The sequence below is a fragment of the Corythoichthys intestinalis genome, chromosome 8 (genome assembly GCF_030265065.1).
Source record: "Corythoichthys intestinalis isolate RoL2023-P3 chromosome 8, ASM3026506v1, whole genome shotgun sequence".
In the NCBI taxonomy this organism is placed as follows: Eukaryota; Metazoa; Chordata; class Actinopteri; order Syngnathiformes; family Syngnathidae; genus Corythoichthys; species Corythoichthys intestinalis.
Genome location: NC_080402.1, coordinates 37269945 through 37484247, shown reverse-complemented (window position 1 = coordinate 37484247; position 214303 = coordinate 37269945). Strand labels below are relative to the sequence as shown.

At 39.0% G+C, this 214303-nt stretch overlaps 7 protein-coding genes across 28 annotated transcripts; 2 read left to right on the top strand and 5 right to left on the bottom strand.

The window, feature by feature from the left end:
• Positions 1–2686: 2686 nt before the first annotated feature.
• LOC130919844 (N-acetylaspartate synthetase-like) lies at positions 2687–9526 on the bottom strand. 2 transcript variants are annotated; one of them, XM_057842433.1, is made up of 4 exons: positions 9215–9526; positions 5895–6171; positions 4184–4348; positions 2687–3793 (listed from the first exon to the last, which is right to left on the bottom strand). In XM_057842433.1, exons 2-4 carry the CDS (start codon positions 6106–6108, stop codon positions 3411–3413), a joined length of 762 nt encoding a protein of 253 aa, XP_057698416.1. In that variant the 5' UTR covers positions 6109–6171; positions 9215–9526; the 3' UTR covers positions 2687–3410. The 2 variants fall into 2 exon arrangements, with proteins under 2 accessions (XP_057698416.1, XP_057698415.1); XM_057842432.1 differs by having other exon boundaries at positions 9219–9526.
• Positions 9527–26664: 17138 nt separating this feature from the next.
• On the bottom strand, positions 26665–31871 carry rtn4rl2a (reticulon 4 receptor-like 2 a). The gene is made up of 4 exons (XM_057842431.1): positions 31672–31871; positions 30435–30661; positions 30121–30354; positions 26665–29375 (listed from the first exon to the last, which is right to left on the bottom strand). Exons 1-4 carry the CDS (start codon positions 31727–31729, stop codon positions 28524–28526), a joined length of 1371 nt encoding a protein of 456 aa, XP_057698414.1. The 5' UTR covers positions 31730–31871; the 3' UTR covers positions 26665–28523.
• A 41242-nt stretch (positions 31872–73113) lies between these two features.
• unc93b1 (unc-93 homolog B1, TLR signaling regulator) lies at positions 73114–96732 on the bottom strand. Of its 3 annotated transcripts, none has more exons than XM_057844185.1 (13): positions 95279–96732; positions 83629–83748; positions 83286–83427; positions 83046–83199; positions 82803–82964; positions 82278–82407; positions 81583–81676; positions 79876–80000; positions 78907–79089; positions 77936–78209; positions 77726–77847; positions 77055–77177; positions 73114–74617 (listed from the first exon to the last, which is right to left on the bottom strand). In XM_057844185.1, the coding sequence occupies exons 1-13, from the start codon at positions 95294–95296 to the stop codon at positions 74360–74362; spliced, it is 1905 nt and encodes a 634-aa protein (XP_057700168.1). In that variant the 5' UTR covers positions 95297–96732; the 3' UTR covers positions 73114–74359. The 3 variants fall into 3 exon arrangements, with proteins under 3 accessions (XP_057700168.1, XP_057700170.1, XP_057700169.1); XM_057844187.1 differs by having other exon boundaries at positions 95328–95469; XM_057844186.1 differs by lacking the exon at positions 95279–96732 and adding an exon at positions 86109–86118.
• A 156-nt stretch (positions 96733–96888) lies between these two features.
• On the bottom strand, positions 96889–115863 carry timm10 (translocase of inner mitochondrial membrane 10 homolog (yeast)). Of its 7 annotated transcripts, XR_009064210.1 has the most exons (7): positions 115548–115863; positions 114930–115046; positions 113992–114839; positions 113409–113504; positions 105154–105460; positions 100425–102401; positions 96989–97136 (listed from the first exon to the last, which is right to left on the bottom strand). XR_009064210.1 is itself a non-coding variant. In XM_057844181.1 (5 exons), the coding sequence occupies exons 2-5, from the start codon at positions 115030–115032 to the stop codon at positions 105436–105438; spliced, it is 1086 nt and encodes a 361-aa protein (XP_057700164.1). In that variant the 5' UTR covers positions 115033–115046; positions 115548–115863; the 3' UTR covers positions 105336–105435. The 7 variants fall into 7 exon arrangements, 3 of the variants coding, with proteins under 3 accessions (XP_057700166.1, XP_057700164.1, XP_057700165.1); XR_009064211.1 differs by lacking the exons at positions 114930–115046; positions 115548–115863 and having other exon boundaries at positions 113992–114201; positions 114309–114509; XM_057844181.1 differs by lacking the exons at positions 96989–97136; positions 100425–102401 and having other exon boundaries at positions 105336–105474.
• Positions 115864–115971: 108 nt separating this feature from the next.
• Positions 115972–169604, bottom strand: ctnnd1 (catenin (cadherin-associated protein), delta 1). 10 transcript variants are annotated; one of them, XM_057844171.1, is made up of 25 exons: positions 169477–169602; positions 148783–148855; positions 148544–148627; positions 135158–135305; positions 130306–130380; positions 130073–130195; positions 128718–129010; positions 128534–128624; positions 127970–128160; positions 127567–127822; positions 127285–127356; positions 126563–126713; positions 126266–126464; positions 125628–125745; positions 125386–125542; positions 122052–122069; positions 121767–121835; positions 121498–121625; positions 120855–121005; positions 120556–120751; positions 120283–120476; positions 119995–120042; positions 119771–119853; positions 118033–118087; positions 115972–117754 (listed from the first exon to the last, which is right to left on the bottom strand). In XM_057844171.1, exons 4-25 carry the CDS (start codon positions 135296–135298, stop codon positions 117699–117701), a joined length of 2865 nt encoding a protein of 954 aa, XP_057700154.1. In that variant the 5' UTR covers positions 135299–135305; positions 148544–148627; positions 148783–148855; positions 169477–169602; the 3' UTR covers positions 115972–117698. The 10 variants fall into 10 exon arrangements, with proteins under 10 accessions (XP_057700154.1, XP_057700160.1, XP_057700159.1 ...); XM_057844177.1 differs by having other exon boundaries at positions 117980–118087; positions 169477–169597; XM_057844176.1 differs by having other exon boundaries at positions 117997–118087; positions 169477–169597.
• On the top strand, positions 168517–184808 carry LOC130920759 (equilibrative nucleobase transporter 1-like). 3 transcript variants are annotated; one of them, XM_057844190.1, is made up of 14 exons: positions 168517–168606; positions 168764–168910; positions 169300–169622; positions 172125–172254; positions 174550–174596; positions 174748–174824; positions 175246–175338; positions 175958–175971; positions 176471–176604; positions 176673–176816; positions 176903–177010; positions 177178–177364; positions 179515–179638; positions 180789–184808. In XM_057844190.1, exons 3-14 carry the CDS (start codon positions 169433–169435, stop codon positions 180885–180887), a joined length of 1347 nt encoding a protein of 448 aa, XP_057700173.1. In that variant the 5' UTR covers positions 168517–168606; positions 168764–168910; positions 169300–169432; the 3' UTR covers positions 180888–184808. The 3 variants fall into 3 exon arrangements, with proteins under 3 accessions (XP_057700173.1, XP_057700171.1, XP_057700172.1); XM_057844188.1 differs by having other exon boundaries at positions 175832–175971; positions 180789–184807; XM_057844189.1 differs by having other exon boundaries at positions 168764–168914; positions 175832–175971; positions 180789–184807.
• Positions 184809–189807: 4999 nt separating this feature from the next.
• On the top strand, positions 189808–209611 carry noctb (nocturnin b). 2 transcript variants are annotated; one of them, XM_057844192.1, is made up of 5 exons: positions 189808–189945; positions 203127–203281; positions 204026–204191; positions 204306–204637; positions 208565–209611. In XM_057844192.1, exons 2-5 carry the CDS (start codon positions 203135–203137, stop codon positions 209084–209086), a joined length of 1167 nt encoding a protein of 388 aa, XP_057700175.1. In that variant the 5' UTR covers positions 189808–189945; positions 203127–203134; the 3' UTR covers positions 209087–209611. The 2 variants fall into 2 exon arrangements, with proteins under 2 accessions (XP_057700175.1, XP_057700174.1); XM_057844191.1 differs by lacking the exon at positions 189808–189945 and adding an exon at positions 200892–201173.
• The last annotated feature ends 4692 nt before the right edge of the window (positions 209612–214303 follow it).

Genomic DNA, 214303 nt, shown 5'->3' with positions numbered 1-214303 from the left:
AACTGTTTTTTGTACTATTAGGTGTACTAAATAACAAATCAAAAGTTTACCAAAATATCACAACCAGAAATGTAAAAATTTCAAGATGGCCACCGCCAGGGCTTTAAAAGATCATTATTCCACCATTAATAATCCTAAACAAGTACTTGTGGCGTCTATTCCTATGTTTTGGTTGACCAAGAATCAAATTAACTTACTTGAAGTATAGATAAATGATTACAGATACAGCAATGTATTAAAATTGGTATTTAACTTAAAAATTAAGGTTTTGAATGAATGAAGTGTTTATTGTCATCATCATCGGTATCATTGACAGTTACAAAATGTGGGATAGTTTGGCCAAAGAAAGAGAATCATTGACAGTCACAAAATATGGAATAATTTGCCCGAAAAGACCGATGACAGACAAAGGAAGACGGGAAAAAGCATATGCTTATCAAAACCCGTCCCCCTACAGCCCGGGATGCACAATCTAGCATGGTAGAGTTGCATAATCACATTACATGAGCTTTTATTTTCCGTTTTTTTTTTTTTTTTTTTTTTTTTTGCTTTTTTCCATTTTTTCACTTATATATCTTCCCAGACGTCATTGATTACATGCCTAGGGAGTACATGGTGGCAACAAAATCATCTATCTGCGGATTTTTTGGGGGGTTCAATATATCTAAATTAATGTCCCCACAACAAAAAACATGCTTATTATTCGTTTTAAACAGTATCTTTTCCATATGCGTGGTGAAGAGCTGAACATTTTCCAATATAACCGGACATTTCCCCATTTTCTACGTGCCATAATTTGCCCAGCATTGGTGAGTTTATACTTCAAATTATGTTAAAGCTTTCAGCATTATGTTGAATGAAATGTTGTATGAAAGTAATGCATTATGACAGTGTGGTACTGTGAAATTAGTCAAAATAGTTTTTTTTGTTTTTTTTTGTTTTTTTAGTATTTTTTTTAAGTCTTTGTTTTTTTCTGTCATGCTTCTGCATTTATTTATTTTTTGTTTTGTTTTGTTTTTGTTTTGTTTTTACCCGCACCAGATTTAAAAATCGTTGTCACACTCTTCCTCCCATAGAGGTGGATTTAGCAGATTCTCACAATTTTCGACTTGACATGTTCCACAAGCAGGCATGCATGGCAATCCATATCGTCTGCAACTACACCGTTATGTTCTGCAGGCAGTTGTGCAGTTCCAGTGGACCATATGCAGGAGGCTTTTTTGGGCCGCAGTTTTGTTGGTCATAACTGGCACTTGCCTTTACATGGTGACGGCGAAAACGGAAGGTGAAGACGCAATTTTTTAATTCCAAGCTCCAAAACGGAAGGATTCGATTGCGGGGATTGCACCGCCATTTATGAATGGAACGCTCTCGCGCCGATGACATCAGCACTCGAACACATCACAGTCCCTGTTAGTAAACATTCAAAACTGCAAACATGGTCGGACGGCAGCTTTAATTGACTGTTTTCATATTATTTTTAATTTAAATATATTTTATCTGGATGTTTTTGTGCCTATTGTGCAAGAGAAAGAAAAACACATGGACGCCATTGCTTCGAGTTTTTTTTTTGTTTGTTTTATTGACAAGCAATGTTATACAATCATTTGAACTTGTAAAGAACAGCAAACTGACAACACATATGAGAGAAAAAATAAATATACAGAAAAACTGTGAATAAAACTGCAAAATAAAACGTAGGGGGTAAAAAAAAAAAAGAAAAGAAAAGAAAAAGATAAAAATAAATAATTTAAAAAAAAAAAAAAAAAAAAACGTCAGTGCTTGGAGTGGGCGGTTATGTTGTCTTCCGGGTTGAGGGGGTTATTGTCAAGGAAGTGCATCATTGGCAAAACTGCACTGCCCTCAAGAGCCTGGCATGAATACTACATCGTTTTCACGTGGAATTGCGACATTGTTTGAAGGATGGAACCTTACAAAAGCAAACATGAAATTTTCATATTCTTGGAGCATCACCATGTAAACGGCCCCTCACAGGCACACACCCACACACACGGGAAGGAGGAGCGGGGCTCAAGGGGCAGACACTTTTGAAAGCCATCAGAATTTTCAAAACATTCAAAACAAATTCAAAACAGAGCTACTTAAATAAAGTCTCAATTAATCAGCATCTCATTTGATCATATAACCATGCATTGAATTTAACAAAAAAAATCTTCCCGTTTGTTTGATGCGTCAAGCTATAATGTTGATTTAACCTTGTGATTTAGCTGTAGCTTAAGTGCATTTTGATGACTATCTTTTTTTTTTAATTCACATTTTCAAAGTGAAACTATTATTTTCACATAAAAGCAAACCTTAATCAAGCATCATTGATTTTAATCATAAGAATCACCAAATTTGAGGGGTTGTCGCTTAGTTCTGACCAGTGTTGTTTTCATCAACTATTTCATCTTTCGTCGACGAACAATTTTTTCATGACAATGACGAGACGATGACAAGCTAAAAACATGTCTTGGGAGACTAAAACATGACGACACGAAAGCCAGTTTTCGTCTGACGGGACTAAAACGAGACGAAAATGCGCTATAGTTTCGCAATGACTAACATTTTATGTGTAGTTAGCCTACATCGTAGCAGTGTCTGGTTGTGTCACTCATGTGACCTGCTGCGCCCCCCCCAAACTCACCCACTAGTGTCCTCTCCAGTCTCCCCGTTGCTTGTTTTGAGACACACGGTAAGATTTGTCGTCTTATCTTGGCAAGAAAGAATATGCAATGTTTTTTTTGCCTTTAAAGGTCTGTGCTGAGTGATCCTCAGCACAGACCTTTCGCATTCACGTTCGCGTTAGCATTGGGCTATTTCTAATGGCGAGCGTCCTTTTAAACACTCGGACAACTTTTTTTTTTACATAGAGTTCGTGGCTTCCAGGTGCGTATAATTAATTGAAAATAATGTACCCTCTTCTTGCTGAGTATGTATTATCACGTGATAGATTTGTAGATGCTACAATATGTGCTCATCTGTCAAAGTTCATTCGAAATAGTCGGAAACCTTTTTATATTTACTTATTTTTGGAATGAAACTTTCAAATTTTACGGACCAAAATATTGAGTAAACGTCAACTTAAACTAGACGAAATTAGTCTGAGTTTTCGTCAACAAACACTAGACGAAGACGAACACATTTTGAAATGACTAAAATCTGACTAAGACTAATAAATTTTATCGTCCAAAAGACTAACGCTAAAATTAAAATGGCTGCCAAAAAAAACACTGGTTCTAAGATCAAGAATGCATTAGCATCAAAGTCACCTATAAAGATAAGTCACTTAAAGTCTTAAAATCAGTACTGTCATCTTACTGTCATTATTTTTCGGGTCACATTATAGTTTTAATCTAATTGATTAGATGATTTGATTTTCCAGTTAAATGATTTTCTGCACTAGTTCGTCAGTGTCTATTTAAAGGCGTATTTTTCACTTCTAGTCTGTAGTGATGATGACGAACCCTATAGAATATTCTCTCCAGTAGGGATGGTGTTGCACCATCTGAGACATATCCATTGGTGACTCCACTACATTGGAATCCCAGTCGTTGGTAGAGCTTGTGTGCAGCAGGTGAGTAGGCTGTGGTTCCCAGGACAACAGTTGAATATCCCTGGGTTTTGGCAAACTCCAGAACTTTACTGCCAAGGGCCATGCCCACGCCACAACGCCGACACCTGCGGTCAACTGACATGCGCTTCAGTTCAGCAAAACCCCCTCCCTTCTGGCCAACCACTGCTACAACACCTACTACTTGGCCATCTAGAACTGCGACCCACAAGTGGGAATCTGATGGAGAGAACACACAATTTAAATAGAAAAGAAATACAAAGCTAGAACTGGCCTTCTCAGCACAGATGTTCTTTTATTCAAACATTTAATGCTGTTGTGTGTGAAAAGTATTGTGTGAATCAGTTGGTGTGACGCAGTCACAGAATGTCACCTTACAGAACTGTTAATGCAGAATTAGTCACCTAGGTAGCCTTGCTAGTTTCAATAATTCCATATATATCCATATACAGCCTTTATCTTTTATAAGAGTTCAGAAAAATATAAGTAAAAAAAATAATAATTTTTGCTTACTTTTTACATTATATAGAATCCACCTCCACTGTATGTATTTTTTAACTTTACTCTTTATTTTACCTTTTAGAGGTTAAACCGTATTACTGTATTTACCTGTTGAGTTTATGTAAAACTCTTCGATGTGACCCATGTCTTTGTTCATGGCTTCCTCCAAGTAACCACGAATTACACGACTGCTGCAAAGGTAACGGCAGCAAAGCACAACCGCAGGAAGGAGTGCTATCACCCACCAACACATTGTAAAGACAAAACTGGCAGCTGTTTGGGAAAAAAAGATAAGGATAGATATTAGCTACATTTTCAATGTAAATTCACAGTGCTGTTTTAAAGTCTTAACAGAGTACATATCTTTTTTCATTATTTTTTTAACGGCATATAAATCGACTAAATGTGCTTAAATACTGAATGATCATCAAGGAAGGGTCTTCAACTATAGAAAAGGTTTCTATTGAGTTGGAAAAATGAAGTGCTGTGAATTGACCATTACAAAATTGTATATAGTACTGGCGCTATTGGACTTTTTCGACATTGCCCACATGTTCAGATTGGCCTGACTAAACACTGTCGTTATAAAAGGCATTTTTCTATTTAAAGAGTGCCATATCATTTTGATTGGCTTCAATGACACTGTCAGGTCACAGGAAAAAAAAACGTGTTTCAATGATTCATTGGTAGCTAGCACTGTCAGTGAATCACGCCTCTTTGGTGTGTCTTCGTTCATTCACAGTTATCCACAATGAGCGTCTGAAGTATAGAAAGTCTCGATGGGAGAACATGAACGGGGCCATTTTTGGTGCTTAAAGACTTACACTCAAATACATGAATATGGCTCATATTTTGTGGCATACACAAGATAATCAACACAGAACACCATACATCACTCATTTGCTGCCAATGACAAAAAATAAAAAATGTCCAATCCATTTTGAGTGGGAGGCATTGAATAAAATGAATTGGGCATCTATCAACGTAAATGGCACTTTAGCATTATCATTTAACTGTCAGCCTATACCAGGGGTTCCCAAACTTTTTCCTGTGAGGGCCACATAACCGCCATGAATCTGCTATGGCTGCATATAAACATAGTTCTGTCAAACACAACAATTCTTTTGGCTTAAAATACAGCAGTTTATTTTGACGAGGGGTGCAAGAACAGAAACTGTTTTTTCAGCCTTGTCTGTGTTTTCCGCCATATCTTTAATGGTGACTATTGAAAAAGAGTGAAACAGATTTTGCAGGATGGGTAAATTTTTTTGTGAGATTTTAGATTGAGCTGTGAGAATTGGGAGGAAAAAGCTCACATATGACCTGATTGTTGTTATGTGTGTACCTCACATTAAGCCACTATGAATCATGATGAATATGAACTAACACGTTTGTTGTTGTTGTTGTTGTTTTTTAACACAACCCTACTGGTTGGTGGCACGGTTGTCAAGCGGTTAACATGTCTGCCTCACAGTTCTGATCAACGGCTCATTCCCAGGCTTCGGCCTTCCTGTGTAGAGTCTGCAAGTTCTCCCCATGCCTATGTGGGTTTTCTCAGGGTACTTCAGTTTCCTCCCACATGCCAAAAACATACATGGTAGACTGACTGGGCACTCCAAATACTCTATTAGTGCAGTTGTGAGTGTCAAAGGCTGTTTATCCATATGTGCCTTGTGATTGGCTGGCAACCAGTTCAGGGCGTGCCCCATCGCCTGACCATAGCAATAGAGAAAATGAATGAATGAACCTTGCAGGTTGACAACAAACATTTTCAAAGACAGATCGTGAATAGGTCAAATAAATGTATCCAGATTTTTACCTGCCATTGTGAAATACAGCAGAATGCTCTCAGGATGACGTCTCAGACCTCTGAAGGCTGTATCAAATATCATCTCCATCATTCCCTCAGCAAAAATCCGTTGAACATGCACTTGGTCCTCTGGCTCAAACTCACGTATAACTAAAGTTGAAGATTTTGTGTTTCTTCCATTTTGGAGTTGAGTCGCCACATTGTCCAGGATTTTTTCCTCCATAGCAATTGTTTTAAGTTGCTTGTAGAGGGTGGTATAAACTGGGTTTGTCAGTTTTGAGAACCTCTGAAAATAAAAATAAAAACATTAGCATTGCATCCTTGCAAAATAACACCAAAAAAAATTATAATATTAATATTAATAAGTTAATAGTGGTTTACTTGGTAGCATGTCAACATCACAGTTCAAAGATCAAGGTTTCAAACTAGGACTCTGTCATTCCTGTATTCAGTTTGAGTGTTCTTCCCATGCTTGTGTTGGTTTTGTCCAGGTACTCCAATTTTCTCCCACAACTCCAAACATGCATGGGAGGTTAATTACACATGCTTCATGGATCATTGGTGTTACTGTGAATGGTTGTTTTCATGTGAGGATAGGCGGGACAGATAATGGATTAATAAATAACAACTAGGTTGTTGAAATGGCAGAAAGCCAGTCATCCCTTTTGCTAAAGTTCATATTTCTACATTGTACAATACAATGAATCCTCGCTACTTCGCGCTTCAAACTTCGCGCCCTCAGTTGATTGCGGATTTTTTTTCTTTTTCCAATTAAAAAAAAAATACAGATGAGCTGTCCCGAGCCAATCGCGTAGTCTCACTCTCGCTCCCTCCCTCTCCCTGCTCTCTGTTCGTCAGGCAGTGAGTGCACTGAGGTTGCTTATTAAAGTTAAGGATGATTGACAGACGTCTAATCTTTAAACTTCCAAGAGAAGCAGACTTCAAGCGCCGCATGCATCAATCATCGTAACTCGTCGTTAACTCGTTAAACGGTTGTTTTGGCAACTCATTGTGTGTAAGTGAGCAGCTTGAGCGGACTTGAGTGGACTCACTCAATGAAGCATTTAATAAAGCAAAGCATTTTTCTGTTTTATTCTTTTTTAAAGTAATTCGGTCGGTCAGTAACATGTTTAAAACTTATAATAATTATTAAATTTGAAGTGCTTAAAAACCATTTGTTTTATATATATATATATATATATATATATATATATATATATATATATATATATATATATATATACATATATACATATATCTATGAGTTTTTTTTAAATAATATTTTGGGGGTAAAAAGTGGAAAAACATGTCATATACATATATGTATATATATGTATGTATATATATATGTATATATGTGTGTGTGTGTGTGTATATATATGTATGTATATATGTATATGTATATTTGTGTGTATATGTATATATATATGTATATATATACATATATATATATATATATATATATATATATATATATATATATATATATATATATATATATATATATATATATATATATATATATACAGTGCCTTGCAAAAGTATTCGGCCCCCTTGAACCTTGCAACCTTTCGCCACATTTCAGGCTTCAAACATAAAGATATAAAATTTTAATTCTTTGTCAAGAATCAACAACAAGTGGGACACAATCGTGAAGTGGAACAAAATTTATTGGATAATTTAAACTTTTTTAACAAATAAAAAACTGAAAAGTGGGGCGTGCAATATTATTCGGCCCCCTTGCGTTAATACTTTGTAGCGCCACCTTTTTCTCCAATTACAGCTGCAAGTCGCTTGGGGTATGTTTCTATCAGTTTTGCACATCGAGAGACTGACATTCTTGCCCATTCTTCCTTGCAAAACAGCTCGAGCTCAGTGAGGTTGAATGGAGAGTGTTTGTGAACAGCAGTCTTCAGCTCTTTCCACAGATTCTCGATTGGATTCAGGTCTGGACTTTGACTTGGCCATTCTAACACCTGGATACGTTTATTTTTGAACCATTCCACTGTAGATTTGGCTTTATGTTTTGGATCATTGTCCTGTTGGAAGATAAATCTCCGTCCCAGTCTCAGGTCTTGTGCAGATACCAACAGGTTTTCTTCCAGAATGTTCCTGTATTTGGCTGCATCCATCTTCCCGTCATTTTTAACCATCTTCCCTGTCCCTGCTGAAGAAAAGCAGGCCCAAACCATGATGCTGCCACCACCATGTTTGACAGTGGGGATGGTGTGTTCAGGGTGATGAGCTGTGTTGCTTTTACGCCAAACATATCGTTTTGCATTGTGGCCAAAAAGTTCAATTTTGGCTTCATCTGACCAGAGCACCTTATATATATATATATATATATATACACACATATATACATATATACATATATACATATACATATATACATACATATATATACACATATATACATATATACATATATACATACATATATATATACACACACACATATATACATATACATATATATACATATATATATATATATATACATATATATATATATATATATAATCTTTTTCCAGTGCTAAATCTGAATAAATACATTGAAAACATGGGGGGGGGGGGTCGCTACTTCACGGTTTTTCACTTATCGCGGCGGGTTCTGGTCCCCATTAACCGCGAAAAAAGAGGTATCACTCTATATTCATTATGGCAAGGTCCAGTCGAGCTTTTGACATCTTATCCAATAATTGGGCCAGTTCCTCTCCATATCTGATAACAGCAGAGAACCCCCCCCTTTGTAATATTTGTAATATGTGTTTTGCATTGATTCCAAAGTAGGCATACTATACCAGTAATAATATTTCATGTTACACATATGTATTTATTTTAAATATGTTTGAATCAATAATATGAACGTCATATACTGCTGTACGAAATGTAATTTCCTTGTCAGTTGTAGTTCCCATCTTTGTTATCTTACAACTGAAATTTGAGGCACAAAAGCTTTCGCTGCAAATATTGTGACTACTCAGCAAGATGACGCACATGTGACAATAGCAGGAACAAGGGCTTAAGCAATTATCTTGGCTTTTTATGGCTATATTTGAATTGTTGAAATGTCTATCTTTATTTTATGATAATGGATTAGGACCATCTGTGCTTCTGAAGAACTACAAAGCACATCAGGCAATAAAAGTAAGTACAAAGTTGTAGTAAATCTAGCAATAAACGGTGGTAGTCTTTGTGTTATTTTCATTTTTCAATGTCAGTTAAATTAGTTGATTAAAATGAATAAATTATTAGGAGCTGTCAGCAGAATCAAATGACAAACACACATCTCCATGATAACAATAAACTTGCATACAGATACGTACTTACGGATTGCAATACTTCTTAAAGAATCCACTTTTTGATCTCAGAGACCACCGATTGATGCATGAAATGTAAAATGGTTTCTATCCAGAGAGGACTGTGTCAGCGACACATGCAAATACTTGACTCTTCCATCATGAGCTCTCATAGGACTCCAGGTTATACGTTGTCCATAACTCTAATCCCGCACTATAATTCAAAATATCACAATAGTCCTGTGAACTCATTGAAGAAACCACATACTTTTTGTTATCCAATTGGAAGAAAAGTAAAATAAAATTCTATATATTTACGTTTGTTAGTTGACTTTTAATTACAAGCTTGGCTGGGTGTGGGCTGAAGTGCCTGCTTTTAGATAAAGTCCCTTATCTATGAAAACAAAAATACACACATCGTTGAGGAGTTGTCAGTTTGGTTTGTAAAAAAATTCACAAATCCCTGTTGAGCTGCTTGTTTCCTTGAGTTACCTTGACATAATATTCATACATTTTTAAAAGTTTTCTTTCACACTTCTAACGTGCAACTTGGGTCTAAAGTTTTTTTTTGATGCGAGTATTAAAATTCTAATTATTTTAAGCCTATTTTTTTTGTACATATACGAAATACAAATATTGAGTTGTGGTGTTTACAATGTTGAAATTTTACGCAATATTTCAGACTTTATTTTTTATTTCATTATCACAAAAAATATTAGCATTAAACCAAGTCATATCAAAATTATAGCTATAACCTTTAATCACCAAAAGGTCCCAATGGGCTTCACAGACCTACAGTTGTGAGTTTTTGCATATCCTGCATTGTTGTTGTTTTTTTTTTTTGTTTTTTTTTTACATTTTACGTAAAAATCTTATGGGTATCTTAGGGGTGTTTTAGGGGGGCTTCATCCCCCCTAAATAATTTGGTGTTGTTTTATTTAAAAAAAAAAAAAAAAAACACTACAAATAATGCTGACATATTCACTATGAAATTGCCAGAATATGAGTTTAAATCAATAATTATATAACCTGTCATTATTACCTTAAATATTATCATAAATCTGTCAGTTTCCCCATACTTCACTGAGTAAGGTAGAGAGCCCCTTCAGTGCGTTGCTCTCCAATCCATTCCACTTGTTCATCTAGAGAACACCCACATCTCTGAACATCCAGTCCGCATTTTTTCTGTGACCTAGCTTGCAGTCGGTACTGCCTTTTTATTTTTCCACAGTCGGTCTCTGCGCACGTCTTTTAACTTTGTTGTTTTGCGGTCAAAAGTTACATCCCAGCTCTAAAAAACGCTGCTACTTAGCTGCGGCCAGTTTAACTTAAAAATGCATTGTCAAGGTCCTATTAGAGTTAAGTGTGCATTCTTGTTGCCACTATCTTTGGAGTGACTTTCTTCTGGAGCATCAGCTGTGTTTCTCACTTTACGCAGATGAGTACAGGAGCTGAGCTCATTCACGTATGATTATCGGCAGTGAATAGTAATAATAATACACAAATGATAATTACTCCGCCACCTTGATCGACCTGTAGCAGTCAGAGCAGAGGCGCAAAGAGGGTGACAGGGGAGTGACCTCTATTTAAAAGGTGAGTAGGAGAGTAATGATTAGAAAATGGAGAAAGCCAAGAAGATGATTAGATACAGCATACACACACACATATAGAGTACAGGCCAAAACTTTGGACACACCTTCTCATTTGTGCATTTTCTTTATTTTCACGAGTATTTAGATTGTAAATTCTCACTGAAGGTAATAAAACTATTAATGAACATGTGTGAATTATGCACTTAGCAAAAAAAGGTGAAATAACTAAAAACGTATGATATTCTAGTATATTCAAAGTATCCACCCTTTGCTCTGATTGCTTTTTTGCACACTCTTGCCATTCTCTGGATGAGCTTCAAGAAGGAGTCAACTAAAATGGTTTTTCACTTCACAGGTATGCCTTTTCAGGGTTTATTAATGGAGGTTATTGCTTTATCAATAGGCTCGGGACCCTCATTTGTGTTGCATTGAATGAGGTGTTTCCAAACGTTTGGCCGGTACTGTATGTACAGTATGTATGCATGTTATGCATAATGTTTAGATATATGTTTGTGTGCATGTGTGTAAGGCAAATTAGCCTGACCCAGATATTACTTAAATTCAGTAAGTAGTAGTATTTTTCAGGGTTTGAAATTACAGCCATTTTTGTTACATATGTGTCCAAAATGTAATCTGTGCAATTTACAAATATTTGGGAACAAACACTTACTGCAGTGCTTCTCAATTATTTTCTGCTTTGCCCCCCCTAGGAAGACGTAAACGTTCCACGCCCCCCCCCCCCCCCCCAACTCTCTGCCGCCACTGTAAATATACTGTAGTATCATTTGCATATAAAATTCTTATTATTATAAGTACACCTCTGCATAACATTGTTTTCTTTTTAATATTAAAGAAAAAAGTAATACAGATCAACTTACAATAAAGTGTAAAAAAAAAAAACAACAACAAAAAACATTCATATTGTAAATATGTATATGTAAATACACTCAAGCTACATTTTTTGACCGTTTCATACAGAAAAATAAAAATTTAAAAAAAAAAAAAAAATTTTTAAATCAGTAAACGATAATAAATTCAAATTGATTAGCAACATTAACTCACGAGGACAGTAGGCCAAACAATTAGACCAAAAAAACAAAAATGAATAGAACAAAAACAACAATGTCACTGGACAGAGGGACAGTTTTTGTTTTTGGTGCAGGCAGTATCAGCTACTTTCCTATGGTGTAGGGTTATTTTGCAATGAGCAACTTGGTATGCCACCTTTAATGATGCTGACTGCTCGCACGTTTACTGATGTAACACTGACAAAGCGGGAGGATTGTTGGCAATATTCGGCACGTTTTCGCTGAAAAAAATCATGCCTGCTGTCCACTGCGAATATTTTTAAACAAAGTAATCAGACTGGTTTTTCCTCATCTCCAACTGTACTAAAAGTCAAAGCCAAATGCTACATACACTTCTTCATATTTCCCTGTCTTAGCTTTTCATATCTCCAGTGCTCTTTGCTGTGTGCCCATGGTTCAAAAATATTGCGCATACGCTGAAAATGAGAGCGGCACTGCCACCCACTGAGTAGATGTGCAATTCCACTTCATTGTAGTACGGCAAAAAAGTATGTTCACCAAGGTCACATGCGCCACCCCCAGCATCACTCTGCGCCTCCCTGGGGGGGGGGCTACTACTACGATTACTACTACTTTGCACTTTGAATTGCCTTGTGTTGAATTGTGCTATATAAATAAATTTGCCTTGCCTTGCCTTGCCTTACTATTTGAGAAGTACTGACTTACTGTGTTGCAAGTGAAAGGCATAGCATTAGCCTCTATGATTAAATATGTTATTATTTGTTAGCTGTTAATAAAGATTTGTGCTTGTACGCCCCCCCCCCCCTTGTTCTTAAACCCTAGTGACGCCCCTGCCCCGTAAGATATTTATAGTAATTTTATGTCAATTTCCTGTGCAATATGAGAGGGTTCCTCTGATACAGAGCAATCGTGGCATTGCTTTAAATGTAGACACCAATTAAACACCTAGCATGATTCACTCTTGGCTCAAGACTTAAATTGGGATCAGCTACATCATCCACCAAAAAGATTCAGTTAATATATCAGTGATACAATGGGATGGCGCCAATGCATTCAAGTGTGTTCACGATCATTTCAGTAGTGTAAAAATAGATTGAAGCAATGACGACAATATGTGTGTGTGTGTGGGGGGGGGGGGGGGGGGGGGGTTGGGAAAACGGAACAAATGTAGAGAAGGTAGGCAGAGAATGACTCAGACGGGAAAAACTCCATTCAAACCTATCGAGATGAAAAAAGATGTAGAGTATAATAATAATAATAATAATATAAGCAACCCAAATATGCATGTGACATGATGGAGGGATCAGTTGGCTTTTCTGGTTAACTCTGATGACACGTCTTTGTCGTGAAATGAGAAGTGATACAGGAACAAATGTGAGAATGACAGAACGGATGCATTGCACAAACAGGAGCGGTAAATAAGATGGAAACAGTGAAATTCAAGACTTATGTGTATGTACTAAACAACCTGTTTGTCTCCAACAGTTACATTATAAGTGCTTCTATTATGTGCATTCCAGCAGAAAGAATGTTTATATTCACCGGGCAAAAACACATGAAGCTTATTTTGACTAGATGCTGTCTTGCGGCTTAAGCCTTCTTAAACCTGTTTAAATTTGACTTACTGTAAATGACTGAAAGATGTATGGAACATATTTTGCGACTGCTTCTTGTGAGTTGGAGCCATTCATGCACAGTAGGCTATATGTACTGTAGGCCATTAAGAGATGTGTATGCATACAGGTCTGCATGTGCATAAAGCTTGCATGTGTGATGAGAAAACGTCTGTCTCCCGGTGTCATATCAGCGGTGCCAAATGTTGCCTCCCAGATTATGCAGTACGTTTTCACACTTAAGCCATCCAAATGTTACACAATGCAATGTAATCCAAGAATGTGAATCAAAAATCATAGACCTTCTGTTGTTGTATTCGTTTTCCAACTTTTATTTTTAGATGAGGTTAGCTACGGTAGTATGTAATGATTAGTAAAGGTGTTTTCTGCCGTCTGTTTTCTTATTTTATTGTTCATTTCTACTCTGGGGTGATTTCCATTTTGAATCTTGTATAACCCTAGAACACTTTCACTATAAAAAGTAACAACATCACTATCGTAATTTTTACCTGATATAAAATACCCAACAAAAAGTACTTATAATAAGAATAGATCAAAATATGATAGGACATGACAAATTTAGAGGGGGTTTCTTCTATTTCCAACTCTGGCATGTGTAACAAAATGAAAAAAAAATGCCATGGGTGGACCCTCCAAAAAGGTTCCAAAATTACTGAAAATTTTGAAATCCCGAACAAAAAAATCATTTTAAAAATAGATAAATAAAATAACAATACAGGAAACTTGCTCTTTGTTCCACTCATTCTACGGACATGTGAGACTCCCCCAGTGATGTTAGAGAACTCTTGACGTGTGAACAGCTGCATGAGAGAGGGGGAAAAATTGCATTTTTTTTTTTAGTTCATTTGGTAAAACTGACCAATTGGCAAAAATATTGCTTTCACCTTTGAAATCACTACTTAAAACCACCACACTAAGTAAGCTTGAGCTTGCAGGGCAGTCAACACACCTCATTAGGAGACTATTGCTTTCTGCTGCCATGGTCCTGCCTCACTTCGTAGAGTGCCTGGAGTTGGGATGTTAACCACGCCACAGATCAGCGCTGAGTTGACGTGACATATTTGAAGAGGAGAGTCTCTGCCCTGCCAATGGCATGATGAGTGCCATTGCCAAAGCCTGCAGATAAGGCCTCCACTGCATTGTTATCACCTTTCTTCATTGCATTTCATTGTGAACGATCCATGAGTTTATCACACATTGATAATGCCATAGAACACTCACAATGGCAATTGCCAGATTAAACAAAGTTTACCTAAATGTTGCACAATAATAGCTAGGATGCCAGAGACATTAATACTGTGACAGGATGAACGCTGAAGTTGACCAGGGACAGTAAATGTGGAGATTTTGTCACACTTGACATGTGGCAAGATCACCTAATTTTATACACTAACATTATCACCAGGTGAAATCCACCCAAAATGTACTTTACCCTCTTTCACGACTGCTGGGTGAAAATTACCCGAAAGTAAGCCTGTGGGAAAAAGTGGTCTTTTGGGTAGGGAAACTACCACACATTTTAAAACATCAAAAGCAATGATGAAGCTACCCAGGAACTCATAACACTCAGAGAATGGGAACATATTGAAAATCATGTACATTAATTTGCTCAGGTGAAAATCACCCGGCGATAGTGCTCAAGGGATCACACTTCTCAGCCTCCCTGCTAAAGTCTGTTCAGGGGTGCTGAAGATGATGGTCTGTCAGGAAGTCGAATCTCAAATTCAGGAGGAGCAGTGTGGTTTTCGCCCTAGCCATAGAACAGTGGACCAGCTTTACACCCTCGGCAGGGTCCTCGCAGGTGCATGGGAGTTCGCGCAACCGGTCAACATATGTTTTGTGGATTTTGAGAAGGCGTTCAACCGTGTCCCTCGGAGAGTCCTGTGGGGGGTGCTTCCAGAATACGGGGTACCGACCCCCTTGGTCAGGGTTGTTCGGTCCCTGTACGACCGGTGCCAGAGTTTGGTCTGAATTGCCGGCAGTAAGTCGGATTCATTCCTAGTGAGGGTTGGATTCTACCAAGGTTGCCCTTTATCACAGATTCTATTCATAACTTTTATTGACAAAAGTTCAGAGCACAGCCGAAGCGTTGAGGGGGTTCGGTTTGGTGGCCTCAGCATTGCGTCTCTGCTTTCACAGATGATGTGGTGCTTTCGGCTTCATCAAGCCGTGATCGCCACCTCTCACTGGAGTGGTTTGCAGTCGAGTGTGAAGAGGCTGGGATGAAGATCAGCATCTCCAAATCCGAGACCATGGTCCTCAGTCGGAAAAGGGTGGTGTGCCCTCACTGGGTCGGGGATGAGATCCTGCCCCAAGTAGAGGAGTTCAAGTATCTTCGGATCTTGTTCATGTGTGACGGTAGGAGGGAGCGAGAGATCAACCGGCGGATTGGCTGCTTTGTGCTTTGTGGTGAAGAAGGAGCTGAGAAAGGCAAAGCTCTCAATTTACCAGTTGATCTACGTTCCTACCCTCACCTATAGTAATGAACTGTGGGTCGTGACCGAAAGAATAAGATTCCGGATCCAAGCGGCCGAAATGAGTTTCCTCCGCAGGGTGTTCGGGCTCGCGCTTAGAGATAGGGTGAGAAGCTTTTTCATCCGGGAGGGACCGAGCCGCTACTACTCCGCGTTAAGAGGAGCCAGCTGAGGTGGCTCGGGCATCTGGTTCGGATGCTTCCTGGATGCCTGCGGTGGGAGGCCCTGGGGATGACCTAATACATGCTGAACAGACCATGTCTCTCGGCTGGCTTGTGAACACCTTAGGATCTCCCCGGAGGAGCTGGTCGAAGTGGCTGGGGAGAGAGAAGTCTGGGCTTCCCTGCTAAAGCTGCTGCCCTCGATGGATGGATGGATGGATGGATGGATGGATGGATGGATGGATGGATGGATGGATGGATGGATGGATGGATGGATGGATGGATGGATGGATGGATGGATGGATGGATGGATGGATGGATGGATGGATGGATGGATGGATGGATGGATGGATGGATGGATGGATGGATGGAAAACCACCCGGCGATAGTGCTCCAGCGTTAAGACATCTCCACGTCTGGAGATATGGATTGAATCATACTTAATACAGAGGTACACACCCCTAAACCTATAAACCCTATAAAGATAAATACTGTACTGTGTATGCATGTACGTTTGTATAGCCAAACTAAGTGCACATTTTCCGTAAGTGCATTGAGTTTCTTCTCATTTATGTAGTCAGCTGCTATTTCTGTTGCAGCATGTTATCTTTTGTGACATATTTTAAGAGTATTTTCCATTCATCCGCTTACTATACTATGTGCTTTCATCCATTTTCCCCATACACCCGCACACTTGTTTGATCTGAAAGTCTTTCAACACACATGGTAGTCGCAAGGCAGTTGGAAGCCTGTAACATCAATTGTTGAGGGAAATATTGAACACAAGCATGTTTATTAATAGGCATACTTAACTAACCAAAAGCTTATTAGGGAAAAATGGGTTTGACTACGTACACACATACAATTCATTGCATTAGAGGTAATCATGGGTCAGCTTTCCAGCACCACGTAGCCCTGTTACCACCTATTTGTGGCCTTATTATGATCAAACATGACTGGGTGTTCTCATGTAAGCTATGTAAGCCATACATCTCATCACAGAATTCACTATGAAGCCTACTAGCCCACTTATTATTTATGTGAATGCACAGGATTGGCAGCTACTCCATGCTTTGTTTTGGTTGGGTTCTCAGCACTTGTACGGACTGTACAGGCTGTCTTCCATGCTAAAAATGCATAGAGTGCCTTCTGAAACAGTTCCTCAAGCCGTAATTCTGAGAGGAAATATCCTAATCTCCATAAAATAGGTGTTATTTGAGTATTATTTGCCTCATACATGGGTAGTAAGAAAGGCCAACCAGTATATATGAATAATGAAAGTTATTCTTATTAACTTATCTTTCAGTGGCTGTTCGGTAATATCAGAAAGAACAGTGTTATGGTTGACAGTGGCGAAAGGAATTTTCATTTACATATTTGGAAAAATTTGGAAATAATATTTAAACACAAATAATGGCAACAGTTACGAGCGCAGCCATTTTGTGACACCCATACTCAGGGGTGAAAATGGGCCAGAACAGTCCGATAAGCCGTTCCAGTAAAAGATTCGGGGCCTCAACGGGCCGGAAGGGTGCTTTGATCCCGAAAATATGACAGCAACTGTCAAAACCCCATGTTTAACACGCAACTCCAAGAAGAAAACATTCTACTAACATCAGATTTACATACGACAGTGAGAATAACAAGCCTAATAGTATGTATTCCAAGTTCTGCCCAGCTGCTCTGTCTCAGTGAATCTGAGTCAGACAAGTCACGTCAATGTGCGTATGCGTGCAGCAAACCACCCTGGACTCAGTTGTCCGTTCAATTGGCTAAAAGACTGACATTTGATCAGCATGGATAGTTCGCTCTGATTGGTTCAAATGCATGTTTTCTGGAACAACAACAGAGAAAAAAAATGGAGCAGACGATGAACAACATGTTGAATTAATGCGATTAAAAAAAGGACAATGCAACAGACAATTGGTCAGATCTTTGAGAGAAAGGAGAAAGTTGAAAAGACTTCTTTTTTTTTTCTGATGGGAAAATTCACAACATCTTTCATGTTGAAGTGCACATATTGACTTATTTTTGTTCATTTATGTTAGGCTACTTATTTATTTCCCTATAATTTAAAAAGTCAATTTTGGTGTTACATTTAAATACAGGGGTGAAAGTGAGTCGGAATTAGGCAGAACGGCATACCGGGATGAACTTTTCAGTCAAAACCCCATGATTGGGGAAAAAAAACAAAAAACCCTGCCACGCTGCCACACACGCATCTCCAATAAGAACAATCACACTAACGTCAGATTTACATTCACAAGTGTTATAACAAGCATTATAACGAGCTTGTGTAGCGTCATCCATTTCCACCGATATTCATTATTCATTTATTTACTCTCCGTAGTCCTTCCCAGCATCCCTCTGTATCTGACAAGTAGGGGTTAGATCGGGCCTAAAAAATCCAGCCCGACCCGACCCGGCCTGGCCCGCGAGTGTTAAAGCCCGACCCAGCCCAATCAATTAACTTGATTTGCAGGCCCGAACCCGAAAAAAAAAATAATAATAATATTTTATTTAGGAGAAGGAGGAAATGCGGGGATGCGATGCGTGGTTGCGTTTTGTGTGATCACATTTGTGACAATGCCTGTCCATAAAGATAACAAATTAAAGCCTGTCATTTGTAACGAATTCTCACAGTTAAACAATAAACATTTATATCTTTTATATTTGTGTGTCTATTCCATCAGGCGGATAGTGGATTTTAACATTTATTTTAATCTCTTCGAGTTGACATTTTCTCAATGTTTAAATAGTCTATGTATTTTTATGATCGTATAAATGCATTTACACAACAAAATAACGCTAGAAAAGTTTTTAAAATATATTTCTCATATGAGAGCAAAGCTTTACATTCAGCGAAGCAGACACAGGTTTCTGCATGTTCAACAATCAATTTGAAGCCTTTCCATGCCCCACTCTCCATTTTTATATTCCTTAGTTCCATACATCGTTTTAGTATACATGTATAAATATATATTCATTTTTTAAAAAACGTTTGCGAGAGAGAAGTCCGGCCCGACCCGAACGAAAATGATTGACATTTTGGGCCCGATTCGGCCCGAAATTCGGTTCGGATCGGGTTGGGTTCGGGTTTAAGATCTATCGTCTACGACAAAAAAAAAAAAAAAAAAAAAAAAAAAAAGCTTGTTGAATTTTATTTGGGTGGTGCAGAACACCTTCCATGTTAATGTGCACTTATTTTTGTTCATGTATGTAAGGCTACTTATTTATTTCCTCTTATGATTAAAAAAAAGTCTGTTTGCTTTGTCTTCAAGATATAGTCCATTTCACTGTGCATAATATACAGTAAGTCATTTGCACTTTTTTTAATGTATTTTATTTATATCTTTATTATTAAAAAAAATTTAAAAAGCCAGTTTTTACAATATATTATCTTCAATTTTAAAGTACATCCAATGTTCTTGAGTAGTTAAAATTGAGGTTTTGCTTTTAAATTTGAGGAAATATAAAAATTAGATGGCGTTTTAGATGGAATTTTGTAAATCAGTGAAAAAATACTATTTTGAATGGAAATCAGTTTCTCATTTATGCCTTGTTCCAGCGTAATGACTAATGCATGTATGAAACGTATTCATTCATTCATTCATTCATTTTCTAAGCTGCGAAAGCTCACGAAGGTCATGGGGGTGCTGGAGCCAAGGCAGTTCCAGCAAGAAATTCTAGCCACGTTCACTGTTGTTTAAATATATTCCTTTTCATTGTGCATATTGGAAGAGTTATTTGAAGTCATTTTTGTAAATGTATGTTACTAATATCTTAATTTAAAAAAAAAAAAATCTAAGTGATAAAAAAAGGTCAGTGTTTACATTGTCTTCAATTTTAATCTACATCTTATTTTCTTGGCGGCACGGCGGCTGAGTGGTTAGCACGTCCGCTTCACAGTTCTGAGATCAAGGGCTCAATCCCGGGCTTCGGCCTTCCTGTATGGAGTTTGCATGTTCTCCCGTGCCTGCGTGAATTTTCTCCGGGAACTCCGGTTTCCTCCCACATCCCAAAAACATGCATGGTAGGCTGATTGAACACTCTAAATTGTCCGTAGGTATGAGTGCGCACGTGAGTGGTTGTATATCTGGCAACCAGTTCAGGGTGTACCCCGCCTACTGCCCATGGTTAGCTGGGATAGGCTCCAGATCTCCGCTACCCTCGTGAGGAAAAAGCGGCATGGAAAATGAATGAATGAATGAATGAATCCTATGTTCTTAAATTATATTCTAGAGCAGGGGTGCCCAAGTCCGGTCCTCGAGAGCCCCTATCTAGCTTGTTTTCCATGTCTCCCTCCTTTAACACAACTGAACCAAAAGATTAGCTCATCAGCAAGCTTTGCAGGAGCCAGACAATGATCCTCATTATTTGATTCAGGTGTGTTGGAAGAGGGAGACATGGGAAACAAGCTGGATAGGAGCTCTCGAGGACCGGACTTGGGCACCCCTGTACTCGAGGAATTAGAATTGGGGGTTTGAATTTAGATGTGATGAACTGAGGGAAAATTAAAATTAGGAGATAAAGGTTGGGGCTACTTTTTTTTTTTTTTTTAATTATTATTTTGCACATCATTGAAAAAATACAATATTGAATGAAAATCAGTTTCTCGTGTATGCCTTGTTACAGTACGTGTAATCCAGTAGCCTAATGCATATGTAAAACCTGTTGTTTTCTTGTGTGTTAAAGGTATAACTGTGCCAAAAGCAGTTCTGTTTGCATTTTGGCATTGTAGGAGCTTAGGCCTCCGTAGCCACTTTCACCACTGGTTGTACCAACACACATAAACGTTGATGGACTCAAACACAGGTGAAAGGGATGATGGGTATTACTGACATCTCGAGGAAGGGCGAGATCACTGGGATACTCACCATTTGATTGGCTAAAATATTACCAGCAGTGTCCACATTAATGGCTACCATATCCTGGAAATACTGGCTTTTATTTATGCTTGTCTCCACACATCAGGAAAATGAAGTTCTGTTTTGTGTTTGTTTTATGATACAGGTAGTCCCCGGGTTACGAACGAGTCTGGTCGTCCGCTGGCGATGCTACCCGAATTTCTGCGTAAGCCAGTCCCCCCAAATCCCCCTTAAATCTCAAAATAACCATTCAAAAACATGGGTAATACATCATTTTACATTCCTTGCCAAGACGTTTGAGCTAAATCCTAGCTAAACAGTGAGCTAAACTGTGATCTGTCACCTCTTTCTCTCACTCAGCTGTGCGACTTCTTCGTGGGAGCAAATACATTCTTCTCATATGTGCGCGTGAGATCTTTTTCATATGTACAGTGGGGCAAGTAAGTATTTAGTCAACCACTAATTGTGCAAGTTCTCCCACTTGAAAATATTAGAGAGGCTTGTAATTGTCAACATGGGTAAACCTCAACCATGAGAGACAGAATGTGGGAAAAAAACAGAAAATCACATTGTTGGATTTTAAATAATTTATTTGCAAATCATGGTTGAAAATAAGTATTTGGCCACCTACAAACAAGCAAGATTTCTGGCTGTCAAAGAGGTCTAACTTCTTCTAACAGGCTACCTGTATTAATGGCACCTGTTTTAACTCATTATCGGTATAAAACACACCTGTCCACACGGTCACACTCCAAACTCCACTTTGGCCAAGACCAAAGAGCTGTCCAAGGACACCAGAGACAAAATTGTAGACCTGCACCAGGCTGGAAACACTGAATCTCCAATAGGTAAAACGCTTGGTGTAAAGAAATCAACTGTGGGAGCAATTATTAGAAAATGGAAGACATTCAAGACCACTGATAATCTCCCTCGATTTGGGGCGCCCTGCAAGATCTCACCCCGTGGTGTCAAAATGGTAACAAGAACGGTGAGCAAAAATCCCAGAACCACATGGGGGGACCTCGTGAATGACCTACAGAGAGCTGGGACCACAGTAACAAAGGCTACTATCAGTAACACAATGCGCCGCCAGGGACTCAAATCCTACACTGCCAGACATGTCCCCCTGCTGAAGAAAGTACATGTCCAGGCCCGCCTGTGGTTCGCTAGAGAGCATTTGGATGATCCAGAAGAGGACTGGGAGAATGTGTTATGGTCAGATGAAACCAAAATAGAACCTTTTGGTAGAAACACAGGTTCTCGTGTTTGGAGGAGAAAGAATACTGAATTGCATCCGAAGAACACCATACCCACTGTGATGCATGGGGGTGGAAACATCATGCTTTGGGGCTGTTTTTCCGCAAAGGGACCAGGACGACTGATCTGTGTAAAGGAAAGAATGAATGGGGCCTTGTATCTAGAGATTTTGAGTGAAAATCTCCTTCCATCAGTAAGGGCATTGAAGATGAGACGTGGCTGGGTCTTTCAGCATGAAAATGATCCCAAACACACAGCCAGGGCAACAAAGGAGTGGCTTCGTAAGAAGCATTTCAAGGTCCTGGAGTGGCCTAGCCAGTCTCCAGATCTCAACCCCATAGAAAATCTGTGGAGGGAGTTGAAAGTCCGTGTTGCCCAACGACAGCCCCAAAACATCACTGCTCTAGAGGAGATCTGCATGAGGGAATGGGTCAAAATACCAGCAACAGTGTGTGAAAAGCTTGTGAAGAGTTACAGAAAACGTTTGGCCTCTGTTATTTCCAACAAAGGGTACATAACAAAGTATTGAGATGAACTTTTGGTATTGACCAAATACTTATTTTCCACCATGATTTGCAAATAAATTCATTAAAAATCAAACAATTTGATCTTTTTGGGTTTTTTTTCCCACATTCTCTCTCTCATAGTTGACGCTTACCCATGTTGACAATTACAGGCCTCTCTAATATTTTCAAGTGGGAGAACTTGCTCAATTAGTGGTTGACTAAATACTTATTTGCCCCACGTTACATGCGCCCTTACTCACGTGCAGAAGTACTACCTGGTTTACGCTTCCTGCGCCAAAATAAAAGCATGCATCACAAAACAAAAGTCAACGTTATAATCAAATACACATTTCCCCAAAGGGCAGAATATTTATATTCATAAAGTAAAGTAAAAAAGAAGATACTGTGAGTTACAATAAGGTATAATTTACATAACTAAAAAATTTTTTAAATAAATAAATAACTAAATGGCAGGCAAGATTCCGGCGTCATAAAGTCAAAATCACATTAGTTGGGTGCATCATAACCCGGGCAGTATCTGTATTAAACAAGATTCTTTCATCTGAAATGCACACTATTTTTGTGTTTTCTGTCCCTTTAAAACATGAGCCTCAGATGATTGAAAAATCTTTATGAACGGGCTTGTGTTGGAATATCTTGCATCATGTGGTCATGCTGCTAACAAAACAGCTACAGAACATGAAGACACCACCAGCGTGCTCCACAGTTGGTATGATTGATTGGCTCACCTTTAGTCATCACAACAGACATGAGCCCAAATTAATCCACTGACTGCTTTGAGCTTGAAGGTCTTCAACACTTCCACTCTCTATTTAAGACATCTACTCCGTACAACAATGCAGAGATATGTTGTACACAAAATGAAAATAGATGGAATGATGGATGGGTGGACTGAGCAAAAGCAATCATATGCAATATCATATTGCAGTATACTTTAGATGCTAGTCAATCCAATCATATCCTTTCCACATCCAGTGCTCATCCCAGAAATATCACCAACTGCATACGCTCACTGACGTTAAGTGACGTCCAGTCAAACCCACACAAGTTATATGAAATCTATGAGGATGCGTCACAGCAATTCTTTGCCAAGTCCAATTGGAATGTGAAGGATGAGCTGTCTAGTGGACTTGTTACATCCTTAAATAGGAATTGCAATGTCCCAGTGATACAAGGGAGTGCAGTGTTCATGTTGGTTTCACAAGTGCAAGAATACTATAGAACAAAAACGCATATGAAAACTTCACCTTTAATGTGTATTTCTGATAACTTTTAGTTTACTTGTAAATTGATAACTACTAGTCACACAATGTAAAAATATTCCATAATGAGCCAGTATTTGTGTTAAGTTGCAGAACAGGCTGTTATGTCAATGTGATTAACACGTAAAAAGATGTAAAGCAAGAAAAAAATATATTTTTCAATGAATGTTTATCTTTATTCATTTTTATTACAAAAATGTATACATTTATCCAAAAAAGGTTCAGCTCTTCAGTTTACCTGATACTCCTGACTCTAGATTCATATATACATATAAAATTTTGTTCTTACTTTATACTATATTTTTACTGTACATATACTAAATAGCAGCCATCATTTCAGATATCACAACTACATTTGAAAATGTGTTCGACTTATTTTATTCACTTGTATGTACAGCACAATATAGTAGTTTTATCATTGGCATCTGAGGTGTCCTGTAATAATTTCGCAGCATTCTTTACACACAAAGTACTAAAGATTAGACAGACTGTGTGCAACTCCGGATTAACAAATGTTACACTAAATGCCTCCCAAAATGTCCCCCATGTCAATCTTAGACAGTTTAGCCTCTTGGACTATGCCACTTTAACAGAAATTGTGTCGAAATTAAAGCCCACAACATGCTGCCTTGACATCCTTCCTTCAAACTTTTTCAAAACTGTTTTTCATTGCATAGCCCCAGACATACTTCAGATTATAAATACTTCCCTCCAAACAGGAGAGTTTCCTCAGACTTTAAAAACTGCAGTAATAAAACCTCTCCTAAAAAAAACCTAATCTGGATGCCTCAAACATTAATAATTACAGGCCAATATCAAATCTGACATTCCTGGGGAAAATTATCGAAAGGGTTGTGTTTGAACAGATCCAGACTTTTATGATGCAAAACAATCTTTTTAACTCATTTCAGTCTGGATTTCGGCCACAACACAGCACCGAGACCGTGCTTATCAAAGTCCTAAATGATATTCGTCGGAATACCGATGCAGGCAAATCATCTGTTCTGCTACTATTGGATCTCAGTGCCGCATTTGACACGGTTGATCACAACATACTACTCAGCAGATTGGAACAGTGGGTAGGGCTTACTGACACTATTCTTCAGTGGTTCACATCCTATTTACATGATAGGGATTTCTTTGTGTCAATTGGAAACTATCAGTCAGAACGAACCAAATTCACGTGTGGAGTCCCTCAAGGGTCAATTCTTGGACCACTCTTATTTAACATCTATATGCTTCCGTTAGCTCAGATAATGGAACAGTATGACATCTCCTATCACGCCTATGCAGATGACACACAACTGTACATTTCTGTGTCCCCACATGATTATAGTCCCTTAGTCTCCCTGAGTAAATGCATTCATCAAATCAATGAATGGATGTGCCAGAATTTTCTCCAGTTAAATGTGGAGAAGACAGAGGTGATCATTTTTGGGCCAAAAAAGGAAAGGTCAAAGATAAGCAGCCAACTTAGCACAATGTCACTTACAGCTACAAATCAAGTCAGAAACCTTGGCGTAATTATTGACTCAGACCTAAAATTTGATAGCCATCTAAAGTCCGTCACTAAATCCGCTTATTACCACCTAAAAAATATAACCAGAATTAAGGGGCTTCTGACTCAACAAGACATGGAAAAACTTATGCATGCATTCATTTTCAGCAGATTGGACTACTGCAACGGTATATTTACAGGTCTTGATAAAAAATCAGTCAGGAAGCTGCAGCTAGTACAGAAGTCCTCACAAATACAGGGAAGCTGGACCACATTACACCGGTTTTGAAATCGCTACATTGTCTTCCAGTGAGTCAAAGGATAGACTATAAAATACTACTGCTCGTCTACAAAACACTTAATGGCCTTGGACCAAAATACATGCTTGACTTGTTAGATTCCTATGAGACATCTAGACCCCTAAGGTCGTCTGGAACGGGTCTTCTGCATGTTCCAAGAACAAGAACCAAGCAGGGTGAGGCAGCATTTAGTTATTATGCTCCTCACCTCTGGAACAAGTTACCCGAACGTCTGAAGTATGCTCAAACTGTTAGCTCCTTTAAATCAGGGCTAAAAATGCTTTTGTTTAGCACTGCATATCCATAACTGTCTATATATTTCAATCTACCTGCCTTCTATTCCTCTTGTGCTTATCTCCATTGCTGATTTCAATGATTATTAGTAATAGTAGTTTTTGCTTTATTTTTATTTTTGTTTTATTTTTATTTATTTATTTTTATTCTGTGATTAAATGCGATGTTTTGTCTTGGTTTTTACGTTGTATTGATTTAAATGTGATTTTTATGGTCTTCATGTGATGTAAAGCACTTTGAATTGCCTTGTGTTGAATTGTGCTATATAAATAAATTTGCCTTGCCTTGCCTTGCCTTGCCATTGTGCCTGAGATAGGCCTGAATTGTAATATAGTCCCAGTACAGTTATTAATCTTAACACTTCCTATCCTCTGTTTTGCTCAGTGGGTTTGTTGATGCTGGACAACTGACAACTGCCTGGAGGACTTACACAACATTTTGCGTGCGCATGTGCATGCATGTGTGTGCGTGCGTGCATGTGTATTTGACTGAACATGAGCCAATCCAAAAAGATCTTCCCACACAAGGACATCAGGTTAACAAGTAAGAATTTATTCTTGTTGTTAATGCTGCATCTTTTAATGACACATTTTTCTTGTACAGTAAAAATGACAGATAAACCACTGACAAAATGAAACTGAGAAATGTGTATTTCCTTCCCCTTCACAACTTAACATGTACGCCAGCAAAGTGAACAAGACAAGTGGGTGACAGTGTAACAATAGAGCTTTGTTCATTTGTTATTGTTCCAAATTGAGGAGAAAAGAAGCTGCTTGCCTTCTAGTCCAAATCCTTTGCAGTGACAAGTTGCTTCATGAGTTTGTGTGCACACCCACACTTCAACTCCTACTGTACCTCAACCTTGACACCTTTGCTTTGCTTCCATCGCAACATCGGAGGGAGCTGCAGGTTTTATGGTAGATGGAATGAAAGCATATAAGCCATGCTTTGTATAAAAAGTGAACAATGGACCAATTTAAGTGATCTGAAGTCATCTAATGAGATGGGATAATGCCCATTTTAGCTGATTTCTTCTTCACCCTCTGTTGCTTCTATTACCACTGAAGCTCATGCTTCATCCTTATGTCTACATGTGCATGGGTCTTTGTCATTTCATTCTGCACTTTGCTCACCGTTTGACTCCCACTGCTCTCTTAGTTTGTTTGTAAATCAGCCAATTTGCACCTCATCGCTTCATCTGGCATCTTTATCTGATGACTCACAGGAGTGATAACTTACTGACGTAATTGCCTCTTGCAGCGCTGCCAGCTTGTGAATCCACTCAACCTTATTTATCTACACTATGGCAGATGCCGTTCACACTCAGAGCCATTCCAGACCAGACTAAAACTGTATGAATGACTGGTGTGTCCTTTTGAGACATTTGACTCAGATGTACTCAAGATTTAGTCACAAAGCAACAATCTGCTACTTTTCGCTGGAGATTAGATTTTAGTCGTTGTTTTTGTTTCTTTAAATAATCGATTTTGTAAGAAAAATAATTATCTTCATCAAACCCGAACATCTTGAAAGAAATACACAAGTGTGATCCAAGAAATATTCAAGGTATCTCTTTATAAAGACATTCATCTGCATTCAGTCAAAGGTCTTTTTACATAATATCAATATGTCACAGAAAGACATCTAACAAGCAATCTCAGGCTTCCTGAAAGGAAGAATTCTTTTCCGATGTTTGTCGTTAACGACACCCTATTTACAGAAATACTCAGGTGGGAATAAAATGCAACAACATTGAGATTCTAATTTAGTATAGCTGCTAGCCCAATATATTCTCCTGTGTGGTACAATGTTGCCCTTTCTAATTTACTTTCCATGCCACTCCCTGAGCAGAATACAATAGGATCTTTGTCTCCTCTATGCCTTTTGTCTTCACAGTTTATCTGGATCAAAATTAGCTCGACATGAATTTGAGCACCCACAACAAACAAACAAAAGTATTTACAGTACATGACACTGTAAGTGATTACAATACTGTTGTTACTACACACTGTTTTCTAACAGTATTTTGTGTAAGAGTTACCTGCGTGCAATAAAAGCACTATTAGTTTTGACTCAGTTGAGTTGAGAAAAGTAAAGACACCACTGACAACTGCCGTCAGATCTTGCTGATGTTAATGATGGACTTAGCCCTCAAAGCCCTGATTTCAGGAAAATCGTGACATCATACAAGCTTCAAGCACAATGCTGTGCCTGTATTGTGTTGTATCTAAAGACTTCCTAGCACCCCTGATAAATGTTAAGCCCTGCAGTTGATACAATCAGAACCCCCCTACCTTACTCGTTGTGCCTTGAGGATTAGCACAACAGAGCTGTCAAAGGGGGAATATAGAGTCTTAACGAGGATCCTTGCAGCCTTTAAAACAGGCTGGAAGGTAAGGAGTGGGGCACATTAAGTGAGATTCAGCGTAATAGTAATAGGAGTTTGAATGTGAATACTGAGATAGCTAGTAGTGAGAGGGAGGAGGGTTGTAGTGAGGTAGAGGAGGAAAATGTTGGCAGATCAAAATCAGGTGGACATTCGAGCTCAAAGCATCGCAGGGAGACACCCGAGTCCTCGTTTCCATAGTTTGCCCAGTATTCTTCCTGGTCAAGTTTAGGCAGTGCCAGTTCTTCCTCCCCCAGCTCATATTTGACTAGTGATGTGGTTGTGGATGGGCCTTTCCCATGCAAACCGGCTTTGATGGTCTCCGAAGACTTCTCAAAGAGACCTTTAGTAGATGACTGGGGCTTGTTTTTGTGGAACCACCATCTTGTTTTGGTGCTGAAAGTGGTGGTGGTGGAACCGGCGATGGAACCAGGATCGGGCAGTGGGCAGAGGGCAAAGTCCATTTCTCGAAGAAAGCGCAGATCTTGGCCGCGGCGTGTGGAGGGAGAAGCACAGATCACTTCAGATGAAGAGACACGGGCCTCCCGGAACCACTCCCACAGGGCCCGGGCTTCGCAGCCGCAAGACCAGGGGTTGGCATTGAGGCGGAGGAACTCTATGCCCTGAGTGTCCCTCAGAGCCTGACTGGGCAGCTCGGGCAGAGAGTTGTTGAAGAGGAATAGCATGGTCAGGCGACCGAGGTCGCGGAAGGCCCGTCGGTGCACCTGCCTGACGCGGTTGTCATGAAGGAGCAAGCGGTCAAGGTTGACCAGGCCACGGAATACATTTTCTGAGACGGTGCGTAAACGGTTTCCATGCAGGAAAAGCTGGCTCAGGTTGATGAGGTCTGAAAAGATGTCATCTTGCAGAAAGTGAAGACTGTTTTCCTGCAGATGAAATTGTTAAAAGTGAAAGATAGTGTCAGTGGATGGCATTTCATTTGCTGTATCAGAAAATGGGGTCTTTTCTGATGCCTTCACAATTTGTTAATTAGAAAATTATTGTTTCATCAACTCTCTTTTGTCCATTTGACCTTTTCTGCTGATGTTCAGACACCACGCAAAGCCATGATCTGTGTTCAGCACACACAAACATCTCAAATAATTGAGGTTTAAATATCTCCTAGTTGGATACAAATACATATATAACTATTCTGTTTGTGTTTTTTGGCAGGGCTTCACACTTACCTTTATGGTTGGCAAGCTTCCTTCTGCAATGAAGCATTACATTGATGGATTTTAAGAAGACAAGCCTGCTTAAATAAATCTATGCTTACTTATTTTACTTATAATATATCTTAAAAATATCCAAACAAATACACAGATGCAGATTTTACCGCTTCACTGTACTTTGCAATAATTTTGAGCATTCAAAATTGGATTTTAATTTCTTTTCAGCCTATTTTATCTGCTTTAAATTGTTTGAAGGTATATAAAAATAAAATGGAACCGGACCAATTGCATCTATTTGTGAAATAAAAATGAAACTGGCAATATTTGAACACGCTGCTCGAACATAGCGAATTCAATTTATCGCAATATATGTGTTACTTTTACATTTCTTTACAAATCTTGCAATAAAATCAATATTTTAATGAGGCATTGGTGTTCATTTCATTCCAGTGTGCCCTACCTGTAAGTAAAGATAGTGAAGGCTGTACAGCTTGTGAAAGATGTCATGGGGCAGGGCGGTGAGTTTGCAGCGGTGCATATGGAGGCTCTGGAGCTTCTCTAGGCCCCGGAAGGCTCCTCCTTCCAGCCGGTGAAGATTAGGGTTGTCCCCAAGATCCAACTCCTCCAAGTCCCTCAGCTCACTAAAAGCCCCTGCTTCGATCCATGTAATGTTGTTGGAAAACAGCCACAAGACCTAACATTGAAAATAAACAGAAGTCATGGCAAGCTCAAATGGTTAGACTCGTTTCATACAATTGATGGACTCCTTCTTACCTGCGTCCCGAAGCCAAAAGAGCCAACTCTAAGCTCCGTAATCCTGTTGTTCTGAAGGAAAACACGCTGCGACTCATAGGGCACTCCGACCGGGACGGTGGTGAAGTTCTGCGCTTGGCAGCTCACAGTCATGGGAGTCGGGTAGCACACGCAGTGATGCGGGCATCCCGACACTGGACTTGGCTCACCAAGGACCATCCACACCACCAACCAGAGGGAGAGACCGTCTAAATGAGGGAGAAGCTGAGTTAAAAGCTGTCAATGGTGCTGAAACCAGCTTCCACTGAGCACTTATTTTGTTCCGTTTACTGAACATGCTATTTTACAAACTGTATAAATGTCACCACAGAATCATTATAGAAAACCATATAAATATGTTTGTTTGCTTTTTACTTCATTATTTGTGCTCAAATTAACATTTATCGGAATATTTATTTTACTTTAGTCTAAACCCTTGATAGGGCACTCATTTAACTCATTAGCTGCCATTGATGCCACTACACATCCAATTCATACTGACAGGGAGTGACTGGCTGGACAGAATGAATTAGACATTTAGAGCTGTCTGTGGCACTGAAAGAGGAGCATTCGCAGACTGTCCTCCCAGTTTTAATGAATTGGACGTCTATTGTTGTCAGCAGCAGGCAATGAGTTAAGTACTATGATTTCTTTTTAATCAACTTAGGAATGTAATTGGGGTGCCATAACCAGAGTGTATTTCTGTTTATATTGATTTTAATTGTATTAAAGTGTTTTTATGAACAATCTATTAGTTTAGAAATGTTATTTATTGATAAACATATTTAACAATAATTCCAAAAATACAATAATGATTCATAATCATATTCATATCATTATAATTCCGACCTGGCGATCAGATTTTGATTCATTTATAGGCCATGCTTGTTAATATTGTGGTCTACGTTACCCAAAATCACGTATGTATCACAATAGTCACTTGCCCTATAAAGGGTTATTAACTGGGATTATCACTGAGTTTATCATATTTCAAACATTAAACCTAATATAGAGTTTGTTCGGATACATTTGCGCCTGAACATGCACTGCAACTATCCGTTTTACGCACAGCAAAGACGGGCTTTAAACGCGCGCTGTGTGAAAAAACATGCAATCCTAGTCAAAATCCATCGTTATGCAAACTTTCCAGTATCTACACAAATATTTTTAATTATTGCACATCCACGAGAAGACTGAAGAAAGAGAAAGGGAAACTTACGTTTGCAGTTGCGCACGATGGAGCATCGTCGGCTCCGAAAAATCGAGAAGGCGTCCATCCTTAAAACCAAAGCCTAAAGCGAGTTAGCCTAGTTGGGCGAGGTATTGCCTGCTATCTCCGCTGATGACCTGGTTCCCGAGTCGGAGCGACTGAGAGCGTGCCGGTTGATGCGCACGAGTGTCCCATTTATAGTCCCAGCATCCAGTTATCGCCGACAAAGGTGGTCACCGTGGAATCTCCTACGTCACAGACGAGGGAGTCATGATTGAGTTGAGTGAGGGCGGCAAGGAGCGGAAAAGGGCGGGGCCCACTAGCGGGGATTCTCTCGGGGAACTTTACGCGCTGGTTGGATAATCAGGGAGGAGGAGACTGTGGACGCACGTAGAAGAAAAGGACGAGGATGGAGGTGTGCAATTGGAAAAGCATGAATGGAGGAGGGCGGGAGCCGAGGCACGTTGCCCGATGATGATGACGGCCATTTGTGGAGGAGAATAGCACACAAGTCGTTTCCTGGCAGCAGCTTTCTAGACTCTTTTGGTCTGCTTCCGGCGCCATGCAAGCCAGACAAAAGCTACAACACAAAGCTCAGATGGTTATGATCAAGAAAAGAAGGAAGCCCCCGAATTATGATTCAGACACATGGGAAAACTTGATGCCAAAAGAGATTAGCCTTCTCCAAAAATTGATGGTTATTTAATGTGGAGGCAAACACTTACCATGTTCTATAACTTCCTCTCAAGGGTTGCGGTGAGCGGACATCTAACACCAACTAATGTTCACTTATGCAGATCATTCGCTTAACCTTCAATCGCAGGACACGAAAGACATTTGAGTATTTTAGTCTTAATTTCTATCATAGGCCCATGTCAGGTCATGTCATGACTCATTTTCAGCCCTGGAATTTCATGCCTCAGACCTATAGAATAGGAACATGCCGATCGCATATTTTTGCACCAGAGTTACCTGATTTTCAGAATCTGCCAATACCCCGTATCAATCCGATACAGAAAAAAAAATTGGGAGGGGAACAAAAGTTCCAAACATGTTAAAGTACTGTACTTCCTCTTTTTCCAGGACTGCTGTGGAGGATAAAACGTATATATTTTTGTTGTTTTTTTTTTCTTGGCAATTCCATTGTATTTCTAGATTCTTCTGTTATTTTTTAGCTCTTCAAAATATAAATTACAGTGCTGGCCAAAAGTATTGGCACCCGTGCAATTTGTCAGATAATCCTCAATTTCTCCCAGAAAATGATTGCAATTACAAATGATTTGGTAGTAATATCTTCATTTATTTTGCTTGCAATGAACAAACACAAAGAGAATGGCAAAATACATTAAATCATTATCATTTTACACAAAACTCCAAAAACGGGCCGGATAGAAGTATTGGCACCCTTTGAAAAATCATGTGATGCTTCTCTAATTTGTGTAATTAACAGCACCTGTTACTTACCTGTGGCACATAGCAGGTGGTGGCTAACAATCACACTTGCAGCCAGTTAAAATTGATTAAAGTTGCCTCAACCTGTGTCCTTGTGTGTACCACATTGAGCATTGAAAAGACCAAAGAACTGTCTGAGGACTTGAGAAGCAAAATTGTAAGGAAGCATGGGCAATCTCTAGGCTACAAGTCCATCTCCAAAGACCTGAATGTTCCTGCGTCTACCGTGCGCAGTGTAATCAATAAGTGTAAAGCCCATGACATAAAAAGAGACATACTAAAAACGCCAAGCTGGAGTTTGCCAAAACCTACCTGAGAAAGCCAAAAATGTTTTGGAAGAATGTTCTCTGGTCAGATGAGACAAAAGTCGAGTTTTTGGGGAAAAGGTATCAACATAGAGTTTACAGGGGGGGGAAATGAGGCCTTCAAAGAAAAGAACACTGTTCCCACAGTCAAACATGGCGGAAGTTCCCTGGTGTTTTGGGGTTGCTTTGCTGCCTCTGGCACTGGACTGCTTGAACGTGTGCAAGGCATAATGAAGTCTGAAGACTACCAACAAATTTTGCAGCGTAATGTAAGGGCCTAGTGTGAGAAACATGGGTCTCCCTCTGAGGTTAAGGATCTTCCAGCAGGACAATGACCCAAAACACTTCAAAAAGCACTAGAAAATGGTTTGCAAGAAACCACTGTAGACTTCTAAAGTGGCCAGCTATGAGGCCAGATCTAAATCCCATAGAACAACTGTGGAGATCTGAACATCGCAGTTTAGAGAAGGTACCCTCCAAATTTCAGAGACCTGGAGCAGGTGGCCAAATAAGAATGGTCTAAAATTCCAGCATAGCAATGTAAGAATTCATTGATGAATACCGGAAGCGGTTGTTTGCAGTTAATTTATCTTAAGGTTGTGCTACCAAGTATGAGGCTGAGGGTGCCAATACTTTTGTCCAGCCCATTTTTGGAGTTTTGTGTAAAATGATAGTGATTTTTTTTTTTTTTTTTCATTCTCTTTGGTGTTATTTCATTGCAAACAAAAATTAATGAAGATATTACTACCAAAGCATTTGTAATTGTAATCATTATCTGGGAGAAATTGAGCATTATCTGACAGAATTGCTGGGGTGCCAATACCTTTGGCCAGCACTGTATATATATGTAAGCGCACTGCCCAAAACAGTGCGTTTTCTTGTGCACTGCCTGACAGCTAGTTAACATTGAATGTCCTCCAATAAAACACAAAACTTGGTCTTTTCTTGTTTTGTGAAACTGTAACAAAGAAATGCATGCATTCAACACAACTGCACAATACACATAGTTATACAAATACCATGTAGACGCCACACTTCACCAAGTCTAGCTTCTAAACAGCAGGACGTATTAACAAAATTCATTCATATAGCTTTTTCCCTTAACTACTCATATGCCGTGTATTAACAGGTTGGTATGGATGCGGCGAAATACTTACAACTATATACTTAGTTTCCAAGGCAGAAACATAACAGAAACCCCTGCCTTTTTTTTCACAAAGAATTCTGATCAATTAAAGTCAATTTTATGGCACTTTAAAGACACCACGCAAATGATGACATTAATTCTACATAATACTTTAATATTAAATATTGTAGTAATAAAAATGTGTAGTAACTCAGACAGGCCCTTCTGGTCAATGAGCCACTCCGGGCCTAGTCCATGTACAATATAGTCTTTGTACTCACCAGAGAACTCAGCATGGTAGAGGAAATTATTGCCTACTCATTTGTCAGCTATAACTAACGTAGACAAGAGAGCCATTTTGGCTTAAATGAGGCAACTATTAATGAGGACAAGCTATAGACTACTATTTGTGAGGTACTGTCTACCACTTATCTAGAAGAACTTCGTCACTTTTACCAGAGAAGGACATTTTGCGCCGTTTGGCCTCAGCAGTAACATTTAACTGTTGCTGAAGTCGAGTAAATGCCAAAGCACCCGAATAGTTTTACTTGTGCACCAAACAGGTACCTTGCATTTATTTTACTGTATTTTGTTTTGGAAGAGTGAATTGTTTTTTTCCCATTTTTGAAAAATGGTCTTATTTTACACAAAGTGTTTCCAGGACTTGTTCATACCACTAATTAGAGATGTACTAGTACATCGTTTATGCAAAACCTCCCTCAGAGAACCAAGCAGCAATTTAGAGGAAGACTTTGAGAGCGATGCTCCTCTTATGTCCATGGATGAGATAGTAAAGGGCCTTACTTTCATGTGTGGAGCCAGGGCTATTGCTACACTTTTGGGTTTTCGGATAAACTGAAACGTCTGATTGGCTTCTCTCAAGGCTATCTGAGGTAGTGTCACCACCAACGTCTCCTGCAGAGCAGTTTTTTTCACCGCTTGGCTAAGACGAATGTAAGAATTGGTACACTAATTAACAGGCGCTAAATGCATACTGGTAAAAGATACGTATAATCGTTGCTGCTGGGATTACCAAATACTCATTAAATTGGAGGTTGTCAATTTATTAATTCTCACAATTGAGTTGTCATAATACTGGGTTCCCCACAGCACATAATTAGCACTGTTAGTCCGCACAACCCTGCCTTGTCTGTTTGTCCTCCCTCATCCTCTCCTGTAGGTTAAGCAAAAAAAAAAAGCAACCACTGTGAGTGAGAGACAGGCCTGATCACGTACTTTTTTTTTTTCTTCTCGGAATTGGATTCCCAGTGCCTTTTTGGTGCCATAATGTCAAAACATTCTGAATCTCATCACAGAACATTTTGCCAAAATACTGTATTGTGACAAGTGGATTATGTGCCAAGGAAGGTAGGGAGCTGGACGTGTGCTGTTTTTTATATTATTGTGATTACTTATGTTATTTTTCAAAGTTTTGCATGGGTGTTTACAGCTACCAATGTAGTTAATAATAAATTCATTTATGATAAAAAATTAAATGTCCTCTGAATGGAATTAATCATATGCAAGCCTGATCACTAGATTTTAAAAACGACACAAGTTCCCTATCTATTCCATTCTATAAGTTTCCATTTTTGTCCATGGTAGCGGTAAAAATTTGTTCCTGTATTGTTTACATTTTAGCACTTCCTTTGATGGTGTCTTTAGGATACTCAGTAGAAAAAGTAGCTTTCTGCTTGTGTAACCTAATAATCTAAAGTGTTCATGGTGGTCCTGGCCCCCAGTTTGAAAACCACTGGCGTTGGTCAATTTTGCCAGATTTTTGATGCGCACAGCCCAGCTAAATCTTAATTAGATTAAAACATTCTGAATTAATTCTAATGTATTTCATTGGGAATATTTTTATTGTTTCTGACTACCGGTATATTCATTCACTTTAATTTTTTTGTTTTCTCAGAGATGTAAGTATCAAAAAAAAAAAAAAAAAAAAAAAAAAAAGGGGGGGTTGAAATGAAGTTATTCTGATCCTCATTAGTTGAGTTTATTCATTGCCATTTTTATATACTCTATTGTCGTAAACATATCATAGCACAATAAATGCTAAAAGACTGTGTTCATCTTTTGGATGAGTAAGACCATCAGTTTATGAATGAAGAATGATTTTGAATATACTGTATAATAGCCTTGCATTTAAGACTGTAATGTCTTGCAAACCTCAACTGTCCAACCACTGACCTGACCTGAACTGACCAGGAACCAACTATCTTGTCAAATTCAATGTCGTAGTGCAAAGCAGTTCTTGTAGGTAGTTCAATTTCTGAATTTTTGTTGGAAATAGATTTTTTTTTTTGCTCTTCCGTGAACCAGTGACTTAATGTGGATTGGTCACCTTCTGATGGTAAACCCATTGGAGGAAGGGGGCGGAAGCTCCATATGCGACCACGAAGCAACTATCTACTTGAAACCAATGGTGAAGTGCAAAGCGTTTCTTGTAGATATGTCATTTTACCAAGTTTTGTCTGAAATACATTTTAATTTCCGTTTTAAAAGAGGAGCAAAAAACATCACTAAATTCTTTTTTTGATGGGGAATTATGTTTTCATGAGTGTGATGAGAAGAGCCACTGGTCCAATCAGCAGTCGTATATTTTTTAAGTTTACTCCCATGAAACAGGTCTCAATTGAATCTTTCCCAGATTGATACGTGGAATATATTTGTAGTGGAAATATGGACCAATCAATCTGGCGTGCCATGTTAAATATGTCCAGAAAACATAGGTACCGTAATTTTCGGACTATAAGGTGCACCTGGCTATAAGCCGCCACCCACCAAATTTGACACGAAAATAGCATTTGTTCATAGATAAGCCGCACCGAACTATAAACAGCAGCTGTCCCCACAGTATTACAGTGGGGCGAATAAGTATTTAGTCAACCACTAATTGTGCAAGTTCTCCCGCTTGAAAATATAACAGAGGCCTGTAATTGTTAACATGGGTAAACCTCAACCGTGAGAGACAGAATGTGGGGAAAGAAAAAACAGAAAATCACATTGTTTGATTTTTAAAGAATTTATTTCTAAATTAGAGTGGAAAATAAGTATTTGGTCAATACCAAAAGCTCATCTAAGTACTTTGTTATGTACCCTTTGTTGGTAATAACGGAGGCCAAACATTTTCTGTAACTCTTCACAAGCTTTTCACGCACTGTTGCTGGTATTTTGGCCCATTCCTTCATGCAGATCTCCTCTAGAGCAGTGACGTTTTGGCCGACTTTCAACTCCCTCCACATATTTTCTATGGGGCTGAGATCTGGAGACTGGTTAGGCCACTCCTTTGTTGCCCTGGCTGTGTGTTTGCAATTAGTGGTTGACTAAATACTTATTTGCCCCACTGTATTTGATATTTGAACCAAAAGATATTAACCGGTAACACTTTAATTGACAGCTGCGTCATAAGACTGTCATAATTATGACATGACACTGTCATGACTATTAATGAATGCTTATGACAGATGTCATTTAGTTTCATCCGGCAAATTATCTGTTTTGAATGGATGTAATCGATACGAGCTGGACATAAATGGAGTAAGTGACATACGTCATAAGCATTCATTGATGCCCATGAAACTGTCATGTCATAATCATGACAGTCTTATAACAGTCTTTTGACACCGCTGTTAAATGAAGTGTTACTTATTAACCCAAATGAATGAACAAATAAGCCACACTAGACTATGAACTGCATTATTCAAAATGAAGGGGAAAAACTAGCAGCTTATAGTTTTAATATTACGGTTAATTAAAAAGTCTTCATGTTGCTAAGTGCTCACATTAAGTGGTCATAGAAAATTGCTTATGTTGTTGATTTTATTTATTTATTTATTTATTATGTAAATACAATGTTTATTTACTCAGAGTAGCAGCAGCAGCTTTGAATCCAAGTTGTCAATGCTGTAAGCTTTTTTTTTTTCTCATTTTTTGCATGTTTGTCCTTGAAGGGAAAAAAAATCACTTAGAGCTGTTTTACGGTGCATAATACAAGCATTTCGTTCAAACAGCTAACAGACCAACATAAGTGACACTTTAAATAAAAAAAAGAAAAGAAAAAAAAGAAAAAAAAAAGAATGACCAACGAGTCAACGACAAATGAGTAATTCATGCTGTGTTGTCCTTTATTGCCCACTGACTGTCCAGGACAATCTGAACACAGGCATCCCCTTCACACAAACCTACATTGCCAGCTGTCCAAGTGTGTGTCAAGTGTTTCTTGTGAATAACATCTCTTCGTTCTGTGGAAGAACTTTGTCAAACTGCCACCACAGTGTCAGTCTTCCAGTGTTGGTGGTGTTAATCACGCACAGAATAGCTTTGGAGGCGCCGTGTCCTCCAGTAAGTGTGTCGTATGCTACGTCGTGTTGGTGTCAGTTCTGAAAAGAATTCAAATGAGGTTAGCACCGGTCAGCACCCTTCCAGCCACCAGCTGGTCCTAACCCGTCTGTCTCATGTCCATTCTGCACCATAGCATGCGTGCACTGTTCTGCTTCGAACCGCTGACAGTCACTGTGATGAGTGCGTCATAGCACTTCAGAGCAACAGCTTGTTATTGATTGTCTTGCTCCCTGTTGTGAGAGACGTTGGCACAACCAATCACACTTCTTTCTGCTTTTCTGATTTGGCCTCCTGGGTTTACTAGTGATTAAATCCTTTTTCTAAGTGAGATCAGTCGCACTTTCTAGCAGGTTGTGGTGGTTATCGCTAATGGGATATTTGTGTTGAGATGCGGTTGTTACCAAGGTAACGGCACACATCCTTTTACCTTCAATAATAAGTAAACAGGATTCTCCAGGTATTCGCATCAAGTATTGTTTGATAGTGGCTTGTGGCTCCACTCATTCATCGATTCGTTTGCCCGATATTTGCTTCACAGTTACACACTAGTTGATTTGTCAGTATGTTGCACAGGCTCATTTTTTCGCCTAACAGAGCAGGAGATGAAGCGTCTCCAAAATTACTTTTCTTTCACGTCACAGCAGCTAAAAGTTAAAATTGTTGCCAAAGTGTCCACTAAGAAATGATAAGTAAAACACTTAATATTAATTTTGCTTTTCTTTATTTAATTCTGAAAGCAATATATGGCGGAAAACACTCAGGTGACTTGAAGTTCCGCTTTTCAAAATTGTCCGATATGCATTTGTGATACATCATTGGAAAGCTTAAAATCTCAATTTTCTGGGGGAAGAAAAGTTTTAAAAAGGAGGGCATTTAAAAAAAAAAAAAAATTAAACAGCGAAACCCTATCTGGAGGTGTGAGCACGCGAGCGCAGAATTAAAGACACCATGACTTCAACGAGATATTATCGAGTACTTACCTTGTTTCAATCCCAAAACTCTATGTAGTATGTACCACTGAGTGTCAAGACACAGCTGTGAATGGCACCAGCTGGATTTTGGGGGGATTTTATGGGTGAAACACAGTAATATAACAAGGGTCGTGATGCAGAAATCGCAGACATCATGGAGTGGTCGAGATGTTCTTTTTCATATATTTACCCTTTTAAACATTTTTTCCCCCAATTTTTCTTCATTTAGATCGATTATTTTTCATCTAACATATCGGACAAAATGCGACAGTAACAAAAAAATACAATTAAGCGATAGATATGAGGTAGATATCCGTGACTTTTTTACAGACACCATTTTTTTCATAGTGACGTCATTTTTTAAAAGTTTAAAATATGCAAGTGAACAATTTTGTAATGTTGTTGTTGTTGTTTTTTTAATGAAATATTAGACGTCAATTAATGATTCTAAGCTAAAAATGACAGATATTTTGAGTAATAAATATAATTAAATACCTTCGTGGCTGGGTTGAAACAAAAGCGGTTGCGCGACGTCTGTAAAAGGGGGTTTCCAGGGTAAAACGGACAAATTAAAAATAGTTCAGGGGCTTAATGCGCCAAGAATCTGCTATGGCAGCATATAGACATATTGTTCTATCAAACACGACAGTTGTTTTGGCTTAAAATACAGCAGTTTCTTTTAAAGAGGAGTGCAAGAGCAGAAACTGCTTCTTCAGTCTTGTCTGTGTTTTCCGCCAATGTCACTTTGGCGAATGTCACGTAGATATACCTCCAGTGTTGTTAATGGAGTTAGAGTATAATGGCGTTACTAACTGCGTTATTTTTGTCAGTAGTGAGTATCTAATTAATTACATTTCCCATCTTTGCAACGCCGTTACTGTTACTGAAGACGTGAAGGCGTCCGTTACTACAATTTGGTTGAATTATGAGAGATTTCTGAGCGATACTGAGAGAGCAGAGCAGGAGAGGGGAGGAGGGGCTTGTTAAGTCTTTGCAAACGCGATGCTAGGTGGCTTGGAGCGTTAGCATAGCATTCGCGTTCTCGCTAGCATAAGCATTTAGCGTGGCGAGTGTCATCTTAAACACTCAGGAAACTTTTTTTATATACAGTTCGTGAAGTTCAGGTGAGTACAATTAATTGGAAAATAATGGACTGCTTTCCTGGTCAGTGTGCATTATCATCACCAAGTGATGACCAATTTTTTTTTTTTTTTTTTTTTTTAAACAAAACAAGCAGACAGAAGAAGAGGTAGAGAGGGGCAGAGCTGTCAAGTGACCACCACTTGGTGGTGTGTTGGCTCCGATGGCGGCCATGGAAAACGACTTCTGGATGGCTTCGGGGAAATTCTAGTCCACCATCCAGCGTCTGAGGAGAGGAAAACAATGCACCATTAACACCGTGTATAGTGAAGATTGGGTACTGCTGATCTCGACTCAGGACGTCTTGAGTCAGTGGGGAGAATACTTCGCAGACCTCCTGTATTCCACCAACACACCTTCCTGTGAGGAAGCAGAGTCTGGGGACTCCGAGGTGGGCTCTCCGATCTCTGTTTTTTTTTTTTTTTTTTAAGTAATTGCAAACACCTCTTCACTGTTTCCTTTATTCTTTTTAAGGAGTGCATACACGGTATCTTTCTTCCGGTCAAAGAGCCACAAAAATCATTTCAGAGGCCCAAAACTCTAGTAACCTAAGTAAAAGTTCATTTGTACCAAAGGGGTGAACTCTAAGTATGAATACACACCATGAAGCAGAAGCTGAGCTCTTTTTCTTCTGATTATAATCAGTGGCTGATACTACTAATAATAATAATAATTACAACAATAGTAATGATAATAATATCATTCTGAAACTCGGGGAAGAGGAGCTCAGAGACTGGTTGATTCTATACACTGCAAACATTTTAACAGTTGAACCAGTGACGTGCGGTGAGGTTCATGGTTGGTGAGGCACTGACTCCTTTAGTGTTAGATTTCCAAATATATAAACCAAAAAGGGTAGCTTATTCAATTGGCTACTGGTTATTTCATAACTCATCAGCATTCTTCACAAAACACGCACACACGGTACATATTATCGATACGTAAAAGTAAGAAAATAACATGCATTTGCTCTACACCCTCAATGTGTTGGCCGTCGCAATTCTATAATTCATGCAACATAAATGAGAGTAAAGAGTGGTGTACAAAACCACAGAATTCAATTCTGACCTTTAGTGAAATATTCAGTTGTTTTTAAAACTTGTAATTCTGATACTTTAATCAATTTATTACAGATTGCTAAACAAAAAGATGTCTCAACATTCGTAGGGATGATATAACAGCATAACCTGCATGTAGGTACACTTTTTGCTGGGGACGGGACATTAATAAGACCAAACAGATTGGATGGAGGGGGCAAAGGGCCACATTTCTCATGTATATGAACCTAATTAATTAAAAGCCAAAATGATCAATGCAAAATAAATACTTATCTACTGATAATAACTTTTACATGCATTGGTTCAGATGATACACTGTTCGATTCAAACCTTTGTTTTCAAAACATACTAAAGAAACATTTTGAAAACTTCCTGAATAAATGTCTGGTTTTTATTAGCAAACATAAACATAATGAAAATAATTCACTTAATAATGGTAGGGTCAATTCTATCCTTACAACATATGGAACTATTGAAAGATCTAAATTCTCTATGTAACTGAACATTATATCATGCAAAAAAGGTAAGGTTGCTTAAATGTTGGTGGGGACAATTTTAGCATCCTGAAAAGTTGGTAGTGTTATGTCCCTACCGTCCCTATGCAAACCTACGCCCTTTTTGTAAAAGTCCTCCTTATTTTCCTTTACATTAAAAAAATCTCTCCGCCTCAATGGAGAGGATTGCTTCGATTAGATCGTTCTGTGTTCTATTTGACAAGCCAGAAAACACAGTGGATGTGTCCAAATGTCTAGCTAACCTTTCATCTTTCTCAGCAAAACCATGTAATCGTTCTACATATATGCCACGTTTAGAAGAGTTTACACCCTCATCGTTACCACGAAATGTTAACTCCTGTTCAGCTAGGATGCAGGTTGCATTAATGAGGTCTTTCAAACTCTTTCGGATTTCCCTTACCGTAGCGTTATGGGTGCTACCGTTGAGCTTCCGCTGTTCGTCAAAGCCAAATCGATCCTTGAGCTTCCAAAAGTTTTTAAAGCAATCAGGCTTTGAATGTGAGTGGTCGAGCTCTCATGTTTGCTGAGGCTTCGTGGTAGTTTTTTAATGTCACAATATCTCGTGTTAGTCCAGACATTGGCACAAGTTGAGAAGAAAAGGCAGGGAACACAGCAAAGCCGATTTTTCGAAGGACAGCCACATAGCCAGTCTTTTCGGGTGTACCAGTCCGTTTGAAAAGCGCGAGTTATCTTCTGTCCCGTAGTTTGAAGCAAACCTTTTAGCTCCGGTGTTGAGTTAATCGCGTCCACTTTTGACGGAAAGTCCCGTTTCACGTACGCCCCCTTTCAGTGCGGCAGAGTACTATCTGCCGCAACCTGCGCTTTTTCACTGCGGTTTTATTTCCCATCAGCAAAACTAAATATGTCGCTAACAAACATAAAATTTTAAGGGTTAAAGACATTAGCCAGACTGTGGAAAACCAGGTCAAATAAACGTATCTGGAAACATTATAATGGCGACATGCAGATGTACGGCAACCAGCACGCTCCAATTCCATATATCAACCCAGTTTGTTATGGATTGCGCAATCAGAGGTGAGGCTTTACTTGTTGCTGCCGCACCTCTCGTTTCATTTCTTTATTTGAACAGGAAATAGGCAAATTCAGCGATTTTGACTATAAAAAATGTTTGAAATGAGTCATACATAAAGAGCAATGGACAAATATTAATATAAATTTGATGCTATAATTATTTTTTTGTCATGATGACAGGTGAGGCTCTGCCTCACCTGCCTCCCCTGACCGCACGTCACTGAGTTGAACTAATGCATAACTACTAAGGTAGTAGCAGCCAAATCTGTTCTGTTAATTCTGTTAATATTCATGCCATTTTAATTGAATAGGGCTTAATATTTTATAGCTAATTTGATTGATTAGCTAAAAAAAAAATTTAAGAACCATACTGTACATCATTAAAATATGTGAAAACTCTAGACCACAGGTGTAAAACCGATTCCAGAAAGGGCCAAATGGGTGCAGGTTTGCTTTCCAACCAATGAAGAGGACACCTTTTCACCAATCAGATCTTTTACATGTGTAATCAGTTAAACTTTGTCAGGTGCTGCTTGTTTCAGTAGGAAGTTCATTAGTTAAACTCTCTGCACGTTATCGGTTGGAACAGAATCCAGCACCCACTTGGCCCTTTCTGGAATCGGTTTGACACCTGTGCTCTAGACAATATTTTTTTAGTTCTGCGAATGTATTAGGGCAGGGTTCCCCAAATTTTTTCCTGTGAGGGCCACATAACTTTCCCCTTCTCTGATGAGGGGCCGGGGTCAGTTTGTAACAGGAAAAAGTGTGACAATTGCAGGAGTGCCTAGATGTAAAAAAAATATTGTTTTTCAGAAAGCCATAATCAAATAACCCTTTTTGGATTCTTCACGGAACAAAAGTAAATAAATATAAATAATAATATAGTATAATATAATAATAAAAAATAATATTTAACACTAATAATTAAATAGATAATAACCAAATAACCCTCTCTGAGTTCTTCACAGAAAAATGCCAGGAAATAAATAACAATACTGAGAAGGTTAAAAAAAATTTCAAAATGCTCTCTGGTATTATTCAGGGGGCCAGACCAAATCTGGAGGCTGTCCGTATCCGGCCCGCGGGCCGTAGTTTGGAGACCCCTGTATTAGGGGATTATAATATAGCATTTGATAGAGGAGAACCACTTGTGAAGCGGGTGGTCCTATTTCATGTGACTCGACATGAATATAAAATTCAAAACATTTCAGTCAAAGTGCAACATGTAACAAATGAGCTTTAAGTTACAGATAGCAATGACTAGAACACTCTCCCACTATTTAAGAACCTCATTAGTCAGTTACTTTTCTCTATCTTTGGAACTATGCCTCCTCTGTCCATAAAACTGTGTGATGTGCCTACAGGTGTAGGTAAGCAATGCTCATTTTCCATATGACACAATCTGTCACACGCAATTCCAAAGTGGCAGCATCTTTTTACCGTCTGCCACATTGTCAAAAACAAAGACACTCGTGCCAGTCGTCTCGCTCGCCTCCTCTCAATTTTCTCTTTGTTTTCTAAATCCCGCCGCCTTGTGTCTTTCATTTGTCATCCTCCTGTGCGTCATTACTTCCGCAAATCCATGTACTGTACTGCTGTTTTCTTTGCGAACTCTGCAGCACAATGCATGCTGTAGTGACTTTGCTTTTGATGATATGTTTAGACAGTTGTACATGTATGGTCTTTTTTGGGGTGGTATGAGACTTTTCCCCCAAAAAATCTTTAAAAACAAACCTGTATCAACTGAAGAAGAATTCAGGAAATATGTGCTCGTACTGCATAGGTATCAATTCTTCAATCAAAAAAGAAAAAGAAAAAAAAAAAAAAGATTATAAAAGAAGTGTTTTGAACTTAAATTTAAATCTGATGGGGGTCGTTGAACAGAGGATCCAAAAAGCAGATTTCTACAAGTTAAAATGAAAAGTTGAACACTGGCTTACTTTATTCAGGCTGACTGGGGAAGTATTGTAGGAGCAAAAATCGTGGGATAGCGAAGGCACAGATCGAGGCTTCGCAGAAACAGCGCTGAGGTGTCAAGAGCAATGGTCGCTTAGTCTCACAGGTGAGAGGTCGAAACCGGGGAATCAAGTGCAGGGACAGGCATTTGAGTAAGCAAAAGGTCCTGAGCCATGGGCCAAAAAAAAAACTTAATATTCAAACGTCAGCTGCGACTGACAGATTAACCGGACAAGTTGATCGCATGACAAGTTGATCTACTTTAGGGGTTTCATTTCAATACATCAAAAGGAGCATGCAAAATAAAAATTGATAAAGGTATCCATGGATAGAAAGACTCGTAGTTTTCAAAAGATAAACGTTATGAGTTAAAATAATTTGGTATTGAAACCCCTCTTGATGTTTTCATTTTTGGACAATTTGTAAAATTATTTTAACTAGTAGGTCGCCATTGCTGTTGACGTTGCAGGGCTGTGACGTCACACGGTTACGCTGCCGGGCATCTAGAGTGTGACTCTAGCGAAATAAACGTCATCTGTTCAACCCATTTAATTTGAACCCGAGAAGAACATTAACACAAAACTAGCAGGAAAGACTGGATGAGACCAGACGAGAGAAGAGAAGAGTGAAAAAAACGGTGTTCTGCCAAAATGTGCTACACCGGCGCAACATGCTACAAGAGGCGAATTTCACACCCAAAGTACTACTGTGTGGTTTCAGCTTGTTTTGTTTAGATGCATACAGACAGAACATACTAAAGATGCCTTAAGAAAATACTTAAACGTGGTATTATCAAGTAAGGGTGGTTTAAATATGCTACAAGACTAATGTGGTCAACAGATCAACGATCTGCTCTAAATCTACCACAAGGAAACACAATGCTTAAAAATATGAGAGGGAAACACATGCAAAGAGTATTTTGAGGCAATGAAAAGGTAATAAAAGACAATGAAAACACAAATAGTAAGTACTTACCGCTTTTAACCGATGTGCTCATGTGTTGGACATCTCGCCACATAGAAGGAATTGCAGTAACCCGGTAATGTTCGTCTAGTGACAGTGACAAACTATGTCATCACCCCTAGCGTCCATTGCACGCATAAAACATGGCACGCTCCGTAGATCAAAACTTACTAAATATTTTTGATTTTTAAATCAATGGCAATATTTTATGTGTTTCTAATAACATATTTAAAAGAGAACAATTATGGCTTATCAGCACCTTCAAGTCTTCAAATCCAAGGTTCCCTTTGAATGAATGATATACAGACTGAGGAAAGGACGACATTTTTTTTCGTACAAGTTTGTTGTATGCACTCCATAGAATGACAATAAAGGATTTAAAAAGCAGCTGAAGAGCTTTTTGGATTTAGGTGTAATTTTACGAATAATAAACTTTGGACGAGTTCCTCAAAACAACCATGTCATTTTTATTATGTAACTGCGAGGATGAGTAAAAACCAGAAAATGTTTGCAATACATGGCGGGAACAGCGTGATATTTGTATGGAGTGCTGGCGAGGTCTTGGGGAAATGACGCTATCAGGTAGCAACTGGCAGCGTGGCGCGTCCATCAATTGCTAAGGTGTTGCGATGGCAGTAACTCAAAAACTACATGGTCAATTCAAAACCAATTTTGGTAATGTGAGTTTTGAGACCGCGAATGATGCACTCAGACCAATATAACCGAGTAAAACGCTCATCCGAAAAGCTCTTCAGCTGCCCTTTATTTTTTTGTTGTTGTTGTTGGCTGTTGGGGAAATACAGTAAGTGGTTTTGTAAGAGATGGTCTTTATACCTATACTTCACTCCTCTTTCAAACCACATAATATTCTCTGCGAAGAATATGCCCATCCTAACCTTCATAAGAGTGTTGTATCTGTTTGAGATGCACGTAGACAACTTAGTCTTGACCTAAGAAATAGACCTGTCAGTGTTGTACCATGAGCCTGTTCAGTGGTTGCTTGGTTTACCCAATATACAGCATGTTTCTGTGCAGGCCTCGCTGCACAACGGGAAGAGCTGGAGATAAGACCTGTTACAGACAATTAGATTAGCATCTGGTGCCAATTTATCAAGCAGGATAATTGCAGCATTTTAATATTTGTGCATAGGCTTCCTTATGGCATCATTACAAAAGCCATTTGTCAGTTTTGATCTATGTGGACCCAGTGCATTAAAAACATTTCACTGGTGCCTCCAATCTGTCACTTATAGCCACATTCATGTGTGTTCACTTTCTTTCAAAGGGCATCAGAGTATTAATTTTGCTTTCCTGTCTACGTCTGCAGTTTGTTATGAGCAGTAGGCCTATTGATTCATTAGTGTAAGAAGTTAAAATGTCTATCGATTTTGTACTTGCTCTATGAATCCATTGTCTTCGAGGTAAGCGAGACAATATACTTTTGGCAACAAACACTCTAAGTGAGTCTGCCGTGCCACGAAAGATGCGTATGCTGAAAAGCACCTCATACCCACTGTGAAGTATGGGGGTGGGTCAGTGATGCTGTGGGGCTGTTTCGCTTCCAAAGGCCCTGGGAACCTTGTTAGGTTGCATGGCATCATGAATGCTTTGAAATACCAGGACATTTTAAATCATAATCTGTTGCCCTCTGCCCGAAAACTGAAGATGGGTCGTCACTGGGTCTTTCAGCAAGACAATGACCCTAAACATATGGCCAAATCTACACAGAAATGGTTCACCAGACACAAAATCAAGCTCCTCCCATGGCCATCTCAGTCTCCAGACCTTGTTTTGCTGGCAAAAGGGGGTTGTACAAAGTATTAACACCAGGGGTGCTAGTAATTGTGACACACATTATTTGATGTCAAATATTTTTTTCTTTATGTGGGATTTTTTTCCCCACTGAATGAATGCACTTGTATTGAAGGTTGGATTTTTCTCTTTTTTTCCATTAAGGTCCCGTATTATTTGAATAAAAAACATATTAGAAGCTAAAAAACACATCTTTTTCAGGGGTGCCAATAATTATGGAGGGCACTGTACATACTACATAAGACTACATACTACCCCAAAGCTCTGTATATAGTTTTTATAATGGACTTTGGAAAACTCTTTCACATAGTCCTATGGCATGACTTTAAAGCGATGGGTTTAATATTCTCTGTCATTGGCTCCTCTGTCTATAGGTGCACTTCTGCTTCTTCCTCCCACCTCTGCAATATTTATCCCCAACTTCCCACCCCTCAATCCATTTCCTCTGCAGTCATCCCTCTGTCCCCCATTTATTTTTAACCCACAGCCATGCCTCACGCTTGACGCACATGAATACGTAACGTGAATACTCAGAAAAAGCAAAGAAACATCTGAGAGGCAGGCAGACAAGAATGAACTCAATACAAACAAACATGTTGTTATATGAAATGTCACCTGCCAAAACGCAATAAATCATCTGCCAGTGTCTGTTTTACACTTTTGCTTAGGTATAAATTGTCAATTATTTCTTTGTCCTTTCTCGCCAACCCATCTATCGTTCTGATCGCTCACACCCACTCACTAATATGAGCGGGGAGATGAGGCGGTTCACACATCAATCTGACATCACTCATCAGTCAGTCTCAGACTTTTCATAGACTTACTAAATAAACACTGTTTGACGCACACCAACTGTCAGCAAGCAGAGTGCCAGGATAATGGAAAATGTCAATACATTTTTACTACATTCAAAAAATTCTATTGTTTTTGCATTGGTATTTTTATCACTCTTTGCATCATTGTACTCTCCCTACAGTCCCATGTTAGCTGGCTAACAATTTCCACTCACTTTTGGTATAATCCCGACTGGTTACCAGGACAAGGCAATTAAACATTACACACACATATTCACACCTACAGTGGTATGAAAAAGTATCTGAACCTTTTCGAATTTCACACATTTCTGCATAAAACCACCATCAAATGTGATCTGGTCTTTGTCAAAATCACACAGATGAAAAAACAGTCTGCTTTAACTAAAACCACCCAAACATTTATAGGTTTTCATATTTTAATGGCGATAGTATGCAAAGAATGACAGAAGGGGGAAAAATAAGTCAGTGAACCATCACATTTAATATTTTGTGCCCCCCCCCTTGGGCAGCAATAACTTCAACCAGACTCTTCCTGTAGCTGCAGATTAGTCTGGCACATCGATCAGGAGTAATCTTGGCCCATTCTTCCTCTACAAAACTGCTGTAGTTCAGTCAGATGTCTGGGATGTCTGGCATGAATCGCTGTCTTTAGGTCATGCCACAGTATCATAGTGATTTTTAACAAAGATCAGATCATATTTGATGGTGATTTTATGCAGAAATGTGAGGAATTCCAAAGGTCCTGACACCTTTTCATACCATTGTATGACTAATTTAAAGGTTTTGATTAAGCCAGAAGTCAAACTACCAAGACAAACTGAGGAAGAGAACATGCAATCTTCAATCACGGAAGGAACTCTACTGCCTGTTAAGCTTTGCAAACATTAGGTGCCTTATGTCATATACTGTAACGGTGTCAAACATGTTTTGTGTACACGCGGGAGTTTGTATGATAATTCAGTGCCATGCATGTTTTTGGGACGTGGGAGGAAACCGGAGCACAATCCACACAGGCACGGAGAGGTAATTCAAACTCAACACAAGAAGACTGGAGCCTGGCTTGACCCTTGCTCTCAGAACTGTGAGGCGGATGGGCTAACCTCTCTAACACCACACTGCCTATCAATAAGTTAAATGGTATGAAACTGAACTTTAGAAAGGCATCTGGGTCATAGCCAGTGTATATTTGTGTTTTTATTCATTTTGATTTTATTATTTTTGTTGCTTAATAACATATTATGGATTTATAAATGAATGCATTCATAAAAAAATACCGGTAATATTTCAAATCCAATATCATGACAGTAGTATATTTGTATGCATATATTTAGAAAGAGAGGCCTTGGAGCTTGATGGTCCTGTGCAGCAGTGTTGTTTTTGTCAACAATGACTATAACTAAAATAATTCTTCGACGAACAGTTTTTTCATGACGATGACGAGACGATAACAAGCTAAAAACGTGTCTTCGGAGACTAAAACATAACGAAACGAATGCCAGTTTACATCTGACGAGACGATTACGAGACGAAAATGCGCCATAGTTTTCGTCACATGTTCTTAATGTGTGACTTTTTAGGTGTAGTTACCGTGACTCATAGCAGTGTCTGGTTGTGTCACAAAAGTGACGTGCTGCGCTCCCCCCAACTCACCAGTGTAATCGCCGCTCTCCCCATTGCGCGCTATGAAACACACATGGTAAGATGTGTTTTCTTATCTTGGCAAGAGAGAATATGCAATTTTGCTTTAGCCTTTAACGGTCTGTGCTTAGTGATGATCACACACTGAATGTAACTCGTACCGTAAGAATAGCATTCCCTTAGCATTTGGCTAATGCTAACTGCTATTGTCCTCAAACTCTCGGACAACTTTTTTTTTACATATAGTTCGTGGTGTGAGATGGGTATAAATAATTGAAAATGCCGTTTACCTGGTGACTGTGTATTATCACCCAGTTTGTGATATATTGTTTTATGCTTGTAGAAGCTACAATGTCCTCGTCTGTCAATGTTAATTCGAAACCTTTATTTATTTATATTTTAATTTTACAGATGAAAACACTGAGTAAACATTTTTAAAACTGTTTAGTTTTCATCAACAAAAAACTACACAAAGATTACACATTTTGAAATGACTAAAATATGACTAAGACTAATAAGTATTATTTTCCAAAAGACTAAGACGAAAATTAATAGGGCAGCCAAAAACAACACTGCTGTGCAGTATCTTTGCTGTTCCTAGGACTGCACTCTTCTGGACGGCGATGTCTGATGTTTCTCCAGGGAAGGAAAATGGTATTTTTCCTAACATGCTACCTTAATTTCCCCAAAATCAACTTGTAAAATCATGGTGCGCATTATAAACAGGTACATGGATGGAGACAGAAATATATATATATATATATATATATATATTACACGTATGCGTCGACCCGTTGCCGACCATTCGGTACGTGACGTCACCATTTTGTTTCGGTAATACTTCACTCTAATCGGCCGAATGATTTCGTCTGTGTTAAATTCTGCTTTTTTCACTCTTCATAAAGCACAGAATTTAGTTTCTTGAACTCATTTGAGTCGCCGTTTATTGCAGCTCCGCAACTCGGACCATAACAAACGTATGCACACACACTTCCTGTGTCCGTCAACTATATCGGTCCCTCGGGAAACTCAAACCCAAATAACAATAGTTCCTATTGTTACTGTCGTGTTGACAGCGATGAGCTCTCACGGACTTCCGACTTACGTTCTCACTTTCATTTTACGGTATCAGTCCATGGAAGAAACATTTATTCATCATGATGAAACGAGCAAGTTATACAGCAGCCTTTAAAAGAAAAGTCACATCTGTTTTGTTTTCTCCTAGAGTCTGGTAAGTTGGAGAAGTTGTCAAATCATATTATTACCGTAAATATTGTCAGTTTATGGTAATGTTTTGAACTACCAATGTGCTATGCTTTTGCTGTGTTTCACCAGTCAGTAAAATGACATTTCTGTATCTGTACACGAGCTCTGTTCTCTTGTATTCTTCTATTTATTGGTGCTAAAATTAGGGTGCGCGTTATAAACGGGTACAATAATTTTCCCTAGATTTTACAAGTAAATTTGGGGTGCGCATTATACACGGGCGCGCCTTATATTCGTGAAATTACGGTAATTGATAATCGTACACAGGCCTGCTTCTGTTGTTTTAGTACAAAATTAAATACGGTATTAAAACCATAATATAACCAACAATAAAATACATCTAAAATATGAGTAAGTGAAAAACAGAACATAGTTGACAATACACATCTTACCTTTGCTATATGATAACGGACGGACAGACAGTTCTAAGTATGCGTCGTACGCCAAGTCTGCCCACTCAAGGCTGACCCCGACAGAAGATAATCAGCATCACCCCGCCAACAGTGGTTATGAACTCTTTTGCCCAATTCAAGACTAGTGACGTCCCTAAACCCCGCTGACAACCCTTGTGATCTGACGCCCCGCCTCTTAAACCTTCAAAAAGACTGAACATTTCCGTAAAAGATGTTCACTTCTCAGGATGCCGAAAGGCGTGCTCCCAGAATGAGACCCTGGGCAGTTTTTTCCCTCTGTTCGCCTGACTGTTTTCATTGTTATTCTCATTACTTTTTACTGTTTTCGACTCGTATTAAATGGTCTACTTTTTGGAAAGTCGTTCTTAGACTTTTTCTTCAGATTATTTAAATTACCGTATTGGCCCGAATATAAGACGGTGTTTTTTGCATTGAAATAAGAGTGAAAAAGAGGGGGGCGTCTTATATTCGCGGCCTACACATAATACCCATTCAAGACGCTAGATGACGCCAGATATCATTGAAGCGATGTTCTGTCATGACAGACCTCAGCTTCTCTCAAGTTTAACCAGTTTGCAATTTTTTATTGCAATGTTTTTCCTTATTCAGATTTGTTTCAAGACAACAGTTACAGTTAGACTTCACTTTGATGGTTAATGCAGTTATTGCAATTTTGTTGTTTTATCACAATAGATTTTTTTTTTTACATTTAAAAACCAGAAGCCATTCATTTACGAATATGATTAAACTTTAGTTTACATATTTAAATATTAATTATTATTTGATAAATATCATTTGATATTAAGATTTGAATGAGGCAAAATAACATGCTTTTTCTCTCAAATATATTGTTTTAACAATTTGTTTCGGATGTACTGTAATTATTTTCTGTATAAAAATAAATTTGGTGTTCAAGAAGTCTTTTTTCAAACTTGAGTCTTGAAAAAAAGGGTGTCGTCTTATAATAAGAGCCGTCTTATATTCGGGCCAATACGGTAGTGTTCTTGGAGTCAGACAATGGTTACAAAAACATGAACGCGCGGCGTTTAACTTTGAGGACTCACGCCAACACCAGGTATCTGCTGGAGCCACTTCTCCAGTGTGGGGGACACGGCCCCCAGTGCTCCTATGACCACAGGCAACACTGTTGGGGTTTCCAGTATATACTCTGCACAGATATTTCTGTACACTATACTTCTACTACTACTACTTGGTTATAGCGTTCCATGTATTGTTTTCCTGCCAGTATCTTACATCTCTGCTATTATGTGTTGGACTGTTTCAGGGGCCTTTTTGATCAGCCTGCACCTGGGATCCTGCCTGGTGTAGTCTTTAATTTCAGTCAGAAATGAAGAACTTTCCCTCAATTCTCAGAGGCCTTGTTCAAATTAAATCTTTCATGAGCAATCACAAGTAATTATTGTTTTCCATCCTTATTCATGCTATGAGCATCACTCGGGTGACCAAAACCCTCCATGAAAAGAGAAAATTAAAATAGGAGAGATGAAGTGACGTCTTCATTTCCTTGGAAAGGCTTTTACGACCTGCCAAATTAGCTAGAGCACAGATACCACCAGATGGATGGAACATCATGGCATCATGGCAAAGGAAGAGTGTGTGTGCATGTATGCGTGCATGCCCAGGCCTCGATTTGGCGCTCCTTCTCTCCACTTATTTAGCAGCGTTGTACATCAAGGGGCCTTAAGCTTTCCTAAAATTCTCAACAATTGAGAATTACCCAACTCTCAGTGACATCAGAAGGACAGCTTGAAATAAGAGTAACCATGTGCGTGATGGTTTCTACTGCAGTCCACTCATGTTTCATCCATATGAATGTGAGTGCGTGCTGTGTTCCAGCCCATGTGTGTCTTGGTACTGACGTCAATACTCCTCCAATCCTGATTTAACTGCATCGGGGCGGTCTCATAGCACCTTGCAGGAGGCAGTGAGCTCTATTTATAGACTGTAGTGAAATGAGTTTGAGCCTGACAAGTGACATTTATAATCAAGGAGCATGAAGGTTTTTAATGGTATTTTTTAAAGTCATCTTTTCAAATCACCAATGGTCTTTTTGATGTTTCAAACGTGTTAAAACATCTGTTGAATGAATTTTCAGACTAATTATCTAAATAGCCCACAACAATTTGGTTTTGTAGATAGATAATGGATGGATGCATGGTTGAATTGAGAAATGACACAATTTTACTTAATTAGACTTCTTTACTTCATCTGTCACATTTTCCCACTGTCACAATCACTACCTCGTCCTTCTTAATTTACCTTTACACACACAAACACGCTTTTTGCATACATTATATCTTCATGTTTGATGACTGCTGACTGAGTCTTAATAACCAATTTAGATGACACTTGTCGTTTAAACTTTGCAAAAACCTGAATGGTGTTTCCTTAAAATTGGTTGGTTTGTCTTGAATGCTAGTTTCAACATCATGTTGGATAAGTGGTTAGCAAGCTTCCTCACAGTTCATCAATGAGGGGTTCAAACCTGGGTTATGGCCTTCTTGGGTGTAGTTTGCATATTTTCCTTGTGCCTCTGTGAGTTCTCTCCAAGAACATGCACGGTAGGTTGATTGAACATTCAAATTTTTCTGTAAATTTGAATGCAAGTGTGATTCAGTCGAGTCAGTGTACCCTCTGAAACACTTCAAGGTGTGAGTGAATGAATGAATGAATGAATGAATGAATGAATGAATGAATTCATTCATTCATTCATTCATTTTGGAAGCTGTCATGTTGTAATCAAGAAAGTATCAAATGTAGTGTGAGAACCCCTGCTACATTTGAAAATGAAAAACTTTTTTTTTTTTTTTTTTTTTAAATGATCAATTAAACAGTTAAAAATATATATATTTTCACAAAAACACATACAGTATATATGGTATGCCAAACTACAGTGGGGCAAATAGGTATTTAGTCAACCACTAATAGTACAAGTTCTCCCGCTTGAAAATATTAAAGAGGCCTGTAATTGTCAACATGGGTAAACCTCAACCATGAGAGACAGACTGTGGGGAAAAAAATACAGAAAATCACATTGTTTGATTTTTAAGGAACTTATTTGCAAATCATGGTGGAAAATAAGTATTTGGGCAATACCAAAAGTTCATCTCAATACTTTGTTATGTACCGTTTGTTGGCAATAACGGAGGCCAAACGTTTTCCGTAACTCTTCACAAGCTTTTCAGACACTGTTGCTGGTATTGTGGCCCATTCCTCAATGCAGATCTCCTCTAGAGCAGTGATGTTTTGGGGCTGTCATTGAGCAACACGGACTTTCAACTCCCTCCACAGATTTTCTATGGGGTTGAGATCTGGAGACTGGCTAGGCCACTCCAGGACCTTGAAATGCTTCTTACGAAGCCACTCCTTTGTTGCCTTGGCTGTGTGTTTGGCATCATTGTCATGCTGAAAGACCCAGCCACTTCTCATCTTCAATGCCCTTGCTGATGGAAGGAGATTTTCACTCAAAATCTCTTGATACCTGGCCCCATTCATTCTTTCCTTTACACAGATCAGTCGTCCTGGTCCCTTTGCAGAAAAACAGCCCCAAAGCATGTTTCCACCCCCATGCTTCACAGTGGGTATGGTGTTCTTCAGATCCAATTCAGTATTCTTTCTCCTCCAATCACGAAAACCTGTGTTTTTACCAAAAAGTTCTATTTTGGTTTCATCTGACCATAACACATTCTCCCAGTCCTCTTCTGGATCATCCAAATGCTCTCTAGCGAACTGCAGACGGGCCTGGACGTGTACTGGTTTCAGCTGGGGGACACGTCTGGCAGTGCAGGATTTGAGTCCCTGGCGGCGTATTGTGTTATTGATAGTAGCCTTTGTTACAGTGGTCCCAGCTCTCTGTAGGTCATTCACTAGGTCCCCTCGTGTGGTTCTGGGATTATCATTTTGATGCCACGGGGTGAGATCTTGCATGGAACCCCAGATCGAGGGAGATTATCAGTGGTCTTGTATGTCTTCCATTTTCTAATAATTGCTCCCACAGTTGATTTCTTTACACCAAGCGTTTTACCTATTGCAGATTCAGTCTTCTCAGCCTGGTGCAGGTCTACAATTTTGTCTCTGGTGTGCTTCGACAGCTCTTTGGTCTTGGCCATAGTGGAGTTTGGAGTGTGACTGTGTGAACAGGGGTCTTTTATACCGATAATGAGTTAAAACAGGTGCCATTAATACAGATAATGAGTGGAGCCTCGTTAGACCTCGTTAGAAGACGTTAGACCTCTTTGACAGCCAGAAATCTTGCTTGTTTGTAGGTGACCAAATACTTATTTTCCACTCTAATTTGGAAATAAATTCTTTAAAAATCAAACAATGTGATTTTCTGTTTTTTTTCCTCATTCTGTCTCTCATGGTTGAGGTTTACCCATGTTGACAATTACAGGCCTCTTTAATCTTTTCAAGTAGAAGAACTTGCACAGTTGGTGGTTGACTAAATACTTATTTGCCCCACTGTACTTGCAGACACTTGGATATTACTATAACCCAACTCTGTCTTTTTCCATTGCTGTTCAATTGCATCATGCATGTATGGCTTGTTTTTGTACATGCTTCACTCATTAAATTTGTAGTTTTTAAAGGCTGTTCTACGCTGTGTTTAGCACCCCTATAACTCATCAATCACTCTTTTGCAAAAGTTTATATAGACTACTGTACCTTTAAGCAAAAGCAACAACTTGGTCTCATAGCGCCCAACCAGACGAGGCATGCGGCACAAATGTAACAACCTGAGCAGTTATGTGGAAACACGTTTGTTGCACCTCACATCCTCAATACAACCGGATGCTGACGTTCATTCCACATATTACACACACCTAACACTTAGTGTGTGAGAACTGATGTTGCAGAAGTCTGCCACACTTTGAGAATAGCGTCATCAAAGTGAGAAAAGGATTTGATGCAAGCAAGGTGTTTAATCTCAACTGTTGAACCACAGCAGTTGCAAACATAATGTAAGACTTATGTGTTGGTAACACACTAACTTGGTTTGTCTGATGTTCAGTTAAAAAGTCCAGTCAGAGTAAATGTAAACTGTCTGCCGAGTAATGATATCTGGACTTTGGATAGGTTGAATTTTGACAATGTTCAGATGATGTATGATTGAGTTTGAGTAAATTAGACACACAGCTGTGGTTGTATTTGAAAGCACACCAAGTCAATGTTTGGAGTGGCCATCATAAAGCTCCTATCTTGGTAAATGGTGTTATACTTATATAGCGCTTTTCCACCTTTCAAGGTGTTCAAAGCGCTTTACACTATCTCGCCATCCACCTACTGGTGACGCAGCACCAGGAGCAACGTGGGGTTCAATATGTTGCTCAAGGACACTTAGACGAGTTCATCAGGGTGAAGAATCGAACCCACAACCTCTGGGATGGGGGACAACTACTCTACCACTGAGCCACACCGCCCCACCCTATCTTAATCCTATTGAAAAGGCATGGGCAGACCTGCAGGGGGGGATTGAGAAAGAAGATCAGAAATACTTTGTTCCTGAAAATGTCACCTGTGAGATGTTTCATTTTCTCCACCGCCAAAAAACACACCACAGCCATTAATAATGTCTAGTAGACCAGGGGTCCTCAACCTTTTTTGCACCACGGACTGGTGTCACTTGGGTCTTTTTTTCACGGACCAGTGTTCTGACAAATTTTGCAACCAATCAAAAATTTAAACGATGCGGTTCTGCGCATGCGCGTAATGTTAAACATGGCCGCAAATGCAGTGATTCCAAAGTAAACACTTCAATTTTTTTTAAAGAAAGGAATATTAACTTACAATTGATCATGGAAGGACATGTAGAAAAATTCTCCTCAGATACATCCTGCCATGTTAGCTGCATACAACAACTGCACACCGCTCTCTCACCATTAACGACTTTGCCTTGTCGTTAAGCATTAATTAAGAAGCCCGCTTCAAAAAGATACGATGTTGGAAATTGTAGCAAGGTTTTCAATGCTCTCATAGCGATGTCAAGATATTCCGGAATGACTTTAATCCAGAACCTTGGTAGAGTTGTTGTCTCAAATGTACTTTTAAGGTCGTCGTCATTCGTGATCTCTAAAAGCTGATCCTCCTGTTGCAGACATGCTCGAATCACTCGGTTTATTCACAAACGCATCACGAATCCACTCCTTCGCAGTTCGTGGGTCTTCGAGGTTGTAGGCTCATCTTCTGGCTCATCAGGTGCCCTTTTCACCGTTAAAAATATCTCCAAAGACGTCTGTTTTCCAGTCGTCTTCGCTCGTGTGGGGGCTAATTATTTCCGGGAACAAATGTGCTGCGCCCGCGGCCTAGTAATACGTTATTATCGAGGACAAGCGCACATAGATATATTATATACACAAAACAACATTGACTGCTAGCAGTCCAATCAATGGATTTCTATGACGACATTCTAATCTATCCTGTAATGTTATATCTAGAGTAGATAGGGATATTGGTGTGTTAAGCAGGGGCCCAGGGTTAATCCGGCCAGAATGCGGTCGTTAATAAATTATTATTTCTGTGCGGCCCGGTAGCAAATGCGCCACGGACCGGCACCAGTCCGCGGCCTGGCAGATGGGGACCCCTGTAGTAGACAACAGCTGCTTCCCTCACTGAGCAATCAGGATTAGCACGTTTTGTTCATATAGAAGTCAGGACAGAAGGTAAACTGTTGCGTTGCGAGACCAAATGCTTCACACCTTAACATGCAACATATGCCTTGACGTATTTTTGTTTCTTGAGTGTGTGTTGGACTGTTTCTGCACAAGACATCACATCCTGCTCTGAGCTGTCCTCCCATCAGTGGTTTAATTACAGAGAGGGGGAAATGACATCATTTATTTGGGTTGCAAGTGGTCTTGATTTTGTGACCAGTGAGATTAGTTTAGCAGTGAGCTATCCTATGCAAATTACTTTTAAAGCTGCTCCTGCAGGTACAAATTTAAAATAGCTTTCAGGCTCATATTTAAAACGCTTATCATTGAATTGTTTCACATTTTTCAGTGATGCAGTTCTGGCGTTGCTGAGGCTAACATTAACAGGAAAAGTAATAAGCCACCAGAAGCAATAATGTGGCTTCTCCACCTCTGGAGGTTCACACTGCTTGCGGGAACCATTTTGTCATTATCACAGTGGAAGAAGTGGTTACTGTAAATTCTGTCTTTTTCTGTTGTGGGTGAATGTTTGGAACAGAGTTGAGCAGGAAACCATTCATACATAATGTACATGGAGTTAATAATATGGGTCATATAAAACCCACAAGATAAGTATTCACCCAACATCAATTAGGATGATTTAATGACTTTAAATCTTTGTGTTTTATTCTGGACAAAACCACTGTTAATAAACAACATTTCACTTGACCTATACAGTAGATGACTAATTTTGTTTGAAGTGAGAAGTCAGTTGATTTGACTGATTCACTCGGTTCAACTGGTACTTGGTTGTGAGAACTTTTGAAAAACAAGACAAGCTTATTCAGCGATGATTCAGTTTAGTGCGACTTTTGCCTGACACCAAGAAGGAACACAATGCAGAAAACAAACTCTTTTAGAAAAAAAAAGAAAGATCATGAGTACTTTCTATGACATCAAGGATGTGTTCCGGAGTGATTAAAATCATTTCACTTCACAGTATGCAGAACTGAGGTGGCATTAGAAGAGTGCAAGTAATCGTCAACTTCCCTCTGTTTTTAAATTAAATGGTCATTGAAATTGCTCTAGGTCCGGGGTCCTCAATTAGCGGACTGCGGTCCACGACCGGACCACGGCACACCTCTCTGAGGACCCAGAGCAAACGGCACTTTTCAAAAAAAGAACTTTTTTAAACATATATTATTTGTATGAATCGCCAATTTATCGCTATGCGCTACTGTTCTATCGCTAAATTCTGTTTCATTTTTTGTCAAATATTTTCCATGTTGTCACTTCTGTTGTCATCTCTAAGACAACGGTGCGCCGATTGGCTGAGAGAGCCTGCATGGATGCGCTGATTGGCTGAGAGAGTCTGCATGCTGCTAGCTCACTAGAGTGGACGGACCACAGCAGTGTGAAACACAAGTCACACCCGGCACTTTGCAATCTGCTTGTTTTCTTTTTGCCACCAGTGGAAGACCGAATCTAACATAATGGCATGTTCAAAGTTGACCAAGAGAAGAAAAGTGGACAACGAAAATTACCGTTTCCATGAGGAATGGACTGACAGTGCGTCCATTTAACCAACCGCAAGTACCAAACCTATGTGCTTCATATGCTTCAAGACAGTTGCTCTGATAAAAAGTGAAAATGTGAAACGCCATTATGTTAAAGAGCACAGCTCTTTTGAAGAGAAGTTTCCTCCTAAATCTGAATTGAGAAGGCAAGAAATTAACAGGTGGAAGCAGTTATATCAAGATTCAAAGGAGGTTATTGTTAAATCTATGACACAACAACAAATTGCAACGGAGTGCTCACTCAGTGTCGTGGGTGTTGGCCAAACATAAGCCGTTTTCTGACGGAGAAATAATAAAAGAGCATATGACTGAAGTGATGGCAGCAATGTTCAAAGGAAAAGAAAATGAGGAAATGACAACAAAAATCAAATCTCACTCGCAGATTCATCAACCACAAGACGCACTGAAGTACTGTGTGATAATGTGAGTGAACAGCTTGTGACCCCCAAATGGCATTTCTCTCATTGAGCAGTGTTTTACAGTTGCAAGTTACTGTCAATAAATATTATGTTTGCACCTTAATGACAGAGCTTGTCAATTATTTAGTGTACATGTGTAAACATTGTACTTGCATGTTTTTGTGTGTGTTTTTTAATTTATTTTAAGTCAAGAAAATCTTTTGTTAATTTATCTTTATTTAATCAGAATGTGCACTGTATTTTTGTTTGGTCAAAAGAAAACCACCGACATTAATAAATGGACCCAGGCGTGTATGAAAAAAAATAATTGTGGACCTTCAAGATTTGTATTTGAGGACCCCTGCTCTTGGTGTAGCAGACGTGCATATGGTAGAGTGGGCTATCTAGTGACTGAAATGTCATGGGTTCAAGTCTTGGTGTTTCACTCTCCACTGTTGAAGTGCCCTTGGGCAAGATGCTAAATTGCCCCCAAGTTGACATTGCAAATAGTAGCACTAAAAATGATATGTGTGAAGCGAGACAAAATGTGCCTCTTTAGTAGAAGCCTATTGTAGGGGGAAAAAAGTTGCAACTTTTATAACAGGAGGAGACTTGTATAATATTCTTTTGAGTTTATATTACAGAATATCTGATTAATTGCCCGATTCTCCCTAATTTTTGACTGCGTTCTTGTAAAGCAGTGAATTTACATTTCATTTTTCCTTAAGCGCTGTTTTCACAAATTTTCATCAACCCCTTGTAAGTTTAAAGTGCTTTAAAGCCTTTCATTTTCCTTTTGGATTCATGTTCATCATTGAGACTGGTGCGTTACTGTGTTATTGTTGTACTCACTGCTTTTATGAGACTCTTGCAAATGTCGAGTAAGACCCTTTCTAAGCATTTAGAAAGAGTCAACTCTCATTCCTTTTTAATGTCTTCTTGACAAGATTGAAACAGTAATGGTAGCTTTAACAAAACATAATTTTTCCCCCCCCTTTTTACATCAAATTCTTTAAAGCATATTGCAGCTAATCAATCCAAAATCAATGAATGTTGTCATCTAATTTAACCAAGGTCGCTACCCAGAGCAACATATATACTGTATATAGATAGATAGATAGATAGATAGATAGATAGATAGATAGATAGATAGATAGATAGATAGATAGATAGATAGATAGATAGATAGATAGATAGATAGATAGATAGATAGATAGATAGATAGATAGATAGATAGATAGATAGATAGATAGATAGATAGATAGATAGATAGATAGATAGATAGATAGATAGATAGATATTAGTGCTGTCAAAATTAGTGCTGTCAAAATTATCGCGTTAACGGGCGGTAATTTTTTTTTTAAAATTAATCACGTTAAAATATTTGACGCATTTAACGCACTCAATCAATCAAATTTATTTATATAGCCCTTTACAAAACCCGAAAGGCCCCCAAAGTGCTTTACAACAAAACATGGCTCAAGATAAATAAAAGGCAGGAAAATATTATACAATGACATTTTACAAAATAAAATAAAACAAAGAGCGCATCGCAATAAAATTCCAGCAAGTAAAACAATAAAACCGATAAAATCGAAAAGAAACATTAAAAAAGCCTTTAAGCTAATAAAACCAGGCTATCCTAATCTTTGTAAAAGGCGAGTCTAAAAAGGTGTGTTTTTAGCCGAGACTTAAAAAGACCTACATCCGTGGTGGTGCGGATTTCGGGGGGAAGGCTGTTCCACAGCCTGGGGGCAGCAACCGCAAAGGATCGGTCTCCCCACTGTTTAAGTTTTGACCTTGGAACATCTAAAAGAAGCTGGCCGGTCGAGCGAAGAGTCCTGCCAGAGTTACGAAAAGTTAAAATTTCCGATAGATAAGATGGAGCCTGGCCATTAATAGAATTAAAAACAAACAGTAAAAGTTTGAAATCAATTCTAAAATGGACTGGAAGCCAGTGGAGTGATGATAGCACGGGGGTAATATGCTCACGTCTAGGTGTACCTGTTAAAAATCGAGCAGCAGCATTTTGAACAAGTTGCAGCCGAGAGATCGAGGACTTGGGTAGGCCAACATAAAGTGCATTGCAGTAGTCCAGCCTTGAACTTATAAAAGCGTGAATTGCTTTTTCAAGGTCGTGGCGACTAAGAAAAGGCTTCACTTTGGCTAAGAGACGAAGCTGGAAAAAACTTGCTCTTACAACGGAACTAATCTGTTTTTCAAAGTTAAGCCTGCTATCGAATATCACTCCGAGATTTTTAACGTGTGTCTTAAAAATGTCAGCCGGAGCGCCAGAGTTGGGCTCAAGGGCTTTCATCATGGAAGGTGTGCCAAAAGTAATAAATTCAGTTTTGCTCTCGTTAAGGTGTAAAAAGTTTTGTGCAAGCCACTGCTTCACAACGCACATGCCACGCCCAAACAGATTAAAATGACAGCACAGTGTCATGTCCACTTGTTAATTGTGTTTTTTGGTGTTTTGTCGCCCTCTGCTGGCGCTTGGGTGCGACTGATTTTAAGGCTTTCAGCACCTGAGCATTGTGTAATTCTTGACATCAACAATGGCGAGCTACTAGATTATTTTTTGATTGAAAATTTTATAAATTTTATTAAAACTAAAACATTAAGAGGGGTTTTAATACAAAATTTCTATAACTTGTACTGACATTTATATCTTAAGAACTACAAGTCTTTCTATCCATGGATCGCTTTAACAGAATATTAATGTTAATGCTATATTGTTAAGTACTGTATTTGTTTATCATAACAATAAATTATGTACAGTATGTTGAATGTATATATATATATATATATATATATATATATATATATATATATATATATATATATATATATATATATATATATATATATATATTTATATATATATATATATATACATATATATACAGTGGGGCAAATAAGTATTTAGTCAACCACCAATTGTGCAAGTTCTCCTACTTGAAAAGATTAGAGAGGCCTCTAAATGTCAACATGGGTAAACCTCAACCATGAGAGACAGAATGCGGGAAAAAAAACTGAAAATCACATTGTTTGATTTTTAAAGAATTTATTTCCAAATTAGAGTGGAAAATAAGTATTTGGTCACCTACAAACATGCAAGATTTCTGGCTGTCAAAGAGGTCTAACGTCTTCTAACGAGGTCTAACGAGGCTCCACTCGTTACCTGTATGAATGGCACCTGTTTTAACTCAATATTGGTATAAAAGACACCTGTCCACAACCTCAGTCAATCACACTCCAAACGCCACTATGGCCAAGACCAAAGAGCTGTCGAAGGACACCAGAGACAAAATTGTAGACCCGCACCAGGGTGGGAAGACTGAATCTGCAATAGGTAAAACACTTGGTGTAAAGAAATCAACTGTGGGAGCAATTATTAGAAAATGGAAGACATACTAGACCACTGATAATCTCCCTCGATCTGGGCCTCCATGCAAGATCTCACCCCGTGGCGTCAAAATGATAACAAGAACGGTGAGCAAAAATCCCAGAACCGCACAGGGGGGACCTAGTGAATGACCTACAGAGAGCTAGGACCACAGTAACAAAGGCTACTATCAGTAACACAATGCGCCGCCAGGTACTCAAGTCCTGCACTGCCAGACGTGTCCCCCTGCTGAAGCCAGTACACGTCCAGGCACGTCTGCGGTTCGCTAGAGAGCATTTGGATGATCCAGAAGAAGACTGGGAGAATGTGTTATGGTCAGATGAAACCAAAATAGAACTTTTTCGTAGAAACACAGGTTCTCATGTTTGGACGAGAAAGAATACTGAATTGCATCCGAAGAACACCATACCCACTGTGAAGCATGGGGGTGGAAACATCATGCTTTGGGACTGTTTTTCTGCAAAGGGACCAGGACGACTGATCTGTGTAAAGCAGACATGTCCAAAGTGCGGCCCGGGGCCAAATGCGGCCCGTGGTCCGGCCCTCAGCCTCTGTCATAAGATCAATAACGTCTGGCCCACACACACACTTAATAAATTGGTCAGCAGTACTGCTACCAGCATATGAAGTAGCTTACACACTAGATGCTGCTTCTCATTTACCACTAAAAAGCAGCAGCACTCTAAGCATCATTACCCCATGTGACCCTTGACTTCCAATTTTCTAAAATGGCGACAATCAACAACAACAACAAAAAAAGTTGACTGCAACGGCCGATGCTTCAAGGATAGGTGGAAATTGGACTATTTCCTCTCTAAAATACGTAACAACGGTGTCTGTCTCATTTGCAAAGAGACAGTGGCTGTTTTTAAAGAGTTCAATGTGAGGCGATATTACCAAACAAGACACGCTGACGTGTACGACAAGATTACAGGGAAGATATGCAGAGAGAAATTGAAGCAACTTGAAGCTAGTTTTATTTCACAGCAGCAGTATTTGGCAAGAGCCCGAGAGTCGAAAGAGAACGCTAGTTGCGAGATTGTTGAAATTATTAATAAAAAAATAATAATAAAGCCAATGTGACACACAGAATGGCTTGCTAAAATTTGCTTGAATATATTGTTGTGCGTAAAGGACGTCAGCCAAGGTCGGCCCCCCACATTTTTACCACACCAAATCTGGCCCCCTTTGCAAAAAGTTTGGACACCTCTGGTGTAAAGGAAAGAATGAATGGGGCCATGTATTGAGAGATTTTGAGTGAAAATCTCCTTCCATTAGCAAGGGCATCGAAGATGAGACGTGGCTGAACCGGTTCTTTCAGCATGACAATGATCCCAAACACAGAGCCAGGGCAACAAAGGAGTGGCTTCGTAAGAAGCATTTCAAGGTCCTTGAGTGGCCTAGCCAGTCTCCAGAGCTCAACCCAATAGAAAATCTGTGGAGGGAGTTGAAAGTCCCTGTTGCCCAACGACAGCCCCAAAACATCACTGCTCTAGAGGAGATCTGCATGGAGGAATGGGCCAAAATACCAGCAACAGTGTGTGAAAAGCTTGTGAAGCGTTAAAGACAACGTTTGGCCTCCGTTATTGCCAACAAAGGGTACATAACAAAGTATTGAGATGAACTTTTGGTCTTGACCAAACACTTATTTTCCACCATGATTTGCAAATAAATTCTTTAAAAATCAAACAATGTGATTTTCTGGGATTTTTTCCCCACATTCTGTCTCTCATGGTTGAGGTTTACCCATGTTGACAATTACAGGCCTCTCTAATATTTTCCAGTAGGAGAACTTGCACAATTAGTAGTTGACTAAATACTTATTTGCCCCATTGTATATATATACGGTATATAAACAGAGTAATAAAATACTGTACTTTGTACACAAAATACATAAAAAGTTCAATAACAAAGCACACCGTGAATTTTGATTTTGCGTAGGTAAATACAAGACCAGACAAAACATAAATAGCAATGGGTTTTTCTTTTTTTTTTTTATTGTGCCTTCATCTCTTTTCATCTCCTCCTCTGATAGCACGAATTGGATAGACCATGCAGGCTTTTAACGTAACTCACTGAAAAAACACCCACTGATCACTCCATTTAGGGTCTCTCTTGTTTTCCATCAGTCACCATTTATATGACCTGGAACGTGTCCCATCAAGTTACATATTGATTGATACATCTTAATGTGAATGACATTCTAAACTTCACCCAATATGTACCATATGCAACTATAAACTGTATATACAGTGCACATATTGGAAGGAATTCTTCAGGAAACCAACTAAAACTCGTGGAGCACATAATGATACTATTACTCTGAACACCCACATGAAATCTGAATTGCAGAAGAGGTCTAGTTTTAAAATTCTCATGGAAAAGTGTGCTGGTCGTGACTCGATGGCGTCGACGGAAGGGACCCTTTTTTATCTTCTTATTCACATTGGTAAATCTACTTTCTAAATGAAAAACTACTATTAGCAATTATAAGGAACCTTGTTTTCAAGTTCTATTAAAAAAGGAATGGAAATAGTAATTAATATGTGAACATGATTTCATCTTCGACCAGAGTTCCATTAATGTACATATACAAATCAATATTCCATGTATATAAATCATGTAAATCTACTGTCAACATGTTGTCTACTTTAGTAGGTGCAACATGATTTTAAAATTTTCATTTGTAACTCTTCATTCTCTCTTGCATTTAATTAACAAGTTTCTTGATACTAGTACCTATACCTTTTTTTCTTCAGTGAAAGATGTCAGCAAAACAAAATTCAGCCTTGTTTTTATGAGCTACTACGAGTTTAAGTTTATGTCAGTGTTGCTGAATTAACTACTGCAACCTTGTTGGTTAATTTAACATTGAGCATAGACTTCATAATGATATTGACGGGACATATTCCCCAGACACTGTGCCATGTATTCAAGTAGGGGGCCGTCCCACACTCCGCTTTAGTCTGTCGAAGTCGGTCGTAGTTATTCTCAAACACATGCAGCGACCCAACGCCAGATTAAGGTTGAAAAAGTACAAAAGCTGTACCGCATACAAACAGGAAAGGATTGTCTCAGGAGTGATTTGTACGATGACTGGAGATAATTATTATATTTTTCGTACCATGCATGCATTTTGAAATGTTGTGAAAAAAATCGATGGGAGAAATTAAGCACTACGGCTTTGGCGTCATAATTCACAATATTTACATAAAATAAATGCTAACTGCCCAGTTTTTTGCTTTTAACAAAGAATCGAGACTGTTTTACGCCCATATCTATGAAAAAATTCAGGGATTTATGCATTTATTCACAAGAATTTTTCACGTAAAAAGCTCTTTGTGGTGATAAGGCAGCGCCATAGTGGCTTAAAGACTATCAGCACATTCGACATGTTTATGTAAAATAAATGCTAACTGCCCGTTGTTTTTGCTTTTAATTAAGAATCGAGACTGTTTTACATCCATATCTATAAAGAATTCAGGGATTTAAGCATTTATTCACAAGCATTTTCAACGTAAAAAGCTCTTTGTGGTGATAAGGCGGTGTCACAGTGGCTTAAAGTCTAGCAGCACATTCAATATATTTACGTAAAATAAATGTTAACGGCCCGTTTTTTTTGTTTGTTGTTTTTTTTTTTTTTTTTTTTGCTTTTAACTAAGAATCGAGACTGTTTTACATCCATATCTATAATATTAATAATAATAATAATGATAATAATACATTTTATTTGAAGGCGCCTTTCTGGCACTCAAGGTCGCCGTACAATCATTTAAAACATTTAAACATATCAAAAGTGAGAAAATGAAAGTATATGACGTATAAGGAAATTTAAAATACTAAAAGAGATATAGGGGCAGTAAAAGAGATATAGGGGCAGTTAAAAAGACCAGAATTAAGTTGATTATTGTTGATAGGCTAGTCTAAACAGGTGAGTTTTAAGTTTTGTTTGAAAAAGGGGGAGGGAATCTGTGTTCCTGAGGCCGGGTGGGAGTGAATTCCAAAGCCGGGGAGCCAAGCGGCTGAACGCTCGGCTCCCCATGGCGCTAAGGCGAGCGGGGGGAACAGACAGTTGTATGCAGGAGGAGGACCTACGGGCACAGGAGGGAGTAGTAACATGAATGAGATCGGACAGGTATGGAGGGGCGAGGCTATAAAGAATTCAGGGATTTAAGCATTTATTTACAAGAATTTTCAACGTAAAAAGCTGTTTGTGGTGATAAGGCGGCGCCACAGTGACTTAAAGTCTAGCAGCACATTCAACATATTTGCATAAAATAAATGTTAACTGTCCTTTTTCTTTGCTTTTGACTAAGAATCGAGACTGTTTTACATCCATATCTATAAAGAATTCTGGGATTTAAGCGTTATTCACAAGAATTTTCAACGTAAAAAGCTGTGGTGGTAAGGAGGCGCCAAAGTGGCTTAAAGACTAGCAGCACATTCAACATAGTATTTACGTAAAATAAATGCTAACTACCCTTTTTTTTGTTGTTGTTTTGTTTTTGTTGCTTTTAACCAAGAATCAAGACTGTTCTACAACCATATCTATACTGTAAATCAGGGGTGCCCATTACGTCGATCGCGATCGACCAGTCAATCGCAACGCTAGTGTGGGTAGCTCGCGGCATCAATTTTTTTTTTTTTTTTTTAATGTACATAGTTAATTATGTTATGTGAGCAAACATAATTTACCGTCCATTTTTTATTTATATTTTTTTAAATGTACACAGTTATTTGTGTTTTGTGAGCAACATAACCTCATATGTTGCTCACAAAGCATAATTACTGTAACTGTACATTTAAATTTTTTTCTTTTTTTAGTTCACCCTCCTCGCTTAAGGTAGATCGCGGGAGGTTGTCTCATTTAAAAGTAGATCTTGGAGCAAAAAACATTTTGCACCCCTGCTGTAAATGATTCAGGTATTCAAGCTCTTTGTCTGTGTTCCCACTCGGTCAGCTTTGACAGAGATAGGACCCCTATTAATTGGCCCCGTGCCCCTTCAATATATTATGAAGTCTATGCATTACGTTTGTTGCTGTTAATTGCATTCAATGGTAACATTACGAAAACATAACATTCATCAGTGTTTCACTTCCAAGGAGATATCAAATGTTAACTCATTTGGATTGTAATCACCATTTTTTGGAAGATTATGATCTGAAAATGAAACATTTAAAATATATAAAATTAAAATACATATAAAACTAAAAATAGCACAGCTTTGTGAATGACTATAAAAATATGCAGTTTAACACTTTGCATGTAGCAGTACTGAGAAAAAAAAATGTTCATAAGATATAACGGAACAAACCATGTCTGAAATTAAAAAAGAAGTTCATTATAGTATAGTTGACTCTTCACATCATCAAACTGTTATAAATATCATGTTTTTAAAAAATCCCACCACTTTCAGTGTCGTCGAGTAGCGATTATAATTTGTTCACCTGCAAGTCACATGGAATAACAATATGATTTAATACGTAAGAATTCTATCGGAAGATGTGTCTGTTAACCTGACCACAATAAATCATTTGTGACGTCCAGATGCTGCTGCACATGTTGGTGTCCAACTGTGTTTATTTTTAAGTGCCTGAGAAAGGCAGTCACTACCTCTGATGTCACTGCATCCCACATGAAAGGTTTGCCCAGCATTGATAAATGACCCATGTCCTTGCACTGTGAAACTTTGTGTGGGTTCTACTAAAGTAACCTGCTTTCTCAGTACTTTGTAAGGGTCACTGGTGGATGGTTTACTACAGCAGGAGTATTTTATCTCATATTCTCTCTAATCTTCTCTATACTTTCTTATCTATTCCATGCTTAGAGTAAAATGATCTGTTTAAACGGGTTTTATCAGTCCATATTAAAGCATTTTTAAATAATAATAAGTTAGTTGAAATTGAAATTTCAACTCAGTTTTTATGGAAAACTCATACAAGGTAATGATCACAAAAAGTATGTCAAAATGAATACTCAAGTATTGAGTAACATTGTAGGTAACTGCTTACGATGTCACTTTAAAAAAAAAAAAATTTAATTAATGTTTGTTTTTTTTTTTTCAGCAGAACTTCATCTATATGAACTGTTATTATTATAGTGTACTGTAACCTATTACATGACCATATTAGGCCAAAAAGATGACACAAAAATCATCGAAACTCAGGCCAGAACGCAGCATGAGTGCCCTCTAGTGGAGAAAAACATTGTTACCTCTGAACGGTATAATGGAATCGTGGTTATTGTTGCGATGTCTCATTGGTGAAACTGAGACAGCCATTTTTGGCATCTCTGGCAAAAAATAAAGTCAATATGTAGAATAAAGAGGAAAACTAAGTGTAGCCCAAAGTAGCGGAGTAAGAGTATTGTTTGTTTTTCACAAATCTACTCATGCAAAAGTAAAAAGTATTGCGTGGAAAAACTACTCAAAGAAGTACATTTTTCTCAAAAACTTACTCGAGTAAATGTAACGCGTTACTACCCACTTTTGATTATGGGTTACGTTTTTACATTAAAAGACATGTAGCTCATTAGCCTAATAATACTAGTCCTTCTCAAAAAACTAGCTTATTGTGATAAAGTTTTTTTTTAAATTGTAGTGTACTTATAAACATTAGACTTTCGTATATTTTAGATTCATTACACACAACTGAAGTAGTTCAAGCCTTTTATTGTTTTAATATTGAGGATTTTGACAAAAAAGTCAAGAAAAACCAAAAATCCTTATCTCAAAAATTTGCATATCATAAAAAAGGTACTCTAAAGAAGCTACTGACCTAATCATCTGAATCAACGAATTAACTCAAAACCCCTGCGAAAGATTCCTGAGGCTTTTAAAAACTCCCAGCCTAGTTCATTACTCAAAACCGCAATCATGGGCAAGACTGTTGACCTGACTGCTGTCCAGAAGGCCATCACTGACACCCTCAAGTAAGAGGCTAAGACACAGAAAGAAATTTCTGAGCGAATAGGCTATTCCCAGAGTGCTGTATCAAGGGACCTCAGTGGGTGTGGCAGGAAATGCTGCACAACCAGAAGAGGTGACCGCACCCTGAGAAACATTGCGGTGAAGGGCCAATTCCAGACCTTGGGGGACCTGCAGAAACCTGGAAATGGGCTACAGGTGCCGCATTCCCCGGGTCAAGCCACTTTTGAACCTGAAACAGCGGCAGAAGTGCCTTACGTGGGCTACAGAGAAGCAGCAGTGGACTCTTGCTCAGTGGTCCAAAGTACTTTTAACAGATGAAAGCAAATTTTGCATGTCATTCGGAAATCAAGGTGCCAGAGTTTGGAGGAAGACTGGGGAGAAGGAAATGCCAAAATGCCTTAAGTCCAGTGTCAAGTACCCACAGCCAATGATGGTCTGGGGTGCAATGTCAGCTGCTGGTGTTGGTCTACTGTGTTTTATCAAGGGCAGGGTTAATGCAGCTAGCTATCAGGAGATTTTGGAGCACTTCATGCTTCCATCTGCTGAAAAGCTTTATGGAGATGAAGATTTCGAATTTCCCCACAACCTGGCACCTGTTCACAGTGCCAAAACCACTGGTAAGTGGTTTACTGACCATGGTATTACTGTGCTCAATTAGCCTGCCAACTCTCCTGACCTGAACCCCATAGAGAATCTATGGGATATTGTGAAGAGGAAGTTGAGAGACACCAGACCCAACACTGTGGATGAGCTTAAGGCCACTATCGAAGCATCCTGGGCCTCCATAACACCTCAGCAGTGCCACATGCTGATTGCCCCCATGCCACGCCACAATGAAGCAGTCATTTCTGCAAAAGGATTCCCGACCAAGTAGAGTGCATAGCTGACATAATTAATTGAAGGTCGACTTTTTTTGTATTAAAAAACACTTTTTTGTATTGGTCAGATGAAATATGCAAATTTTTTTTAGATAGGGATTTTTGGGTTTTGTTGTCTTTTTTGCCAAAATCATCAATATTAAAACAATAAAAGGCTTGAACTACTTCAGTTGTGTGTAATGAATCTAAAATATATGAAAGTCTAATGTTTATCAGTACATTACAGAAAATAATGAACTTTATCACAATATGCTATTTTTTAGAAGGACTAGTACTTAAATTAGCTGGACTAGATTATGCAGTGTGATACTTAAATTAGCTGGCCTCACTGGACTAGAAGATTCATGATACCTGCCAGGAACATGAACAAATGCTTAGAAGAGATATCATTAGGTACCCTAACACTAACCACAACCCAAACATATTCAAAACAATGTAAACGGTGCATCACAAAAGACATAACATACTGAATGACACTTAATGGCACCTGTTATGATTGTTACATTCTTGTGACACTATCAAGATATGTCTTCATATAAAGTGTCACCAAATGTAACGTTCAGAGCACTAATTTGTTCAATCGATTTTTCCATAAAAACTTGAAAAGTCAAGCAAAACTGGTTGACTTGAAATTTTAAGTTAAAACAACTTTAACTTTTCTATTAGTGTAAACTCATCAGAATTTCCATTAACTTTTTTATTAGTGTAAACTCATCAGAATTTCCAGGCCCTGTGTCCATAATATTTATTGAGAGAACACAAAAAATACACTATAAAGGGCCAGAAACTCAAAATAGGGAACTCAACTTTAAAGCCGATGAACTTAAAAGCAGAAGTAAAGGCAGGAAAACACCAAATGGTTTTAATCACAGCAAAAGTCAGACAGCAGCATCAAATACATTAAACAGTCACAGCAACAAAAGTGAATGGCAAAAAAGGTACAAATGAGCCAACAACACTGAACAAAAAATAGGTAAACTGTAAACGCACTCCAAGTCATAGACAAAGAAACAAATTCTCAACATTTTTCCTTTCCAAGGTTTTCTTTGCCTGTCTGCTTTGCTCTCGGCAGACGGCCACTCATCTCAGGAGAGCTTGCAAATATATTGAATTGCGCCAAACTCAGATCAGTTTATTAATGGCTTCAAGTCACAGTATTTTGTGAGAATTCTCTAAGCTTTTTGGAAGCCGGAATGTACCGTTTTCAGGAAAATTGACTTAGTAAATGATACACAATATGCGCAATTTCATCTTTTCTGACAACAGTTGCTATAGGCCCCGGCCAAGCCATCTAAGCATGGTAATAAGAGTATATGCAAATACACACATTTGTTGTGGTTTACTACGATACTTAACACTGTAATTGTTGACAGAAATGTGGACAGCGCGAGGCCGTCAGGTGTTTAAGTACTTGATTACTTCAAATTAATCTCCCCTGCTCTTATGTCGTTGCCTTTGGAAACTTGTGGACTGCAGTTGAATGCTTTGCTAATTAGCCAATCGTAGAAAACTGTTTATATTTAAATATGAAATACTGTATTTTAAATTTGACCCAGTCAGCCATCAATTAGTAATTGTTTGGAGGGCCTTGAATAAGTACATTCTGGGCATTTTCAAAACAAATTATATTGCAAACGCCATTCAAGGCCATCAATAATTATTTAAATAATATTAATACTAAATAACCTAAAAACCAAAATAGGTCACCTCAGACTTTTATAGCTTTTATGTCTTTAAATGTCTCTTTTATTACCACCCCCCCCACACACACACACACACCATCAACACACGCTTGTGAAATTGCATTCTTAAAGCCACATAGTTCAAAAGAAATAAACTCTAAACACAGAAAATACATTTTCAATCTGCAGAAAAGATCTAGCTTAATCGATTTTTTACAAAACTGTCACAATTCTGAATATAGTTACAGCTTGATAAAAGAACAATTTTCATTCATCGAAAACTAAGAATGATTTTAAGCATGATGAAATGAAAACTTGCGTCCCTGTCAAAATCACTCACTTCATTTCTCTTAATTTAATCGTGTTCATCCCCTCTGGCCCTCAATTGCATGGATATCCTCCTCCCTTTGCTGGTGATTTTCTGCCCTCTTCCTCCTGGCCCTGAGTGAGTCAGCTCCCAGATCACCATCGTCCTGGCGTTCGGCCTCCATGTTCTCGGCTCCAAACTCATTCACCAGCTCCTCTGCCTCTATGTCCTCAGCATTGTTTTCGTCATCCTCCTCGCTTTTCTCAGAGTCTGACTCATCTGAGTTGCCGTCTTCCAAATAGCGATAACCTTTGACCTGTGGGCACAAATGACATCATTACCGTAGGGTAGGAAATTGCTTTTTGTTGGTCAGCTCAGTGTTACAGTGGAAATACTGCATGATGCAAAAGACTAAGCATCACTGCCACACATTGGTTATTTAAAAAAAGCCCACTTTATTCAATTGGCAGCTTTTTTGTGATTTAGAAAAATAAATAAAAAGGACAGACGAACTAAAAACAATTATTTTCTTTAGAGCCTTTTTGCATGTCAAGGCCTTACCTTAGTAGTTGTTCTTCTACTTGTTGTTGTGTAATCTAACTTTTAAATCCTATTCCTCCGTCATTTGTGAACCGATCGTCTTGAAACTTGGTAGCTATGTAGCATGTGCCAGCATCTATTGATCCTCAGAGCCTGATTATTATTACTTTTTTGTATCAGAGCTGATTAATTATTTGCAGATTTATAGTTGGGAGCTAGCCAGTAAGGATAGCCTTCTGTAAGTTAGAAATTTGCCAGTAGAGGGCAGCCTTCAGCACACTAGTTTTTATATACATAACCCAGAAATTTAATTTAAAAAATGTTGATAATGTGGCCAAAGTTTTACGCACTATTGTAACAGAGATATAGCTCCGTTTAGAATAAAGCCATAACTTTCATACTAATGTTACATAGACGTCAGCACACAACTGTGCCTACAGTGGGGCAAATAAGTATTTAGTCAACCACCAATTGTGCAAGTTCTCCTACTTGAAAAGATTAGAGAGGCCTGTATATGTCAACATGGGTAAACCTAAACCATGAGAGACTGAATGTGGAAAAAAAAAAAAACAGAAAATCAGATTGTTTGATTTTTAAAGAATTTATTTCCAAATTAGAGTGGAAAATAAGTATTTGGTCACCTACAAACAAGCAAGATTTCTGGCTGTCAAAGAGGTCTAACTTCTTCTAACGAGGTCTATTGAGGCTACACTCGTTAGCTGTATTAATGGCACCTGTTGTAACTCATTATCGGTATAAAAGACACCTGTCCAGAACCTCAGTCAGTCACACTCCAAACTCCACCATGGCCAAGACCAAAGAGCTGTCGAAGGACACCAGAGACAAAATTGTAGACCTGCACCAGGGTGGGAAGACTGAATCTGCAATAGGTAAAACGCTTGGTGTAAAGAAATCAACTGTGGGAGCAATTATTAGAAAATGGAAGACATATTAGACAACTGACAATCTCCCTCGATCTGGGGCTCCATGCAAGATCTCACCCCGTGGTGTCAAAATGATAACAAGAACGGTGAGCAAAAATCCCAGAACCACACAGGTGGACCTTATGAATCACCTACAGAGAGCTGGGACCACAGTAACAAAGGCTACTATAAGTAACACAATGCGCCGCCAGGGACTCAAATCCTGCACTGCCAGATGTGTCCCCCTGCTGAAGAAAGTACACGTCCAGGCCCGTCTGCGGTTCGCTACAGAGCATTTGGATGATCCAGAAGAGGACTGGGAGAATGTGTTATGGTCAGATGAAACCAAAATAGAACTTATTGGTAGAAACACAGGTTCTCGTGTTTGGAGGAGAAAGAATACTGAATTGCATCTGAAGAACACCATACCCACTGTGAAGCATGGGGGTGGAAACATCACGCTTTGGGGCTGTTTTTCTGCAAAGGGACCAGGATGACTGATCTGTTTATTGGAAAGAATGAATGGGGCCATGTATTGAGAGATTTTGAGTGAAAATCTCCTTCCATCAGCAAGGCCATTGAAAATGAGACGTGGCTGGGTCTTTCAGCATGACAATGATCCCAAACACACAGCCAGGGCAATGAAGGATTGGCTTCGTCAGAAGCATTTCAAGGTCCTGGAGTGGCCTAGCCAGTCTCCAGAGCTCAACCCCATAGAAAATCTATGGAGGGAGTTAAAAGTCCGTGTTGCCCAACGACAGCCCCACAACATCACTGCTATAGAGGAGATCTGCATGGAGGAATGGGCCAAAACACCAGCAACAGTGTGTGAAAAGCTTTTGAAGAGTTACAGAAAACGTTTGGCCTCCGTTATTGCCAACAAAGGGTACATAACAAAGTATTGAGAAGAATTTTTGGTATTGATCAAATACTTATTTTCCACCATGATTTGCTAATAAATTCTTTAAAAATCAAACAATGTGACTGTCTGGGTTTTTTTCTCACATTCTGTCTCTCATGGTTGAGGTTTACCCATGTTGACAATCCCAAGTTACATGTCACAGCAGAACCATAGACTTCATAATATATATATTATGAAGTCAATGCTAGAGCGAAATCTCACAAATTTGAGGTTCAATGAAACCAAGTTTGCTATAATTTCCCCCCAAAACATCTGCAAATATAAATACATTTTGGTTAATCACCAAGAGAAAACACACATGAAACATGTTGGTGCATAAATATTTTAGCTTAGTAAATTACTGTGGAAGAAATAAGGAGGTTGGTCACCTTGTGCCTTGGACGTGGGATACGGGGCAATCTACGATGTACATTCTTGGCCAGGCGGTGTTCCATCACCCAGTAGCAATAGCATGCTAGCAGTAAAGTCACTAACAGGATGGCAAGTTTAGCCTTAATTAAAAAAGGAGAAAGACAGGATTAAAACAGCACCTTTCATTTCCAGCAGCTAATGTCTCTTCCCAACTTTTACGGAACTGAAAACTAATTCCCCAACAAAAGTGCAGTTTTGCCAGTTTACACATTTTAAAGGTTTTGGAGGCTGAAACTGCAAACATTTGAAAATGTGTGGTAAGGTTTTGGAAAAATAAAACTGTGTGAACTCTTAAAAAAACTTACTTGTACTTTGTGTTTTTTAGACAGTATTTTTTAAAATCTGAAAGATTTTCTAGTAACAAAAAAAGGCCGTCGGTTATTAATATCTTTTCTGAATCATTTCAATTGTCGTTTGTATTTGTCGTTTATGCTCCGCTGTTCACATTCCTCCACTGCACTATTTTTTCTTTGTTATGAACGACAGAGAAACAAAAAAAACAAAATCTCAGTCTATGTCAGCCTAATAAATAATCAATGTTCACATAAAATAGTCACATGACAAATATACTTGAGGCCATTAAGTATTTGAATTGGTTATTCCCAATCACTGACATCCAGTTACTTACCCTCATTGGCAAATCTGACCAAAGGTAAACTACAAAGATTGCAATGGCTTGCAACCAGTGATAGATTGTGTAGACGAAGTCCAGACGTTCTTTCTCCTCAGCATATAAAATACCAAGCACAGCTGAAACACACAAACAAATTACATTCATGCTAAATACAACAGCACATAAAGTACACACAACACTTCACGTAACTTAGGTGCTACTCACTGCTCACTCCAGTCTTGTTCAGGGCTGTACCAAGTCCCCAAAGCATAGAAATCACTAGAAGAGGGGCCTGATAACGCTGATCTCGTGGGGTTGGTGAAAACACCATGAGTACCACCAGTAGCACTAAATGCACAGCAGCTCCTCCTAATAGGCACACCCACCGCGGAAGACGGAGGAGCAAGAAGGCCAGGAAAGAGAAGCACGAGGTGGAGAGCCCATAGACCACAATCAAGAGCCAAAGTTTATTTAGACCCAAAGTACATACGCCATAGGACTGTATGGAGAGAAAAGAAATACATCTGGCATTATCGTTTGCTCTTTCAGCTGTATAGTACAGTGCGACCTTGACCTTTGTGTGCCTTAACCTATCTGCCAATATTATGGTCCAGGTTGCATTATTTAAAACAGTTAAGTGCATCGGGTGTGTGATTCCTTATATTCCCACTAGTGTTAACAATGAAGAGAAGACAGATAATACCTATCAATCTATGTATTTGCTGATCAGAATCCATCCCTTTTTATATTGGCGCTGAACTGCTTTTGCACACAGAGTTGTTCCAGGTTGAAGTTGGGATACTATTCAACAGAGTTTAGAAAGTTCTGATCAGGAAGTCCACTGAATTACAACTTAAAACCATATAATCCCATTTCGAATTTCTTCTTGGTTATTTACTACCACTGATGCACATATTTAAAGTTCATAAGGGATGTCAACCAACCAAGAGTATTACAGTAATTTCTACCCTTGAAAAGATGGAGAAAGTGGCAAAAATAAATAAATATATACATTGTAAAGATCAGGTTTTGCAAAACTGAGGTGGAATTCTGAAAAGTTTTGTTAGTATTGTTTGTGTTCAGTAAAATACTGTACAATGCTCAATGTGGAACATTGATTTTAGATGCAAGCGATTTGAGTCAAAGTCAAGGCACCACTATACTAATTAATAATAACCCAAGTGTCCTCTCAGTACCAAGGTGAGTCCGGTGACGGCGAAGAGAACTTCCAATCCACTGTAGATGAAGAAAGGGCAGAGAAGACGTAGGCGGTAGTCTCTAAAGTGTTTGAAAGGAAGCTGGAAAATATTTCCAAAGCCAATACTGCGGAGGTCGATCTCCTCTGTTGGACTGTATGCGGCGCCACACAGCACAAGGAACTGAATGAAGAAAAACAATAGTACTTTATATTTGAAAAATGAAAAAAAAAATGGGGAAAGGAGATTTTTTTTTCCAGGTTAAAGAAAAAAACTCAAAATGCATTCACTGTTATTCACTTCGTACATGAGTCCAGGGTGACCTACTTTAAGTTTATTTACGCTCATTTTCTCATAGATAATTGATAAGTAGTTGTGTGCACGCGTGCAGTCCCTATTACGATTTACTGATAAATGTGTGCAATTAGAAACACAGTGGTACACATTCTAACATTAAACGTATTTCAGTTTGACCAAAAGATCAGGAAGTAACGAAAGGTCAACATTGACTAATTTCACTATGTATGGTGAGATGATCAACAACTGATTTATTGCATGGATCTGAAGATCTAGTTCAATAGCTTAAGATCTACACTACTGAATAACTGATAATTCCCTCTGAAAGGCAGGATTTTTTTTTAACATCATGAGGCCATAGTATTGTACCTAAGGAATTGAGCGAAAGAAACAACTAACCGTTAAGAATATCGTAACAAGGGATAAACTGATATCTGATTCTTTGTTTGATATCACGGAACGATAATTATTGTGATATCAAGGGAAATGCAGTTGAAGCAAAACAGCAATCTCTTTGCTAGGCAAGTACATTCGTATTCCTCCAAAATGCTATTATTGCTGCAGCAGAGCACTTCTGCAACCCTGCTAAGCACACAGTATTGAGTACTGATATATTGAGACATCTCCAATTGTAAGAACTTTTAGGTGTGTGGCACAAATCGGAGCACTTACAATAATCATGGAAAGGAATGCGAAGCCCATGAAGATACTCTCAACGATGATCAGCTTCATTGACTGTGGTAGACTTTTCAACACAGTGGTGTTGAATCCCGGAATCACGCCACTGATTACAGCACCTAGTAGCAAGAGAGCAAGAAGGTTTATCCAGCTTAGCACTCCATACAAGAGAGTGACAAATGTAAGACGAATCATTGATTATATCAAAATTACAAATGTACAGCAAAGATTTCTGCTACTATTTGAATAAGTAAATCTAGACATTTTTGTTGCATTCGAAACCATAACGCTGCCAAAAATGAAAAGTGAATTTCTCTAATTTCTTGTGAAAACATTTTACCTGGCCCATTTTAAGATAGTTTTAACGTTTTATCCAAATTTTCAATCTTAATCCTTTCATGCATGAAATAGATCATTTTTATTTCGCAGCCCACCGGGCTATATTTTGCGACTCCCACTTAACTTCCTTTTGTAGTATTAGTGTTGCTTGTATTTTTTTTTTTAATTTTTTTAAATGGACAGCAAAAAAATTGTATATAAAATAAATAATTTAAAACAAAATGAATTCAATGAAGAAAACATTTGGAGTGGAGTCATGAGTAAAAAAAAAAAATCTAAATAAAACAAAATGTTGGTAATTTAGACAAATTAACACTTCATTTATTTATTTTTTTATTACTTGCTTCCTCACACAATTTAACTCTTGGGCTGCCATTGATTGTAATTAATCCTTTAATCGCTTCTAGCCCCTCCCAGTTACAATGGGTTGGACATCTATTGCCGTCAATGGGTGTTTTAAATATTAAATTTTCCTCTATTCCTAACTATCACAACACATATTCTGTGTCCTTGGCTGACAGTGAATAAATTAAGCTATTGATAACTTTTGAATAGATGTCCAATGTAAAGACCACTGTCCCTTGAAGGGTTAAGCTACAACTTCATACAGTGGTACCTCTAATTATGAAATTAATTGGAAGTAGTTTCTTAACTTGAAAATTCTGTAAGTAGAGACTTGTTTTCCATGTACGTAAATGCCCTAATCTGTTCCAAGCCCCTCAAAATTAAGAAATTAATCTTTTATAATGCAAAAAAAATGCATCAAAACATGTAACAAATATATTTTACAGTAAGATTATTGCAAACTAAACAAAAAATCTGAGTTGTGCAAAATGTAGAAAAAAAAACAAGAAGAGAGTAAAGAATTAACATTGATACACTCAGGTAAAGCTGTCGGAACACGAGGGCGAATGAAGAGGACGCGGACAGTAGAGGTCCCTCTTCGCCAATTGGATGCCAGGAATGCTAGGCAATAGACAATTGTAGAGGAGCTATATATGAACACTATGTTCCGTTCAGTCAACTCTGGGAGCTGCGAGTCCTAGCCATACTGTATTTCTGCCTTTCTTATCCTGAAATTTCTTTTTTAACAAGAGCCAATATTTTCCCATTGAGGCGTGTCTTGACCTGAAAATTCTGCATGTAGAGAAGTTCTTGAGTAGAGGTACCACTGGATTATAACATTTTTATCTAGTCAATTCTTACCATTAGTTCCATACATTGGCAGATTTTTTTCACTTAAAAACATTTCAATAAGACTGTGTGTTTTACATGAGTGTGATCTTCACATTGTGCACCACATTTCTAATTTCGGTACGTAATTTCAATTTAAAAGGTTGAAGTGGATCAATGTGACTTTACCACACTTGTTGACTTTCGAGAGAACATGACTGGGGTCTTGGATGTAGCCATTGAGAATGAGACGCATGGGTAACTGGGCAAAGATGAAGCTCAGCTAGTGAAAGACAGGGAAGACTCATGAGGTTGTTGTACATGATTGAGATCAATAAAATTAGTATTACTTTCAACAAATATCTAATTAAAAGATGTTAGATTGATAAGAAATGCAAGTTCATGAAATAATTTCCATTTAAATGTATGACATGTATTTATTAGATACAGACTAGTACAAGATTTTGGCATGCTTTAAATCTGCAGTACATGAAAGCATCTCACCGTCCTCTTATACTGTATACTGTACCGCGTATAATGGAAAAAGTTATCAATTTGCATTTTATTGTCAAATGACTTTTTTTTTGTAAATTAATCAACTTGGTCTATGGTACCATGTTTTCATCTTTATGTGAAGCAGCATTTATGTTTTCTGCTCCTACTTGCAGTTCAAGTTTCTAACTTTTCTAGTTGGAACAGGCTACAAGGGATTTCTGTTTCGTAGGTCCAAAGTAATTTTACTACAATGGTTGCTGAGTTCTAACTTACTATTTTCTAGACTGATAACGATCATTTGTACAGTTGAAACATGTTAAACTGGCAACTATTGTCACAGTTTTGTGCATGTTGAATCTGAGAACGTCACATTTTGTCAATGGACTCACATTGAAGATGATATTGAAGATTGACTGGAAGACGATAATGTATTTGTGGCATGCTCCTTTTGGAATCTTCTTCTGCTCCTGTACATGCTCTTCCTTATAGTTGACGTATTCGTAATATTGCTGTGCCATCCTGTGTATGTTATGTGGCAGCATGACATTTTTAGACAGTGTTTCAAATCTCATTCATTAAATACCATTGGGACCAACATTCAAACACAGTACTAATTAAGCTTCAAAAGTTCAGAGTGAATCAAAAATTAGACAAAGGTTTTATTTCTCTAATCTATGTTAGCCACTGTAACATTATAAATCAAACCCAATTAATTTAGAGCACTAATTCAGAATCCCAATATTCCGTATATTTAATCCTATGCCAGAATTTCAATTGGATACAATAGAATACATTTAAAAATCCCAGTTCACAATATCATTACCTGACGTTGCTTTTCAATACATTTTTAAACTTTAAATTGAAAAGCAAAGTAAAATAAATACCAGCGCTTTATGATGCATGTACTTACTCACCTTGTGATATAATTTCCAAGGGAGGCCCACAGTGGCACAATGGCCACACCGATAGCAACAGCAGATGGAACCAAGGTGTAGTAACGCTCCCAGTAATTGGTAGAGACAAAAAATGCATAGACCCCTGAAGCCAAAAACATCATCCACTTTGTTCCTAGAAATCTTCAATAAAGGCAATTGGGTAGCATGTTTTAGCAAAGCACCAATATATAATTTAAAGAATTGTTGTTTGTGGGTGTCTACCTGATGAAAATGGGGGTGTAAAGAAGGCCTAATATGGGTGTTACATTGATCCCCCTCAGCATCTTCCGATCAATGTCCTGAAGACCGAGGTTGCTGTACTTTACTTCACGATACGTCATATCATAATGAAGGATAAGCTGCATTTGCAGTAACCCTGGACAATGCAAATCACAAAATGAGCAATTTAGTTTGGGGCTTTATTTGTTTGACTCACATCCAACTATGACAGGTCCCTCTCACCCATGTATACGCTGTACAGAATCATGGCTCCAGTACTGGCTGCCACCACATTCTTAATGACTCCAAATCGCTTCCTCCTGTAATATTTTTTCTCTTCCTCTTCCTCGTTGAATTCTGCCTGTGGACCTAAAAATTCCTCCAACTTTGGGAAGTAGTGGTTAATTGTATGCAAATCATGAGAGTGAAATTAGATTCATATCACCTGCAAGCAGGAATTATCATGAGAGTGAAATTAGATTAATATCAACTGCAAGCAGGAATTAGTTCCCTTAACCCAAAGTCTGACTGTGACAAGTTCTAGACAACAAAGTCCTCATAAAATAATTTGAACTAGAAAGCTCACCTGACCATGCATGTTGTCGTCTTCTTGACCAACAGCCTGCATTTCATTACCAGCGCCATTTGGGGGCGCTAAAGCGTTATCCACCTCGCTAAACTCATCCTGTACATTTGTGGCCGCCATCTGGTGACCACAAAGAGCATAACACCAAATCAATTGGGATTAACAACATTGCATGTAATTATTCAAACCAATGAAATTAACATGACTATTTAGCGATTTTATATTCCGTTTGAAATCCCAATTTTTGGGGGGGGTATTATTAGGGTAATTATTTTTTTAATGTGTATATTTGATTACATTAGGAGCAGCTGAAGCATACCATTTCATATTGGTAACAATAGTAACTTAATGACATCTCATCAGCGGTTTGGACATTTGTTAGTCAAACTGTATTTTAATGCTTCAATGACTTGAACCGGTGAGCTCGTGGATTTTACCAAATTGTGAATATTCTCGCCGGGAATACTTTGCCAGGCCATCACTGCATTCATATCAACTTGCTTGTTTCTGTCCATAATTGCTGTCGTTACTTTTCCCTTTTTTGTTGACAAAAAGTAAAAAGCAGGCCAGAGTGTTTACTTTTTTTCATTATTTTCTAATACTCTGAACATTGAGTTTTGACTAACAGGGTTACGCCCAACACAGCAGAAGTATACAGTACTTTATATAGCTAATAAAGCATATAGTTAAGTGAAATTGATGGTTGAAGTACACAAATTAAATTGTCATTTTTATGTTTTACCTGACAAGAAGACAATAAATACGTATACACTATTCAAAAAAGTAAAGGGAACACTAAAGTATCACATTGTAGATATGAATGAATGAAATATTTTTATTAAATACTTTGTTCCTGCCATAGTTGAACGTGCTGAGAACAAAATCACACAAAAATTATCAATGAATTCAAAAGTATCAACCCATGGAGGTCTAGATTTGGAGTTATACTCAAAATGAAAGTGGAAAAACACACTACAGGCTGATCCAACTTTGACGTAATGTCCTTTAAACAAGTCAAAATGAGGCTCAGTAGTGTGTGTGGCCTCCATGTGTCTGTATGACCTTCCTACAACGCCTGGGCATGCCCCTAATGCGATGAAGGAGGGTGTACTGGAGGATCTCCTCCCAGATTTGGACCAGGGCATCACTGAGCTCCTGGACAGTTCGAGGATCAACCTGGCGTCGCCAGATGGACCTAAATATAATGTCCCTGAGGTGTTTTATTGGATTTAGGTCAGGTGAATGTGTGGGCCAGTCAATGTTATCAATTCCTCCTTCCTTCAGGAACTGATTGCATGCTCCAGCCATATGAGGTTGGGCATTGTCATGGACCGGGAAGAACCCGGTCCCACTGCACAAGCGTAGTTTATGACAAAGGGTCCATGGATTTCATCCCAATACCTAATAGCAGTCAGGGTGCCATTATCTAACCTGTAGGGGTCAGTGTGTCCTTCCATACCTTCACTGACCATCAATGACCTACCACCACATCCGTCATGATGCATGATCTTGCGTGCAGCATAACGTTCTCTACCGCATCTCCGGACGCTTTCACGTCTGGTGCATGTGCTCAAGTTGAACATGCTTTCATAGGTGAACAACACAAACCCAGTGGCATAGTTGCAAATTTTGGTGGTCTATGGCAAATGCCAATCGAGCTCTACGGTGTTGGGCAGTGAGCACAGGGCTCACTACAAGACGTCGGGCCCGCAGGCCATTCTCATGGAGCCTGTTTCTGATTGTTTGGTCAGGAACATTCACACCAGTGGCCTGCTGGAGATCATTTTGTAGGGCTTTGCATTCTGTTCCTCCTTGAACAGAGGAGCGAACCCCGATAGCCAGCCATCAGACCGGCGAGGGCGCGGTCAACGTGAGGCGTGGGGGCTACCCGCCGCCGAGCGGGTGAGCTTTCCCGTGTTAAGTCAACCTATGCGGCAGGCTCTCAGATGGAGGCGTGCGCCTCACATCGAGCTCGTCGTCTGCATGGGGCGCGCTCTTCTCGGCTGGGGCTGGAGCTGATGGTTCGAGTCGGCCTGAAGAGTGGTGGGCATGATTCTTGTTTCCTCAAGCTTTTCAGAAATACACCATTGGTGTAGCCACTTGTCACTCAAACATGTCTGACCAATAGCGAAGTGCAACATTTGTATTAAAATGATTCAATTTTTTAAAAAAATAAATTAATAAAAAAGTGAGTGAAAATACAGAGCAGTGGGGAAAAAAATGAAAAAAGAACAACTGACCCACAGGGTCCTAACACCGTTGAAACCCTTTTTCCACTTCAAAAAAATGTGCGTTCTAAACTTTTGCACATCAAAAAAAGTGAGTTACACTTCAATCAAAAAAATTGATATTTTTTCCCCCCACGATATTTTTATTGATTTTCAAACTAATAATTCACACCATCAAAACAATACCATAAAGAGACCACACCAAGAACACATAAAAAACAAAAACAAAAGAAAAAATAGTTGTTCCTCTACCATTATTAGGCTCCAGCTTCACCCCCTTTATCCTCCATAAACACAGAATCACAGTCCCTAATATTGAAGTAAAAAAAAAACATTATTTTAAATTTTTAAAAATTTTAACATTTAAAAAATATATATTTTTAAATAATATTTAAAAACAAATATTGTTTTTAGGGCAGGGCAATTTTCTTTTCTGCAAATATATATATTTTTTTGATTGAAGCAACTTTTTTGGGGACGGAATGATTTAGACACAAATGTCCTACCGCTAATATAGCCAAAACACAAAAAGGATTTCTTCAATGAAAAACATTTTCAGTGAAAAATTAAGTGTTCAAATGCAAATTTTTGAGTATCAAATATTTTTTTGGAATAAAAAAACATTTCTATGATTGAAAAAAGTTTTTTTTGGGGGGGGGGGGGGGGGGATTAAAGTGACTTTTTATGGGGGGAAAATATGTTTTGTTTGAACCAACTTATTTTTTTATTGAGTAATAAAGAAACAAATGTCCTAGCCAAAATGTGGCCCAAACGCAAAACAACATTACTTCAATCAAAAAAGTAGTTTCAATAGAAAAAACTTCAATCAAGAAAAAAAACACCATGGATGACACACGTAGCTCATCCAAGCTCGGAATAGCGCTTTTAGGTCTGGAGATCAGGAGGCGTACAGCAGAGCCAGGGCTGCCCTCGGGAAAGGGATCAACATCGCCAAGCAGCACCACAGGAGGCACATCGAAGCCAGGTTTGCCGACTCAGCAAATCCCAGGCAGGTCTGGGAGGGCATCCGGGCCATAACGGGCTATAAAAAGAAGACACCACCTCTCCCAGCCAGTCCCACCTTGGCTGTGGACTTAAATGCTTTTTATGCCCGCTTAGATAAGGAAAATAACGACCAGGTTCAACCCCACCTCCCCTCCACAGGTCCTGCTCCAGTCCTGACTGAGCGCGAAGTGAGGCGTGCTCCGCGCCGCATTAACACCAGGAAGGCTCACGGACCAGATGCTGTGCCGGCCCGGGTGTTCAAAGAGAGTGTGCTGCAGAGCTTACTGATGTCTTCACCTACGTCTACAACACTTCGCTGCCAACTTCCTGGGTCCCAGCCCGCTTCACGTTCCCCAAGCAGCTCCAGGTCACAGGCCTGAACGACTACAGGCCCGTGGCTCTCACCCCCATCCCTGCCAAATGCATGAAAAGACTGGTCATCAGCCACATCAAGGCCGCCATACCACGTCACATGATCCATACCAGTTTGCTTACAGGGAAAATCGCTCAACAGAGGACGCCATCACTACAGTGCTCCACGCACTACTGGAGCATCTGGAGCTTAAAAACACCTACACACGCCTCCTGTTTGTGGATTACAGTTCGGCCTTCAACACCATCCGCCCATACAGCCTACGCCCCAAACTCCAACAGCTAGGACTTAACACCACCCTGTGCAACTGGATCGTGGACTTCCTCACAAATCGCACAGAGTGTCAGAGTGGGTAATAACACCTCCTCCACCCTTGCCATCAAAACCGGGGTTCCCCAGGGTTGTGTGTAAGCCCTCTGCTCTATACTATACATTCACCTATGACTGCTCTGCCTCCTCCCCCTCCAACCTCATCGTCAAGTTTGCAGACGATACCACTGTTCTTGGACTTATCGCCTACAACGATGAGACGGAATACAGGAAAGAGGTGCAACATCTGGCGTCATGGTGTAGCAACAACAACCTGGTTCTAAACATTAAAAAGACCAAAGAAATCATTGTGGACTTTCGTAAGTGCAAGCCAAAACACCAAAGCCCTCTCACCACTGGCTCGGAGGTGGTGGAGAGGGTCAGCTGCTTTAAGTTCCTGGGGGTGACTGTGGCAGAGGACCTATCCTGGAACAATCACATTGCATAAGTAGTCGGTAAGGCCCAACAGCGCCTCTTCAACCTGAAGAAGCTGAGGAGCCACAACATCCCCAGACCACTGTTGGTGAACTTTTACAACTGTGCCATCAGCAGCGTTCTGACGTATGCATTTCTGGCTTGGTACGCAGGCTCCACCAAAGCAGACCAGCAGGCACTCCAGCGTGTGCTAAAAACAGCAGGGAAAATCACTGTGACCCCCCCTACCAGAGATAAGCAACATCTACAATACACGCTGTCTTAACAGAGTGCAGAACATCCTGCGGGACAAATACCACCCTGCCTATCGCCTGTTCTACTTTCTACCCTCAGGTAGAAGGTACAGATCAATGAGCAGCCGTACTAAAAGATTTGCAAACAGTCTGTACCCTCAGGCGATAAGACTGCTGAATTCACAAGTACACTGAAATTGCTGTTATGGGTATGCGGTCATTAGGATTGCACTTGACAATGTGGGGAGCGGGGGGGAGAGAATGGTTATGTAAATTTATCAATATTTATTATTTATTTATGGTGGGGATTAGGGGTGTGACAAAATATCGGAAAAAATTTTTTTATTGAAGCAACTTCTTTTTTGATTAAATAATAAAGACACAAATCTACCTCCATAACCTTGCAGGATCATAACAAAAAAAATATAAAAGCTGTTTTTCATGCTGCAGGAGATGGGGTTTGGGTCAGGGTTGTAGACTTCTAACAAGAACCATTTTTGCTTCTACTTTACTATTATTTGGCAGTGTTTCCCACCACGTTTGCCCCCCCCGCCAAGAAAAAAAAAAAAATCAGATGCGTCAGTCAGCCGATTACACAGCTGTAGCCCACTCCACTCTACTACCCGCGCGAGCGAGAGCGCGCGCGCGCATGCACACACACAGACACACGCACCAACAGGTCGCGCTCATAGACGGGACTACTAGCCTGGTACACCAGACTCATAGCTGTGCTATGCAGGCATGAAAATCTCTCACCTTTCGGCGAAATTCGCCGTTTTGAAGTCAAAAAGGGCGACCTACGTGAATTGCGTAGATCCGAGGAGAAATTCTTTTCGCGCGCACTCCTTACGTGAACATGGAGTGCTCGGAGAGCCTTTGGTTGCATTGCAAAGCTGCGAAAACAAAAAGCAGGCCTTATCCACACCGGGGCAGACCAGAGCGTAGCATACACACTTGCCTGTATTTGCCAGCAGATTGAATTTGGTGAGTAATGGTTTCAATCGTTTTCACATTTTGCGATATAAAAAAGTTACTGCCATTCGTTCCAGAGCTAGCCAAATCTCCCATGAAAAAAAATAGCTCCCGTTAAATTGGCGTCAAGCTTGTGTATTTAGCGGTAATATAAAAGAAGAAACACACTGTTGAGTCATATTAAGCGGCATGCTCTCGGATGGAGGGGGCGCCTCGCATCGCTCCCGTTGTCTGCCTGAGACGCATTATTTTCAGCTGAGACTTGTGGGAGAGTGGTGGGAATGAGTCCTGCGTCTTAAAGCTTTTCAGAAATACAGGGATCCCTCGTTTTAGCGGTTAATGGGGACCAGAACGAGCCGCAATAAGTGAAAACCGCGAAGTAGCCCCCCCCCCCCCATTTTATTGTGCGTGTTAGATGATACATGTTTTTTTTTTCACTTTTTTCACCAAAGTATCATTTATAAATGGTTTTCTAGCACTTCAAAATGTAAGAATTATGATAAGTTTTAAACATGTTACTGCCCCACCGAATTATTTATAAACAAGAATAAAGTAGTAAGAAAATGCTTGGCTTTATTAAACCCTCTCAGGCTTTGGTAAACGGTGATTGACACATGTGCAAAGTTTTTCTTTTTATATATATTTTTTTGTTTGAAGCAACGTATTTGATTGAATAATAAAGACACAAATGTCCTAGCCAAAATGTGGCCCAAACGCAAAACAACATTACTTCAATGGAAAAATTTGTTTCAATCAAGAAAAATAGTTTTCAAATGCTTTTTTTGTCTCAAGTTTATTTTTGCAATCAAAAACAATTTTTTTTATCGAAGTGACTTTTTGGGGATTAAAAGTATATACTGTATTTTGATTGAAGCAACTTTGTTTTTGATAGAAGTAACTTTGTTTTTAGATTGAATAACAAAAACACAAATCTACCTCCATCGTTATTGAGAGAGAAAGAAATTAAGAAAGCTTTAAAACTAAAAGCCACCGGGGAGTCTGTTTTTTTTAAATATTTATATTTCATTACATAGACATGCCTCGTAGGGAAGGGAGATTGAGGGATAAAAAAAAGGAGTTAGATGAGGCTGCTAAAGGCAGTGGATACCTCATCAGCTGGGTGAATAGCAGACCTGGTAAGAACAAGTTTGCAAGGATAGTCGGGTATTAAATACAATTATAAACACAATTACAATGTTATTTTTCTATAAGATTTTATGTCATTGCTTTATTAATCATTAGGTGCTAGAGTTATTAAGTATGGATAATAATGAAATAATAGTTTTAAGAAAACTGTGCTGTTGGTGGCTCAGTGACCATCTGATGTGGTTTGTTCTCAGATGAACAAGTTAAGGAAGGAAGTTTTGATGCAGAGGTTGAAGGAAGAAAAGAGGCAGACTGACTGAGTCACAGCCAGAAAGTATTGATGACAGTTTTGATTTCTATTCACTGTTGCCCCCTCCCAATTAAAGTATGTCACAGTCGCAGCCAATTATCATCTAAAGCTGGTTAAAATTGAAGTTATGTTGTTTTAAGGTGTATTAAATACTTGTTCATGTGCTCTTTTGATCTACGAGCACCCGCCCCTCCACCGGTCTCTGCATGGCCCTGCTGAAACACAGTGTGGGTCGACAGAGCTCAATATTTTGTTGGGGTGTACAGTGTGCTGGAACATATTTCCTCCACACCCTTCTCACCTTTTTAACCCCTGACCCATTTTCATGCCTGGCTATGAGAGTATGAGTCTGGCCACCATTAAGCAGAAAAAAATTTCCAGGGCGGAGCCAGCCACAGCAAATAGACAGCGGAGCGGGCCAATCAGCGACGGGCTGACGCGACATCGGTTAAGCGACAAGAAACTAGCGAGAGACATTTCAACATATTCAACACGGCTAGCGCGAGACAGACTGTTGGTTTTAGCGACTCGATGTGTTTTTGGTCATGTAAAACCGAATTTACCGCAGATTGGAACATATTGCCGCTGAGTCTGGTGTACCAGGCTACGGGACTACTGTCTGCTGCATTCTGCTGCATTTGTCGCGATCCGGCAACACCGCATACAGCAATTTATATTACCTTCAGTGGTCTCAAAATGCCCTAAAGAGATACACAAGGCTTGAAAATGTACACACACACCCTACCCCGAGGGTCAGAGACCCTCCCACCACAGTCTCCTAAAATCCTGTGGGAAACACTGATTTGGTATCATCAAATTCATCAACAGTGCACATTTAAGACGCTATGTCCGTGTATGTTACCACTGATTTCGTTCACTGTGGGAGACACATAAAAAAGGAATTTCCATTAGACCTGAACGATATTGGAAATAACCTACATTGTTACTTTTGGGGTATTTGCGATATATTGTGATATACTAGTATATTGCAATATTAAAACTAGAAGAATTTTTACCAGATGACTTGAATAGCTATGTTTGGGAAAAAATTTAGTTGACTTACCACGTTTTGTATGCGTGTATTGCTTTCAGTAGTTAATTAGATTGTTTTTCCTCATTATTTTTGTATTCTTAATTTTTTTTCTTTATTTTATATTCTTGAAACAATTTATCATATTCATTATAAAAATGTTATCTTAGTTTCTGTATATTTTTATTGTTGCATTATAGATTTAAGGCTTGAATTTACTTTAATTGTATTATTTTATATATATGTATATACGGTATATATATATATACAGTGCCTTGCAAAAGTATTCGGCCCCCTTGAACCTTGCAACCTTTCGCCACATTTCAGGCTTCACACATAAAGATATAAAATTTTAATTTTTTTGTCAAGAATCAACAACAAGTGGGACACAATCGTGAAGTGGAACAAAATTTATTGGATAATTTAAACTTTTTTAACAAATAAAAAACTGAAAAGTGGGGCGTGCAATATTATTCGGCCCCCTTGCGTTAATACTTTGTAGCGCCACCTTTTGCTCCAATTACAGCTGCAAGTCGCTTGGGGTATGTTTCTATCAGTTTTGCACATCGAGAGACTGACATTCTTGCCCATTCTTCCTTGCAAAACAGCTCGAGCTCAGTGAGGTTGGATGGAGAGTGTTTGTGAACAGCAGTCTTCAGCTCTTTCCACAGATTCTCGATTGGATTCAGGTCTGGACTTTGACTTGGCCATTCTAACACCTGGATACGTTTATTTTTGAACCATTCCATTGTAGATTTGGCTTTATGTTTTGGATCATTGTCCTGTTGGAAGATAAATCTCTGTCCCAGTCTCAGGTCTTGTGCAGATACCAACAGGTTTTCTTCCAGAATGTTCCTGTATTTGGCTGCATCAATCTTCCCGTCAATTTTAACCATCTTCCCTGTCCCTGCTGAAGAAAAGCAGGCCCAAACCATGATGCTGCCACCACCATGTTTGACAGTGGGGATGGTGTGTTCAGGGTGATGAGCTGTGTTGCTTTTACGCCAAACATATCGTTTTGCATTGTGGCCAAAAAGTTCAATTTTGGTTTCATCTGACCAGAGCACCTTCTTCCACATGTTTGGTGTGTCTCCCAGGTGGCTTGTGGCAAACTTTAAACGAGACTTTTTATGGATATCTTTGAGAAATGGCTTTCTTCTTGCCACTCTTCCATAAAGGCCAGATTTGTGCAGTGTACGACTGATTGTTGTCCTATGGACAGACTCTCCCACCTCAGCTGTAGATCTCTGCAGTTCATCCAGAGTGATCATGGGCCTCGTGGCTGCATCTCTGATCAGTTTTCTCCTTGTTTGAGAAGAAAGTTTGGAAGGACGGCCAGGTCTTGGTAGATTTGCAGTGGTCTGATGCTCCTTCCATTTCAATATGATGGCTTGCACACTGCTCCTTGAGATGTTTAAAGCTTGGGAAATCTTTTTGTATCCAAGTCCGGCTTTAAACTTCTCCACAACAGTATCTCGGACCTGCCTGGTGTGTTCCTTGGTTTTCATAATGCTCTCTGCACTTTAAACAGAACCCTGAGACTATCACAGAGCAGGTGCATTTATACGGAGACTTGATTACACACAGGCGGATTCTATTTATCATCATCGGTCATTTAGGACAACATTGGATCATTCAGAGATCCTCACTGAACTTCTGGAGTGAGTTTGCTGCACTGTAAGTAAAGGGGCCGAATAATATTGCACGCCCCCCTTTTCAGTTTTTTATTTGTTAAAAAAGTTTAAATTATCCAATAAATGTTGTTCCACTTCACGATTGTGTCCCACTTGTTGTTGATTCTTGACAAAAAAATTAAATTTCATATCTTTATGTTTGAAGCCTGAAATGTGGCGGAAGGTTGCAAGATTCAAGGGGGCCGAATACTTTTGCAAGGCACTGTATATTTAATATGTTTTTAAGAACTGAAAGTGCAAAAAATTGCAGAACTGCGAAATATGTTTGTGTTCATATACTACTGTTTAATCCAGGCTATAGGGGTTTATCTGCGAATTTTCAAGATTGCTGTTTATAAAAGGGACACAGGAAGCCATGTCTCTGCACACTTGCTGCTTATATGAAGCAAACCAAAAGTTTACGTGTTCAAAAAAATAATAATTGCACATCCTGCGATACGACTATTGCGCATGCGCACATCGCGATGGCGATAAACGATATATTGTGCAGCTCTAATTTCCATGTGCTTGCATTCTGGTGGTAGGTGTAAAGAAGTGACAGTAATATTGACTTTAACGAGTATTTTTGTCTCCATAACAAACCTATCGCTTCTGCCTTCCCCTCCTACATACACAACATATTCTTACTTCTCTATATAACTTCTTCTATACTTACTTCTCTATATAACTTCCCAATGGTGAATCGGGGGTGGGGGAGTGGGGGTGCAGTGGGGCCAGGCCCTCCCTGGTGGCCGAAAAGTGTCATTGCAAGTAATTGACAATACAAGTTGTAAAGCAATAAAACAAATAACAAAATTGAATGAAATGAACAAAGAAAAAAAAGATATTTTTAAAATGGGCCAAAATATTTTTTGAATAGATCACGTGACTACACCTTAGACGGTCATTGCTTTGCTTAAACCACCCGAGGACCGAAGAAGCAAGATGGATACACGTAATTTTTTTCAAGCCTAAGCTTTCAAAAGGGACAACTACTGAGCAAGAACCAAAGATTGAAAATGTGGACCATGAAATGCAAGATGGTAAGCAGGGTTTCAATTTGCCCAACTAAAGACGCCAATCGTACAACAGAGCCATCACTGGTGTCTTGCCAATGTAGTAACCTCCGCCAAAAATTGAATCCCCTGGCCGCAGGAGCGCACACACACATTATGAGTTACGTCGACTTAAACAATTAATTGAAGCCAGAAAAGAACCACAGCTACATATTTTGGACATCGACGTTTATCAAACTGGAGAAACTCCATACAGGACTTAAATTACAGTAATAACAGTTATAGGTCATCCTAACAGTAAAACATTGCCTTTTTTACGTTCAGTACGTATGTTACGTTATACGACAGAATTTTTTTTTTTTTTAATGGATGTGCCATGTTTTAAAACCTCGTACATAACTACATCACCATAACACGCAAATCAGTGCAGCACAGTGGCTCCGCCCAGGGGATACCATTTTTGACTGGGGTAACAACATTGGCAGACACCGGTGGGCCCACCATATTCAATCGATGATAATCTTGGAGAAAGGTGTAGCCTAAGTAGCCTGATTTGGAATTTCCCTCAAGAATGATGGGAAACAAAAAACGCTTATTTTCAACTAATTATTATAAATATTCTTGTAAGTTAATTTTATCGCTGAGACTGTGTTTCGGGGTCATCAACATGTTGTGTCCCTCCTGCCCCAAAAGTCAAACTCCGCCTATGATGGTGATGAACTCTTAACAATCTCCTTTAGGCAGTCATTTCAGGTAAATTATACAGTTCTTAAGATTTTATATAAATTTGAAATTAACAGTAATTTAAGTAGCCTACTTTCCATTTGTTTGTATTGAGATTTTAAACATTTTGAAGCCGAATAGACACGTGAAATACTGAATTGTTTGATTTCTTGCACTGCACCCCCCCCCCCCAAAAAAAAAAAAAAAAAAAAAGTTATTAAAACATTTCAGCTTATCATCGAGTCGTGCGTTCTCACCTGAAATCGAGCGTGCATTTACAGTTCTCGTCTACTTGCAGCCACTTACCGTGTCGTAGTTTAGGGTTGAGGGTCGAGTGTCCGATTGTGTGTTACAGAAGCAAAAACACTGAGCCGCTTTTAGGCTTTCGTTTTCCAGTATGCGAGCCACAGGTATACAATTCAATAAGTTTCGAGAGGAACCGAAAGCTAATTTTCTTCACTTCCTCCCCATCTGTTCGTGTTTGCCTTAAAGGTACAGGGACAGATTTCTTGTAATACGCGCTTCAAAATCCACCAGTTTCTATTCATAACGCCCATGCCAAATAATACTGGGGGTGGTACGGGCTATGAGCCTGTTTTACTCATTTTAAGAGGGAAAAGCATATCAGCTCGGCTAGCATGACTTTGGAGGGCTGCCAGACTGGGTCAAACGTCACAAAATTAGAAGGGGGGGGGGGGGGGGGGGTCTACTTACAGCACACTCCTCATTTAAGGAGGTAGATTTGTGTCTCTATTATTCAATCCAAAAGTTGCTTCAATATATATTTTTTTTAAAGTCGCTTCAATCAAAATATATATTTTCAATTTAAAAAAAAAAGTCGGTCCAATTAAAAACGTGCTTGGATGCAAAAATAAATTTAAGAATAAAAAAAAAAATGCATTTGAAAATTTGTATTGAAACTTTTTTGATTGAAGTAATGTTTTGTGTTTGGGCCACATTTTGGCTAGGACATTTCTGTCTTTATTATTCAATAAAAAAATTTTTTTCTTCAAACAAAACCAAATAAGACCAATCCAAAAAGAAAGTTTTCAAAGGCATTTTTTTTTTGGTTTCAAATGTATTTTTGCATTCACTTTTTAATTGACGTGACTTTTTATTGAAGATATATATTTTGATTGAAATGTTTGATTAAGGCAACTTTTTTTTAATTTATTGAATAATAAAGACACAAATCACCTCCATAAAGGCCTTGTTCCTCATTTTACTTTCAAATACTAAATGTTTTACACTTGACACTTTTTCTAGGACTTGATATACTTGAGGTTAAATTTGAAAATTTATGTCACACTTTAAAGACTCAGGAACACTGACCCTGATACAAAATTCAGGGGAAAAACTGGTTAACATGCCAAGATTACAATAGAGATGTAATAGGCACGCTAGGTTCCTTATAGGATTAGAACAAACAAAGCAGGATGGGGAACTATGTGAGGTGATGCAAAGAAAGGTCCAGAACTCTTATTGGCCATGGTAGATTATTTATAAATCTAACTAAACAATGTAAGGTAAGAAGGTTCTGAACCAAAGCTAGAACTATTTGTGATGTATTGCATATACTGTATTAGAAAAAGGAAAACATCTGCATACAATAGTCAAATAAAGTATAAAAATAATAATAATAATAAATGCAAACATATCCCATGACTTCACACTGAATGACCAGGCCAGGCTGAACATATTAGTCCATATCTGGAGAGACTGTTATATTTTTTATGAAAGATTTTAAGGTGTCCACAGTTTCTCTCACTGGACCTGGATTACTTTAAATTCTGATGCATTTGCCCACAGACATCACCCAATTAAAACACTTCCTGTTAAGAATCCACTCAGGCTAATTCCGTTGACATTATTGTTTTTTTTTTTTTTTTTCTTCCAGCAGCTTTTTGTCGTCGGTGTCGCTATCCGCTGCCGACTGCTGCTTTCCTCATCATATCCTCATCCTGGACAGATAGTTCTGTTAGCTTGCGTCCTAGCCTCTCGTGGAGGTCTAGATATTTGGCCACGCAGCGGTCCAGGCACACAGACTCGCCTTTCGTCAGCTCTGCCTCTTTGTAATGAGGGGGCACACACTTTCTGTGGCAGGCGTTGGTCATTCTGAGAAGAAAAAAATATTGGAGGTATAAACATTTCAATTATAGACAAGTTTCCGAGGTACTTCCGCATTTCTGCTCACGACTTCCGTTTTGCACTTTCTCCATCCAAAACACAGTGAAGCTGAAGTAAAGTTACTTTACCGCATCCATCTGCCATCATCACGACATGGGAAGACAACATGTTCATGAAGGCAGATGTGGAACGAACCCAGTGCCTCAACAAAGACCGGGTGTTTATGTAGCCATGTTGCCGCTGGTGTTATGGAAGTTACTGTATGTTCTTCCTATCACTGCATTTTCAGGTGTCCGGTGCTCAAAAAATTAGGGCTGCCACCTTTCAGAAATAGAAATACAGGATGCACCCCTCCCGCCCAAAGCTGTACAGGCAGAAGAAAAAAGGGACATTCTCATAACTCCTAAAATGCATAGAAATGTATCTATTCCATATAGGTTCAATACGGAATGCAACATTTAATTCCCAATTACGGATTGTTCCTTATTTCAAGGGACAGGTGGCAACCCTACAAAAAATACTAAAGTTCAAATCTTGCGCATGAAACAACTTGTCTTTGATATTGTTATCACGATGATGATCGTAATTATGATGTTTAATATTATTTACTACAACTACTGTACTGGTGTGGCTGCAACACATGCTATCTGCTGCCAGCCTGTTGCTAATCAGTACATGTAGGATGGCACAATTATGTAAACGCATAAATGCAAGTGTTAAGTTTTTTGTTCATTTGTTTACAAGTGAAAAACTCTTGTTAGGCAAGAGAAGACAATGGATGTGCCTCACAAAACTTACTATACGTCAAATGACATATGAGACTACGTGCATTCTACTTTGATGAGGGAAGGCTCGACTAAGGTTCCACCTTCGTTAACATTTTTCTAATAATTTTATAAATTCTGATTTAATGACCTGTTTTAAACATGCACCAATCGTTTTAACTAAAACAATGGAATCATATTGTCCAAATGTTTTATTGCCATCAATATCTGCAATAAAAAAGATTGAAATACTATTTTAGTTTACATGTACATACCTTGTAGTATTTCCTTGTAACAACAAAATCCTTGTCAGCCCTTCTGCATTCGGCAACTGTAATATTATTTGTAATTTCCCCTGATTTTCACTCAAGTGGCCGGCGTATCAATCTACACCTCACGTCAACACAGGTGACAGGTTGTTATAATTTTGTCCTTGAATGATCAACGAAGTGATTAGAACAATCATACAATATTTTAGGTATATCCTTAGGTTTAAAGCACATCCCTAACTTATTGTTTGTTGCTGGTTTCGATTTAGGACATATGACGAGGTAGATCCCCACTGGCGCTTTGAAGCTGGATGCTGTTCAAAACATTCCACTTACGACCATATATACATAGGCGCTTCCAGGAGTTCACACACAACACAGAAAGTCTCTGATTCTGATCTACATAATTCTGAATCCATTTTTGGAGAGTCCATGGGTTCCTCTAGTTTGATTTTGCAGTTTTAACTTTGTCAACACACTGATTACTTCTACTGCACTTCATGTTGTTCCGTCTACACCTGAAGTTCGGAGCAGAATTTATCAAGGATTGCGCCGCTATAGTTGTCTATAGTTTCAACTATTTATTTACCATACGGATACAAGTATTTTCCAGACCGTGTCTGCGATTTATATTCAAGCTGGAGCCCCCCCCACTGACAACTACACGAAGGGTGTTCTAGGAGTGCCCTCTAATTTGAGAGTTGGTGCATATGTTTAGAAGGTATACCAATGATGGGGACTTTAATGGATCTGGTAGAGATTTGGAGTAAGGTCGTGTTTGGTAAAATATTCTCTTACTATTGATTTCTTGGGCAATATGTTAAGTAGCGCTGCAACAATTAATCGATTAATTCAAGTAATTCCATTAGGAAAAAGCTTCGAATCAATTTTGCTGCTTCAAGTATTCGTTGAATTAGTGTTGTCATGGCTTGCTTTTAAAGTGTTTTCTCTTAGTTTTATTTGGGTGGATACACTGCCCTCTAGTGGCAACAATGAACAAGACAAGTCATTTCACATGGCTGAATCCAGCTGCTCCCTGTTAAGACCAACATGAGCTAAGTTTTTGTTTGAGGATTTTTTTTTTTTTTTTTAATGCATTCGTAATTTAGTCGATAGGTCTATTTAGACATTTTTTGTGGGAATATTCCAGATAGCAGACCAACAATGAATAAATGTTGATTTTCTATCAAAATCATCAGTACGGTTGACATCGAAATTTTCGACGTCAAGTGACATTGAAACGACGTTGTTCTATGGTATGTCCGGCAATGGTTGGGTTAACATTGTTTTATAGTTGATGAACTAATGTTGACAAATAGTTGATTTATGATTGACTGGGAAATATGATTGAAAAGTCACTGAACTACGGATGAGCGGGCGTTTTGGTCGAAAACATAACGTTGATTCAGTGTTGTTCCAATATTACTAATAATCGACATGACGCTTAGGTTTTGTATTTCAACGTTCAAACAACATTGAGGGTGCAAACGTGACGTTGATCCAACAATACAAGATCGACAGCGGAATGTTGATCCAACATCTTTTCAACGTAGATCTGCTATATGGGATGTGTTTAAACTATTTAAGAGCATTGTATTAGAAAAATAAAATTTAAAAAACGTTAGCATTTTATAGCATTTAAACTATCGGACTTAGACCCTCATTTATTCATTTTTTAATACTATTCAAGGCTCAGCTCAGGTATTTTTGGTTTTTTGTGTTCGGTATCAGATTACTCAATTATTGGAACTAAGTAGTTCATCGATTAATCGACTACTAAAAATAATCTGTAGGTACAACCCTAAAGTTAAGTTCACTGAACATATCGAACCCCATGTATAGCAATTTATAATAGTATATGCCTAGTAGTAGTTTTGGTAGTAACAATAGTAATTTATAGTAATAGTATAAGACTTCGTCTGTTTAGTTTACAAAAATAAAAAATGCGGAATTATGGTAAACCCAAAGGCTTTTGTCACCTATCTTTAGCAACCATGCCAAGAAAACCAGAATATGCGGTTTTCTGTAGCAGCAAAACACAAATCCAGCATAACCTTGCGGTCTTGTACAGAAACCAGCCACATATGCTGGGTTTCTTAGCGGAGAACAGCTGCTGAAAGGGATCCTGCAGGCTACTGCAAGTGTTCCCAAATGTAAATATATTTCATCATTTTACGCTTTACTACTGAGCGGGAGACACCTCAATGAATGACAGGTGTGCACTGCAGCAGTCGCTAGCTCACGTTAGCTTATCTCGTCTTTACCGGTTGTACATATCAGCCATCATCTCCACTTCCAGCTCCGCCGCCAGTTGCTGCGCTTTCATGGGATCCATGAGTATGTGTCAGAGCTGGCCACAGGCTTACTGACTGCAACCACACCGTCCTGATGACTTGTTCACTGAGAAGCCGCTAAATCTATGGAGTAACCTTCAAGTCACAAGCATACACGTGTATGCAGTTTCCGCCACCGCTTCCGATGTCAAGAAAGAATTCAAGAGTAGACGTCGATGAGTAGGGACAGTGCGCCCTCTACAGTGGTGGAAAGTATGTTCTGTACGGCGAGACCAATAAATAAATAAATGAATAAAAATAAATACCTCAAGCAATGACATCAATATTAGGTCTTTAACAATAACAGAAAACTACCTAAGCATGTTTTGTAATTTTTTTCAACATACTGTATTTTTGTACAAAAAGATTTACAACCATAAACCAAATACAACACAAGCAACAGTTTACCTGCTTGAGCACATTGTTATTTAGGAGATCAGATATAAAGTAAATATGTGAGATTGTTGTGTGCCAACTTACACAGAACTTAAACAACAGGGGAAAAAAACACTTTACATGCATTGCAACACACAAAAAGTATACAAACATTCAAACATCAGTCAATCACATTAATGTCTTCCTCTTCACTTTGTGTAGTTTCACTGAATACAAGCTCGGATTCACTGATGACAGGTATTTTATGCGGGGATGAGAGAGGAGAGTCGACATCAATGATATCTTCTTGACTGCATTCTGGGCTCTTCAGTGAACTGGTGGCATATGCCTGGCTGTGGATTAAAGGGCAACCTGGATTGACTTCATCTGCCTGAGGAGTGGTTTTGATACTTTGCTGTGGTACCAACTCCTTCCCAGCTTTTGCATTCTTTTTTGGCTTTTTTACTTTCATTTTAAGAGTTTTTTTCAAGTTTCTCTTTAATAATTCCTTTTTTATTAGATCCTTTTTTTCATTTTTTGAAATGATTGGAGGGCCACCATTTAGATGCGAACTTGCTTTAAGTTTACGTTTTTTTAGTTTGCCTCTCTTCTCTTTGAAAGGTTCTTGGTTTGATTCAAAAGTCAGTGAATTGATCTCAGAGTTTGAATCTGAGATACTTCGTATGTATGTGTCATTTGGTGGCACTTGAGTTGTTTTCAGAAACCCCTTGGTCTTGATACGGGTTTGGCAAATATTGACAAATTTTTCATTTATAATTGAATGTTGGTTCCGTTTTCCTGAACAAATGGCTGGTGATATTTGGGAACCCATAGTCAATTTTCTTTTTTTTCCCAGTTTGTTATTTTGTGATAAACTAACAGAACAAATTCTCAGATTTGTTTTATTTTGAATTCCATCACAGATTGAACCAGTAGCATCTTGCGTGTAATCAAAGCACACTTTCCTTTTTTTAGGAGGTACATTACAATCCGTTGTTGTACTTTTTTTACGTACTAAAGTACTGTTAATATTCTTGGGGTAAGACTTCCTTTCTGCAGCAGTGCGATATACGACCACCCTGTTTTTGCTATTAGGTTCCGAACAGTTTGAGCTTTGCTGTAACTCCGGCTGTTTTAGGCATTGCATTGGCCTGCAGTTTTGACTTGTCTTCAATAAAGAAGACTGTTTATCTTCTCCATGAGTGAGTGGAAAAACTAGGGACCCTGACTGTTCTGTGAGCAAGGGTTCTGGGCAGAAAGTCAACGGATGATCGTTAGTGATTGGGTCATCACTTCCTTCTGAAATTAATGGGTCTATCGGCGAGAGGCATTTAGGAAGTCTTAAATCATTCAAACAAGGTGGCGAAATCGAAAAGGAGGGTTGGCCCTCCTGGAATCCTGTTTGTACTATTGATGTCACAGGTGAGCCATCTTGAAGAGAGGGTTGCTCTGCGATTATTACATCACTAGGATCAACCAAGGGTACATTTTTGCAGTTGAGCTGGTCGTGGGCTGTTGGGAAAAAAAGACTATTAGTATTTCTTAAATGCCAAGGTATAGGTAGCCACAAACTGATAAACTGTAGCAGCTGCAGGGAAAAAAAGTAATTTTATGCCAACAAACCCAGAGCAGGTTCAAATTGATTCAGAACACTGTTTTACACACATGGTACTGAAACGATTTAAGACCCTCACGTACAATATACTGTAGTTGCTCCGAGTTCCAAGAGATGAGCCATATGACTGGGGATATGTTCACACCATAGGCAAATGAAATACAGAGATCCCTCATTTTTTACAGTTAGTGGGGACCAGAACCCGCCGCGATAAGTCAAAACTGTGAAGTAGTTTTTTTTTTTTTGGGGGGGGGGGGGGGGTGTTCAATGTATTTATTCAGATTTAGCATTGGAAAGAGATGCATATAAGACATGTTTTTTCACTTTTTTTCCCCCAAAGCACAATTTCAAAAAATGTGTGTATATATATATATATATATATATATATATATATATATATATATATATTTTTTTTTTTTTTTTTTTTTTTTTTAATAAATGGTTTTAAGCACTTCAAAAGCAATAATTATGATAGGTTTTAAACATATTACTGTCCCACCAAATTATTTTTTAACAAGAATAAAGTAGTAGAAAAATGCTTGGCTTTATTAAATGCTTCATTGAGTGAGTCCACTCAAATCCACTCAAGATGCTCACTTACACTCAATGAGTTGCCACAACAACTTTTTAACAAGTTTAACGATGATTGACGCATGCGGTGCTTTTGAAGCTCGTGTCTCTGGCTAGATCAAACACAAATATCTGTCAATTATTGTTAACTTTAATAACCAACTCCAGTGCAGGTGCACTGCCTGACGAACAAGCGAGAGTGAGACTACACTATCGGCTCGGGACAGCTCATCATTATATATATATATATATATATATATATATATATACATATATATATATATTTTTTTTTTAATTGAAAAAAAATCCTCGATGGACTGAGGGCGAGAAGTTTGAACTGTGAAGTAGCAAGGGATCACTGTGCAGTGGTACCTCTACATACAAACTTAATTCGTTCCAGTACCTTGTTTGTAAGTCAAAATGGTCATATATCGAGCAGGATTTTCCCATAAGAATACATTGGTACCTTGACATACGATCACTTCGACACACAATCTTTTCAACATCAGACGTAAAATTTGACTCGCCATTTGTTTCTATATCCGACGACATGTTCGAAATATGACGACATTACAGCACTGCACAGCGGATTTTCTTGTGAGAGTAAGCAACACAGGTTGCAAGGAGGTTAGTGCAGGTGGTGAAACAAGGAAAAAGGTGACACTTACCATTGAAATGACAATGGAAATGATAGATAACTTTGAGCGTGGGGTCCGGATACGTGAACTGGCTCAACAATACTTCAACAGAATGTCGACGATTTCCATGGTCCTCCTCCGACCTCCGTTCGCCAGTCTTTAGAAGTTAAGGTGACTATTATTGTTGTAACATCGCCAAAGAAATCGCCAGCTACGTCAGGTTTTTAGAATTTATCTCAGAACTTGTGCAACACAGCACGCCTACTATCCGCCGCAGTTGATGGTGTTGTCAACAAAACATTAAAAGAGAAAGTAATATCTCAACCGCACCTCTCCCTCTCTCTGTCACGTCAGGGATGCAGTGCGTTCAGGCACAGCACGCACAACACATTCGCCACATTAGAACCCGATTCGTTACATTATTATAGGAACTATTAATAGTCCGTTTTTTATCAGTAATTTATTATTTTGCTATGTGTAATTGCCATTTATAATAGTACCAGCAGTATTTATTAATTTAGTGTATGTTTTCGGGCTGTGGAACGAATTAATGGAATTATAATGTATTCCTATGGAAAAATCCTGCTCGACAAACGACCATTTCGACTTACAAACACGGTCCTGGAACAAATTAACTTCGTATGTAGAGGCACTACTGTGCATTATGATTCCATTAATTCGTTCCACAGCCTGAAAACCTACACTAAATCCTTAATAAATGCGGCTGGTTTTATTGTTAATAGCAATTACACAGAGCAAAACAAATTATGAATATAAATAATACCTGCAAAAATGTAACGAATTGGGTTCTAATGTGGAGTATGTGTCTTGCGTGGTGTACCTGAACGCACCACGTGGCTGATCTGACAGAGTGAGGGAGGACTTTTTACTTTCACTTTGTTTAGAAGCGGGGGACAGTAGGCATGTTGTGTTGTTCTGAAAATAAATGACTAAAAACCTGACGAAGCTGGCAATGTTACCATAATAATAATTGTCACCTTAACTTATAAAGACTGGCGAACAGAGGTCGGAGGAGGACCGTCTAGATCGTAGACATTCTACGGATGTATTGTCGAGCCAGTTCACGGACGTGCACACCATGCGCTTATTTTTCAATGATTTCCATCTTCATTTGAAGGGTAAGCCTCACATTTCCCTTTTTTCACCACCCGCACTAACCTTCTTGGAACCCATGTTGATTTCTCTCACAAGAAAATCCGCCGTGCGCCTGTCTTGCAGGAAAAAAAAACTGCGGCTCTGTCATAATTCGTCATATTTCCAGCATGTCATCGGATGTAGAAACAAACGGCGAGTCAAATTTTACGTCTAATGTCGAAAAGATTGTGTGTCGAAGCGATCATATGTCGAGGTACCACTGTATTTCTTAACAGCTACAAAACTATACAAGTGTGAAGATTAAACAAAAATGAAATCCAAATACCTGTGTATGTTGAGATATGGGGACTTTGCTCCCCATTTCCATTCTCTGGATCTCCCATGTCAGGCAGGATGTTCAGACGCATTATGATGTCGTCCAACATCTTCTCTATCTCCTCATCAGATTCTTGAACATGGCTCGAAGGCTGCGGAAGAGGTGCTGATTGGAACGTTCCATTTTGGTGTGTGACAGTCAAGTGACGTAATGGTTCAGATGTGGTATTGGGATGGGATGGAGGTTGAGTAGAATCGGTGGGTCGAGTTTGTGTAATATGGTTATGTGATGTCATAGCTGTAGCTGGGTCAGCTTCCTACAAAGATATAACTGTCAGTCACACAAGATATAGAGGAATCCTTCATTCCAGGTTATATATTCTAAAAATGTATAGTTTCAAATATATAATTAACTATTTTCCTAATAATAGAACTGTAACTGTAACTGATACAACTGATCTGTATGCTCTAGGCTTCTCTATGCTTGGGTATAAATAACTTGATCAGTGTTCGGCAGGAAAGATTGGCATAATGCATAAATTACAAACCATGAGAAAATGATTTACCCACAGTGGTCACACAAATGTACTCTGTGCCCAATGTGAAACATTAAACGGGACAGACCCCCAAAGTGGAACATCCAACCAGAGGAGGGTGCTAGTGGACAATTATTCGCAGGCCCCTCAAAACAATTGCCAGGTATGTGGAGTGCAAGTGGAATTTTTTTTGGCTGGCCCCTCAAAAAAACGGCCAAGTTATTTTAACACTGTATCACAGCCCCGCTCATCATCTTACCTTTCAGTTTGACCCACCTCCCTCTCGCCCGACCTCACCCTCTTTACACCCACAAACTGGGCCAGTGCAGTCACACCCCAGGACCCCCACTAATTTCAGCCCCTGGGTAACAACAATTTTGTCCATGTGTGTCAGACCGCAAATATAATTCTTATGTGAACTTTTATCATATCACCCACTCTGATAATATAACTAAAATAGGCTAATGCATTATTAGGGTTATTGCATGATTCCTTTTCTGACCTCTGTGAGCTTTTTAACCACTCCTCTTAAACTGCTACTTTTAAACCAATCTTTTGTTTCATATACAAAAGTAGCCTGTATATTTAATTATAATCCCTTTTAATTCGTTCTTATCTTGAACACAAACAAAGCCAAACAGACATACAGAACCGAATACATAACCTTCGCCTTCCATAGGTTGTACCAACTATAATCTAACAATGCTAACATGTTCCGGGGGGCCAAAGAGCTAATCAGGGAAAGCGGCTGAGTCAAATGCTGCCCTTCAGTGCTCCAGGAATTTTAGGCACTACTGCAACAAGAGGATGCATCAAAATACAAAAAGGTCATTTTTACAAAAATTATCACAAAATTCTGGTTGGAAAATAAGATTTTCATACCTGGACATTATGTTACCATGCAGGTGCCAAAACACTGGGAAAATTCACTGATAAATTTTCTAAAAAAACATCGTTTCTTAGAATTCACAACTTTTTGTCCGCTCCCCACCACTTGAATAGGTAGTTTCATCTCAGAAACTCAGATATTCTAATCAACTCCCAGTTCTCCAGTAGGAAATACGATTTGAGGGGTGTCATTTATTATTGGCATTTACCATTATTATGACATCAGTTGAAGACAGCAAAAGTATGCACAGCCAATCACAATCATGTTCATCATTTTCTGAGCGGTTTACAACATTGTCCTCTTCTGTAACTTTGCAGATATTTTTGCGCGAAATGTACAGGTGTTCAAAGATATTAGCATAGGCATCGAATGAGCAAACCTCAATACCTCATAGTTCTACACAGTAGGTTCTGCTATGCACTTATCGTTGTTGGTCACTTACGTGAATACATTTAAGCATTCACATTGACAGTATTTTTACGATAGGCCTCTTTGGCACATATTATTTAGTGGGGAGGACTTAAGCCGAATTTCACTAATTGGTTGGTATTGACGGCACTAGCTGTCCAATCCATTTTGAATTGGGAGCCCATTCAAAATAAATGGACACCCAGCAACCAAGCAAATAAGAGCACTCACAGCCAAAGTGGAGGAACCGCTCTGAAGTGGTAAATGGAGGCACTTTATACAGTGTCCTGATCTACTTACTGGTGACGCAGCACAAGGAGCAAGGTGGGGTTCAGTATCTTGCTCAAGGATACTTAGACGAGTTCATCAGGGGGGAGAATCGAATCCACAACCTCTGGGTTGGGGAACGACTACGCTACCACTGAGCCATGTCATCCTTCCAAGTGTTTAATATTGTAAATATGATTTGGTAAAGCATACCATACCTTGCCATTTGTTGAAAACTAAAAGTTGTAAAGTAAAAGAAAAAGTTGGAATTATTTACGTCCAAAAATGTTTACAATATGTAGTTTTAAACAAATCTTTAAAATATAAGATAAAAGTGGCAATTAGTCACTTGCAAAATATTTGCAACAGGTAGTTTTGAACAAATGACACGTATGCTTTACCAAATAATATTTACAATATTAAACACTTCAGAGCGTGTTCCTCCACTGTGGCTGTGAGTGTTCATGTTTGCTTGGTTGCTAGATATTGCGAGAATATTTTTGTGGTTGAGTAATTGTTTTAAATATTGTGGACATACTTAATTGCTTTTTGTTTAAGATGACATATTCTAAATATATTATTAGTAGGTGCAGGAAAGTCATTTTCACAATAACATTACATTTTAAAGATTTTTGGAGCTGCAGAACTGCTATTTTTGTTTATTTTACAGTTAAGTTACATTGCTTATATTTTTAGTGTGTAATTGCTGTCAAAAGTTATTTCTTCCTTACTACAGCCTTTCATTTTTTAAATCTATTTAGACTAGGCCTGAACGATATTGGGAAAAACTATTGCTGCGATTTTTTTGGGGTTTGCAATATATTGCGATATTATATTGCGATATTAAAAAAAATTTATATTTTTTTTTTCCAAGATATTTTCACAAGATGACTTAAATAGCTGTTTGGAAAGACTTTAGATCACCACAGTGTACAGTCATCCCTTGTTTTTCGCGGTTAATGGGGACCAGAACCCGCCGCGATAAGTGAAAAACCGCGAAGTAGCCCACCCCCCCATTTTAATTTTTTTTGTGTGTGTGTGTTTTTTGTGCCCAATGTATTTATTCAGATTTAGCATTGGAAAGAGATACATACAGGTTGACCCAAAAAAAAGTTTACACTCAGTTGACTCCTTGTTTAAAAGCCATTGAAACATATCTAAATAGGTTGTCATGCTTAAGTGATTCATTAAGGTCACTCAATGCAGCTGGTAATCTCTCGTCTCTACAATTCCTGTGCTTCTGCTGAAAATGAAGAAAACTTTAGCTGTACCTGAATTGCTGCGTGCCGGTCTGACACCTACTGAGATTGCAGCAAATCTGAGAATATCCAGATGTGCAGTCTACAAAGTTAAAAAAAAGCTGAAAGCTATTGGAACAGCCTCACGAAAACCTGGGTCTGGAAGTGCCGATCTGTGCGGACCAAAAAGTTGATTGACAAGGTGATATGTGGCCACCCCAGAGTCCAGATCTCAATCCCCTGGATTATAGCATATGGGCAACTGTGGAGGACAGTGCCTGTAAGAAGCCACAAACTTCTGTGGCAGCCTTGGAGAGGTCCATTGTTAGATCTTGGGAAAAGATGACAGCATCCTACATAAAGAAGCGTTCCGCAGGCGCTTGGAGGCTGTTGTGACACTTAAGGGAGGACACATTGAAAAATAGAGTGTACTGTACATGTTCTTTACAATAATGTATAATTTGTGATTCAATTCTAATTCTAAGCTGAATAAACATGGCATTTAAGTTGTATTATGGCAGTGTAAACTTTTTTTGGGGTCACCGTGTATAAGACATGTTTTTTTCTCACTCCCCCCCCCCCAAAGTGATTTAAAAAATGTATATAAATAAATGGTTTTTAAGCACTTCAAATTTCATAATTATGATAAGTTTTAAACATAACTGTCCAACCAAATCATTTTTGAACAAGAATAAAGTACTGTAGCAGATAAATGCTTGGCTTTATTAAATGCTTCTGTTTATCTACTTTAGCTGTGACCGTTGAAGTGACATGTAGAAATTTCAAACTCCTCATGATCACTTCTGGCATTTAAATGTCTCCAACGTCCCCACAGTACACACATTCATTCCAGCGCGGCTTCTTTTCAACTGTTTAACAAGTTATACGATGATTGACAGATGCCCGTGTGAAGTCTGCTTCTTTGGCCAGATCAAAGCCATTGTTGTGCCGCAGTGACTGAGAGGATCAAAAGGCTGGGAGAGGGAGGGTAGGAGGCTGTGCGCAGACCAGAAAGTGAGGCGTATGTGGATCAAAAAAAAGAAAAACTATCGCACGTGCTTGCGATGGGACTATTGCGCACACGCACATCGCGATGGCGATGTTTAAACGATATATCGTTCAGGCTTAATTTAGACCCTATACAAAGACACAAAACAAATAACGGCAGATGATGAATGGATGGATGGATGGATGGATAATGGCTAATATGATAAACAAAAACACGTGGTTGCAAGTGCCCAATGTTCTGGCTGAACCTTCCAGCTGGTTTCGCACCCTGTCCGAGGTAACAATGGAGGTGTAATTGTTTTCACCACCAGGCAACCAGCAGGTGGTGCAGTTTTAACGATGAAGAAACACCTAACAGGAAGAAAAGATAATGGGCTAATGCTCAGTCATTTTCATTTGATTTTAACACATCTATAACAAGACTTAACACACCGAGATGCTCCTAAAAATGGTAATAAGGCATCTGCAGTGTTTATAAGGCACACTAGTGGGAAATAACAGCTGTGAATTCCCCTGGCCTTGTTCAATCAGTGGGTCTATAGACCCTACTCACCAACGTCACAGAATGACGTGTCGCTGTATCCAGCCGCCATATTGTCCGTCTCTGTTTAGCCCTATTCTCAATGGTTTCAATTAGTCGTTCAGTTTATAGAGCAATTCATGGAAGCCCCGGTGCTTTAAGACGCTGTAAACTCATTGGATGCGTTGCATAAAAGGCGTTATGTGGAAAAGCTTCAGTCTATCCATTCGCCAGATCCATATTTGATGCCTAAATCGATATTTTTCGATCCGCTGTCTTCGCCCTCTCTGCCTGACATCTGCTACCCTGATATCTACAACTATCTTGTCCACACAAAATCAGCCTATTCTCACGAAAGTTTGAAAGACTTTAAGAGCAGCACTCTAAGCAACATTACCCTGTGTGATTTCTAAAAGCGACAATCAAAAAAAAAAAAAAAAAAAGTTGACTGCGATGGCCGACGCTTCAAGGATAGGTGGATATTGGACTATTTCTTCAATAAAACACGCAACAACTGTGTCTGCCTCATTTGCAAAGAGACCGTCGCTGTTTTCAAAGAGTTCGATGTGACGCAATATTACTAAACAAGACACGCTGACATGTATGACAACATTACAGGGAAGATACGTAGCGAGAAATTATAGCAACTTGAAGCTAGTTTATTTTTTCACAGCAGCAGTATTTCGCAAGAGTCCGAGTGTCGAAAGAAAAAGCCACAAAGACGAGACTGTTGAAATTATGAATTTAAAAAAATAATAAAGCAAATGTGACACACAGAAGGGCTTGCTAAAATTTGTTTAAATATATTGTTCTATGTAAATCAGCCAAGGTGGCCCCCCGCATTTTTACTACACCAAATCTGGCCCCCTTTGCAAAAGGTTTGGACACACCTGTTTAACTGGTGATCCGTAGATGAGGCCAGCTTCTTTTACTTGGTACCAGCTAAATATTATTCAAAATGTAATGACGTTGGAAGAAATAAGCATCTTGAATTTGAAACTGTATGTTGTCGGCGATTAGCCTCGCAATGATCTTAATTGTGGTTGTCAGCCCAAAACCCTCTAAATATATATTAAATGCATCTTACCAGATATAAAATGACTACTACATAGTCCGTGGTAATCGTTTGGAGCCCAGTTTCCTCGTCGAATTGCAGCAGTCCATCTCGCTCTCCTCTCCGGGTCTCTCGGAATACGGTAGAACTTCAAGTCTCTCCGTCTATCTTCTCTGTTATTGCAACCAACCACCACACATGCCTTCACCATTTTGATTATTAATGTTAACGAGCAGAAAAAACACGCCATAATAGGAGGAATTTACGTAACGGTAATGCATCAACACGACGAGTAGACGGACAATATGGCGCGGAGGCGTGGTTGTGACGTCATGTGAGTAGGGTCTATATTGCCTAACGTCTGTACTTCCAGACGCTCATATATTTTCAAGATGAAAAAGAATCATTTGTCAGTTGCGGTTAGCTGGTTTTGTTTGATATGAATTGTGCATTCAAATGTGCTCAATGTTTCAGTGACGGCCTGTTGAATACTGTTACTGCTGCGTAAAATTTGATAAGAACCAGTTATTTACCATTGTCAGTCTACAATTGTGTCCATATACTAGCAGTGCAACGGTTTGCGGTTCAAAGCCGAACCGTACGGTTCGCCCTGTATGGTTCAATACGCCTTTATGAACCGCGCCTTTTCGGTTTTGCAATTAATGTATTCCGAACGCTTGTGGAATGAATTGATCGAGCTCTGTGTGCCTGTGTGTGATGTGAAGCACCGCTGTGGAGAAATTCCCGCCCCGCAAGTAAATGTCCGATCGCTGTCAAGCACCTGTGTAAGAGAAGCCATGTAACGCCCTCTCTCGCTTACGAGCAAAGTGAAACAAGAAAGAAAACAAATAGCTATGGCGAGCGGAGGAGTGGAGAGACCAAATTTTGAGGACACACCAGCTTCTTTCAAATCTGCGGTGTGGCAACATTTTGGGTTCCCCGTGGACTACAATGCGGAGAGAGAGAAAATATTGAAAGAAAGAAAAAAAAAAAAAATTGCAAGCATTGCGCAACACTTTTATAACATGACTCCGGCACCTCAGCCGGCATCACCCACAGATATCACTTTCTCGGAGCAGGACAACCCCGAAGATGACACCAGTGAAAACACACGGCGGGCTTCGTTAATTTATTTGCAACGCTTGACCCGCGTTACATTGTTCCGTCGCGTACCTCGCAAAGCCATCGAAGATGATTTCGCTAAAGCACATTGTTTCGCCCTGACCACTGATAGTTGGACATCCCGTGCTACAGAGTGCTACTACCTAACTGTGACGGTCCACTATAATTCATACCTGTCAAGTTGTACGGTCTCGTCGTAATTTGTACAAGTGAGCACTGATTTTTAAATGTGTATGCCGTACGTTACGTTCAAAATCTGCACGTTTTTCACGCATTACGTTTTTTTTTTTCCATCCGTTCGGATTTGGTCACAGTTTCGGCAAGGAGACAATGTGCGTTAATACGTTGGTTGAATGACGCGAGAAAAGTCAGACACGGAGAGGGAAGAGTGTTTGTTGAGACGCTGTAGCAAACGCGATGCTAGGCTAGGTGGCTCCAATATTTCCCGACTGTAGCCGACAGCCTACAATCTACGCCTAGATATCGCATGCGTATAAAACTACATGCGAAATGACAGACTCGGTAGCGTTAGTAAACAGCCGCCATTTTAGAGCAGTAAACTTCTCAGAAAGGCTCTGTTGTAGTAAACCTTCCTAGCGAACCTAAGCAACTTTTTATCTAAAATACTCCTAAATCGGCAAAATCTTCACTTGAGTCTATAAAGGATGAAACAGTTTTAAAATTTTCACATGTCGAAAGGAGACAGAAGGGAACTAATGCAAAACGGGAGCAATTTTATCAACTTTAACGGTTGATTCACAACATTAAATGACCTCCAAACATAGCAAAGGTTACAATGTTTTTGGGTTTGGTTTTTTTTTTTTCCAAATGGAAAAAAAACATGTAAGGTATCACCAGTTACTTTGCCAAGTAACTTTTTTACTACTATGTGTGTATTTCAGTAGTCAGTCACTACACTAGCCAAAGAGCTAAGAGGCATTTTAACAGTCGAAAATGTTTACATTTTGTGTTTATTTCATTTTTTTAAAAGCAAAATAAAGGCAGTTTTTTTTATTTATTTTTTTTATGCAAAACGCAAACCGAAACTGAACCGAAACCGTGATCCCAAAACCGAGGTTCAAACCGAACCGTGGGCTAACTGAACCGTTGCACCCCTACCATATAGTGAGGGATTGAAGCTATTCTTCTGAATCAGAATCAATACTTTTCATGAACTATTTGGAGCTAATGAAAAACATAGTGTCCAACATATCCGACTTTACCTGAGACAATGAAGCAAACACTGAGACCGTCTCATCCTCATCTTGTAGGGACACAACCTCCCATAGTTGTTCCTTTGCCCTCCTTCTCAGCTTCACCTAGAAAGAAAAAAGTCCCTTATTTTTCCCTACTCATAATGAGAACAAAAATACAAGTGTTTCTAAAATTGGGACACAACGTTAATGTCTGTGGGGTATTACTGTATATAATTATTGAATTGTACTTAGGTTTTCAGTATGTAGTGTGTGTGTTCTACGTCACAACCCATGTCTACCTTTCCTTTACTGTTATCAAATTGCACTTGAATGCCCAGCAGGGGTCCATTTGGCCTTACCCAATACAAATGCCGATGCTCCAGAATTCTCTGGGACTTGAGTTAAATCATGTGCAAACAGTGTGGATTATAATTTTAGTGGTTGGTCACAGAATTGATGCTGAAACATGAACGGTAATAAGATGTAACCAATTTTGTCGTTAGGAAGATACAAAATAATTGGAGCCGTACAGTGTTTCAGTAGCATTGTTGGTGCCTTTCACGGACACAGGTTCTGCAAATAATTAATTTACATCATTTTCTCTATTTACCTTAAGAGAAAATTGTGTTGACTGGTTCAGTTTCATCTTGGCCAGGTTCTTCTTTGCTACCTCGGCCATTGCAGGCCTTCTCTTTGTTGTATTTGCGTTTTCATCTTCTGGCACCTTCCTTTCTTCATCTGCACTTGCTTTACTCCTGTCATTTGTTTGAGACAGCACATCAGCACTGCCAATGGAATCAAAACATCCATGCTGAAGCCTCTGAGAGAAGGAAGTGTCATTATTGGAACTACAAGTCCAGTTGCTGAACACTTCATCTGATAATGAATTAGTTCTAGAAGTAGAAGTGTGGTGTGAACTAGACTCACACATGTCCAATGGGATGTCTTTGGATTGAAATGTGATATGCTCTGGGGTTGGAGAATCATTTTGATTCTCAAATAAAGTTTGTGTCCCAATGGATACACATGTTCTCTTTTCCAGTGAACGATCTCTATCTTTCCTTCTAACCACCTCCGCTTGCAATAGTGGATCTTTCATGAGCAGACATTCAGCCCCGTCTCTGTTTGCACCTGTTAACGTGCATTTACAGCAACTCCCGACTTGAACATCTTTGGGTTCCACTTCCTTTGTGGCTTCATTTGTCTGTCTTTCTATGAAGGATGCGATCCCAAACATCTGGACAGCAGCCATCACATCTTTATGTTCCAAACTTCCCTTTACCTCCAACTTCCCCGAGTAGAGTAGACTGACTAGCTTCAACAGGGTGTGGGCCTTTAAAGACTGAAGCCGGAGCATACGTTTTTGCCCAAATGCAGGAGATGGTATGGCTGCTAGCTTCTTTGACAGGAAAGGACTAACAGCCGCTAGTAAACAGCTGTGAGTGGGCACTGAGATACCTAAACGAGACAAAGGTGGATAGTAATCAGTTCCTTCATTCATTTAGATCGAAGCTATATTATTTTTTTGCCAAAGATTTTGTGCCTCACCTTCAGTTTGCAAAAGTGTATCACAGAACTGGGCACTGTTTTGTTGTCTCTGGAGCTCTCCAAGTACCTTCATCTCATAGCCTCGGAACTGGTAATACTGCATGTTTCCACTAGCATCTAGAGGAAAAGAGGGTTGCTTTCTAAGATGATCAAAAGCACCCACAAAGTCATCTACTTCAAATTTTATATTTAACGATCTATGTACATTTTAAATCCATTAACTAAAAATATTAAAGTTGCCAGACTAATACTAAATGTCCTCCATATTCTAAGCAGTTGGCAGCACTTCTATTATCCATTAAAGTTTGCCCACGTGTTCTTAGAGGGAAATATAAAAACAAAGTAGCAATAATGTTTAATTATTTTCTGGCGCTTTTATTGACGACAGGCCGTGAATTGTCTCGTTATGAAGTTTAGGCCTTCTTCATACCAAGTCAATTTTTTGGCAAACGAGTCAACCAATTTTAGATATACAAAACCAATTGCGTAAAGTTAACACCGCGCAAAAGTATGGTGACTTTGGTTTAAAATTCAATACTAATAATAACCACGTTAAATTTCATTTTGACACATGCATTGCTAACGGGGCAACTAACACTCAAATGCATTGTTACTTACCAAAATGATGCTATCGCTCGTCTTTTTCTCCAAATAGCAAATGTTTTGTTTGTCCAAAATGAAATTTGTGGTCATAAATTGACCTTATGATCAACATCTGTTGTAAACGTGGGTTCCACTAGTTTCCACAAACTGACGATGGCGCCAAAGTTGTCGGGTATGGTCCAGTAGTGATGACGTCACAGGAGTTCACAATTACAAATACAGTATCAATTTTTTAGGTGTCTTCGACGGGAATAGACGTCCAATCAGTTCGGACTGGGAGGGGTTGGCAGCTTAACCTCCCAGTACAAATGAATTGGCCGTCTACCACCGTCAATTGTACCGGGACATCTTCATTCAACGACAGCCACGCCAATTAAAATGAATTTAATGTCTATCACTGTCAGTGGTGGTGAATGATTTAAAATGAGTGTCAAATAACGCAGGCTGAAAAATCTTTTATTAAAAACAATATTGCTAGTTACATAATTCATTCATAATGAGAATGTGCAACTGTAAGAGCCAAGGCAGAGATACTAAAGTGTAGTCCATCAGTTTTCAACCTTAAAATTCCATGAGCACATGTAGTGTGGAGCTTTAAGCTTCTAATTAAGACAAGTTTTCAATCTAACAAAAACAGATTGCATAAGCGTTCACCCAGAGCACCCAGAACAATTAAACCCAAATCAATATTTAAAAAGAAACCTTAAAATTGACAAATATTCTCTTGTGTGTATAGATTATCTATATATATATATATCATATATATGTGCTTTTTGTATTTTTAACTGACAATGTAAGGTGTATGCCTTCCTAGACAAACCAACAAAATCCCATGCAATTTGCATTTTTTTTTTAAGTCAGTCCACATTTCAAGGCAACTTGAAAATTAGGCAGTTGGCATGAAAAACTAAAGCAAAGGGGAAAAAACATCACCTTGTGCTTTTTTTTCTTTGAATTATCTACAATCTTACTTTGCACTAGTGTGTTGTTCTTTACAGAATAACAACAGAACTAGAGAATGTGGGCAAAAACTACAACTTTATCCCATGTGCTGTTCTGTAGACTTAAAAGGTATGTAGACTCCGTGGCGCACATATACAGAGCACAAGTTTTTGTTTTCAAAGAAATAATCGATGCTTACTTATTAACAGATGTATTCCATTAACTCATAAAACTCCAGCAATCATATAGTGACACGATGATTGACTAGCCACATTATGGTTCGACACGCCCATCATACCTGTCCTGAGTAATCAAGGCACTCCAGTTGGCCCACACAAAGACTTAAAAACAGTTCTGCATTACACATTCAGAATATGGACTTTCAAATAGATGAAAATGCCTCTGCTGAATCACAAATGTAAGGAATTTGCTGTAAATAGCACGATTTATCAGATATCACAGGTAAAGATGGTTCTTATTGAATAAATCGTTGGGTACCCCAAATTTAAAAAGGACATCCCTTTTATATTGATATAAAATACAGAAATTGCAGCATGCCCATGCACCATGTGATGGGCTTTCACAAGGACAAACGTACTAAAAGCAGATGATGGATTATCTCTGTTAACAGGAGAATTAAGTAATGGCAGTTGTAGCAACGGCATAGTCATTTGGCACATGTACATGTCATACAGCACAAAGCAAAAAACAGGAACAACCACTACAAAACAGGAATCCATGTATCAGAGTCAATCAATTAAGTTTCGCAATGTTAACAGATCTTTCTGTAGTCATGACCCTTTAAAGGGGAGTTACACAACCCCTCGATTTCTTTTAAACATCCATGTACAATTTCCCCCATTTCATGTTCTGATCCCAACTTTCAGAACTTAAATGGAGTATTAGTGTTTTCCAGGAAAGTCGTAGTGTAGTTAAGCTGTCTGCTATGTATGGTACAAAGGTCTTTGTCAGACTATACGTTTCTTCTTGTTTTGTAGTTTAAGGGACTTGGTGCGCTAAAAGTGGTCAAAGTGTCACAATCTTGCTGTCATAGAGCCATATCGCTTATCCAGTTTTTAATGGGATGTCTTGGCTTGTCAGCTGCTAAAGGAGGAATGTCACCAAGAGGGAAAATGTGCTCCAAAAGCATGAGGAGGACAAGGAAGAGTAGGAAAATGGTCATGTGGTTTGTCCCATTTGTAGTGTTCTGGTCCCTTTGTCAATTTAACAGGGGCAGCGGGTGGGAAGATGTTGTTTTGTGATGCACACAATCAGTTTTTCTGTAAGAAAAAAGGTGCCAGAATTAAATCAAAAGATCAGAGAGAATCATAACAATTCAAAGCATACATTACATAAAACAAGTCTTTCATGCAACCGCTGACAACCATGCCACAAAATTCTTGACAATTTTCAAGAACACTGTTACTACCGTACTGTACAATGGAAGCCTGTTGGTGACATGATGGGGAAAAATTAAGGCCATGCAATGAGTTGAACGCAACTACCTGTGAGACAAACATACCATGCGCTGGCATGCACTTAATGGGTGTAGCCTAACCATCATAAGAATCCATTAGAGGCAAGGAAGCCTGCCTCTCCCCAAAACTCACTCCCTGGGAGATAGAAAAAAAAAAAAAAGAAGGAACGTGTAATGAAGAAAAAGCCACAAAGAAAATAAGTGGCAGAAAGGAACAGAGTGAAAGAAAGGAGCAAAAACAATAATACACTGTATTGCATTAGTTGTTGGCTGGAAAAACATGTTAAAGTAAGGAATGGAGGTTTAGTTGTTTTATGTACTATGTATACTAAAGAAATACAGATATCAGAAATGGAAAAAGGAGTTACAAAATGTTATTTTGATTGTAATTCATGTAGCGGATTAAATAATGGCAGTGAGAAATGCGCTAGAGAAATATAAAACAAGCGCTCCATGAAGACATGCAAGGGCATGCTTTCTGTGGGCGTGTGAGAGCGCATGCCTCATCTTCTCCCAGTAAAGTTTACCCCGCTAATGAGGGAACTGGCTTGTGCATCATGCACAAATATGCACACTCAAAGGAAAGGTCACAATATTATTTCATGGCTCCAAATAGCTATCAAGTGGATGTGATTCTTTTGAAATGAGTCAATTCCTAAAGTTCAATTGTGTGATATTAAAGGGTCCTAAATTCAAAACTATGGCATTTACTGTATGGTGACAAACAAACGGAACTTTTTTTTCTGACAGTGTACAGTTTTGCAATGTCTGCTAATGCAGAACACTCAAATACACTACTCTATTCCGTCCACTTCATTAGGAAATACATGGCTAGAATTTATTGTTGAGACCTCCCACAAGTTACTTTGTTCCTGTCATGAGAGAGTGTTGAAATTGTTGAATACCATTCATGGGCCTTAAAAGGGTGGAGATCATGCGTCATTATGCCCCTTTCCCACTGGAACTAGTGGGTCAACGCGCGTTTTTTCTAAGCCGATGCAACCTACTGGCAATTGGCATTTGGCACCTTTCCAATTGACAAAAAAAAGCAGTCTTTTTTTTTTTTCACCCGTCTAACCCCCACCCCTCCTCAGCCGTGCATAAGGTTACGTGACGTCACCACGCTAAGATACGCGTCGACAAGTGCAACCGAATTCATTCAGTTCAAGGAAGTAAACAATGCAGAGCAAAATGGAAGCCTCCTTTCATTTAGTGTTCTGTTTTCATGCTTTTTACTGCCCTCAAAATGGTCGAAATGCAACAAAGGATCAACACTCTGCTTGTGCTGAGGCAACATAGGCGACTTGAGTTCTTCTTCTTCTACTAGCTTTGTTGTGAGCCTCGACGTAACTACGGTTGTGGGGCGTGTTAAGAGGGAGGCGACTGGCACGTTGTCATGACGCATCACGTAAGCGCCTACGTCACCACGTAGGTTAGGGTGTTGATTGTTGACCCGGGGTTTTGCTTTCACACTGCAGGACGATCAGAGCCGAGGTGATTTTAATGCGGGTCGCTTGGCGGGTTGATTGACACGGGTTGAGGCGGGTCACTACACCTTTCCCACTGCCACCAAAAGCCGATTGTTAGTGGGTTGACATGGGTTTTTTGGCCAGTGGGAAAGGAGTATTATTGACTCCAACAGTATTTTAAGATTATACCTCAAAGTTAATTGACTGCCGTTAAAACTGCAATCATGCAATTAATGCATGCTGAGCACAGTAAACTCCTGCATCAAATTACTGCAACTTCCAAACTTTTCACTGTAATATTTTATTACTTAGGCAGAAAGTAAATTATTTTGAAATTAAGGGCATTTTACCTGTACTGCATTTTTATCATCAGGTTCGAGTGTGTTATCCAAAGTGTTCCTTCTCCCTTGCTGGTCCAGTGTGGAGTAGGCATCTAATGAAAGTAGCAAATTCAAACCAGCAGTATGAGTGTACTTGTCATGAATGCTATAATGGTGAAACCACTGGTTAGATAAATGTACATCAGCATGATACCAAAATACATGAAAATGGTTTGTGTAAATACAGCACTCACCTGGGCCCATGTCATTCATTGGAATCATTTCACGTTCACCTTTACCACCTAGCCAAAGACAAAAGCAATAAGCACTGTAGCTTTATAAACTCACAAGGCTTCAGTTCTTCGTGAGGCATAGCCATAATATGATGGCAAAGATAAAAACATAGGTGGTGTGTGTTATATTTAATTGGAAGTGTAAGTAAATGCATTGAAACAACAATAGATGTGTGTATTTCAAATAGTTTCAGTTTATACGTCAACTAAAAAGAAGACTGAGGGAGTCCCATTATAAGTGGTACGGACCTCTGTCTATAAGCGGCAGCGTGCTGTCCTCATATCCTCCATTGGTCCTAGTGTTGTTGCTGGGAGGGTTTAGGTTGACCATGAAATCTGTCTTTTTCCATCCATCCTTTTCCAAAGTGCGGCGCAGCTCCTTGTAGCCCCATACAGTCTGCAATACGAGCCCAGCCCCACGCACTTCCCTCTCTGAACGATTACTGGTGATGCCAGAGTAAGACAGCAAAATATATCAGAGACATGATTTCCTACTTGCCACAATTCCTTAAAGACACTTACCCATCTTTGTTAATGAGGACCAGCCTCTCAATTCCTTGTGAGGCTCTGAGAGTCTTTGCAGCTTCCAAGCTAGAGCCCAACACCTCTTGGAGTGTGCTCAACACTGACACTACTGTTGCTTCTGACAGCGCTCGCACGGGCTGACTCTGACCACCACCGGGAAGGTTGGCTACTAGGTGAGGCACTGCGTGTTTACCTGACAACATACAAGCAGAACAGCAAAACTTTGTGTTTATACTCTGTCTTTTAAGTTTAACTGAAAAGAATAGCTTTCTCAAGCAGGGAGCTATAAGGCTTACCCAATAGATCTCTGTTACGGGCATCAATGGCAAGGTTGCGAAGTGCTCCCGACATCGCTCGAACCACTCTGTCATTGCCGTGGGCCAGTAGTTCAGTCATCATGGGCAGACCCTTCTCTTGACGTAGCACGGCACGGATGTAACGGCCATACTGCACAAACACAGATATATTTTCTTTGCAAAACATGTGCGAGTATGTTACAGTAAGGATATGAGCTATTCCTTAAAGTACTATATCATACTACAATTGATGAGTGTGTGTGATACACATGTTATTTGTATTCCCAAATGGTAAATTATATGGCATAAACACAAATATTAACTACAGTACTTAATTATGATTGAGAGTATCGTCATTACACAAAAAGACCTGATATACAGTATAACGTTAGGCTACAAATGACTTGATGATCAAATCAGGTTTTGCAAAAACTTTGTTGAAAAACTACCACAATTTATTAACCATTTTCGACATCCTACTGTCTTGTAGTGGACACATGGAATTCTCGTACTTCATAAACATCCTTGGCTACTTGCTTATATACGTAATTTCAAGGAAGGCGATGTTCACAACTAATTCAGAATTTTTTTTATATTTTTGTTGGCAGTTACATGAGATGAGGTGTTTGTTGAAAGTAAGTACCGTCCAACGTCCAGCACACAAATTCTGAACAGCTCCTGCTGAGGCCTCCAACACGGTGGGGTTCTTCGACTCCTTGAGCAGAGAGGTATAGATGCGGACCACCTCTGGTTGGAACAACAGCTCATAGCCTACAGTGTAGGAGGTGGGGGGTAGTAAGCATGTAAAGAGATGGGAAACAAGAGTGAATCAGAGAGGAATACAGGACAACAGAACTATTGCATAAAGGTTAACAACAACAAATTAACATTGGTGATTAAAACTGCAGTTACCTTTAGCAGGCGTGGTCCTCTTTGGAATGTCTATTGTGTCTGCAGCTGCATCGTCCTCATCTTTTTTTCCTGGAACAGACATTGAAGTTACAGACCATTAAAGCAATATATGACCCTTGTATTCATTCATTGTTAGCAAATTGTACGTTTTTTTGGAAATACATTATTTGCATGTTAGTAAGAGGAAAACTACCATCTGTTAACTACCGCTACTTCTATTTCTATTGCTACAGTGACTACTATGACTAGCAGAGAAGCAGAGTTACACCACATTGAGGAGCTTACCTCTGGAAAACCACTCATCTGAGCCCAGCGCCGAAAGGGAGAGAAAAGGTGGAGAGGATCAGAGGAGGTAGAAAAGGAGGACTGATGAACAGAAAACATTTAGGCAAAGGGAAAGATCCATAATTTATGATACCAAGTTGACACCTGCCCAGCAGCCATGAACTCACACATGAGATTTGGCAGCATAACATGCCAGACATGAAGACTGAAGCAATGGAAGGACAATAAAGTGTTTTAAACACTATTATACTGAATGAAGATACTTTGCTATATGTAAACATTTAGTATGTGTCAAGTTCATATGTATGTGTCCAACAACACGATGTATACATAGTGCTCTAACTGGAAAGGACATTTGCATCTTTCAAGTAATATATGTCCCAAATCATAAATGAAAAATCAAATTTTATAACATGAATTTACAATACTTTACTTGAGTGGGAATTTTAACAAGTGAAACAAACAAAAAACTAAGAAAAAGGCAATGTCATCTGCCAAAATACATGATTTAACAGAGCTTACTGTATATAAAGATATTTTGTTCGTTATTTAGCATGTTTAAATTCAGTCCTTGTCCAGTACTTCTATACTATAATGGCACTCTGAGAATTAGCAGAGTGCCTGGGAAAATTTTCAGGTTACGAGACTACTTCCAGAACCAATTAATGTCCTAAGTAGAGGTACCAGTGGTACCGTACCACCAGAGGTTGCGCTAGACTTTTTCGTTGTCTGTCATTTTGACTGACAGGGTCATAAAAATCCGGTCATAATCTATAGTATTTAGTTTTCATTCATCTTTAATTAATATTCTGTCCGAACAAGCTTAACAGAGAATCCACACCGCGCCATCACACATCAAGTAGCTGTGCGTCATTAGCGCCTAGCTTGCCTTAAACACGGCTTTTTAGGAAGGGTCGGACTTGACAAGTCATTAAAAAAAAAAAAAAAAAAAATGGGTTTGAGGATAAGCCTGAGAATGATCGGTTTTCTCTCTGCTCCATAAAAGCAATATTTCAACATTGCTTACACGGCCGAGAGTCGGGGCAAACTGCTCGGATGTGTGTGTGACATGCACGAACAGTGCGTGCATGCTATCGATCCATATACTTTGAATATAAACCTGTACAGGGATTATTTATGCCTGTTATCTGTGTCCTCTTTTTAATAAGCAAAATATGATATCCCTGGAATAACGGATGACAGCCAGCATGTGTGATTGTATGGTCATTTGTTTTGATGCTTCTGCGCATGCGGGTCGTCTTGCTCAGCGCATGTCGGACTGCGAATTGGTGCGCAGATATGACAAAAAATCGGATTCGTGCATTAAGACCTGTAGTATGAACGTAGCCACAGGCTTGTTGCTGTTAAAAAGAGGACACAAATAACAGGCATAAATAATCCCCGTTTAGTCTTATATTCAAAGTATATGGATCGATAGCATGCACGCACTGTTCGTGCATGTCACACACACATACGGGCAGTTTGCCCCGACTCTCGGCCGTGTAAGCAATGTTGAAATATTGCTTATATGGAGCAGAGAGAAAACCGATCATTCTCAGGCTTATCCTCAAACCTATTTTTATTTTTTTATGACTGTTGTCAAGTCAGGCCCTTCCTAAAAAGCCGTGTTCAAGGCAAGCTAGGCGCTAATAACGCACTGCTGCATCGCTACCGTAGCTACCGTACCATACCGTCTCTCACTTTTTGATGACGTAATTGCTGCATTAAATCCGATTTGCAGGACTGGACAGTACAGACCGCCGCGACAGTCTGGAAAAATGTGGCCCAGATCGGATTTAGACCACATACGAAAGTGACCCAGATCGGATTTGAAATGGTCCTGTTCTATGCGACTTGTCACGTTCAGACCGTCAAGTTAATGCCTCACTCGAGTCGGAAAAACACGAAAAAATCGGATTCATGCATTAAGACCTGTAGTATGAACGTAGCCTTAGTTCGGACGCTCAGTTGCCTTGACATTTTTCCGAGTAAGGCCAACGACGTCATGCATCAAGAGAGACAATAGCTAATTAATATGCTCACTCGCCACCCTGTGGTCTGGGGTGTGAATTGCAACCTGTCAAAATGACGGATGGACTTCAGTTTTTTCCGTCACCGTTTAAAAAAACGGTCAACGACGGAAAATATTTGGTTAACGCGACCCCTGCGTACCACTATATTAATATTGACATTAAGTGCTTTTAATTTTTGCACAATTTGATTACGGCTTAAATAGAGCAAAATAGGGGAGAAAGTTATCTAAATTATGAGACTTTTTTTTTTTGATACAGCAACATGCCAAATTGCATGTCGTCTCATTGGCTTAGAGGAACCACAACACCTTTACAAAGAATGAGAAAGGGAAGTCAGTGTAGGAAAAATAAATCAATGCTCTCAATGAAACACAAACAGAGCTTCTGGATTGGATGACCTCTCTCTTACATTCTCAACATTCCTGTACAAACTTATAGTTTTGTTTGGGTGGAAGTGTGTCCCAAATGGCTGAGACTCACTTGTCAAGAGCGACAATATGGAAGTTTGCCCCTAAACTGAAGGGATGGATTAAATCTCTCAGTATGATCCTTTTCATAACTTTCAGGTCAGAGATTTTATTATTAAAGATTCATCTTTGCTTGCTAATATCAATGTCACACAAATAGAGAAGTCAAGCCATTAGAAACTTGTATGCCAGTCTGAGAGATTGCTCAGGTTGAGGCAATCAGTCGCTGAAGGAAGTCTGGGAGAGAGAACAAGGTGTTGAAATAAGGAAATGTGGGACGACATTTGGGATATTTCCAAATGCAATTATAGATTTTTCATATAGCACATGTTGCTCCCAAAAGTCTCTCTAAATATAGAAATTGGTGATCTCACTCACTGCCATTGGTCCTGTATAAAAATAAATACTAGAATGATACCCTGTTTGAAATACAGAAAATTTTGATAAAGCAGCTTGATATTAACCCGGTTTTCAGTCCTCTTCTTCTTCTGTGTCTTTTAAATGATTGTGTTAAGGTTAAGACCTGAAAAGACTGTATAATGGTCTCTATTTAGGCCCGCAAAAATAATATCCATACATTATCCATGATCCAGTGCATAAGGCCCCCTGATGTGTTTGAACGAACACGGAAACCTTTTCCTGACTACATTGATGAGCGTTGCTGCTATTCAAATGGGAACATTTGTATAAAAACGGTATGATGTACCAGTTTACTGTTCTCAGCTTGTTTTTGTTGTTGTATGTTATTGTTGTTTTGCATTAATTTGTATTGTGATGTCCTGTCTTTTGTAAAAAAATTTTTTTTTTTTTTTTAAATTTCTCGCTAAAACATACCTTTACTCTTGCGCGAGCTGAAACAGCCACCCTTCTGGCTAGACGAGGCTGGGCCCTGGTTGACAGGTGCAGCTTCTTGGTACCGCTCACACCCAGGGATTTCACGATGCACATGATAGGATAGGTTCCTCAGCAGACACACACTGTTCTCTATAAGCTGTATGAAGATGCAAAATTTTTGCAAATATATATTTTTTAAAAATAGACACGTAAAAAATTGCTTTATCTTCAAAATACTGTACCTTATTGTCAACATCTTTACAATCAATCTGGGACTGAACGATGTACATGAGCGAATCCACCAATCCTGTGCACTCTCTCAGCTTCCGCCTTGCTTCACTTCTCTCTGAACTCACATTTCTGTGTGTGGTAGAAAGTTGAAAAAAGCAGGAATAAACATGTAAAACTAAACAAAGGCAACATGAAGTAGGTCAGGTCAGCAGATCAACTTAAAAGGTAAATTTAACTGACTACAAAACAAGTTTGTGGGACACAATGCCCAGGCACACCCAGAAATCCTTCTCAGTGAAATACAGCTCACTTTTCAACAGTGGGTATGATTCAGAACATCAAAATGTTCTGAACAAAATAAACCAGTCATAGCTGGAGTTCTTTTTATTCTGACAAAAAAAAAAAAAAAAGTAATGAAGCCTCTCCAAATTTGGGGCTTTTTCGGGAGGGAGGTCACCCTGTATAAGCCAAAGGGTTGGAAGCGCGGGGAAAAAGTAGCGACTTAATGCACTGAAATTAAGGTAATAAAATTCAAATAAATAGGTCATTAAAACTATAAAATCCTACTTCTGAGATTCACTAACATAAAAAACTGATTGTTTGGTCATCAAAGCTACCCTGATGATCTATACTGTATTCTCCATCATACCTCAGGCAACCCGCTGTGTTCGTGAGAGCTGTCTCCCACTCCAGGTGTCGAGGCTTACAGTTTTCCTCCCCTCCACCACCATTGCTCCCACGCCCCCAGCCCGAGCGAGGTACCATCACTTCATCGGAAAGGGCATGTAACGCGTGGTCCACAATCTCCATCTTTACAGAGTCGTGAGATGACAGGTTCCAGAGTGTCCCTGAAACATTTTGTATTTCAATACAGATTTTCGACAGAAATCAAAACTCCTCAAAAACTCACGATTACATTCAAATGTGCTGACCGTGTGCAGCTAACCTGTGATTAAGTCAGTAAGGTCCTGGTCATGGGTCTTCCTCAGAAGCCTAATTAAGGCAGGCACTCCATCACAGTTCTTGATGGCTATTTTGTTGTCTGGATCTTTGCCATATGAAATGTTCTTCAATGCTCCACAAGCTGCGTAGTGAACCTGTGACATACACAGTCTTCATCAGACACTAAATTGTTTAAGAACCGCATACTCCCTGCAGCTTTTACTTTACAACGCAAGATGTTAAAGAGGCAATCAACAGCTCCAATTATATTGCAATGTCTGTTGATACACAGCAGACCTTTGACATTAATCCATTTAATTATATTAGTGTGCATACTGTCGCATATTTAAACAAGGACAGTTCTTCTCCTAAATGGTGGAATTCAAGCAGTGCTGTGATTACACAACTCACATCAGCAATAGTTTGCCACAGCTTGAACTAAATAAAATTTGAAAGATCACAGAGTGCTTAGACAAACAATATTTGGAGGAAAAGCTGACCTACCAGAATTTACCACAACATCCAAAGGCTGTATTTAACCACTACAGCAAACATAGTCCTGTTCCCTATTCATTCAGTATTTATATTAGAATTTACGAGCATAATTGATATCAATAAACTGCTTCATGATTATATCACTAAAACAATTCCATTTGCCAATTCTTTACCTCAAATACAACAAATCATAATCACGGCTCCCAAGACAATAGCAGAAGCTAAACTGACCTCTTTGTTTGGGTTGTCAAGCATCGATACCAACGCTGGAATGCCTTTAAGACGTCGAACCTCTGACTTTACCTGCAAGTAAAACGCTTTACATAAGTGGCGTACATAGTAAATGTACAGTATCACGTTTAAGTAGGTAAGTGACAAGGAATAAGCCCCTAATCCAGTCTAGTCAAGGTTGAATAGATGCCACTCCACCATGAAAAAGTTTTAACTGATTTGAATTATAGTCTGTTCTACCCAAGTTGATTAAGAATGGATGATAGTAAATGCTTGTCTTACTTTGTCATTCTTATAAGTGAGATGCTGTAAGTATGCAGCAGCATTGCTTCTGACTGGATCCAGCCGGTAGTTGAGCATGGCAACAACCTCTGGCAACTCTGGTTGACGCCAGCCACCTGGGCCTGGGCCTTTCCTTAGAGTGCTGTCCAAAGATGCCATACTTCCTCTTTCACCATGTGCCATAGGGGGACCTCCTCCCCAATAGTACATATCTCCTGGACCACTCATATCACCATCTAGAGTGCCATCGTAACTCCTGGGGGAGCACAGAGCCGATAGATAAGCATACAAAAACCAAATAAAGGATGACAATACTGCTGCACACACTCTTGGGAATGAAAACAGACAAGAAACATGAACATTAAATTATTCTATAAAGATCTGCATGATGTGTACAACTCACCCAGTCCTGCGTGGTGGGCCTTGGGGAAAACCATGGTGGTTGCGGGGCACAGTGCTGTAGTGCATTGGATGTCCCATTCCATAGTCAGGCTCATCATAGCCCATGCTTCGCCGATCATCCTCCAGTCCATACGGATCTGGGACGAACCTTGGGATTGAGGATAACTCCACTGCACTTCCCATTCGTCCAACCTAAAAACACAGGAATTTGAAAAATGAAAGAAACTTAAAAGCTGCATTTGATTTTTAACCTTGTCCTAAACCTGTCAATTGAAGTCAGTTACAGACAATGATCATTTTGTGATTTACAGGGATCATCAATTAAAATGGTTAAACAGAGTAAGAATAGTTCAAATAAAGATTATACCGCTTTAAAGGCATAGATGTAAAATAGTGAGAATGTGTATTTGTACCTGGAGCAGTGTAAAGTAATAAAACTTGTAGTAGTAACTCATTTCTCATTTGTGGTAAACCTACTGCACATTTTAATAGAACAATTTGGTTCTGTTCAAATTCATTTTCAATTTAAAAAGAACAAATTAAGATTTAAAACTGATCATCTAACCTGTGGTTGAGCAGCATAAGGGTCTAGCTGTCCTCTACTGGGTGCTCTGTAGCTTGGATCCAGAGTTCGATAACCATCTGGATGGACTGGTCTAGGCAGACAATTGAGAAATGTAAAATTAAAAAAATACAACAGAATCAAGTCAAAAGTAAATGATGATCGTTACAGACAGTCGGTGTGCTACCTATAGCGATCGTCCATGCGAGCACCCCTGTTGAGGCTTGCATATGTTTCTGACGGAGGACCAACACGGTAATCGTCATAACCAGCCGGAGGTCCATATTGGTAGTTACGAGGCACAGTTTTGGTAGGGTATTCCATGGGTACACCTACTCCAGGTGCCTGCCTGTACCCCCGGTCCACGGGTGGGATGTACGCTCCCATACCAGTCACTGAGCCCCCACCATCCAAGGAAAGTGTGTCGGATACTGAGGGAATAACTGTGCGCGTCGTGGTGGTTTTAACCACTTTTTTTACCTAAAGAAAAAGACGCAGGGTGGGGTACAAGAAATGAATTTCTGTTTCTGATATACTGTATAACAAAAATCCTGATAAGTTGGGACACGGTGTGACGGAAAATAAAATTTCAAAATCTTTTTCAGCCAACAATACAGTATATTTGAAAGGTGTGAGATGTGGCGCACAAGGATGAATGCTCGTGAGGAAAGACAGAAACTTAAGGAGGCAGCTTGCCGGCTTTAATATCGTACAGATCCGTTGTTTGGCAGCATTTTGGGTGAGCTGGTATGCTATCCCCACTCATACATATTAAACAAAGACTGTCTTTACGGATACGTACAACAAAGTCCATCTATATTTTGCTGCTGACTTGGCTGCTACGAATAACCTCGCTTTGACAACAGACAGGTTAAGACCGTGGGTCACAGAGAGCTAACTCATGGTTACATGATAAACAATGAGTGGCATGTTAAGAGCGCTGTACTTCAATCTCGTCCTGTTTATGAAAGCCGATTGTCATTTGCTGGTGTTGTGCAGTAATGAGCAGACGTGACTTCTCTGGCGTTTGTCAACTTTTTTTAATGCCCGACAACACTCGCGCGCCCACACAGTGGATATAATCAAATAGAAACCTAGACGCGCTACGTTAGATCCCATGCCATTGGCTGCGTGAGCCCAGAGTGATCATAGTAGTCCATATACTACATCGATTAAAGACACCATGACTGAATGGAAGTTAAGCAGGCCAAATCAATCCATACCAGTGACTATCGATAATGCTGCTAAATATTTTAAATTCAGTACATGACTCAGATGGACTCGGACCACAAAGAATTTCTCATGTTTTAAACATACCTGCTGAGAGAGTAATAGCAATCAACAGTGTGCCCCACCTCACTTTACAAACAGTGAAGATTGTTCTCAGCACTTTTATACATTTCTTCAGATCAGTAAGAAGTAAGCAAATTTGGACAAATTAGAGTGTTTACACTATACATAGGTGTAAAATTACCCTAATACTTCCAAAGCATCATGCTACACCACATGTTCCCTGAGCGCGAACATCTGTCCATTTCTTACCGTTGTTTCTGTGCGTTTTGTTGTGCCATCATCGTTGGTCTCCACAGAAACCATTGGGTTGGATTCCTGGGGCTCTTCCACCGTGTAGGTCTCTTGCACCACCTGACCAGGCTCCATCCTGAACTGCACAAATACATTCAAGGGTTTAAAAAGTCACCCACCAGGTGCTTTTCCAGTTCCCTTTGTTAATAATTCAATAGTTTAATTAGTGAAAGTTTTTAAACGTTCCTTACATGATGTGTCCCGTTGACGTAACCCTCGTTAAGTGTCAGCCTCTCTATGTCCGCATCACAAGGAAGACGGCCGTTCTATGAGAAGGAGAAAATATATCTAAAGCTTGTTAAAAAATTAACATGTATAAATCACAAATATTCTAAGCACTGGCGAGGACTTGGAGCTACAAGCGTACAGTGTGATGTTTAGAAATGTCCTTCAATGGACACAAATGTTTTTTTTCTTCTTCAATTTAAGGAAGGCGGCACGGTGGCCGAGTGGTTAGCACGTCTGCCTCACAGTTCTGAGATCAAGGGTTCAATCCCGGGCTTCGGCCTTCCTGTGTGGAGTTTGCATGTTCTCCCCGTGCCTGCGTGGGTTTCCTCCGGGAACTCCGGTTTCCTCCCACATCCCAAAAACATGCATGGTAGGCTGATTGAACACTCTAAATTGTCCGTAGGTATGAGTGTGTGCGTGAATGATTGTATGTCTCCTTGTGCCCTGCGATTGACTGGCAACCAGTTCAGGGTTTCCCCTGCCTACTGCCCGTAGTTAGCTGGGATAGGCTCCAGCACCTCCGCGACCCTCGTGAGGAAAAGCGGCATGGAAAATGAATGAATTTAAGGAACAGTTCTTCAAATATTTGCTTCATTAAAAACATTTGGGTCAAATGTTCTTTTTCATATTTAAAAAAAAAAAAAAAAAAAAAAAAAGGGGGATTCAGATGTTATATTTTGCGTGTCCAGCTGAACAAGTAAGGTTTAAAATTAAAAAAAAAAAAAGATTCAAAACAATAATAGGTAATTGGACAATTTGGGGGTAAAACTGTTTAATTGATTAATCGATTATCAAATAGTTGGTGATTAATTTGATAATAGAATAGACAATCATGGAAGCCCTGATGACGTCATATCAGTAAAAGATTTTTTATGCTATAATATTTTGAACGTGATAACTGTGTACAATGAGAAAGGATAGGGTTAAAGCATTCCTTAAAATGGGTAAGAAAGGTCACATACAAAGCCAGACCTGTAAAATGATGGTTTAGTGATAAGACATTTCTCTAGTTTCGAATAACAAAAATTGAGGTGTCATATTTCAGGCATAGCATTTTAAAACCTTGAAAAACGCAAAATATTCATTTAAAAAGTGACACATGGATATCAGACATATTTACTATTTTGTACAAAACAGTTGGGCAGATGAGTGGGAACATATCAGTAACAGTGTGACAGAGAACTGCTGAAGCCTTTGGGGAATGTAAACAAAAAGAACTGAGATAAGAACCAGCAACAAGTTACATTTGCCTTGCCCTCAAACACTACATTACTTCTAGTCCAACTTTTAAACTACCAGTTTATTGCAACAGTTTGAAAGTACTGTTTATTTACATTTAAGAAAAACTAATCACACAGAGAGATCCCAGTTGTTGTTGTTTTTTTTTTTTTTTCCAACCAATCAGAACTTGTGTACTTATTTGTTTCATCTTCATCCATATTACGTAATAACTGAAACTATTAATGAAGTACTAAAATATTGAAGACATGATAGTGTGAAGAAAACCTTGAGCACAGGGGTCAGATCTCAGTTTTAAAGGCAGGCAAGTTGTCAAGTTGATTAAGAGTATGTGAATTTGTAAACATAAAATTCTGTTGGAAAGCTCAAAATCTGAACATGGACTTAGACATGCGAGGTATGAGATTCTGACGATAGGATAACCTTAAGCCAAAATATCACGGTTTCATGGTATTGCAATTATAACTCTAAAATATGTTACTTTGAGATATCTGGGTTAAAGAAAAATCAATTGAATACGATTTTTATTTTTCAAAACATATTAGCAAATTGGAACGTAAGTGCAAAGTTAAAATAAATATAAAAAATATTCTAAATTAAAATAAATGCAGTCCATTAGGTTAACGTAAACCCACAGCTTAACATTATTATCCTCAGAACAGAAATGACTCAATTATTTTCCATAAAAAGCACATGTGTATGACTCGTATCATGTTTACATTATACACACACACACACTCTCTCAACACGGTCAGATGCAAGAGAAAAAAAATACATGTTTTACCACCGCTAGACACACTAAATACGCTGGAGTTAACGCTCATAGCTGGTGGGAAACGTTCATTATAGTGTTTACTAACCTTTAATTTTATATAAATGCAAAATCATATTGAAGGTATTGCCTCACCAGCAGCCACCCGCAAACATGTTTTACATGTCTGTCCTCCTCTAAGCCACGGCCATCTGTAACTTTTATGGAGCCGAAGTATTCCCATACCAGCGATTTCGTTTTCTTCGATGGGGGGAAAATTTCAGGATTTTCACCTCCTCCAGCCATCATATAGCACAGCTGACTCACTGACACTGAGCAACAACCAGTGGGGGAGGGTTGAGCCTTGCAGCTGCAAGCTCGGGATTTCTCCCTGCATTTATGGTACATAAAAATAGCTAATACCTTAGGGACCGTATGACAGAATTTTTTTTTGCGGTTTTCTAAACCGTGACATTTTCATACCACGGTATACCTTGAAACCAGTTATCGGCACATGCCTAAACATGGTTTTCCCAAGAATTGTCACATTATGGCTCAGTCCTTTTATCCTCAAACCAGGGAAGTGACTAGAATTTAGGATTGGTTGATATGACAAAAACTACCACAATGTAATTTTGTCTTATAATGTCCGATCTTGATTATAATTTTTTTTTTTTTTTTTTTATCTTTTTTATATATAGAGTATTTATTGAGTACAAATAATTTTTTGTGGATTTTTTATTTTAGGATGGTGGGTGATACCCCCATTTTTTACTGGGATTATTTAATCTGTTAAAGGAGAGTGTTGTGAACAAACAAAAATGAAAATATGAAAAAGTAGGGCAAGGCAATTCTTTGATCACAGTGCTAAAAAAAAAAAAAAAAATTTCAAATAAAAATTTGGATAACATGGTGATCAGACTTAGCAGAAACGTATATAACGACCAATAAAAGTCAACATTTTTCCTGCTGTATTTCCATTTTTTTCTTCAAATTGTTAAAGTGACAACTGAACATTGTTCTAAATCCACAGTAGCAAGCAGTGGAATAGATGTCAGCCATGACTCACCATTATCCTCTGAAGATAAGGCTATTTTGTCAAGAGAGGTTAGTCAGTTGTGTTATGGAATGAAAATAGGAGAGACCTGAAACACGAATGGCTGATAGGATGTGTGACCAAAAAAGGTAATATTCAGCAGAGGCTCGAAATTGATCTGGTAAGGAGGACTTTACTCAGTCTGCAGTGCTATATGTATACCAAATTTAGGACAAAATATCGTTTGTCGGTATATCACAATATAAAACATCACGATATGCATCAAGTTTGTAAAGAATGGATCGCGACATAATTGCACTGCCACGTGATTTGAGAAGCATCATCACAAGTACTTTAGTCCAGGGGTTCCCAACCTATTCCACTAAGGCACACTGTGGGTGCAGGATTTCATTCTTACCAAACAAGATGACAACACTTTTTCCCCAATCTGGTGTTTTACAAGTGCAATCAGTTGATTGCAGTCAGGTGTGGCTTGTTTTAGCAGAAGCCTCATTGGTTCAACTGTCTCTGCTGGATCGGCTGGAACAAAAACCAGGACCCACAGTGTGCCTTGAGGACTGGGTTGAAAACCCCTGCTTTAGTCAAATTGCATTACTGATTCAGCAACCTAACCATTAGTGTCCACCAGCCATTTTGTGGCAGTCATGAGGATGGATCAGAATAACATGCCCCCGCTTACTTCTCAAGGATAGACAAGAAATAGGTAAATAAATCAAACGTCATTAAAACTCACACTCGTTTCAAAACGAAATCAAAATTATCTCAAAACAACAAACTAAACAGCATAACTAGCAATTACTGAAACAAGTGAACAGTAATTGAAGAAATAATTAGCACAAAACATGGACTTTAACTCATTTATATCCTCAGTGCCACACTGCATGCTTAGAGGAATTAGGCATGTGTTGAAATATTATGGGACAACAAGTATTGGCAGCAGAGGTTGTCAGTCTCTCTCATGGGAAGTGAGAGATGGCCAGATGAAGCTTTTTCATGGTGGTTCATTGCTCTCAAGTGGTCTTGAAGCCTAGGTGGCCAAAGGTGTTGAAAATTATACAACTATTTGTATTGTAAAAATATTAATGTGCTTGTGTTGCTATATGAACAAAATGCGTAGTGCTATAAAGGATCATTTTTATTCAGAAATACTTTTCCATAGTGTTTGGCTTTACACGGTTTCTTTTTTTGTTTGTTTTTTAGGGGTGGTATCTCACAAACTCCAGATAACATTCTTTCACAGTCCGAAATCCACAAAATATGAGATGACAGGCGATCACCATTGCGTTTTGTGCCCGCTTTATACTGAAGTCTATACTGCATTGTGAAGTGAAACAAAAATAAATGTCTTAGTTAAATGGTACTTTTTCATTTTTAACATTTTTCCACAGCGAATTGTGACCCTGGCATTTTGAGGTGCATCGTATCATGCCATCCCTAATGTATATACATGCGTAAATACTGATTACTCACTATTTGAGACGTTTTTTGCTAAAATGTATTAAGTCCTGGCATTAGTTCACATATGCTCACTGACACTATTGAGTCCCCCTGTATCTATTGTGCAGTGCAAAATTCCCATCCTGAAATGGGGCACTCTAACAGATGTGACCTTTATCTCGTCTTTTCTTACATATCCAAGTTAAAGCTCCAATAAACAAAATAAATCATGAGGTAAAATTAAACATGACAATAGAGACACTTTGCTCATATTAGGAGACGACAAGATACCTGGGGGCTTTGGAAAGGAGCTAGGAATATACAATGTTACCTGCATGTTGGGAAGAGGGCGGGGCAAAGTGCCGGCGCACGACCTCCGCTCCTCCTCCAGAGCTCGGCTCAGCATCTCAAACTGCCTCTCCTGCTCCCGCACAGAGGCCAGCAGGGAGGCCGTACTCGCACACTGCTCCATTCACACACTAAAGAGCAAAGCAGAAGAAAGGAAAGGACAGGGTCAACACCAAAAAGCGAGAGGAATTTAACCAACACCAGAAATCAAAGAACCAAATCACCCAGATAGACAGGGGAAAAGGCAGGTGGCACAGATTCCATGAACAACTGAAAATGTGCCTACTGAAGTACTGATAAAATTAATCTTAAGAGCAAGTTAAACAGTATGAATTAACACAGTAATGAGGATCAATAGGAAGGAATTCAAAATAGTGGTTAATTGCATGGAAAATGAAAGAAGCTTGCAACAAGAGCTTTAGTGAATCACAACACAAGAACATTTGATGGCTTAGCATCAAACAGGAGAATTGGAGCAAGTTTAGTCACCATGCTCTTCTGTTCAGAGAGTTAACAGAAATGGATGTCGTGTGAAGTGAGATGGTACAGAACATTTTAAAACAGCAGCATGTGCAGCTTGTTAGCACTTCTTCATTCCAAGGATGCAGTAAAAGTGTGAAGGAGCAAAGGTGTTGGCAACACATCCTCAGTTAGCAAAGAAAAAAGATCTTGCACCATCCTAACGTCATATTTAAAAGGCAGGTGGTTAAAGAGTCATATTTCATAATTCATAATTCAAGCACAAGATAAAAAAAAAAAAAAAGACACTTGTGCCAAATGTTCAGTAGATGTGGAGGTTGGTACTAAGCAACTGACACAGAGGTTATATTTAAAATGTGACAATTATGCAAATACCCCACAAAAATGTGCATTATTGAATACGACGAACATTCAATCATGTATTCTTGACTGATGAAAAGCACTATTTAAAATGATCTCATTTGTGTATTCATTAATATCTGATGAGCAACAAATCTTACTTGTGTGGTCACTTATATCATTTATACCATATCATCCATATGCATACGCATTAAATTGAGTATAGCTGTATAGTATGGAGCGAGAACAATCTTATAATGAACACACACATTTCCGATGCACACACACACACATCAGACACGAAACACACATACACAATTTGGGATTTTTAAACACATCTGATACGAAATCCAGACACACATTCATCAAATGTGTATTTTGAATTATCTTACGCGCATTTATAATACGCTTTTAAGTTAAAATCTGCGCTCGCGAGTGTGTTGATCTTTGGAAGATTCATTTCACGCAGCCGAGAAACACACATGTATTTTTTTTCTAACCTGAGTCCATCTGCAGCTAATCTTCTCAATCTGCCTCCTTTAAAGCCAATCACACGGGCTAAGGTATTGTATAACGTCACTGCTGTGCGCCCTTAACAGGAGAAATTCCGTCTCGCAGCAAGCCATTGTCTGAACTGCTGCCGCAGCCAAGGGATGGGAATCAAGAACCGGTTCCTATTAAGAGCCGGTTCCGTGCGTTTCAATTCCATGGAATCATTTGGCAGTTTATCTAACGATTTTCTTAGATTCCAAGCAGCACGAATTACGTCACAATTACGACATGTAATTTACGTCATGTAATTTACGCACGTTGCACACGCTCAATTCAGCAAGTAAGACCACGTGATTATTCAAAGAGTGACCTCTCACCAAGTATAATCTGGAGAACCGTTGCTGCGTGATTTTGAATTGATTTTCACAGGCCATGTCATTATTCATGAGACTACTTAAAGAAATTGTGATTTTTCCAAAAAAGTCTATGAATGGGTCTATCGTATTCCTCGTCGAATACTCTATAAGAAAAATATAACATATATGCATCTAAAATAGTGCTACAAGATTTTATTAGCAATTTTAATACTCATTTCAGTCAGTAGTCCACCAGTGTTTTTTTCAGAATAATTTGAATATGGTGGGTCGTAGGGCAAATCTGACTACTGATTTCACACAAAATATATACCTCCGCCTCTGATGGTGGTATTTTTGTGTTGCTAGTGGATGGTCCAGATTACTTCCCCGAAATGCACCTGATGACTACAGCCAATCAGTGTATTTTCGCCCGTAATTTGAGATCTAATTGGTCCCAAACCACTTTTATTCGACTCAGTATCATAAGGCCTTTCCATAGAGTACCCAAACTATGCCTAGGAAGTTAACAAATCCAAGTTAAAGGAGGATTGTGCCAAAATTCCTCTTATATTGTATGAGATCCAACCGTCCGTATGTAATTACACCAACCTAATTGTAAACTTGTTAATATTTGGGACAACAAAATAGATACTCTGCCCCTGCTGTGTGGACTAGCTGAACACTTTCTCTGTGTGCAGGCTTTCTCCACCCCATCTGAGAGGGTGTTCTCCACTGCTGGAGACACCATAAGTCCAGAAAGATCACATATCCTACCTGAAAAAGCAGACATGCTTATTTTTCTGCAAATGAATTGGTAATTTTGCAAATTTTCACTGTTCTGTTGTATTTGACAGTTTTTATCTTTTCTTATTACTATTTTTGAGTGCTATCAGCTCATATGTCCTTTTAAAAAAAGACATTTTTTAAAATTTCTGTTAGAAAAACATTTCAGTAAAATGTTACACATTCTTGTCTATTTGCCACAGTTACATATTGCCACATATAATATTCGAGGCTTTGGGCCTCTTTTGACCTCGTTGTGAGTTTGGAAGGTTGTGACTTCCGATTAACCCTTTAACACCTAAGCCTATTTTGGCCGAATTTGCATGCATTTGATGTTGCCTTTATATTTCAAAGAAGAAATTGATTACAATGGCCAAGTTGGGTCCCTTTTTTTCAGGACACTTTGAACTTCATGTACAAACTGTTGTTTTCTTCACTGACCAATTATAATCTACATTTTGGACCCAAAAATACAAAAAAAAATCCCAAAATCTTTTTTCAAAATTTGTAATGTTGATGTCCCATTGACAACCAAACATGCTCGACCAACCGTTTTGAAGCTTGATAATATTTATTCAACTTGTTCGGATAAACATTCAATTGAAAAAAAAATAAGATTTAATAGTTTTATGTATGACAATTTAACACAAACAGCAGGTATGGTCATAGGCGTTTTTGGCCTTTACACATACTATGGTCAAAACAGGTTATATACAGTGCAAAATAGTGAGAGAAAAAAAATTATATATATCATCTAACGCAAAAAGGGTTTGGAGGATATCTCTTTGTGAAGTTAGGTGTTGTACCCATCACCTTATCAAAAGTATATACGTACATGCAATCAAGCTTCTCGAGCACACATCTACTTAAAAATTGAAAAGATTATAGTGAAGAAAAAAAATATATAACATTAAAAAAAAAGTATTTTAAAAAATCTTGACAAGTAGTTTAGTTCAATTCAAATTTTTCAGGCATGTGACCCAATAAAGTTTTTTTTGTGCACTCAATAAAGCTTCTTCTTGAACAGGTCACCGAGCTGAGTCACACACAACGTCACACAGCCTACTCTTTTGCCGTTTGCGCGCTGCTGTCACTTCTACTCGCCGAGACCCCGACTCATCCAAAGAAAACAACAACAAATACAGCTCATCTTCTTCCTTAAGTTAATGAAATAATGCATTAGCTTGCGCCAAATGTAGTTTTAGACTCATTCTGCACGTTTCAAAGTCGCTCGCTCAAACCAACCGCACAACACCGGCCGTTGCTTGCTTCGCATGCCTCCCTTTCATTAGTTAGCGCCTCGCTCGGAAATTTATTTTAAAAAATGATCACATTCGGTTCGTCCTTCTTGACAACACAACGGCTCTTGGGATATGTAGTCTTTTGTGCTGCTTTCGGTTTTGAAAAAGGACAAGAAATGATGGAAATATGGAGATAGATACATGGTCCATGCAGCGTTTTAATGCATACTTATGAGTGCAATAAAACTATAAAACTCAAATGACATTATCTCCCGTTTTTCTTGGTCGATTGACTTCAAATAAAACTGGTGTTGACATCAACTTCCGCACTTTCAAATGAGACCAACCAGCGGCACAAGGGTGACGTAATTACAGCATGACAAAGCTTCAAAGACGATATGCATAAACGCGTCGCTACCGACACGTTCTGTGTTAAAGGGTTAAAGAAACTAGATGCCAATCAAAATGTTTGTTCTTCTTTTTCCCCCAAATTAGAGTCGATCAAGAATCGAATCGTTAAGCAATATCAATAATGGAATCGGATTCGTAAAAATCCTATCAATTCCCATCCATACCGCAGCCTATTCTAGAATGGTCCATAGTATGGAGCTAGAACAGGCATAGTTAAGCCTGTTGCGATATGCAATAAGTCAATTTATCACATGGTAAATAAAAATGAGGGTGGTAATTTTACTAGCTGCGATTTATCGTCACGTGCATCGCGACAGGACTAAGCATAGTCTGGAGCTAGAATAGGGTGCCAGAGACATTGCAGCTGACCATTTTCTGATGGCAACTTCTGCTCAAGCTGTCGCTCGCCAACAGCCAGCTGTTTTGCTCTCGCCAATCCCCGACAAGAGCGATGCATTTCCTCGCATTTATGCAAAGCCACGCTGGCATTGTAAATGATTTCTGTAGACATGGGAAACATCTAAACAAAGTATCATCCACATTGTAACAAGGTATGGTAACATGTACACATTTGGCACTCAGCGTTGCATGGTTAGAACACATTCAGGGGACACGCCTACAGCGTCTACCGATTTTTCCACATTTAGAAACCTTATTATTAAATATACTTAGCGATTTTTTTCATGAATTTAACTTTGGCAGGCTTGTTAACAACACTTTTTTCCCGAGCAATTCATTAATGTTGACTTCTACTGGAGTGTCCCTTTAGAGTCTAGAACAAGAGGTTAAAGTTGAAACCTTTTAGCGATGACAACCAATGGACACTTTGAAATATGTGTAAGAAGTAGAAATACTTTCTGACATTGTGATTAGCTCACTGTGCAAATAAACTCAACACAAGGCAACAATGAACTTCCAGTACCCAGAAATACAGGCAGAGTTTGGTATTTGAGAGAGAAAATAGACCAAAATCCCTGCTGCATAAGACTGGATGAATGTTAAAGACTACATTCATGCCCACACATGAAGCTTTTCACTTCCAACCAAATTTGGTTCACATGGGTGTGAGTAAACAGGTTTAAAGTAGATAAAACATCCTTCACATTCACACTCACTAATAAGAGAATAAAGGAGATCTCGTCTTTCTCTACATGTTTAAAATGGAAGAAAAATAACGTTTAGAAAATGTGGATCATTACAAAAACAGTTCAAATGTAGCAGAAACTGTCACTGGAATTTTATATACTGTGCCTATTGTAATCTGAGGTGGTGTGAATGAAGACATGCTTACTTTCTGCTTATTTCTCTTGGGTACTTCTACATTGCCACCCATTTGAGGGATAAGACCAAACCACACAAAAACAGACATGCACACCCCCTATTGTCATACATTCCACAGTAAGATTGAGCGTGTCATATCCTGTCTCAGATGTTGAAATCTGACCTAATAGGGGTGTCGTTCCCTTCTTCCATTATGGCTACCCTAACACCTCTTTCATTATTATTATTTTTTTTTTTTTGTTAAGATTCTTCAATTTCTCTGATCCACAGTACAGTGACAAGAAGGAAAAATAGCCCAATCGCAAAAAAGCTTAAAATTGAAGGAATTTAAGGGGATGTGCCAGCACAATTTTATGACAAAAAGCAACAAAGAAATTATTGTTATAAAACTTGACTGCAGCTGCTGTCAGTTGTGACACTGAGCCAAACCATTCAAGTCCTAGCATGACCTATCACATATGTCTACTATTCTGACCTTTAGTTTTTCACATAGAAGAGAGCTGCCTTTTAAAGTGCCTGTGACACGAAAAAGCATGTTTATTTCATAATAAACGCGGTATTTTATGCTCCTGAATGATATGGACCGCTTGGATGTGTGTGGAAGCGATCGCTATATTTATTTAGTTTTTTTAATCCCGCGCCAGGAAAATGAGTGACTTCCGGCTTCGGTCTTGCATTAAGGACGAGGGCGCTGTGACGTGTACGGTAGAAGACGTCCTCTTCACGCTACAGTGTACTGTTGTGTATGACGACGAAGGATTCAGCTGATTTTGCGGATTAATACGTTTATTTTTCGCATCACGCCAGCCAAACGGCTGCGGAAAAATCATTCTGTATGAGGGAGAGGCATATGCGCCTTTTTGGAGTTTCAAAAGGTTCCCATTCACCGTGGATATTTACTGTGGGACCATTGGACTTATGATGGAGTGAGTAAACATCTTGTTTTGTATAATGTCAAATACGAATACAGCGATTACAAAGTAAACACTACAAACTTCCTTTAAATGAAGGACCACTTACGTTTGATCATTGATAGGCATGTAAAAAGCTCTCCTAATGCATTAGCAGCAGCACGTTAGCTGCGTTAGCTCCAGCCACCCTCCTCCGGGGAACGAACTGTAAATTGTTCTCCGCCGGGCGGTTTGCCGATTCGCTAGGACATTCGACAACCGGGTCGTCATGTCAAATAATCCAGGATAGCTATGTGTGATTTTCCGCTTTGAAGACTTTGAAACATCACTCGGTTCGGGTTAGCATGTCGGCTAGCTGTCACGCCTTCTGGTTTGTTTACATTCTCCGAAGCCGGGGAAGGGAAATGACATATGTCCGATTTAGGTGTCATAAAATATCGTTCGGGAGGTGCGACAGTAAAGGTGAAGTCGACAGTTTTGACCATTATGGAGTAATTTTGCCATGTCGTCCTGAATAAATGCATTTTTATTATTTCAAATTCCATTCAGCACAAGACTGTTATTTGTCATGACCATGCCATTTATTTAGCAATTGGGGAAAATACTTGGATAAAAAGAGTATCCTGTAAAAATATTGAAGTAAAGAGACAGAAACAATGACATTTTGCCGCTCTCTTCGTCGCGTTTTCCTCGTTGTGAATAGTTCCCCCTCAACGGGCTGACTGGTCCTTCTCAAGCCATTTATATAGCTATTGGGGAAAAATACTTGGGTAAAAAGAATATCCTGTAAAAATATTGGAGTAGAGAGACTGAAACAATGACATTTTGCGGCTTTCTTCGTCGCGTTTTCCTCGTTCTGAATAATTTCCCCTCAATGGGCTGAATAGTAAAATCGATGAGCCAAGTCTACCGCTGACGTCATCCACCTGTTGGGGACGCTAAAGCCCTATAATGGTAGGCGTGGCTAACCGGCAGATTAAAAGACTAATTTCTCGTCATTTGTGCTTTGCTAAATTGTTGTATATAGTCGAATCGTCTCAAAATATGATTCTAATTCACATAATAATGACATTTTAGACTTTTTCTCTCGTGTCATATGCTCTTTAAGCTTGAGTGCTACAAACATCTATACGTCTGTAACTTTCCATATCATACCACTCAGAATTTTGTTGTAGTGCATCCGTAAGGGTTTTGAATGGCTTTAGCCACTGAAAATGCAGTATTGTACACTAAGGCTAATGGCTTCTGCTAGCAGTACAATGCAAATCCACTGAGTCGACCATACACAAAATCCACAAAGATAGCAGCACAGATGTCTATTGCACACTGGAACAATTGTAAGTGACAGAACAAGTTTAAAATTTTCAACAAACTGTCGCATACTCTTGATTTTTATAAATCAATTCACTAATCCTGACAACGAAGGGACATGGACACTGCACGTACACAGCAGAGGTCAAGCTAACATGAAATGCTGTAGCGGCTTGGCCAAATGCACTGCTGACACAGCTTCATTTGAATTGTCATACAGAGATTTGGCCTCAGTGCATTTCATGTGTTGGCGTTGGCACACAGCCAACCACTACTGCATTTACCATCCCTGCTTCAACCAATGATCTCCCACCCCACCCTGTGGTCAACAGTATGGTGGTGGCATAGTGCCCACATGCAAATACGCCTACCCATATTTTACAAAGACAGACATCAAGGAACTCCACAAGGAGGATGGTAGTTCAATGTCATTGCAGAAAATGGCAAAATAGTCAGTGCCATGTTATCGATTATCACTTGTTCTTCTAAACACCATAGAAAAAGTGTATTATGATTTTCAAGTGACAATAACATACACATCGACATGAGCATGTCAATATGAGAACCACTCACCAATGAAGACTATTTTTGCAAGCAGAAAGTACATGTATAAATCTCATCACAATCAAGTAATACCATATCCAAACAAGCCAAAATACAAAATGCCAATAAGTATTCCAGGTAGAGTGGTAACAATTAACAAATACTCTTACATTCAAATAATCAATCAGAAAGATTGCCCAATTAAGATGGTCTAAATCCTCAAAATATCAACCTCCAAACTATAGATGTTGGAATCCGATCATGTAAATTAAATTAAGGCCCCGTGACGTCATTTTAAGAGGATTGAAATCAGGGGAAAAAGATAGGCATTCCGAGTCCAATATTAGTTTTGTATTCATTTATTACATTTCAGTTAAGGTAAACTGTAAACCTAGAATTTCACAACATAAATTACAGATACTGTGCTTTAAAATATAAATCACAGTTGACATTTTGTTCACAAAAACCAACTGGCCTAATTATAATAAACTGCATAGCACATGATAATTGGTATCCTTTCATATAACCGCGTTTTTAAAGCAACACTAAGTACTGTAACTTTTCAACCTTTATAAAATATTTTCATAAAATTTGTGATAAAATGTCAACTGACCACTACCGGTAGTTGAATGACACCTCTTTTATATCTTGAGGGGTCTGTATCACCGGCACTAATTAACTTTGAGGAGGGTGGCAGGAACTCTGCCACACAAAAAAAAAAACCTACATATGTGCTGATTGCTTTACGACATACGTCACTTCCCCCTTTCCCCATTCATTATAAAGACGGAAGCTGATGTCAACGCTTTCGCGCAAATACTGCAAAGATGGCAGAGCAAAATGAAACAAAAAGTTTTGTCTGAGGAGGACAAAAAGGGGTTCCAGAATATACAAACGAAACATTGGCCCGGCTTTCACTCGCTGGTGTGACACGACCCCCCCCCCCCCAACCGAACTCCTTAGTGTTCGGGTGGGGTCGGGGGGTTAGCCACACTGTTGCTTACCATCATATGCTCTTCTTTAGCCACAACTGAATTAATTACCTTATTACTATCCATCCCTCACACAGCCACTGGAAACAGAAATGTTGTTTAATCCATCTGCAGGCGATCGGGAGATTTGATTTTTGATTGATTGATGATTTTACGACACTGTGCGGGTGTGCGCTGGTCCTCATGGGAAACTCAGTCTTCCTTAAGGCATAGCACTACCGCATTTGTCCACCGGCATCGCTAAAATCGACCAGAACTGAAAACCTACCAAGTGTTGCTTTAACTCTGAAAACAATATCGATATACAAAAGCGACATACAGTATACTTATATAGGCCAAGGAATTATATTCAGAGGAAGCTGAAAAAGAACTGATTGGCAATTCCCTACTGTCAATATATGATTTTTTTTCCCCAGTCCTCCAAGAAAGCAGACTCACTTAGCTTTGTGTTCAATCAAATTAAAACATTTAAAAACAACTGGTGAGACTATGGAAAGGGGTTTTGTGACATTCCTGAAATATTACAGCTCAAACTATTTCCATCTGATTTATTAAAAAATAAATAAATAACTATCAAATTAAGCCCTATCTGAAAATACTGTCTCTATGGCTCTGAGGACAGTGGCCACTTCACACAGTGACCTCGCATTACAGGGAGAGTGAGTGATCCCTTTGTTTGAGATGTGTGCTTTAATTTGTCTGATAAAACTGCGATAGTGCCTTATCCAATTCAATTCTCTTATCAATGCAAGCATTTATCCTTGACAGTGACCCACTAGAAAAACAATCGCACCAAAGAAAGTAGCCACAAGGACGAGTCAGAGAAGAGCAAAAGAATCACTCCTCAGTGGTGTTTTACAGCATAAATAAGAAAACGGAATCACATTAGGGTAGATAAAGATACATTTTCATCGCAGTTGTACAATTCTTTCACCTGTTAAAAATGAGCAACTTCATGATGGCAACAAAACCTATCTACATTTCTTCTCTCATAACCCAAAGAAAACAACTGTGTTAGAATTTCTATGAATAAAACATATAGCAACTGTCTACTTGGCCAATAAATGTGTAAGCTAGTCCATTTGTTATTTTATCAATCGCACTGAAAGAGCAGAACACCAGCAAATTGGAAATTATAGGTTAACTCCATGAACACATTTTTTTTAAAAAATAGTAAAAGTTCAATTAAAACACAATTTATGCCACTTAAACTTTATCAAAAAGAAACTCTTGAAATGTTTCATTTTTGGAAAAGCGGTATCTAAACATTGTAAACCAAAAAAAGGTTATATACCAAAGCACAGTGATTTGATTTACATGATGTATTTCAAAAAATCTCAAGAACCACCAAAGAATATAGTGAAACAACAAGCTCTTCATTTTCAGTCAAATAGAAGACTATCTTAAGAGAAATGTAAACAGTGCTTGTCAGAAATTTTAAATTATACAACGACCAAATATTAAATAGGAACACAGACGGTCATGGATGCAACTCTACCAAAATGTTTAGAGATACTTAAGATTTTTGTGTAACCATTCACTGAGAAAATGTGTTGCAACAAATGAAAACCATAAAACAACAAAATTCAGAAGAAACTAGTTTCTCATGCGAAAAAAAATTACATATTCAAAACAGCCAACGTTCGAGATTCTCTTATCAGCAGTTTGAAAAAGGGCAGTGCACCAGTGTTGTTTTCGTCAACGATGACTATAACGAAAATATTTCGTCGACGAACAATTTTTTCATGACAATGACGAGATGATAACGAGCTAAAAACGTGTCTTGGGGGACTAAAACATGACAACACGAATGGCAGTTTTCGTCTGATGAGACTAAAACGAAACGAAAATGCCACATGTTTCCGTCACATGTTGACAATGACTGACATTTTATGTGTAGTTAGCCTACATCGTAGCAGTGTCTGGTTGTGTCACTCATGCGATGTGCTGCGCCCCCCCCCCCAACTGACCCACTAGTGTCCTCTCCAGTCTCCCCATTGCTTGTTTTGAGACACGGTAAGATTTGTCTTCTTATCTTGGCAAGAGAGAATATGCAATGTTGTTTCAGCCTTTAAAAGTCTGTGCTGAGTGATCTTCACACACCAAATGTATCTCATAGCATTAGCATAGCATCCACGTTCGTGTTAGCATTGGGCTATTTCTAACCGCGAGCGTCCTTTTAAACTCTCGGACAACTTTTTTTTTTTTTTTTAATTTTTTTTTTACACATACCGTTTCGTGGTGTCCAGGTGGGTATAATTAATTGTAAATAATGTACCGTTTTCCTGCTGAGTGTATATTCTCACGTGATAGATTTGTAGATGCTACAATATGCGCTCGTCTGTCAAACTTCATTCGAATAGTTGGAAACCTTTTTATATTTATTTATTTTTGGAGTGAAACTTTTAATTTTACAGACGAAAATATTGAGTAAACGTCGACTAAAACTAAACAAAGACAAACACATTTTGAAATGACTAAAATATCACTAAGACTAATAAGTCTTATCGTTCAAAAGACTAAGACTAAGACTAAAATTAAAATGGCTGCCAAAAACAAAACTGCAAATCAAGAAACCTTTGCAACTTTTTAGCTCAGTTTTCAAAATGCACTTAACTAGAGCGATACTCATCACGTTTTCCTCCTACTTGGAGAGCAAAATGACGTGATCGCTAGTCAAATAAAACCACACATTGCAACCTTTGGACGAGAGACCGGAAGGGAGATAACCTAGGACACCAGACAGAGGAGGAGGAGTGACAAAGAAAAACGCCAGCTTGAGCGGGAGACACACCCATGGCTTGCTATGAAAGGCCGTCATTACCGAGGCTCACAAATGATAGCCCTGCCTAAAAAATCAGACTGAGCAGCAGATTTCAGTCTTTGGAGACTACTTAAATGAGAATGAATTCTTGAGTATAGAAAACCCCTGTATGTAAATGAAACAGTGTGGACGTATCTGAACAAAGGGCTTGTTCATACCTGTCCCCGATCTCTGACAGCTCTGTTCCAGCAGGTAAAAACAGTCGAACCTGTAGGCTATTGGGTAACATACGGGGCATGTCCATACCTCACTGAGCAAAACTAACCAAGCAACTTGATTCCTGTGCTTACTGTATGCTCTACATTGATTTGAAGCATGTCAGCATTACCCCGCCATTTATGCACTCAGTACCAAGTTGGATCAAATCCCTTCTGATCCCAATGTAAGTTGAGAAGGTGCGAGCCTCTGCAAAAGGACACTGAATAATGAATAGAAACATGCTTGTTATCTTGCCCCACCCCACGCGTTCAGACCAACACAACAGGTTCTCTTGCTTTTGTCGCAACCACTCCTGCTCTACCTGGCTGGCACACACCTTGAACGATAACATTTGAAACTTTGAAGTTCAACTTTAAACGTGCGCCAAACCGCGGTGATTCTTTCGGGATCAAGTCACCATGGCGTTCTCTCCAGTAATAGGCAAACGAAACTGGACTTTGACCATTAACTTCACAGTCATTGACTATGTGAACTGGGCGCTCACTTCCGTATCCCTCTACTGTCACTCACAATCCTGGCTTATTATCTACTCAAATGGGCACTGTAGTCTGAAAAATGTGCCGTTTATTAATTTCGCACACCTAAAAAAATTGCAGATTAAAGGGTGTGATTTTCAAATACAGTTACAGTTGCCACTAAGCACTACGGAAATTAATATTCGTTGTACCATTGCTATTACAAGTTCTAATTAAAAACAAATTGATACCCCCATGTTCGTTACGTAACACCGCTTCAGCGGGGGGGAAATTGGATTTGGTAGTAGTCGACAGTAGCTCACTAAACTTCCACGTTACGGTCGCTTTAGCTGCTGTAGCTTAGCATGCTAAGAGTACAGTTCAAGCAAAAAACGTCACGAAATAAGAAGACGTTTTTCTTTCCCAGTAGGCCTTGCAGACACAGATTACACAAATAAAGATCACTACCGTTTGCTGGAAGTCTTAGGCTTGTTTTTTTTTTTAAGTCCAAGTCTTGGCGATGTGGTTTCAGGCCTAGCCTAGCCTAATGCACTTACGCACAGTCCAACATCGACCCGCAGCCTCGGGAACAAGTGAGCTCGCACAGTGCGCAGAAAATACGCATAAAGGAAAGGGGGGGAATGCGGTCACGCAACAGCACCGAAAATCCAGCAAATAAAGTAACCACCACAAATGCGAACGCTTAAAATCACAGCAGAGAAATCACCCACCTATACAATTTCTTCTGTGCCAGGGTTGTTGTTCACTTGACTGGGCTGTGGGCTGAGGGCTGACGGTTCTTCCTCCTCTTGCTGCTGGGGAGAGCAGGAGGCGGGGGTGAGGGGTGAGCGCCCAGAGGGAAGCGACACTGATTTATTTTGGAAGAATATGCATTACAATTTGTGTGAACTTATAAATAATTTACTTAATACATGCATTCGTGAAATAGGTTCATTAAAAAAATCATTACTTGCAGACGGCTTTTCGTTCACATTTTAATTGCCTCGCTGAAAGTGTTCCAATACTGTCCTCGTGTGGCACCCCTGGGGAAAAAAAAGTATGTCAAAATTATTATAGAAATACTGTAGTTTGTCCACATCAGTTTACCTGTCACGCAGGTTAAAAAAACAGGGCCACCTTTTTTTTTTTTTTTTTTTTTTTTAAAGCGGACAGATGTTTAAAATAGGCCTACATATGAGAACAAATGGCGGAAAACACTCAGGTGACTTGAAGTCCGCTCTGAAGCCCCCAATTTGGCCAAATTACAAAATTGTCCGATATGCACGTGTGATACATCATTGCAAAGCTTAAAATCTCAAAATCTCTCTAAAAAAATTTTCTCAAAATCTCAAAATCTCTCTAAAAAAATTTTCTGGGGGAAGAAATTTTTTGAACAGGAGGGCGTTTTAAAAAAATAAATAAATAGCAAAACCCTAACTAGAGGTGAGAGCATGAGAGAGCATAATTAAAGACACCATGATTTTAATGAGATATTATCGCATACTTACCTTGTTTTAATCCAAAAACTCCATGTAGCACCAAGTGTCAACACACAGCTGTGAATGGCCACAGTCAGATTTTTGGGGGATTTTATGGGTGAAACATGGTAATATAACAATTAAGGGTCGCGATGCAGAAATCGCAGACATCAAGTAGTGGTGGACATTTTCCTTTTTCATATATTTACCCTTTTAAACGTATTTTTCTTATTCAATTTTTCTTTGTTTGGATCAATTATTCATCATCTAACATATCGACAGTTACAAAAAATACAATTAAGTGATAGGTATGAGGTAGATATCCGTGACCTTTTTACAGAAACTATTTTTTCCATTGTGACGTAATTTGTTTAAAAGTTTAAAATATGAATAATTTTTTAAAGTCTTTTTTTTTTTTTTTTAACGAAATATTAGACATCAATTAATTAACTTCTCTATGGCTGGGTTGACACAAAAGTGGTTGCATGACGTCTGTAAAGGGGGGTTTTCAGGGTAAAACGGACAAATTAAAAATAGTTCGGGGGCTTAATGCGCCATGAATCTGCTATGGCAGCATATAGACATATTGTTCTATCAAACACAACAGTTCTTTTGACTTAAAATACAGCAGTTTATTTTAAAGAGGAGTGCAAGAGTAGAAACTGCTTTTTCAGTCTTGTCTGTGTTTTCCGCCATATATTGAAAACTGTACATAAAATCAGTAATTCTCAAATTTTGATGTTGTGTACGATTTGCATTTCTCACCATGCTGAATTAGAAAGAGTATTTTCTATTGTATATATTGAAAACTGTACATAAAATCAGTAATTCTCACATTTTGATATTGTGTACAATTGGCATTTCCCAAAATGCCCTCGTGGGATTTCACCATTCCAAAACAAAAAAACCATGCATTGTGTGTTATTTGAATACTCAAAATTGTTCTATACAAGGGCGTAGGTTTGCATAGGGACGGTAGGGACATAACACTAGCAACTTTTCAGGATGCTGAAATTGTCCCCACCAAATTTTTAGCAACCATATTTGCATTACATAATGACTTCAGATACATAAGTAATTTAGATTGTCTCCCCATATGTTATAAGGATAGAATCAACCCTACTATTATTAAGTGAATTACAGTACTTTCATTATATTCAGACTTACATTGACCCTTTTTCACTTGCTGAATGTTTTCCCCCTCAAATGCATATTTGATTGGCTGATGACTTGAACCCCTCCCCCCCACACACACACACACACGCATTCACAGCACCGACAGAAATACAACATGCTACCTCCTCCGCCCCCTTTGAAGACGACGGATATTAGAATTTTTTTCCCGCCAGCAGCAGCCACTGTAAGTAATGTAAAAAGACGTCAATGTCGTTGACGTGGGGAATACACCACTAATTTTGCTAGTGAAAGTTCGACCTGCATCAGAGTTAAAATTCAAAAGCCATAAAATATTACATTATATTTCTTTATAATATTTATATAATATAAATATATACAGTGCCTTGCAAAAGTATTCGGCCCCCTTGAACCTTGCAACCTTTCGCCACATTTCAGGCTTCAAACATAAAGATATAAAATTTAATTTTTTTGTCAAGAATCAACAACAAGTGGGACACAATCGTGAAGTGGAACAAAATTTATTGGATAATTTAAACTTTTTTAACAAATAAAAAACTGAAAAGTGGGGCGTGCAATATTATTCGGCCCCCTCGCGTTAATACTTTGTAGCGCCACCTTTTGCTCCAATTACAGCTGCAAGTCACTTGGGGTATGTTTCTATCAGTTTTGCACATCGAGAGACTGACATTCTTGCCCATTCTTCCTTGCAAAACAGCTCGAGCTCAGTGAGGTTGGATGGAGAGTGTTTGTGAACAGTAGTCTTCAGCTCTTTCCACAGATTCTCGATTGGATTCAGGTCTGGACTTTGACTTGGCCATTCTAACACCTGGGTACGTTTATTTTTGAACCATTCTATTGTAGATTTGGATTTATGTTTTGGATCATTGTCCTGTTGGAAGATAAATCTCCGTCCCAGTCTCAGGTCTTGTGCAGATACCAACAGGTTTTCTTCCAGAATGTTCCTGTATTTGGCTGCATCCATCTTCCCGTCAATTTGAACCATCTTCCCTGTCCCTGCTGAAGAAAAGCAGGCCCAAACCATGATGCTGCCACCACCATGTTTGACAGTGGGGATGGTGTGTTCAGGGTGATGAGCTGTGTTGCTTTTACGCCAAACATATCATTTTGCATTGTGGCCAAAAAGTTCAATTTTGGTTTCATCTGACCAGAGCACCTTCTTCCACATGTTTGGTGTGTCTCCCAGGTGGCTTGTGGCAAACTTTAAACGAGACTTTTTATGGATATCTTTGAGAAATGGCTTTCTTCTTGCCACTCTTCCATAAAGGCCAGATTTGTGCAGTGTACGACTGATTGTTGTCCTGTGGACAGACTCTCCCACCTCAGCTGTAGATCTCTGCAGTTCATCCAGAGTGATCATGGGCCTCTTGGCTGCATCTCTGATCAGTTTTCTCCTTGTTTGAGAAGAAAGTTTGGAAGGACGGCCGGGTCTTGGTAGATTTGCAGTGGTCTGATGCTCCTTCCATTTCAATATGATGGCTTGCACAGTGCTCCTTGAGATGTTTAAAGCTTGGGAAATCTTTTTGTATCCAAATCCGGCTTTAAACTTCTCCACAACAGTATCTCGGACCTGCCTGGTGTGTTCCTTGGTTTTCATAATGCTCTCTGCACTTTAAACAGAACCCTGAGGCTATCACAGAGCAGGTGCATTTATACGGAGACTTGATTACACACAGGTGGATTCTATTTATCATCATCGGTCATTTAGGACAACATTGGATCATTCAGAGATCCTCACTGAACTTCTGGAGTGAGTTTGCTGCACCGAAAGTAAAGGGGCCGAATAATATTGCACGCCCCACTTTTCAGTTTTTTATTTGTTAAAAAAGTTTAAATTATCCAATAAATGTTGTTCCACTTCACGATTGTGTCCCACTTGTTGTTGATTCTTGACAAAAAAATTAAATTTCATATCTTTATGTTTGAAGCCTGAAATGTGGCGAAAGGTTGCAAGATTCAAGGGGGCCGAATACTTTTGCAAGGCACTGTATATGGGACATTCCTGTAACGAGTCACATGACGTGACTGTCAGCACTGCTGTAATGAGTCACATGACATTTTGGAGGGAAAATGATAAGGAGTACTCAATTTGGACATTTAGGGATGTATGTAGTTTCCATGTGGTGTACTCACTTTTGTTGCCAGGGGTTTAGATATTAATGGCTATATTTTGAGTTATTTTGAGTGGAAAATAAATGAACTTTATTATATAAGCTGCACACAGACTACTTTTCATTGTGTCAAAGTGTCATTTTGTCAGTGTTGTCCCATGAAAAGGTATACTTAAATATCTGTAGAAATGCGAGGGGTGTACTCACTTTTGTGATACACTATATGTGAATTTCTCAAACTTTAGGAGGAAGCTGCTTTGAGAGAAATATCCTCCTGTGTGTTTTCTACTGTTTAACTGTAAGAAATGTAGTGAACCAAGGTTTAGCACCTTCTCCCCAGTTTTCATTTTTATTTTATTTACGTGATCTTAAAGCAGCCCAAAGGAGCTTTCTTTTTTTTTTTGAGTTTGGCTGTGCTTATGGACAAAAGCAGTAGTGTTTTGCTTGAAGGAAGGCTCCATTTTTATTCATTTTTGTTAGGGTTAGGGTTATCGTCCCTACAATATTGAGACCAAACCTAAGCCCTTGGTTCTATCGTACAAATGTTTACTTTTCAGAATGAATCGATACTGAAAAGTGATCATTATAATAACATTTTCCTACTATAAGCCACACCCGCCAAATTTTACAAGAAAACTTTTTTTTTTTTTTAAACATACGTATAAAGACGATAAGCCTCAGGTGTCCACATTCACATTGTATTATTTATTGATTGATTAATTCATTTATTTTCCGTGCTGCTTATCCTCATGAGAATCATGGGGATGCTGGAGTTTCATACTCCCTCATACTCATGCTTATGGACAATTTGGAGTGTTCAATCAGACCACCATGCATGTTTTTGGGATGTGGGAGAAAAACGGGGTACCTGGGGAAAACCCACAGGCACGGGGAAAACATGCAAATTCCACACAGAAAAGCCAGAGCCTGGGATTGAATTCTTGATCTCAAAACTGTGAAGTGAACACAAGGGTGTAGGTTTGGGCTCAACAATAGTAGGGACGTTATAACAGGAAAACCTGCATGTTCACTTTTTGCTCAGGATGGGACATTAATAAAACCAAACGGATTGGGTGAACGGGGGTCAGGGCTACATTTCTCACGAATCAACCTAATTAATTGATATGCTAAATCAGGGCTGCTCATTACGTCGATCGCAAATTTAGTATGGGTAGCTCAGGGCATTCCAAAAAATGTATTTTGTTTTTTAATGTACAAAGTTAATTAGGATTCTGTTGTGTGTCTGTTGTGTGAGCAACATATGAGGTTATGGAACACCCGTCTCTCTCTCTCTAAGCAGATTCTTTCTCACGTTTTTCTAGTTGTATAGTTCCAGTGGAGTTCACAACATTTCTCATAGTTTAATTAACGTTAACATTAGAAAACACATACTAAAGGACACTTCTCTCTAAGCAGCTTCCTACTCGAGTTTTGCAGGTTGGCAAGTTCACACAGTTTAATTTCATGCTAACTCTGATGCAGGTCAGACTCTCAGTACTGTTGCTGTCTATACGACATTTAAGACTTTTGATATTAAAAAGGTCAGAGCCACCAGTTGCTGCTTTAAGAAAGCAATGAAAAGAGGCGGAAGAAAAACAAGCACTTTAAGCGGGACTTAAACGCACAAGGTGGAACCTTTATTCACTTATTTCACGTGAACCATAAACAGTGATGGACGTACACCCTATACTTACAAAATATATGATACCATAGACTTCATAATATATTGACGGGACACGGGGCAGATTAATAGGGGGCCTATCTCCGTCAAAGCTGACCGAGCGGAAACACAGACAAAGAGCTTTTCATGTTGAAAATCATTGTGAATAAATGCTGAAATCCCTGAATTGTTTATAGATGTAGAAGTAAAACAGTCTCGATTCTTGGTTAAAAGCAAAGAAAAAAAAAACGGGCAGTTAGCATTTATTTTACGTAAATATGTTGAATGGGTTGCTAGTCTTTAAGCCACTGTGGCGCCGCCTTATCACAACAAAAAGCTTTTTACGATGAAAATTCTTGTGAATAAATGCTCAAATCCCTGAATTGTTTATAGATGTAGAAGTAAAACAGTCTCGATTCTTGGTTAAAAGCAAACAACCGGGCAGTTAGCATTCATTTTACTTAAATATTGCGAATTATGATGCAAATGCCGTAGCGGTTAATTTCTCCCATTGATTTTTTTTTTTTTTTTGATAACGTTTCAAAATGCATGCATGGTACGAAAAATATAATAATTACCTTGAATCCTCGAACAAATCACTCCTGAGACAATCCTTCCTGTTTGTATGCGGTACAGCTTTTGTACTTTTTCAACCGAAATCCGGCGTTGGATCGCTGCATGTGTTTGAGAATACAGTAAATGCGACATCGACCGACTGAAACGGAGTGTGGGACGGCCCCCCTACTTGAAGGCGTGGCGCAGTGTCTGGAGAATGTTTCCTGTCAATATCATTATGAAGTTTATAGCAATACTTAAAAAAATATATATTGTCATTTGGGGGGCGCCTACCAGCAATTTCGCCTAAGGCACCTGGTCACCCAGGGCCGGTCCAGCATGCAGCCTATTAGCCGTTAAAACTTCACTCATCATTGTAACGGCTTATAGTTTGACAATTATGGTACAGTAGTTCTAAACTTCTCTCTTCCCAGCCACATCATCTCGCTTTTTAAGGAGGGCTCAAGAGCTCACTAGCGTTGTTGCTGTTGTTCTTTTGACACTAATTAAAATGGTTACACCTTCATTATTCTTGAACTGATCCTTATTAGGTATGGTAGGTATAATCTAGGGATGTATAACCAGACCGGTCATGGTGGGCAGGCCATAGGGTGCTGTGTTTGCCCACCAAAACGCCCATGTTTGTTGTATTTGTTCTTGTCTCAGGCCTGATTAATTAAGTGCGAACTTGTTGTGTTCTGTAGTTTCCAAGTTTGCCAGTAAAGGGGCATGCGCGGCTTGCGCGCTCTTCGGATGTGCTTACCATGTCTCTGAGCTGATGACCAGGGGCGGACTGGTAATCTGTAGCTTCTGGAGGATCACAGAACGGCGGGTGCTCTGGACGGCCAGCGACCGCCATACATACATCACTGTTTTTATCCCCCCTATCCTCTATGATTATCTACAGTTTGCATCCAATCCGACAGGTGGCAGCAATGCACCTGGCTGTTAACCGCCAATTTGAAAGGAGAACAACGACGAAAGCACAGAGTAGCCTACTTTGGTAAAGCTTTACTCCATGTGGAAGCAAAATAGTGACGAGCGTGGATAAACAATATGGATGGTGGTGGCAAAAAAAGAAAAGAGAAGGATGGCGCGGAGAAGGTTAGAGAAAAAACTGAAGAAACTCGAGAGCGAAGCATTGAAATGTCACAAGTTGACACACATGTTCGCAAGCAGCAGTCTGACTGCAACGGCCACGCCAGCTAGCAACAGCCCAGCCCCCGGCGATGGTGAGACTGGGAGCGGCAGCTGCTCTCACTTGCAGCCGGTGCAGGGAGAGACAACAGACGAGGGAGAGGGTAATGCTGAGCTGGTGGAAGTCCCTAAACAAGCGCTGGGCAAGTAAGTAGGGATGAAGAGGGTTACTTGCTAGGTATATTGGCAATTGTTATCCACCACGTAGCTACATTTTAAATGAAATAAATGGCAATTAAAGAGTTAGTGCCAGCTAGTCCATGTCCTTGTTTGCAATCGTGTCAAGTTACAGTATGCTAGTCCTACTATCCCTCTCCTAAGAAAAAATATTATAGCCGTAAAACAACCTATGCACATGCAGCAGCAATATTAATTCAGAAGAAATATCGCCTCCTGCCTTTTTCTGGTTCTACATAGAGATCCTGAGAGAGTTCTGTTAATTTCTCAGTGAGTATTCAAGTTAAAATGTATGATTGCAGCCTCTTTTCATTGTGATTAATCATAAATCATACCATGTTTTCTTTGTGCTTCAGGCAGTCTCCAACATTTTCTGGTTCTACATTGAGACCTGGACTTTGCTTTTAATTTCTCAGTGAGTATTCAAGTTAAAATGTATAATAATAATGCAATGTGTAGTTCTTCATAGCCGCTTCATTTTTTTCTCAAAGTGCACGAAATTGATGCATTTTACAATAAAATGTAGAAAGAAAAATTCTCCTGGGGGGGCATGCCTCCGCACCCCCTTAGAGGGTCTGTGTTTCCCTTCGTACAGCGATTCTTGTGGGCTGGGCTGAATCAAAGTCCAGAGCTGCTTTTAAGTCGCAGTCCGCCCCTGCTGATGAACGTAGGTTAAACTGCTGTTCTGTGTTTTGCCACAAGATGCCCCAATGGTATTTTTAAGTAGAAGGCCACGGCTGTATCAAAATCGACAGTAAATCACCTTTGGTAAAACTGATGTAGGGACAAGCATGTGACGAACACTGGACTTTTTCAAACGTTGTGCCTGGGGACAAATTCATGGTAAATTGTTGATCTAAAATCAGATTGAGTTGACGAGTGCTGGGGAAAAAATTCAAATTATAGCAAGATTCTATGAAAATGCGCCAGATGGAATCGGCGTCGTGTTGGGTGGACAAATAATAAAAGTGAAAAATCACAGAATTTAAGAGTAGCATATTGTTCTTGTTTTCCGATATTAAGTGTATCAATTGATAAACAAATTTGTTTATATATGGATTATTATATTATATGGATCTTGGAATAGCTCATAGAATTACTGTCTACATTTCATAGAAACCATCCTTCCATCATGTAAAACAATATTTCATTAACAGTTTTAACACATTTGAGAGAGGAGTGTTTCAGTGATGTTTGATGTGCTGGATCTGAATTTGGTTGTAGCCAGATCTGAGGTAATCGCACAATATTGTTGTAAAACTCGTAATCTACCCAGGATCTGAAGTCATGGCACTAATACCATTACAAGACTCCTAAGGTCAAATCTCCTAATGTACCTCCTACCCAGGATCTGAAATAATGGCTCATTCTGTATACCACTGCAAGACTCCTAAGGTAAAATTTTGTCTGTATATGTTAAGACTTTCACCCAATTATCATCTAAAAACCAATGCAATGCATCCAAATGGAAAGTAGGGGGCCTGCCAACATCAAGAGGAGTTATTCTCAAACAAACACACGCAGCGGTCTAATGCCGGATTTAGGTTGAAAAAGTATGAAAGCTGTACCGCATACAAAGAGGAAGGATTGTCTCAGGAGTGATTTGTTCGAGGATTATAGGTAATTATTATATTTTCGTACCATGCATGCATTTTGAAATGCAAAAATGCCCCCCAAAAAAATCAATGGGAGAAATTAGCTGCGACGGCATTGACGTCATTGTTCGCAATATTTACGTAAAATAAATGCTATCCGCATGTTTTTTTTGTTGTTGTTGTTTTTAACCAAGAATCGTCCATATCTATAAAGAATTCAGGGATTTAAGCATTTATTCACAAGAATTTTCAATGGAAAAAGCTCTTTGTGGTGACAAGGTGGGGCCACAGTGGCTTAAAGACTAGTAGCACATTTGACATATTAATGTAAAATAAATGCTAACTGCCCGTTTTTTGTTGTTGTTGCTTTTAACCAAGAATCCAGACTGTTTTACGTCCATATACAATGGGGTAAAAAAATATTTAGTCGGCCACCAATTGTACAAATTCTCCCACTTAAAAATATGAGAAAGGGCTGTAATTTCCATCATAGGTATACCTCAACCATGAAAGAGAGAATGAGAAAAAAAATCCAGAAAATCACTTTGTCCGATTTTTAAAGAATTTATATGCAAATTATGGTTGAAAACAAGTATTTGGTCACCTACAAACAAGCAAAATTTCTTCTCTCACAGAGCTGTAACTTCTTTAAGAGGCTCCTCTGTCCTCTCCACTCGTTACCTGTATTAATGGCACGTGTTTGAACTCAATCTTAGTATAAAAGACACCTATCTACAACTTCAAACAGTCACACTCCAAACCCCACTATGGCCAAGACCAAAGAGCTGTCAAAGGACACGTGAAACAAAATTGTAGACCAGCACCTGGCTGGGAAGACTGAATCTGCAATAGGTCAGCAGCTTGGTGTGAAGAAATGAACTGTGGGAGCAATTATTAGAAATTGGAAAATGTACAAGACCACGGATAATCTCCCTCGCTCTTGAGTTCCATGTAAGCTCTCACCCTGTGGGGTCAAAATGATTACAAGAACAGTGACCAAAATTCCCAGAACCACATGGGGCGATGATGAATGACCTGCAGAGAGCTGGGGCCAAAGTAACAAAGGCTACTATCAGTAATACACTACGCCACCAAGGACTGAAATCCTGCAGTGCCAGACGTGTCCCTCTGCTTAAGTCAGCATACGTCCAGGCCCATCTGAAGTTTGTTAGAGAGCATTTGGATGATCCAGAAGAGGACTGGGAGAATGTCATATTGTCAGATGAAACCAAAAATGTAACTTTCTTGTGCTTGGAGGAGAAAGAATGTATCCAAAGAACACCATATCTATTGTGAAGCAAGGGGGTGGAAACCTCGTGCTTTATGGCTGTTTTACTGCAAAGGGACCTGGACGCCAGATCTGGGTAAAAGAGAGGATAAATGGGGCCAGGTATCGAAAGATTTGCGTGAAAACCTCCTTCCATCAGCAAGGGCATTGAAGATGAAACGTGGCTGGGTCTTTCAGCATGACAATGATCCCAAACACACAGCCAGGGCAACAGAGGAGTGACTTCGTAAGAAGCATTTCAAGGTCCTGGAGGGGCCTAGCCAGTCTCCAGATCTCAACCCCATAGAAAATCTGTGGAGGAAGTTGAAAGTCCGTGTTGCCCAACGACAGCCCCAAAACATCACTGCTCTAAAGCAGATCTGCATGGACGAATGGGCCAAAATACCAGCAACAGTGTGTGATAAGCTTGTGAAGAGTTACAGAAAATGTTTGGCCTCCGTTATTGCCAACAAAGGGTACATAACAAAGTATTGAGATGAACTTTTTGCATTGACCAAATACTTATTTTCCACCATGATTTGCAAATAAATTCTTTAAAAATCAAACAATGTGATTTTCTGTTTTTTTTTTTCACATTCTGTCTCTCATGGTGGAGGTTTACCCATGTTGACAATTACAGGCCTTTCTAATATTTTCAAGTGGGAGAACTTGCACAATTAGTGGTTGACTAAATACTAATTTGCTCCACTGTAAATAAACAATTCAGGGATTCAAGCATTTATTCACAAGTTTTCAACGTAAAAAGCTCTTTGTCTGTGTTTCCACTCGGTCAGCTTTGATGGAGATAGGCCCCCTATTTATCGGCCCCGTAAATATCATTATGAAGTCTATGCTTTGAGGGTATTATTCACAACATAACTGGTGAACAGTGTTGGAATTACAACGTTTTGTAATAACAGTTTGTGACTTCCAATTCAGGCATTCAATTCAGGACTCATGAGGAACTCATTTGACTTCTGTAGATGTGCTCATAAAATGTGTCTTATTACACTCATTCCAATGAACTTTGCTTGTCTGCAGAGCATGTGCCTGCTTGTGATAATCAATTTGCTTCAAACAAAAGTTCCTGTTCGCCCTGCAGGCAACAGACACTCATTTTCTTCATTCTAGATTCGATCCACACAGAACTACTTCATCTTGAGCCCAGAAAAAGTCGATCAGATGACACCATCATGCCAGCTTTCTGAAGCCCAATTCGTGCCCAATACTATGGTGTAAGGCACATAGAAAAACAGAACAAATGCAAATCACAGGTAACACTGAGGTTTTCAAGCGAAATTCTCAGTCTACACTGTTAGTGAGATTTCCATTCCTTTGATTCCAGTACAAATAAAAACCAACAATTACCAAAAATATTCATCCTATGCCAAGTGACTCAATCATATACATACAGTGCTGCTCAAAAGTTTGTGAACCCCCTCAACATTTTGGAATTTTCTATTATTTCAACCTGATTTCCTAATCAATCAATTCAGTAGTTTTTTTTTTTGTTTTTTTAACAGTTGTGTTGTCGAGACTAAATTAAAAAGAGTTTTCATCAACTGATGTAGGTGCAAAATTGAACTGTTTGGTCACAACCAAAACCGCCATGTCTGGCGAAAAGTCAACACTGCATACCACCAAAAGAACCTTCTCCCAACAGTGAAGCATGGAGGTGGGAATGTCAAGATCTGGGCTTGCTTTTCATCCTCAGGACCTGGACAACTCCACATAGTCCAGGGAATCATGAATTCTGAGGAATATTGTCAAATCCTAGAACATAACCTGACGCCATCTGTTTTGAAGTTAAAGCTTGGCAGAAGGTGGATCATGCAACATAATAATGATCCAAAGCATTCCAGCAATACAACCAAGGAATGGCTGAAAAAGAAGAAGATTCGTGTTCTGGACTGGCCCAGTCAAAGTCCTGACCTAAATCCCATTGAAATGCTGTGGCGGGACCTGAAGCGAGCAGTTCATGCCAGACGCCCATCAAACCTCTCTCAACTGACTGCGTTCTGCAAGGAAGAATGGGCAAAAATCCCCCAAAGTAGATGTGAGAGGCTGATTAGTCACTACAGAAACCGTTTGGTTGAGGTAATCTCTGCAAAAGGAGGCGCAATATCCTATTAACTGAAGGGGTTCACATACTTTTGCACACATGATATCTGAGTTTTTCTTAAATCAACCACTTTTGTTAAATAAAGAATGACAATATAACTATTTCTTTTGTTTCAGTCCATTATTTGGAATGTCAGTATTGTGGATTTGGGTATAACTTAACATTTAATAAGGTTATTTTAGTTTTTTTTACAAAAAATCTGACCATCGCTGTGGGGTTCACAAACTTTCGAGCAGCACTGTACACTGCTGGCCAAAAGTATTGGCACCCCTGCAATTCTGTCGGATAATGCTCAATTTCTCCCAAAAAATGATTGAAATTACAAATGCTTTGGTTGTAATATCGTCATTTATTTCGATTGAAATGAAAAAAACACAAAAGAGAATGAAAAAAAAAAATCCGCTATGTTTGACTGTGGGGACCGTGTTCTTTTCTTTGAAGGCCTCGTTTTATCCCCAGTAAACTCTATGTTGGTGCCTTTTCCCAAAAAGCTCTACTTTTGTCTCATCTGACCAGAGAACATTCTTCCAAAACGTTTTTGGCTTTCTCAGGTAAGTTTTGGCAAACTCCAGCCTGGCTATTTTATGTCTCTGGGTCAGAAGTGGGGTCTTCCTGGATATCTTACCATAGAGTCCCTTTTCATTCAGACGCCGACAGATAGTACTGGTTGACACTGTTGTACCCTAGACTGCAGGACAGCTTGAACTTTTGAAGGCTTGGATGTTAGTCAAGGTTTTTTATCCACCATCCGCACAGTCTTTTGTTAAAATCTCTCGTCAATTTTACTTTTCCATCCACATCTAGGGAGATTAGCCACAGTGCCATGGGTTTTATATTTATTGACGACACTGCGCATGGTAGACACAGGAACATTCAGTTCTTTGGAGATGGACTTGTAGCCTTGAGATTGCCCATGCTTCCTCACAATTTTGCTTCTCAAGTCCTCAGACAGCTCATTGGTCTTTCTTTTCTCCATGCTCAATGTGGTACACACAAGGACACAGGAGCGAGGTTGAGTCAACTTTAATCCATTTTAACTGGCTGCAAGTGTGATTTAGTTATTGCCACCACCTGTTATGTGCCACAGCTAAGTAACAGGTGCTGTTAACACTACAAAACCCAACATTTTTTTAGCCTACTGGAAAGCCCAGAAGGGGATCAGATGATCCCCACAACTCTGGGTATCCACAATTAGCATCTGTATATGTGCAAATGAGTGTGTCATTGTCTCTCAAATAGGCCACTCAAGCACACAAGCATACAACCTTACTCTAACCCACAAGGGTTGGTCAGTTTACACTGACTCTTGCCATGATAGTTTCAGTTATTATTTGAGAGTTTTATTTTTGAATATGGTTTTATTTTATTCATTCACTGCTCTGCCCATTTTTTCTTCTTCTCCTATAGCACACACAGGCAACTTTATGTATAAATTACTGCAATGAAATAAACAAACGCACAGACCATTGCAACGTGTATAAAGTTATAATGAATGAAATAATCAATACATTTGTGACAACAAAAAAATCTCAAATGTTTTGGTCTCACAACCCAACCCAAGTGTGATCAGCTCTGCCATGTGGCTTTCTGAATGCAAAGTGCTAACTACGTCAAGGGGCGGGGGATGTGCTTATCTTGATGACCGAGCTCGTGTGAACGAACGACAGTCGACTGGCGGGGTGGATTTGAACAAGAGCAGGAAATTATGGTGGCTGAGAGGTGTCAGGCGAAATGCAAAGTCTCAACACTTTGCAAATAAAAAAAAGCATGAACCCCAATTGCAAACGCTTTGCAAAAGAAAAAAAAGCATGAATGCAAACCGCCACAACACGATCCCCAGTTCCTAAAGCGCGATTGCAAATTGGCAAAAGCACAAACCCTAATTGCCAAAACACAACAGCAAATGGTTCGCAGCACGAATGGCTCAGAAGGCAAATGCAAAGACACAGCAGCAAAAATCCCGCAACAGAACAGCAAATTCCCACAACACGACGGCAAGAGGATGACCTGGAAGTACAAAAAAATTAAGATTAAAAAAAAAAAAAAAAAAAGGACGACATATTATATATTGCTGTATGTGCTATCTGACCATCTCCACGGACCTCTGTGAAGTTGCCCCCCCCCCCCCCCCATCAGACATATTTATATAAAAATGATGTCAATCGTTTGGACTGTAAAAGCTTTGTTAGTGCTGCTTTCGTTCTAGAGATATTTACAATTCTTTTGGGGTAAATCTGAGGTCAGCTAGCCCCCCATTTCAATTCAGAATTGTGTCTGTCATTTGTGCTAGTTTGTGCTGCAACGGTTTTGTAGATCAGTATTATGCTTTTATTGAGATATTAATTTTAAGTGGTGACGTCACTCGTAGCTTTTCTTTAGCTTAGCTCCCGTGGCTAATAGAGCATACCAACTCTCTCAATAACAGAGGTATGTCCTAACAACTAACACAAACGTAGCACAAACGAATGGCAGCACTTCAGGACCATTTTGCAGTAAATGAGGGGCTTAGAGTGACGTCATCACTCAAAATTAATATCTAAAGCCCCCCAATTTACTGCGAAACGGACCCGAATTTGTTTGTGTTATGATCATGCTTATTAAGTAGGTATCTAGGACACCCCTCTGTTATTGGGAGTTGGTATGCTGCATTAGCCGCGGGAGCTAAGCTAAGGAAAAGCTACGAGTGACGTAACCACTCGAAATTAATATCTGAATAAAAGCATAATACTGATCTACAAAACCATTGCAGCACAAACGATTGACACAATTGTTAATTGAAATAGGGGGCTAGCTGACCTCAGATTTACCTATATAAGAATTGTAAGTATCTCTACAACGAAAGCAGCTCAAACAAAACTTTTACAGCACAAACGATTGACATCATTTCTATATAAATTTGCGTCTGATGGGGGGGGGGGACTTCACGGAGGTCCGTACAGATAGTCACAAAGCACATATAGCAATATAAAAAGTGTCGTCCTTTTTTTTTTTTAAACTTCCGGTCATCCTTTTGCCGAGTCCTTGCTGAGTGAGGCTGCTTTCTCTTTCGCTACTACTACTAGTCAGGCTACTTTCAGACACTTATTTCTTACTTGCCTACTGTAGGTTGATAAATTTGTAGGTAGATTTATTTCTTGGTCAAGCCAAAAAAAGTTATTTCAATCAAAATATATATTTTCAATCGAGAAAAAAAAGTCACTTGAATGAAAGCAAAATGTGTTTGAACAAGTCAGGCTGCTGTTTCTTTACTTGCAACCAGCCATTAGCTGTGGAAGGGGGTTGGGCGTCAGGCTACTCTCAGACACTTTTTACTTGACAATAAACTGCTAAACTTCTGAGGATATTTTGACAGTATTTTAATACTTCTAATTTATTCGGATGTATTTGTTTGAATACCCTCTGCATGTTAAAAAATTAATTTTGAAAAGATCAGTTAACAATTTACTGTGGATATACATTGATATACATAGATATTCAGAAATACTACAACAAAGCACACCAAGCAACAGTGGTAACAAGAAAAACACCTCACATGAAATGGCTGGAAAAAAATATGCAAAACTAGTAAATACCACTCTTGGTTCAGAAACAAGCTATCATTCAGGCAACTTTTGCATTCAAACACAGTTTGCTTTCATTCAAGTGACTTTTATTTTCTATTGAAAATATATACTTTGATTGAAGGAACCTTTTTTTGGATTGACTAAGACATACAAAAATCTACCTACAAATTTATCAACCTACAGTAGGCAAGTAAGAAATAAGTGTCTGAAAGTAGCCTGACTAGTCGTAGTAGCGAAAGAGAAAGCAGCCTCACTCAGCGAGGTTTCGCCCAACCCCCCCCTCAGGTAAAGTAGCCTGACTGAGCCTGTTTCGCCCATCCCCCTCCTCAGCTAAAGTAGCCTGACTGAGCCTGTTTCGCCCCAACCCCCTCTTCAGCTAAAGTAGCCTGACTATCAGACACTTATTTCTTACTTGACACTAAACTGCTAAACTTCTGAGAATATTTTGATAACAGTATTTTAATAATTCTAATTCATTCGGATGTATTTGTTTGAATACCCTCTACATGTTAAAAAACATTTTTGAAAAGATCAGTTAACAATTTGCTGTGGATATACATTGATATACATAGATATTCAGAAATACTACAACTAAGCACACCAAGCAACAGTGGTAACAAGAAAAGCACCTCACATGAAATGGCTGGATAAAATATGCAAGACTAGTAAATACCACTCTTGGTTCAGAAACAAACTATCATTCAGGTTTCATACAATGGTGTAAATATTACAATGAATTTGAAACCAAACTAAATTAAACTGAACTAGTGCTCCACATCTATGTGCATGTGTTGTGGACCCTTCCGTTTGTTACAAGTGTTTGTTTTGTTTGCTTTGCTTAAATTCAATGAAACAAGCTTGATACATCCAAATAATACTCTAACAGCTGATGACCAGTATTATCTACTCTCAATGTGTTTTCTTCTGTCAGAAAAGTGATAGTTAAAAAAAATTAATCACGATAAAAAGTGCACTATTTAGGGGTGTACTAAATAAAAAATCGACACCACTTATTGTAATGCTTGTTCATTATGTTTCTTCATTTGTAATGTTTGTTTTTCAGTTTTGCTAAACGCACAAGTGCACTTAGTGCACTTTTTATCGTCGCTTTTGGTTACGTAACAACTGTTCGAATGGACTTACAGTGCTGCTCAAAAGTTTGTGAACCCCCTCAACATTTTGGAATTTTCTATTATTTGAACCTGATTTCCTAATCAATCAATTCAGTAGTTTTTTTTTTTGTTTTTTTAACAGTTGTGTTGTCGAGACTAAATTAAAAAGAGTTTTCATCAACTGATGTAGGTGCAAAATTGAACTGTTTGGTCACAACCAAAACCGCCATGTCTGGCGAAAAGTCAACACTGCATACCACCAAAAGAACCTTCTCCCAACAGTGAAGCATGGAGGTGGGAATGTCAAGATCTGGGCTTGCTTTTCATCCTCAGGACCTGGACAACTCCACATAGTCCAGGGAATCATGAATTCTGAGGAATATTGTCAAATCCTAGAACATAACCTGACGCCATCTGTTTTGAAGTTAAAGCTTGGCAGAAGGTGGATCATGCAACATAATAATGATCCAAAGCATTCCAGCAATACAACCAAGGAATGGCTGAAAAAGAAGAAGATTCGTGTTCTGGACTGGCCCAGTCAAAGTCCTGACCTAAATCCCATTGAAATGCTGTGGCGGGACCTGAAGCGAGCAGTTCATGCCAGACGCCCATCAAACCTCTCTCAACTGACTGCGTTCTGCAAGGAAGAATGGGCAAAAATCCCCCAAAGTAGATGTGAGAGGCTGATTAGTCACTACAGAAACCGTTTGGTTGAGGTAATCTCTGCAAAAGGAGGCGCAATATCCTATTAACTGAAGGGGTTCACATACTTTTGCACACATGATATCTGAGTTTTTCTTAAATCAACCACTTTTGTTAAATAAAGAATGACAATATAACTATTTCTTTTGTTTCAGTCCATTATTTGGAATGTCAGTATTGTGGATTTGGGTATAACTTAACATTTAATAAGGTTATTTTAGTTTTTTTTACAAAAAATCTGACCATCGCTGTGGGGTTCACAAACTTTCGAGCAGCACTGTATGACGTACGCGAGTGTAAAGAGGTGTCCCAATTCTTAGGGCTGATGTTTCAAGCCCTACACCTTACCCCTACTCCTTACCCCTACCCCTTATTGCTTCGTTTGAAGGGCCAAGGGGTGGGCCGAGGGGTGAGTCGAGGGGTAGAAATGAGATGGGCTCGGCTTGGGGGCGGATCCCAGGGTGTCCCAAAATGGGACACCCTTGGTAGTTTTAGGAAGCACCAAAACCCCTGGTGGTTCTAGTGTAAAGCAACATAGGATAACAATGACAAAACAACCCAAATTTAATTTCTGAAAGATTTATGTGTTCCCATGACACACAGTCCACCAGCAAAAACGAGGCGCTGCCAAATAAAGAAGTGTACGGGGGGGGGAAAAATGTCTCATGTCTGTCAGAAATGTGGCCGATTGACTTGTGGCTCATGCTGTACGCCTTACCCAGTGATGTGTCAGGATTGTATACAGTACACTGTACAGTTTTTTGTTTTGCTCTAAATAAATCTTTCAGAGATTGAAATTCGGTTATTTTGTCTTTGTTATCCTACATTGGTTTAGGCTTAGAGTCTACATTATAAGCCTGCTGGAAATGGATTCAAGATGAAAAAAAAAAAAAAAGGATTGCTAAAATATAGTTCAATATACTATGAAAGTCAACCTGTTCAGCTACACATCCACATTAGGTCTGTGGCATATTTACTGTAGCTAAATGCTTCATTCCCACATACATACACATTTGCTTTTTTTTTTTTCTTTCTTTCTCTATGTAGAGATAGAAAAACACTCCGGTTTCCTCCCACATTCCTAAGACGTGCATGCTAGGCTGATTGATCATTCCAAATTGTCCGTAGGCGTGAGTACCAACGACCACCATCAACGACCACAATAGATGTGCAAATTAGGATCAGATGATCCCTCTCTGGGCACAAAAGGTATATTCATCAACTGATCCCTCCTTGGGTTTTCTAGTGTTAATTACACAAGTTAGAAAAGCATCACATGATTTTTCAAAGGGTGCCAATACTTTTCTCCAGCCCATGTTTGGAGTTTTGTTAAAATTATAATAATTACATTTTTCCCCATTGTCTTGTTTTTTCACTGCAAGCAAAATAAATGAAGATATTACTACTAAAACATTTGTAATTGCAATCATTTTCTGAGTGAAATTGAGAATTATCTGACAGAATTGCCGGGGTGCCAACACTTTTTGCCAACAGTGTAGTATAACATATTATCAGTATTTGAAAAGTTCATGATGAACTCAAATGAGAATGATATCCATCACAGAGGATTCTTTGTAGGCTTGTGACCAGAAAGGATGAGCTATTCGAAATGCTAATAAATGCCTATAACATTGACCTTTACCAATAGCAGTTGAAAAGTGTTTCACAGTATTACAGTTTTCCACATCTCATTGGTACATTTCTCAGATCAGAATTGAAGTTCTCAAACCGTGTTCATTCTTCACATCATTGCATCCCTTGCAGTTTATCTCTTCTTCCCCATTGGAAATGAATGAGGCCCTTCCAAATAAATGGGTGTTTTTGTCAAATTTTGGTGGAACTGTGCATTTTTTGCAAAAACACTATACAAAATATGCGTGTCTTGATTTCCTGAGGTTTTTACTTTGCAAATCATCCCCATAATTATAATTACAGAGCTGCCAGCATTACACATACGTCACATCCAAAACTTGAATAAAAGCCAACTGTCCTGTCCATTCGGCTCCACATGCTCCGATTGCTCACTGCTGCAGCTTCAAGGCGCAGTTTGCGTCACTAAACCGCATTATAACAATGTTGGGACCTCCTGGATACAATAAGGTAACTATGATTCACATTAATTTGTTTTAATATTCTGTTTAAATTCCGTGTTGGTTCTTGGAATTGGTGCATTTCAAGACCGTTAAATTGAAACCGGTAAAACAGACTTGTTTTTGCAATGCTCATGGCGAGACGACTCTTGTGTCAACATCCATAGATTAATGGGACTAATCGGGATTAGCGGAAGCACCGCCTGGTAATAAATGCCTGTCAAGTCAGAAAGACATGTCAAAACAAAGGTTTCAACTAAAGAGGCAACGCAATTTTACTCATCCTGGAATTGAATTGGACGCATAATCTAGAAGTCAGTGAGTTTTTTTTTTTTTTTTTTTGCTTATTACATTCATGTAGTATAGTATTGTATTACAACTATGTTATTACTGTGTCATTATTTTGTGAATAGAGTTGTGATTAGTTGTTGCAGTTATTTTACATCCTAATTTTAGATATGAAGTAATTCAATTAATAATTAAAGATTTTGTAGTTATAATTTAACTGTTGGACGTTCTGCCAAACACAATACATAGCAATGTACTTGTGGATTCACTTTAATTTTTAAAATATTACAAATAATTTCTTAAAGCATGTTTCACAAGTAAACTTTTCATATTTATTTGTTAGAAGACAGCCATAAAATGTTCTTTCTACAGGAGTGCATATTTAAATAATAATAATCCCTTGTCTGTGTTGTAGAAAAAAATAAACCCTAACCCTAAAAGAAGGTGTGGCAAGAAATTCAAACTCAAGAAAGCAACCTGAGTGGAAACACCTCAATCTTGACTTATCATAAAAACTTTTGGAAGACTTGGAGCAATAAACTTGAAGCATGCAGAGTCATAGGACTGGAATAAGGCTTCTTTACTGGCTGACCTTGCTGTCTGGGATGTTTGAGTGTCTCTGCTTTGCTGGTGTCGTGTTTGGGTATGCCTCCCTGGTGTTTGTCCTAAAAGAGGATGGGTACTTCAGCCAGCTGTGTGTCGTTGATCCAGACAGAAATGGTACAACCACTGTTAAAGGTAAGGCATATTAATAAAAAGTTCATGGAAGCGTAATTCGTTTCCATTCTTGAAATGTGATAGCCACACTGTTTATGGTAAAATTCTGGCATCTGTGGTTGCCCGAATTTCATTGCTAAAAATTGTGAATGAACATACAAAACAAAAAATGAAATAATATAATGAAATATATATATTTTAAATGGTATAGTGCTTTGGTAACCATATATTTTACGGTAGATTTTTCCTTTTTTAATTGACAATAATGGTAAAAATGATATACTTCATTGTTACGTTTTGCACTGTAATTGATACAGTATGTAACCGGTCTTGACGGTGGTAACATTATTTCGCACTTTTCTTTGTTGGCCCCCCTCTCCAGTCTGGATTCAAACCCACACCATTATCTAAACAGTCAAAAATTCAAACTACTGAGCTACTGCAGTTGAAGGAAGGTGTTGCGCACGCAGAAGGTTTGGAAAACACGACTCCCTGAGAGCTTGAAAGAGTGTACAGTACTGGCAGTTGATGCGACAATGTGCTATTGTTTCAGGATTCAGCACACCTCACTGCCACAGTGACAGCATTAGGAGGTGGAAATCTACTGTTCTAATTTTTTGAGACAGTCCTGTGTATATACACAGGACTGTCTCAAAAAATTAGAATATTGTGTATTCTAATTTTCTGAGACAGTCCAGTATGGGTACATCCTGACACGATACAATTCGCAATGAAAGGCTCATGGTAACGATTAGCTAACGATATGGCGATAAAACAATTATCAATACACGTGTCATTGAATCAATCTACTGTTTTATAATACAACAAAAGAGATAAACAAACTATTGTTAAATTGCAAAATAGCGGGGGCTCTGATCTCACACCCCCCGCGGCGGCTGCTCGGCATTCTCCTGCTTCCGTCTTCCCCTCTCTTCTTTGCCTGGGTATACGCCCTGCGATACGGCAGTGGTCGCTGGCTGGATGCCGGTGGGTTGGCTGGGTGTGGCCTGCTTCAACGCATGGTCCTGCCCTGCCCTGCCCTGGGCTTGGTGGGCCGTTGGGGGTCCCACGGCGTCCCATGCCGGTTGGAGTCCGCGGCTGTGGCTCGTGGGCTGAGTGGGCGTAGGGGGTAGTGGCACGTCCCCATTCCTGAAGGCCGGTTGATGGGGGCTCGGATAGCCCGGGGGACCACCCTCGATCCCTGGGGGATGATAATTGCCCCATTGCTGGGCTGCAGGAGGAGGGATGGGCTGCGCTGACCCCCCTTTCCGATTGGCTGGGGAAGGGCCATAGCCCCGGGGCAGCACCCACACAGCATCTCCACTCATCTGCGGGACTATCACGTTAGATGGGGCTTACGCATGACTAGGTAAAATTAGACACACTCAAGTAGTAAACCTCGGTGTCAAGATTAGCGATGAGCATAGAATAGGATGCCAACATACTTACACTCACAAAGGATTCACACAAATACTGGGTTCTAGACCACATGGCTGATTTGTGTACACTCTACCCCTCCCAATCACTTATCTCTCTGACCCCCCCCCCCCCCCCACTTGGTTATCAGGCCAGGTTAGCTAACGATAGCACCAACACATTCATAGTTAGTTAGTGTAGGCTTTCAATGTAAATCTTGTTGTTTGTGCTTCTTCAGTCTCTCTGTCCTTCCTTTCTTCAGTTCCCCTATAACCCCTTCCTTTTTGCTGCTTCCTCCTAATAAACGAGGTACATTGAATGATCACAATAGAAGTATGTCATATTCCCATGAGATATATTTAAACTGTTCAGACCTGTCGGACACTCAGATCTCCATTCTCCGTGTACAGCAGCTGAACAGGACAGGTTAAAACAATAAATAAATAAACATTGTTTATTTTTTTCAGTGTCGCAGATAATCTGTCAAAAACATTTGTCTTGTGCACCAACTATGAGAATATCTCGGTGCAACATTTCTATAAATGAATACACTTATCCTGTAACATTTCAACATTCTCCAACAAATGAGTGTCTTTATTAACGCATTGACAACAATAGACGGTAACTTCTTATAACCTAACCTGTTGAATCCATTACTAAACAGTCCCAACACCTTTTGAAAACGATATATCGATTCTTGGAGCATATCAATAACCTATTGGGATACAAATTATCGTGATATATCATAAAACTAAATAATTTTTCGCACCCTGAGACAGCATCGATTAAAACGCCACTTCCAGAAGGGGGGGGGGGGGGGGGGGGCAAGAAAGGGAGACAAACTGTGATGTCACCACCATCCGACCAGTTGCACTTGCATAACTTTTAAAGTCATAAAACAGCCACAGTATATATGTGATATGTATATCACTATACAAAAAAATGATATATACAGTAGTTCGTTCTTAATTTGATAATGAACAATTTAGTTTTCCCGTTTTTTTTTGTTTTTTTTTCTAACTATAAAATAAGAGGAATTTGAGTCAGACTCTCCAGTTGTATTGTAGTATAGTCACGAATATTTTGCGCTGTCTCTCTTTTTTGCAGACTGCACTAGTCAAGACGAGAAGTTTGCTCTGGTCTTCACCATTGCATCTTTCCTCAACAACTTCATGAATCTATTTAGCGGCATCCTCTTTGATTACTTTGGCACAATGGTGACCAGGCTACTGGCAATGTGAGTTTTTTCTCTTTACTAGGGCCTCTTGTGAGACTGTATTTTGTTGAGAATAGACTGTTTAATCTAGAACCAAAATAAACCCACAGACAATTTTATGAAGCAAGGGCTCATGTATAAGGTGCTGATGTGCTGATAAAATGAAATCAGTGGCTTCTTTGCATTTCATTATCATTTTTATAGAAATTCAGTTTATAATTATCAACACAAAAAGTTAAATGTGATTGATCCCATAGTCACAGTAGTCCAGATAGCTCCAAAACTATTACAAAGGTTCACTTTATGTATGTAACAGTATTTTTTTTCAATATACGGTAAAATGATTTTGTCAAGTATGTATAGTACATACTATATACAGTGGGGGCAAATAAGTATTTAGTCAACCACTAATTGTGCAAGTTTTCCCTCTTGAAAATATTAGAGAGGCCTGTAATTGTCAACATGGGTAAATCTCAACCATGAGCGGCAGAATGTGGAAAAAAAGACCCCAGAAAATCACATTATTTGATTTTTTAAGAATTTAATTCCAAATCATGATCGAAAATAAGTATTTGGTCAACACCAAAAGTTCATCTCAATCCTTTGTTATGTACCCATTGTTGGCAATAACGGAGGCCAAACGTTTTCTGTAACTCTTCACAAGCTTTTAACACACTGTTGCTGGTATTTTGGCCCATTGCTCCATGCAGATTTCCACTAGAGCAGTGATGTTTTGGGGCTGTCGTTGGGCAACACGGACTTTCAACTCCATCCACAGATTTTCTATGGGGTTGAGATCTGGAGACTGGCTAGGCCACTCCAGGACCTTGAAATGCTTCTTACGAAGCCACTCCTTTGTTGCCCTGGCTGTGTATTTGGGATCATTGTCATGCTGAAAGACCCAGCCACGTCTCATCTTCAATGCTCTTGCTGATGGAAGGAGATTTTCACTTAAAATCTCTCGATACATGGCCCAATTCACTCTTTCTTTTACACAGATCAGTCGTCCTGGTCCCTTTCCAGAAAAACAGCCCCAAAGCATGATGTTTCCACCCCCATGTTTCACTGTGGGTATGGTGTTCTTCAGATGCAATTCAGTATTGTTTCTCCTCCACACACAAGAACCTGTGTTTCTACCAAAAAGTTCTATTTTGGTTTCATCTGACCATAGCACATTCTCCCAGTCCTCTTCTGGATCATTCAAATGCTCTCTAGCAAACCGCAGACAGGCCTGGATGTGTACTGGCTTCAGCAGGGGGACACGTCTGGCAGTGCAGGATTTGAGTCCCTGGTGGCACATTGTGTTACTGATAGTAGCCTTTGTTACTGTAGTCCCACCTCTCTGTAGGTCATTCACTAGGTCACCCCATGTGCTTCTGGGATTTTTGCTCACCGTTCTTGTTATCATTTTGACGCCATGGGGTGAGATCTTGCATGGAGGCCCAGATCGAGGGAGATTATCAGTGGTCTTGTATGTCTTCCATTTTCTAATAATTGCTCCCACAGTTGATTTCTGTACACCAAGTGTTTTACCTATTGCAGATGCAGTCTTCCCAGCCTCGTGCAGGTCTACAATTTTGTCTCTGGTGTCCTTCGACAACTCTTTGGTCTTGGCCATAGTGGAGTTTGGAGTGTGACTGACTGAGGTTGTGGATGGGTGTCTTTTATACCGATAATGAGTTAAAACAGGTGCCATTAGTCAGGTAACGAGTGGAGCCTCATTAGACCTCGTTAGAAGAAGTTAGACCTCTTTGACAGCCAGAAATCTTTCTTGTTTGTAGGTCACCAAATACTTATTTTCCACTCTAATTTGGAAATAAATTCTTTAAAAATTAAACAATGTGATTTTCTGGGTTTTTTTTCTACATTATGTCTCTCATGGTTGAGGTTTACCCATGTTGACAATTACAGGCCTCTCTAATCTTTTCAAGTAGGAGAACTTGCACAATTGGTGGTTGACTAAATACTTATTTGCCCCACTGTACATAAATACTGTACTGAACATACATACTGTACATACATGTGTGCCATATGACTGATGATATATATTGACGTAAATGAAAATTGAAAGTGTTACCATTTGGCCTTTCCATCCTTCAACTTTTCTGAAAGCTGCCCTTGAAATAAACAATTTAGACACGCCTTCTTTAAACATAAGACAATTTGGTCAGTAACGTAAAACGTAAACAACAAACTGAAGTATAATATCTGCCACTGCTATTTAAATATAATTAAATTCTTAAACATTTTTGTTGGGGGGGGGGGCAACAAAGTTAATGACTAGTATTTCACAAAATATTTTTCATTTATCTCCAGATGCCTTTACACTACTGGAACCCTTCTTGTGACCATTTCAAATGCAAGTAGGTTTCTTACAAACACACACAAATATGCACAATACACAAACTATATTACAATTGCATGAAGTAATGGCCCTTTGAAGAGACTACGGTAATATGAAAAATATGTAAAGCTTACTATGCTACAGACTATTCTTTCTGAACTTTTATTCAGTGTCTTCAATCCTGCTTTTTCCCGCACTGTCCTGCATCGCTGTGGGAGGGATGCTGCTCCTTATGACAAATCTGCAGGTAGAAATACTATTTTATTTACATTGAATCATGTTTAGGAATGTTGTTAGATAACTATTATGTTGCTCCAGATATGTGGCACCGTTGCGTGCCAATTCTGTGCATCTGTGTCGTATTGATTTCTATAATTGTGACATAGTTTTGGTAACATATAGAGCCTTACCTAGCCTACTGAATGCCCAGTTACCAAATGCATGGCCCACCACCCGATGCTGGGCTAGGTCAGGTCATGATGTGTTTTGGGTCAATAAATCTACTCAAAACCTGAATTTTAAAATATTAGGGTTGATCCATATGAATGTGTCATGAAACAAATAATAAGGAATAAAGAATGATGTAATGATGTCATAATAAGGTAAGGTATAAAATAATAACGTTTTAGGAATATGCTATTACCGTATATGTCTGTGCATCACAAAAGGTGGGCAACCTGTTTGCAACTCACCGCTCCACCATCATCACCCTCTACAGTGGTGCGTTTGACTCCTCTTCAGCTGTGTTTCTCATCATTAAGGTAAACAGATACAACCACAGGAAACAAAATACCTGTAATGGCACTATCGGAATTGTTTTGTAGATTTGTGGGTAACAAAAAATGTTCACGAATATTTCCCTAGTGTGTTATGCTCTGGTACTGTATACGGGTACATCTCAGTAAATTAAAATCTTAGTAACATCGTAGTCAGTCACCAGCTGGATAGTTTAGCGCAGGGGTGTCCATTATGTTGATCGCAACGCTAGTGTAGGTAGCTCGCAGCATCAAGAAAAGATTTTTTTTTTTTTAAATTTATATAGTTAATTATGTTGTATGAGCAACATACGAGGTTATGCAGCTCCCCACACTCCACCCCCTGCTGTTAAGGTACTGTAGATTGCGGGAAGTTGTCTTCTTGAAAAGTAGATCTTGAAGCAAAAAACAATTAGTTTAGCGTAATGATTTCAATTTTCAATGACCGAATTACAGTCACATTTATAATTTTAACCTTAAGTTTTTGTCTACTGTGTAGGTTCTACATGAACAAGGCATCTCATTGCGCTCCTCTTTCCTTGTCATGTCCTTTTGTTCCATTATACACATTGTGCGAACATTCACTCTGCTGCCCAGAAAACGTTTCCCTTACCCATTGCCACAGTACTACACCTATGGGTAAGAACATGATATTTTTTTCTGTCTAATGCAGGGCCGGCCCAGCCTATACGCAGACTATGCAGCTGCTTAGGGCCCCTGACCACCAGGGGGCCCCCAATCTGGCAATTGTTTGTGTTCTATTTCGTTTACTACAGTTTGCTTTATTTGACTTTTGTGAGTTTTGAGACTAGATTACAAGCTTAAAAAAAATAAAAGTTCTTCCTTAACTTCTTTCTTTCCTCTTTTAGAAAAAGGTTTGGCGCTATCTACTGTAAGTACTGACAATCATTTGGGGTGAGAAGTTTGAAGTATGCAGTGCAACAAAATCTGATTAATATACAAAATATGGACGTATGGGTTGGATTGCATGTATGGGTTTCACAGTACACTGTGACGAAATGGTGGGCCAAAAATATGGGGCCCTTTGCATTATTTTGCTTAGGGCCCCCAAATGGCCTGGGCCGGCCCTGGTCTAATGTACTGTAGACTTTAGATGTTACAGTGCTTGATTTCATAGATTGAAATGTGGAAAGAGCAACTCCTACAATGTGGAGCAGAACATGACAGAGGAAGGCCTAACATTTACTGGCAAGCCAAGATGCAGAATGAACAAACCCAAGGATGAGACAGATCTTAATCCATCCGGAGAAGGTAATAAAAGGTAACCTTTTGAAATAAAATGATGAATAAAATATCTAATTTTACCCTTGTTGATTTAGTGGCAAGTTTTAGGAGTTGTGTGCTGTCCTGGTTCTTCCTGTGGCAACTGCTATGGTTGTCCATAATGCAGCTGAGACATTACCTCTTCATTGGGACCCTAAACCCCATGCTCATCCGACTGGCCCAAAATGATGCCAACCTGGGTAAACGTCCTGTTCCACTACACTAAGCAGCACATGGAATACACCGATGTATTTTGTTGACTTTGTGTCCATTCTCCTTTTCTTAGTGAGTCGGTATACCAATGCCTTTGCATTGACGCAGTTGTGTGGGGTGTTGTGTTCCCCGTGGAATGGACTCATACTAGACAGACACAAGGGAAAGCCACGTTCTCCTGGTGAATAAGGGATTAAGAGGGGCGTTTGACTGATTTCATATTCATCACCATAAAACCAAATTAAGTCACATGCTGAAAAACACATGATTTTACAGCCATTATTCATCATTGTAAAAGTGTTTGCAGTATATGTGGCACTGTCTCCCTAACCACCTGTTTGTTTGTAGGAGAAACAGAGCGGGAGGCTGATTTGCGCTCTTCATTGCTGTCTCTGTTTCTGACTGCCCTCCAGTGCCTGCTCTTTTCCTTATGTGCCTCCATTCCCTCCTTGCCTTTGCAGTACTTTACTTTTGTCTTGCAAGTCATTAATCGCTCCTTCATTTATGGTGGAAACGCAGCCTTCATTAACATTGCGTGAGTAAAATTAAATTATGACAAATGCTCACTCTGATTAAAAGAGCCATATGTAAGTTTAGTGGCCAAAAAATATATACAGTTTATATACCTTATATAAATATATACCTTTGGGTTGCCAGATAAGCACTTCGCAATTTACTTTTGGGTAAAATTGCACCTGGTCTGTATCACAAATGGTTAGCATACCATTGTTGAATTTAAATCAGAAAGAACAAATACAAAAAATATATATATATTTTAATTACACACTAACATTAGTAATGATCATGTGAACATACAGCATATGGTGTCTATGACTTATGTCCATTACATAGCAAAAATGAAATTTGTACATAATACAGTCTTGAAGCGAGGATGTATAAACAATGATGTTCAACTGCTCAAAACTAAAGAAAGAAAAATGGTAGAAACAACTTCTTTTAATGATGAAAGTTGGGAATCTAATCTTTTTGTAAATTCAGTGTTCATGTTGCCAGAGAACACAATATTATGTGGTGCTAGAAAGAAGGGGATGTCTTGTGACATGATGTTTGCAGTGAATGTGAAGTGTAGGGAAAATCTCGGCTTAACCGTTAAGACCCGAGTTAGTAGTATAGTATGTCCAAAAACAATTTGTCTATTAAAATATTTGGGCTACTTAATGAATTATTTATTTATTTATTTATTTATTTTTAAACCTGTCCTGTTCAGCAGCTTGACACGGAGAATGGAAATCTGAGTATCCGATTGGTCTGAACAGTTTTAATGTATCACATGGGAGTATGACATCATTCATCGTGCCTTGTTAATTTCGAGAAAGCGCGAACACGAAAGGGTTCTGGTGGGACAGAAAAAAGAGAGAAGGAGAGAGAGACAGAAGAAGCACAGACAACAAGAAATACATTGAACGCCGACACTAACATTGAATATGTTGGTGCTATCGTGAGCTAGTTGTAATTCAGGTTGACACCGTGTGGAGGGCCTGATGACCAAGGAGAGGGGGACGGGGGGGTCAGAAATACAAGTGATTGGGAAGTGTGTCGTGTACACAAATCAGCCATGTGGTCTAGAACCCAGTATTTGTGTGAATCCTTTGTGAGAGTATGTTGGCATCCTTTTCTATGCTGTCTGATCGCTAATCTTGACACCGAGTTTTTCTACTTGAGTGTGTAACTGCACCTAGTCATGCGTGAATCCCATCAGACATATGATATCCCTGCAGACGAGTGGAAATGCCGCGCAACAGCCGCCCCAGGGCCACAGCCCTTCCCCCGCCAATCGGTTGCGAGCCAGCGCAGCCCATCCCTACTCCCTGCAGCACAGCAAGGGGGCCGCCGTCATACCCCCGGGATCCAGGGTGGTCCCCCAGGCCATGCGCCCCGGTCCTTAATGAAAAATTTAAGTGCTATTAAAGTGTTAGGGCCATATAATGAATAATTTGAGTGTAAATCTTATATGTGGCTCCTTTAAGTGCCAAAGGGTAATTAAAGTACCGTATTGGCCCGAATATAAGACGGTGTTTTTTGCATTGAAATAAGACTGAAAAAGTGGGAGTCGTCTTATATTCGGTGTTTAGACATTACACCCATTCACGACGCTAGATGGCGCCAGATATCAATTAAGCGAATGCTGAACTTGAGTAATGTTCTGTCATGACAGATCTCAGCTACCCTTTTTAGTTTAACCAGTTTATAGCAATGTTTTTCCTTATTCAGATTTGTTTCAGGACTACAGTTACAGTTAGACTCACTTTGATGGTTAATGCAGTTATTGCAATTTTGTTGTTTTATCACAATAGATTGGTTTATTTACGTTTCAAAAACCAGGAGGCATTCATTTACGAATGTGATTGCACTTTAGTTTACATATTTAAATGTTCAGATATTAAGATTTGAATGAGGCAAAATAACATACTTTTTCTCTCATATATGTTGTTATAATCATTGGTTTCAGATGTACTTTAATTATTTTCTGTATAAAAAAATAATTTGGTGTTCAAAAAGTCTTTTTTTCAAACTTCAGTCTTGAAAAAGAGGGGGTCGTCTTATAATCAGGGCCGTCTTATATTCGGGCAATACGGTATTATTGACAAAGTAAAATCTTGCAGAGTTAAACATATGTTGTACAGTTAACTTACTGACAAAGCTGAAACTGTCATTTTCTATCAGATTTCCAGCTTGTCACTTTGGGAAGCTGTATGGCCTTGTCATGTCTATGTCAGCAGTAATCTCACTACTTCAGTACCCTTGCTTTGCACTGATCAGAGGACCTCTTGGTGGAGATCCTTTTTATGTAAGTAGAACTGTAAACTGTTGTCAAAGTTTATTGACCCCATGTGAAACAGTATAGCCTAGATCCAATTTGCTCGCTGAATCAAGCTAATAGAGATAGATGAACCATAAACTCAATACAGTAAATGTTAATGTTGGCCCATAAAAGTGTGAGGTCTTGGCCATGCAATATTCATTTCTCAAAGTAGTACATCTACTAGGGCTGTCAAACGATTAAAATTTTTAATCGAGTTAATTACAGCTTAAAAATAAATTAATCGTAATTAATCGCAATTAATCGCAATTCAAACCATCTATAAAATATGCCATATTTTCTTTAAATTATATATATATATATTCTGTAAAATAAATTGTTGGAATGGAAAGATAAGACACAAGATGGATATATACATTCAACATACGGTACATAAGGACTGTAGTGGGCATTTCACTCTACTGTCATTTAAATCTGTCTATGCTGTCCTCACTCCGAAGCGTCTACTTTTTCCAAAGCTAGACAGCTAGTGAACGACGCCTTAATATTCAGATTTCTTCCTTTTTCATCTGATTTATAAAAGAATGGCCTCAAACCATTGTCCTCTTTAGACCGTCGTAAAACTACAACAAAAAAAAGTACACAAGCATTGCATTAGCAACAACATTAGCTTAGCACGCTATACAGGTTCACTAAACAAACAAAAAGCGTCTCATACAAAAAATATAACATTTCGCTTACTAACATAATATATACATTCTTTACAACAACCATACTTACGGACCAATCTTGTCCAAGGATCATATAAGCACAACATTATAACGTAGGCGTCAGCCCGAGACGTTGTGCAACCATATTGAACTGGCAAAAAAAACAATAAACCATGTCACAAAGCGACCACAAGAGTTCGCTGTTAGACAGCACAAAAAGCCTTGCTGTAAAACTTACCAAAAGGCAGAATACTGTCTGAGCGGGACATGTGCGTTAATTGCGTCAAATATTTTAACGTGATTAATTTAAAAAATTAATTACCGCACGTTAACGCGATAATTTTGACAGCCCTAACATCTACCCAGTACAACAAAAAGAAGTTCAATGGATAAGCTCAACATTTTGCTGCGAAATATAAGTCTTTGGCACATCACAGGGATATTGATTTAACTGCTTTGTGTTGCAGGTGGACATTGCCCTCACTCTGATAACTCTGGTTGTGTTCATCCATCCCTTGTTTGTCTTTATCCATTGTAAGAAAATAGCCCAGCACAGAAGGAAATGACAAACAGTCACTTTTATTAGCAAATTACCTGAGTGAGTGTAGTGCTGTGTACCCTATGCATCTGTGCTGACATGATAAAGTAAGGTAAACATTTTCTTCTACTATTATGTATTTTGTACAATCCATTTTGATCGGCACTTGGCAAGATATACTGTGTATATTGTTTCAAGTTGCCTCCTACTAAGTATGCATATTAGGGCTGTCAAACGATTACAATTTTTAATCGAGTTAATTACAGCTTAGAAATTAATTAATCGCAATCCAAACCATCTCTAAAATATGCCATATTTTTATGTAAATTATTGTTGGAATGGAAAGATAAGACACACGACGGATATATACATACAACATACTGTACATCAGTACTGTATTTGTTTATTGTAACAATAAATCCACAAATGGCGTTATTAACATTCTTTCTGTTAAAGTGATCCACGGATAGAAAGACTTGTAGTTCTTGAACGATAAATGTTATAGTTACAAATTATAGTAATTTTATATTAAAACCCGTCTTCATGTTTTCGTTTTAATAAAATTTGTAAAATTTTCAATCAAAAATAGAGTTAATATAATAATAATAAGAATAAAAATAATAATAAAAATAGAGTGAAAAGTTTTACGTGTATTTTGCATAGCTAAATTCATATGGAACGCCAGTTCATTTTGCATTGTTGTTTTACTGTGTGTCAGAATAGGGCCTCATTACTATAGACTGAAGTGCTTTTCTTTTTGAGAACTTTTTTTTTTTTTTCTTTGAGAGATAGGAATATTATTTTTGTTGTGCTTTCACTAAACGATACTTATGTTTGTTGTGAAGGAGAAGCTTATGCCAATAAACGGCGCGGTCCAAAGAATGCCTGTGTCCACCTGCCTTTACTGTATAACATATACACTGCCAATGGGAAAACCCATTGGCAGTGTATCAAATACTTGTTCTCCCCACTGTATCTGTACATATCTTACCCAAAATAAAACAAGAGACACATAATTGCCACTAAAAGAAAGAAACTTACCGAAATATGTGTGGAGCACAAATAGCAATTTGCATTGCATTGTGAATACAGCATAAACGTCTCACAACTACTAATTCTCCCACGTTTAGAAGACATAACATGAGTATGGAACGGCGCTGCCCCCAAGCGGCCGGTGGCATTCTCTTCACTCTTAAAGAGCACATGACACGAGAAAAAGAGTCTAAAATGTCATTATTATGTGAATTAGAATCATATTTTGAGACGATTCGACTATATACAACAATTTAGCAAAGCACAGATGACGAGAAATTAGTCTTTTAATCTGCCGGTTAGCCACGCCTACCATTATAGGGCTTTAGCGTCCCCAACAGGTGGATGACGTCAGCGGTAGACTTGGCTCATCGATTTTACTATTCAGCCCATTGAGGGGAAATTATTCAGAACGAGGAAAACGCGACGAAGAAAGCCGCAAAACGTCATTGTTTCAGTCTCTCTACTCCAATATTTTTACAGGATATTCTTTTTACCCAAGTATTTTTCCCCAATAGCTATATAAATGGCTTGAGAAGGACCAGTCAGCCCGTTGAGGGGGAACTATTCACAACGAGGAAAACGCGACGAAGAGAGCGGCAAAATGTCATTGTTTCTGTCTCTTTACTTGAATATTTTTACAGGATACTCTTTTTATCCAAGTATTTTCCCCAATTGCTAAATAAATGGCATGGTCATGACAAATAACAGTCTTGTGCTGAATGGAATATGAAATAATAAAAATGCATTTATTCAGGACGACATGGCAAAATTACTCCATAATGGTCAAAACTGTAGACTTCACCTTTACTGTCGCACCTCCCGAACGATATTTTATGACACCTAAATCGGACATATGTCATTTCCCTTCCCCGGCTTCGGAGAATGTAAACAAACCAGAAGGCGTGACAGCTAGCCGATATGCTAACCCGAACCGAGTGATATTTCAAAGTCTTCAAAGCGGAAAATCACACATAGCTATCCTGGATTATTTGACATGACGACCCGGTTGTCGAATGTCTTAGCGGATCGGCAAACCGCCCGGCGGAGAGCAATTTACAGTTCGTTCCCCGGAGGAGGGTGGCTGGAGCTAATGCAGCTAACGTACTGCTGCTAATGCATTAGGAGAGCTTTTTACATGCCTATCAATGATCAAACGTAAGTAGTCCTTCATTTAAAGGAAGTTTGTAGTGTTTACTTTGTAATCGCTATATTCGTATTTGACATAATACAAAACAAGATGTTTACTCACTTCCTCGTAAATCCAATGGTCCCACAGTAAATATCCACGGTGAATGGGAACCTTTTGAAACTCCAAAAAGGCGCATACGCCTCTCCCTCATACAGAATGATTTTTCTGCAGCCGTTTGGCTGGCGTGATGCGAAAAATAAACGTATTAATCCGCAAAATCAGCTGAATCCTTCGTCCTCATACACAACAGTACACAGTAGCGTGAAGAGGACGTCTTCTACCGTACACGTCACAGCGCCCTCCTCCTTAATGCAAGACCGAAGCCGGAAGTCACTCATTTTCCTGGCGCGGGATTCAAAAAACTAAATAAATATAGCGATCGCTTCCACACACATCCAAGCGGTCCATATCATTCAGGAGCATAAAATACCGCGTGTATTATGAAATAAACATGCTTTTTCGTGTCATAGGCACTTTAATGTCCTTAAACGGCCTCATTGTAATGTTTGAGGCAATATGCCAGCGGGTCATTCATTGCATGCGTTAATTGCGTCAAATATTTTTACGTGATTAATTTTAAAAATTAATTAACGCCCGTTAACGCGATAATTTTGACAGCCCTAATGCATATACGTTACCAATAAAAAACAATCACTTCTGAGGCCTAAAATGCATGTTGGTCCATCTGTTGGTGAAAACCAAGATTGCCATTTCAATTATATGTGATGCGACAATGGGAATGACTAATAAAACACAGTGATGTAATTTGGTGTGATTTATTCATTGAAACTGTTCACTTGTAGGACATTTTGGGAAAAGTATCAATACAAGATGATGAAATGCTTAAGATAAAACTTTGGCAGTCTTGTTGAAAGATGTGACACTGATGGTGCTTACGAATAATGGATGATGGGGACGAGTCTATATGAAAATTAGATTGTCTCCACATTGCTTGGTTTTAGCTGGTTCACTTTTTTGATTAATGCTTCACCAGCTTAGGAGAAACTCCTACTGGAAAATGCATCAATAACAAACAATCTTTCATACTCACAATTAAACATACTACGGAGGATTTGGAGTGATCCTGGCATGCATGGCATGGCGAGAACATGCAAACTCAACAGTTTGGAGGTCGGGACTGAACCCAATCACTATGCCATGCCATGTCCATTTACTGTATAGCTTGCGCCACAAACATACGTATACTGTTATTTTACAACTTTAGTCCATCTATAGATCACGAGAATGGAGGCCTTGGTGCTGCACATTCTTATAAAGTGGGTGATAGTATGCACCTGCAAGTTGCTTGCAATCCGCCATTAATCAAAATTTTAACGTGCTGCAATGCCCCTAAAGTGATTTATGAGGGGGAAAAATCAGACAAATTGAAACATTATTCAACCTACAGTATATGCCAGAATATTTGGAAAAAAATTAATTTATATGTCTAAATGTCACGGGTTTATAAGCACAAAGCCAATGGATGAAGTCGTGTAGCGCAGTCATGTGAAAAGCCGGTCGCAATTGGGTAGCTGAACTGAGAATGTGTGTTAAAATTCTTCTTTGAATTAATCATGGATTGCAAGCAGTTTTCAGGTGAATACCGCCACCTAGTGTAAAACAATGTGCAGCGTCCATGCCTCTACCCTTACGAACCTTACATAAAATTAATGTTTTTCAAGAATTTAACAAGTGCTTTCCTTACATACCTGTCTTCCTTTAACCTTCACCCAAGGGCGTAGGTTTGGTCTCAACATTAATAGGGACGATTTAACAGCATAACCTGCATGTACACTTTTTGCTGAGGCCTCGACATTCATAAGACCAAACAGATTGGGTGAACGGGGGTCAGGACTACATTTCTCACAAATATGAATCTAACTAGTTGATAGGCTAAATGATCAAGGCAAAATAAATCTGTGTTGACTTGTACTAACTTTCACGTGTATTGGTTCAGGTGATGCACCGTTCGATTTAAACCTTTGTTTTTCAAAAACTACTAAAGAAACATTTTGAAAACTTCCAGAATAAATGTCTGGATTTTATTAGCAAATGTAAATTGCAATATCTGAACATAAATTATATTAACATACACAATAAATACACACTGTTAATCCAGGCCGTGCAGGGACCGATGGAGGAGCAGGTGCTAATAGATCAAAAGGGGCACATGAACAAGAATTTCATACACCTTACAAAAACATAACTTCCAGTTTAACCAGTTTTACAGTGTCATTGGCTGTGACTGTGACAAAATTTAATTGGGACGGGGTAATAGTGAATCGAAATCAACACTGCCATCAACACTTTCGGGCTGTGACTCAGTCTTTGCCTCTTTTCTTCCTTCAACCTTTATATTAAATCTTCCTTCCTCAACTTGTTGTTCATCAGAGAACAAACCACATCAGATGTTCACTGAGCCACCACCAGTAGTTTAAATTTTTTTTTTTTTTTTAACTATTATTTCATTATTATCCATGTTTGACCACTCGAGCACATAATAATTAATAAAATAATGACATAAAATGTTATAGAACAACAACATTATAATTGTGTTTGTAATTGTTGGATTTTATACCTGAATAACCTTGCAAACTGTGTTATTCTTACCTATTGTGCTCTTCACCCAGCTGATGAGGGATCCACTGCCTTTAGCAGCTTCATCCAGCTCCTTTTCTTTTTTTTTTTTTTTAATCCCTCAACCTCCTTTCCTTACAAGGCATGCCTTGCATGCGGCAGCTTAGTGGCACAAAGATGGCTTTTTTTTTTCTTTTTTTAAAGGTGACTTCGGTTTTCAAGTAAAGTACTCAGTGGCGTGTCTACACAGTCGGCCAGCACACACATACGCACTTTAAAAAAAATAATAAAACAGCTAAAAAGGGTATGTAAGCGCAAAGTGGCAGGTGCTCAAGCACCCTCTTCCCCCCTCTGCACGTGTCTGCTGTTAATAATCTCTTAACTTCCCAGGAATGCAAAACAATAAACATTGTCTTAAAACCACTCAACATTGTCCATCTAAATAAATAAATGTAATTGAAAAAAAATTTATAACCAAAAAAAAAAAAAAATGGAGCCGTCCTTCAGATAAAACACAATTGCTTTTTCCACAAGCACAGTTCGTTGTTGATATTGTGCGTTTACGCACAATATCAACAACGAACAATATCATTTGCCATTTTCAAACTCACCATCTTGGTCTATGATGTGGTTTTATTGTATAGCTAATCAACCTAAGACGGGGGTCAGCAACCCACAGCTCTAGAGCCGCATTCTACTCTTTAGCGCTGCCCTAGTGGCTCCCTGGACTTTTTCAAAAATGTTTTGAAAACGGAAAAAGATGGGGAGGGAAACATATACAGTATTTTTAGTTTTAATATGGTTTCAGTAGGAGGGCAAACATGACATAAAATATTCTTCTAATTCAATATTATTGAAATGAAGTTAAACTTGAGGCGGCATCGTACAACAGAGTAGTCACATGGTGCATCATCCCTCCTTTTTCAATCCAGACTCAAAATTCACTTGTTCGGACTTGCCTATCCACAATAATGATCATTTCTTTGTATTTTAGTTTTTCGCTGTTTTTTTAATCTATTGTTACTTTTATTGTTCATGTTTTTGCATCGGTTTAGTATTTTAATTTTGTCCAAAATGTTCTATGCTTTTACTTTACCCCATTCATTTTGTTTTTTTAACCCTAAATCTGCCTAAATGTTTTTAATTTGATTCTACGGTGATCTCGAGTGCCGAAATATCATTTTATCATTATTCTGTACAGGGTGCACTGCAGGGAAAATACAAATTTAACCATATTTTCCGTTGTATAAGGCGCATCGGAGTATAAGGTGCACCTTCAATGAATGGCTTATTTTAAAACCGTTTTCATGTATACGGTGCATCACATTATAAGGCGCAGTAGTAGTAATAGTTAGTTGTAGTAGTTGGCGTTGCGTTACGCATCCACAAGTTGGAGCTGAGCTAAATGGAATGTCGTCATGATTAACCAATACTATTCATATATAAGGCACATCGGATTATACTGTCGGCTTCTGAGAAAATTGAAGGCTTTGAGGTGCACCTTTAAGTGCGGAAAATACGGTAATCATAAAGGCACATTATGTATTCGTAGCCAACAAGATTTATGCATAACCCATATTGTACTTTCATTCTCGCTGTCAGCGTGATATGACGATGACGTCATCTCGCATAGCAACGTGTTGCCATTTTGAGAGGGGGGCACACACAGGTAAACATCCATAGACAAACCTTGTCTAAAATTCATATATTTCAGCTATGTTTTGCATCTATTTTTCATAAAAACGTCTTAAACATGATCTATTATTATCACGAGTCACTGCCGACAGACGCGAGGAGGCAATACAACTTAAAATTGTCGCGTATTGGCCTGCAAATTTGCACATACAAAGTCGCAGCTGATAACTGGATAAACAATCCAAAGGAATTGCCTGCAGTGGAATTCGGAAACATCTGCAACTACCTCATAAAGTCACCCAGTAAGCTGACCTTTATCAATTACGTGGGATATGTACTGTGTGGAACAAAGAAAACTGGTAGTATATACGGAGTGATTATTTCTGCCGTAACCGGTAATTCGCCTCCAAGCGTTATTTAGCCGTGAACTCGTCACAGCAAAATAACCAATTCCCACCAATTCCCCAGGCCAATAATATACCGACTGACCGATCAGAGCAGTTCATAGTAAAACAAAAATAACGCTTTGCGAGTTGTCGGTTCCGGTAATAATAACGACTGCCTAGTCTATTGAATCCTAGCAGCTAATTGGGGCAACAACAACAAAAAATCGATTAAAGTTTACTCACCAGTAATAAAATGTCGGCTGCAAACGTAAATGTGCCTGGTCCACGGAACCGTCTTCTTTTACTGTTCCTTGATTGCTTTCAGCCAATTTCTTGACCTTTTCTTCTCACGAGGAAGAATGAAGAACTTCAAATGCGGCGCCAGCTCTTCCTTGTGTTACAACCTGCAACACGGCAACTTTTAGTCATTCCGACAGAAAAAAAGACCGCAAATAAGACAAAAGTTTAACGCGTTTGTACTACAATTCACGACAGAGCAACTGCTTGTGACTCGTGTTTTGCCCCCATTTCAATATGGCGATGCTTTGTTGTGGCTGGTGACGCCATTAATGCCCGGATGTCCGACTGCGAGAATTATAAAGCTTTAAATTTTTTGCGGCTCCAGACATATCTGTTTTTTGTTCCAATATGTCTCTTTCAACAATTTGGGTTGCCAACCCCTGACCTAAGAGCTATGTTGTCATAGTAACACATACGCCTCCATGAAGTATTTGCACTACTGTACGGTTAACCATTGCAGCAGAACAAAGCTTTACAGCAGGGGTCCCCAAACTTTTTCCAGTGAGGGCCACATAACTTTTCCCTTCTCTGATGAGGGGCCGGGTCCGTTTGTAACAGAAATCAAATAACAATCAAATAACCCTTTCTGGATTCTTCACAGAACAAAAGTAAATAAAATAAAAATTATAATATATTATAATATAATATATATATATATAGGGCTGTCAAAATTATCGCGTTAACGGGCGGTAATTTTTTAAATTAATCACGTTAAAATATTTGACGCATTTTACGCACATGCCCCGTGCAAACAGATGAAAATGACACCACAGTGTCATGCCCATTTGTTACTTGTGTTTTTTGGTGTTTTGTCACCCTCTGCTGGCGCTTGGGCGCGACTGATTTTATGGGTTTCAGCATTGTGTAATTATTGACATCAACAATGGCGAGCTACTAGTTTATTTTTTGTTTGAAAATTTTACAAATTTTATTAAAACGAAAACATTAAGAGGGGTTTTAATATAAAATTTCTATAACTTGTACTAACATTTATCTTTTAAGAACTACAAGTCTTTCTATCCATGGATCGCTTTAACAGAATGTTAATAATGGTAATGCCATCTTGTCGATTCATTGTTACAATAAACAAATACAGTACTTATGTACGGTATGTTGAATGTATATACTGTATCAGTCTTGTGTCTTATCTTTTGATTCCAACAACAATTTACAGAAAAATATGGCATATTCTACAGATGGTTTGAATTGCGATTAATTACAATTAATTAATTTTTAAGTTGTGATTAATTCAATTAAAATTTTTAATCGTTTGACACCCCAAAATAAATATAATATAATATAATATAATATAATATAATATAATATAATATAATATAATATAATATAATATAATATAATATAATATAATATAATATAATAATAACACTATTAATTAAATAGATAATAACCAAATAACCCTCTCTGTGTTCTTCACAGAAAAAAAGCCAGGAAATAAATAACACTATTAAAAAAAAAAATAAAAAAATGTTCAGGGGGCCGGACCAAATGTGCAGGCGGGCCGTAGTTTGGGGACCCCTGCTTTACAGTATTCCTCCGTTAATAACCTATGATGATTCTTGGAAAAGGAGGACTTTAAGTCATAATCGTGCGATCTGGAAAAAGTTCTAAAAATAAGTTCAGTTCTGTAGAAGTTTCATGAGGACTTGTTGACTTCTTCCCTAAATCAAATTTGACTGACTGGGCAGTGTGCTAACTAGCTCACGTCCAGCAGGGGGCAGAATTCTCGACCTCTCACTGCAAATTTCTATCTTGCTTTCCCTCCTCGATGACCTTGGTATGTAACCGGGTCGTGGAAACGCACAGGCTGGCAACAACACTGGCTGTCAGCTGGGTCCCCTCATTGGAACCTCTGTGACACCCAAAACCATTTAGAACCTGACACAGGCAAAGCAACAGGAGGAAGATATCCACATAGCAGTGAGGAAGCAAAACTTCATCAACAGGTATGCTTGGCATGGATTTTTTGTTTTTCCCATATTTTCTTTTTTGTCTCTCTTGTAATCTCTGTGTTGTTTTAAATACATTTTATTTAAAAAAAAAAAATTTTTTTTTAAACTCATGCATGGCATACGTCACAAGTTCAACCGATTTCCAACCTTGTTAAGATTTGCAGCTGTACATACTGTAGTTGTTGTATCCATGCGGACTGACAGACTTCCAAAGTTTGTTATGGAGGAGGAGGCTGCTCTAAAGGTCAGAGGGTAAAGTGTAGATTTAGGTAGGATGAATGGCGAACATGTTTTTATGGCTTTTGGTATGGTGTTGAAATATATAGTACTCATAAATAGACTGCTGTAGCCTTGTGAAAAAACAAACTTAACATTTGTCTCTCAAAACTGTTCTTTGAACCATAAATACTCCTTAAAAGTATGCCTTTCTGACTTCATCGCTAAATAACACAACCTTTTGAATTCATAGCAGACAGCAAAACAAGACAGTGAAATCACCATGCAAAATGACCTACACAATGTTTTCCAGTGCAAAGTACTGTAATGTAATGAGGCAATTGCCCTTTCCCAACATGGAAATGTCAACGTCCTATTAAAGTATATCGCTCTCTCTGGCACTGTATCCTTCACTCTCTTTCACACACACACGTTCTGTCAATACACCCTAAAGCTGCTCATGTTTTCCCAATCTAGCACTTGATGTTCCTAAATATCCCCCGCCTGTGTGCTACAAATAACGCTTGCCACACATCCCACTAGTGTTGTAACACTCATGACTAGTCACGATAATTATGATGTTACTGTTATTTACAGTAATTTCCTGACTATAACCTGCCTCTTTTTTCCCCTCTGCATTGCACATGTGGATTTTTACAGGCCAATGAGCTATATGTCTTGAATGGGGTTTTCAAAAGCATCCAATGATATCAAAGATATACTGCATTTGATTGCAAAAGTATAGATACTCAGTTACGGTTACAGATGGTATGAAAAAGTATCCGAACCTTTTGGAATTTCTCACATTTCTGTATAAAATCCCCATCAAATGTGATCTAATCTTTGTCAAAATCACATAGATAGAAAAACAGTGTCTGCTTTAACTAAAACCACCCAAACATTTATAGGTTTTCATATTTTAATGATGATAGCATGCAAACAATGACCGAAGGTCTGCTTTAACTAAAACCGCCCAAACATTTATAGGTTTTCATATTTTAATGATGATAGCATGAAAACAATGACCGAAGGGGGGAAAAATAAGTAAGTGAACCCTTCTGCCTAAGGCAGTACTTCTCAAATAGTGGGGCGCGCCCCCCTGGGGGGGCGCAGAGCGATGCCAGGGGGGGCGCATGTGACCTTGGGGAACATGCTTTTTTTTTTTTTTTTTTTTTTTTTGCCGTACTGGAATAAAGTGTACTTGCACATCCACTCAGTGGGTGGCAGTGGCGCTCTCATTTTCAGAGTGCACGCAGTATTTTTGAACTAAGGAAGAGCACTAAGCACACACAGAAAACAGGTAGGAAGAGCAATGTCCCGCCGCCGTTTTCGAAAGCCGTTTTCCGACCGGACTCACTCACGCAGCGACCCACTGTCTTGTCCGGTTCTCACGTCGCCGCCCAAGAAGTGCCATTGTCGGCTTGGGATCGTCACGACGACCGCCCTCACCTACGGTTCTACGTCAGTCGCCGAGAATGCGCTTTTTTCGTGCCGTTTGCCTTTTAGAACGTGCCGAATATTGCCAACAATCGTCCTGCTTTGTCAGTGTTATATCAGTAAACCAGTGAGCATTGTTAGCATGGTCATTACAAAATAACTCCACACCATTTCAAAGAAGGTAAATACTGTGAGCAGCAAAAATAAAAACCGTCCTTCTGTCCAAGGACACTCTTTTTTTCTTTTATTCAGTTTTGTTTTTTCGGTCAAATTTTTTGGCATATTGTCCTCATGAGTGAATGTTTCTAATCAATTTTAATTTTTTATTATTTACTGATTTTATTACATTTTATTTTTCTGTACCAAATGGTCAAAAATGTACCTTGAGTGTATTTTTTACAGTTTGGATGTGACTTTTTTTTAAAAATTCAGGCTAATTGATGCGCGTCAAGTCTTCTCTGTTACAAACAAAACTATGTAAATAAGGTTATGCTTTATTATAAGTTGATCTTTGTTACTTTTTTTCTTTATTAGAAAAAAAGGACACAATGTTAGTCAGATGCGTATTTATAATAATTTTATGGACAAATGATACTATTTACAGTGGCGGCAGAGAGTTTGGTGGGGCGCGAAACATTTACGTCTTCCTTGGGGGGGCGTAACAGAAAATAATTGAGAAGCACTGGCCTAAGGAGACTTAAACAGCAATTGAAACCAATTTTTACCAAACAATTTAAGTCAGGTGTGTGCCCAATCATCGATGAGTGGGTTAAAGCTACCCTGCCCACTATAAAACACACACCTGGTTAGAATTGTCTTGATGAGAAGCATTGTCTGATGTGCACCATGCCTCGGTCAAAATAGCTGTCAGAAGACCTGCGATCAAGGATTGTTGATTTGCATGAAGCTGGGAAAGGACACAAAACCATCTCTAAAAGCCTGGATATTCATCAATCAACAGTCAGAGAAGTTGTTTACAAATGGAGAGAGTTCGGCACTGTTGCTTCTCTCCCTAGTAGAAAAAGAACCATAGGGTGTCTTTTGAAGACTTACAGAAATCACTGGCACAGTCCAAAATCTCTGTGCACACATCAACTGTATGTAATACTATGGCCAAGAATGGTGTTCATGGGAGGACTCCACAGAGGAAGCCAATGCTGTCTAAAAAAAAACATTGTTGCTTGTTTAATGTTCACAAGAAGGCACTTGGACACTCCAAAGAAGTTGTGGCAAAATATTTTGTGGACTGATAAAACCAAAGTTCAATTGTTTGGATTGTGGAGGATAGTTGGAACAGCTCACCAACATCAACACCTCATCCCCACCGTGAAGCATGGTGGAAGGAGCATCATGACTTGGGGCTGTTTTGCTAACTCAGAGCCTGGACAATTTGCAATCATCAATGGAAGAATGAATTCAAACGTTTATCAGGATGTTTTGCAGGATAACCTGAGGCCGTCTGTCTGACAGTTGAAGCTAAAAAAAAAATAATAGCTGCTGCAACAAGACAATGATCCAAAACACAGAAGTAAATCAACTTCAGATTGGTTTCAGAAGGACAAAATACGCGTTCTGGAGTGGCCAAGTCAAAGCCCAGACTTGAACCCCATTGAGAGGCTGTGGCATGACCTAAAGACAGCGATTCATACCAGACATCCTAGGAATCTGACTGAACTACAGAAGTTTTGTAGGGAAGAATGGGCCAAGATTAGTCCTACTCCAGACTGATTTTCAGCTAAAGGAAGCATCAGGTTGAAGTTATTGCTGCCAAAGGGGCGGCGGGCACAAAATATTTAATGTGATGGTTCACTTACATATTTTTCCCCCTTCTGTCATTGTTTGCATACCATCCTCATTAAAATATAAAAACCTATATATGTTTGGGTGGTTTTAGTTCAAGCACACTGTTTTTTCATTTGTTTGATTTTGACAAAAATCAAATCACATTTGGTGGTGATTTCATGCAGAAATATGAGAAATTCCAAAAGGTTCAGATACTTTTTCATACCACTGTATATTTGTTTTTGCACAACCCCGCCACCAGAAATTTAGTTTCATGGGTTAAATTTGGTTTTGCAATACTGTTTAGAGTAATGGAGGACATTTTCGCATTTTCCTTGTTAACTCATTGGCTGCCGTTGAAGGCCCTAGCTCCATAAGTGGATTTTCAGGGGTGGCCAGGAGGACCAGGCCCCCCTGGTGGCTGAAAAGTGTCATTGCATGTAATTGACTTTCCTATACAGGATATAATTTTAAAACCAATAATTTTCTGGTAAAATATTGTCCAAATAAGTTGTAAAGCAATAAAACAAACAACAAAAATGAATGAAATGGAAAAAGAAATTTTTTATAATGGGTCAAAATTATTTTTCGAACAGATCATGTGACTAGCGCCTTAGACAGTCATTTGCTTTGCTTAGCCAAAACCACCCGAGGACCGAAGAGACAAGATACGTAATTTTTTCAAATCTAAGCTTTCAAAAGCGACAACAACTACTGAGCAAGAATCAAAGACTGCAAATGTGGACCATGAAACGCCGGCGACCACTGTCAAAATAGTGAGCGGAGTTTGCCCCACTAAAGACGCTAATTGTATAACAGAGCCACCGCCGGTGTCTTGCCAATGTAGTTACCCCCATCAAAAATTGTATCCCCTTGCCTCGGGAGCGTACACACACACATTAGTTATCAGTTATGTCGACTTAATTAATTGAAGCCAGAAAAGAACCACAGTTATATATTTCGGACATTGACATTTATTAAACTGGAGAAACTCCTAAGAGGACTTTAATTAGTAATAACAGTTATAGGTCATCCAATGAGTAAAACAATAAATCATTGCTTTATTTTACGTTCAGTACGTATTTTGCGTTATACGACAAAAAAAAAAGGTTTTTTTTTGATGGATGGGCCATGTTTTAAAATGTCGTAGATAACTACATCACTAAAACATGGAAATCAAGCAAATCAGTGCAGCACAGTGGCTCCGCCCAGGGGATACAGTTTTTGAATGGGGTAACTACATTGGCACGACACCGGCATGCATACCATATTTGATGGATGACGATCTTGGCAAAAAGTATAGCTGTCCTAAGTAGCCTTATTTAGAATCCCCCCCCACCCCCCCAAAGAATGATGGGAAACAAAAAAAATGCTAATTTTCAACTTATTATTATAAATATTTTTGTAAGTTAATTTTATTGTTGACACTGGGTTTGGGGGTCATAAACATGTTGTGCCCCCCCCTGCCCCAAAAGTCAAACTCCGCCTATGCCTAGCTCCCACTTCAAATGGATTGGACAACCATTCATTCTTTCGTCTTCCATGCCGCTTATCCTCATAATTGGTGGGATTATGCAGATTGGCCAGAGGAACAGCTGATTTGATTTTTAACTCATTGCCTGCGACTCACTGCACTAGACGTCCAATCCATTTTAAGTGGGAGGGTTGGAAAGTGAATGAACAAATTTGCTGCCACCCTCCCTGTTCAAATGGATTGGATGTCTACTAGTGATAAAAATCATTTAAAATTAGGGATGTCCCAATCCAGGTTTTTGCACTTCCGATCCGATACCGATATTGTTTTGCACTTCCGATCCGATACCGGCCGATACCGACCTATCTGAGCATGTGTTAAAGTTTGAAGTTATTTAGCCTCCTTACTTAGTAGTCAGACTCATGTTGAAAAAGGTTTTAGTACCCTTGATAACAACTAGCCAGCTGAATTAGGTGAGTTTGAATAACACACAACGGTTGGTAACAAGAAACTGACCTGTTTATTCAGTGACAAACACAAAACATTATAAATAACAAACAGAAATGGCATAGTCAGTCAGTAAAACGTGCAAATAATATTGTAAACTGTCTTAAAAAAGCAAAACACACCAACAACCTCAGTGGAAAATCCCACTAATCCCCCAAGCTATTAGATGCTTTTAATGTTTCGTGCATTAGTTACAAAAATTGTATAAAAAGTCTCTCAGGTTTAAATAAACGACTGTTTCAGTATCAAGTTAACATTTTAAAACAGTAAATAAAATACTCAAGTCCCCATTCTGTATCAGCAGCTTTAAACTACATTCAATTCATTTAATTTTGCGAATCAACTGTTAAAGTTGTTAAAATTGCTCCCGTTATTCCATAATTTCCCTTCTGTCTACTTTCGACATGTGAAAGTTTTAAAACTGTTTTGAAGATAGATTCAAGTCAAGATTTTGCCGATTTAGGAGTATTTTAGATAAAAAGTTAATTAGGTTCGCTTGGAAGGTTCACAACAGCCTACTAGGGAAGTCTTCTGCTTTAAGATGGCGGCTGTTTACTAACGCATCTGGTTTTCAATACTTCAATGTTGCTAACGCAGTCGAGTCTGTCGTGTAGCATCTGGTTCTTTATACATATGATATCTATTATCTCTAGTAAAGCGACGTTGACGTAGTTTGTTGCGGCTGTCAGCAGCAGTCAGGTATTCTTGTGTTTTTTATCCAGCGGCATGAGTTGAGCTAAAGCCGTGAGTTGAGCATTGGCATTACCCGGGTCTAAGACAAGTTATGTTTACTTTCGGGACGCAATGTGGTCAGTTTCTCATTGCGTCCCGAAGACCGCGCTGTGTATTAGTTCCGCTTTACTTGACATATTTCAATAATCGGAATTTGGATGTTTGTAAATCGTTCTCGAATCTTCAGCGGCCGAATCGCATGTTGGATGGTGCGTCTTTACTCGCGTGAGATAATGGCTTGTCATCCAGAATGAATTCTTCGGCAATGACTCTTGTTATTCCCTGGGCTTTGGGACTGTCGAGTGCCAGTTTGTCACGCATAGCAAAAGTTTCTGCCAGTGTTAGTTGCGTAGGACCTTTCTTTTTGTCTTCGGTTTTCTTAACATACTCCTCATACTGTTTGTGGTGGCATTTCGCTAAATGCTTGATTAGGTTGGTTGCATTAAAACTTCTTACAGCTTTACCACTACGCTTGACTTTATTGTGGCATATGTTGCTCTCTGCCTCTTCGTCTTTGTCGTCCTTTAAGGTGAAATGATCCCACACAGCTGACATTTTTACCGATAAAGTCTCTCGGTAAATTGGGAGACGGTAATGTAAATGTAGTGTGTTGAAGGTGTGCCGTAAAATGCGGCCCGGATTTTAGGGAAACCGAAGCAAAAAATGGAATGGATTATGTAAATCGGTGCGCTGGAAAACCCGGACCGGATTTTTTTTTTTAAAAATTGGATCGGAAGTCTGGATCGGAATTTGTTCCGTGTTCCGATCCGATACCGATGCGTATTTTTTTGCTCATATCGGCGTCCGATCCGATCCAAATATCGGATTGGGACATCTCTATTTAAAATGTTTTTAGTTTTTAAGAGCCAAATGATTGGAGCTTTTGGTCATCGACAATGGCACCGAAAGAGTATTTTATTGAGTATCAATATTGAACTGAATATTTTAGTCTTTAGCTGTTTTCTTTTTTTCTTTTTTTTTTTTCTCTATCAATCAATCAATCAATCAAATTTATTTATATAGCCCTTTACAAAACCCGAAAGGCCCCCAAAGTGCTTTACAACAAAACATGGCTCAAGATAAATAAAAGGCAGGAAAATATTATACAATGACATTTTACAAAATAAAATAAAACAAAGAGCGCATCGCAATAAAATTCCAGCAAGTAAAACAATAAAACCGATAAAATCGAAAAGAAACATTAAAAAAGCCCTTAAGCTAATAAAACCAGGCTATCCTAATCTTTGTAAAAGGCGAGTCTAAAAAGGTGTGTTTTTAGCCGAGACTTAAAAAGACCTACATCCGTGGTGGTGCGGATTTCGGGGGGAAGGCTGTTCCACAGCCTGGGGGCAGCAACCGCAAAGGATCGGTCTCCCCACTGTTTAAGTTTTGACCTTGGAACATCTAAAAGAAGCTGGCCGGTCGAGCGAAGAGTCCTGCCAGAGTTACGAAAAGTTAAAATTTCCGATAGATAAGATGGAGCCTGGCCATTAATAGAATTAAAAACAAACAGTAAAAGTTTGAAATCAATTCTAAAATGGACTGGAAGCCAGTGGAGTGATGATAGCACGGGGGTAATATGCTCACGTCTAGGTGTACCTGTTAAAAATCGAGCAGCAGCATTTTGAACAAGTTGTAGCCGAGAGATCGAGGACTTGGGTAGGCCAACATAAAGTGCATTGCAGTAGTCCAGCCTTGAACTTATAAAAGCGTGAATTGCTTTTTCAAGGTCGTGGCGACTAAGAAAAGGCTTCACTTTGGCTAAGAGACGAAGCTGGAAAAAACTTGCTCTTACAACGGAACTAATCTGTTTTTCAAAGTTAAGCCTGCTATCGAATATCCCTCCGAGATTTTTAACGTGTGTCTTAAAAATGTCAGCCGGAGCGCCAGAGTTGGGCTCAAGGGCTTTCACCATGGAAGGTGTGCCAAAAGTAATAAATTCAGTTTTGCTCTCGTTAAGGTGTAAAAAGTTTTGTGCAAGCCACTGCTTCACATCAGATATGCACCCCATCAATTTAGAAAGAGCAGTTTTTTTGTTAGGTCTCAGGGGCAGATAAAGCTGCAGGTCATCAGCATAAAAATGAAAAGCGATATCATGTTTTTTTATAATTGATCCTAAAGGTAGGAGATAAACCGCAAAAAGAACAGGCCCTAAAATAGAGCCTTGCGGTACCCCGCAAGACAGAGAAGTTTGTGAGGAGGAAAATTCCCCAATCATTACCGAGAATGTTCTATGTTGTAAATAGGATTTAAACCATTTTAAAGCGTTACCACGGATACCTATGAAATGTTCTAAACGAGATACAAGGACTGAATGGTCAACTGTATCGAATGCTGCTGTGAGGTCCAGTAAAACAAGGATAGCCGGGTTTCCATTATCCACAGAAAGAGCAATGTCGTTATGTACTTTTAACAATGCTGACTCAGTGCTGTGTCTGGACCTAAAACCTGATTGGAACTTGTCAAGGGTGGAATTTGTCTCTAAGAAGGTTTGCAATTGAATAAAAACAACTTTTCTCTACAAATATATATATATGATATATGAAATATATATATATATATATGATATATGAAATATATATATATATATATATATATATATGAGATATATATATATATATATTAGGGCTGTCAAACGATTAAAATTTTTAATCGAGTTAAGTACAGCTTAAAAATTAATTAATCGTAATTAATCGCAATTCAAACAATCTATAAAATATGCAATATTTTTCTGTAAATTATATATATATTCTGTAAAATAATTTGTTTGAATGGAAAGATAAGACACAAGATGGATATATACATTCAACATACGGTACATAAGGACTGTAGTGGGCATTTCACTCTACTGTCATTTAAATCTGTCAAATGCTGTCCTCACTCTGAAGCGTCTACTTTTTCCAAAGCTAGACAGCTAGTGAACGACGCCTTAATAATCAGACTTCTTCCTTTTTCATCTGATTTATTAATAAAATGGCCTCAAACCACTGTCCTCTTTAGACCGTAGTGAAACTACAAAAAAAAGTACACAAGCATTGCATTAGCAACAACGTTAGCTTAGCACGCTATACAGGTTCACTAAACATAAACAAAAAGAGTCTCATACAAAAAATATAACATTTCGCTTACTAACATAATATGTACATTCTTTACAACAACCATACTTACGGACAAATCTTGTCCAAGGATCATATAAGCATAACATTACAACGTAGGCGTCAGCCCATGACGTCGTGCAGCCATATTGAACTGGCAAGAAAGCAATGAACCATGTCGCAAAGCGACCACAAGAGTTCGCTGTTAGACAGCACAAAAACCTTGCTTGTAAAACTTAACCAAAAGGCAGAATACTGTCTGAGCGGGACATGTGCTTTAATTGCGTCAAATATTTTAACGTGATTCATTAAAAAAATGTATTACCGCGCGTTAACGCGATAATTTTGACAGCCCTAAAATATATATATATATATATATATATATATATATATATATATATATATATATATATATATATTGATCAATAAAATACTTCTGTGTAACATCTATGTAAATATCCAATGTTAAAATATGGACACAAGTACGGCATACATGTGGATTTATTTCTAAAATTTTGTGAAATTTGGCCGGTGTGGCTTATAATCAGGTGCGCTTTATATTCCAGAAATACGACATTTAAAGAAAAGCAAAATTGAGAGCGAATTCACTGTAACTGTTTATACCGTTGTTGGTTTTTAAAAGTTATATATAAGGTCTCTGCTTGTCCTGTACTTGAGGCACTCTTGACTCCCAAAAATCTTGGTCTTGAACAACAACACCAGATGGTAAATGGGCTTTAACTTGGACATGTCCACCAAGGAAAGGGATCAAACCCACAACCTTTGACGTTGGAAGACGATTACCACTGGGCCATGCAGCCCACACAACATCTCAGAGCTGCACTTGCGTGTCGTGACGTGTGGTAAGTATCCGGTGTGTACAGATGTGAGTTGTGTGCACACACAAATATGAGTCATCAGTCCAAGACCAAAAGTACTGTTCGTTCTTTAATGTGCTGTCAATTCAAAGCACAACAGTGAAAGGATGTCCTGATAAATCCATTCTTTGCCAGGTGGCAGAGTAAAATGTCAAATGAAACCGTGCAGTCTATTTCCAGTACTTAGAAGCTATACTATTGTTCCTGGTAGTAAAACCAGCCTTTTCTTATCAGAATTTAGCAGCACAGCTTCAGCACTGATAAACTCTCATTTTGACCAGTGAATCGCAAAGGAGCAAAAAGCATAGTGCATGGAAATTTTCCAACCATGTTACAGAACTTTTGTCTTTTCAAAAATGTCACTACTCTATAATTATGCTCATTAGGGTTCACATACCTACAGTTCCAAAGTCAACATCAAATTAGAAAAAAGAAACCAAACAAACCAGTCATTAAATATTATATAAGAGTTTCATTTCACAACTAAGTTCATTTTAGTTCCTTTGCACTTTTACGGGTTGTGACACTTGTGTAATTCTATTTTTTTGCAGCTCTGTTTGCCTTATTTTAGTATTGTTTGGGTTCCCCCCTAAATTATGTACTTGTTGTGGAAAAGTACAATGAGATAAAATGACGCTTGGGAAACCGCAACAAGGAGGGGTTGCTCCATACCTGCAGAGGAAATCATTGCTTGCACCCTCAGAGACAAACACACACTCCTTACACAATTGTTGCTATGTGACAGCTAAACAGTTGTAGAAATCAGACAGTGTTTATATTCACTTAAGCTCTTGGACAAAAAGTAGCTCACAGTCTGTATGGGCCATTGTGTGTGTGTGTGTCAGGGTGTAGTGAGTGAGAAGCATTGTGCTTACTCACTGTCTAACCAGCACATGACCTTCATACTCTTCGAGGGCCGGATGACGTCTCCGCTTCCTAATCTGTCTCCCGCCCCCGAGGCTTTATAGGCTGCAGTAAGCTCAGCTAAAACAGATCTCTGCTTACACTGACAGACGTCACATCGGTCTCAACACTTTCATCTTCAGCTCCTGATAACGCAGTGATTAGAACATAAAGTGGACATAGAGATGGAAACAATGAGTAAGAGACTTGTCTTTGTTGTTTAAATTTGGTTCTGTGTTTGTGTTTGATGAGAGTTTTTGTCCACATTTAAGAATGCAAGATGGGGGCTTTTAACATGAGTGGTTGTTTGTTGTATTCGTTGAACTACCGGTAGGTTGTCCAGGGTGTGGTAGCAGTAATCATTATTGCTACTTTGATATATAAGGGCGTAGGTTTGGTCTTAATATTTGTAGGAACGATATAACAGCATGTACACTTTTTACCGGGGACGGGACATTAATAAGACCAAACATATTTGGTGAATGGGGGTCAGGGCTACATTTCTCACCAATATGAACCTAAGGCTAAATGATTAATGCAAAAAAAAATCTGTATTGACCTATACTAACTTTCACACTGCAAATTTATTACAACTTGATCTGATAATTTTTGTTAAATCTAGTCAAATTATTTTCCCCATCTTTTTTTTTTTTTGAGTGTTAAAGGCGAGTTAACAGATTAATGCATCAGATTCTTGCACTTGCTTTAAGTAAATATTACTATTTGTTCGTATTGAGCCCATACATATAAAAGTTGGTCATTTTTTCACCTAAATCAAGAAAAAAATTCAATATTCTTTAATTAAGAACATTTCTGACAAACAAGTTTTTCTTATTAGATTAAATATACAAACTTTTTGCTTAAAATAAGTCTGTTGAGCTTATTTTCAGCAAGCTGTTTTTCTTACTTCAAGAAATCTCAGTGAGTAAAATCGACTTGAAGCACTGTAGCAGTAGCAAAATTAGTGGAGTGTTCCCCACCTCCACAACATTGACGTCTTTTTACATTACTTACAGTGGCTGCTGCTGGCGGGAAAAAAATTCTAATACCCCTCGTCTTTGAAGGGGGCAGGGGAGGCGGCATGCTGTATTTGTCGGGCTGTGAATGTGTGTGTGTGTTTGTGTGTGTGTGGGGGGGGGGTTCAAGTCATCAGCCAATTAAAAATGTGTTTTAGGGGAAAAAAATGGACTGGCACATTCAGCGAGTGAAAAGGGGTCAGTGTAAGTCTGAACATAATAAAAGTACTGTAATTTGCTTAATAATGGTAGGATCAATTCTATCCTTACAACATACAGGAAGACAATCTAAAACCCCTATATAACGTAAATCAGGTTGCTTAAAAGTTGGTGGGGATAATTTGAGCATCCTGAAAAGTTGGTAGTGTTAGGTCCCTACCGTCCCTATGCAAACCTACGTCCTTGCTTTGATAACATGTAAGCAACTCAATTTCAAAAACAAGTGTAAAAGTAGGAATTGGGAAATAATCAGAGGCAGTGTGTACAAGTACAGAAATGCATGGGAATTAACAGATATATTATGGGGATACTTGGAATTTATTTCTGTATTGATTGTTTGCTGGGTTATAAACAAGTCCAAATCAATATGACCCACAGTGGTCTCACTGACTTGGCAAACTTGCCCCAATAGCACGCAAGTTCCCCTTTATGTACTTTCAAATGTAAATATTATGATACCTTATTGGTCCATGAAAATCTGTCATTTTCAAGGGTATCTAATAAAGTGAGTGTAATGCTAATGCAAACGTTTTTTCCAGCTTGATCCCTTTAGTGGCTAATGTCTGACCGGTTAACTCCATGTTGACACTAAGGTGATTTTGTGTCACAGACCAGTCACAGTGTCAAGCTTGTGTCTTTCAAAGTAGAGATTATCCACTAGTTAATTGATAACAGATGCTTCAGTACACATGGACACGTGCAATATCTGTTCAAACATCACTCAGTTCCTAGAGTTTTATCGATCAAAACACTGCATAGCTGTTAGCTTATGAGTCATGACGAAAACATGCTGCTTTGCAAACAAACTGAATGGAAAACTTTCTCCACTACTTTCACTATGCTTTATTTCTGAACATTTGTTCTTGTGTAATACGTGACTAATATTTTACCATGTTGAATTTTTTTTTCTTACCAGGTTATCCAATGGGTGGAGGTGCCACCAGGCTGTACAGCACCTTGGCTCACACCCTTAGCAGTAGCGGTGGCAGCAGTCATCGTGTTCCCCTCCCTCTGGCTCACTTGGAACGCTACCAGCCAGCAGACACAAACCTGGATCCTGATTTGTGCCAGGTGACTGCGTGCCTTCTAAACATTGTCAACACTCTGTAGGGTTCAACAATCCAAACTTAAGACTTTAAGACCAAAATGATTCAGATTTAAGACCCATTTCACATCGATAACGGCACAAAATGTACAAAAGATTTGAAGGAAAATTAGACTCCCAGAATTCCTTGCAAAGTATAAGTAGGCTATTGATTCCCAGCTCTTTTACACTGTGATACAAAATGCTTAACCTAACCAAAAACACTAGAACTTTTTTTTCTGAACCAACATGTGAACAACAGACAGCGTTTGCTGCAGGCATTTATGGCCTTGTGCTTTTCAGATTTGCGGTTTTAAGAATTTTCTTGCACAAAGGACAGTGCGCTGCATACGAGTTTCCCTCCACTGGCTTCAACCATGCATTGAACTGTACGTTCTCAGGCCACAAATAATTAAATTTGCACTTACCCATGTATGGAGCTACTCTAAATCGGTTTTCTCCACCATGACTATGCTAACTAAGCTGCCAACATGCAACTGCACACGCACAGCTAAACCTTCTTGTGTTCGACAAATTCTGACTGTGCAGCACTGGTAGTTCCGCTTTGTATTTACGTTATAGCGCCCTCAAAAATAGAAATATTTAAAAGTGAAACAGAAATGTATGCATGTTCTAAATAAAAGTAACATCAATATATTTTTAGGACCTTGCCCTGGTAAGAATGAGAGTGTGAATTGATGATGACAACATCTGTTTTGTATGAATTGCAGGGGCAAAAGGGCTCCTCATTGAGTCCCCTCGATCCGGCTGAGGTTCTGCGGCAGTGCAAGGAGGCCCTCAGTGACCGTCCGCCGCGCTTCCGCAGGACATTCATTCAGCCCTCCGACAGCAACGCCGGCACCATTCGCGTGATGCAGTGGAACATTCTGGCCCAAGGTAGGGGACGTACTTTGGAAATGATACAATTCTCCATTTTATCTAACGTGATGAAGAACACAATGAGAAAGTCCATTCAATGGCACCCAATTAAAGGGAGATCTTTTTTTTCAGCTCTGGGCGAAGGACTCGACAGTTTTGTGCAGTGTCCTCCGGAGGCTCTCAACTGGTCCCGAAGGAAGTACCTCATCTTAGACGAGATCCTCACCTACCGACCTCACGTCCTGTGCCTGCAGGAAGTGGACCACTACTTCGACACCCTGCAGCCGGTTCTGGTCCGTTTGGGTTACAGCAGCCGATTCTGCCCTAAACCCTGGTCGCCGTGTCTGGATGTGGAGGGCAACAATGGCCCCGACGGCTGCGCGCTCTTCTTTGATGAGTCACGTTTTGAGCTTTTGGATTGCGTCAGCTTACAGCTCTCTGCAATGACGATACCAACAAATCAGGTTGGTACAGCTGTCTTTATGATTAAGCTATGACTCGAATATTTGAAAACTAATTCCAGGCTTGTAACGATAATTTTTTAGGACCAAATATTAACCCAGCAACAATTGCAATAATTGATAGTATCGTTGCTATTTCAACATATAAATTAATCATCGGAGAAACATTTGTTTTATTTAGCGATTTGCCATCTACCTTAAATATTCAATTATACAGTGGGGCAAATAAGTATTTAGTCAACCACCAATTGTGCAAGTTCTCCCACTTGAAAATATTAGAGAGGCCTGTAATTGTCAACATGGGTAAACCTCAACCATCAGAGACAGAATGTGGAAAAAAAAAAAACAGAAAATCACATTGTTTGATTTTTAAAGATTTTATTTGCAAATCCTGGTGGAAAATAAGTATTTGGTCAATACCAAAAGTTCATCTCAATACTTTGTTATGTACCCTTTGTTGGCAATAACGGAGGCCAGCTGTCGCAGGGCAACACGGACTTTCAACTCCCTCCACAGATTTTCTATGGGGTTGAGATCTGGAGACTGGCTAGGCCACTCCAGGACCTTGAAATGCTTCTTACGAAGCCACTCCTTTGTTGCCCTAGCTGTGTGTTTGGGATCATTGTCATGCTGAAAGACCTAGCCACGTCTCATCTTCAATGCCCTTGCTGATGCAAGGAGATTTTCACTCAAAATTTCTCGATACATGGCCCCATTCATTCTTTCCTTTACACAGATCAGTCGTCCTGGTCCCTTTGCAGAAATACAGCCCCAAAGCATGATGTTTCCACCCCTATGCTTGACAGTGGGTATGGTGTTCTTCGGATGCAATTCAGTATTCTTTCTCCTCCTAACACGAGCACCTGTGTTTCTACCCAAAAGTTCTATTTTGGTTTCATCTGACCATAACACATTCTCCCAGTCCTCTTCTGGATCATCCAAATGGTCTCTAGCGAACCGCAGACGGGCCTGGACGTGTACTGGCTTCAGCAGGGGGACACGCCTGGCAGTGCAGGATTTGAGTCCCTGGCGGCGCATTGTGTTACTGATAGTAGCCTTTGTTACTGTGGTCCCAGCTCTCTGTAGGTCATTCACTAGGTCCCCCCCGTGTGGTTCTGGGATTTTTGCTCACTGTTCTTGTTAGCATTTTGACGCCACGGGGTCAGATCTTGCATGGAGCCCCAGATCGAGGGAGATTATCAGTGGTCTTGTATGTCTTCCATTTTCTAATAATTGCTCCCACAGTTGATTTCTTTACACCAAGCGTTTTACCTATTGCAGATTCAGTCGTCCCAGCCTGGTGCAGGTCTACAATTTTGTCTCTGGTGTCCTTCAACAGCTCTTTGGTTTTGGCCATAGTGGAGTTTGGAGTGTGACTGACTGAGGTTGTGGACAGGTGTCTTTTATACTGATAATGAGTTAAAACGGTGCCATTAATACAGGTAACGAGTGGAGCCTCGTTAGACCTCGTTAGAAGAAGTTAGACCTTTTTGACAGCCAGAAATCTTGCTTGTTTGTAGGTGACCAAATACTTATTTTCCACTCTAATAAGGAAATAAATTCTTTAAAAATCAAACAATATGATTTTCTGTTGTTTTTTTTTCACATTCTGTCTCTCATGGTTGAGGTTTACCCATGTTGACAATTACAGGCCTCTCTAATCTTTTCAAGTTGGAGAACTTGCACAATTGGTGGTTGACTAAATACTTATTTGCTCCACTGTGTATCTGTATCAGCAATACTTGCCCTGCAATTACTTGGACCAGATCAAAACCAAAATATTCTGTGCCCTACACAGTTACTGGGCAAGCTGCCTGTGTGTCTGTGCATGAGTTCAGCCTCCAGCAGGGAGCTAGTTTGCTGACAAATAGGCTATGTTCATATCGCATGTCTGTCTTAATGCACGATTCTGATTTTTTGTCATGTTTTTTTTTTTTTTTTTGACGTGCCCGTTCAGACTGCCTTTGTTCATTGAGCCTGTCCAAATATCACGCATGCGCACTAATTTGCAGTCCGAGATGCACTGAGCAAACTGGCCCGCATACGCAGGCGCATCGAAAAAAATGACGACATACACATGACGCACACACGGACAGTTTGCCCCGACTCCCGGGCGTGTATGCAATCTTGAAATATTGCTCATTTGGAGCAGTGAGAAAACAGAGCGTTCAGGCTTATCCTCAACCCCTTTCCTTTTTTTATTATGACTGTTGTCAAGCCCGCTCCTTCCCCAAAAGCCGCGTTCAAACTAGGCACGAAGGCAATACACAGCTGCACCGCTACCTTAGCGCCCTGTCTCTCTTGCTCTCTGCTGACGTAATTGCTGCATGAATTCTGATTGGGAGACTTGACAGTTCAGACCGCCGCCACATTCTAGAAAAAATGTGGCCCGGATCGGATTTACACCACATATGAAAGTGACCCAGATCGGATTTGAAATGGTGCACTTCTTTGCGACTTGTCACGTTCAGACCATCAAGTTAATCCCTCACTCGAGTCGGAAAAACACCAAAAAAATCGGACCTGCGGTATGAACCTAGCGAGAGAGAACAAAACAAAATCATTGGCCAATTTAGAAATCAGATGATAAATTGTTAAAGTAACCATACTGACTGGTCTAATTAATGCCGTCCTTAACCCACCTGTTTGGATGCTTTCTCAGGAAGGACTATTTTTTTGGGTCAATTTTACCCAGGCTATTTTTCACGTTCAAAAAGCATCTAATAATCATCTGATAATATTTTTAACCAGATAAATTGTGAAAAACCAAATGTGTAGGTCTTTAACTTAAAAATGGGTCAATTTGAACTGACCTATAAGTTGTTGTCACGATCTTAGGTGGGCAGGCGAGGTGAACCCAATTGCAGGGAAACAACAGGGAGGCAAGGCAAGATGGTGGATACAATGCAAAAAAAATGCTTCAATTGAAGTTAACAAAAACAAAGTACAAACAAAAGACAATGGGATCTTAAAAACAAAGACAAACAAAAGAATATCAAAAATTTACTAGGCAGATATACAGGAACACGAAAGCTAGGACACAGAAATGGACAATGACGCAACAAGAACGGACAGCACATGAGGAACTTAAATAAAGACATGGGGTAACGAGACAATAAGGCACAGGTGGGTGACACAAGAGGCAGCGGATTGGTCAACACTGAAGGAGCAGGCCACAAAAAGTGAAATCGATGGGTAATCACAATGACCAGACACACTAGGGCACAAACTTAACTCAAGGCACGAAATTTTTAAAAGTGTCCTGCCAAAATGGATGATTGCATATATGTTGATGATGTAAAATTTTGAAGCAAAAAATGTTTGTAGTTCTTCAATTTTAAAACGGGTCATTTAAACATAAACATTGAAAATGTCAGAGTGAACCATATTCATTGGTTGATGAGAAATTTGACAGTGATAACAAATATTTGAAGTTATTCACTTACAAAATGACTCACCTTCAATATTCCAAAATAAATCTGTCAAAAATGAGCCATTTGAATTATGCGTGGATGGCAGGTTTCCCAACGACAAAGCTAGGATTTGCTGTTCCACGACATCATCAGTGACTTATTTATCACTATTGTATTTTGTATCATTCTAAATAAATAAGTACACTTATATTGATTTTTAAATTATACAAATAAAATTAATAAAAACAGAAATAAACACTGGTTAAGGCTTCTAGTTACAAGCTAAAGGTTTTTTTTGTTTTGTTTTTAAAGTATTTAACTCATTGCTCACTATTGACCATGATAGACGTCTAATTCATTTTAACTGGCAGCACAGACTGTGAATGCTCATCTGTCATTACATTCATTCGCCCCTCCCAGTCCAAATGGATTGGACGTCTAGCGCAGTCAATGGCAACAAATTAATTCAACAAGTTAAAAAAAAGCATCTCTCACGTGCCGCTCTTTCTCGTCGCAGGTTGCCCTGGTGATGATCCTACGTTGTCGAATCACAATGAGGCATGTGTGTGTAGCCGTGACCCACCTGAAGGCCCGGTCCGGCTGGGAATGGCTCCGCAGTGCCCAGGGGTCGGATCTTCTTCGTCAAATCCAAAATGTGGTCCAGACACACACGGTCAGAACATCAGCTGGCTCAAGTGTCCCGATCCCTCTGATCATCTGCGGTGATTTCAACGCGATCCCGACAGAGGAGGTGTACTGTCGTTTTGTCACATCTCCTCTGGGTTTGGACTCGGCTTACAAAAAACTCAGCCAAGATTGTTCGACGGAACCTGAGTTCACGACGTGGAAGATTCGCCCTACGGGGGAATGCTGTACCACTCTGGACTACATTTGGTACAGTCAGGACACGCTGAGGGTGGACGCCGTCTTGGACATGCCGTCGGAGGAAGAGATCGGTCCGAATAGGCTCCCGTCTTTCAGCTATCCTTCAGACCACCTCTCGCTGGTTTGTGACTTCAGCTTTAAGGAGGATGAGTGACAGAGAAAGATGCATTGTAAGACAAAGTAGTTGGACTGTGAACCTGTGAAAAAACGAGGAAAGAAACCAAATGTCAGGAATGAACTGAACATTGTCTACTTCCTAAACTTGAACACAGTGTTAAGATGTTTCCTACAGTCGGTAGGTGGTAGGAATACATTTGAAGAGGGAGGGGAGGACCATCCCAGTTCAAAGGGTTGGATGTCTATCGACATCAATGCCAGTCAAGGTGTTAACATCAAGTCTGCTCAGATGGACAAACGTGTGCAATCCATGATATGTAATCCTGACAAAATTTGACTGAAAAAGTAACATGCTGCTAATTTTTTTTTTTTTTAATCTCTAAAGTGTATTATAAAATACTGTATTTTTTTGTACCGTTGTTTCCTTTATTACTTGCAGCAAGTCCATTTACTGTTCCAATGATATCAGATCCTCCTAATTTAGAGGAAACGTATATGCTTATATGACATAAAGACATAACTGTTAATGTTGCATAAAAACAAAAATAAAATGTCAAAAATGCTTAATGTCTGCAAATACATAGTTCTTAGGAGTAGTCATTATAACGAAGACAAAATCACCTAAAGTGGCCATATGAATGTACTAAAGCACAAAATGTACCAATGTAAAAAAGGGTCATAATGTCAAATTAGTCCAAAACTCACTTGTATGTAATTCTGTTTCCATTTATATTTTTGTCATTTTCTCAAACACATGCCTACCATAGTTTTCAGACTATAAGACTCTACTTTTTTCCCTCATTTTGAATCCTGCTGCTTATAGTCCAGTGTGGCTATTGATTGATTTATTTACCGGTAGGTTAATAGGTAATACTTTATTTGACAGCAGCATCATAAGACCGTCATAATTATGAAATGACACTATCATGGGTGTTACTGAATGCTTATGACAGATGTCCATAAGTGTCATCCGGCAAATTATGTCACTAACTCTATTTATGTCTAGCTTGGATCTTTTACATCCATTCAAAAGTGAGATAATTTGCCGGATGACACTAAATGACATCTGTTATAAGCATTCATTAATGCGCTTGACAGTGTCATGTCATTATTATGACTGTCTTATGACAGTTATGGCGACACTTTTAAAAAGTGTTACCAAATACCATAACGACTAACATTTTTTTCATGACGATGACGAGACGATAACGAGCTAAAAACAGGTTTTGGGAGACTAAAACCTAACGACACGATTGTCAGTTTACGTCTCATGAGAACGAGACGAAAATGTGCCATAGTTTCTGTCACATGTTCACAATGTGTGACATTTTATGTGTAGTTAGCCGGCATCCTAACAGTGTGTGATTGTGTCACTTGTGAAGTACTGCACCCCCAGCTCACCCACACGGGTCCTCTCCAGTCTCCCCATTACTTGTTTTGAGACACACGGTAAGATTTGTCTTATGTTCGCAGGAGAGCTTATGCAATGTTGCTTTAGCCTTTAAAAGGTCTGTGCTGAGTGATCATCAAACACTAAATGTAACTTGTAGCGTTAGCATAGCATTCCCGTTCACGTTTGCATTAGGCTATTGCTAATGGCGACCGTCCTCTTAAACTTTTTTTTTTTTTTTTCATAAAGTTCGTGGCGTCCAAGTGGATATAATTAATTGAAAATAATGTACTGTTTTCCTGCTGAACGTGTATTATCACGTGATAGATTTGTAGATGCAACAATATGTGCCCATCTGTCAATGTTCATTTGAAATAGTTGAAACTTGAAAAACTTGTTTTATTTATTGTTGGAATGAAACTTTCAAATTTTACAGACGAAAATAGTGAGTAAACATCGACAAAAACTAGAAGAAATTAGAATTTTTGTCAACAAAAACAACACGAATACAAACACATTTTGAATGACTAAAATATGACTAAAACTAAAAAGTATTATCGTCAAAAAGACCAAGACGAAAATTAAAAGGGCTGAAAAAAAAAAACACTGCTGAAGAAATAATTAGCACAGAACATGAATTTTGATTCAGGCATGAAAATGGGTCAGGGATTAAAAAGGTGAGAAGGGTGTGGAGGAAATATGTTCCAGTACACTGTACACCCCAACAAAATATTGAGCTCTGCCGACCCACACTGTGTTTCAGCAGGGCCATGCAGAGACCGGTGAAGGGGCGGGTGCTCGTAGATCAAAAGGGGCACTTGAACAAGTATTTAATACACCTTAAAACAACATAACTTCAATTTTAACCAGCTTTAGATAATAATTGGCTGCGACTGTGACATACTTTAATTGGGAGGGGGCAACAGTGAATAGAAATCAAAACTGTCATCAACACTTTCTGGCTGTGACTCAGTCAGTCTGCCTCTTTTCTTCCTTCAACCTCTACATCAAAACTTCCTTCTTCAACTTGTTCATCTGAGAACAAACCACATCAGATGGTCACTGAGCCACCAACAGCACAGTTTTCTTAAAACTATTATTTCATTATTATCCATACTTAACAACTCTAGCACCTAATGATTAATAAAGCAATGACATAAAAATCTTATAGAAAAATAACATTGTAATTGTGTTTATAATTGTATTTAATACCCGACTACCCTTGCAAACTTGTTCTTACCAGGTCTGCTATTCACCCAGCTGATGAGGTATCCACTGCATTTAGCAGCCTCATCTAACTCCTTTTTTAATCCCTCAATCTACCTTCCCTACGACGCATGTCTATGTAATGAAATATAAATATTTAAAAAAACAAAAAAACAGACTCCCCGGTGGCTTTTAGTTTTAAAGCTTTCTTAATTTCTTTCTCTCTCAATAACGATGGAGGTAGATTTGTGTTTTTATTATTCAATCAAAAAACAAAGTTACTTCTATCAAAAACAAAGTTGCTTCAATCAAAATACAGTATATACTTTTAATCCCCAAAAAGTCACTTCAATACAAAAATTGTTTTTGATTGCAAAAATAAATTTGAGACAAAAAAAGCATTTGAAAACTATTTTTCTTGATTGAAACAAATTTTTCCATTGAAGTAACGTTGTTTTGCGTTTGGGCCACATTTTGGCTAGGACATTTGTGCCTTTATTATTCAATCAAATAAGTTGCTGCAAACAAAAATATATATATAAAAAGAAAAACTTTGCACATGTGTCAATCACCGTTTACCAAAGCCTGAGAGGGTTTGAGTAGACTCACTATGAAGCATTTAATAAAGCCAAGGATTTTCTTACTACTTTATTCTTGTTTAAAAATAATTCGGTGGGACGGTAAAATGTTTAAAACTTATCATAATTCTTACATTTTGAAGTGCTTGAAAACCATTTATAAATGATACTTTGGTACTTTACTTTCCAATGTAAAATCTGAATAAATGCATTGAACACGCACAAAAAAATGGGGGGGGGGGGGGGGGGGGGCCGCTACTTCGCGGTTTTCACTTATTGCGGCGGGTTCTGGTCCCCATTAACCGCGAAAAACGAGGGATCCCTGTATTTCTGAAAAGCTTTAAGAAGCAGGACTCATTCCCACTACTCATCGGGCCGGTGTTGTGCCGACACCGGCCGTCAGCTCAAATCCAAGCCGAAAATAACGCGTCTCCGGTGGACGATGGGAGCGATGTGAGGCGCCCCCTCCATCTGAGAGCATGCCGCTTAATTTGACTCAACAGTGTGTTTCTTCGTTTATATTACCGCTAAATTCACAAGCTTGACGCCAATTTAACGGGGGGGAGCTATTTTTTTTTCATGGGAGATTTGGCTAGCTCTGGCAGTGTTCAACGCAAGCTGCAACGAATGGCAGTAACTTTTTTATATCGCAAAAATATGAAAACGATTGAAACCATTACTCACCAAATTCAATCTACTGGCAAATACAGATAAGTGTGTATGCTGCGCTCTGGTCTGCCCCGGTGTGGATAAGGCCTGCTTTTTGTTTTCGCAGCTTTGCAATGCAACCAAAGGCTCTCCGAGCACTCCATGTACAGTAAGGAGTGCGCGCGTTTGGAATAATGGAACGCAGCTTGGGCCGATGATTGGTTCTCGTAAGCGAAGCATCTAGAAGGATTTGCTGACAGTGTTCTTAAGTGCTCAGTTTACGTACTAAGTTAATCACATGATGATAATAATAAGAATAATTAAATAAAACCTCCCGACCACCCCCCTCCCAAAAAGAATTTCTCCTCGGATCTACGCAATTCACGTAGGTCTCCCTTTTTGACTTCAAAACGGCGAATTTCGCCGAAAGGTGAGATATTTTCATGCCTGTTGATTGTTATTTACATCTGTAGCGTCGCAATGCATGCTAGGAGGCATGTTGGACGACAACAGTGTTGACAGCAGGTGGCAGCAGAGGTTGACTTTCTCCCCCAACAGAGCAGGGATGGCCAAAGAAGCATGTTGAAGAAATGATGGTGGTTTTATTACAATCGTATTATGCTGCTGTCAAATGAAGTGTTACCGGTTAATATCTTTTGGTGTAAATATCCCATAAAACAATTAGGACAACTGAGGTTTATAGTCCAGTGCGGCTTATCTATGAACAAATACCGTTTTCGTGTCAAATTTGGTGGGTGGCGGCTTATACTCAGGTGTGCCTTATAGTTAGAAAATCACGGTATATAAGGTAAAATTGTTACTGTATACCAGTGCTTCTCAATTATTTTCTGTTACGCCCCCCCAAGGAAGACGTAAATGTTTCGCGCCCCCCCCAAACTCTCTGCCGCCACTGTAAATAGTATCATTTGTCCATAAAATTACTATTATAAATACGCATCTGCCTAACATTGTGTCCTTTTTTTCTAATAAAGAAAAAAAGTAACATAGATCAACTTATAATAAAGTATAACCTTATTAACATTGTTTTGTTTGTAACAGAGAAGACTTGACGCGCATCAATTAGCCTGAATTTTAAAAAAAAGTCACATCCAAACTGTAAAAAATACACTCAAGGTACATTTTTGACCATTTGATACAGAAAAATAAAATGTAATAAAATCAGTTAATAATAAAAAATTAAAATTGATTAGAAACATTCACTCATGAGGACAATATGCCAAAAAATTTGACCGAAAAAACAAAACTGAATAAAAGAAAAAAAAGAGTGTCCTTGGACAGAAGGACAGTTTTTATTTTTGCTGCTCACAGTATTTACCTTCTTTGAAATGGTGTGGAGTTATTTTGTAATGAGCATGCTAACAATGCTCACTGGTTTACTGATATAACACTGACAAAGCAGGACGATTGTTGG

Bases quoted from the DNA above. Each gene is read 5' to 3' on its own strand.
- LOC130919844 (XM_057842433.1), bottom strand. From the start codon at position 6,108: ATGGAGGAAAAAATCCTGGACAATGTGGCGACTCAACTCCAAAATGGA. The intron at 4,349-5,894 runs GTAAAAATCTGG...TTTCCCAAACAG, and splicing joins GCTGTATTTCACAATGGCAG to CTGCCAGTTTTGTCTTTACA. The intron at 3,794-4,183 runs GTAAATACAGTA...TCTCTCCATCAG, and splicing joins GTTTTACATAAACTCAACAG to ATTCCCACTTGTGGGTCGCA.
- rtn4rl2a (XM_057842431.1), bottom strand. From the start codon at position 31,729: ATGGACGCCTTCTCGATTTTTCGGAGCCGACGATGCTCCATCGTGCGC. The intron at 30,355-30,434 runs GTAAGAAGGAGT...TTTCAATGTTAG, and splicing joins CTTTTGGCTTCGGGACGCAG to GTCTTGTGGCTGTTTTCCAA. The intron at 29,376-30,120 runs GTAGGGCACACT...TTTCATCTGCAG, and splicing joins TTCACTATCTTTACTTACAG to GAAAACAGTCTTCACTTTCT.
- unc93b1 (XM_057844185.1), bottom strand. The intron at 83,428-83,628 runs GTGAGCTTTCTA...TACTTCCCAAAG, and splicing joins ACGACAACATGCATGGTCAG to TTGGAGGAATTTTTAGGTCC. The intron at 78,210-78,906 runs GTACTGAGAGGA...CTCTCCATACAG, and splicing joins CCGTCACCGGACTCACCTTG to TCCTATGGCGTATGTACTTT.
- timm10 (XM_057844181.1), bottom strand. From the start codon at position 115,032: ATGCAGTATTACCAGTTCCGAGGCTATGAGATGAAGGTACTTGGAGAG. The intron at 114,840-114,929 runs GTGAGGCACAAA...TGTCTCGTTTAG, and splicing joins TACACTTTTGCAAACTGAAG to GTATCTCAGTGCCCACTCAC. The intron at 113,505-113,991 runs GTAAATAGAGAA...TTTTCTTTCTAG, and splicing joins CAACACAATTTTCTCTTAAG to GTGAAGCTGAGAAGGAGGGC.
- ctnnd1 (XM_057844171.1), bottom strand. From the start codon at position 135,298: ATGGAGCAGTGTGCGAGTACGGCCTCCCTGCTGGCCTCTGTGCGGGAG. The intron at 121,006-121,497 runs GTACTTACTTTC...GTGTTTGTGCAG, and splicing joins TGTGTGCTGGACGTTGGACG to TATGGCCGTTACATCCGTGC. The intron at 118,088-119,770 runs GTAAAATGCCCT...TCTATCTCCCAG, and splicing joins ATGATAAAAATGCAGTACAG to GGAGTGAGTTTTGGGGAGAG.
- LOC130920759 (XM_057844188.1), top strand. From the start codon at position 169,433: ATGCAGAGTCATAGGACTGGAATAAGGCTTCTTTACTGGCTGACCTTG. The intron at 174,597-174,747 runs GTAGGTTTCTTA...ACTTTTATTCAG, and splicing joins TGTGACCATTTCAAATGCAA to TGTCTTCAATCCTGCTTTTT. The intron at 179,639-180,788 runs GTAAGTAGAACT...TTTGTGTTGCAG, and splicing joins TTGGTGGAGATCCTTTTTAT to GTGGACATTGCCCTCACTCT.
- noctb (XM_057844191.1), top strand. The intron at 203,282-204,025 runs GTGACTGCGTGC...TATGAATTGCAG, and splicing joins TGGATCCTGATTTGTGCCAG to GGGCAAAAGGGCTCCTCATT. The intron at 204,638-208,564 runs GTTGGTACAGCT...TTCTCGTCGCAG, and splicing joins TGACGATACCAACAAATCAG to GTTGCCCTGGTGATGATCCT.